Consider the following 202,018-nt stretch of genomic DNA (forward strand, 5'->3'; position numbering starts at 1 on the left):
GTCTGACTCTTGATTTTGGCTCAGATCATGCTCCCAGGGTTGTGGGATTGAGCCCCGAGCCACGTTCAGCATGGGGCCTGCTTAGGATTCTGTCTTTCCTTCTGCCACTCTTGCAGGCTCACACTCTTTCTCTTAAAAAAAAATTTTTTTTTAATAAAAATTTGCATTTTTTATCTGTGTAAATATATAATTACAATTAAAAAAAAACTACCAGTACCGTTTTACAGCTTTGTGTTTTTTGCTTAAGGACACGTCATGTGCACAGTCACAGGTCAGTGGTATTTGTAGGCATTAATGCATTCATTACGAGGTGTGGCTGAGTGGTTAACTGAGTCGGTTGGTTAAGTATCCGACTTCGGCTCAGGTCATGATCTCAGGGTTTATGAGTTCCAACCCCACGTCAGGCTGTCTGCTGTCAGCATAGAGACTGCTTCAGATACTCTGTCTCCCTCTCTCTGCCCCTCTCTCACTCTCTCTCTCTCAAAAATGAACATTTAATGCATTCATTATGAGAGTTGCACATCATTTAAAGCATGTCTATGCCATAAATCATCTGACCAATCCCCTAGTGATGGACATTTAGTGTTTCCAAGTTCTAAATTATGCTGGAATGACCACTGTTCGTTCATAAAGTACATTTATATTTGCACGTTTTTGTAAGGACCTGTTTCCATAGGTTAAATTCCTAGACACACAGTTGCTTAGTAAAGAGAATAAACATTTAAAATGTTATTGAGTCTAAAAGTTCCCTTTAAAATACGCAAAATCATAAAGCTTCCAGGAAGTTAAGAAAACCAAACATAAAAGTGATGAAAACATCATTATTTAATTCTAGCTAGGGGTTCCAGCCTCCAGAAAGAAGTCTGGAGCCTCTTCTGTTTGTCGACAAAAGCCACAAACACATGGGAGAACAGAGTTAAAGACAGGGTGCATGGAGTGGAGACTTTCTCCCTGGCGTAATCAGAGGGTGGGGAGACCCAACAAGGCAAGAGCTTGCCTGCGAGGCTGTGCGGGGTTCCCGCAGCCCGGCCTCCAGCCCGTGTCCAGAGGGCACCCACTTGGGAAACCCAGCTTGCCCTGGCTACCTGGGCCCTGCCTGGTCCCTCACTGTTCAGAGAGTATGTTCCTAACAGTGGTCCCATGTGATGCTCACCATCCGCCTGTGAGACAAGTCAAGGGCTCAGTTCCAGATGAGGAAGGCTGAAGCCCAGAGCCACCGGGTACTTGTCCAAGGTCACACACAGAGAGGTACTTGGCCTGCCAGTCTGGGATGCTTCTACTGCCTTCCTCGGGAAATTTCTTTTTTCTTCTTTTTTGCTTTTAATGTTTATTTGTTGATTTTGAGAGAAACAGAGAGAGAGCAGCAGGGGAGGGGCAGAAAAAGAGAGTGAGAGAGAGAGAGAGAGAGAGAGAGAGAATCCCAGGCAGGTTCTGTGCTTGGCACAGCAGGAACCAGACTCGGGGATCCATCTCACAAACCTCGAGATCAAGACCTGAGCCAAAATCAAGAGTCAGATGCTTAACCAACAGAGGCACTCGGCACCCCCCTCAGGGAGTTTCTAAGGCCACTTCCTGGACTCAGAAGGGGCAGCAGACGGGGCCCTGGTGTCAGGGTACCGGCTGCCACTTAGGATGTGGCCCCTGGATTCCCCGGGTGTGTGTGTGGGGGGCTCTTCTTGGAGTGGGGTCGCGGGGCTTCTCTGGGCTACGACAGATTCCCACAGCTCAGAATAAAATCGGTTACGGCTGCCTCAAAGGCCTGCTGAAGGGGTCCCAGCCTGGGTAGGGGGTTGGCTCTTCTTAGGAGCCAGCAGTGACTTAGGGATACCACAGAAGCCAGCCTGTCTCCCTGCGCACCCCCCCCCCACTGCCTCAGCCCCCCGCCCTTCTCTCTGGGCCCTGGGAATGCCTTCCTTCTCGAACAGCTCCTTATACCTTCTTATGGCTCTTCTCCTCCTGACAGGTGTGGGGCAGTTCCATAGTCTCTTTCTGGTTTGGGGTTTCATGGTAATCATTGCAAGGAACTAGAAGTCACAAGCATGGGGAAGTAACAGAGCTTCTGGAAAATCAGAATTCTCAAGGGTGCTTGTTCCCCTTCTGAAGGGACAAGGTGGAAGGTTCCACGCCTGACAATTTCTCTTCTTCGTTATTGACCATCCTGAAGCAAACCGTGATCTTGCCTCTCTTTAGCTCAGACATCTTCGGTGGCTCCCCATGGCCCAACAGACAAAGTCTGGGCATCCTAGTGTGGTCTCCAAGGCCATCCCCGACCTGGTTCCAACCTCTCCTGCTACCTCTCTCACATCTGCCTTCCAAGGCCTGTCTACCCCTAGCGGACCACAAGCTTTTCCACCTTCCAACTGCACGTAGGGTTTCCTTTTCTCCTCATCCTCGCCAACACTCACTATCTCTTGTCTTTTTTTGATACTAGCCACCCTGATGGGTGTGGGCTGATACCTCATCATGGTTGTGACTTGCATTTCCCTGATGAGGAGTGATGTTGAGCATCTTTTCATGTACTTGTTGGCCATTTATACATTTTCTTTAGAAAAATGTCTATTCATGGGGCGCCTGGGTGGCTCAGTCAGTTGAGCGTCTGACTTTGTCTCAGGTCATGATCTCACGGTTCGTGGGTTTGAGCCCCACGTCGGGCTCTGTGCTGACAGCTCAGAGCCTGGAGCCTGCTTTGGGTTCTGTGTCTCCCTCTCTCTCTGCCCCTCCCCTGCTCATGCTCTGTCTCTCTCTGTCTCAAAAATAAATAAAAACACTTAAAATAAACAAACATTTAAAAAATTAAAAAAAAGAAAAATGTCTATTCAGTTCTTCTGTCCATTTTTTGATAAGATTTTAGTTTTCGGTAATCTCTATATCCAACGTAGGGCCCGAACTCACAACCCGGAGATCAAAGGTCACATGCTTCCCCTACTGAGCCCCGCTTCTACCCATTTTTAAATCAGATTCTTTGTTTTCTTTGCTGTTGAGTTATATGAGGTCCTTATACATTTTGGTTGTCAACCCCTTATCAGATTTATGATTCGCAGGTATTTTCTCTCATTTGGTAGGTTGCTCTTTCGTTTGGTCGACTGTTTCTTTTGCTGTGCAGAAGCCTGACCTCTGCACCTTTACTGGTGCTGTCCTTACCACTGAAGATGCCCAGCCCTCAACGTCTGAAGGGCAAAGTCTTGCATGAAGTTCTGGCACAGATCAAAGTGACCTCCTCCAAGAAGCCTTCCTGATCATTCAGTTGGAAGTGGCTTTTCTTCCCAGTCTTTTGTTTGTTTGACAGCCTCAGTCTCTGGATGTCTTATGCACTCTCTCACCTCTGGGCCTGCACCTGCTGTCTCTCCCTCCTGGAATATTCCCTACTCTTCCCTGAACCCACCCTCAACTCCTAGTCAGCTTAGGCAGACTCCTTCTTGACTCCCTTCTTCAGTGCTCCCAGGATGTCCTACAACACCCTGAGCTTCTGGTTCCTTTCCTGGCTCTGCCAACAGGCTGTGAGCTCCAGAGGGAGGTGGAAGATGACCTCCATGGTCACCACTGTGTCCCTAGGGCCAGGCATAGAGGGAACTCTAGGTCAATAGTTGTTGAGGACACTAACCTGCATTATGGTCTCACTGGATCTGAGTTAATAACCTCTCCCCCACTTTACCTGTGAAGAAATTGAGGCCCAGGACCTGGCTGTGGTCATGCAGCTAAGAGTGGAGAATGTGATTCGCCATCTCTCTGGCTTTAAAGCCCAGGTTATCCCCTTCTAGCCTTGACCCTTTTGAGAGCCCCAGCCATTGCTGAAGGCAGGTGGTTACAAGTTTCTGGATTCAAATGCAGTTCTGCCATTTATCAGCTGTGTGACCCTGGGCAGGTCACTTACCATCTCTGAGCCTGTCTTTTCTCATCTGTGACATGGGATAATTATAGCTATCCCCAAATGTGGTTATGAGGATAAGACGAGATCATCTGTGCAGAGACTGGCACAAAGGGAGTGCCCAATGGACAGGGTGATGGAGAATGAGCCCGCTTCATGCCCCTGTGTCAGTGCAATTATTTATAGCAACCCTTTTGGGCTCAAAGGTCCCCAGTTGGATGATGGATCGTGTCAATACAGATCAACGTTAGCACTGTCGCCTGCAGGACAGTACCGCTGCTTAGAGACGACATCCCCCAAGAAGGTGAGCGCCCTGCAGGGAGGGCGGAGCTCTGCGCCTTCTCCTTCCTGGGCCTACAGCAGGGCCAGATGCATGACGCACTCACCCAGTGAAGTGGTTTCTGAGAGTGGTGAACCCCCTCCACTCTTCACTTGTTCGCCCGCTTCCTCTTTCATTCACGCATCCAGCACTGACTGGGCTCCCCCTCTGCTGGGCGTCAGCCAAACGCAGGACATAAACGAGACCTGGAGAAGCCCAGGCCCTGCCAGGGAGCTTGCGTTGGGGCTGGAGGTCTCGGGACAAAGTCAGTCAGTAACCTGCTTAGAACAGCACTTGTGCTGGCCGGGAGAGGGGCTGCGAACTCAGGGGCCAGAGAGAGGGTGAGACAGGCCAACAGCAGAACGGTGAGCTCAGTCCAGACGGAGACAGAGGCAGAGCCACGTGTAGCAGTAAAAAGGGGCCAGGTGAGTTCAGCAGCTGCAAGCCCAGCATGCAGTGCAGGGGGAGGGTGGGTGGAGAGAGCCAGGGAGAATGGCAGCAGATAGATCCCAGGGGTCCCATGAGCCCTGCTAGAGTAGGGACCTGACCTGCACTGCCGCGCTGGAATAGTGCCCCACAGTGTCGTACCCCGGATGCCGGAGCCCATTGAATCCTCCGGTGTAGGGGTTGGGGCGGTCGAACCTCTCTGGCCTGGGGTTGTAGCACGACCAGTAGCCAACTGTCCTGGGTCCCTGGCTCCTGGCGTGGGCTTCTCCACCCCGAGATGGAGGAACTTCCTAAATCCCGGGGCGTGGGTTGGGGTTGAGTGGTCAGGAAGGTGGGGGACAAGTTGTACCTGCCATGAGGTCTGGAGGTGCCAGGAGCCAGGAGCCAGGCGGGGAGATGAGCTTTTGGCCCTTAGTATGTGCAAAAGTGTGACACAGCCCACACAGTGACTTCGGGATTTCCTAATCCTTGGGCTGACATGCAAACCCTTTTCAAAGTTCCTCTGCTACAGGAAGGAGTGATGTCAATCCAAGATTCCTGCCCTTCATCCTCCCGGCCGCATCACTGCAGCTTCCTGGGCATTGCCTCACTGAATCCCAGGCCAGTTTCACCCCATGTCCACTGACAGCACGTTTGCAGCTGGGGAAGGCCCAGGATCACTCTGTGCAGTGTGGTGGTCATTAGCACAGGCTCTGTGGCCCGGCTGCCTGGTCCCAACCCGAGCTGTGCTGTCTGCTGGCTCTGGGACCTTGGGCAAGTGACTTAACCTCTCTGAGCCTTAGTTCCCTCCCCTGCAAAATGGGAATAATTAATAGAACCAGCCTCACGGTTGAGAGGATTAAATGAGATAAATATGCAAAGAGCCTGACATGGTGCCTGGCACATAAACAGCACTCAGAAAATGTTAGGGGTCTAAATGCCATATTCCAGGAGGGGAGAGTACTTTCCTGCTTGCAAAGTTTTGGAACACAGCGTGTATTCACTGATTCATTCATTCTTCAAACACCTAAAGTCAATGGATCATAATGGTCATGTACACGATAGGCTCAGGAAGCAGAAATACTGCACACCCACCCACCCCCCCCCCGGCTGTGTGATCTTGGGAAAGTAACTTAACTTCTCTGAACTTTGGGATAATAACAACACCTACCTTTAGGGTTGAGGATTCAATGAGAAAACTTCAAAGAGCGCTTGACATGCTGCTGACACATAGTAAGCACCTTTGCTAAACCTCCTCTGCCAAATGAGGAAAGTACTAGAAAGGCCTGGGAGGCACAGGAAGGACACTTGCCTGTCTGTCAGGGATAGGGAGGCCTCCTGGAGCTAGGGAGTAGGAGGAGCCATGGGAGTTTGCTGCATGGACAGAAACAGCAGAGCAAGCAGTTTCTTGGGATCTGGGAAAGAGGTAGGTTCTGCTGAAGTGGACTAGGTCACCCCTCGGGGCCACCATGGCAGATCCCTTGCGGGGCCACATCCCTTCTCTACCTCAACACCCTTCACCAGAGAGGGGTCTCTGGCAGACTTGGTCAAGGACTTTGTGAGAATGGTATGGAAGCTGGGCACCCTACCCTGAGATTAGACACAAACTTTACCGACATGTTAGGGGTTCTCAGGTTTTCTTGAGGCCATCCGTGGACTTCTGAGGGCAGTGGCCTCCGCCATGAGTGAGCATCGGAATCCCCCAGGGAGCATATTTCCTGGGCAGGTTTGTACCTGTCGTCCCTAATTCAGCAGGCCTGGGATGGCCTCAGATTCTGCATTTCAACAGGCACCTCTACGATTCTGAGGCTGGAGTCCCCAGACTATACATACTTGGTGGTGCCCATCTAGAGGCTCCCATGAAGAGCCCATGGCCTACAGGATGAAGTCTGGGCTGGGTTGTCAGGGGCTTTTTTCACCTGGACCTCACCCCTTCCTACTTCCACCTCTGTTCCATCCCTTTGGCTCACCCTGAGTTTTTGTCCTCTCCGCCCCCACACCAGTCCTTCTCGTGGATTCTCTTTCTGTCTGGAGGACTCCTCCAAGGCCCATTCCCCCCATGATATCTGTAGCCCTTTGTACCCCTGTCACTACATGAAGGGACTCCCTCCAAACGTGTTGGACTTGAGAAAGTTAATGTCGTATTGATGACCCCGCATATGTTGAAGATCTGACGAGGGTGAGGACGACCGGATGTGTTTGGAGACGAGGTCCAAGGAGGAGTGCGAAGGGACCGGAGTGCTCAGCCTGGAGGAGTGGTGCCTCCAGGGAGCACGGGGCTGCCTCCACATCATGGGAGGCCGATCGAGAGACAAGGAACAAAGTTGTCTGGGGGTCCAGAAAGCAGCACCAAAAGTGACAGGAGATGCCCCCAGGAGGCAGTCTGTTCCCTGAGAGGGAAGCACGGGCTATACTTTCCAACAACAGGAGGCGTGCAGGTGACCTACCAGTGGGGGTGAGGGGAATGCTATTGAGCCAGTGGCCCCAGTAGCAGAAAGCGGTGACCCTGGCTTCAGACCCTGAGAATCCCAAATCTGTCTCTGAGTCTTCCCAAAAGTAACTGTGTGATCAGAGATAAGTCACTTACCCTCTCTGACCTTCCCGCTTCTCATCTCTACAGTGGAGAACGTATGTACTTTGCTGCATCCCCGTGGCCCAAGCCTGTATGAGAAAATGGAAATGAAAGTGCCCTGTAAACAATAAATGGCCCACCCTGCCCAACCAAGACATGACACCCAGAAGCCAGAAATGAAAAGACCGACAGATTTTACTACATATCAAGTAAACACTGCTGTGTACAGAGACACCAAAAAAGAAAGTTGAAACAGAAGTGGTAGACTAGTGGGAAATACTTTCAACATACACGAGAACAGGGTTAATAGACATCATACAGAATAAAAATAGTCCCAACAAGTCAATAAAAGACAAGGGCAAATAGAAACACAGACAAAGGATCTCTGTAGAAGAAATACACTTCAAAAAATGTGAACGTAGCCAATTACCTCATCCGTGTCTTGGAAAGACTGTGTGTTTCCCCTCCCCCCCCAATCTTGCAGGGTCACCTCTATCATTTATCAAGTGCCTGTAGATAGAGATCTATTTCTAGGATCTCTACTTTGTACCATTTGTCCGTCTGTGAGTCAATATCAACCTCAACATAGTGTCTTCATAGCATGTGTTGATACATAGTAGAACAAGACTTTCCATTTTTCTTTTGCATCTTCTTCCAGATTGTCTTGGCTATTCTCAGTCCTATCCTTTTATTCCCCATTTGTTTTGTTAAGGTTTAAGTAACACAGAGTAGAATCCGTCCTTTCAAATCTACAGTTCCTTATAGTAGTCCATTTTATTTTGTTTTGTTTGTGTTATCTCTACACCCATCGTAGGGCTCAAACTCGATTCCTGGAGATCAAGAGTTGCATTGCTCTTTGAACTGGGCCAGCGAGGCAGCCCTGTAGTGCTCCATTTGACAATGTATATAGTCACGTTACCATTACCACAATTAAGATATAGTTCCATCAGGGGTGTCTGGGTGGCTCAGATGGTTAAGTGATTGACTCTTGGTTTCCGCTTAGGTCATGATCCCAGGGTGGTGAATTCGAGCCCCAAGTCGGGTTCCTTAGCTGGCAGTTGTGGAACCTACTTGGGATTCTCTCTCTCTCCCTTTCTCTCTGCGTGCCCACCCCTCCCCCCTCTCACTTATGCTGTCTCTGTCTCTCTCAAAATAAATAAACTTAAAAAAAAAAGATATAGTTCCATCACCCCTTATCAGATATGTCATGTGCTAATATCTTCTCCCATTCAGTAGGTTGTCTTTTCGTTTTGTTGATGGTTTCCTTCTCTGGCAAAAGCTTTTTATTTTGGTGTAGTCCCAATAGTTTACTTTTGCTTCCCTTGCCCGAGGAGATGTATCTAGAAAAATGTTTCTATGGCTGATGTCAAAGAAGTTACTGCTTGTGTTTTCTTCTAGGACTTCTATGGTTTCAGATCTCACATTTGAGGTCTTTAATCCATTTCGAGTTTATTTTTGTGTATGATGTAAGAAAGTGGTCCAGTTTCATTCTTTTGCATGTTGCTGTCCAGTTTTCCCAACACCATTTGTTGAAGGGACTGTCATTTCCCCATTGGATATTCTTGCCCCCTTTGTCATAGATTAATTGACGATATAAGCATGGGTTTATTTTTGTGGCTCTCTATTCTGTTCCATTGTTCTGTGTGTCTGTTTAGTGCCAGTGCCATACTGTTTTGATAACTACAGCTTTCTCGTCTGTCTTGAATTCTGGGATTGTGATACCTCCAGCTTCATTCTTCTTTCTCACGATTGCTTTGCCTATTCAGGGTCTTTGTTGGTTCCATACAAGTTTCAATATTGTTTGCTTTAGTTCTGTTTTAAAAAATGTTAGTATTCTGATAAGGATTGCATTAAATCTCTGGAATGCTTTGGGTAGTGTGGACATTTTAACAATATCCGTTCTTCGAGTCTATGAGTATGGAATGTCTTTCCATTTGTGTCATTTTCTATTTCTTTCATCAGTGCTTTATAGTTTTCAGAGTTCATGTCTTTCACCTCCTTGCTTAGGTTTATTCCTAGGTATTTTATTATTTTTGGTGCAATTATAAGTGGGAGTGTTTTCTTGACTTCCCCTTCTGCTACTTCATTGTTAGTGTACAGAAATACTACAGATTTCTGTCCATTAATTTTGTATCCTGTGACTTCATGGACTTCGTTTATCAGTTCTAATAATTTTTTGGTAGAGTCTTTAGGGTTTTCTATATATAATATCATGTCATCTGCAAATAGTGAAAGTTTACTTCTTGCTTACCAATCTGGATGTGTCTTATTTCTCTTTCTACTCTGACTGCTGGGGCTAGGACTTGCACTACTGTGTTGAATAAAAGTAATGAGAGTGACATCCTTGTCTTGTTCCTGATCTTAGAGGAAAAGCTCTCACCATTGAATATGATGTATTTTTCATCATATGGGTTTTTCATATATGGCCTTTATTATGTTGAGGTATGTTCCCACTAAACCTACTGTGTTTTTTTTATCATGAACGGACATTGTACATTGTCAAATGCTTTTTCTGTATCTATTGAGAGGATCATATGGTTTTTGTCTTTTCTCTTGTTAATGTGACAGACATAGCACGTTTATTGATTTGCAAATACTGAACCACTTGTATCCTGGGAATACATTTCACTTGATCGTGGTGAATAATTTTTTAATGTATTGTCGGATTTGGTTTGCTAATATTTTGTTGAGGATTTTTTGCATCTGTGTTCATTAAGGACATTGGCCTGTAGTTTTATTTTCTTGTAATGTCTTTGTATAGTTATGATATTAGGGTAGTGCTGGCATAATACAATGTGTTGGAAAGTGTTCTCTCCTTTGCTACATTGTGGAAAAGTTTGTATAGAATTGGTATTATCTCTTCCTTGTTTTGTAGAATTTGCCAGCAAAAACATCTGGTCCTAGAATTTGGTTTTTGTTTTCTAGGGGTTTGTTTTTTTCATTGGAAAGATTTAAATCAATACGGGGCCATTCATGTGAGATTTGGCACTTTGTGTCTTTCAAGGGATTAGTCTATTTTACCTATTTATCTATTTTATCTAACCTGATGAATCTATGGGCCTAGGGTTGTTTATGCGATTTTCTTGTAACCCTGTCCATAGGGTTGGTAGTAACGTCCCGCTTTCATTCTTGATGTTAGTAATTTGTGTCTTTCTTGTTTTGTTTTCTTTTCCCCTTGTATATTTTATTGATTTTTTTCAATGGTTTTACTGCTTTTTCTCCAACACTTTTGTTCTGGATATCACTGATTTCTGATGGTATCTTTAGTTTCTTCCTCACAGTTGCTTTGGGTTTAATTTGTTCTTCTTTCTCTAGTTTCTTAAGGTAGAAGTTCAGATCACTGATTATTTTTTCACTCAATTCAAAATATTTTCTAATTATCCTGGTGATTTCCTCTTTGATTCAAGGGTTGTTAATAAGTGTGTTACTCAATTTCCAATATTTGGGATTTCCCAGATATCTTTCTGTTAATAAACTCAAGTTAATTAATTATTTTATTTTAGAGAGAGCAAAAGAGAGCACATGTGTGAGTTGGAGAGAGAGAGAGAATTCAAGATGTGGGGCTTGATCCCAGGACCCTGGGATCACGACCTGAAATGAAATCAAGAGTTGGACGCTCAACTGGCTGAGCCACCCATATGTCCCAAAGAATTCAAGTTTAATTCTGTTATAATGCAAGAAATAATTTGTAAAGTTTAGGTATTTGTGCTTTTTTATTATTTTCTTTTTATGGCCCAGAATATAGTAATCTTGGTGAATGTTTCATGTGCCTTGAATAAGAATGTGTATTCTGCACCTGTTAAGTGGATTGTGCTATAAATATCAGTTAGGTCAAATTGGTTTATAGTTTTGTTCAGGTCTATATTCTTACTATTTTCTCTCTACTTGTACTATTTATTATTGAGAGAGAAGTGTTTACCAGAGATTTGTCTATCTGTTCTTTCAGTTCTATTGGTTTTGTTTCCTCTATTTTGAAGCTCTGTTCTAAGGTGCATATACATTTAGAATTGTTATGTCATTTTGGATAATTGACTCCTTTGTCATTATGTAATGCCCTTCATTATCCTTAGAAGTATTCGTTGGGGCGCCTGGGTGGCGCAGTCGGTTAAGCGTCCGACTTCAGCTCAGGTCACGATCTCGCAGTCCGTGAGTTCGAGCCCCGCGTTGGGCTCTGGGCTGATGGCTCAGAGCCCGGAGCCTGCTTCCGATTCTGTGTCTCCCTCTCTCTCTGCCCCTCCCCCGTTCATGCTCTGTTTCTCTCTCTGTCTCAAAAATAAATAAACGTTAAAAAAAAATTAAAAAAAAAAGAAGAAGTATTCCTTGTTCTGAAGTCTACTTCGTCTGATATCAATACAGCACCCCAGCACTTTTGATTATTGTTTGTATGGATATCTTTTTCCATTTACTTTTATCCTACCTGTGTCTTTATATTTAAAGTGGGTTTCTTATAGAAAGCAAATAGCTGGAGTTTGCTTCTTTATCCAATCAGACAACCTAAGTCTTTAGTTTGTATATTTAGGCTGCTTACATATATGATAATAGCTTACACGTAAGATAATAAGACAAGTCTACCATCTTGTTAGATGTTTCTATTTGTTCCACCTGGTCTCCCCCTTGTTCTCTTTTTCTTTCTTTGGATTAACTGAGTATATTTTATGACTCTATTATGACCCTATTTTATCTCCATATTGGCTTATAACTCACACCTTTTAAAAAATGTTAGTGGTTATCCTAGGTTTTAAAATATATACCTTTAGGGGTGCGTGGGTGGCTTAGTCGGTTTAGCCTCTGACTCTTGATGTCGGCCCAGATCATGATCTCACGGTTTGTGAGTTTGAGCCCCGCATCAGGTTCTGTGCTGACAGCGCAGAGCCTGCTTGGGATTCTCTCTCCCTCTCTCTGCCCCTCCCCTGCTCATGCTGTCTCTTTCCCTCTCAAAAATAAAATAAATAAACTTAAAAAAATATATATCTTTAATTAATCACAATCTACTCTAAAATAATATTATACTGCTCCAAATATAGTATAAGCATCTTACAAGAGTACACAGCATATCCTTCCCACCCATCTTTTTATAATATTGTTGTCATACATTGCACTTTTACATATGCTATGAACATATAATACATGGCTGCTATTTTAGCCTTAAGTCAGGGGTTGGCAAACTACAGCCCAAACCTAGCCTGCCACTTGTTTTTGTTTTTTTTTTCAACGTTTTTATTTATTTTTGGGACAGAGAGAGACAGAGCATGAACAGGGGAAGGGCAGAGAGAGAGGGAGACACAGAATCGGAAACAGGCTCCAGGCTCTGAGCCATCAGCCCAGAGCCTGACGCGGGGCTCGAACTCACGGACCGCGAGATCATGACCTGGCTGAAGTCGGACGCTTAACCGACTGCGCCACCCAGGCACCCCCTGCCACTTGTTTTTGTAAATAAGGTATCATTGGAACACAGCTACACTCAACAGCGTAGTAGGTGTTGGCTGTGGCTGCTTCTGCGTGACAATGGCAGCCTTAAGCAGTTGTCACACAACCTTTATGGCCCACAGAGCCTAAAATATAGGCCATCTGGTTCTTTACAAAAAATTTTGCCCATGTCTGCTTTAGACAGTCTGTTGTCTTTCAAGCAATTAAAAGTAAGATTAAAGTATTCTTTATATTTACTTTTATTTTTTTCATCTCCAGCACTCTTTATTTTTGTGTGCATAGCTAAGCTCTGTTTGGTATCGTATTCTTGTGGCCCGAAGAGCTTCCCTCAACATTTTCTTATTTTGCAGCGCGGTCTCCCGGCAATGAATTCCGTTTTTGCTTTTGTAAGAAAGTCTGCATTCTTTCTTCTTCTTCCTCTTTTGTTTTAAATTGAGGTGAAATTCACATAACTTAAACATCGACTATTTCAGGGTACAATCCAGTGACATCTCATACCCTCACAATGTTGGGCAGCCATCTCCTCTATCTGGTTCTAAGACATTCTCATCACCCTGAAAGGAAATGCTGTGCCCATCGAGCAGTCACTCCCTGTTCCCCCTGCCTCCAGCTCCTGGCAACCACCAGTCAGCGTTCTGCCTCTGTGGATTTAGGTATTCTGGATGTTCCATCTAAATGTAGTCATGCAATAGCGATTTTGCGTCTGGCTTTCTTCGCTGAGCATAGCGTTTGGAGATGCATTCGGGTTGTGACACGTATCAGCGCTTCATTCTCTTTTTATGGCTGGATAACCCTCCGTTGTATGGCTGTGCCTCATTTTTGTCTACCTATGAATCAACTGTTTCCACCTTTTAGTTATTACGAATAGTGCTGCATTAAACATTCGTGTGCAAGTATTTGTTCCAGTACCTGTTTTTCATTCTTCTGGATCCATCTAGGACTGGGGTTGCTGGCTCATATGGTAGGTAATTCTGTGGAACTTCTTGAGGAATTATCAAACCATTGCCACAAGCAGCTGCACCATTTTGCATTCTCACCGGCAACGTGCAAGGGCTCACGTTTTTCCCCGTTGTCCATTTGTTATTTTCTGATTTTTAAATTATGGACAACCTGGTTGGTGTGAGGTGCTATCTCACTGCAGTTTTGATTTGCATTTCCCTCATGACTATGACATTGGGCATCTTTTCATGTGCTTGTTGGTCCTTTGTAGGTCTTTTTTGAAGAAATATCTACTCAACGTTTTTGCTCACTTTTAATGGAGTTGTTTGCCTTTTCGTTGATGAGTTAGAAGACATACATATATATATTCTGGAATTATATATATATAACATATATATATGTTATATGTGATATATGATAACATATATATAATATGTATATACATATTGTATATACATATTGTATATACAATATGTAATAACATATATGATAACATATATATAATTTGCAAATATTTTCTCCCAATCTGTGTGTTGTCTTTTTATTCTCTTAAAATTTTTTTAATTAGTTTTCTTTATTTTTTTGAGAGGCAGAGAGAGACAGAGTGTGAGTGGGGGAGGGGCAGAGACAGAGGGAGACACAGAATCCGAAGCAGGCCCCAGGCTCTGAGCTGTCAGCCCAGAGCCCGATGCGGAGCCTGAACTCACGAGCCGTGAGATCATGACCTGAGCCGAAGTCGGATGCTCAACTGAGTGAGCCATCCAGGCGCCTCATTTGTTCTCTTGATAATGTCCTTTGATGACCAGAATGTTTCATTTCGCTGAAGCCCAACTTACTGAATTTTTCTTTGGTTGCTTGCACATCTGACATATCTAAGAAACCATTTCCATGTTCAGGTCATGCATGTTTACCCCTAGGTTTTCTTCTAAGAGTTTCATAGCTTTAGCTTTTGTATTTAAATCTTTGATCCTTTATGATTTTTCTATATGGTGCGAAGGGTCTAACTCCATTCCTTTGTATGTGGATATCCAGTTCTCTTGACACAACCTGTTGAAAAGATTGTCTTTTCCACATTAATGGCCTGGGCACCGTTGTTGAAAATCAATTAACCATAGATGTAAAGGTTTATTTCTGGACTTTCAACGTTATTCTGTTGACCTATATGCCTCTCCTTGTGTCGATACTGCACTGTTTTGATATCTGTAGCTTTGTAGTAAGTTTTGAAACTGGGAAGTGTGACTCCTCCAGCTTTGTTCTTTTTTAATATTGTTTTATCTACTTGGAGTCCCTTGAAATTCCACATGAATTTGAGAATCAGCTTTTCGGTTTCTGAAAAAATAGCCACTGGGCTTTCAATAGGGACTGCATTGAATTTACAGATCGCTCAGGGGAGTGTTGCCACTGGAATATTAAATATTCCAATTCATGAACACGGGATGTCTTTCCATTTGTTTAGTCTTGTTTATTTCTTTCAGCAGTGTTTTGTGGTTTTCAGGGTATATGTCTTGCATCTTTTTGGTTAAAGTTATTCTCAAGTATTTTTATTCATTTTGGTGTTATTCCAGATACACTTGTTTTTTAAACTTCTTTTTTAGATTGCTCACGGTCAGTGTATAGAAATACGACTGAGTTTTGGGTGTTGATCTTGTACCCTGCAACTTTGCTGAATGTATTAGCTCTAAGAGGTTTTTTTTTTTTCTTGTAGATTCTTTAGCATTTTTCTATGCATAGGATTATGTATTTTCTATACATAGGGTTTTTCTTATAGACTCATTAGGCTTTTTCAATACATAGGATTATGTCAAATACTTCTTCCTTTTGAATTTGGATATTTATTTTTCCTTGTGATTGCTCTGCCTAGAACGTCCAGTACAGTGTTAAATGGAAGCAGTGAAAGTGGTATCCTTGCCTTGTTCCTGATTTAAAGGGAGAAGTTTTCAATCTTTCACCATTGAGTTAGCTGCGAGTTTTTCATCCATGGTTTTAATTAACCATGTTAAAGATGTTGCCTTATGTTCCTAGTTTTGTGTGTGTGTGTGTGTTTTTAACATAAATTTTGTCAAAGGTTTTCTTCTGCATCAATTGGGATGATAATGTGGGTTGTGTTTACTCTATCAAGGTAGTGTATCAGATCGATTTTCACGTGTTGAACCATGTTTGTATTTCTGGGATCCCACTTTAACGTGCTATTATATTTGGTTTCCTAGTATTTTGCTGAAGACGTTTGCATCTGTATTCATCAGAGATATGGGTCTGTAGTTTTTTTTTTTTTTTTTCTTGTGATGTCTTTGTCTGGCTTTAGTATAAAGGTCCTCAATGAATGAGTTGAGAAGGGTTCCTTCCTCTTCTATTTTGTGAATGAATTTGAGAAGAATTGGGGTTAATTCTTTAAATATTTTGTAGAATTCACCAGTGAATCCATCTAAGCGAGGGTTTTTCTTTGTTGGGGGTTTTTGTTTACAGATTTACTCTCTTTGCTAGTTATAAGTCTATTCAGATTTTCTATTTCTTCTTGAGTCAGTTTTGTTTAGTATTCATGACTACTTGAGGTTCAGAACACTTTCCTGGAAAAAAAAAGTATATATGAAATATATTACATATACCTGAGTACATGGAAAGAATGATCACTTTCCTGGATCAATGCTGTATTGGAATTTTTTTACTTTCAAGAATTAACTCTAGAACCATGTTACTTAGAAATAAGAAGGAACATACTACAGGAATCAATTAAAAGGAGTAAAAACAATTGACTCCAGGAAAGAAAGGGGCAGAGGAATGCTATTTTTCTGAAGAAATATAGCAACACAATTTGACTCTTTGTAAAAATAAACAAACAAATAATTAAGCAACGTAAAGGGAGTTCTACAACCAGGCTGCCTAGATCAAAATCCCACCTCTGCCATCTGGTAGCCATGTAACTATGGAGAAGTTTAAGATGCTTGATCTCTCCGAGCCTCAGTCTTTCCATTTGCAAAATGGGAATGGCAATAGTACCCATCACATAAAGGTTCTACAGAAACCAGAGGAATCAGTGAATGTAAAGGGCTCAGCTGGGGAGTGTCCTGTAAATAGAAGTTTCTTGCTTCTATCATGAAGCTCTCCCAGACCAACCTAACTTTCCTTCTGGCTAAGCCAGAGCTGTCTGGCCACTCTGGAGACCCCTCCCTTTGTGCTACTGACTGTCTGCTTGACCTCGGGCATGTCTCTTCTGCCAGGATCCTTGGGAGGTGGTTTCAGAAGGGCCCTAAACTTAGCCAGCTCCCCCAGGCTCAGACTGGCCCTGTCCTAGACTCCAACCCCTCCCCCTGGGGGTCATGGCTTTGTTTTCTTCTAAAGACCCAAGATTTCCAAACTCTGTGGTTGCCTTGCCTAGCTAAAAGAGGAAGAAGGGGATCAGCCCAAGGAGGAGGAGGAGGAAGAGGAAAACAAGAGAAACAGCCAGTACAGCAGAGAGGAACGTATGCCCAGTGGTCCTGGTCACTACGGAGCTAGCGCTGAGACTCCAGGGCCTTGCCCACCCCTCTGCCCTGCATCATCCTGCTGCCTCCCCACTGAGGCCATGGGCCCAAGGGCTCTGCTGGTCCTGCTGGTGGCCACAGCTTGGCATGGTAAGACCAGGGACTCTGGGGGTTGGGGGGGGCAGAAATGAGTGACACAGGCGGCCCCTGTGCAAGGACTCTGTAAACCCCTGCTCCTCACGGGTGTCCCCACTCTGTGCCTGCATCTCTCCCAGCCTGGACTACAGGTTTGCAGGTATCTGCTTTGGAAAGGCAGCGGAGGAAAAGAGGGTATGGGTGGGGTGGAACCAGCCCAGCCAGGGCTGTGGATCCATTCCAGCTAAGATGTTGGCTCACCATGTGTCCTGAACAAGCCCCTGATGCTCTCAGGGCTGCTGTGTCCTCATCTGTCCAATGGCAGGTGTTGGGGGCAGTGGTGAACTAGACTAAAACGATGCTTTTCAAACTTTGCTATGCATACAGATTACCTGGGGATCTTGTCACAATGCACATCCTGACTCAGTGGGTCCCAGGTACAACGTGAGATTCTGCACTTCTAACAAGCTCCTAGGAGAGGCCAAAGCTGCTGGTCCAGACCTATGCCTAGTAGGGAGGCCCTAGAGAGCTCCTGATGGCTCTGCCAATTCTGCCAGCCCATGAGCTGTGGAGAGTAGGCAGGACCCAACTTGGAAAGGCCAGAGGGGGGAGGATCATTCCTCCAGAGGCTTGCGGAAGGGGCTGGAAGGAGAGATAAGAGGTTAGCCTCTCTGGCCCAGGGCTCAGGTGAGGTGAATTTGGGAGGAGATGAGAGGAGGGCCTGGGGCGGTGGTGGGGGGGGCTGGGGGGAGGGCAGTGAGGGACTCCCTGGCCAGAACCCTCCCAGACGTAGGCTGCTACCCTGCCTCCAACTCGCTGGTAGAGCCACACTGGTAAGAATCGCCTTCCCAGGAGGGTGCCTAACTGGAGGCGAGGGACTGGCGGCCTGGCTTGTAGCTACAGTTCTATTTGATCACATGCTTATTTGGAGGTATCTTGGGCCAGGATAGGGCTGGAGTAGGGTGGGAAGGCAGCATCAGCTCTGGCCTCCTCACAGTTCTGGGGCTGCAGGATCCTGGGGAGGAGGTACGTCTAGTCCCCGATGAGGAGATGGCCCACCCCACTGAAGGTCTTTTTCTGGCCCAACGTCTCTGGGCTTGAGTGTGTCTGGTTGTTTTTGTTTTTTTAATTGAGATGTAATTTACTTGCAGTAGAATGTACAGATTCTTAAATATACAGCCTGATGAGGTTTGACAAACATATACATTTGTGTACCCACCATCCCAATTAAGATAAAACTATTCCCCTCTCTCTAGAAAGTTCTATGGGTTTTATTTCACTGCCTTGTCCTGTCTTCATGCCCAGAATTTGCCCGTGGAACCCTGTTGGGGGTGGGGAGGTTGTCCAGCCTCCAGAACCAGAAGAAGGAAAAGATGGGAGGCAGCAAGCTGGAAGCCTCAGCTTTTAGCCCAACAGACCAGTCATGAGTGAGTGGCGGGCGAGGGCTGCTGTGAGGGAGTCAAGGGCCAGGCTCTGAACACCCTAGAGATGGTTAGAGGCTCCTTAAGATCCCGGTCTGATGAGGGGGCTACGTCCCAGGCCTTGGAGTGCCATGTGTGTGTGGGTTGAGGGAGAGGAGTGGAAGTTGGGGGACACCCTGGGAGCTGAGATGAGAGACAGGCACAGAAGGGGACCTTGGTCAGTGTCTGCCAAGCCCCAGCCCCCAGCCCAAGGAGGACTGGCCTGAGCAGGCTCTCCCCACTGGCCAAGCCAGCAGGGGGAAGTTAGGGGCAGAAGTTGAGGGTGTCAGCCTTGCTCTGCATGAATGTCCGGGACAACAGGACAAGACAAAACAGGACACATTTCTCTGACCACATTTCCAGGAAGCCGAGACAGCCACTAGAGAGACAGGGCAGGGGAGGGGAAGGGAGAAGGTGCCTGTGAGACCAGGCAGGTGCAGAAGGGGACCACAGCAAGAATCACAGAATCCGAGATCGCCAATGGTACGGTCACAGACTGTGACCTTTAAAGGTTCAAAACTTTAGATATTAGAGTGTCAGGACCAGAAGGGGGGTTAGAAATGTCTCCACTGAAGCAGTAGTCCAGGCCACCAGCAGTTGACTGAGACAAGGACTGCGTATTACCTCATCGAATCCTCCCAAGACCTCAGAGGTGGACACGGACTAATCCCATTGGATGGAAGAGCAGCTGAGGGTCAGAGAGGATAAGTGACCTACCCAGCATCAGGGAGAACCAAGTTTCAGACCAAGGGGGTGTGACCCCATAGTCCAAGCTCTCACCTGCAGTAAAACCCCGGGTGGGGGTTGCCGCACTGCTGCGGCTGTAATGGGGCAGCACCAGCTCTGTTGGGATTTGGGGACAGCCTGTCAGAAATGGCACCTGCCCCTCTCCCTGGTGGTCACGTGGCCCAGGAGGGATAAAAACCCCCAGGTGTCGGGTGGGCTTGGCAGAATTCACCAGTTCGCTCAATTCTTCATGCTGATCAGAGGCTCAGGCAGAGAGGCAACCTGCGCCTCTGATGGGTATAAAATCAAAACAGAACTTGAGTCATCCTGAAATAATTTGACAGGGAAGATCTTTCCAATTCTGAAGTCTGTGGTGGGGATGGGGTGGAAATAACCATTTGAGGGACTTTCGTGCAGGACAGTGAGACACCCTGAATTCAGCCAATTCCCTGGGGGGAGGAGTGTCCCTGTCCCTGTCCCTGTCACTAGAGTAGAGGGGTCAGATTCATCGGGAGCACCCAGTTGGTCAGTGGGAGAGCCAGGCCCTGCAACCCAGAATGTTCCAGTGTGCAGCAGGCGGCACTCCCTCTCCTGGGGGTCTCGCCCCTGGAGAGGGGACAGTAGCCAGGAGGGCCAGGAAACAGAAGTGAGAGCATCCGTGGGGGGAAGGGCTGCAGGCTGAGCGGAAACCGGGGGCCGGGCTGGACGCCAGCAATGTGCTTCCGCCCACACAGGCTCAGGGGCGCCTGGCAGCCCCCCCCCAAGGCCTTGAATCAGCTCTCACTTCCCTCCTTTGCCCCTATTTTCAGCCCTGGAAAAATGCTGACACTGCAGAGGCAGCGGGCCTTCTTCCCGGAGGGCCTGATATGGGCTGCAAGTTCTCTTTTCTCCTTCAAGCAAATTTTCCTTAAAAGAGATTGGCTTCCTAGTAAACAGAGCAGTGCTGGGGTGCTGGGCTGGACTGCTGACCAATCCTTACTATTTATTTGGTGACAGGTGAGGTCCCAAAGGCTTTCCATGCATTTAAACCTCCCGGCATCCCAATAAATGGGTACAAATTATTGCCTCCATTTTATAGGTGGGGCAACTGAGGCACAGAGCCTCTGAACCATCCCCCTGTGCTGCAGACCAGATGTCCAATGGTGGGAGCGGGCATGACAGAAGACTCTCAGAACCCTTCTAACACTGCTGGGCTGAGATCCTATGACCCTTTTCTTCTTTCCCATATAGATTAAGTCGGAGGACTTTGCCATGAACATTCCATCCATTTGTCTTTTCCTTTGCTTGTTTGAGTCCCCTGCTTGGAGCCAGGTCCTGGGCTTGGCACAAGGGATACGGCTCGCTTTGTCCATGGGGCCGAAGGGGTCAACCCCTGGGGAGGCTGGGAAGACTGAGGCAGGAGTCTGGGGGAGACCCCGTGGGACAGCAGGTGACTAGACGCTGAGAAAGCTCCCAGTCTCCGTTTCTCAGAGGAGGGGGCTGCTGGACATCAAGCCATCCCCAAGCAGGTTTGAAGTGGGGGTGGGGGGGCTGAGCACATGACAGAGGGGACAGGGACTTGTGTAAGGTGATTCCAAATCACAGCTGAATGCCCGCACTTGCACCACCCCTGCCAGGGCACTCCCCATCTCAGAGGCCAGGATCATCAGACCAGGAAGCGTCTCCTCAGGCCTCACTTCTGTCTATTTGCCACCCCCCAACCCCAGCTCAAGGGGTCCCAGTGATACAGCCCAGCGGCCCTGAGCTGGTCGTGGAGCCAGGCACAACAGTGACCCTGCGATGTGTGGGCAACGGCAGCGTGGAATGGGACGGCCCCATCTCCCCGCACTGGAACCTGGACCTCGATCCCCCCAGCAGCATCCTGACCACGAATAATGCCACCTTCCAAAACACGGGGACCTATCACTGCACTGAGCCTGGAAACCCCCAGGGGGGCAATGCCACCATCCACCTCTATGTCAAAGGTGAGGACTCTGAGCCCACCCCCAAGAGGCCTGGCCCAACAGGTCCCACTGGGAATGGGCGGGAGGGCTGGGCCCTAATATTCACAGCCATAAGAAGCCAGTTCCACATGTACTGAGTGCCTGCCATTAACAAAAACCTGTGCAGTCCTTCCAGTTTGATGTAGTCCTCATAATAACCCTGTGAGGTAGGCTCCATGGTTACAGCCATTTTCCAGAGGCTGGTGGGGTTGAGTCATTTGCCCACAGTCGCACAGCACCAAGTAATAGGGCTGAACCTGGCTCCAGCGTCCCCACTCTAAAGCACCGGCTGAGCTTCTCTGGTATTGTGTGACCTCAGGCAAACGATCAGCTTCTCTGAGCCTCCCTGTCCCCAGGGTTCAGGGACCACTCGGCCTGGTGGAGGGAGGACAGTTGTAACCCTGTATCCCCTCTGCCCCAGACCCTGCTCGGCCTTGGAAGGTGCTGGCCCAGGAAGTGACGGTGTTGGAAGGTCAGGATGCGTTGCTGCCCTGCCTGCTTACTGACCCAGCGTTGGAGGCAGGCGTCTCGCTGGTGCGGGTGCGTGGCCGGCCCGTCTTGCGCCAAACCAACTATTCCTTCTCGCCCTGGCATGGCTTCACCATCCACAAGGCCAAGTTCATTGAGAATCACGTCTACCAATGCAGTGCGCGAGTAGATGGCAGGACGGTGACATCGATGGGCATCTGGCTTAAAGTGCAGAAAGGTGCGTGGGGCCGGGAGGGCCAGAGAGCCGGCAGACGTACGAGCTGCGGCAGGGCCCGGGCCTGATGGAGAGTAATGGGGTGCCCCCTTCTTGGGCTTCTTCCGATTGTACCATGGTCGCCCATGGGGCACCTGCTGGGAAGTGACCTCAGCTCATGAGACACGCTATGCAGATGGTCTCACAAGGTGATGGAGGAGAGGGTGTGTGTGGGAGGGGAGGCTCTCTGAGAAGGTGCCATTTTATTCGAGCTGAACTATGAATGATGGGGAGCAGGTGGCTGTGCGAAGCTGTGCCTCGGCAGAGGAAACAGCAGGTACAAAGCCATGAGGTGGGAACAGGCCTTGAATGTTCCAGGAACAGAAGGAGGGCCCAAAGCGGCCCCACACCGTCAGACATGGATTTCCCACCAGTGCCGGCCTGGTGCCAGGTGCTGGGCACACGCAGGAAGGGTGGGGAGCTGAGTGCTGGGGAGGTGGGTGTGGGCACACAGGAAGGCTCTCACTGTGGGGGTGACAGTGGTGTGGTGAAACTTCATTCCTTTCCCCCTTGCCCTGACTAGGCTGATGGACTGGATTCTGGTTTCTGGAATGACTGGTGTGAGTAACAGGCTCGACACCTGGGCTTGAGACAGGAATCAGGTCCCTGCAATGAGGGCCAGGGTAAGAGTGGTATGGTTGGCCCAATGCCCTGGGGTTTTAAGGCCATGAAACCTGTTCAGGAAGTCACAGGACCCCACTATGTGGACAGAGGAAGTCCTTAGGTCTCTTTCCCCGCACTCCATCTGGCAGGGCCCTGGAGCCCTGGTGACCTTGGATGAGTCCCTTAGTGTCTCTGGACCTTGCAAAACTGGATTAGATCTTCTTCCAATGACAGCAATAGCCATGAACTTTAATTCAACACCTGCTCTATATCAGGCACTGTCCTGGCCGCTGGGGATGTCGCCTGTGGGGATTTGACATCTTTCCAGGAGAAACAGACTAGAGAGCAAATAACGTTTCAACTGGGATGAACAAGAAACCAAGCCGGAGAAAGCTGGATGTGTGTGGGGTGGGGTGAGGCGAATTCAGCTGACTGGTCACAGACGGCTTCTCTGAGCGAAAGATCTGAAGGAAGAGAGCGGCCACCCACTCGCAGCGTTGAAGGGAAAGCTCCGGGAGGGCGGGCGAGTGTACAGTGTGTGAGGTGGGAAGGCCGGTGCGGCTGCAGGGTGGTGAGCACCAGGCGGCAGGCGCTCAGCGGTCAGTAATGGGCCCGGGCTTGTATCCCGAGAGTAGTGGGAAGCCGCCCGATACTGGCCCAGGACACAGACGTGACACAATTTACATTCTTAAGAGCTCACTTGGGCTGCTGTGAGGCATCTGGGTTGTACAGGGGTCAGAGGGGGAGTGGGGGCCTTCCAAGTGGCTGTTGCAGGAATCCAAAGCAGAAAACGGGGTGACACTGGGGAGAGGTGGGGTGATGAAGGGAAGTGGACTTCAGAGAGTCTGTACAAAAGACAGGATTTGCTGTCTGGGGCCTCAAGGCTGACCCCCCACCCCCAGGATTTGGGATGGGAGCATGGTGGGGGCCCCAGCCAGTAGCCTGGCCCTGAGCAGAGCAACGGCTCAGGCCTGGGTGTTCATGGGTTGCTTCCCTTGGCCTCAGACATCTCCGGGCCTGCGACGTTGACGCTGGAGCCTGCAGAGCTGGTGCGGATTCAAGGAGAGGCTGCCCAGATCGTGTGCTCAGCCAGCAACATTGATGTTAACTTTGACGTCTCCCTCCGTCATGGAGACACCAAGGTCAGTCCCTGGGGAGACAGCAGGGTGAAGTGTGCCCACCCTGCCAGCACACCAGGCCTGGCAAGACCGAGCCCAGCCTCGCTGGGAGCTGGCTTTCTAGACTGAGGGCATGGGCCAGGCCCAGAGAGGGGAGTGCACCCGTTGCTCGTCAACAGCTGATTCAGGACCAGGATTCAGGCTCATGTCATTGAATCTTGTAGGGGAAGGGAGGTGGTACTCTACCCCCTTGTCCCATGACCTTTGCCCCAGCCTGTTGACAAGAGTCAGAGGTCAGTTCATTTCTGACTTAGCAAGGGGTTCCTAGGCCACCTTGAAGCCCAGGAATATAAAGGTGAGAGGGAAGCAGAGGGAGTAAAAGGGAATGGTTTGGGGCTGCATCTAAGAGCCCCTTCCTGTCCCACTGTGCTTATGTTGTGCCAAGCACAACTCTACCCCCATTTACGTGTAATCGTTCATTGTTCTTCACTACAACCCTAGGAGCAGGGGCCAGTGTTAGTGCCATTTTACAGATGAAGAAACTGAGGCTCAGAGTCCAGTCCCTTGCCCAAGAAAAGGCAGATAGTAATCTTTAAAGGCTGAGGATTTGAACCTAGAGTTTTCTAATCCCTCAACAACCCTGGTATAGCATATCCATTCCTTCTGGCTACAGCTCACAATCTCTCAACAATCCGACTTCCATGATAACCGTTACCAAAAAGTCCTGACCCTCAACCTCGATCACGTGAGCTTCCAAGATGCTGGCAACTACTCCTGCACGGCCACCAACGCCTGGGGCAACCACTCCGCCTCCATGGTCTTCCAGGTGGTAGGTGAGCATTAGGGTGATGGGGGAGGGTTGACGGGGATCCTGAGGTGAGGGGGTGTATAAGGGGATTGGGAAGGAGGGGGCTGATGGTGGAGAATGAGGAGACGCTGTTAAGAACACCTGCGCTAGATTTCCCTTATCTTGGGCCTGGCTAGGGAGCCACACCTCTGGAGTCCTTCCCAGATCCTCCCCCAGAATCCCTCGCTTCCTCCCTGGAGCTCCTACAGTGCATTACTGCATTTTGTTTTGTGATCAGTGTCCAGGAGGGACCTACTTTGCGGCTCACTCCCTCATTCATTCCTTCATGCCTGCAACACTCACGTCAGATGGACACAGGAGCAGACAATGCTCACCCAGTGTGATCAGGCAGGAAGTACGGGGTGTCCTGGGAACACCAAGGGGGTCCCCCAATCCTGGCTTGGACAGTGTGGCCTAAGCTAGGCCCAAAAGAATGGAGGTAGGTTAGCTAGGTAGAAGGGTGGGAAAGGAAGAGGAACCACACCGCGTATGTCAGGCCCAAAGGTAAAGGGAGCGGAGGGCATTTCAGGCATCAAAAGAAGTTGACAATGGCAGGGATGTGGAGGGGTGTGACAAGTGGCCAAGGAGGTGCAGAGATGGAGGCGGTATCCAGCCAGTAAAATGGGCGGGTAGTTTGCATCATATCCGGTTGGAAGTCATTGAGAGCTTTAGAGGAGAATGGCGGGATCAGGCTGCGTGGTGGGGTGCTTCGTGGCGGCCGGGAGCCCACACTCCCAGGCAGCACTCCAAGCTGACCCTGCTAACGACCAGCAGCTTGCTCCACTGCAAAATGGGATACTAACGGTATCAGCAGGAACTGTCTCAGAGGTTTGTTGTGAGAATTAAGTGAATCTGTAGATATACCCTGGCACAGAGTAAATGCTGCCTAAGTGTGCACAGGAGATGTTATCTGAGAAGGCCAGTCTGACGCCTTGTGCACTGGATGGAAGATCAGAGGCTGGAGAAGCAAAGGTCAAGACAGGCTGAGTCATTTGGGTCTGGCCATGACTTGTGTATTAAACGAGGGGTGGAGGGGAGAGAAGCATGACAGTCACCACCATGATGGCACCCGCACTAGGCTAGATGCACAGTAGACGCGACCTCTGCTGTGGGCCCCACTCTGTGCTGGGAGCTGTGGGGGGTAAAGGAGGAGAGGAGCCCAAAGAATTGTTCCCCAGTTAAGAGTTCTAATCCTATGTGTTTTCTAGTGCACGTCTATAGTAGTCACTCAATAAACGTTTGTGTCCATGAACACTTCTGGTCAGACAGTGTTCTGGATGCTGAGGATACAGCTGCAAAGACACGGAGACCCCTGCCCACATGAAGTTTGTGCTTTAGTTGGGAAAAGACAGCAATGAGCAAAATAAATCTTGAAAACCAAATCAATTCTATAGGGTTGCTTTTTAAAATCGGGTGGTCACCCCCTCTCTCTCTGCCCCTCCCCCACTCGTGCTCTCTCAAAAATGAATAAACGTGAAAAATAATAATAAAAAAAGGGGCACCTGGGCGGCTCAGGCGGTTAAGTGTCCGGCTTCGGCTCAGGTCATGATCTCACAGTTTGTGGGTTTGAGCCCCGTGTCGGGCTCTGTGCTGACAGCTCGGAGCCTGGAGACTGCTTTGGATTCTGTGTCTCCCTCTGTCTCTTCCTCTCCCCCACTCATGCTCTATCTCTGTCTCTCAAAAATGAATAAACGTTAAAAAAGAATTTTAAATTGGGTAGTCATCAAGGAAGGTCTCACTGGGAAGCTGACACTTGAGCAATGACTTGAAGTTGGGGAAGGGGTAAGCCAGGCAGATATCCTGCAGAACAGAGCTCCGGGCAGACAGCAAGCACTGTCCTTACGGCAGGACTGTGCTCACCACGCGCAAGGCACAGGTCAGCCGGTGTGGCTGGCGCAGAGTTCGGGAGGAAGAGTGGCACAAGGTGAAGTCAAAGAGGGAGGGGGCAAGGTGGCAGATTCCACAGGGCTCGGCTCGGTGAGCCAATGTAAGGACTTGGGCTTTTCCCCTTGAGAAAGATGGGGTGCCCATGGGTGGGTTTGAGTAAAGGAATGTGACACTTACTCTCACCCACTTTGTTGAGGGTGGAAATGGAGGCGGGGTGGGCAGTTAGGAGGCTACTGCAGTCGCCGAAGCTAGAGGTTACGGTGGCTTGATAAGGGTGGTGCTGAAGGAGGTGAGAAGATGGATGCAGGATGGATAGATAGACGTTCTCTGTTGGAGAGAGAAGACGAAAGCCTCACCCAGGAAGCTCACAGATTAGTTGGATAGAAAAGATGACCAGCCGAAGGGAGAGGCAGATGCGCAAAGTAGTGTTGATGTGGTACGTCATGAATGTGTCGTCTAGAAGGGTGGCAGGAGTCCAGAGGAGGGAGAGCTCCCTGTGGCCTGGAGTGGTGGGTGGAGACCCCCTGACGGGGAGGAGCCTTGAAGGATGAGAAGGATCTAAATAGAAAAAAGGAAGAGGACAGTGTTCCTGGGGAGAAAGTGGCTTGAACAAAACCTCCAAGCTTGGCTGGAATGGCTGCGGTGTGGTGTGTTCATGGGATGTTAGGAGACCCAGATGGGTGGGGTGGAGCATTGTGTGTGTGTGTGTGTGTGTGTGTGTGTGTAGGAAGAGGGGAGACAGCTAGATGGGCCTGAGGAGGAGAATTGATTGAAGAGAGCCTTAAATGCATATCTGTATAGTAGAGGTGATTGGGGACCCACAGGGGCTTTGGAACAGGTACATCACAGGGTAGAAGAGTGAATATTAGATTTCATGGAGCTGAGTAAGGAGAGGAGCCCCTGTATATCATCTAGTCCAGAGCTTTTTGCAAAGTCTTGGGGGATTTAAGAAAGCATTTCAGGGGCTTCCATTAGAGGCATGGAGAAGCTGAGTACATGGGGATTCTTGCCATAGCTCCTCTGCCTGAGATTCAACCACGGCAACTTGATTTTAATTCACGCAAGATTTAATTAGAAGAAACTAGTCAGGACTCTTTCAGGCACAGGTAACAGAAACCAACTTAAGCTGGCCTAATCACAGGGGGATTTTCATCAGCCTTATAGCTAAAAAGCCCATGGATATGAGCTTCAGGTAAATTGGATCTAGTTGCTTCTAGTTGTTTCTCAACTCTCAGCTGTACATTTTTCTTGTGGGACCCCTAGCAGCATCAGGCTTGACAACCTGAGTGGAATTAGGGCTTCTCCTTTCTCAGAGCTCCAACAAAAATCATGGAAATAAGTGTCATGGACCCATGGGCACAAGTGCCTACCCCAAACCACTCACTGGTGTAAAGGGGGCATCACCTTGACTGGCTGGCCTGAGTCACATGCCTGCTTAGAGCTGGATGTGGAAGCCTCGCTGCCTGAACTATTACCAGGAGAAGGGGAAATAGGTGAGGGCATCTGAAAAAAACAGAAGATTTTTATGTTTTTGCTACTGAAAAAGTTTCAAAAAGTTACAACAACACAAATATACTCAATCTCTTTGTTATACAGATAAGGAGGCAGAGGTAGCAAGGAGAATCAAAATTTGTCCAGGTTCTCCCAGGGACTCAGTGAAGAGAAGAGTTTGGGCTTCTATGGGGCAGTGGTAAGCAGGAAGATGTCAGAGGGAAAGTTTTGGTTAGAGGTGGGGGCTGTGTGCCTGGCACATAGTAGGCACTCAGGAAGGGTCCAGCTGAATGGCTGAATGAATGGGTAGATCACCAGTGAACAAACCAACTGAGACATCTTCCCACTAATGCCAGATCTTTATGTGTTACACTTTCCAGAGAGTGCCTACTTGAACTTGACCTCTGAGCAGAGTCTCCTCCAGGAGGTGACTGTGGGTGAGAAGGTTGATCTCCAGGTCAAGGTGGAGGCCTACCCAGGCCTAGAAAGTCTTAACTGGACCTATCTGGGACCCTTCTCTGACTACCAGGACAAGCTCAATTTTGTCACCATCAAGGACACATACAGGTACCACCTATCAGCTCCCATCTGGAGAGGCCCACATCCAGAAGGGGAATGCTTCCGCCAGGAGGCAGGACACTGACTGGGTCACGTCTCAACCTTGCTGGTGACCTTGAGTCCCTTCCCCTTTCTCTGTCTCACTTTCCCTGATCTTAGAACCTCGATATCAATCATCTGTGTTTGAGATTGAAATCAAATTGGCTTGCCCCTCTGTCCCACATCCGTGGGAGATCCAATGCCCTCCTCAAGAGCTCTACCATTTCTTGGGGGTGTGCACTCTCCTGCTCACTCAAGAACTCTTAATCTCATTCTCTTCTTTTGCGGCCGATCCAAATACAGAAGACCACTGCTCCATGATTTCTACTAAACACACTCGTAATAAGGACTGCACAGGGACTCTGCCACATACATGGGTTTGGGGGGTAGAGAGAATTCACATCACATGATCACGTATACATCAAAAGTTCTTGAAAGGCCTGTGGTGGCCCGCTTCTGAGAATTTCTCACTAGCTATTCTTGTCCACAGGCTCAAAACTCTTCTCACAAAGTGCCATCTCACTGTATCTCCTCTTTTCTCCCATCTCTCCACTTCCAGACTCTTGCTTCTCCTGCAAACACATGTTAGAAGTCCCTTTTTCCTGTCTCCTTACGTCCTCAGGGTGTTACTTTCCCATCCAAAGTGGCCTCACCAATGTAGACTTCTACACAAAAGAGTCTCCTCCACGGGAGAAACACCATGGCACGTGTCAAAACGATAGTTGCTTCACCCGCTTCTATTTGAAGGAGAGTCCAGCGTTCAAGGACAGCAAGCGTGCGCTGTGCGTGCAACCGCTTCCCCTCCCACACTCTTGATAGATATCTCTAATTCTAATCCATTTTTGAACTCTTTCCTTCAGGGTCCAAATGCAGCCTCGGAGTCCTTCTTGACACAGTCCCAAACAGTATTTTCATTATAACTGACTCAGGCAAGGAAATGTTTTTACCATCCCCTGGGGCAGATAATCCTTCAGCCGTCTTCCAACTCCAGAACTCTCTGGGGTTCTCTTTCTAGCTGCTGAAGCCCAGACCTCATTAAATCCTGGACTCCTGCTTTCCAGTTGTCAGAATCAGCACAGAACGAAATGTTCAACAGAACAAAAATGTTTCCTTGTCCTCATTTTTCTCTTCTCAGTTTCCTTCTCACCCATTCTGGTCAGGATTTCGAGCCTCCCCTTGTCTAAAGCAGAAGTTCTGAATCTGGAACCTATCGACCCCTGGGAGGGGGACAGTCCAGGGACAGGTGAAACATTGGTCCATAAGCAACAGGGACATTGTGGAAAGAAACCATGGAGCTCCCCCAAAATGCAGTAGCGTGGGGCCATCCAGCACAGGGCAGATAACCCGGGGCACCAAACAGCCACCAAACTTAGCTCATGTGATGGATGTGTTCATAACGGTGACTTTGAGTCCGGCAAAAAGAAGTTAAATTCTTTCAGCTTACCAAGCAGATGAGTGCAGGGGTTCTGGACACCAAAGTTCTGGCTGGAAGAGATTGCCCTTTGCATACCATGGGTTTTAGTCTAGTAGGATTTATAATTAGATGCTATAATGTTTTTTTTGTTTTTTTTTTTTAAATTTTTTTTCAACGTTTTTATTTATTTTTGGGACAGAGAGAGACAGAGCATGAACAGGGGAGGGGCAGAGAGAGAGGGAGACACAGAATCGGAAACAGGCTCCAGGCTCTGAGCCATCAGCCCAGAGCCTGATGCGGGGCTCAAACTCACGGACCACGAGATCGTGACCTGGCTGAAGTCAGACGCTTAACCGACTGCGCCACCCAGGTGCCCCTATAATGTTTTTTTAAACAACTTATTTATTACCTAAATTATGCACGTCCGTTACGGACAAATGCCAAAATAGGGCTTAAGAAAAGAAAAAAACAAAAAATTACCTGGAATCAGCTGAGGATAACTGACATGTTTCTCATTTGCTTCCAGGTCTTTTCTGCAGCAAAGGGCACCATTAAACTGCGTACCTACAATGAGTCGGGCTCTGTGTCAAGCACCCTGAATATATGTCCCTTTAATCCTCAGGCCAAATCTGTGCATTAATTACCATCAGTGTTGCCCTCACAGAAAAGGAGACAGAGGGTCAGAGAGGGCGAGTACTTGTCTAAGATCACACAGCTAAGAAATGATAGCCCCAGGACTTGAGCCCTGGTTGCTGTGGCCCCATGGCTACATCCTGCCTCTCGTCCCTCTCACGGTCCCTCCTGGCAGGGCTGGTGCTTTAGAGATAGCAGCTAATGTGCCTTCCAGGGTCGGCACCTCACAGACATCATTTCTACTAAACCTCAGAACAAAACCACTTCATAAACGAGAGAAGAAATTAAGGGAATTGGATTGGTTTTCCCATGTCTCAATGGCACTCAGCCTGGGGACCTGGCTTAGCCAAGGCCTTTGTGCCCTGGACGCTTTACCAAAAATAAAACAAAGCCCTTTAGGGAGGTTGTCTGAGCCCACTGTCCTGCAGGGGCCATACCAGGACTGGGGTTCACGCCAGACGGCCTGCCCCTTTCGTGCAGGTACACCTCGACCCTCTCCCTGCCTCGCCTGAAGCGCTCGGAGGCCGGTCGCTACTCCTTCTTGGCCCGAAACGCTGGAGGCCAGAATGCCCTGACCTTTGAGCTCACCCTGCGATGTGAGTGATGGAGCGAGGGCTGGGCACTAAGGTCCCTGGGGCTTGCAGGTGGGGGTGATGGAGGGATAGCAGCTCAGTGCAGGATGGTCACACAGGGGAGTTGGGGCCTCTGGGGCTGATCCCTCCCTCTACCACTCCTCTCTTTCTCCTCAGACCCCCCGGAGGTAAGGGTCACAATGACCCTCATCAATGGCTCGGACACACTGCTCTGTGAAGCCTCCGGGTACCCCCAGCCCAGTGTCACGTGGCTGCAGTGCAGGAGCCACACCGATAGGTAAGTGGCTCTGCTTACCTTCTTCACCCCGGGCTGCGGAGCCAAGGGGGGCTGGGCATCCCAAAGCTCTAAGCCACACTCTGCTCTTCCCAGGTGTGATGAGTCTGCAGGGCTGGTCCTAGAGGACTCACACTCTGAGGTCCTGAGCCAAGTGCCCTTCCACGAGGTGATCGTCCATAGCCTGCTGGCCATCGGGACCTTGGAACACAACAGGACATATGAGTGTAGAGCCTTCAACAGCGTGGGGAATAGCTCCCAGACCTTCTGGCCCATCTCTATAGGTGAGCCTTTGCCCCTCCCAGCCCATGGTGGGAGGCGGGCTCGGGAAACTGCCCCAGCCCCCTGGAGGCCAGGGCCAGAGTGCCAGAGTGGAGCAGATCCCAGCCCCATCGTGTTCCACCTCTTGGGGTCTGATTCCAGGCGCCTCCTGACCAAAGGTCTCCTGAAGAGGCCAGGTGGAGGAGTCTGGACCGCATGGGACTAGACACAGGGAGGAGAAGGGCAAAGGGCAGCAAGCCGTGAGGCCCAGAAAGAAAGCAGCCTGGAGCGTGGCCTCGTCTGGCCCCTCCGCTCATCTTCCTGCGCTTTAACTCACTCACTAATTCACAAGTGTGGATATGTGGCATCTGCTATGTGCCCAGCACTCACTCGGATGAGCAGTGCCTCCATGGGGCTTAGAGCCTGGTGACAGAGACAGGCAACAAGTGAACACAGTCCATCCCCACCCCAGGGCCAGCCTTGACAGCCTCCTCCATCCCTCTTGGACTCTCTTCCCTCCAGAGACACAGCCCCGTCCATTCAGGGCCACTGTCGGAGGGTGGGGCTGATGGCCAGCACTGGGCGCTGACACAGGCTGTGTCCATTTAGAGGAAGGGGTGCCTTTCTCTGTGTCGCACAAAGGCTCCAGGTGTCTGGGTCTGAGAGGCCCAGAGCCGTAGAGACCCACAGCACCTTCCGACTTCCAACAGCCAGGTTTCAGCACCACTGTGTAGCAAGCCCCGGGGAGACCCTCTGGGCAGAGGACAGAGTGGGAGCCTCGGACTGGCTCAGAGGTGGCCCCTCAGGTGCCTTGGGGCAGCTGTGACCAGGGCCAGATTCTGCGTGCAGCTGCCCGTGGCTGCTCTGTCTCACTGCTGGTGGTCCTATATTAAAAAGACCATACTGACATTTCACTGCATGCTTACCCTGTGCCAGGCATTGTGCTAAGCACCTTATAGTCATTATCTCAGCGAGCTCACATGACCCCAGGAGGTTGGCACTATTTTCCTTCCCGCTTGGGAGATGATGAACCTGAGGCTTAGGGAGAAGTCACACACGTTCAATGTCACACACCTCCTAAGTGGCAGAGGTGAGATCTGGCCTCAGAACCACGCTGGTGTTGATGTGGAAAATGGAAGTTACGTCCTTCAAACGCATTGAAAGAATTAAGGTTATTGGTCTGGGAAGAAGAGAGCCAGTGGCCATGAGCCAGGCTTTCAGACCCTTAGAAGGGCTGTGTGGTTCCAAAGGGCCCTCGAGGAAGCAGCAGGGAAATGCTGGGAAGGCAGAGTTCAGTCTAACCTCCAGGTCTGTCTCTCTGAGCTGCCCAGAGCTGCCCAAAGGCGTAGGAGCTGAACACCCATCACTAGTGTGTGTGTGTGTGTGTGTGTGTGTGTGTGTGTGTGTGTGAGTGCGCGCGCGCGGAAGCCACAGCCGGTACTAAACCAGCTTGCTGCAGAGGCTCCTTGCACTGGCAGGAGTGGGTACTGCACGACCTGAGGGGTTCCCCAGCCACAGACGCTGTGACTTCGGGCAGGGTTTGGGGCGAGGCATGAGCAGAACTGGAGAGGCCGTCCTCCCCGCCCCTGGCTGGGGGCGGGCCTACAGGAAGGCTTTGCGAGGGTCTGGGGCTTCTGGGGGAGAAGAGACTGCTCAGTCAACAGGCATTTACTGAGCATCTACTGTGCTCCAGGCAGTGCAGTGGCCTGCTCTCAGTGGTGGCGGAGGGTCCTGAAGGCCCCCTCTGCCGTCTCCCTCCTCTGCTCTCCCTTTCCAGGAGCCCACACACAGCTCCCCGAGGAGCTGCTCTTCACGCCCGTGCTGCTCACTTGCATGTCCATCATGGCCTTGTTGCTGCTGCTGCTCTTGCTGCTTTTGTACAAGTATAAGCAGGTGAGCCTGGGCAGGGTGGCAGGGTGGGGAGCCAGGCGCCTGGTGGCCTGGGGGAGTGTCACCGGGTTGCAAGGATCTAGCCTTTAGCCCCCGCACACCCAGTCGTTCTGTCACCCATTCAGCCAGCCGCTTTTCAGCGGGCGCCAACTGTATGCGAACGTGAGTGGCTGGGTGCCAAGTGAGCCCAAACTCAGAGCCTCTGAGGCTCTTGCCTCGTAGGGTTGACCGTCTTGAGCAGGAGATGGCTGCAAGTCAAATAACCGGAAAAGACAGGGTATGGATTACAGAGCTTAATGCCCTCAACAATGGCAGCATGTAGATAGCATCACTAACCCCATCTTACAGAGTTGGAAGCTGAGGTTCTGAGAGGTTTAGACAGTGCTCTAGTCTACAGCCAGTCAGTGGCAGAGGCTGGGTTTAAAAAAAAAACATGTTTTTTAACCATCACGTGAAACACTGAATCATCTTATCTTTCCCTCGCAACAACCTGGAAGCAGGGAGTGTAGCAGCCAGCATTTTACAGTAAGGAAACTGGGGGGTGGCAAGGTTGAAGAATCTGCCTGAGGGTCCCAGGTGCCTCCCACATGCCAGCCCGAGGCCTCTGCCACCTTGCCTAGCTGCCTTCCTACACAAAAGATGGTGGCCGCTGCAATAGATACTGAGGCCTGTGGGAGGTCAGAGGTAGAAGGATCTCTTCTGTTGGTGAGGAAGGGAGCCTGCTTGGAGGAGGTGGTTGGCATGGGTGGGACAGACCTTGGAGAATGGGGGTGGGGGGTGTGCAGCAGGGGGAGACAAGGCTCAGGGAAAGGGTATCTCTGGGGAAGGGTAATGTGTGCAAAGGGGAGAGAGGGGGGAAAGACAGAGGCGAGTTCTGAAAATACTGGTCCCTGGAAGAGGGAGGAGGCAGATGGGGCAGGTTGAGGGGTCCAAGAAGTTGGACCCCATCCTGTAGGCTCAGAGCCATCCGTGGGTTTGAACAAGGGAGCAATGTGATTTAGGGGTGAATAACCACCTGGTGGGCCTCCTCTGCTGCCTTCTCTTCCCCACCTCGGGGGTTTTAGTATGAGAAGAGGGCTTGGAGTAGGCAGTGTGGACAGGATATTTGGGCACCCTGGGGGCCATGGGGTCAGCTCTCATGCTCATGCCAGCACCCAGCAAACAAAGGCCTCAGACCAAGACTTCAGGGATCTGCGTCCAGCTCCAAAACTGTTTTGCCATGAGACCTTGGCTGACTCACTGCCCACTCTGGTCCTCAGTTTCCCCACCTGTACCATGGTAACATCTTCTTCCTTTGACATTCCAAGAGCCTCCTGAGAGTCTGGGGTTGGGAGTTGGATAGATGTGGGTCCTGTCTCTGCCAGTCTCCAGCTATTAGAACTCTGGGGAAGTTGGGAGTGTCTCTGTCTCTGTTTCTCCAACTGTGAAATGGGGTTAATAATGGCGGCCACCCTACCAGGCTGTCGTGAGGATTCAACAACAGAATGTAGGTAGGGGACTTAGCAGGGTGCTGGGCACAGACAGAGCTCAGGACAGAAGCTGCCCGCCCTTGTCCCAGGAGGAAGCTGACTGGGGAACCTGAGTTAGCTCACGCATCTTGGGACTGGAGGGGTGTCTGAGGTTGGGCATCTCCTTGACTACACACACAGAGCGGGCCCTGCTCGCCCACCTCTATGGACAGGACTTAACTCACTCTTGTGGCCGCCTGTTCCTTCTCTGAGGAGCTCTGATTATTGCCAACTTCTTCTTTATACGGAGCTGAAAACTGCTCCCAGTGCCCCACAGAGCTGCCTCCTCAGCCCATGACACTCCTGCTGAGATTCCAGAGAAGGGTCCAGTTCCCTCTCCAGCCCTTTCTACCTTGAGCTGTCCAGCGCCCTTGGCCAGTGTTGGTTTGAGGGCACCTTTATCTTCTCTCCATGGGACCATTTTTGGAATGTGGAAACACCTCATTTCCCATCCAGGAAACTCAGCTGCCCCCTGAGCCCATCCAAGGCCAAGAAAAGGAGGGCATCCCATGAGACAAAACCTTGAGGGGTCAAGATGGCCTTGGCCTTACCTCAGGGCCTTCCACCCAATTCCCCTCTGCTTTGCCCCATGGGGTTCTGAGATTTGCTTCTGCACTGAGAATTCAGCCTGGACTAAGGGGTGGCTCTAGCTGGGGGTGGGGGGAAGGGCTGTTTCTGCCTCAGGGCTGAGTCATCGCCTTTCTGGCCCCAGCCAGACCACAGGGGGGCCACAGGGGGAGGAGAAAAGGTCAGGAGTCAGCAGGCTGGTAGGAGGGACTCAAAGAGGAAAGGATGAGATAGGGAGGAGTGCAAGCTGGGATTCTGGAGTCAGAACCGACCTCTGGGGACTGGAGGCCTATTGGGGCCGGACAGGAGGGTCTCCAAGGTTTCCAGTGGGACATGTTGAGGTCACTACCTTCCTAAGACAGAGACCATCCAACAGCCCAGAAACAGCAGGCCTAGACAGGGAGGGCCACAGGACTTTGATGTCTCCCTGCCCATCTCAGTCGCTGAGGGGCAGTGAGGGTGAGCCTGGGCCTGGGCCTGCCGCGAGGAATAAGAAACATGGCGCACACTGAGTGTTCAGCTTGGCTGAATGCAGCTCACAGGGGTGCTCAAGGAGCACTCCCTACTCTCTTTGGAACTACTCCCGTTAGCAAACCTGGTTGAGGTGGCCCATCCCACCTTCCCTGTAAGGGCTCTCCCTCCAAGGAGACCCTCTACATAGAAGCCCTGGGGAGCCAAGGTGGCACAGAAGAAGAGGAAGGGATAGGGACGCCTGAGGTGTGGCGGGGAGAGAGCTGTGTCTTCCTCCTGGTAGAGTCTGGGATTCAGACATCTGTGAGATCCAGCCAGACAGTCTCTTCCTCCTGTGATCCCCCTCCCTTTCCCCAGTATCCCCTGCCTGGCTGGGGGTGGGGAAAGGAGAGCAGCTCTGGGGAGGGGGCTGACTCAGGCCCAGCTGCATGGGCCAGAAGAAGGAGAAGTGGTGAGGAGGAAAAACAGCTTTGGCCACAGAAGCCCCCTGGGGACGGAAGTGGCCAGGGGAGGTCAAAGAATCCCTTCCCGGCTTTCTCTCCATGTTTTGGTTTGGGGAGGCACCCACACGCAGGGCCTGAATCCTCTGTGCCTCAGGAGGTTCCTCCTTTTGTCCCGTTTCAGACTCTCCTCCCAAGTCACAGCATGGATGTTAAGTTTAGCTATAGTCTCTCTCCTGAATCAGAACCTGGAAGTTCTTCCTTATGTCTAACTGCAGTCTCGTCTCCCAAACTACCATCTGGAAGCTCTCCCTTACAGCTATCTGGAGTCTTTTCTCTTAACCTGACGCAACTTGCAGCCACAGGCTGCCTTCCTCCCCAACACCCACTCACATACCCTTTAGCTCCCCTGGGCTGGGTGACCCGAGAAGGAGCCCAGCGGCTAAGCACAGCCCAGCTGGTCCTTGTCCCCTAGGGCTGACCGGAAAGAGGTGGACTGCTGACCCAAGGCCTCAGTGTCCTCCACCGCCCAAGCCCAGCTTCCACTTTCCACCTAAAGCCCATCTTCCATCAGCACTTCTCTTGGGCACCACCCCCTGGCATGATGCCCCCAAGCAGCTGCCACCCTGGGCAGGAAAGAGAGAGGCAGTCACTCCTCCTCCTAGATCTGGCTCTGCCCTCTCCCTCTCCCTCTAGCTTAAAACACACGCAGTGCAAAGTCCGTGTAAAGACCCGCATCAAGCCCTCTAGGGCTTCTCATTGCAGCTAGGAGGGAATCCGCTCATCCTAGCGCTCAAGACCTTCCTGTCTCTGGAACAGCCCTCACCTCCCTCCAGCCACACGGGCACCGGCCAGTCCCTCGGACTTGCCAGGACTTTGCCCACCTGCAGGCCAATGCATCTGCTATTGACTTTACCTGCAAAGTGCTTCGTCTGTCAGTCACCTGGCTGGTTCCTCCTCAGGCCTTCCCTGCCCTACACCTTCAGTTGCACCTGGCTCTCTCTGTTCCATCACTTTGCTTTATTTTCTTCACGGCACTAGTTGAAAATGTCCTCTCTTTATTTATTTATTTATCTATCTATTTATCTATTTATCTATTTAATTTGAGTTGATGCCTGTCTTAGCCCCCTGAATGCAAACGCCACGGGGGCAGGGCTTTCTCTTCTTTAATTCTGAATCCGTGGCGTCTGGCACAAATAAGAGTTTGGTGAAATATTTGTCTGGAAATGTTATTCAGCCTTAGAAAGGCAGGAAATTCTGACACACGGAGGAGCCTTGAAGACATTATACTAAGTGAAATAAGCCAGTCACAAAAGGACACATACTGTGTGATTCCAACTAAATGAGGTACCTAGAGTAGGCAGATTCAAGGGATACGTGGCCCGGGGCTCAGGGGAGGTAGGAAAGGGGAGCTGCTTAATGAGTAAGGAGTTTTAGTCGTGCAAGGTGAAAAGAATTCTGAAGACTGGTTGCATAACAATGGGAATGAACATTACTGAACTGTACACTCAAATAATGAGACTGAGAAATTTGAGATGATAAATTTTCTGTTGTATGCATCTTGCCACAATTAAAAATAAACCCAGACACTATTTGGATGGGAGGATGGGGGGATGGATGCATGGACAGACGGACATACTTCAAGGGCCCCCCACCCTCCTGGCTCGAGAATTACCAAGTTATCAGAGCTGTCAAGGCTCTCAGAGGTGACCCTGCTCACATCTTTCAGTGCACAGGTGGGGAAAACCAAGGCTTAGAGAAGGGCAGGTCACATGGTGAGGCCAAACCAGTCAAGGACGGGGCTCTCAGTGCCTTGGACATGGGATGACCTGGGCCCACTCACCACATCTCAGGCCACCCCTGCCTCCTCCCACCATGCCTTGGGACTGCCCACACCCCCTGCTCTTGGGGGTTGGGGATGAGATCCCACATCTGCCTGCAGGCCTGGTTGACTTTCCCCCCTCTTCCTCTGCAGAAGCCCAAGTACCAGGTGCGCTGGAAGATCATCGAGAGCTACGAGGGCAACAGCTACACCTTCATTGACCCCACCCAGCTGCCCTACAATGAGAAGTGGGAGTTCCCCCGAAACAACCTGCAGTTTGGTGAGATGAGGTCTTGGCACCCACCACGCATACATTGCAGGAGCCTATGGGCCCTTTGTCGGCGGGGACCTAAGGAGACTCTGTGTGTGTGTGTACGTGTGTGTGTGTGGCAGGTAAGACTCTTGGAGCCGGTGCCTTCGGGAAGGTGGTAGAGGCCACAGCCTTTGGTCTGGGCAAGGAAGATGCCGTCCTGAAGGTGGCTGTGAAGATGCTGAAGTGTGAGTGAGGGGCAGGGGCTTCGGGAATCTGGGGGAGCGGGTAGGAGCCCATGTACCTAGGGGAGGGGCTGCCCTGCCATGAGAGACACATTTTTGGCCTATCACAGCCTGGGGGACAGGGCCTGGGATTGGGGGCAAGGACTCTTGGCTTCTTGAGTGAGCCCCAGCCTCCCCTTAGCTCCTGGGTGTGGAGGGGCTCTTTGGAGCCCCAAAGAGGCTGGGGTGCACAGAGGCCACCCTGGGCCATGGCCTGCCCACAGCTGGGCTGCCTGCCACTCGAGAGCAGCTCAGTGACAGGCCATCTCTCCTCTCTCTCTCCCTAACTCCTATCTGTGTGTCCGCATTTCTCCTCTTCCCTCTTTCGGTCACTGGTCACTCTGGGGCCCTGGGTACGCCCTGCTTGCTCTCCTGGGTGTCTCCCATCTGTCCGTGTGGCTCTGTATGTCCTGCCCTTCCCCATCTATGGGACCTGTGGCTCCATCTCCCAGCCACTGCTCATGCAGATGAGAAGGAGGCCCTCATGTCAGAACTGAAGATCATGAGTCACCTGGGCCAACACGAGAACATAGTCAACCTTCTGGGAGCCTGTACCCACGGAGGTGAGGGGTCCTGGCAGGCATTGGGGCCCATGGCCACCCCACCCCATCTTCCCATCTCCCCAAGTTCTGGAGGGATCCCTATCTATCTCAGCATTCCTCAAATTCCCACACCAGGTGCCTGGATGGGTCAGAAGCTGTTTACGAATGATAGATAGTTCTGGGAGCTCTGATCAGTGGCTCTCAGACTTTGGTGGGTATCAGAGTCAGCCAGAGAGGGGAATAAGAGTGCAGGTCCCCAGGCCCTGCTGCAGGGAGTCTAATTCCGGGGGTCTGGAGGGAAGATCCCACCCAAAGACACTTGGACATTCACCACAGGGTCCACAGAGGTGCCCCAGGGCCTTGACCTCTACGGAACTGTCACAGATATCCTTTGAAGAAGGAATTCTACTACGGTTTTTTGAGGTTCCTCTGCTTTAGACAGATGGGGTTACTGAGGCACAGAAAGCAGAAAAAGCTGCTCACAGTCAGTCAGGATTAGAACTCAGGGCTCTTGAATCCCCATTCCAGGGTGTCCTGTTGCCCTACCCCATGTCTGTTCACACGGGGGTGGGGGGGATAAGGAGTGCACTTACCCCACTCTCTTGGCTGCTCTAGGCCCTGTTCTGGTCATCACTGAGTACTGTTGCTACGGCGACCTGCTCAACTTCCTGCGAAGGCAGGCTGAGGCCATGCTGGGCCCCAGCCTGAGTGTGGGCCAGGACCCCGAGGCAGGCGCTGGCTACAAGAACATCCACCTGGAGAAGAAATATGTTCGCAGGTAGTACCCTGGCAAAGGACAGGAAAGAGGCTGGGACTGGGAGGAAGCCCCAGGGTCTGTCCCTAAAGTGAACTCAGGCTTCGGTGGCTGTGTGGCCCTCACGTTCCACGGGGAGTAGTCACCCCAGCTTCTGTGGGCTAACTCAGTTTTTCTACTACTTATTTCTGTCATCCAACAAATAATTGAGGACCTACTATGTTCTAGGAGCATGTTGGGCAAAGACAGGGGGCTCATAGTCTGGTGGAGACAGGCGTCAATGGTATCGTCACTTGAATGTACGTAAAAGGTCAGTCAAGATCCGTTCAGGGCTCTAGCAAGAGATGGGCAGATCTTGGGGGTAATGGCCCTGTTTTTCCCATGCCGTCAGGGGCTGCAGAGCACCTGGACAGAGTCTGTTGGTTGTTGGGTGAGAAGGGGCAAAACAGTCTGTGGCCAGGTCCCTGATCTACTTGGGCCTCGGTTTCCCCAGGCAAGCCATTGAGGGGTTGAGCCTCTCAGAGACTTTCTGTCTCTGTTATTCTGTACTGCTGTGATTCCTGGAAGCCACTCGGAGACAAATGGACAAAGCCACATGGGGAACCAGAGAGAGGAAGTGGCCAGTTTCATGTCACACATGAGTCAGGGGCAGGGGCGGAGCCTGGGCTCGGATTCTGCTCCCTTGACTCCTGGTCCAGTGCTCACCTGAGCCACAGTGGTGTCCTGGAAGTCTCAGTCTTGGGGGTTGTGGGGCTTCAGGGCCAGGCTGCTGAGACAGGATCAGAACAAGAAGGGTGTACAATGAACCCCTATTTTAGCCACTGTCAGCTGCCAAGCCTGGGGAGGCAAAAGAGGAAGGAGGCCATTTAACTCCATCCAGTATCCTCGAATAGGAGGGCTGGCATGATCTGCTTCCTCTTCTGGTTCTCTGACACCCCTCTGAAAGGGCGGCTCACACTGGGCCTCTGCAGGCTGGAACCTCAGGCCAGGTCAAATCAAAATGAGAACTAGAGTGAAGTATTAACTTCTTATCTTCAAATGTGCAGATGGGGAAAGGATTCATACGGTGGGGTCACTTCAAGGGCAAATGGCATGGGAACCAATCCTGCCAACGGGTTCCCAGGCTAGAAGTATAGTTTCTAGACCAGGGGAGGGGATGGTTTTGCCACGGTCAGAGCATAGATAAGACACTCCCTTCTCTTTCTGGGAACACTAGAGTATGGGCATGGTCAAGGTGCGCATCTCCATCGCAGAGGGGACAGGAAGGGGAGACGGCCAGAAATCACACCTGTTAGAATACGAGAAACAGTAGTGGCTATTCAATCTAGAGAAGTGTTTCTCCAACCTACCTACGACTGAAAGCCTATGCTCACAGCCATCACCTAAGAGCTGTTAGAGACACAGCTCGGGCCCGCCAGACCTGCTGAATCAGAATCAGCATTTAGATGAGACTGCCCAGGCGACTCCTACACTCATGAATTACAGTTTAGGAAGCCCTCCTCTAGACCAGAGGCCTCCGCTCAGGCTGCACACAGGAACTGCCTGGAGAGGTTTCAAAGTGTGAATGACTGGGTTTCACCCCTAATTTCTGAGGTGTTCTGGGCATGGGGAGAGTTGACAACTCCCCAGGTGATTGAATGTGAAGCTGGCCAGTGGTGAGAGCCACTGTCCAGGTGGGGAAAGCTCAAAGAAGGGGCCCTAGAATATCCTCAAATCCCTGCAGGGCTGTTATGGGAAAAGGGAGCCTACTTCTGTGTGGCCCTTGAGGGCAGAGCAAGGACCAGCAGGAGGAAAATCCCAGGGGCAGACTGGCATTAGGAAAAGTGCAGAACTTTGTAATAGGCAGAGAGCTGCCCAACGACAGAACAAATTGTAAGCTTCCTCCCTGGGATGGCCAAGCAGGGATCAATGATCGCTTACACAGAATGTGGTGGCAGTTAGGGTTGGGGGGGTTCCTTGTCAGAAAGGGATGTTCAAGTTGACCTTGAGGTCCCTGCCCTTCCCTGCTGATTGGAGAGGACACGGGGACCTGGAGGCCAAGGCCCGCGCTGATTAGTATAGCAATGGGGACCTACCCGCCCCCACATCCTTTTTCCTATGTAGAGACAGCGGTTTCTCCAGTCAGGGTGTAGACACCTATGTGGAGATGAGGCCTGTCTCCACTTCTTCTTCAAACGACTCCTTCTCTGAAGAAGGTGAGGAGGCGCTGGGTGGCAGGTGCGGAGGGCGGAGGACAGGGGCCGCTGGGGGCTGGGGTGTGGTGGGGCTGCCCTGACACCTCTCCCCACACCAGACCTGGGCAAGGAGGACGGGAGGCCACTGGAGCTACGGGACCTGCTCCACTTCTCGAGCCAGGTGGCCCAGGGGATGGCCTTCCTTGCTTCTAAGAACGTGAGTTGGAAACTGGGTCCAAATGTGGTCATCCAGGGAGGTGGGAGGTGGCTGAACCCCCACATCTCCCGTGAGGCTGGGTGATTAAGGATGAAGGGGAGGAAAGGGGAGCACGCGGTGAAGGCAAGGAGGAGCCAGCGTGCCAGAGAGCAAGTGGGCAGCGGCCACACAGCCTCTAGGGGTGAGTGGGAGAAACCCATGCCTGAAGAGTTCCTCAAACTCAGGACGGTGAGGGCCCCAGCCTGAGCAGACCTGTTTCCCTGGGGTGCAGCAGGCCACGGAGGACCCCGTTTCCAAGAACAGGCCTTATTCCTTCAGTTTTGGTCAACAGCGTGAACAAGACGACTATGTCCTCTTGTGAAGCACACGGTCTCGTGGGGCCCATAAAGGAAGCTCCCTGAGTTGTCGTGAGGGTAGGAGATGATGTGTACAATATGCCCAACTCAGGAGGTTCCCAGCAGGTGGGGGCTGTGACCGCCCCCCTCACAGCAGATTTGGGAGGGCAAAACAGGGTTACGGTGTGTGCAGATGCTTAGGGAAGAGCCTGGCACGGTCGGGCCCTTGAAGTGGCAGCTGCTATTATCAGCAGCCGGTGGGGTCAGAGGCTGTTTCCAGCACCAGGGCTCATAGCTGCTGAGCACAAGCGGGTCGCCTGGCTCTGAGTCAGCTCCCACTGCTCAGGCCCAGTGGGCCACAGTGATGGTGGTTTCTAAACACCCAACTTTCCAGCCATATGAAACTTCCTCAGACCTGGATCTTGGTAGCAGGTAGGGACGGGAGCCAGGGTACAGGACCAAAACTGACGCTCACTCCCTCGACGAGGAGCCCAAGGCATTCTGGGGGGACCCTGGCTGTTCCCCCTGCACCTCAGGCTCAAGTGGGGGACGGGCCGAGACTAACTCTGTAAGTACTTTCTGTCAGTGCATCCACCGGGACGTGGCAGCCCGAAACGTCCTGCTGACCAGTGGGCGTGTGGCCAAAATTGGGGACTTCGGGCTGGCTAGGGACATCATGAATGACTCCAACTACATCGTCAAGGGCAATGTGAGTGCTGGGGAGGGTGGGTGGGCTGGGGAGGGGGCAGTGAGCCAGGGTCCGAGGTGACCGGGGTCTTCCGTGCCAGGCCCGCCTGCCTGTGAAGTGGATGGCTCCAGAGAGCATCTTCGACTGTGTCTACACGGTTCAGAGCGACGTCTGGTCCTATGGCATCTTGCTCTGGGAAATCTTCTCACTCGGTAAGCCACTGGGCCAGTGCAGGCTCAGCCTGCGGCTGATCCGTGTTTGGTTACCATGGTGTCCTATACCTCACGAAGGATGCCAGCCAAGGGTGTTTGCTGCCCAGGGCAGAGGAAAGGCTGGTGGGAGTGAAGTGACGGGCAAAGCGTCTGAAAACCAAGCAGTGCAGCTCCCGTGTGGGCCGGGCAGATGCTCCATGCTGCCAGGCATTCCCTCTGGGCTGTTCCTTCATCTGCCTGCCGGTGCAGTTGCTGCTTCCTCAGATGAAGTTTTCCCTCCTTGTCTGAAGTGTGCACATCTCACTTCTGGAGTGCTAGGCACAGAGACTTGGGCTAAGCCCTTCAGCGAGCTCCTGTAACCTCTTATTCCAAGCCTGTGCTGGAATTCTTTGTGTGGTGTGATGAGGCCGGGGTGAATTTCACTGAAATTCCCAAATTTCACTGAAGCCTATGCCTACTGTAACTCTTATGTAGGTGTGGGTGTGGGGGGCAGGTGAACGTGAGCCCCGAGCATGGGCTCCTACGTGCTCTTGGCCTTTGCAGGGCTGAACCCCTACCCTGGCATCCTGGTGAACAGCAAGTTCTACAAACTGGTGAAGGATGGATACCAAATGGCCCAGCCTGCATTCGCCCCAAAGAACATGTAAGTGAGGGACCCCAGGAAGGAGAGAGGACTCCCCAGGCTTTGGCTGAAGGGGATGGAAAGGTGTGTGGTCCTAGTCTCTCCCTGTCCACAGTGTTACAGGGCCAGGCTTCATCTCCCCCACAGTGGGCCAAAACAAGCCCATTTTAGGGAGTGCGGGATTTCCACTGGCTTCCAAGTAGCTGTTCTCAGAGGTCTCTTAAATGGGACTGGTGCTAACTCAAATGATAGACTTTGAAGTCAGACTCTATTATTATGTCGAGGCAGACTCTTCTCATTTCTTATCTTGGCTCTCTGTGGGGTCAGCCACTCCTTCACTGTGTAACCAGCCAGCCTACAATGCAGCCTCCTAACCACCTCGATACAGCTGGCCCACCAAGAATTGCCGCCTCCCTACCCTCGCCACGGCCTTCCCGTGGGCCAGCAGGCCATGAACTCGCCCAGCACACCTTTCCCCAGCCACTCTCGACACAGCCGCTCCCGCGTCTGGCCAGGCACTTGTGGCCGGCTCACTGCCATGTTCGTCTTTTGTTACAGTCATCTCAGCCCGCCTCTCAGACCTACCTGCAGGCAGCGGGAGTGCCCCTTCTCAGTTCTAGGAGCCTGGGCAAGATAGCATCTCTGAGCTTTTTCTCCCCTCAGCTGTCAAATGGGCGTGATGAAAATAGCTTCCAAGGGTTACTGGGGAGATTAAATGAGATGATGCATATCAAGGACTTAGCACAGGCCTTGTGTCAGGCACACTTTTCACTAGGTTTCAGGACCTCTGCTGGGCAAGACTGTAAGGGTGTGTGTGCATGTGCCCACGTGTGCATGTGTGCATATTGGATCCCCAGACCCACAGGCAGCTTCTGTCCTACCTTAGATATAGCATCATGCAGGCCTGCTGGGCCCTGGAGCCCACCCACAGACCCACGTTCCAGCAGATCTGCTCCCTCCTCCAGAAGCAGGCCCAAGAGGACAGGAGAGTGCCGGTGAGTGGGGCCGGCCTCAGGGTGGGTGGCTGGCTGGCTCCAGCAGGGCCGGGCTGGGCCTGAGAGGTCAGGACTGACCACCCCCGATTCTCCTACCCTCAGAACTACACCAACTTACCAAGCAGCAGCAGCAGCAGCAGCAGCAGCAGCAGCAGCAGCAGCAGCTGCCGCACTGGCAGTGGCGGTGGCAGCAGTAGTGAGCCCGAGGAGGAGAGCTCTAGCGAGCACCTGGCCTGCTGTGAGCAGGGGGATATCGCCCAGCCCCTGCTGCAGCCCAACAACTACCAGTTCTGCTGAGGGGACAACAGGGAAGCACCGCTTTCCCCTTCCTCCAAGCTTCAACTCCTCCGTGGATGGGGCACCACGGGGAGAACCTACAGACTCTGCCCTTGGTCATTTCACTCAACAGCCCAGCCCAGCTCTGAAACTCAGGAACGTGAGATCCAAGGGGGTCTCGGGAGGACCCCACTTCCAGGGCCTGGGCCATCACTGCCAATCAGGGGCTAGGGCTGAGCCCCCCACCCCGCCCACTGTTCTCAATGCTATGGCCTCATGTTTGCTATGCCGACTGGGAGAACCCCCAGCTCACTCTCTTAACCTTGTTCTCACTTCCAGGAACCCCTTTCCCTAACTCCCTTGTCTCACTGGAAATGGACTGATTTTACGGCCATGAAGTGCCCTAACATTGAGAAGACAAGGCTCCTTAGGCCTTGGCAGAGGACCCCCCCTGTAGCCAAGTGAAACGGCAAGAGCAGACAGGTGCTCAGAGACTGTGCCTGGCCCAGTGCCTGAGAGCAGGGGGGGCTCTTTTGTAAGAATGAACTGTACCTCCTAGTCCCTGCCCTTTGGCCTTCTCTCTACAGCCCCACCCTCCCTGGATCTGGTCCCTAGAACGAGCCAGGTGGCAGCTAAAAGTTCGGGGTTCTGCCCCCCCCCACCCCCACCCTGTCGTTCTGAGCTGGAAGGCAGGGGACCCGTGTGGCTGGCCACACCAAGCAAGCAGCACACACTCCGACAAGCTGACTCCTCTTAACTAACAGTCACGCTGCGGGACGTCTCTGTCATTAAACTAACAGCATTAACACAGCTGGCCTCTGGTTCTTTGTGCCACATGAGGGCCTGCGGATTCCCTGGGACCTCCTTCCATCCTTCTTCATGTCCAGTGACCAGCTCAGCACCTTGGCCGTTCAACCACACTGTGCCCCACACAAGGAGCATGGAATTGATTCTTGCTTCACCAAAACAGATAATTTAATAAATTTTATTCTTGGCAGGGGAAGAAGGGGAAAAAAGCCACCTACTCCACTCCTCTCAATAAATTAAATAACACACGGCCAATTCCCGTGCCCTAAGCAAACCTTAGGCACTTGAGCCAGTCCCGCTGTTTCCTTATGGCCCAGTCTGCTTCCCCTTCACAGAAGGGAGTTTTTCCTACTGCCGCCAGGTTATGTCATGCCAGTGGGCCACATCCCTTCTGTGGTGAGGATCCAGGGCCCAGAAAGGATGTGGGGTGCAGCAGCAGTGGCCAGGGAAAGGAGGAAGGGGGTCCTCTTCCTTAAAGCTCAGGGCAGAGAAGACAGTCCTGGAAGAGAGCGGTGGCTGTTTCTCCTTCCTCAGCTTCCCCCAGATCTGGGTGCAGGAAGAGTAGGAAGGAAATGCATCCCCCCTCTGGGAAAATCAAGAGCCCAAAGGGACCCCTAGAGCTAATGAGGCCCCAAAGGCCCCCAAGTCAAAGGCAACAGGCTAAAAGGAAGTTGTGTGGCCACAGGGGCTGGAAAGAGCGTTCCCTGGGGTGGGAAGAGCTACCTCAGTGGCCTTCCCCCCCGGAAGGCCGGACTCCGCTTCAGCCCACCCCAGGACCTCGACCCGGACCCGCAGCAGGCCCCAGGGAAGCCATCCGCTACCAGCATTCCCTCAGCCTCCGTTCCCCTCTGTTGAACATCCTATATCCCCTAAGTGCTCTCTGGGGCTAGTAAGGAGTGTCCTGGTGCTTCTCCTGACCCCCGGGAGATTGAGAACCATGGCTCCTGTGCCCCACCATGCTCAGGAAAGGGAAGCTCTTTGGTCAGTCCCAGCATCAGAGGCCTCCCCAAAGGTGAACATTCCTGCTGGTTCCCTGGATGGATCTGCCTCGGGCAAGGGCCTCACTATGGCTTGAGATGGTGCAGTCCCAGTCCCGGTGCAAGAGCCTGGCTTATACTGTCACTGCAGCCACCTCCTCTTCCTCACCCTCTTCCTCAGCCTCTGTCTTGATCTGAGCAACCCCAAGGCGGTAGAGGGTGTCGCGGATGACCACCTCGCCAGGCTGGCAGCTCTGCACGATGTCATGGATCTGCCGGTTGACGATTTCGCGGCTGGTGAGGAAGTCCATGAGGCGGTTGTAGAGGTAATAGTGGGTGGCATTGTCAAAGGCAATGGGCCGCTGGCGGACACTGTTTGGTTTGCTGTCTGCAATGGAGGCCAGGATGGCTGCATAGGGTGCTAACTCAGGGCACAGGGCTGAAGAGTGGTGCCCGGTACTGGGGTCACCAAGACTGGACTGTGTGTCTATATGGACGATGTGCCGTGCGGCAGTCTTGGTGGCCGGGTGCTGGACGGAGTGCTCAGCCTCCATCACGTCCACAGTATAATGCTGGTCCAAGAGCTCTGGGCAGGATACGCTCTAGAGGAGAGAGAAGAAACCACTCTGACATGAGGGAATGACTGAGGCAGAAGCTGTGTGGTGGGGGAGAATGAAGGCTGTGGGGTCAGTTAGCCCAGTAAACCCTCACGTCTCCACATATGCCTACATCTCCTGGGGCAAGTCCCCTCTCTTCTTCCTCGGTGCCTCTGTCTCCTCGTGAGGACGGGGATAGCAACAGAGGCCACCTCCCAGAACAGATGTTGGATTACCTGAGCTGTTATCACTTACTACTGTGCCTAGTCAATTCAGGCTGGGGCTGCGGGGAGTGGGGAGAAGGGGGCCCTCGCTGAGGCTCACTCGCCTTTCGGCAGTGCCCAGCACAAGCTCGCAGAGCCAGTGAGTCCCAGGGAATAAGGAAAAGTTGAATGATGACAATCATGTCCCCCTTTTTCCTGTTGCCGGTCCTAACATGTCTTCCAGCAAAGGGCACATGTGTCTGGTAAGAATCACTGCCTGGTTCAAAGCACCAAAAAGCAGAGACAAGGGCTCTGCCTCTAATCTGCTTTTGTGACACTGGATAAGTCCACCTCCCTTCTCTGGACCTTACTCTACCCTTTTAGTAAGAAGAGTAGATTGGATACGACCGGTGTTTTCTAAGCCTCTGTACCTCTAGATCATAACAGGTATGCCATGCGGTATATTCATGGTCAAATCCAACACCTGGCTGGTCTGGGTCTTTAGTACACCAACACGCATGATGTCTCCAAAAAGCAGAAATTTTCTAGGCTTATCTGGAGGGCAACTCCTTTGACACCAAAATATCTGTGTTTGGGACATCCTGGGCACTCCTCAGTGACATGCTGTGGCCTCACACGTACAGGGATTGGTCAGTAAAAATTTGTGGAGTACATGCTGGTTCAGAGCATCAAGACAAAATAGTAGCGGAGACAAAGGATGCTGGAGATGGTTCCCGTAAGGCCTTCCCAAAGAACCAGGAGGTGAAACATGGTGAGTCTGCGGGATTTATTCCAGTTCCTCAGAAGGGAACTCACCACAGGTGGCTCCGCAGGACTAGAGAAGCAGCCCTGGTTCCTCCCCCACATCTGGTTGGTCAGCTCTGGGTAGCAGAGGTCAGCACACAGGGCCACTGGTGTGGCCATGTCTACCACGTAGACAGGTGGCCAATGGCGGGAAGAGACCAGCAGATCCACATGGTCGCGGGCACTTTCGCCCCGCACGAGATACTTGGAGCCACAGATCACCTGGGCAGGGAGATGGGAGGACACAGCACAGCCAATCAGCAGACAGACTGAGTTGAGTCTTCACTGCCTTCTTTCCAGGAATAATCAGGTTTTGTGACTAAAGCCATGGCCATCCTGCCAGAGCCCGTCACATCCTGCTTCCTACTTCTGTCCCTAATTGAAGTTGTTAGTTCGTCCCCGACTTCCTAAGAGAATAGCTGGGACCATTTGGTCTTCAACTGAGGCTGAGAGGCCCCAAGGGCATCTGCTCCAAACCCCACCCCCTCCACACTAACAAGCACTGTCGAGTCCAGTGGCTCCGATTCCCAGACACACAGCACTGGCAGCTAACAGCTGGTTCAAGATGGAGGTTCCAGGGCCCCACTCCAAACCTAAGGAATTAACCTCTGGGGGTGGGGCCTGAGCATCTGTATTTTGAGCAGCTCTCCAGCAGACCCGGATATGTTGCCCAATGTTAACCAGGAAACACCTCCACCAACAGGGCCCCCCGCCCCCAGATGCCACTTCATTGCTGAGGAACTCTGTGTACAGTGGGGAATCCTGCATCTGCCTCCACCTCCCTACCTTCACCCCTACCAGTCCTGGCTATCACCTCCTAGTAACCCTGCTCGCCTATCACAGCCCTGAGCTCTGCAGCTCTCACAGCCCTGTGTGGTCAAATGCTTCCCACGAGACAGTCCCCAGTCACATGAGCACAGTCCTCTGAGCAGGCTCTGTTCTGCCAGGGAGAGGCATCAAGTCTGTCCTTCAGACGCAGCTTTTGTCAAAGAAGCTGATAATCAGATTCTCTTCGGCTAGCCAGTCGCCACGTCCGCTCACACACCTGAATTAACTGAAGGCTGTGCTGGCAATCTCTGCCCTGTTTAAATACTCGTTCAAGGGGTTTTCAACCCCAGCGTCTTCCTTGGCCTGCTTTGTCGTACGGCGCGCAACCTTCCCAGAGTCATCCCAGTGTCTACCCTGTTCAGACTCTAATGACATAGGCGTGCTCTTCTTAAACCAAAATCTGAACTACGGCCTCCCCAGTTCCCACTCAGAACTGTCCAGTGGACCCTTCATCACTCTCAGAAGGAAACCCAGACTGCTACTTCCAACCTTCCAACCTTCCTCCTCTGGGCTCACTAGGCTTCCCCACTCAGGACTTAGTGGTCAACCCCTCCCTCTGCTGGAACATTACTTCCACAGCTTATCACTGGCTGCTCCAGACAGCAGGTCCCTCTCTGTTATCTTCTATCTCAGGTCTCATCTAGTTCCTTCAGAGCTAGCGCCATAAGCCATGGTGGCTTTATTTCCCCTCTAGAATGAGATCATCTAGTGGAGGAATGACATCTTCAGCGCTCACCTCTGAATCCTCAACAGCTATGCAGGGCCAGCATGTGGAAAGGGGATTAATCCTCACTGGTGACGATGCAGGCTCCCTTCCTAGTGCAAATGCTGGCAACTGACCCCTAAGGAGCTACTCCGCAGGCTGCCCAGTGACCTAAGTGCCAGCTCCCACAGGATGAGCTGGATCAGATTCCCTGTGTGGACAATCTGGTGTGGACAAATTCCCAGTATCTTTCTTATCCTCTTACCTGATGGGGGCACACCTTGTAGATTTTACCCCCCGTGAGATGAGGTGGGGGCTGTCTAACTCTGGTTCCATTCTGTACAGATTCATAGAGGGCCAACAAGGAGAAGCAGAGCTGTTCCTGGAGCAAGACAAGATTAAAAACAGAGCAGTAAATGCTAAGGGACCAGGCCTGGTGTGCAGCACCAAATGCTCACTTCAATATCCAAAGCAAAAGAATAAACTGTCAAGGCCAGAGTGGGCCTTGGGGCCTCACTAGCCCAAAGTCCTCTGAGGGCCGTGAAAGGACCAGGTCACAGAGCCAGCCAGAATGACCAAAGTGCCAGACTCTTGAAGCCTGGGGTCTTCCTACTTTTTACAGGGCAGGGAATGCTTCAAAAAAAGCTAACATTTGAGTCTGAACTTGAAGAAAGCGTAACATTTTCAACAGCATTATTAGTATAAAAAAAAGGAAATAATATATGCGTAAAACACACACATTCACATACACGTGTGCACGCATGCACACATGCATACACACACTGTCTCTCTTCATGCATGTAACAGCATTCACTTTCTAAGAGCCAGGAGAGGTGATAACCACATACTGCAAGGTGCCTCCCTTACAACAATTTCATGGGTTGGTAGTTTGGTTATTTCCACTTTGTAAACCAGGAAAATGAGGCTGAGAAACGTAGGGGAGCTTATCCAAGATCACGCCCAGTAAGTGGGAGAGCCAGGATTCCTGACCCCAGAGTCTGGGCCCACAGAGGAACTGACTGGAGGCAAAGGCCTCCCATTCCTGTTATGCTCTGGCTGCGGACCACATCCCAGGCCTCCCTGACTGCCCGCACCTTCTGTCCGGTGAAGGCACTTGTCATGGGTGCTCGTATCCTTGCCCAGAAAGGACAGCCAGCCTGCTCGCAAAGTCCCCATCTGCACTGCCACCCCCGACACTCACCTTGGAGTCTTCTGTCCCAAAGGGGATGCCACACTGCCTCAGCAAGTGCCGTAGCTCCTCCTCACTGTAGGAGCCAATCTCCTCAAGCTTGCAGGTGCCCTCGTGGAGTAGCCTCACCAAGGCACTGCCATGGCCTGTAAGAGACAGCCCTATTGAAGGGGGTGTGGGGGGGCTGCTGCCAGCCAACAGAGGTCACGGGTAGCCCCTCATGTGTGAGGATGAGAAGCGGGGGGGGGGGGGGACGAGGCCTAAGTACAGCAGGCGGTGGAAGCAGGCTCTGCCCTGAGCACTGCCCCGGGTGCTGGAGGAGGTGGACTCAAAGAAGGTCTTCTAACTTCTGCAGATATTTGAAGTCTCTCAGAACCGGCTTTCTACCCTTGAACATCTAGGGAAGAGATCCAGTAGAGTGCCCTCAAAGAACCCCAAAATGGGTATTTAAGAACCAAGATCTCAGATGCTTACCACAAGGGCAGCAGCAGATGAGCAGTAGCACTCATTTCAAGAACACTCTCTGTACATTGTGTTCCTGAACCTGCCTGGCCAACAGAGAACTATGTGGAGGTCTTAGAAAAGAAAACCAGTTTCTGGGTCTTGAAACAGTAAACATGAGGTGAGACCTCAGCAACTAATGTTAGGAAGCACTGTTTGAGAACCAGCCTATCACAACGTATTAAAATACTTTTAAGATCATCTGAGGTCACGTCCAGAATTTAAAAAATGAAATAAAATAGGAAATGTATTCCACTTGGTAAGGAAAAGTACCGTTTTGTGAAAGTTGGCTGGCAGCTCTCCAAAATTCTGCATCATGACTTTAATCTCTAGGGAATTTTGTCACAGACTGTCACTATCTTTCTCCAAAGAGCCCTCTAGGCGAGCCTGCCCATCGCACCGCCCCCGCCCCCCACTTATGCTGTCTGGTCATGAAAATGTCCCAGACTCTGGACTGGGCCCTCCCCTGACCTGAGTCAGGTGATCTCACCAGGTACTGGCTGCACATCCAGGTTTTTGTCTTTCTCAGTGTTGACGACCACAGCTCCTCTCATGAGCGGTGGAAAGAAGGGGGCAATAACAGACGCATCAAACTTGGTGATAGGGATGCTGGCAGGGAAGGCCACCTGCTCAATCACCTCTGTCTCCATTGTGGCCCAAAAGTCCTCCACGTTTACCTCACTAGGGCCCAAGAACTCGGGCCAGGTGAACTAAAAGATAAGGATAAAAACGATCAAACTGTAGGAGCCACAGAGTATTTAGCAACAGAACAGCCCCCCTTCTTGATACACTCCGGACAACAAAGGTGGGGGGCGGGGGGGGGCATCTGACGGCCATGCACGGCCAGGGCACTCCCAGATCTGACATCTTAGTACCCAACTGCCTTTTGGCTGCATTCCTCTCTCCCATACTACAGCACTCCCCAACACCCGAACAATCCTATGTCCTTTCTGCATCCATCTATAGTCCAGTCCTCTCCCTGACTCGCAAGGGAAGGGGGACTACCACTGACTACCCGCTATGTGCTGGACACTGATTACTGCTCTGTAAGTCTGGGAGTCTGTCTGAGGTGACACTAGTGCAGTAAGGGACAGAATAAGAATGCGAACAAAAGTCCAGTTCCAAAGCCTAAGCCTTGTGTTCCTGCCACCCAGGGCGCTAGTGCACGCTGTGAGCAAAGAGCACAGATGTCCCACCACACTTTACAGCTACTGAGCCCACCCTCTCCACAAAACAAGGGGATGAGAAATGCCAGCTGACTGTGCTGCTGTGTGCGCAAACTGATGTGGTGACTGTCATCAGTCCAGACGGTCTTCCTCTATACAGTCCCTGAGGGGAGAGGCCACCAGACAGTCTCCTCAGGGACAAATGCAAATTTAAGTTCTGTTCAGAAACTTCTTGTTCCATTTCCCTGACATCAGAAGAGCCTCCACCTGCTTCCCTCACACATCCGTCACACCACCCTGCACACACAAAAGGGAGAGAATAAAGTAAGTCCTGGTCTCTAGAAAGAAATACCCAGTACCACAGAAGAGAAGAGATGCCTATACTGAGAGTGAAGGGAATTCTACGCCATTCTCTGAGAAAAAGCCTTGATCTGACAAAGCAGGTACCAGGCAGGTCTACGAGACTTAAGCTCTGCAGGGAGGTGGACATCTGTTTACTCCTGGAAACCAAATGGTCTCCGAAGCCAGATGTGTTTAAAAACAAAAAACAAGAACAACAACAACAACAACAAAAATTGGAGCTCAGGGTCCCAGGAGTGAGCACAGCAGTGCTTACAAACTCAGACTCTGGAGTCAGACAGCCAACTGAACCAAGGTCCAGTTCTACCCCTCCTGGCAGGGTGAGCTTGGACAAAACCCCTGGGCTTCAGTCCCTTCATCTATAAAAATCTCACAGGCTTGGAGAAGTAAGTCCTATAATAAAGCACTGAGCAGAGCCAAAGAACTTGGCAAACGCAGTAACATGCTCAATAAACCCTAGCTGCATTACTATTAACGCTACACTATAAAACCATGAGATGAACAGATCTGAAGAAGTTTGGCAATAGCCTCTTGATGACATAACACACAACAGCAAAATTTTTTTTATAGTTTACTTTATCTACAAACAACGCTTACAAGACTCCAGGAAGCACTATGCTTACGTTCGTATGTCTTGTTATGTACCACCATCCTTCAAAGGAATACGTAATCAAAATATATGGGTTTTTTTTGTTTTTTTGTTTTTTTTTTAATTGGGAAGAAACAGAGGCATGTGCATTAAATCCCTAATAGGCTCAGCTGGCCATGCCAAAATGCACCCAAGCTTTTCTCTAGAGGGCCCGCACCCACCCCTGGTAGAGAACAGATGAGCTGAAGGTCCAGCGCCTCAAGAGACACTTCATGTTGCAAGTTCATGGATGGGGAGCTCACACCCCACCACTACGCTACTGCTAGCCTACTCACAGGCATGCAGACCAGACCTCTCAGCATGATCGTGGGAGAGAGTTCAGGAACCTATGGGATTTTTTGAAACACCATGTAACCAGGTTAAGAAAAATTCCTATTCTTCTGAGTTTACTAAGAGTTTTATCAGAAATTGGGGTTGGGGCGCCTGGGTGGCTCAGTTAAGCATCTGACTTTGGTTCAGGTCATGATCTCGCGGTGTGTGGGTTGGGGCCCCGCATCAGGCTCTGTGCTGACAGCTCAGAGCCTGGAGCCTGCTTCAGATTCTGTATCACCCTCTCTCTCTGCCCCTCCCCCACTCATGCTCTGTCTCCATCTCAAAAATAAATAAACATTAAAAAATATAAAAAAAAAAAGAAACTGGTGTTAAATAATAACGAAAGCCTTTTTTTACATCTAATGAAATGATCATATGGGTTTCTACCTTTTACCTGTACGGCAGCAAATTACATTAGTATATTTTCTAACGTTGAAACAATCTTGGTTTCCCGGGATAAGCTTAGTCATGATGTGTTACTCTACTCACTGTTATTATCCTATAGAGCACTGTGTCATCTGTATTCATGAATACAATCAGCTCCGATTTGTTCCTATAGTAAATGGCTGGTTTTATTTTCAAGGTTATTTGGTCTTATACAATGAGGTGGAGAAATACATCTGCTTTTACCATTCTCTGATCAGAATCATAGATTTCTTGGAGATGTTAGAATTAAGGTATAAAACCCATTGAGTTTGGTATTACCTCTGCGAACACTTTTTATTTAAGGACCTAAGTCCCCGATCAGGTCACTCTTTTCCACACTTTCTTTCCATGGCTCTCATCTCACTTGGTGTAAGTCCTCACAGGGGCCCATGTGCCCCCGTGGAGTCTGGCCTCCCACAGCCTCTTGAACTCACACATCCCACCACTCTCTCCACCGCTCTCCACCAGCCTCCTTGCCATTCCTCAACCAGGCAGAGGAAGCCCACCTCAGACCATGTTTTGCTGCTCTCTCTGCCTGGAATATTCCTCCCCTGAGAGCTACGTGGGCTTCAGATCTCTCCTCAAATGCCACCATATCAGAGACGCCTCCCCCTACTACCCTCTAGAAAACAGGAATCCCGCTCTCCACCAAACTGCTCTCTTCTCCTCACCTGCTTTACTGTCACTATGCTACTTTTAATTACTACTTACTACATATAATATAGACACTGATATAACATACAATTATTAACAATGTTTGTTTCCTGTTAAATTCTCAAATTTGGGGATTTCCCACATTCCCAAAGCAGGATTCGAGCCCCATGAGCACAGGAACTTTATAGGTTTTTTACTGCCATGTCCCAAGTGTCTAAAAAGTGTACCTGGTTCATGTTTAATAAATTTGTTGGCAAGTAACAAATGCCATAACTTCCATCCAGCCTTCCTTAGATAAAAAGCCACTCCCCTCTCTCAGGCAGGACTGGAGCCATCTGTTCCTGGGACAGCATGAAGGAAGGTGGCTGCCGAAGTGTGAGGACAGTTCTAAAGGCGGCAGGAGATACTTACTTCCACACTCTTCAGTGCCAACACATTTTCTTCATTCCTCTGGGCCATTTCCACTTTGGGAGCCACACCACAGATGCCACAGATCATGTCATTGTAGTCTCGGACAGTGAGGCACTCGAAAGCCCAATAGCCATTGCACAGCAGCTCCTGCAGCTGGCTCAGCTCCTCCAAGGTCAGGGTCTTTTCTGCAAGGAGAGCAAGAGTTCTGAGAAGTCACAGCAAAAGACCGTGAGGCCACTGGGCACGAGCCAATGGCCAGAAAGAACAGCATCTCTGCAAGACTGCTTCTCCCCTAAGAACACCCCAGGGTCAAGCACCCTGGCCCTAAGGGCTCGGGTGGCAACCCCAAAGGGCAATTCCAATCAGAGTTGTAACCACCTCGCACTAAGTACCTACTAGGCACTAAACACAGTGCAAACAACTTCAAATACGTTACTCATTTAACTCTCACATCTTTATGAAATAGAAGCTATTCTCATCCTCATTTTACAACTGGAGAAACTGAGGCACAGAGAATAACTTGTTCAAAAATACACTGCCACTAAGTAGCAGTGCCAAGACTCAAACACAAGCCTGTTTGACCCCAGAACCTCTGCAGTACTCTATATGACCTCCTAGCAAGCAAGGTGCAAGGGAACGGAAACCTGCAGGGATAGGAAGGGAAAAGCACCAACAGAGAGAAGGAAAGCAAGGGAGAAAATAATTGCTAATAATAAGGAGGGTGGTCACCACCCTCAGGTCTCAACATGAGCCCTGGGACCGGTAGCAGACCTCCAGAAGCTATGTACTCAGAGTGAGTCTGATCAACATGCAGTGAGGCCTTGTCTACCCATATGATCAGAGGATGAACTTCTAAAGAGTCAGCTTAACCTCGTGCTGGGGGTCCCTGGCTGGATGGAAAGACTCATTCTTCCCAAAGTTAATTTGGCATTCGTAAAATTCAAAAGCAGGAGAGTACCAGGGAAGTCAAGAATGTCTCCTTTCCGAACTATCAGATTCTTCTGCAAGATGATTCTTTCAACCGAAGCCCAGCACTGAAAATTCCCAGGGAACTCAGAACTAGCACGGAAAAGGGAGAACGACAACCTGTACCTGTCTGCTCCTGCACTGACTTCAGAACAGTGCTGATGGACACTCTGGGGTCCTCCCCCAACTTGATCTGGTTTCGGATTGCAAAGAGCAAGTCCAGGCTCACTAGTAGCTTGTTCCCCACATTAAAGAGACCTGCAGAGTTAAAAAGAAGCAACACAGAAACTCATGGTAAAACATCTACAATGGCAAAAAATTAGAAACAAACTAAATGTCCAGCAACAGTGTAAGAGCTAAATTAATTATGGTACATTTCTCAAATAGAAAATTATGCATTAGAAGGAATAAGGTAAACCTAAATGCTCTGACATGGGAGCCGTCCATAATACACAGTTAAATGAAAAAAGCACGCAATTAAATGTGTAGAGAATGTTTTCATAAAAAACCCGTCCCTGTGGCCCAGCTCAGTCTTCATTACCAGCGGGGCTGCCCTTCCTCTACTTCTCAACAGCCACACTGTGGGGGAAGGCCAGGAGTACCCTCTAGCCCAGGGATGTAACAAAAACTATAAAATCACCCCTAACAAAATCCGAAGATGAAAGACTCAGAAAAATTTAAATACAATCAATTGAAGACAAATAAAAGAGGGTGATTTTATATTTGCACAAAACATAAAGCATAAATTTGCACAAAAGCAAGTTCTAGAATATGTGTTCTCATTACAGAAGGGTATAAAGGAGTGGGGAAGGCTTTTCCGAGCATGATACCAAAGGCTGAATCCATAAAGGAGAATACCAAATCTGGTTACATAAAAATTAAAAAAAGAAAAGAAAAAAACAAAAAACAAAAAACACCTTTGTGTCCCAAAACAAAACAAAACCCAAAAAACCACAAATTTAACCACAATTAAAAGACAACTGATAAACTGGGGAATAACTCTGTCAACAACAAAATATTCAAATGAAGGATGGAAACAAAAGAAATTCACAAAAGAGATTTAAGAAAAAACAACATAGAATCCTCTTAAGAATCAAAGAAATGCAACAAATTAGGAAATGATACACCAGTTTTTACCTATCAAATTGGCAAAACTTTAAAAAATTATAATACCAATCTGCAAAAAGTTCCTAAAGCTGGTAAGGAAATTTAGCAAGGTCACTGGGTAAAAACTCAATAGACAAAACCCAACAGTATTTCTACACTAACACTGAACAGTCAGAAATTAAAACCATGTCATTTAGAATTGAACAAAATGAAATACTTAACAAAATATGTGCAGGATCTACATGCTGAAAACTATGAAACACTGATGAAAGAAATAAAAGAAACCCTAATAAGACAGATTGACATGTTTACGGATTGGAAGACTCAGTATTTTTAAGCGTGTTAAACTTTCAAATTGATCTATAGATTCAATGTAATGCCAGTTAAAATTCCAGTAGGACTCTGCAGATACTGAGAAGCTGATTCTAAAATTTACATGGAAATGCAAAGGAGGGGCACCTGGGTGGCTCAGTCTGTTGAGGGTCCAACTCTTCATTTCGGCTCAGGTCATGATCTCATGGTAAGTGGGTTTGAGCCCAGAGCTCTGTGCTGACAGTGCGGAGCCTGCTTGGAATTCTCCCTCCCTCTGCCCCTCTCCAACTGGCACGTGCTCTCTCTCAAAATAAAAATTAAAAAAATAATTAAAAAAAAAAAGAAAAAAAAGGAAATGCAAAGGAACTAAAATAGCCAAAACAACTAGGAAGAACAAGGTTGGAGGACTCACACTAACTGATTTTAAGACCTACTATCCAGCTGTAGTAATCAAGACCAGTGTGGTATTGGCAAAAGGACAGACAACATAAAACAGCGAAAGAGAACAGAGAACAGAAATAAACCCGTACATATGATCAACTGTTTTTCAACAAAGAAGCAAAGGCAATTCAATGGAGAAAAGACTATCTTTCAACAAATGGTGGTACAACTGGATGTCCACAAGCAAAAAAAAAAAAAAAGAAAGAAAGAACTCAATCTGGGCCTCACACGTTATACTCACACTTTATATAAAAATTAACTCAAAATGAATTACAAACTTAAATGTAATCCATAAACTTATAAAAATTAGAAGAAAACACAGAAAAATATATATGGTCTTCACTGACGTAGAGAGACCGTAGACTGCGAAAAGCATAATCCCTAAAAGAAACAACTGATGAAGTAGTCTTTGTCATAATTAAGAACTTCTGCTCTGTGGATGATTTCTTTAAAAGAATGAAAAATCAAGCCAAAAATCATGAGAAAACACTTGTAAATCACTTATCTGACAAAGGACTTATGGGTCCAGAATTATAAAGAATTTAACAGTAAGAAAACAATCTACTCCAACAGACCAAAGATGGAACAGATACTTCACCAAAGACGACATGTGGATGGCAAATAAACCCATGAAAAGATGCTCAACATCACTAGTCATTGAGGAGACACAAATTAAAACCACGAAGAAATACCACTACACACAGCCATCAGAATGGCTAAGAAAAACAAGAACAAAAAAACCCTCTCATTCCCTGTTGGACATAATGCAAAATGGTACAAACATTTAAGTAAACAGTTTGGCAATTCCTTTACAAAAATAAAGATACACTTAGCATATGGCCCAGCAGTCTGACTCCTCGGTATTCATCCAAAAGATGGAAATTTGTGTTTACACAAAAGCCCGTACATGAGTGTTCATAGCCGCTCTATTCAAAAGTGCCCAAAACTGGTAACAACACAAATGTCCTTCAAAAAGTGAACAGATAAACTAACTGTGGTACTTCACACAATGCAAAACTACTCAACAAGAAGGAGGAACAAACTGCTGATACATGCAACAACGTGGATGACTTTCAAAGGCATGATGTTTAACGAAAGAAGCCAGACTCACTTAAAATACTGCATACATTGTGTATCAACTACACTCAAAAGAATTTTAATCTTTAAAACATATTTTTAAAAAGTACTACATACTATGATTGGATTAAATGACATTCTAGAAAGATGGAGCTATAGGAATGAAGAAGAGATCAGATGGCTGCTAGAGGTCAGGGGTGATTACACACAGGAGGAATGTTTTAGGCCATGGAACTGTCCTATATACGGATTGTGGTGGCAGGTACACAACTCGGTGCACCTGTCAGAACTCATGTGACTGTACGACAATGAAGTAAATGTTATTGTTGATGTAAATTTAAAATTAAAGCTAAAATCAAAAATATATATAATCCTAGGTACTACTGACCCAGATAGACTGCAGGGAAATGGCACTCTCATTATCTACTGGCAAAAGCATAAAATAATACAAACTCAGTTGGGCAATACAAGACATTGAGAGCGTGAATACGAAACAAGGCAGTGTAAGGCTCTGAAGACAAAAATAAATCACAAATACTCTAATCTTTGGCACTCAAGTGTACGTATGAAATTCAAATTCCAAATTCTTACAACGGTGGTACATGGTGAATGTTCCACAAATGTCTGATGCTGATGAACATACAGGGAGAATGGGTGAACACGCAGCAATTCCGTTTTGAGCACTTGTCCAAAGGAAATAATTAAGGCTATACACAAAGAGTTAATTATAAAGAGAATTCTAAAATGGAGTCCCATACACTCTCTAATTATGGTCATGTATTTCCCCACTTGCTGGCACAGGAAGATGCCCATGGTACACTGCCAAACTTAAAAAGAATATTCCGGGGCATGTGGGTGGCTCAGTCGGTTAAGCATCTAACTCTTTTTTAAAAAAATTGTTTTTTAATGTTTTTAATTATTTTTGAGAGAGACAGAGACAGAATGCGAGTGGGTTAGGGCAGAGAGAGGGAGACACAGAATCGGAAGCAGGCTCCAGGCTCTGAGCTGTCAGCACAGAGCCCGACGCGGGGCTCAAAGTCACAAGCCATGAGATCATGACCAGAGCCGAAGTCAGACGCTCTACCGACTGAGCCACGCAGGCGCCCCAAGCATCTAACTCTTGATTTTGGTTCATGTCACAATCTCATGGTCATGAGATCAAGCCCTGTGTGAAGCTTGCTTGGGATTCTTTCACCCCCTCTGTTCCTCTCCCCCACTCAGGCTCACGCTTTCTCTCTCTGAGAATAAACATAAAAAAAATAAGAATATCCCAAAACAATATCTGGCACGACCCCACTTTTGCTGAAAGAAAAACCATAAACCCATAAATCCCATATTCCCTTTTATTTTCTTCTTTGTACCTGTCAGCATTTTCTATTTTTTTCCACAATGAAGATCTGTTATTTAAAAATTAACTTTGTCTAAAGATCCAAGATACAAGAGCCCTAATATAAGAGCCCAGAAGTAATCTTCTGGCACCAACACATCCATGAGAAAAAAATCCCCTCTTTCTCAGAAGCCACATCTGAGGGAAGGTGCAGTGCTCAAAGAGCCAGAGGTCTGACCAAGAGAGGCTGTTCCCAAGCCTGTTTTGGGGCCCGTTGAAGGAAGAAAGGCTGATACCACCTGCATAGATGTCTGTGAAGCTGTGCAGGGCCAGACAATGACACCCACCTGCATAGATGTCCGTGAAGCTGTGCAGGGCCAGACAATGAGGGTTCAGACACATCTTCACCTGGGCAGTCACCACCTGTAGCCGGCTGGCTGTCAGCAGCCAGCACTCCTGGGGCCCGGCCAGGGAGCTAGTACCAAAACATCACCGACAGAAAAACATAAAGGAAATCAACTTATGCAGTTCCAGGGCTCAGTGATCAACGGCAAAGTTCTCAAGATTTTAATGAAGTAGGCAAATGAAGATGCTGGAGCTCGTGTTCCAAGGTTTTCTAGGTGGGTGTCTGCTCTGGTGGCATGTGGTCTGTGGAATCACCCCTTAAGTTAATACTACTCTGGATTCATTACCTACTTTAACCAATCGCCCTGAACTCCCAAATCCAAGCACTGTGCCGGGCAGTCCAGATGTAAATGAAATCCTAACTTGGTGACAACAACTTTCAGACATTTTCAATAGAAATAATGGATCATTACTAATCACTATGATTTTACTTTAGGCAATTGAAAAAGCAAAGGAAACCTAAGAGAAGCAGAGAATAACATCTTCAAAGGATATAGCTTTACAGAAGTTTAGAAAAAGGGGCAAGATGGGCCAAGTAAGATATGGCAGCTAGGGACAGGGTAAATCTGAAAGGGGTGCTTACTTTTGTCCCCCTTTGAATAATGGGCTGCTACAGAGTAGGCACTGCGTGGACGGAGACTCATAATAATTCGACCAAGAGGTCTGCTCGATGGTGACCGTCTCTTCACTCACGTTGGACAGAATGAGTCGAGAGCTGTTGAGTTCGTGAATCAAGGCGAAGACCTCAGCCAGCTCAGACTCGTTCTCAGGAATCTGCAGGACTTTGCGCAGCAGCTGCAGAGTGGACTGGCGCTGCACCTCCCTCTGGGCCAGGCTCAGGGGCTCTGTGGCACTCAGCACATCTGGGAGCGGTGAGCTGACCTCCTGGGAAAGGAGCAGATTGAATGATCAGCAAACAGCCAGGGCACCGCCAGCCTTGGTCTAAAATGCTGAGAGGCTGCCAGCGGCAGAGGGATGGGCCCATCCGTGGCTGAGGGTAGGAAACCTAGTTTCCAAACCACCTCAGTTAGTAACTCGCTGCGTGACTCGAGGCAGGTGTTCTCTCTCTGGCACAAAGTTCTCTACCAGTAAAAGGAGAGGATTATACACATCACTCAGAAATGGTTTCAGAGGTAAGCTCCCATTCACCAGGTTTAGAGAATAACAGACCCGGGTCTCAATCCTGGATATGCCACTTAATAGCCATACATTTGTGACCCAAAGCAATCTACTGAATCTTTCTGAGCCTCAGTTTTCTTATCTATGAAATGAAGGATGAAGTACTAGTAATCTCCTGGAGTTATCATGCAGAGTAAACAAAATACTGCAAGTAAAAAAGCACTTAGCATAGTTCCTGGTAGACAATGAAAGCTCTACAAATGGTAGTTTTGATATGTCACCAAATATCTGCACTACTTAAGGTATTTGTCTTTAACACTTTTATCTTCTGAGTACAAGGGAACTATTTCATATATCAATTAAAGGCTTTCAGGACTAAGGTCCTGAAATGCTCATTAAAAAATGGAGGTTCCTCCGAGATCCCTTGTATAAATGCAACAGGAATCACTCCCTCCCTTGTGTTTCCAGAGTCCATCCTTTTACTGCAGAATTCACTGTCTCACAGCTGGTGAGACTGTTCCCCTATTTTCAGTGAGTATAAGGTTCCTGTTTATTTGCTGATTCCCAAAACCAGCATGAGAGCACACTAAAGATTCTAATTCCTATTTGCTGGACATATAATATGTTGCTTTGCAGAAGTTAATTGCCTAATAACAAGAAGGAACTTTCTATGAACTCTGCACACCTATAGCTCTCATCTCATTTATCTGTAGTTTGGCTACTTACTTTTCTCCCCCATGAGACTGTGTGTTCCTCAAGGGAAGGGACCATGTTCTATTTATCTTTGTATCTCCAAAGGCCTGACCTACAGTAGGCATTCAAATGCATGCTTGCTGGAAGAAAAAGAACAACTGCAGAGAGCTGACTGACACTAGAATGAGTTGCCCTGGGAGACAGTGTGTTCCCAGCCCTGTCTATGTTGAACTATGGGCTGGAAGAGTAGTTGGCAGGGATACTATCCTTCTACTCTGAGCCACAGTGAAAGACAGGAATGAAGACCATTCCAGCCCAGAGTTGCTGCAGTCTTAATTACAGCTACCAATGACAAACTGCGCAGGAAGCATATGGCCACCAGGGGGCTCCAGAGAGCATTACACACTAAGGTCCTTGGGTCTCAGACCAGTGTTTTAGTTTACAGAAAAACAGTAATTACATTTTATTTCTCTAAAACTTAGGAAGTTGAAAGGTGACATAATGTCAGAAGGATACTGGAGGTAGGCAGCTATCAACCAAAGACAAAAGAATATAAAATTCCAAGAGCAGGATTTGAAATCAATTGGCTAGAAGTCCCTGAACAATTCCTGTCTGACCTGGAAAGTTAGGTCACCTCATCATCCTCGATCCAGGGAACCAACATCCATTTCCACTCTGCAAACCACACCAATTGCTACAATCAAATAGGAGAAAGGAATGTTCAGAGCATCTACTTATACAGGACTCAATTCCATTCCATGATCGTGATCAATACATTGAGTATGCACACTCCAAGGTCAGAAGGCATGGGGGAACAGATACACCTGTCCTAAAAGAGATTACGGTGTCACAGGGAGCTAAGACAGAGTCAAGGCAGAATATGGTCAACACTAAGTGAAAACCTCCTCTTTCCTCCCATTAAAGGCATAGAAGATCCAGGAAGCTCACTGCCAGCAGAGAGCAGCCAATGGAACAGAATGTGATGGAAGCTATGGACCCATTTTACATGCTATTTCAGGGATTTACAGATTATTTGAAGCTCAATTCTGAGTCTTCTCTGGGGTTCACGGCCCTGAGAATAAACTGTCCAGATACAATCTACCTGGCCCGCTTTTGTCACTGGAGAAACTAAAACTCAGAAGAGGGATGGCATCCAGCTGAGGGTCCTCCCAGCTGTCTATTCCCAGTCCCCATGTGTTTTCCACTAAGCCATCAGTGCCCACATACTTTAGTTCTATTTCCCTTTCTCACAAGGATAACCTCAGAACACCACCTCAAGTATGGAAACAAACCTGGGACCACGGGGTAAGATTTATCTGCCAGGAGCTCCCCTGCCCTGCCGCCATATCCATAGAAAACTTAGCTTGAAATGGTTCTCACCACCTCGGTAGTCCTGTCCATTCCCAAACCCCCATATGCCTCCTTCCTGACACAACCTTCTAGCCCTCACAATGAATGAAGGACATTCAATGTGACCTCATCGCCTAAAATACAAATTGTCTGGTCTAATGTTAAAGATCTTCCACAATATGGCCACAATATGCCTTTCAAGCAGCTTATTTTGCATACTCCTCCATATATATATATATATATATACACATACACACACACACACACACACACACACACACACACACACACACACCTTTCTCTTCTAGGTGATTAGAGCACCAGGCTCCCTAGCGCTTCGCTTGTACCCATGCTTATCCTGGAGTATGGCATGCCTTCCTCTTCCATCCAAATCGTATCCACCCTGCAAAGTCCAGCTTAGATCTGGAGTGGCCAGACTCCACCTTGGATCCTGACCTGTTCTGTACGCCATCCTCTTTCCTCCCAAGGCAGATCAGGGAGATCTATCTTCTTACCTTCAACCTAGTCATTCCATCTGCTGCCTGAGGTACTGTAACGTTCTGTACACTTAAAGAAATTCACACGTGGAGGGGCGCCTGGATGGCTCAGTCGGTTAAGCGCCCGACTCTTGATTTCAACTCAGGTCATAATCTCACAGTTTGTGGGATTGAGCGTCATGCTGGGCTCTGCTTCATGCTGGGCTCTGCGCTGACAGTGTGGACCCTGCTTGGGATTCTCTCTCCCTTTCCCTGACTAGAACATGCACGTACACACTCTCAAAATAAACATTAAAAAAAAAAAATTCACGTGTAAAGTCTGAGGACCTCTGAAAATACCCATTTTTTCCTGGTTCTAATAAATAAAAAATGAGCCCTAATGAGGCAAATGGAATGTGTTTTACACTCCAAACAGTTTGGTCCAACTTCAGAGATTTGCCAAAACTGCTAGAAGTGAAGCTTTGTATTGAGCCAAAAGCTCTATAAGGAACCTGAGAGGCAGTGATCTAATCTACAAAGTCTTAGGACTGGCATTCTCTGTTTACCAAAATACTATTTACCAGTGCTCCACCAGGTCTCAGAACTAAAAGAATGTAACCCTTCCGTCCCTCTCTTCAAAATCCTATTTAAAGAAAAAACTTTAAGTTTATTTAGTTTTTAGAGACAGGAGAGGGAGAGAGGCAGAAAGAGAGGGAGCGAAAGAATCCCAAGCAGGCTCCGTGCAACCAGCAGGGGTCGAACTCATAAATTGTGAGATCATGACCTGACCTGAAATCAAGAGGGGATGCTTAACCAACTGAGCCACGAGGCACCCCTTAAGAATCCTCTGTAAAGCCTGTATTCCCATTCTCTTTGGTGAAAGAACTCTTGATCCACTGGGCTAGAACGTTCTCCAAGTCTCTCAACTTAATAATGAGGACAAGGAAGCCCAAAGAGAAGGGTAGGTCCAGAATTTAAAACTGGTTCCAGTTCTGGTGTTCTAATTATGATCATGTACCAAGAAATCATTTTATTTCTACTAAAACAGGTCCACTAACAAAGCCCAACACAAGGCTAGGGGATGTGTTTAGGGGAGGAACTCACAAGAGCCTTGGTGGTTTTCTCAGTCCGGTCTTTAGCAAGGTTAAAACCACAGCTGGGACAAATCCGCGGTTTATGTCGGTTGGTGTAGACGTAGTTACAAGAGGGATTCTTGCACTTTCCCCGGCCTCTTGAAGTAGCGAGGCCCAAATCCTAAAAAAGTAAAACCAATATTCAATTCCACAAAAGTTACACCTGGGCAGAGTCAAAAACCAGGATGACCAGCTATCAGTAAATCAGAGAAGAAAGTGACAATGGCAAAACCAGATTTAGACTAACTTCCAAAGAGCCTTGATGCAAGATCCTTACTCTGCGGTTACCTCCTTTCAATCTTAATACAGCCTGTATAATTTTGGCAAGTCCCTCCCCATCTGTGAAACAAGTGAGCTGACTCTTTAGTGTCAGAAATTCAAATGCCATGGAACACCTGGGTGGCTCAGTCAGCTAAGCGTCTGACTCCCGGTTTCAGTTCAGGTCATGATCTCATGGTTTGTGAGATCAAGCCCTGGGTCCAGCTCTGTGCTGTCAGTGCCGAGCCTGCCTGGGACTGATTTCTCTTTCTCTCTCCCTCCCTTTCTCTCTGTCTCTCTCTTTGTCTCTGTCTCTCTCTCTCTCCCCCCCGCCCCCCCCCCCCCACACAATTTCACACATGCTCCTATATGTTCACTCACACTCTCAAAAAAATAAATAAATCAATATTTTTAAAAAATGTTAGAAATTCAAATGCCCTCAGGGTCCAGGCTACTGGCAGAGAGAAGCAGGTCTATTCTAGCAGAAGGCTGAAGACTGTGGTGAACAAGCATCCACACCCTTCTGAAGACAATCAGGACCTCTGGACTACCTAAGCTCAAATCTCTGGCATCTAGGCTCCTGTGACATGCTGCTATCTAATCAAAAAAGAGAAGGTCCTGGGAAGCTCCCCCCAGATAGTAACCCTAGTGGCCTTCTGTAGTCAAAGGGACAGGGAGGTGATGGTATAGATGGCATGGAGAAGGTAGTAATTAGTCTCTGAGAAAAGAAACCTGAGCAGATATTCAGGATAAAGGAGATATTCTCCTTAAGGATCAGGCCAGTCTATGCACTAGTCCACCATACTGTCCTGTCTTGTTACTACAGAATCCCTAGCAGAGGGTCTGGCCAGAGCAGGCTCTCAGTAAATATTTTCTGAATGAAGGAATGAATGGTTCTGTACCTGTCTGCCTTTATCAGGTAAGAGTTTTTAAAAATCCAGCTGCTCTCTCAAAATCTGTGTATCTTACTCAATTCAGGCAGAGAACCTGCCAAAAGTTACCTGGCTAATCGGTATCTAAGGATCAATAAAATTAGAGAATGCTAGAAGCAAAAAAAGAGCCCCAACATGATATCTAAACTGATGCAGCATTTTACAGACGGTGAAAACTGAGGACCAGAGAAGCAAAGATGCCTACTTGCCCCAAGTCATGTGCATGCTGGCAGCAGAGCCAGAACCACTTTGGGACTAAGTCCTTTGAGTGCTTATTCCACTGCTCCATGTGGCTTCCCCTGTAAAAGGATGACCCCAGAGTCCCACTCTGTTTGTTGACTGGGATGTTTACTGGGATGTTAATATATGCTGTGTTAAAAATAAAAGGTGATGAGGTGCCTGGGTCGCTCAGAAGGTTAGGTGTCCAACTTCGGCTCAGGTCATGATCTCGCAGTCCGTGAGTTCGAGCCCCTGCGGCGCTGTGCTGACAGCTCAGAGCCTGGAACCTGCTTGGGATTCTCTATCCCTCCCTCTCTCTGCCCCTCCCCCACTCCTGCTCTGTCTCTCTCAAAAACAAACAAACATTAAAAGATATATAAGGGGCACCTGGGTGGCTCAGTCGGTTAAGCAGCCGACTTCGGCTCAGGTCATGGTCTCGCGGTCCGTGAATTCGAGCCCCGTGTCGGGCTCTGTGCTGACAGCTCAGAGCCTGGAGCCTGTTTTGGATTCTGTGTCTCCCTCTCTCTGACCCTCCCCCGTTCATGCTTTGTCTGTCTCAAAAATAAACGTTAAAAAAAAAAATTTTTTTTAAAAAGATATATAAAATAAGTAAATAAGGATAAAAATAAAAGGTGGGTGGGGAGGGAAAAGGTCTGTGGGAAATGCGAGGCTAAACAAAGATGCTTGACCAAAGCATTTCTCAAATCCTTTAAGAGGCCAGTACTGACTGTGACTCTATTTTAAGGGGGAAAAACAGACCTTTCTCACACTTACCAGTGGATAACAGACTTTTGAGGCTAAAAGGTCCAAAGACTGTTGAATGCTACAGCTGGACTGGATTCTCATGTCCAATTACTCCAAGAAACATCCAGGTCTCAGCTGGCCTACACGCTATAGATCTCGCCTGCAAAACACCTAGCTAATTCACCCAGCGGCTACCATCTGGATCAGTGAAGGGATCTTCAGAACCAATGATCTATCCCTGACCCTACTCTCACTCCTAACTACCACTCCCCACCTCCCTCAGACTTCTACTCGCCCTCCACCTAAAAGCAAAACCCATGTCCTTGTCAACCCATCACCTGGCCACACTTACCAGCGTTACAGTGCAGCTGTACTTGTATGGAGGAAACAGATCAGGCTTGACTTCTACAACTTTTACTTGTGACGTCCGACTGCCCGGGCCATTTGTTAGCTGTGGATCAGAACCAGTGATTTAGTGCTTTTCTATAAAACCTCACACTCCCGAGGGCCTGTGTCCTGAAAGAGCTTGAGGAAACCGTTTCCCAGGGACTTTGTAGAGCCACACTCCATGTGAGCTCTAGGATGCTAGTCAGCAGTCACCAGCCCGCCAAAAGTTTAAATGTCACTTTCAAGTCCAGGGTTGCCACATTCTTCTGTGCAGTTTCTAACACTGCATACTAGAAACACTGTGAATCAGATTTACAACTGCTACCAAGTGAGAAAAACTTATAATAGTCATATACCACACAAATATGTGGTTGAATAATGTTGGCATAGAAAGAACTCGAAAAGATTGTTCACTAAAATGTCACAGGTTGAGAGGAAGATCGTGACTTTTTCCCCTTTCACCACTATCTATGAACTTTTCAAACGTTCTATACTATTAAAGAAAAAAAAGATGAAGACAGCATTAGTAATTATTCTGTAATACCAAATTTAAGTTGATATTCAGAACATAAAATTTCATGTAACTTAACGGGCCTAAGACTAGCAAAAGGACTTGCAACTTTTAACAAATACCCAATGTTACCAGTCAAAAGGAAACTATTTACAGAGAAGACTGGAGTTTACCCAAGTAAAGGGACTCTAAAGGCTGGAAATCTACAAAGCAGAAAAGCAGACTAGATCCTTCTAGATCTAAATCACACATGCATCCAGTGCTGATACCACATCTGGGTGACAGATCAGCCTTCAAAGTAAAAGCCAATTGATACTCTATTTGGGGCAAATTTGGAACAAAGGGAGTTGCCTGGCAGAGCACCCTGCAAGGGAGAAGGCAGCCCGAGTTTCCTATTCCATTTTGGTCTAACAGGGTTTTTGAACTACAGGCCACAAAATCCACTGACAGGTCATGAAATTAATTTAATGAGTTGAAACCATTTCCATTTGCAAAATGGAAAATACCAAAATAACCACATATAGTAAGGGCATAGCTTCCTTACTCTTTTCATGTATACAGGTATGGATGTTTACTGGACTGTGATGTAAAAATGTGTTATTGAGGGTCATGGCCCAAAAAAAAGAGGTCTAGTAAAAAAAAAAAAATGCTGCTTTAGGGAATTTTGATAGTAACTATTCTGGTCACATATGGATAAAAAACCAAAAAAAACCCTCTATCATTAATATGAATGGACTGTACTGGCTACAAACTAGAACGTGAAGAGCCATGATTTTTGGTTTTAAAAAATTATATTAAAAAAATCCCCACAAACCTAGGAAAAGCCTCAGAGGCTGAATGGGCACAGAATGCCAATAGTAGTTAGTTCTGGGTGGCAGGATTACAAGAGACTGACTTTCTTTCTGCCTTACTGAATTCTCTGTATTTTCTACAACAACCGCGCGTTCATTTTTTCAAGAGGCTAAAAAAACAAGACAACTAAATGCAGTATCTAATCCTACAATGAACCCTGTACTGGAGTGCAAAAATGCTATAAAGAACATAACTGGGTAAAATTGTCGAAACTGGAATACAAATGACAGACTGAAGTATTATATCAATGTTTCAGTAACAGAAGATCCTTATTCTTAGAAAATGCACACTGAAGTATTAAGAAGCAAAAGGCCATGTAACTTTCCCTTAAATTACATGTACTTTTGAAACATACATGAGCACAAATGATGAAGCAAAATGGGTGATACCTTACCAATAAGCAACTATGAGTGAAAAGTACATGGGTACTTTCTTTGTACTGTCTTCACTCTTGCAATTATTTTCCTAAATTTTAAATTGTTTCTAAATTAAGGGACGCCTGGGTGACTCAGTGGGTTAGGTATCCAACTTCAACTCAGGTCATGATCTCACAGTTCATGAGTTAGAGCCTTACATCGGACTCCTTGCTGAGGGTGCAGAGCCTGCTTGGGATTCTCTCTCTCCCCCTCTCTCTCTGTCCTTCTCTTTCTATCCCTTCTGCACACTCTCTCACAAAATAAACTTAAAAAAATTATTTCCAAGTCAAAAGTTTAAACATGCATTCATTTTATAATAAGAAAAAAAGTAAGTAAAAATAAGTAACTCATTCATGCTCAACTTCATTCCAGAGGTCACTCTCCAATGTAATAGGCTTCTGCCTATGGCTCTGAGACACTAAATAGAAGCCCTGTTCTCGGAGCAGCAGGCCTGCCCCCAGGATGCCCTACCTCTGGAAAACGGGTCTTACCTTCACTTCACTGCTGTGTGATGACTGCTGGATTGGCTGGCCCAGCTGCTTCAGCGTGCTTGGCTTCAGGCCACAAGTCCTCACAGAGGGGGTTTTATCTGAGACAATCAGAAGTCAAACTGGTGACTTAAATGCATTCAGAGTCCCCCTCATTCTCTCATCTCCATTCTCAACAACCCCACTGCTGTCCCCTTCCTATCTGACAGCTCCCCGCTCCCGGGTTTGTCCCAGCCCTTACCACTCAGGGGAAAGGCCTGCCTGGCCCTGGACAGTCCCATGCTGTTGCCTCGGCCCACATTAGATGGGGCTGGGAGAATTGCTCTCATGGGTCTTGCCGCAGCCAGTAATGAGGGCTTGCCCCGAGCTTTGCCCTTAAGCTCAGGGGCTCTGAGCCCAGGGGTGAGCGGGTCAACTCTGGAGAAAAAAAAAAAAAAAAAAAAAAAAAAAAAGAAGGGAAACCTAAAAATTCTGGACCAAGTGGAAGAAACCAAAGCACAATCTCCAAATAGCATTTTAGCAGAGGGATAGTGTAGTAAACTCAGGGTAGATTATTTCAGGGGTCATTACGAAGATAAATACAAAATAGCGCCCACTGTGAGGAATACAAACAGCTAGTGTAGTTATAATATCTGCTCTGCCTCTAATTAGTATTTGAAGTATATGAGTCTCCCAGATGAGGGAGGCTAAAACACCCGCAGAACGAAATCCACATTTTCTTGCAGCTCCAATGCTGAGCACAGAGCCTACATCACAGAAGGCTCTTGTCAAGTGACACGCTTGCCTAAAACGAACAGTTGAAACTACACAGCTTCATGCTCTAAAGATACAGAACCATCCCAAAGTATACTATAAATAAAAACAGGCAAGATGTAGAGATACATAAGTTATGCTACCATTTGTATAAAAAAAGGTAGGAAAAAATACATATACACATACACATATTTGTAGTATATGTCTAAAATTATCTCTGAAAACAGAAATTTGAGAAAACGGATTGTCTGGAAAATGGAAATGGATGACTTAAGGATAGGCTAGAAGAGATTTTTTTCAGTGTATATTCCTTATACCCTTTGAGTTTGAATCATGTGACTATATCTCCTATTCAACAATAAACAATTTTAAATCAAATAATAGAAACCAGAATTTCTAAGCCTTGGCACTATCGACATTTTGGGCTGGGTAATTCTTTGTAGGAGCCTGTCCTGTGAATGTTTAGCAGTATCTCTGGCCTCTACCAACTAGATGCCTGCAGCACCCTTCTCCCCCACAGTTGTTAACAACCAAAAATGTCTCCTAACATTGCCACAATGTCCCCTGGGGGCAAACTGCTCCCCACTGAGAACCACTAATATAAACAAATAAGGGCCTTTAGTTACAAGACCACAACTGCCTCTGGGAAGGGGTCACATGAAAAATGCAGTCAAGCCTTTAGGGAGGGCATGGGGAGGAAAAATAGCCCATATTTATGGACCACCTCCTATCTGCAATGCACTGGGCTATGCATGCTTCACACACAATCTAAAGTTTATGAGGTCAGCCATCAAGGATTAGATTTTTCTAATATCCAACTCAAGATTTTTCAGAGGAAAGAACGGGCATGAGGTGACTATGCGCAAGGTCAAACAGAAGTCAGAGACAGATTACAACCAGAACTGAATTCTCTGATCACCAGAACAAGAATCTTTCTATACCTTAATAAGGCTTCTCTTTCCAAATCTACTATCCAGGATTGGATACTAGCTTCTAACACTGGCCTCAGCCTGTACCAACAGGATCCTAGCAAGTGCTTCTGGGAAAATGACAAGAAGGGATGCACAGGAATGTGCCAGCAACGCACAGACAGCAGAGTGTAAGAGGAAAGGCAAATCATTCTGTGGCTCTGGGCCTTAGTTTCCATATCTCTAAAATAGGAAACATTAATTGGGCTCTGCTGCCTCTCTCAGTAATGCTAATAACGACATAAAACAAAACAAGGAACATTTCCCAACCTGCTATTCTAAAAACAATCCTATAACATATAAACACATTTACCCTGCAGGCTTTTTGGGAGCAGGGAGAGGACTGGAGGTGCTGGTCCTCTCAGCTGGTGGTGGTATGTCTGGTCCTGGACTGTCATTCTCAGTTGTCCCCAGAGAGACCTCAGGCGGCACACCATTCTTGACCACCGGCGTCTTCGTGGCTGCCGTACCACGATTCCCAGGAGCTTCCTTGACCAAAACATGGGCATCTGAGATGATCACTTCCTCCCACTCATTCTCCTCACCCACTTCTCTCGGAGGAGCTACACTTAGGAGCTGGCTTACAGCTTCTGAGTTCTCCAGAGTCAGTTTGGAGGCATTTTCCTTAGAGGAGTTTTGCTCAGTGGTGACAGGCTGCTGATTTCTTTTAACCACCGAACCTTTGGAGGAGACACCAGGAGCCAATTCCACTTTGACTTTGGCTGGCTTTTCCTAAAAAAAAATAAGAATGCCTGTAGGCATCTGGCATTTTACAGTGGACAACACATCACAAATCTTTTCTCGTTCGCTCCTCACAACAACAACGTATGGGCAACAGACTAGGAAACTGAGACCCAGAGGCAGGAACAGGCTAATGTCAGGTGTCAAGACAAAGCTGGCCAGAATCCAAGTCTTCAGACTTCAGGTCCCCTTCACTACAGTATTCAACACCCAGGTTAGCATACAGCTGTTCTATCAAATTTCTCATTGATAGCCTCTTTAGGTTTCAGCAAATGAAGTTGGCATTTTGAACCTGACCTTTGTTCAAAGCCTGCTTCTCTAGGTCTAGAAAGAAGCTGATATGTCGCCAGATTTGGGCCCAGGAGTCCCAAGCTCTTTACCTTGGTGTTCCCTTTATCCCAATGCAGTCACATCTCACATGATGAGACTCAAAAATTCCAATTCTGTTAGGGAAAACTCTATCTTTTGTCCCAGATTCTTTCAGGTGAGTCTTAAGGCTGGCTTACACACACGCCACAAACTTCTCACTCAGTCAAATTAACTCATACGTATATTAATTACTTACTAGAAAATATTCAAACTCACTATAAATCCCAGCCACTATTTCAGGTCAGCCTACTTTAAAAATTCCTTGGTGCCTTCGCTTTTATGCTGTGGAAATATACTATTATTTATACACACACGTACGTACATACACATACATTTACCCACATACACAAGCAATTTTTTTAAAACTGCGGTTGTCTCAGGAAGGTTCTTTTAACTCCATGTGAATAGTGAAAAGTGCTATAAATGAAGAGATATAAACATAGAAGCTGGGTTCTATCTAGGTTGTGCTCCACATCTAATGACTTATGTCACCTCAGACAACCTTCACCTGAACTCTTACTTTGCTACCATGAAACAAGAGGGTCGGCCTCTCACCATTCGTCAACAGCAGTACAACAGTCTTTCGGGGGGCTCAATTCATGGTGCAGGATTCCCCTGCATGCTGCAGAAGTCTAGCATCTGTGGCTGATGTTATTACCGTTTAGTATTCTCTCCCAGTCACAGACTACCAAAACCCCTTCACTTCCAAAGGGGCCTGGGCAGCACACTGCCTCTGGTTAAGAACCAACATAGATGACCTAAGAAATCTCCTGTAAAGCATTCTCCGATTCTAACACACAGTAAGTGTGACTTTATTAGACTTATTAGACTTTAATAAGTCCGTGAAGACAAGTTAAATACAGAGAAAAATTCCTAGTAAACTGCACTGAGCTTACTGACTGCTGGAGAGGGAAAAGTTGGTAGAAAAACAGGAGACAAGCTAAATCTCTACAATGAAATCTCTGAGCAAAACACTGCCCACTAAGTAGGCTGTTGCAGATAAAAATTCTCTTCAGGGAGACTGAATAATTTAAGGAATCAGAGCAAAATAACTAGCTAATGAGCTCACATTTCCTTAACTCAGCCTACCCTTTTGAGATTTCACTTTCTTTCAAGATAGAAGGTAAATACCACCAGTTGCCTGCTCAGAGACCTCAATTACCACCATCAGAGAGCCAAAGGAGTGAGGCCTTGGGCTACAGAGCTTTATATACTATCTTTTGTTCCATCCAACTCATTGGGAACTGTGCCAAACGTTTCTTGGGCTAATTTTAGCCAGTATGAAACTCTGGAACAATACAAGAAAAGGTGAGTCATTTCCTGACAGGCATGAACACATTTGGAGCTTTTAGAAACTATTTATACTTGCAGCTTCAAAAATCAGAACTCCAGAAATCTTAAAATTCTGCAGCTAAACAGCACAGCAATGCCTGAGAAGTGTGATTTAGTGGAAAAGCACTGACATAATTAGCTGCATGAACTTAACAAGTCACTTCTCTTGAATCTATCTTTCCTCAACTAGAGACTTGGAAATTGAACTGCCTGATAACCAAAGTCACTTTTTTCCCTAAAATTCCAAGTGCACTGATGCTAAAATGTTACCCTTTTTCTTCTTACACTCACTCACTCTGATCCTATGAAATTCTGAAATCATAGTATTTACTCTTTACATGGCAATTCTATAAAAACCTCTGGAGAAAAGAATCTGACTTAACAAATCAAGATGGGGGACAAGTACCTACGGGCGCCTGGGTGGCTCAATCGGTTAAGCGTCCAACTTCGACTCAGGTCATGATTTCACAGTTCGTGGGTTTGAGCCCTGCATCAGGCTCTGTACTGATGGTTCAGAGCCTGAAACCTGCTTCAGATTCTGAGTCTCTCTTTCTCTCTGCTCCTCCCCTGCTCACACTCTGTCTCTGTCTCTCTCTCTCAAAAATAACCATTAAAAAAAAATTTTTTTTTAAAGATGGGGGACAAGTAGCTAATAAAAAAAATTTGATCTCACAACGTGAATTTGCTCTCAGAAAGAGAACCATGGCTCAAGTTATTTCAATCAAAGGAGGGAAAAAGACATAAACGAAAAAGAAAAAAAGAAAGCCAAAGTAAAAAGAGAACCTGAAGGAGACAAGGCTACAGAAAGAGTTAGACTCTTCCATAAAAAAGCATCAGAAATAAGGTCATGTGACAAACCTGCTGTGCATCTGTGAAGAAGGGTCAAGGAGGAGTCCAACTACCCTATTCACTCTCCCTACTGCAGATGAGGATGTACATTTTGGGGAGGATAATTAGGATGGGAGGAAACTGAATGGCTGCACAGCAGCACAAGACAGATGGTGAGCACAAGAAACTCAACAAAATCTGAAACACACAAGCACTGGGCCCTTCCTGCCCTGAGAACTGATAGTGTAAAAAGCAGTAATAGAGACTGTAATTCTATTACTACCAATAATGACAGCAGTGACCTCTTGCTGAGGATTTAATCTATACTAGGAATGTACCATCCACTTTACAGGGATAATCTCATTTGATCCATCCAAAAGCCCTAATGAGGTAGGCACTATTGTTCATTTCCATTTACAAATGAAAGAAAAACCAAATCAAGAATAGACATAAAATGACTTGCCCAAGATTATATAGCTGAAATCCTTGAGAGACAGAAGTTCAAACGGAGAAAAGCAGACTCCAGAAGTGTACTTTTTTTTCTTGTCCTCCCAAAGACACTCTTCTCTCTCCTAACACTCTGGAAATTTCTAGGATTTTAGGAACTCAGTGCCAGGAATCCGGTACAGAGATCAAATACCTCTTTCTTTCTTTCCCTTTAAAAGTTTATGTATTTATGCGTTTACTTATGTATTTATGTATGTATGTACATACATATATAGTCCCCACACCCAATGTAGGGCTCAAACTCACGACCCCGAGATCAAGAGTCTCATGCTCTCCCAAATGAGCCAGCCAGGCACCCCCAGAAGTGTATTTTTAAGTATTAACTTATTCTGTCTCCTGGAATTAGTGATGCCCTGAACTCCCAACATTCAGCCAGAGGGCAAAAGTCACCATCCCAGTATTTTTCAGAGATGTTCTATGGAAACTGCCCCCAAGGAACTTAAAAGGTATGGCACTATAGAAGTTTTCTCTATACAGATAAATGTGGACCCTGCTGAGCTAGACACCTAACAAACACAAACCTAGCCTAAGTTATTGTCACAAAAACAATGCTCTCTCTTTCCTTTTCTACCTACCCAAATTCCACTGATCCTTCAAGACCATCTCCTCTATATCCCATCCTGGACGATTCTAGTTCTTTTGACCCTGAACAATTTACAGTCTCATACAAAAATGTGACAAGTTATGTATGATTTATATAGTCAATGTGAAGTATAAAACAAGTAACAAAGCAATGTGTTGAACTGAACTTCACAGGGGCACAGCTCTGATGCTCATTTATTTATCAAGCACCAATTACTTAGAAACAGAGACAGAAGTATACATTTGGAGAGTTAACTATGAAAGACCTAGATATCTGGTTAAGGACCTCTACTTTTAACAGCAGCTATAGGATACTGAAAGGACTTTGAGCTAAAAAGTGAGCAGATGTGAGCTACGCATCTGAGTAACTAAGCAGTCAGTGTGGAGGGTGGATTGTTAAAAATTTAACAGGAAATGAATAAACTGACATAGTGTAGTCATTCATAGGAAGTTATAAAGCAATTAAAGATAATGGTCTTGAATATTTAATGGCATGATAAGTGAAGTAAAAAAAAAAAAAAAAGGTCAAGCTACAGAACTTGTGTATTCACAGAAAAAAGACTAGAAGAAGATACAACAAAATGTTAATAATGACTTTTCTTTGGATGGTGTAAGATTATGGACGACATTTTATGAAAATGACTTACTTGTATAGTCAGAAAGTAAAAACAAATATTTATTTTTTAAGTCCTTTGCTCTAAAGGGGAACAGGGAGCCTACTTTATGGGGTTTCCAAAGCAGCAATGGCCAATGGACCTTACCTTTGGGATCCACTTCCCTCCTAGGAAGTTACCACAGATAGGGCACTTGGGTGGTTTGTGCCTGGTGACATAGGTAAAGGAGCAACCTGGGCTGGTGCATGTCCCATGGCCCCGGCGGGTGTATGTAGTGGTCTGTAAGGAAAAGAGTGGGTCAGAATCAACACCACAGTGCAAGCCCTCTCAGATCCTGAAGACCATTATAAGCACAAAACTGCCAGGAGGATACCAGTTTGTAGAAGAATAGCCAATTCGTGGTATCTTAAAAGGTCAGAATTGGAAAGGCTCTAAGATACAATTAGTTCACTTTTGAGAAATGAAGAAACTGGGTTCAAATGAGGAAAGACAGCTGCCTAGGATTACACAGGTATCAGAAGAATAGACACAGCAATAACTGCTACTAATTAATGAAGCACCACACAGCGCTGAACGCTTTACCAATATCTCATTTAACGCTTTCAGCAATTCTATGAAGTAGGTATTTGTAACTACTGAGGTTCAGAGCAGTTAAATGCTTTACCTCAAGTTGTATAGTGAATCTAGGGCACACCTAGACTTAGAACCCAGAGGTCTTTGATTCTTGGTCCTAGATTCCTTCCACGCACTTGGCTGCACACTACAGCCCTAAATACTTCGAAGAATTTGCTTCCTCTTCATTCCTGTTAGTTAAAAATCAGAGAACCTAGGACTTAGGGTTCAGAGATATAAAAATAGAGTATGGCCACTTAAAAAAAAAAAGGGAATTCCAACAGAAATCAAGTCCTTTGATATGCAACTGAATTTAATTATCGGCATACGAATATATTCAGCTACTGGCTCTCACCATCTCCAATGATTTCCCTTTGAACAGAATGATTACAATGGGTTTTTATTTTCGGCTACAAATAGAAATTAGCCAAGCTCCATTTCTTGATTAATGTCGCAAAGGAGACATTTTCCTGTCAGATTTGTTGTGTCTTACAGATGTTTACTCAGATATTAATCCCATTTTTCCTAGCCTGGCCAAAAAGCAAAAACCTCCCTTGGAGAAACACCAAGCTGCCACTAGGCTACCTGTGCCAGAATGCCTAGGGAAAAGGTGATTCTAATAGTAGCAAGTCAAGGTGGAGGGTGAAGTAGTGTGGTAAGAGGGAAAGAGACCGGGTTTCAAGTTCCACACACGGGATGACCTGGGGGTAAGTCACCTTATCCCCTCTTCTGTAAAATCACCCGCCCTTCCTATTCTTCCTATTTCATGGATATCTCTTGAAAAACAAATGAGGTAAGAAATAAGGAAACATGTCGCTCAGTAAACTGTAGAAGATTCTATAGGTTTGTGAGAAATTATTATTACTGGGATATAAAACTTCTCTGATCTTCACTCCGACTGTGGCTCCATACAGAATATTCATTCTGAATACCACCAGAAAGCAGAGTAAAAATTTAAGTTAGGTCAGTTCTATAAATAAATTCCCATGAACTTGGAAAGACTCCTAAACAGCAGCTTATAGAAAGAACTTTAGGAAAAAAATGCTAGTTTTCAAGGCTGGTGTTTCATTCTTAAGTATTATCTATAAAAGCTTTTCTGGAAGAGTCTGGCTGACACTTATTAAATTATGAGAGAATAACAATTTCCAGGAAAGCAAAGGCTCAGGCCTTTGAATTGGGTTGCAGGGGTTGTTCCTGTTTAAGATACAACTTTCCCATCTAAAAATATATTGTTTATCCAAGGTTTTAGAAGATAGACCGTGATAAGTTACAATGTACAATATTAATCCTAAAAAGCCACCATAATAACTAATACAAAGTTAACGGCTAGTAAGCCAATAAAGGAGATAAAATGGATTCATCAAAAACATCCAATTCAAAATAAAGCAAAATAAAACAGAATAAAAAAACAGTAAAATGACAAATTTAAACTTAAACATATAATTAATCACATTAAATGTATATGGCCCAAATACCACAATTAAAAAATAGAAGGTTGTCATAAAGTCTTGCTCTTAGAGCCAAACTATATACTGCTGCAAAAAAAAAAAGTACTTTAAATACAAAGATAAATAGGTTAAAAGTAAAATGCTGGAAAAAGGTAAAACTTGCTAATAACAACAATGCAAAGAAAGCTCAATATTCAAATTTCAGACTGACAAGGCATCTGGGTGGCTCAGTTAAGCATCTGACTCTTGATTTCAGCTCAGGTCATGACCCCATGGTTCCTGAGATCGAGCCCTCTGTCGGGCTTCACGCTGACAGTGTGGGGCCTGCTTGGGATTCTCTCCCTCCCCCTCTTCCTCCCTACCCACCACTGCTCATGTGTGTACACACACACACACTCTCTCTCTCTCTCTCAAAATAAATAAACATTAAAAAAAAAGTAAATTTCATAGCAGACAATATTGCCAGAGATAAAGAAGGTCATTTCATAATGATGAAGGGGTCAATTTACCAAGAAGACATAACAATCCTAAAGGTTTAAGTACTTAATAAAAGAGTCAACATATGACACAAAAATTAAGAAAGATGGAAAAAGAAATAAATACTATTTATAGTGATAGGTGGATGTCTTTTCTTAATAACTGATAAAACAAGGCAACAGAAAATCATTAAGGATGTAAGAGTTGAATACTATCAAGCAACGTGACCTAATCTGATATGTGTATAATATTCCACTCAAAAGCAAAATACGCATTCTTTTCAAGTGCACACAGAACATTTATCAAGACAAACCATAACCTGGGCCATAGAATAAGTCTCAATAAATTTAAAAGGATTCAGGTCTTACAAACTACAAAGTTCTGACTATAATGGAATTAAATCAGAAATCAAAAGACAAGATATCTGAAAACTCCCAAATATTTGGAAAGCAAATAATATACTTTTAAATAACTTCTGGGTCAGGGCACCTGGGTCGCTCAGTCGGTTGAGCGTCTGACTTCGGCTCAGGTCATGATCTCGCAGTTGGCGAGTTCGAGCCCCGCGTCGGGCTCTGTGTTGACAGCTCGGAGCCTGGAGCCTGCTTCAGATTCTGTGTCGCCCTTTCTCTGCCCCTCCCCCGCTCATGCTCTGTCTCTGTCTCAAAAATAAATAAACATTAAAAAAACTTTTAAGTAACTTCTGGGTCAAAGAATAAGTTAGAAGTATTTTGAACAAAATGAAAATGAAAGTATATCAAAATTTGTGGGATGCCACTAAAGTAGTGCTTAGAGGGAAACTTATAGCACTAAACACCTATATTAGAAAAAAAAGGCCTCAAATCAATGACCTCAGCTTCTATCTTAAGAAACTAGAAAAGAATAAATGAAGCCCAAAGTAAGAAGAAAGATAATAAAGACCTGGGCAAAAATCAGTGAAACAGAACATAGAAAAAACAAGAGAGAAAATCAATGAAACTAAAAGCTGGTTCTTTGAAGGTCAATAAAATTGATAACCTCTAGTCAGGCTTGTGGGGGCGGGGGGGCGAGGCGGAGAGAGAGAGAGAGACCCAAATTTCTGCTATCAGCAATGAGAGAAGTAAAAGCAGTAGAATCTATAGATATTAGAAGGATAAGCATTCTTCAGCATTTTAAACACAGAATTACCACATGATCCAGCAATTCCACTCTTAGGTATATACCCAAAACAACTGAAATCAAGGACTCAAGCAGACACTTATCCACTAAAGTTCATAGGAGCAATATTCACAACAGCCGAAAGGTGAAAACACACTAGATGTCCATCAATGTTTAAGAATGGATAAAGAAAATATAGCATATACACACAATGGAATATCATTCAGCCATAAAAAGGAATGAAATTCTGATACACAGTACAAGATAGGTGAACCTTGACAACATTATGCTAAGTGAAAAAAGGAGAGACCATGAGGACAATATTTGCATGACTCCAATTATATGAGGTACCTAAACCATGCAAATTCAGAGACAGAAAGTAAAATAGAGGTTACCAGGGGTCGTGGGAGGAAAGAAAGGAGAGTTATAGTTTAATAGGTACAAGGTTTCTGTTTGGGATGATGAAACTTCTGGAAATAGATACTGGTAATGACTCCACAACAATGTCAATATACTTAATGACACCGAATTATACCCTTAAAAATGGATAAAATGATAAATTTTATGTTATGCCTACTTTACCACAGTTTAAAAAAAAAAATAAAGGAATGTTTTGAACAATTTTACATCAATAAATTTCACAACTTATATGAGATGAACAAATTCCCTGAAAGACAAACTACCAAAGCTCACTCAAAAACAGATAATTTAGGAGTGCCTGGGTGGCTCAGTCGGGTGAGCATCCGACTCTTGATTTCCGCTCAGGTCACAATCTCAGAGCCCAAATCAGACTCTGCACTGAGCATGGGGCCTGTTTGGGATTCTCTCTCTTCCTCTCTCTCTCTGCCCCTCTTCCCCACTCATGGACGCGCTATCAAAATAAACAAACATTTAAAAAAATAATCGAAATAGTCCTATACATATTTTAAAAATTGGACTTGCAGTTAAAAATCTTCCCACAAAGAAGTCTCCAGGTCCAGAATGACTTCACCAGCAATTACCAAATATTTAAAGAAGAAATAATGCCAATACTATACAAACTCTTCCAGAAAAATGAAGAGGAAAAAGTACTTCCTAGCTCTATTAGGTAAGGATTACCCTGATACTAAAGCCAGATAAGCAATATACAAGAAAATTAGAGACCAACATCCTTCATGAATATAGACACAAAATTTCTGCGCAAAACTTCAGCAAAACAAATCCAACGATATGCTGGAAGAATAACACCTCAATGCCAAGTGGGGTTTATTCCAGGAATGTAGGGTTGGCTTAACATTTGAAAAACAATGAAATTAACCACGTTAACAAACTAAGAAAGAAAATTCCTACAACCATCTCAACAAACATAGGAAAAACATTTGACACAATCCAACATCCATTCCTGATAAAAGCTCCCAGCAAATTAGGAATATGAGAAGTTCTTAAATTTGATTAGGGTATCTTTGAAAAACCTATAACTAATATTACACCTAGTGGTGAAAGACTGAATGCTTTCCTCCTAAGACAAGGAACAAGACAAAGATATCTACTCTCACCATTTCTATTCAATTGTACTGGAGGTCCTAGACAGGGTGATAAGAAATAAGAAATCCAGATCAGAAAGGAGGAAATAAAACTGTCCTTATTCACAGACAACATGATCATCTATGTAGAAAATGCAACAGAAACTACAAAAAGGCTACCAGGAAACATGAGTTTAACAAAGTTGCAAAATGCAAATTTAATATACAAAAAAATCAATTATATTATCACATACTAGTAGCGAACAATCAGATACTGAAAACAGTTTTGGGGTGCCTGGGTGGCTCAGTCAGTTAAGTGTCTGACTCTTGATTTTGGCTCAGGTCATGATCTTGCAGTTTTGTGAGCTTGAACCCCACGTTGGGCTCTGTGCTGACAGCACAGAGCCTGCTTGGGATTCTCTCTCTCCTTCTCTTTGCTCCTCCCTCACTCTCGCTGTCTCTCTCAAAATAAATAGGTAAACTTTTAAAAAAAAAAAAAAAAAGAAAAAAGCTTTGGAATAACATTACAATAGCATAAAAAAACATGAAATATTTAGGGATAAATCTCAGCCCATATGCTGCAGTATGTGATGGAAAATAACATTAACTGAGAATCAAAAGACTAGGGTCCTGGTTCTGGCTTGTTTTGCAGCCCAGTGGTTTTGAATACTTAGGAGAACAAGTCCTTTCTCTTCTCTGGCCCTTTTTTCTAATCGATACAGTAATAAGATTGAATCAGATCAGTGGCCCCTCAATTTTTCTATATCATGTATGCTTCTGAGAATTTGGAAAGAGGTACTGAACCTATCCTAGGTAAATGCTCTTAAGAAGAAAAGTTCGTATGTAACTTGAGGAGTTTAAGGGTCCTGCAGCACCCCATTCACAGACCCTCCCCATACCCCTCTGCCCAGTAAATACCTGGACCAGATAATTTGAGTTTGCCAGTGGTACTACTGTCTTAACGTTACCAGGACTTTTACAAAACTACCTGGAAGAGAATTCTTACGGAGCCCTAATCTCCATCAGCTCCCCACACACTGACCAGTTTGATGGAGGTGGGGTTCTCCACAACTGAGTAGGCAGGAAGAGGCAACATGATGAACTGCGTGGCTGGCGCAGAGGAGCTACTCTCACTGGGATCCTGTGGGCACACGGAGAGAAGGACGGTTTTACTGAGATGGAATAAAGAACAAACACCCAGGGCCACCCACAACACTGAAAGACTGATCAAGTCCAATAACAACAATGTGCTTGCCCAAAAAAATGAATCTATGATCATCTCAAAACTTTAATTTAGAATAAAGAGAAAACTGTTACTGCAGAGAATGTGCTATCCTCATTTCACAGATGAGAAAACTGAGGTTCTAACAGACTTAGGATCCCTAAAATCACATAAGCACTTAGTGAAAGAATCCAACTCTTCTGACCCTGTCACATGTTCTTAACACCCTATCAATCTGCCTTAAGCAGGCAGGTGGCATGCTTCATTATCATAAATAGCAGGGAGGCAACAAACAAAATGGACTTAGGCCTACCACAGATTCCTCCGCAAGGGGGTACCTGCTCTCCTCTCATACATGTAGGCCATCCTACATTCCTCTCAGCCTAAGCAGAACTCCTACTCTCTAAGGATGCAACACTACCCAGGGTAATAGAGGGGAGCCACGCAGTGGGATCACTGAAGGTGCTCTTTCCCCTCAGCTGGGCATGACACTTATGCCACTGGAGAGACTCCTCTTAACTGTAAGTCCCATCCATCTGGCCTTAAGTAGAGCTTCCTTTTTCCTACGCACTCTATGCCCAGGAAGACCATCTGAAAACTCTCAACAGTTCAAGGTACTATTGTGTTTGCCAAAACAATCTTCAGGGAACATAAAATCCTAACAGCTTGACAGATCCTGGCTTCGATTCATGGATAGCCCATATCATTTAAATGCTGTTAATGTACCTCTGGACTATCTCATGTGAAGAAAACCCTAGCTATCATGGGCAAGAGGAGTTGGTAAGAGTGCCTAAGAAACTGAAGAGAACTTTAAAGTAAGCCCGGGGGCAAAAAGGTTCAAGAGGACTGTAGTCCTACTAGAAGTCCACACCAGTACTCTTAATTACCACTGCGTGGCACTTGCTGCCTTTGGAGGAATTTCAGATAAAGCAATAGAGACATCAGTACCAAAGTCACTTACCCTCATGACAGTTACCACTGACATGCTCTCCCCAACCTGGGGGTGGGGCACAGCCAGGCTTCCGGTGGGGAGGTCTGGTGAGCCGTTCACTAAGGTCTCTTCAATCACCAGGCTTGTCTGGTACGGTTGGTGGCTCTCTCCTACCTCCAGGGAAGCCTCCTCCAGGAGCACATCCTGGCTGAGGATCTCTGAGGTAGCGATCTCTTGTACAGCACCTGGCTGGGCAAGGGCTCCCACCTCCTCAGCTAGGGCCTCCACAGCCAGGCACTGCTCTGCCATGCCTGCATGGCTGGGCACTGCCTCCGGGGCAGCACTGGACACAAGAGATGGCCCTTTAGGGGATATCTGGTTCTGGGCCACACAAAGCTCTAGCTGAGGGCAGTTCCGATCCTCCTGTAGGCTGCTCTTGGGGATGATGATGTAATCTGAGCGGGGGAGGATCTTGCGGAAACCTGGGATGTCCGGAACCACAGCAGTCAGTGCAGAGAGCTTAGAGTTCTGAGGATGAGTAAGCCAGGAAGGGGAAGACAAGCAGAGATAAATGGCATGAGACCGCATGGACATACATGTATGATGATTTTTTTTCTCCCCTGTAAAAGGGTACCAGAAAGACTCCTCTCTTGACCCCAAGACTTAGTTAGGGTCAGCCTCCGTCAACAGTCATCTGAATCACAGTTTCACCAATGTAGCTTAGTTGCTCAGTCACACAGGAGACAGACAGATAAAATAGATCAGACTCTGAAAGGGCACTGATCTTGGCATTTGAAACTGTGAGCTGGAATCCCAGATCTGCATAGTTTTGAGCAAATACTTTCCACTTTTTAGGTCTTGCTGCCCCATCTATAAAATGAAGAAGCTGAATTTAGCTATTTATGAGTTCTTCCCAGCTCTGGTACTTTAGGATTCCAAAGTGGCAGAAGATTGAAACATGAGAATGTACAATGTTCAGTAAAATCCCAAAAAGCCTAAAATACAAGTCAACAGGTCAAACTGGAACTCAAGGCAGCAAGCAAGGATTCTGATAACACTGGTTTCTCCCAGACTTACAAAGATGAACCGATCACATCATAAGACAAAGTGTGTATGGATGGGGATATCCAACAAGGACCTGAATATACTGGTGGGGGTGGGGGAGTGGGCCAGATAGAAATATGAACACTCACTAGGATCTTAAAGTTTAGAAAACACTTTCCCGACCTTAAAAACAACACTATTAAGTTGGGTACTATTATTATTATTCCTACCAAAACTTAGGGAGGTAAATTTTCTTAAAATACAAAATTAGAAAGTAACAAAGCTAGGACTCTAAGCCAGCTCTTCTAAGGAGCAAGGAAACCAGGTATTAAAAGCACAACCCTTCATGGCTAATTGGTACCCAAGAAAAAGGTGCTTTTGTTTTCTTTTTTCAAATTAAACTGAAAGTTACCCAATAAGTAAAACAGAAAAGTTCAAAGTCAACAGTTAAGTGAGAACTGAAATTAAATGGAAATAATTTCAGATGCATCTTTTAAAAGGAACACTAAGTCCATTACAAAAGGATCCTTAAATAAATCAAAAGCAAGAAGTCGATGAGACTACTTAAGGTACAAAGGAAGCACTCAGAGATGAAAGTTAAAAGAAGCACTCAGATGAAACATAAAAGCAGACAGGCCAAATCCTTTATGGAGCCTTTACTGGAGAGATAATGGAGAAATGACATTCTCAAGTCACCCTTTGAAGCAGACAGGTCAGGAGAACAAGATTAAGTGGTAGCAAATGCAAAGAATGATCTGGACTTAATCAACAAATCTGAGCACAGAGAAACCAGGCCGGCCTGAATGACGCTGGAACCATGGGTCTTGCCACTTGGCAAGCCACTGGAAGGGCTGCCGAGACGCCGAGCTGCCACAAAGTCTCTGACAGGCTTTCAAAGTATGCAGGCAGGAGGGTCTCACCTTCACAAGTTCAAACACAGCACCTAAAGCCTTCCCCAGTCTTGGCACGTTCAGATGCTCATGAAATACCACCTTTTCTTATTATGTGGCCACTGGACACTTAACCTAGTAAAGAGTGATATTTATTGACCAAGGCAGTGCATGCCAAGGACTCAGCTAGATGCTTTATGTTATCTATTTTAGACACTGTAAGCAGTTACTATTACTCCCCACTTTATAAATGAGGAAACTAAGACTCAAAGATTAAGTGATTCTTCCAAGGTCACAGCTAGTTAATATCAGAGATAATCTATTCATGTTCTTGGCAGTAGTGGCAGAGATGACGGTAAATATATAAAATCCCATGTGGATACTGCAGATGATTAACTTAAAAAAAAAAAAATTTAAAGTCTTAATAAGGACAAGGGGTGCCTGGATGGCTCAGTCCAACTCTTGATTTCAGCTCAGGTCATGATCTCACAGTTCGTGAGTTTGAGCCCCACGTTGGGCTCTGCCCTGACAGTGCAGAACCTGCTTCGGATTCTCTGTCTCCTTCTCTCTGTGGCTCTGCCCTGCTTGCTCTCCATCTCTCTCTCTCTCAAAATAAATAAACAAACATTTAAAAACAAATTTTTTTTTAAAGTCTTAATAAGGACCTATATTACTGTCTACCTTTAAATGCTATTATCACTCTGGGAATAGGGAAAATTTTCTCCTATCAGGGCAAAAGGTTGCTGAATTTATAATGGGGAAACCACAGGGGTATATGCACTTAATTCCTAAATTCCACTTTCCATCTCCAACAGGAATTGTCTCCCAGATTATTTATAAACAAATCATCTAAAGGAGGGGATACAAAGTGGTATCTCCAAGACCGTAGATAGCACAAAACTCTTCCAGAAGAGGAATGCCAAGCCAATAAGGACAACATAATCTAAATGGCATTGGCAGACGGCTCCACTAAGGGAAAACACAACCTCTTCTGCTGTAACACAGTTGTTGCATTCCTGAAGAACCTTTGCTCTATATTATCGAAAAAGAAAGTAGAGACAATGTTTCAACTGAAAAAAAGAGTTAAGGTTAACCCTGCAGTAACAAGGCTATTTTTCCTGCAGGAATTTGTTAAAAACAAACAAATCAGAACAAAAAACAGCCCTGGGGCACCCAGGTGGCTCAGTTGGTTGAACATCCAGACTCTTTAATTTTGGCATAGGTCATGGGATCAAGCCCCACATTGGGCTCCACACTGAGCATGGAGCTTGCTTAAGATTTTCTCTTTTCTTTTCTTTCTCCCTTTGCCCCTCTCACCTACTCGTGCTCTCTAGCTCTTTCTCTTAAAAAAGAGTAAAAACAAACAAACAAAAATAAGCCAGCCCTATTAATAGTTGCCAGTGTGTTTTGTTACTATGAACTAGAAATACACAATGGCTGACAGGCACAAACTGGAAGGCACTCTAGAGTATTCTTTAATTCAAGCCTCAGTCTCCTTCATCATCTTCAGCTTTAACCTTGCATTTCTGCTTCTGGCACAGTGCACAACCACCAGCGGGTAACAGAAGAATATGACATTATACAAAGCAGCTATATCTACTTCTAAACTCTGCAAGCCAAGCCCAACTGCTGATTATGTTATAACTGATAGCAACCAGCACGACACATATTCATTACGTTCAATGAGTAACATGAACACTGTGCAGGAGAAATGCCTACATAAGCTACTACATGAGGACAAAACTTGGGGCACCTGGGTGGCTCAGTCGGTTAAGCATCCAACTCTTGGTTTCAGCTCAGGTCTTGATCTCACTGTTCATGGGACTGAGCCCTGTGCTGAGCTCTGCACTGACAGCACAAAGTCTGCTTGGGATTCATTCCCACCCCCCCCCCCAGCCCCTCCCTTGCACGTGCATGCTCTCTCAAAATAAATGAATAGACCTTAAAAAAGAAAAACTAAAAAAAGATAAAACGGACTCCAAGTTTTCCCAAGAAAAGGAAACAAGAGAATAGGAGGCTGGTCTTCCCAAGGCCTTCACCATTGACCCAGTGGAGAAATTAGTTGGAAAACAAAATTACTTACAGGATCCAAACCTTCTTTCTCTAGTTTGGCTTTCTCCAGATAATAACTCCTCTCAGCCACACTCAGGAGCCTCCAACTTTCACTAATCTTCTTATTGATCTCGGATTGAGGGAGGTGGGGGAGCTCCTGCTGCACTTTCAAGTAGATGTCGTAATAGTAGAGAAGGTAAGCCGACCTAAAGGAAGCAGTGACTTCTTCAGATTTTCCCTCATTCAACCAGTAAATACTGCAGTGTTAGGGTTTGACAGTAAAGAGGCAAAAACCTAGCTTTTTATTTCAAAGGATTTAACCAAACAGGGACTGAAGCAAACAAACATTTAAATAACAACCCCAGATGGTATACAGGTTTCTCCCTCCAGAAAGCTGGAAGCAGACGCTTGTCTGATTCACTTTTCAATGGACCGCATTTTCTACAGGAATGACTGGCTTTAAAGGCCAGTATGAGCAAAGATATACAAGTGCCCTGTCACTCCTCTCTCAGGGAAAGGTTACTTAGGGGGCTGATCGCAATCTGGTTATCACTCACATGCTTTACTCCTCTACACAGCCTCTGGCCATCTCACTGGTGAACAGCACCTCCCCAGAGTTGAGAAAGGGAAGTAAATTAACTACCAAAGTAACCTGAAACTGGTAACTTCAGCAAGAAGTTTGGAGTATTTAGTTAAGAGGGAGATTAGAGCTACAGTATGGATAGTCTTTATAGACATCGCTGATACTGTTTATGATTCTGTATTTTTATTAATGCCCGATTTTAAATGCTTCAGTATCGACAATGACAATAATAAATAACACAGTTCATTTGTACATAGCTTCCACCATTTGTATAGTACAATTTCCAGTGACAGGAAAACATGATCATAATCTGGCCAGGAATGGCAATTGCTGGTATCACTTCCTACTTCCCATCCCCTTCTCCCCACAACACCACACCTGTTCAATAACAGACATGGCACTCTCAAAGAATCTGGACACAGCCCAAGGTCTTCCTCAACACAGTTTTCCAAGCAGCTTGTGTTTATAAATGTCAGCTACCTAAAGGTGTTGGCTAACCTGGGTTTCTTGGCCTTTTCTCCATGTATTTTGTACTTTTTCTTCTTCTTGGGTGGCCCAGGAGAGGTATAACAGTAGGCTTCCTCAATTTCCTCCATCACGACAGTTACCTCAGTACCATCATATGATGCATCCATGGCTAGATAAAAGGCAAACACAAACAAGTTTCAAGAATCTATCCTAAAAAGGACAGCAGGCACTTGATCCAGTGATCCCCTATCTCTGCCAGGCCCTTAAGGTTCAGTCATTTCCCAAACTCAGCAGATCCTAGGAAGCACTGGGAGGAGGAGGGGGGGGGGCGGAGTACTTAACAAACATACAGATTCCAGGGTTCCACCTCAGCTTTTCAGAATCCGAAATCTCCAGAGGGTATGGAAATCTGCATGCTTAACAAGTGTCCCAGGTGATTCCTTTGACTAGGCAAATTTAGGATCACTAGCTTAGACAGCCCATTTGCTTATAATCATTCATGGGACGTAATAATTCTTCAACTCAAAGAATAGCCCCCACATTATAAGAATTCCATATGGTAACAGGTAAAAAGAATACTTAGCCAGGAGTCAGAAGTTCTGGACCCTCTCTCATGTTTCATTACCTTAAGCAAACTGCTTCAATGATTCATTCAGACACGCAGTAAGTGGCTGTATGTAATAGATTTCTTTACACTCTGCCAGCTTGTGTGACTTTGAGCAGGTAGGTCCTTCAGCTAGTTCAGGTTCGAGTCTTTCACATATAAAAAGAAAGATGTCTCATCCACCTTTGCTACAGATTTACAGTGATAAGGCTCAAAGGATACCATAGAAGTAAGTCTATTTGAGAATAGTCAAGTGCTACACAAAATAAAGGGTTCATTAGTAAAGATTAATAATCTGTGGTTTCATGACATGCCTAAGGCCACCACACCCAAATAGGGACTTAACAGATTTTTTTTTTTTAATTGAAAAAGCCAACTCTCCGAGCCTTCTTTCATTATACTACACTGCTCCCCATCTCCACTGGCAATCCTCTAAACCAGCACTGTTCAATACACTTTCTGCAAATGATGGGAATGTTCTGTATCTGTGCTCTCCAATACGGCTACTAAGCACCTGAAATATGACTAGTATGATTGAGGAACCAAATTAATTTGGTTTCGTTTAACTGTAATGAATTTAAGTTAGCCACATATATGGCTAGAGTATTGGACAGCTTAGGTTTAAACAGCAATCTGACAGACCAACATTACTGTCCAGCCTAAGAAACAGAAAATCTACGAACAGATTTTGCTGGAAAAAGAAAGGCACAAAAAAACCTGAATGACGAGTTCAAGAAGAGCTAGTATATCTGTGGCCACAAGAGCTAGTATATCTGTGGCCACGTTCTTAGTAGGAGTTTTACCCAAAAGACTCCATCCTTAGAGGGAGAAAGGTTTCCAGAAACCACTTCAATTTTATGAGACAGAAATGATACACTGTTGTTGCTCCTGAAAATGTCAGAAGAGAACTTCGGTTTCTGGGAGGAGGGAGTCGGAGCAGAAAACACAGGAGACATCTGTGTATTACAAAGCCCACTCACATCTCATTTAAACCTCACTCCACAAATGACGAGGTTACCTGGTTAAGGTATAACGAGAAAAAGAGCACTGCATGTTGAGCAGCGCACGAAGACCTGGCTTCAAGGCTCAACTCTAACCGTGTGATCTCAGACAAGTCGATACTCCACCCCGAATTTCAGTTGTTCCTTATGTGAGATAAAAAGCTGAAACAGGTAAGCTGCTAACTTTGGGGAAGGCAAGAATACCTTTGAGAATGCTATGAAAGCTAAAAACCCTCCCCTAGAAAATGCAGACAAACAATATGTCACCTATAACTTTAAAGACACCCCCAGTCAAAAACACATTATTCCCAAAAACACATTATTCTTTCTCATTCTGTGTCACTTTAATGATTTTCCTTCCCATTAAAACAAATAAACCCTGCATTCTGTCACAGTGCAACCCAGGAAGAGAATATAACCCACAACTTGGTTGGGTAAGTTAACAGACCAGTGCCTTCACAGGGTAAGGGTAGCTAGAATTCAAATCAAGGCTATGTAGGTACTGTCCTTTTTTTGCCCTTAATCAATTGACTTTTCAGCCCTTGAGAGTCTTGCAAAGAAAAGCAGTAACTGCAGGAAAGCATCTGTAAAGAATGCCATATAAGGTTTTAGCACCCAGAGCAAAAACAATTTAGGAAACAGAGTCATTACAACCACCTTGGGGTGGGGGCAGGAATAGATTGCCCTGGGTTTTTGCTTGTTTGACTACCCCATTTTAACCTAGGTCCAAGATGATTTTCAGACCCTAGGCCTCAATACACCAGTGCAAAAAAGGGCAGGATAATATAAAGGTTAAAACCAAGGGCTCTAGAAGGCAAAAGATCAGGATTCTAAGTTACCCATTTTAACGGCATCCACACAGAGCTCTATGACCTTGAGAAACCTACTTACTCTCTCAGCCTCACTGTTCTCATCTGTAAAACAGGATTAAGGGCAATACGTGAAATCGGAGACACTTTGTTCTTTCAGATGCTCCTCATAACCTCACGAGATGGCCTTTGACGGTTCGACTAGGGGCCATGGCTTGCCTTTGAGCCAGTTCTTTCCCCTCTCGGGGTCTCAGACGTCCCTTCCGAATGCGGAAGAACACTAAGGCTTACTGCTCCTATTCTGTGGAAGTGGCAACAGGGCTCCGAGAGCCGCAGGACCCGACTCGAGGTGGCCCAGCGGGTCGGTGGCACAGTGCAGCGAGGTGCCCGAGGGCGGGACTTACCCGGAGGAGCGTGCACGCCGCGCGGCTCACATTCCCGGAGGCGTCCGGCCCGAGGGCTCGACGAGGGGGCTGGCCGGCGCACTCGCGCTCCCCGCTGTCGGCGAGAAGCGGCTCCAGTCGTGACAGCGGCAACAAGGAAGTGGAGGCGAGGGCTCGCGCGCGCATCCCGGGGGCTGGAGGAGCCCCGGCCCCGCGGCCCCGCCCGGCGACACACGGCGCGGAGTCGCGACAGCTCCTCTCGCTCCCCCTCCTCGGAGTCGCGATATGAGGTCGTGGAAGGCGGGTACGGGAGCACAGGTTAGCTCCGCAGGCTCTTCACCGACGCCTGCCGAGGGCCCCGGGGGTCAAGCCCCGGGGAACCCGAGGAAGACAGCAGGGACGCGGGCGTCGCCGCAGCACCGGTTCCGCGGCGGCGGCGGCAGCAGCGGCAGCAGCACACCTCGGATCGCCAGGGAGACCCTTCCCGGCGGCCCTCGCGGCGCGCCGGAAGCGGCCACCTGCGCGTGACTGCGTACGACCCTTTGCGCAAGCGCAACAGTCCAGCCCTAGTCGAGAGGCGGGCACATAGGAACTCCTTAGATGCTTAGAGGGGGCTTGGTAAGGTGGACGGACTGCTTCCGGCTAGAAGTTCCGGGAGGAGGAGGAAGCTGCGGCCGCCCGCGGTGGGACGCCGGGGCCGCTTAGCCCTCGGGCGTTGCCGTAGGGCGCTCAGGTAACTGGGGCGGGGCTGTGCCGAGCGTGAGAGGTCGAGGCCACGCCTCACCTCTCAAAGCCACGTCGGGCCCTCCGGAGCCCCAGCACCTCCCTTTCAGCACGGTGTTCAAGGCCTTGATCCCAGCCTTGCCCAGTCTGTCCCTGCTTTTTCAGGATAGGATTCTTACTTGTTAGTGCCGCATCAAGCTGTCCTTCTCACCCGGGTGATCTGCCCCCAATCCGTCCTTCCGCCCCACACACAGTTATGATAGTGAATTCCTGAAGTGAAACCTAGCCGAATGACCCAAGTGGAGACGGTCTGGAATCAGACAAGAATGGTACACTATTTTCCCGCCAGTGTCACAGAATGTTCCACATTTGTACAAGTCCCTGCACGACCCTCACTGTCTTGCAAATGTATTTCCAATCTGCATACTTTTCTCCATGTACCACTGTCACCAACATCCTGGTCACCATTGTTTCCTCCTGGACTGATGCAGTCTCTTCCCACCTCCTCTCCTGTAGCTCTGCCATCTGCTCTCCACACAACAGGCGGAGTGATCTTTTTGCACTGTTAAGTCTGATTCGGTCACTTTCTGCTTAAGATCACTTAGTGTCTTTTCATTCACTTAGAATAAAATTCAAACTTAGCTTGACCTACGAGACTTTGGCTTGGCTCTTGCTTCATTCTCTTTCCGTGTCTCCTCTCGATACTGGTAGTTCCCAGAACAGGGTATGTAGCACTCTGTAAGTGTTCAGAACACTGACTTCGTGCCGAGTCTCCCAGGAGTTGAATCCCAGTCCTGTCGTGTGTAAGCTGTGTAAAGCATGCAAAGTAACAAGTTACGTTTATGAAGTAGATCGTCAGTAATTGGTTTCCATCTCCTCGGTAATCAGTTCTCATCTCAGTAAATAGTACCACCATCCATGGGATTGCTCAGTGCTCCAGCCAGAAATCTGGGAGTTACCTTTTGACTCCCCCTGCACCTCACATGCAGTCCATCAGCAAGATCTACAAAAACATAGACCCAAACTGACTATTTCTCACCATATCCACTATTCCTGTAATCCCAGTCACCATTCTCTCACTTTGGGACTCACACAGCAGCCTCCTAACTAGTCTCCCCTGCCTTTTCTCTGACCCCCTTCAGTTCCATTCTTTACCTAACAGTCATCTTTCTCCTCACTTAAAATCCTTCAGTAGCTTCCCTTTACATTCAAATTAACATATCCCAACCGTCTATGGCCTATTAGGCTAGCTTGCTTTCATCTTCAGAGTTAGGGCCACCTCTTGGGGAAATGATTTTAACCATCAGGTTCTCCACTTTGCAACCCAAGGACTCTCTAAAGCGCAAATCTGGGGCACCTGGGTGGCTCAGCCGGTTAAGCGTCTGACTCTTGATTTTGGCTCAGGTCATGATCTCACAGCTTGTGGGATCAAGCCTTGCTTAGGGCTCTGTGCTGACAGCATGGAGCCTGCTTGGGATTCTCTCTCTCTCTCTCTCTCTCTCTCTCTCTCTCTCTCTCTTTCTGCCATCCCCCGCTCACACTGGCTCTCTCTCTCAAAATAAATAAACATTTAAAAAATGCAAATATGATCATGTCATTCAAATAAACAGACCTCTCTGGCCTCTTACTGTCCCAGGATCAAGCTAGAATTTCTATGATTTGGCTCTTGCTTTCTTCTCCAGAGACTTTTTTTCCTGACCATGCCATCTTGTTTTATATAGTACTTTATTGCCTTTACACCCATTTCCTTCTATTTCATGAATTCCTAGTTGTTTATACTTTCAGACCCAACATCAGTGGTTTCCTCTTTGAAGTGCACTGCCCATGCCCCACCCAGTTGATCATCCCCACTTCTGTGTTCTAGCTCATAGTACTCTGTAACCTCTTTTATAGTTTTCCATACACTGTAGTGCTTGTCTTCTCTGAGTCCCTGGTGCGCTCCTCAATGGTGAGCACTATGTTCCATCCATCTCTGTATGGCTGGCATCGAGCACAGTGCTTAGCACGTAGAGGATGCCAAGAATGAATAGATAAGTGTGGAGGTGGTGATAGAAGTCAGCGCTTGGGAAGTTGCAGTCACAGTAGAAGGTCACAGCCCCCTGTCTTGTGAGGACTCTCATGATAAACTGTCTGCACAGGCAATTAGCAAAACTGCTACTGCCTGATCATGTTTATTTTTTTCATAGCCATATGACACTCTATCATTCTCTTATGTATCTGTTCAGTTACTGTTGATCTTCCTCCACCATACCGTGTATTCCGTAAGGGCGGGGACCTTGACTGTGTTGTTCATCACGATATCCTTGCCACTTGGCACCGATAAATATTCACTAAATGAATGTGTGGCTACCACAAACATCCCCACAGGGAAAATCCTTCCAAGCCAAATAGGGGTAGAGCTTTGAAGATCTCATTTTGTTGGCATTTCAAGCAGGACTATGGAGTAGAAGAAATGCCACGAATTCGGAATCAAGAAATCTGAGCTGTATGAACTTGGGTAGGCCCTTCTCTTGGCCTTAGTTTCTGTTTTTAAAATGAGTCAGAAAACAATCCCTTGAATTTATACAGCACACTGCTATTTGCAAGCCTCTTCACCGTCTATTATTTCAATCTACTCTCATATCAGAGCAGACATTATTATTATTTCTATAGAAGCTCGGAAAGTGTAAGTGAACTAGATCCTCTGTAAGATCTCTTCTATTTCAAACACACTACGAGTCTAAATAAGTAATCCCTACCAAAAGCAGCAGTATGAATCCCGTTTTCTCTTGATTTGGGCCTTATGTTATCATTTCCTAGTAGGATTTTGAAAACTCTGACCCGTCGTTTAGGGGGCATCTGTGATCTTTGGTTCCCGACAGGTCCTCCATTTTGTTTCCTCAGCTTTCTACACTTGTGACTAAAGAAGCCAGCAGGAGGGACACACACAGTCCTGGTAACCGTGGCCCGGCCCTCATTCTGCGGACACATGGCAAACAAGGGGAACAAGAAACGTCGGCAGTTCTCCCTGGAGGAGAAAATGAAAGTCGTGGAAGCTGTAGACTCGGGAAAGAGGAAAGGCGATGTGGCAAAAGAATTCGGTATCACTCCTTCCACCTTGTCTACATTCTTAAAGGACCGCGCCAAGTTTGAAGAGAAGGTCCGGGAGGCATCCGTAGGACCCCAGCGGAAAAGGATGAGAAACGCTCTCTATGACGACATCGATAAGGCTGTTTTTGCTTGGTTTCGAGAAATCCATGCCAAAAACATTCTTGTGACTGGTTCTGTCATCCGGAAAAAAGCACTAAACTTGGCCAACATGCTTGGCTATGACAACTTCCAAGCAAGTGTGGGCTGGCTGAACAGATTTAGGGATCGCCACGGAATTGCTTTGAAAGCAGTCTGTAGAGAGGATAGTGACAGATTAATGAATGGTCTAGGAATAGATAAGGTTAACGAGTGGCATGCAGGGGAAATTATAAAACTGATTGCTGACTACAGCCCAGATGATATCTTTAATGCTGACGAGACAGGAGTGTTTTTCCAGTTGCTTCCCCAGCACACGCTTGCTGCTAAAGGGGACCATTGTAGAGGGGGCAAGAAAGCAAAGCAGCGGTTGACAGCACTCTTTTGTTGCAATGCTTCGGGGACTGAAAAAATGAGACCATTGATTGTTGGTAGGTCAGCCAACCCACGCTGTCTCAAGAATGTCCATTCCCTCCCTTGTGATTACCGAGCCAACCGGTGGGCATGGATGACGCAGGACCTGTTTAACGAGTGGCTGATGCAAGTGGATGCCAGGATGAAGCGGGCAGAACGCCGCATCCTCCTGCTGATTGACAACTGCTCGGCTCACAACATGCTGCCGCGCTTGGAAAGGATTCAGGTGGGGTACCTGCCCTCCAACTGTACTGCTGTTCTGCAGCCCCTGAATCTTGGCATAATTCACACCATGAAAGTGCTATATAGAAGCCACCTCCTGAAACAGATCCTCCTCAAGCGCCACGGCAGTGAGGATCAAGAAAAAGTGGACATGAGGCAGGCCATTGACATGATCGCTGCAGCATGGTGGTCAGTCAAGCAGTCCACGGTGGTGAGATGCTGGCAGAAGGCGGGCATCATCCCTATGGAACTGACAGATTCCGGCCCAGAAGCAGCAGCCAGTGAACCAGAGATAGCCACTGAAGAGTTGTGGCACTCCGTGGCTATTGCCACCTGTGTCCCAAATGAAATAAATTTCCAGGACTTTGTCACTGCAGACGATGACCTTATCATCTCTCAAGATCTGATGGACACAGAGGTCATCCAGGGCATGGAGGCTGGTGAAAATACAGATGAAGCTGGAAGTGAGGATGAGGGAGAGGCATCTTCACCACAGCAGCCAAAAATCACCATCACAGAGGCCATCTCAAGTGTACAGAAACTCAGACAGTTCCTTTCCACTTGTGCAGGTGTTCCTGATGCCGTTTTTGGACAACTAAATGGCATAGATGAATATTTAATGAGAAAAGTGACACAAACTCTTGTTGACTCCAAACTTACAGATTTTCTCCAAACAAAATAATGTAGGAATTAACTGTCCCTTTTAATTTAGAAAATGTAGTTTACAAGAATAAAGTGAGTTTTGGGTTTTTTTTTAAAGATAGGATACAGAACTTAAATTTTAAGATTTTGATGACAACGTTCCAGTCCTCTGAAATAATCAGGAAACTTCCTTGAACGGTATTTGGAAATGAAATTTGACTACCATGTGTGTTATCTTTTGATTCATCAGATGGTTCCCCAAGTTGTCTGCACCTTAGGGTCTCTTGAGGATCTTCAAAAAAATTTGCAAAGCCCAGGCCTTAACCCGAACCAATTAAATCACAATCACTGGTGATGGGTCACAGGCATTAGTTTGTGGAGCTCCCCAGGTAATTCCGATGTGCAGAAAAGTTTATTGGATCAGCCACAGGAAAGTCAAACACGCTGTGGGGCTAGAGCCAACTTTTTCCCAGTAAGTCTAGCTCAGTGTTTTCCAAATGCTAGCTCCCTTTAGAATCACTTGGAAGGCTTGCTAAAACCCAGATTGCTGGATTCCACCTCCATATTTTCTGATTCAGTGGGTCTTAGGTGGGGCCCCCAAATTTGCAATCCTAACAAGTTCCTAGGTTATGCTGATATTGATGTGGTCCAGGATCCATGCTTTGAGAGCCACTGGTTTAGCTGGATTCTAGTACTTCTCTCTTCGTTTGGCCATCTGAAAACTCCCACTCATTAACTAGCAAAAAAGAAAAGAAAAAAGAAAAGCCTTAGCTGTTCTTATTCCAGATCTGTTGACTCCTTTCTGCTGATTTGGTAATCTACAACCTTCCTAGCTTTTCTCCTATATGCCCCACCAATTAGCCAGGTATTCAGTAGAGGTACATCTGTCTGTGCCCAAAGAATTAACAGGAGTCACCTAGCATATTGACACATCTTGTAATACTTGAGGCTTATTGCTTATAGGGAGCTGGGGCACAGGGGAATACGAGGTGCATTAAAGAGGAGATACAATACAAAGCAGGAGGCATGGTATAATATCAGAAAATCCTGCTAATCAGGATCACGGGAGAGAACATACGGCCCAGTGTACCTCTCACTTTCCAGACAAAGTGAGAGGGAAGTTTGTGGGAGCGAGGACATGTGTGACAGGGTTTGGCTCATCCTCTATTTGGATCATTTGCACTGTTCTCCACACCTGTGGATAATCCAGCCTGGACTTTATGATTAAGATGAAGGCACACTATGTTTACCTTTACTGAAATTACTTCACTTTTATTCCTTTATGTTTGTTCTTCAGAGATATCTACTAGAGCTGAGTTGATTTTAAGTTATTTAGGACTGTATAAACTTATGACCACATTTATAATATTAAAGTTGCTTTCCCATAAAGAAGGATATTATTAATATCCTTGATAACCTTTATAACCCTGGTATCTATTCCTAATATGTGAGACATCTGTTTCATTTTTAGAAGGTGTGTACAATACCTGTCAGTGTTGGGTAGATTCCCCCCGTGCCCACCCCCTCCCCCGGGCCTACACACACAGCTTAATTTTGTGGTTACTTCAAAAACCCATGGCAATTCAGTAATTTTTATTTCTGTAGTCATTTTAATCGAAACACATATAAAGCAGATTAATTATAGAAAGTATTGCTTCCATGTTGAATAAAACAACAACAATCACAAAAAAATGCTTAAATGGATTTTTAAAACCTTGTTTTGGATATTTTTCTTCTCAACAAACTAGTATAATTAAAAGTACTATACATAATTAAAAAAATTTTTTTTAATGTTTATTTATTTTTGAGAAAGACAGAGAGTGTGAATGGGGAAGCGGCAGAAAGAAAGGGAGACAGAATCTGGAGCAGGCTCTAGGCTCCGAGCTGTCAGCACAGAGCCTGTTGCGGGGCTTGAACTCACAAACTGTAAGATCATGACCTGAGCTGAAGTTGGACGCTTAACCAACTGAACCACCCAGGTGCCCCGTTATTTAAAATTTTTTTAAAGTTTATTTATTTTTAGAGACAGAGGGAGACAGAATCCCATGCAGGTCCATGCTGACAGAACAGAGCCTGACATGGGACTCAGTCACATGAACCACGAGATCATGACCTGAGCCAAGACCAAGAGTTGGACGCTTAACCAACTGAACCATCCAGGCGCCCCCAAAGCACTATACATATTTTTAAATCCTTAATACTTAGGAGAGGAAAACAGTGCCCTCTGGCTGAGTCCTGGGGTTCCATCTCACTGTCAGCACCTTACCTGTGGTCACCATTTTGTGTCAGGGTTACTGACATGATTTTGAGTTTCTTCCCTCACCTTTCTTCTCCTGAAGTCCACTTTGCACATGTCAGATCTATTGACATCATGCGATGGCCCCTGCCCACGTGTCTTTGGTGTCTCCTAAATGCCTTAAAAAAAAAAAAAAAAAAAAAAGACTAGATCATTCAGTTGAGTTTTAGCACCCTCTAGAGTTAGCTACAACCTACGTTTCTAGCTTGCTTGTTCCCTACAATTCAGTGTATGTGCTGCTCCTGGATAGGCCGTTTTCTTCCACTCCAACCCCATGTCTGCTGGTGTGCCTTTACCTGAATGCCTTGCCCTGCTCCCTACCTAGGTAGGCCCTGAACATAAGGCCCTTCAAGAACTAACTGGAGTCCTCTTTCTCCCAGCCTTTCTTGAGGAATTAAGCACCCTTCTGTCTCTCAGGTCCTTGGCACTTTTTGTCTCTACCACTCAAACACTTAAATGTTTATCAATGTTCTGTGGCTCTTTGACTAGACTGTAAGCTCCATGGGAGCAGGGACCCTTGTAACCTTAATGGTGCCTAGCACTGTGCTGGGCATTCATAGGCACTTCAATAAACATTTGTGTATAAATTGATATGCACGTGTAATGTGTCAATGCCACCTTTTAAAAAAGCTGTTTGAAGCATTGATTCTACCAGAAAATGACTTGAAGATAGGGTGGGGCTGTCCTCTATTTAAAAGAATTTGCAAAGGTTTTCCATGAGTATCTTTGCCTCAAATATATTATTCCAGGCTATCATCTGTTCTTTGATAATGAAGAATTTCAACTGTTTCCTTCCATATAAAAGTATTGCAGAATTTACACACACAAGACTTTGGTATGAAAGGCTTTATTCAAGTGCCTTGCATATAGTAGTATTGAGTAAATATGTGCTTAAACTTGTTTTAAAAAATAGGAAGAGAGAGAGGGGGCACCTGGGTGGCTCAACTGGTTAAGTGTCTGACTTCAGATCAGTCATGATCTCATGGTTTGTGGGTTCAAACACCACATCGGGCTTTCTGCTGTCAGTGTAGAGCCTGCTTTGGATCCTCTGTCTCCCTCTCTCTCTGCCTCTCCCCCACTCTCTCTCTCTCAAAAATAAACATTTTTTTAAAAATCTCACATTCTTGACTCTAATGTATCATATGACTTAGATCCTATTAGATAGAAATCATATCTAAAACAGAACTTTTGCGGTCTGGTTTACACTGGATAAACCTTTGATCCTGTTGGACATTAGGGTTTTTGTTTGATGCTTTGCTTTTTAAACTAAAAGAATCTAATATTATCCCTTTTGAGTCTGCTGTCTTTATCAGGCCATGATTTCTCCCTGACCCTCCTGTCCCTCGTCCCCAACTTGAGGATTTATTTTACCCCAGTTGACCAATCCACTCTGTAGGCCACTATTCTGGAACTAGGCACCTACCTCAGCTGAGCTGTTAAGAGGATAAAGTATACCTGGCCCAGACTATGTATTTTATAAATGCTATCTATGGTCATTAGTTTCCATCCCTATTCGGAACTTTACAGGTACTTTTTAGAGGCAGGGACCTCCCTTGCCAGACCTTTTTTTCACTAACAGATCTTGGGGTTTAGTGTTCTGGAACCACCCAGCCTAATCATTAGATAAAATTCAAGTTTTCTTTGTCCTGTTCTTAAGATGGGTTCTTCCATTAAAAAGGAAAGAAGCTAAGAATTATTGCCTATTATATGCCAAGAACCGTTTTACTCCTTATCATTTAATCTTTCCAGAAAATTGCAATGCAAAAGGACAAATAGGCTCAGATAATGTATTCCAAAGTTGCATACCTCTTAATTGTTCCTACTACCAGAGGCCATAGTTCTTTGAAGTGGAATGTTGTAGCATATTCTAGCCACCAGAGGGCAGAGGAAGACTACATAGTGGAAAAATTTGGCCAATTGAAGAATCCTTAGAAGCGGCCATGTGTAATTTCTCTGACATAGCAGAGACTGAAAAGGACGACAAGGAGAGAAAAGACACAGGATGTGAGACTTGTTCGGGCAACTAAGAAATAACTGTGACTTGGACCACCTTGTGATCCACCCCATTGCACATCTACCCCTTCACCAGGGACTTTTTCCAACCATTGATAACCACAGGCCGTGTAATTGACCCTGGACAGATAGACATGCTCTGCAAATGAGGCAATGTTAGAGAACTGTCTATCCACCAAACATATCCATGCTTGTAATAGTCATACATTGGACCTTATACCCACTGCTGGCCATGAAGTCTCTAAGGATGAAATACATGGCCCTATCTTCAAGGAGTCCAGTTAGGAGAGGAGAGAGGAAAAAACAACAGAATGGTAAATGCCATTTTAGAGAATATACAGAGATGAAGCCCAAAGGGAGACCCTGCATGAGAGAAGAGGAATTCAGTGGGAAATTTTGCCAAGAGCAAGGGACATTTAGTAAGAAGTATTTGGAAAGACTAGTAAAAAGCTAGGCATATGGGGCTGGGAGGCAACTCCTGGTGGAAGGAACAGCGTAACAAGAGTGTATATAACAGTATTTTTAAACGGCCCATTTGGGATCACCTAAGGTCAGAGGTTAGGTCAAGCAAAGGGATGTATGGCAGGACAAGAGGTTGAAGATGTAAGCAAGGGCAAAGTTTTTTTTTTTTTAATGTTTATTTTTTAGAGAGAGAGACAGAGCATGAGTGGGGAAGGGCCAGAGAGAGAGGGAGACACAGAATCTGAAGCAGACTCTAGGCTCTGAGCTGTCAGCACAGAGCACGACGTGGAGCTTGAACCCATGAGCCATGAGATCATGACCTGAGCGGTAGATGCTTAACGGACTGAACCACCCAGGTGCCCCAAGGGCGAAGTTTTTAAGGCCTTGTTGGCTACGGCATTAGTTCTGAACTTATTCTGAAAACACTAGAGAACCACTTAGAAATAGCAAAGGTCCTTTCTTTCTTTTTTTTTTTTTTTTTAGCAAATAATTGATAACTAGTGTGGAGGCTGAGTGGTGGAGAAACAGACTAGCTAGTCAGGCTGTGGCATAGTCCTGAAGATAAATGAACATTCAGGGCAAGAAAGAGATGTTGAAAGAGATGGATTTGGTGATTGAATTGAAGAGGAATATTCTAGGATTTCCCAGGTTTCTGGCTTGAGTTGCTGGGTCATGCCATGATCAAGCTAGGTCAACGGGAAAAGAGGAGTTTGAGGATGTGTTGCATGTGACGTGCCTCTGGGCACCCAGGCACAGTTGTCCAATAACAGCTCTGGAGATTTATATATAGACAGGCTGATTGGTGTTCTATCTAGAAAGGCTGGAAACCGTGTTTGGCTGCCACGAGCATGCAGATAATAAAGCAACGGAAGCCATAGACGTGGATGTAGTCATCTGGAGAGAGTTTATAATGCAAAATGGTCATGACGTGGGGTCTGTGAACCAACCTTTTTAATAATGTGGATATTTTTACATGCACATGTGGTATTTCTCCAAGAGTCATACTTTCATCGGTCTCAATCAGATCTGAAAATTAAAAACGAGAAATGATGCTAAATGAGGAGAGAAGAGACCAAGAACATGAGCACTGAAAGGACAGATGGGGAAGCAGAGCCCTCCAAGGCACCTGCAGAGATGCTACAGAGTGTGTGAGGCACTTCACAAGGCTCTGCATGCCAGGTGCTGCGTGCAGACAGGGTGAGTACACAGGACAGCAAGATTGGAAGGGCCCTTAGACGACCATTCAGTCCAACTCCTTCATTCTGTGTATAAGGTGTTAGCCTCCGCTTACTGACGGGGAAAATGTGGCGCAAAATTCACTTACTGAAATTCAGAGTTAGGACTGGCGAGACATTAGCCAGTTTGGGGTTTTCGGATTCCAACATGGTACAGAGTAGTAGTCGTCAGGCAACATGAGAACTGGAAGGTTCCTCAAGTAATCTAGTGCTCCTCCCCTCTTCACTGATGAAAAAATTGAGTCCCCAAAGGGTTAATGTAGTCACTCAGGATCACAAAGCAAAGACAAAAGAACTGGGTTTCTTTATGCATTATGGCTTTCTGTAAGGACAGATCCTCTTGTCATAGTTGGGAAAAATTAATGACCGGATGGATCCCTGTCCAAATGTAAAGAGATGGTACTTTAAAGATCACTGGTGACCTAAATGTATTTCTTAGTGAAGCACTTAAATAATTTAGACACAGAGTAATATTTTATTAGCATTAACAATTTATTAGCAGAATGAAATGACACCTCTAGATCTCAACACGTACAGGATCTTACATAATAAACAACATGAACATATCCTTCCAGAAGAAAAACATCTGCTATTAACCAACTACCCCCCCCCCCCCGCAATAGACTGCAATCCATCAACTCATTCTCATCCCATAGAGGGTTAAGCATGATTTATATAGAATGGCATCAAGGCACTTGCTTTAATTAAGAAAAGATATATGTGGTATAAAACATGTTCCCAAAAGTCATTAGCCTTGAACAATTGGGGAAAAAAAGGGCAGTATACTTTTTTAGGCAATAGACAAAACTGAGAATTTACGTTCATTCACCTGTCACCCTGATATTGTCTTGATTTGTATATAACATTGCAAAGGAGACAAACAAAGGTAGCGTTGTATATAGATTGATTTGTTCCCACTAATTTTTGAGAAATCATGGTGGCATCAGAATCCAAATACTAATTCCCCAACTGATTTGAATGGAAAAGGCAAGAGCTTTTTGATTCCTAGCATCTTATTATTTTAGGGGTGAGGGACGGGGGGATGGGAGATGGGGAAAAGGGGGTGTGAACTTCCCTAAAATAAGTTAATGTAAAAAAATTTTTTCTAAGTTTATTTGAGAGACAGAAAGATTGTGAGTGGGGGGAGGGGTAGAGAGAGAGGAAGAGAGAGAGAGAATCCCAAGCAGGCTCTGTGCTGTCAGTGCAGAGCCCAATGCAGGGCTCGATCCCACAAACCATGAGATCATGACCTGAGCCGAAATCAAAAGTCAGAGCTTAACTGACTGAGCCACCCACGTGCCCCGTAAAATAAGTCCATTAAAGCTGCAGTTAAAAATCCTTTCTGGCTAAGTCTGCGTGTCTATTTGCCAACTAAAAAACCTTCAGTTAGAAATTTTGCCGTTGGTATTTTGTTTATATTGGATTAGATTATACTAATTACATTGTAAGTATTTGGCCTTTTTAAGAGCTATAATTCAAGTCCAAAAAAGGTACAATGCTCCAGTGCAGACTTGCAAACATCGTATCTCCAATGAACGCATTTGGTGTCCTTCATTATTCTAGTTTTCATAATTCAGTATCTCCTTATCTTATGTCATTAAGAGAAAAATAAAATTCATATCAAAAAAATTCACTATTTAGTATATTGCTTATTTAACTTTCCCAACTGTACTGAATATGTTCACTTAAAAATTTTAGGTGCAAAACACTTTTCAAAAATAGTCCTTGTCAGGATAAAAATTACCTTATAAAAATAAATCTTCTCCTACTCCCACATCTAAATTCTCCATCCCTAAAGTTACTAATGTTTGTTTTTTAAAAACTAAAATGTACCTTTAACTTACAATATTTCAATAGTGTTTTACTTTAATCATAGGCTGTGATAACAAACCAGTAGGCTTATTATTTGGGCCTGTTCCATTATAATTTTCATTCTTGTTATTAGCACCTGATGATTCCAATCATGATTATCTAATAAAATCTTAGCACAAACGGAAAAAAAAGCCAAATTAGTTCAAAGGCTAAAAGCTTTCTAGATCTGATTTCCTCTTCTTTGCAGTTTTTTAAACCCAGCTTCAAATTAAGACATCACTAAAATAGAGAAAGAAAACAGATGCAAAAAATGAAAAACATCAAACAACAGAAAAACTAAACGAAGTCTAAATCCTATTCATGGGATTTTTACCATGTCACTGGAATCATTCCCTGAATAGACCAGGAGTGTTAATGCCTCCTTGTTTGCCTCAGTTGCCGGTCTTCTGCTCAGACCTCAGTCCAGGCTCAGCTTAGCCCCTCCATAAACCCCTCCAAGTGTCCTGGGTGTTATCCTAGGAGGGTTACCATTATAGCCCATCTACAAGATTTAGTACCATAGTTCTAGTACTTGGTGCAGGACCCTAGACTCCAGCACGGATCCTCAGTAAGTACTGAGATATTATCTACATTGCTGAAAAAACAAAACAAAACCCTATAGCTCATCTGTAGCAATACACAAAGGAAAACAATCCTTAAGAACAATAACAAGCATCACAAAGCTCAAATTTATCACTGTAACTTCTAGACTAATTTAAGTTCCCAAGAAATTCATGGTATTTTTCTCAGTTTCATATTAAGATCAGGGCTAAAAGCCAGACAATGCATTCTTCAGTGACCAACTGCTAAGAAAAATCCCCTTACAGAGAATTATTGTTCTGGTTAAAACATTTTCATTAGCATTAGACTAGTCTAATGAACTCATCTAACTTCTTGATACATGTTTAAAGATTACCATGTACCATACTGTAAATTTACCAACAAATTTTGGCTTCAATGACTACTACTGTTTAAAAGCTAAGTCAGACTATCAAAATTTGTTTTCCTTTGGTCCTATTAAACAAAACTTGTCAACTAGACATCTGTCACTTCTACCACCAACAGAGGCTATAGTCACTCAGTCTAGTGCTCCGGAGCAGGTCCACTGGGCCTTTGCCCCAGCCCTGGGGTACCACATGTTCCTCAGCTCTTTCTGCTTTGGTGAATCTACCCTCCCTTTCTCGTAACAGAACCCAGTTCCGACCTTGCTGTCAAAACTAAGGTGTGGCTCCTAATCCTGATCTCCCAAGGTCAGGACCAACCAGGGATTGGACTCCATTCAACTGAGTCCCTCTCCTTTCTCCCCCATTTGGTCAGAGATAGTCTTTTTTCGATGGTGTATTCCCTTCACTCCTCTTGACAGTTACCCTCACTCTTTCTGTTTTTGGCATACTCCCCCCTTCCAGTTTTTACCATCAAGAATGTACACATTACGTTTCAATTAAATGACCATTTTAAGATATTTAGAATTTTATACATTTGTCAATAAGCTATGAGAAAACACTTCATTTAGACTCTAAAGTTTAAGGTATGCAAGATATTTTTGTATCAATAAAGTATGTAAAGTATCAGTTATTGAACTCAAGGTCTAAGCCCTTGAGCAAGAAAGAAAATGAAAACAATAGTTTTGTTGGTGAACTAGATTTTGGTTTCGGATTTGATTTTTTTAAACACTAGCAATCAACAATGTGTAAGTATAGGTGGACCTCAACCAAAGCAGAGGATGGAGCTATAAATTCTAGTGAAATCTTAAGTGTTTTTGTAAGTAGCTACCAAAAGCAGAATCTCTTTGTTTGTTTGTTTGGGTAGGAGAGGAACAAACCAGAACACAATTCGAGAATTTGCTAATTGCATACAGCCCCATTAATTGTTTATATCCACATGTGGACAGAAATGCCAGGTAAAAATCAGACCCTGTTACTCCTAAGGGATTCTCCAAATTCTGTGGACACTTTTCTTTGCTGTGCTAGTGTCTGCTAAATTACAGACAGGGTCATCTTGAACATGTACTTATTTACTCTCTCACATGACATTAGACATCTATAATGGTCGGGATTCAAACCTGCCTTGCGGGAGGCAGAACAGGGATTAAAAACAAATAACCAACCAAGACACTGGAATTTTACTATTTCTATCCCTAAAACTGGGTAGAAAGGGCAAATATTGGCTGAAAGCAAACCAAAAAACCCCACGAATACAAACGGTAGTTAACATTTCTGAAATTCTAGACTTAAGTTCTAAAAGGATGTCAAAATTTAGTACTATTATATTTAATCATGAAATCAATCACCTCAAAGACAGAAATCCAACTTTTTTACTGAGAAACTGCTTTGTTTTAACAACTGAAAGGCATTTTCCATGTAAATAGATGGACAGAGCTCCACGAATAGAAAAGCAATACTTGAAATTTATGGAGCCCAAAAGAAAGCTAAATATGTTTTAAAGTGTCCCACTCTAATAGATGCCCTACCCATAGGGTTTGGGTCTCACATTTAAATTGTTTAGAATGTAGTGCAGGTTAAAAAATGATTTGCGTTTTTGCAATTATTTTTCTTGCTTTAAATACTGTAGCTAAATGTTTTAACATCCTCTAAATTAGTCTCCTCGTCCTAACTTTGGAAAACCTGTATTTTTCCTTGTCTATCAAGGTCCACATACAGGACAATAAGCTTTCAATGCCAGACATTCTTGCTTTTCAAAAGGAACTATTCCTGGAGCCACAACCTGTGGCCAGCTGTCATAAATAATACACCCACAGAATTTGGGATGTTTCTAAATCCTCTTGCATAACAGCTTTAGGTGGCCCAAAGAGTTAAAAGCTGTCACTGTCATCCATATTTACTGGACATCAAAAGGGTGCCTGACAGTAAGCATTAGCTTTGTTTTCACTAAAACATCCACCAATTAATTATTGATGTTCTTCTGGAAGCACGCTATCACTTCCATGCATTCTTTTCCATTGGTTACAATAAAATATTCTTGCAGAGTAAAGATGAACAGTACCTCCTACTTGAGGAAGACTGTCAATCCGCAGTGGACCCTCACTAAAATGCCAAGGGAAGGGGAAAAAAATTCACTGCTAAGTATACAAATTCTTAAGGGAAACTGTCAATCATTCCTTTTTGCAATCTATCCAACAGTTTGCCTCGAGCTCATTAAAAATGCCGTCTAGACTTGTGGAGTTGGCATTCTGCCTTCTACCTGGCAAGCTAGTTGCTGGTAATCCACAACAGTGTAAGACAGATTCCATGGGAAACAATGGATGAATGAAAGCTACACCAGAGCTTAATGGTAGAGAAATACTCAGAAACAGGGATTGATTGAGGTCACAGAAAAGACAGGGCAGATTCCCATTATTTTGGCTGATTATGAGCAAGAGCCCTTTGCTTATCCACTTACCCTAAACAAAAAGGCATGAATAAAAACATCAAGTGTATTACAGAGAACGCTGTAAGTAATATGAGGCCGGCTGGTAGGATTTCACAAGCCTGCCCAGTCATCCAGCTCCTAATGAGATAGTGCCCGTGGTTCCTTGCCTTAAGGCAAGGAATGGTGCTCTCATATTAAAAGCCAGAGATCTTACTGCTGTCTAGGGAGTAAAGACTGGGAATGGAGAAACACAAGTAAGAACGAACCTGGTGCTCCAGAAGTCTCCCGACCTGCTGGTATAAGAGCAGGCACAACACTGTTTCCCTGCCTCCTTTCTACTCCCTCTCCAAAGAGCCATTATCAAGCAGGCTCCAGCACTTCTCAGAATGTCAACGACAGCTTTACTTCCTGGAGAAGGAAGAATCCAAATGCGAATCTTCTAAAACACACGATGGTAATTAAGTTTGGGGGTCACTTTACAGTTCAATTCAATAGACATTTAATTCCAAGAATACCTCATATCTGCAAGAAAGCTTGAAACCATGGTATTTTCTTCTTTTTGATTCTGGTTGACTATAAGCTCTACTCTGCTGCATAGGTGTAGATATCTACAAAGGCCATCAGCTTCAAAGGAATAATACCTAATCATCAGGTTAAAATTTCAAGTGTGCAACATTTTCTGCTGTGGAACTGGAAAGTGTTACACACTTCAAACTAACCTACTGGCTAGACATAAGTATTCTTTCCATCTACTTTCTCAATCACTGGAAGGACTTAGACCATTGGGAATACATACTCCTTTCTGATTCTGATATTCTTCTGCAAAAGCCATTGCTTCATACACACTATAAAAGAGAAGGTTTTCTTCTTCCTTTTTGCAATACTCTCCGCAGGCCAGGGAATCCCTCACAGAGGGATTGCACTGAGCCAGCAGAACCTGGATGCCAATGGCTTCATAATCTCTACGAACTTCTTTCAGGGTGTGGATCCCTGCTGTATCTAAAAACTGTATTGCACTGCAGTCAATTACTATGGTATGGAGATCCAAAGGATCATGGGAAAGTTGCAGTGAAACTTCATCCTGGATTCCACTGAAAATCACTGTCTCCTTTGTGATCTTTGTCTTGGCAGCCTTCTTCTGAGCTGCCTTTACTAAGACTGGGTTGAGAGTTTTTTTGTATAAAGCAGATTTAAAACATTCTTTGTTTATGTAGTAGAGAGGGGCTACAAAACGGAATATCTTGACGCCCGGCTTTGTCTGAAGATTCTTGTAAGCAGACATGGATTCAAAGATTTCGGACTCTTCCACCCAGCCAAGCAATGAAATCTTTGGCTTCTGTGTGCGGAGAATGACACAAAACATAGAAAAACAAACCCCAATAAGCAGGCCTATTTCAGTACTTATCAATGCAGAGGACAGCATAGTGACAAACCAGATAACTGTATCCATTCTGCTAACCTTCCACATTTTGGGTAGATCCTTAAATTTACGTAGGGCTCCCCGGAGATTTACAATAGTGATCACACCAAGGACACTTTTCTGAAGAGAATAGAATAAAGGCGCAATTACCAGGAGGACCAACAAAAGAACCAAAGCTGTCACCACAGCAGAAAGCTGAGTTTGGCAGCCTGTTGATTCTTTAACCAAAGTCTTCGCAAGAGCCGCGCTAGTAGTAAAGCAGTGGAAGAAGGAAGGGATGATATTGCAAAAGCCAATGGCATACATTTCCTGATTAGCTCTGACTGTGTAGCCATGTTTCTTGGCAAACATCTCAGAAAGTGATACAGTGATAGCAAAACCAATGATAGAAATAGCTATTGCGTCTACAGCCAAACTGGGAATTAAGTTCCAGTCCGGTGCTTTGGGTGGCATAAACCCCGTGGGAATATGTCCAGCAATACTGCTATTGTATTTCTCGTGGAGTTTCCCAAAATGAGAAGCTAATGTGGCTGCCACGACGACAATGAGTTCAGTAGGAATTGGTGCCTTAAGCTTGGACTTGAAGTGCTCATTGAGTTCTTTGGTTGGCAAAAGAACCAAAAGGCACAAAAGGCTGGTGATGAGATCACAGATATTGGTCCTATGGATGTTTCTGAAGATATGTATCCAAGTAGTGATGAGCGAGCCTACACCATTACTCCGAGGAAGGCTGAGCCCAAGGAGGTACTTGGCCTGAGATGTAAGAATAGTGAAGGAGGCACCAGTGACAAATCCACTCAGCAAGGCATCTGAGAGGTAGACAGAAACAAAGCCCACTTGAAAGAAGCCCATCGCTACCTGGAAGGAAGGATATACAAGTGTTAAATATAAATGGAAAAGAGCTTCTAAATCCTCTAATATCCCGGCACTGCCTTGCATGGAGACATACATCAGAGCATCACAAAATGTCAGAGGTAGAAAAAAAACACAATCATACATCAGCCCTCTCATTTTACAAAGAGAGGGTTCATTTTACTGACACTCAGAGGGTTGAGCAACTGGTCCAAAGTCCCACTGTTCCTCAGCCTGGATAAGACAAGAACTTAGGATTCCTACCTTCTTGTACAATGGTTCTGAAATGTGAATACAGTTCAGACCTCAAGAAAATGATTTCCAAGGATCCACAAAAAATTACAAAAACTCAAATTGGAAAAATTCTTCTAATGACAAGGGCATGTATTTCCATTAAATTATAAATCGTTACCATAAAAGTAAAGTTTTAATTAATAAAAAAATTTTGATTCACATCAAAATAGAATCACATTTAAATTATAGAACAGTCTTTTACCTCACACTGAGAAACTATTCTCATTCAGTGTGTATGTGCTTATGCCAAACTGCTTCCCATATTAATTCTGCATCGTCAAAGATACAATATTTTTACTTCTTTATTTTTTTCCTCTTCCCAATAATTCCTCAGAATTTCCCTGAGCCCTTCCTCATTCTTGGTGAGACATAATAACAAAAAAGCAAAACTGGACCCTGAAGAGCACCACTCTGCACAGCAGCCCCTTCTCTTCCTCTTTCCCAGGCACCAAACTAAGTGAGCTACTCTTCCCTTTCCCATATTGGAACCAGATGCCTATAATGGAGAAGAGGTTTAATGCTGGCATCGACTCCCAGATGCTAAAAGACAGGGGTGTGATGATAATGGTAGGTTTGCGGATTCTATGGGAGACCCAAGGAGAATTTAATTTGTAATCCTTTCTTCTGGCTAATCATATGAAATAGTGGTTCTCAACTTGTTCCCTAGCAGTCCATGGGAAGTGCTGTCTTTAGTGAGAGTCACTTACTAGAGCAACGATTCTAAAGTGGGGTTGGTGGCGGGGTGGCGGGGGGGGCATCTATAGTTTGAAACCTCCTGCACTCCTCCCTCTGCCAACCCTCATCCTGTTACCCTCCTGCTTGTTAGTGCTGACTCTGCCAATAAGGAACCACACACAATCTCAAGAAAACCCAGTGTTTCTCAACATGTAAAATTAAGGAGTTGTACTAGGGATCTAGTAGACCTAAGGATCTGAGGTCCCTTTCTGGTCTACATTTTGCAACCAAATAATTACAATCTGGGTGACTGAAATTCACTGGTTCAGAGGCAGCCTAAGGTTGAGGAAAGAGAAGCAGCCTTATCTTCCATGTGGAGTCAAACTATGGTCTGAATTTTGGCTCTATCCCTCACATATCCTAAGCATTCAGTAAATGACAGCTTTAACTACTATGATCTCTGAGATCCCTTACAGATCTGAGATTTCATGTACGGTGATTTCTTTTGGTAGAAGCAACCACCCGTTCCATTGTTTCTTACCTGATAAACTCCAGCCATAAAGGTCACAGTGCTGCCAACTGCAATTGCATAGCAACTTCTGTCACATATCCAGTCTGATGTCTGGTTTAATAATGTGCTCCCATTTGAAACCATCCCTAAAGAAGGAGGAGTATGGGCAGTGTCATAGCCGGCTTTGTGTAGTTCTCGGTCAACCACCTCACCAATCATAAGGCACAATATTCCAAAAATGCCCACAGAGATGTGACGGGAGGTACCCAATAGGAAATAAATGATGCTGGCAAAAAAAGAGGTGTACAGACCATAGATAGGTTCTTGGCCAGCCAAGAGGGAATAAGCGATGGATTGGGGTACTAATAAGATGCCCACAATCAAGCCAGACATCACATCCCCTAAAATGTTTTTCTTCAGATCATACTTGGGGAGCCATCGCAAAACAGGAAGGAAACCAAAAATCACATTTTTGGCTTTGGTTGGACTGCACTGGCAAGTCCTCCGCAATTTTTTAATGACAAATTTCTTGAAGTTAGTATTTGATTTCTCTTGAGGCTCCATATGGATCCTACGATAAGGTGTGCATTGATCATTGGCTTCAAAATGCTTGAAGTCGGTACTTGATTCATTTGCAGGCTCCGGAGGGATGTTACACAGAGGGCCGTGTTGGTCATTTCCTTCGGATGAGTCAGTGAGTGACAGATCATGTTGCTCTTTACTTTCCAAAGACATTTCTGGAGATAGATGCTTCAGCCTCCTACCCCAAAGAAAAAACCGGGATCAACTGGTTAAGTAATTCTCAGTGCTCACACATTTTAACTGTCCTACTTGTCATCCATGAGAGTGAAGACGAGTTCAGTTCGGGGGTAGGTGTCTTATATTCACTTTCTTTAGTTAGTTGAGCCTCATATGTCTTGATCAGGGTAAACAAAAACAAACACCAAATATAGACCAAATATAGCCAAGTCAGAGCAAATAATTGATTGGGTATAGGACTTCCCCAAAGTAAAAACCATCAAGGATTCTTCCCCATCTCTGCCTGGCTTCCCCTGCAGTTTTTCCCTCCAGAAAAGGTATCAGGGTGGCCTGTCTCCTACTATCACTATCTTCTTTCCAGATTTTTCACCCCCAGGTATACTGCAAAACAGGATCTAGTCTCAAAACTTTGCTGCTACCTGCAAGTCCCTGAAGCAAAGAAGATGGTCTTTTTTTTTTTCTTTTTGAACACACCATAAACTGTTTACCAGATACTTCACAAATCAGTGTCTTTGTGTTAGCTGTTTGCTTAGCTTAGAATGGCCATCAACCTCTCTGCCCATCAAGATTCTAATCATTTTTACACCCAGTTAAACAACACTACCCTTTCTACAAAGCACCGACCAATCCCCTAGCCCAAGTGAATCACTATACTTCTATATCCCATAGTATTTTTCACTTTCATTATAGTACTAGTAATACTCTTGTGTTAGTTAACTAAGAGTCTCTCCAGCTCTTGGAGGAAAGGATATCTCGCTCATCATTGTAATCACGAACAGGTGTATAGTAATTCCAAGATAGTAGGCTTACAAAATGTTTGAATGGATCAAAGAACAAATGAATACACACTTTATGACTGTGGCCAAACAGAGACAAAATATACTAGACAGAAGACTCAAAGTTTCCTGTTTTGGAACTGACAGAAAAATACACCCTTGCAAAGTAATCCACATTAATTTTGTTTGGACGAAGGGGCTATAGCTGATCCTCCCAATGAACAAGAGTAAAATAATAGTTACTTGATGGTCTCATTAAGTAGAAAAAGAAGAAAAGAACAGATTTAGATCACAACTTACCCTGAGCAAGTCAATCAGATTGGTGGATACACACAGCAGGTCTTCATTCCTCAATGCAACTGGTCTGTAACTCTCTTCTTACTTCCTACTCAGGTCAACCTAGTTTGAGTACATTTCTTAGGTCCTTTTATTTTGGAACAGCTCTTGGTGATTCCTGGGTCAAAGGGCTTTTCCAAACCTAAGATATGCAAAAGAGGCATAAGAAAAAAAACTAAGAAAATCCAAATCTTGCCCTACACGGCTGCTATCCGGGAAGGAAAAAGATAAAAATTAATACTAGAAAGTACAAGAGTGGTGGAAACTATAAGAAATAATTGAATTGAAATACTAAAAGTGAAAAAACACAGTAATAGAGATGAAGAATGCCTCTGACAGGATCATCAACAGACTCGACAGAGCCAAAGAAAGAATCCATGAAATTGAGGATAGGTCAATAGAAATTACCCAAATTTAAAAAGAAAGAGAAAAACAGATTTTTTTTTTTTAAATCAGTAACAACTATGTAAGAGAACATCCAAGAGCTATGGAAGATAGTAAACAATCTAACTCATGTGTACTTGGAATCCCAAAAGGAGAGGACAAAGAATGGACAGAAGAAATATTTGAAGACATAATGGCCAAGAATTTTCCCAAATTAAAGACAGACACCAAAGTATAGATCCAAGAATCTCAGAGAATACCAAAAACGACAAATATAGAAAGAAAAACCAAACAAAATCCCACACCTACACATATCATATTCAAGCTGCTGAAAACAAAGATAACAGCCTAAAAATGGCCAAATTAAAAACACACATTACATACAGAGGAATAAAGACAAAAATTACAGTGGACTTATTAGAAACATCGGAAGGTGACTGCGTAATACCTTTATCACAGAAAAATAGCTGTCAACCCAGAATTCTATACCTAGAGAAAATATCTTTTAGAAGATGAAGGAGAAACAAAGACTTTCTCAAACACTAAGAATATCCAGCAGACCAGCACTACCATGTATACATATACCAGACAGAAACTAGGGCTACACAAAACACAACAAAGAAATAAAGTCAAGGAATGGAACAAATGAAAATCAAGTCAAATCCATGTTTTAATTTAAAATATCTTAAACTGCTCTAAAAGGTAAACATCTAAGCAACGGTAGGAATGTATTTTGTTTATAGCATACGCAAAATAAAATGTATAAAAATAGCACAAAAAAATGGGTAATTGGGAATTGTAAAGTCTTAAACTAGATGTGAAGTGATTCATTATTATTTGAAGGTAGGCTCTGATTAATGATGTATTTGTAAATCCAAGAGGAACCACTAAATTTTTTGAAAGGCATAAACGGTAAGTTAATTGTGGAGATAAAATGAGATCGTAAAAAATTCTCAATCCAAAAGAAAACAAAAAAAAGAGGGGGGAAAAAGAGACCAAAAGTAGATGGAACACACTGAAAATAGCTGGCAGGATGGTAGAGTTTAAAACAAACATAAAAATAATCACATCAAATGTGAATGTTCTAAACATGCCAATGAAAAGGTAGCAAGTGTCAGATTAGATTAAAAATTAAGACCCAACTATATGCTATCTATAAGAAACCCACTTTAAATATAGATAGATTATAAAAGTGAAAGGACTTGTCCAATGCAGTAATTTATTTAGCTTGCAAGTGACTGAGTCAGCTAATAAAATCCAGATTTTAGGACTCTAAGTACAGCTCTTTTTGAGCAAGGCACTATTCCTATCACCTAATCTAATTAGCTTTTTCTAACCTCAGATAATTCCAAACACTTTAGAATTCAGCTGCTCTACACATCCCAGTTTCACCTACCTGCTACCCCAAATGACCTGGACTGATACCTACAAATGTGTACCCAACTCTCCTTTTACTATACTCTTGGCCGTGGCCCTTTTCCACCTCTAACTCTCAAAAACTTAGGTATTCATTCACAAACAGTCCTAGAAGTAGAACTGATACAGCCATCAGTCTGAATCCAAAAGCCACGTATAGTCTCCTTTATCTATTCTACTCACCTCCTAAAACTCTCAACACTATTTTTTTTCCTTTTTCACACAGATTTTAAAACACAAAGCAACATAAAACTACATTAAAAATTATTTTACACTAAATGGTAGGTGTGACCTTCACACACAGTAAGCTCCTTGAGAGCAAGCTCCAGTCTAATTCATCTTTGTATCCCCCAACATGTCCAGGTATATGCTTTCCAAAATAGGCGCTAAAATATTTGCTAAGCAAATAACTCAAGTACAGGAAAAGTAGAATGCAAAGCAATATTTATTTTCAAGTGGAATTATCTCCTTTGGAACATATTTTTCAAATACCCCTTTTCGCACAAAAATCCTCTCACTTCCTTAAGCCAGTTACTGCTTTCAGTTATAGTATTCATCAATTGCTTCATGGAAATTAAGACATGACAGTGTTTATCCTTGGAATAGAGCCTACAGCCAGACTTCCATTTTAAGGAGGCTGGAATACAAACTATACTTTCCATGAAGTTCAATAAAACACAAGTCTACTGTATCATCTGGGCCAGTTTCTCCCTTTATTAACATTGATAATCGAGAGTGAGAAAAGGAAAGGTTCAAGAGGAAAATACTTGACCCTTCCACATTACCTTGCAGGAATCACAGGGGGAGAAAAAAACAAAACGTCTGAACAGTGCATTTACCTATGCATACATTAAAGTACAATGGTAGTTTGAGTAACACAAAAAGGAACGACATTTCTTCACTTTATTCTTAAGCTGCACACATGCAGCTGTGACACCTAGAAAGCGGTGTGATCCAGGTGGCAGACAGGCAGCATTGACACAATTCCCGTGTGAATTACTGAGAAGCTAGAGCACTGGACTAGAAGAGAGGTTACATCCTTTCTGTATGAGCCTGATAGCAGTCAGCCAACTTCTTTTTGAAGATTTGGATAGAAGCAAACCAATGTCTGCTGTTGGTAATTACAGCACATACTTTTAACTAACAATGCATGTATGACAGTTCTGTAATTTGTGAAACTGAAGTGCCTTTTCAGAGGACAATCTTTTTCTTTTTAATCTTTATTGTTTTTAATGCTTATTCTTGAGAGAGAGAGAGAGAGAGAGAGAGAGAGAGAGAGAGAGATTGAGAAGCAGAGAGAGAAGGAGACACAGAATCCGAAGCAGGCTCCAGGCTCCAAGCTGTCAGCACAGAGCCCAACACAGGGCTCGAACCCACAAACCGTGAAATCATGACCTGAGCCGAAGTCGGACACTTCACCGACTGAGCCATCCAGGCGCCCCTTCTAAGCATCATAAGCTAACCACTGTGCTAGACACACTGCCTCAGAATCTAGACCCAAAACCAAGGGGTCAATCTTTCTTTCCTCTAACCTACTAATCGTATATATCATCCGTCAGTAAGTCCTGTCTGTGCTACCTCAAATATGATATCCACCTGCTCCCTACTGTCCAAAGTACCTGAACCTAATCACTTTTCACTCCCCTCCACCATCACATCTTATCTGGGCTACTCTAATGGCCTACAATACCTGAATCCTGCCTACCTCTCTACCCTCATTTCCTACTGGCCTTCTTGCTGTTCTGGAACACGCCAAGTTGATTCCCTTTCTAAGGTCTTTGCACTTGCTCAAGTTCTCTTTGCCTGTAATAATCACTCCCAGACCTTTGCAGGCTTTTTCTCATCCTTCAGGGCTCAGCCGGTGTATCATCCCCTTAGAGAGACATTCCTTGGCCATTCCAAATAACATAATACTCCACTCCATCATTCTCTAAATCCTTACCTGGCTTTATTTCTTCATAGCACTTTCACAGGGACTTTTGAAATTATATAATGTATTTATACATTAAAAATACTATTATTTATAGTCTTTCTCGTATCCACAGTACCAAGAACAATACTTAGCACATAATAGATCAGTAAGTTCTTGCTAAAATGAATAAGAAACCCAGTTTCTACCAACAATCAAAGGACTAAGACAATTATAAACAGATAAGCTATAACACTCTACGTGCCATTAACAGAGGTTTGGCGTATTCTGAGAGTGGAGGATGAGCTGTGGGCCAATGTGAACAAGTTGTAAACAAGAAAGGAAAGGAAACTCAGGCAAGTAAAAGGTCACAGTTTAATCCAAGACCCAGGAAAAAGTCACCTAGAATGCCAATTCCTAGGGTGAAGCTGCAGGAGGTTAAGACTAGAGTGAAAGACTGGTTTCGTATTTGATCCCAAGAAGCCTAGATTTCATCCTGTAAGCTACGGCTGACAAAGGCATAAACTCCAAGGCAGGGCAGGGATGGGAGAGGCTTGACATTTCAGTGGTAGAACAAGACCGGAGACACTAAAGGAGATGGACAAATCCAAGACGGATCGTGAGGTGCGACACGCACAAGGAAGAATGATGTATAGGAACACGGAGGAGGAAACGAAAAGATAGGAGACAACAAAAAGTTTGACTTTAGGTTTCACAGGTTTGAAATTTCTATCAGATGTCCACATGAGGACGTCCAGTGAGCAACTGGAAATGGGGGTATCAGGCCCAAGAGAGAAGCCAAAACTGGAAAAGTAAGTGGGGAGAGGAGGAACATATTGCACATAAAGGAACATATTAGCACATAAATGGTACCTCATTTTTTTCTCTGAATTCCCATTGTTTAGATGTTCAATAAACATTTGTTGGGGAGATGCTTTATCTTCCCAACTAGATTAAGAATTGTTCAAGGAGATGTTTTCTACTTTTCGTGTATTCTCACAATACCTAGCATAAAATCTGGCACACAGAAGGCACTTAATAAGTTGTTAATGGGTGGATTGGTTTTTATTATTATCATTTTAATGTTTATTTATTTTTGAGAGAGCAAGCAAGAGCATGTGCACAAGTGGGGGAGGGGCAGAGAGAGAGGGAGACACAGAATCTGAAACAGGCTCCAGGCTCTGAGCTGTCAGCACAGAGCCCGACGCGGGGCTCGAACTCACGGACCGCGAGATCATGACCTGAGCCGAAGTCGGCTGCTCAACCAACTGAGCCACCCAGGTGCCCCCATTCATTTATTTTAAAAAAGAGAGCACAAGCGGGGGAGGGGCAGAGAGAGAGGGAGAAAGAATCCCAAGCAGGCTCCGCACTGTCGGTGTGCAGTTGAATGCGGGGCTCGAACTCACGAACCATGAAATCATGACCTGAGCTGAAGAACACCTACTGAGCCACCCAGGTGTCCCCAGTTTTTTTTTTAAAGTTTATTTTAAGAGAGAGAGAAAGTGCACAGGCAGAGAGAGAGAGAGAGAGGGAGAGAGAGAGAATCCTGAGCAGGCTCCGCACCATCAGCGCAGAGCCTGGCAAGGGGCTCGAACTCACAAATCGGGAGATAATGACTTGAGCCGAAATCAAGAGTTGGACACTCAACTGACTGAGCCACCCAGGCGCCCCTTAAGTTTTAAAAATAAAAGTAGTGACAGTTGCACAACACAGTGAGTCGTACCTAATGCACTGAACTGCAAACTGAAAACGGTTAAAGTGGTCTATTTTACATTTTTAATATATATTTGAACATAAAACCAGGAGGAGAGGAAGCAGAGTATTAAAAGGCTCTTATACACAAAATGGTATAATAACGGCGAAGGTAGAGTGTGATAAATTAAGGATGCATACTATAAACCCTAATACAACTCCATTAATCACAGAGCTATGGCTAATAAACCAACAGAGGAGATAAAATGGAATCACAGAAAATAATACTAAACAATCCAAAAGAAAACAGAGAAGGGAAAATAAATCGCGACTCTATAAAGTAACCGAGATCTAAAGTTTGTGGGGAACTTGAAGTCTTAACATTAACCTCATACTAATGTGAACAAGTCACCTACCAAAAGACTCTCTCTCTTCACTTACGTGGAAAAATCTCAGTTACAACTAGGCTGTAACAGGTGTGGACTGTGCGGTTGGGAATAATTTTCCTGTACTCACACTGCTGGCAAGTAGTAGAACTGTGACGGGAAGCAAAGCCTGTGTGATTCACACGCACTCTGTCTCTCGACTGCTTCTTTTGAAACTTCTCAAATCTTCAGAAAAGTTGAAAGAATGATACATGCAGCACTGGTATATTCACAGTTCACCTATTAAACAATTTCACAATTCACCAATTGTCAATGTTTTGCTACGTCTGCACTTTTGCACCTCTCCATCCACACCGGTTGGTTGGAGTTTTGTCCCCAGACGTACTTCAGCCTTAAACACCTAACTGAACCCGTCGTTTTTTTTAACCACCATGCTCTGTTGCCTCTTTTTCAAAAGAAGCATTCATTAACAAGAGATCAAACCATTTGGATCACTCTTCGAAAATCTGCAATGGCACCCCACCTCCTCCTGCATACGGTCTACAAAGTTTAGCACAGGCTTCTCTCTCTGAACGAGCTGAACCTGCCTTTCTTTTGCTTCCTTTCATGCTCTGGTGTTCTAGTCACCAATCTAGGAAAATATTAAGCATCCCTGGTTCCTCTGGGCCTTTCCTCATGTTGTTCACTCAGTCTGGAATGCCTTTCCTTTCTATCTCCATCTATCTTGGTCCTTTTCCTAATCCTTGAAGGCCCACCTCAAACGCCACTATGACGTATTGTTTCTGGTATAAAGCCCAATCAATGTAAGATGAAAAACTAAAATACCAAAAAGGAAAATAACTTCATGTAAAACCATGATAAAATAATAGTTCCTTGAAGAGTAAGTCACAGCTTTCAAAAAGATTTCATATACACCTCCCACTTGCCTCCTCAACAGATCTGAGAACAGATTATGAGTCCTCTCCTCCAATATGAGAAAAACCAAAGTTGTAGTCACTGCCTCAACTAGTAGGACCAAAGTCTCAACCCTCGTTTTCCAATTTCCAAGGTTCCCTCTCTTTCCAAAATACCACCTGACCCCCCAGATTTGTTTCCTTGCTAAGAAGTCTTCGGGGCTAGTTCAAATTGCCATTTTGTGGCCAAATGCTCAACTCATAGTTCTGAGTCTTATTAATGTTAATCAGTGAAGGTGGCAAAACTCTTGAAGCTGTTGGCACAACATTATTGAAGCAGGTTTGGTAGAGGATTAAGAATGAAATCAATTTTATCTTTCACATTACACACGTGCGCTGGTAACGTTTTCATTTTCTTTTTTCTGTCAGCGGCAACAATGTAAAATTTATCTCTGTAACTGTACTTTGGCCAGAATAATAATTCAGATCCCAGCGAAGAGTCAAACAGGCCAAGCTGGTTGTTCCTACCTCTGTCTCCTTTTGCTGGCCCTCTAACTAGAATGGTGCTCGGGGCTGTGTTCATAGCTTTCCCTCTTGCTTCTTTTAGGTTTCCGCTCAAATACTACCCTAGGCAGTTCCTTCCCAGACACAACACGTAAAACAGCATCACTGCCGCCACCACGCCTCCCTCCCTCATCCCTGCCCTGTACTCCTGTCCCCCTTACTTTGCTTTATTTTTCTCCATGGCCCTTCTTACCACCTCATACTTTATTTATTTATTCATTCATTCATTCATTCATTCATTCATTTATTTATTTATTTATTTATTTAACTTTTGGTTAATTGTCTTTCTCATCAGTGCAGTAATTTGCTCTTTGGTTCACAGCTGTTATCTCCAGGGTCTTGAACCATGCTAGCACCTAATAAGTGCTTAACAAATATTTGTTGAGTGAATGGAGAAATGACAGTTGAACAGCTATGTAGTAAAGAAAAAGGAGTGACCTCTCTCTCTCTCCGCCTCCATGCGCCATAACTAAGTTTATGTCATGAAATTTCAGTGTGGCAAGCATCTGCTTGGGGGGGGTCTATGCTCACTAAAAGTGAAGTCAATGATCAAAATCCTCACCCCTCGTGAATGCAATCTGGACCTCTCCCCAGCCCTGAATGTGTTATCTCTAGATCTACCCCTGGGAGGCAGCATATTATAGTACAGTGATATTCAAGTGCGGTTTCTCAGGCAAATCCAGGGATGAGATCCAAGACTGAATCCCTGGAGACTCGGAGCCAGTGAGGTAAGGGCCCTACTAGGAGAATCACTGGATATGTCCTGGAGTTGAACAGATCTCTATTCAGATCCCAGCCACACTATTCAACAACTGTATGGCACGGGTGAAAAACTTCCTTTTATTCAGCATCATTTTCTCACCTGTAAAATGGGGATAACATTATCTAACTTGCAGGGCTGTTGTAAAGCTAGCACAAGTACCCAGCACAGTACCTGGCACATAGCATTTGTTCAATAAACGACAGTTACTAGTCCGTCCTTCGAGATTCTTGATGGGGAAAAAAAATGGGCTCCTGTCTTCCAGTAGGTTTGGCTTTCCTTTTCTCTCTTGATTTTCAAAAACAAAGAACTTCTGCTTAACCCAATACTGGATATCACACTGGTTCCAGATTTGACATAAAGAGCCCTAGAGAAAAGGAGGGGGGCGGAAAAAAAGGTACTAGAAGGGGTGCCAGAAAGTTTAAGTCCTGAATGCTCCCAACTCATGTGGTCCCCAATCCGTGCAACAAAAAAAAAGGGGGGGGGGGACTCAGCCTTATATTCTATGAGTTTGGGAGAGGTGGGTACAAGTCCCAGCTCTGCAAATGACATGCTGTATAATTTCAGGAGAGGACCTGGCCCTCCCTCTCTGTGTTCTTTCAGTGTTCCCAACTATCCAGTGAAAGATTACAACTTAGTCTATGAGTCTCGAAGTACAGTCCCTGGTTTGTACTTAACCAGATGTGTGGTTTTAAAAACCAAGAGAATGAGGTCCTCTTGCGTGTCCAAGCCTGGTTCCCCATCTGTCCGAGGGTGGGACGGTGGGTGGTGGCGGCGGCTCCTATCTCCCAGGTCTTTCTCCCAGTTTTCCGAGTTTGACACGCCTAGACGAGGGCTCCAACACCGCTATCTACGAGGTGCGGGGCATCCGCGTGATGTGGGGTGGAAGGTGGGTAGCCCTGAGGCCGAGGAGTGGGGTCGAAATCGCCGCAGCAAGAGACGGGGGCTTTCACCCTGCTCCGGGTCTGCGGACCGAGGGTACAACCCTGACGCACACCCACCTACAACGGCCTGGCCACGACGCCCACGTCGACCGTTGGTCCGGGCTTCCTGCCACCACGTCTCCGGCACAGGCCAGAACGACCCTAAGAGGGGCCCGCCGACCGCATGGAGGCCGGCACCGCTCGGTTCCCCCTTCTCGCGTCCCCTCCCCTCTTCTCACCTCTAGGTCCCTGGCCTCCCCGTGCGACGAGGCCCCGCGGCACGTCCTGCGCCGTGGCGAGGCTGAGGGGACACAGCAGCGCCGGCAGAGGTAGCCCGGTCCCGGGCCGGCCTCCCTTTAACCGGCCCGTCCCCTTCCCCGCCCATCGCCCGGCCCCCGAGGAAGGCGGGGCCCCACCGGGCGGGACCGCGGAGAGCGGCCTGGAAGCACCGGCGGAGAGGTGCGGAAGACCCAGCCAGTACGACGGCCCGGACGGTGGCAGTCACGTGGCCCCGCCGGCGAGCGACGCGGCCGCCAGCCAATGACGCGGCCCGGACCGCGGGGGTGCCGCCCCCTGGCTGTTTTCCTCCTCACGATTGGCTGCCCGGTAGGGCCGCGAGTCCCTGGTTCTTCGGGAGGTTCCTTCTCCGCTGGGGGCTGTGAGGAATTATCGGCGGTTTTGCACCTGAACCCTGAAAGCGTAGCAAGGAAAAGGTGTCCGGAGAGACCCGGAAGCTTTCGGTCTAGAGCGGTTAAGTGTTCTGCCTTTTCGAGCTGGAAGGTCTTTATCACTGATCTCTTGGGACCCTGTCCCCTCCCATTCTCCCTTTGTAGATGTGGAATGAAGATCCTAAATGGGGAAAGGTCAGCTGGAAAGTTAGGGGCTTTACCATTAGTGTAACCTACTCTCCACTGAAGGTCCCAATTAGCCAGAGACGCCTTTTAAGATGTGAATAAAAATGTAAAAATAAATATGAGACGTAATTCCAACTTCGCTTAAAATCCTCAGTGGCTTTTCTTGACGTTTACAGATAAAATTAAAATCCTCCCTATGCTTTCGAGGACCTGAATGTTCTGGACCGACGCCTTTCTTACCTGGCATCCCTCCCTCTCTCTGCTCTCCACCCATCCTGGCCTCCTTTGCCAGCCAACCTTGTATTCTTTCGGGACCGACCACTGGTTCCTGCTGCCTGGTTTCTTTCTTGTCTCAGGTCTCAGTTTAAATTCCCACTCTCTCTCCCCTACCCTTCCAGTCACATCTGAACGTGTCATCCTGATTTAATTATGTGCCCCGTAACTGGGCGCTATCTGACGTCACATATATGTTTATTCATTCTCTCTTGTTTATAGCCTGCGGGGGTTCGCTGGACAGGAGTGGAAGGTCAAGAGCCCCTGTGAAAGAAGCAAAAACGGTTAACTTCCTTTCCTTCCCTTTCCAATGAACCTCTTCACACTAATTTTAAGGAACTCCCTTTCTTGCCTAGAGATGATCCTCAAGTTCCTGTCAACCATCAGATTCAGAGCTTCCGGAAGTCACAAGTCATATGGGGAATCAGAACACCTGGGTTTACTCCTGATGCTGTCCCTTGTGACTGGAGATAAGTCAATGGGCATCAAAGGTAGTTAATGCCTGCCCCCTTCCTGCCAGACGCACCTGATGTGTCCTTCCTTCCCAGTCGTGGAGAGGGTCAAGTAAGACAGTGGGTGTAAGGTACTTTGTCACTCCCTATAGGCTGCAGAACATACGATGGCAGCAGATGCTGATTTCTGGATGTATATTTCTGGATGCACAAAACTCTTCACATTCATTATTTAATCCTTAGAGCAGCTTTCAAGGAGGTGCTATATTATGATTCTCCCTTTATAGGTAAGGAAACTAGACTCAGAGATGTTAGGTGACTAGCCCAAGGTCCCAGTTAATAAGTGACAGTAATATGATTTTGTCCCGGTTACACCTGACTGCGAAGCCCACTCTTAACCCCTACATCCACCGTATTGTCAAACGTAAGAGTACACCTTGCATCCTTGCATGTAACAGACACCAGTAAAACCTGGTTTAATATAACAACAGCTATCATTTTCTTTCTCTTATTCCATACATTTTAGTTTTTAAATAGTATACATTTTTTTCTTTTTTTTTTTAATGTTTATTTATTTTTGAGAGAGACAGAGCATGCAAGCCGGGGAGGGGCAGAGAGAGAGAGGGGACAGAGGATCTGAATCGGACTCTGGGCTGACAGCTGAGAGCCGGATGCAGGGCTCAAACTCATGAACCGTGAGATCATGATCTGAGTTGAAGTCAGATGCTCAACCGACTGAGCCACCCAGGTGCCCCTAAAACAGTATATGTTTCTTTTTTAAGTTTATTTATTTGTTTTGGGGGGGAGGAGGGGCACAGAAGGAGAGAGAGAGAGAATCCAAGCAAGATCTGAGCTGTCAGTACAGAGCCCAGTGCAGGGCTTAATCTCATGTTACATGAGATCGTGACCTGAGCTGAAATCAAGAGTCAACACTCAACCAGCTAAACCACCCAGGCACCCCACATTCCATCCATTTTAATCTACATTACAGGTGAGGAAACTGAGGATCACAGTATTAGGTTACTCAGCAAGGTCACGCAACTGACAAGTAGTGGATTTTGAGGTGGAACGGTGGGGGATTTCCGAACTGAGAGCTGCCTGATGCCAAAACCCAAGAACATATGGCTATGACCCAGTGCAAGGAGAAGATGCTAGAGAGGAAGCTTTAGGACAGTCATTGGTGCCTCTCTCCCTTCCAGTTCAGCATCTCAGACTGCTATTTAATGTTGTGGCCCTCTCTGCCTCCCCACATACACATCCCCAGGGGCTCCATGGAACTGGACTTTGGTCTGCTACTCCTACCATAGTTCATCAGTGCTCTACTTCTCTGCAGCAGGAGTCTAAGAAGTGAAACAGATCACCAAATCCCTACTAATCTGCTTTTCCTCAGTAACAGCAGTTCAGCCGCCCAGGCAGCCAGAACCCAGGTCTCTTTACCCCTCCCATGTGAGTCTGGGCATTTCCCCTCCTGTTGGTCTCAGGGTTCACAGAGGTGCTAGCAGCTGGAAGGTCACATATAATAGCCATTATTCTATCCCAAACTGCTTTCCAAAGAGTAACTAAAGTGGGGGGTGTTGTGGGCCAGCAAATAAGTCATTTCCGGTGAGCGGCCACTTCAGGATTTGCCTCCTCAGTGCTTTCTGACCAGCCACACTTCCCAGGTGGGACAGGTCACTTGCTCTGAGGCCTTGCCCTAGTGGGCCCCAAACTGACTCCCATCATTGGAGAGGCTATTCCCGATTTGCTATTCTGATTTATTTTCACTGCGATGGGTGTTGTACCTTTTTTTTTTTTTTTTAATTTGATTGTCCTTGGAAACAGGTAACATGTACACATAAATAAATTTAAAAAATCAAAGAGTTTTCAATGAAAAGTAATTCTCCCACACTAGCCATTCTTTACCCCGCTGTTCCTTCTGGGGGCAGACACGGCACCAGTTTCCTGTGTTACCTTCTGGTTATTCTATAGCAGCAGTTTCCAATTCTGGCTGCACATCAGAATCTCCTGGAGAACTTTTAAAAGATAACAAGTAGTATTCCACACTACTTGGCAGTGAGAAAGAATGAAATCATGCCATTTGCAGCAATGTGGATGGAACTGGAAGGTATTATGCTAAGTGAAATAAGTCAATCAGAGAAAGACAGATATCATATATTTTCACCCATTTGTGGATCTTAAGAAACTTAACAGAAGACCATGGGGGAAGGGAAGGGGAAAAATAATTACAGAGAGGGAGGGAGGGAAACCATAAGAGACTCTTAAATACAGAGAACAAACTGAGGGTGGATGGGGGTGGGGAGAAGGGAAAATGGGTGATGGGCATGGAGGAGGGCATTTGTGGGGATGAGCACTGGGTGTTCTATGTAAGGGATGAACCATGGGAATCTATCCCAAAAACCAAGAGCACACTTTATACACTGTATGTTAGCCAATTGGACAATAAATTATATTTAAAAAATAAAAATAAAAAAATAATAAAAGATAACAATGTTTGGATCCCAGGAGATTCTAATGCACACAGAGGGTTGGCAAACCAGTGATCTATGCATTTTCAAGACCAAATCTCTTTAAACAAAAGGGGCCTACAATATACACATTTTGCACTTTTTAGAAATTAATATGATACATTGAAGACTATTCTGTATCAGTGCATCAAGAGATCCTTTCTTTTTTTTTTTTCTTTTCTATTTTTTTAATTTACATCCAAGTTAGTTAGCATATAGTGCAACAATGATTTCAGGAGTAGATTCCTTAATGCCCCTTACCCATTTAGCCCACCCCCCCAAAGCCCCTCCAATAGTAACCCTCTGTTTGTTCTCCATATTTAAGAGTCTCTTATGTTTTGTTCCCCTCCCTGTTTTTATATTATTTTTGCTTCCTTTCCCTTATGTCAAGAGATGCTTTCTGGCTGTCGATTGCTGAGTAACCAATCGCTCAAAACTTAGTGGCTTAAAATAATAAGCCACTTATTGTGGCTTAAAATAATAATCGTTTTGTTAAATCATACAATTGCTGTGGATCAGGAATGTTGGTAAGAGCTGAACTGGATGGTCTCTTATGGACCTATAGTCAGATGGCGGCCAGATTGGAGAAAGTGCATGGGGATGAAGCAAATGAAGGACGTCTGGATGTCTTCATGGAGTCTCAGGACCTCTCCGTGTGGGCTCTATGTGTGGGCTAGCCTGGGTTTCTTCACACCACAGCGGTCTCAGGGCAGTCTGTGCTTAAATGACAGCTAAAGGCTTCAAGAGCCAGTGTTACAGCGAATAAAGAGAATGCTGTACAGCCTTTTGCAATCTAGCCTCGAAAGCCACATAGCTTCACTTTTATTGCACTTGGTTGGATGAAAGTCATTAAAGCCTGGCCAATTTCAAGGGGTGGTGGGCAATAGACCCCAAGTCTCCATGGGAGAAGTGTCAAAGTCACATTGTAAGGACATGCGGGATGGGAAATATCATCGTGGCTGTGTTTGGTCACAGCAGTTGAACAGTATTTCAATGTTTCGTTCACTGTCGTTAATTTAAGCATTGAGGGACATTTTTGTTGTTTCCATTCTTCTAATTGTACAAATGGTGCTTTGACCTATTATAATGCTTTCCCTGTGCCCTCTATCCCCACTCCCTAGAAGGGGCTTGGTCTTTTGATCACTTGCCCCTCAGGGCCACTGTGTGGTACAACACGAAGTAACCATTCTCAGGCTCAGGAAGAGATCCCTTCCCACTTTGGGCCTCTGAGGAAAATTATGCTAAACTGTCCCAGATGAGGAAAGAATGGAGAACCAAGTGGTCGGGGGAAGGGAGATTTGAAAGCCTCCCCACAGCTGAGACATGGGCTAGGCTTTGCAGGATGCTTGAGTGGCAAGAATCTGGGCCTCTCTCTGCCCTGGGCAGGTAGGGAAGCCTCCCATATGGGTTGCCCTGGGAGACTAACGTCATAGCAAGGACTCCTGAACCCTTGTGAAGAGCAGAATGGTTGGCCTTTCAGGGGCCATACCAACTTGAACAAAGGGTACATTTATGGTATCAGGGTGAACAAAAGGCCAGAGGGTTGTTTTCTGTCTGTATCGAGTTAGAACAACATACCTTCACATGAACCTGGGGTGGGACAGCAGTCACAATAGTTACCAGGATTTAATATCTTGCCAGCACTGTGGGATGGGGACTTGGAACATATACCATTTGATTTGGAGAAAGACAAGAAATGTGATTCTTAACCAGGATGAAGGAGCACAAGTCACTCTTAGTACAAATATTTAGGTACAGAAAATGATCTGTTATTTGACTTTTTACAGTGGTCACAAGCCCCAGAATCCCAGATTTGTTCTTCCGGGGATATGTGCTAGGTGCTATGGGAGAGGATCATTCAAAATAGAACATGATCTTTGCATTAAAATATTGACTTTTCCATTATATCTTTACTTAAACTCTTGAATTTTTGGATAGCCAAGACAATATCTTCAAGGATTAACAGTGAGGTTGTTTTGTCTTTCTGGGAAAGTTTTTTCTTAACAAGGTAAGAAAATAACCAAGAAAGTATGCAAAGATTTCACTATGCAAATAGTCACTGGGAGTACCAAAAAATTAGAAATAGCCTAAATAACCAACGGTTGGAAATATGTTAAATTATGGTACAGAGCACAATGGAAGTCTATGAGCCATTAAAGAAGAATATTCAATGGCACAGAAAGCTATTTACATATGTTATTACACAAAAAAAATACATATTACATAGTCAGCTTTGTCATAAAAATTATATTTATATAATTATAAAAGAAAGATGTACATCGAAATGTTTTCTCTGGGTGGTAACTCTTACGTTCTTTTTATTTGCCTGTATTTTCTCAATTTTCTACAATACCAAGATGTATAACATTATAAAGAGAAAAATAATAAAAGTTTTTGTTTAAAAAAATAATAGGGAAATAGACATATTTGCATTGCTTCTGCTTTCTACAAATACCACTGCCTCATACTTAGCTCATATTATCATTATTAAAGGTTACATTTATTGAGAACTGGCCGTCAATGAAGTTCAATAGATACACTACCTCCAATCCTCACAACAGCTCTATAAAATAAGTATTATTGTTATCCACAATTTTCAAATGAGAAAACTGGGACCAGAAGTTAAGTATTTTGTCAAATGTCAAAGTTTGTGAATGATAGAAAGAGGATTCAAACTCAACCCACGTTGGATCCAAAGCCCAGGTGCACTCTCCTGCCTGTTGCCTTGTCTACTGTTGTGGTCACAAGGCAGGTATTCAGGACCTAATTTTACGGGTCTTTTCAGGAGTCCCCAGAGTTCCTAACCATTTTTGAGTTACAGATACCTTTCAGAATCTGAGCTTTAGGAAAATGCACAGAAAGTTAAAATGCACATAGGACAAACTTTTACCAGGCTCATCCATTAACCCATCTTAGACCCTCAGAGTTCAAACAAGGAGAACATCACAGACTAGCCAAGCTTCAGGTACAGACCAACAGGTAAGCCAAGTAGTTGAATCAAGTTACTAAGTCAACACATGGCCGGACAATTTGGAAACTGATAACAACTGTAGGTCAAGGGTAAGAACAAGTGAAACATGGGAATGAGCCAAGGTAAGTATAAATGAGGGTGGAGACCAATCAGGCTGTTCCAGCAGTTATAAGGATGGAGCCCAGGAACTGCCTTCCCTTCTGTGGCTTCACCTAGGACATGGAGTTTGACAAGCCAGGAGAAATGGAGGCCCAGTCAACATTTGACACCAGTGAAATGTGCGGAAGGGGAATACTCAGTGCCAAGTTTCCTAGGGGGGCCCGATAACACGTGAATTACCCAGGCCTACACCACTCTTTCTCATGTCTCTCTTTCCCAGTCAGCCAGAAAGGAAAGTCTTCCACACTCTTCTTGCTTCTATGCCCACTCCCTTCTCTCCACTCTCTCTAACCCCATCCTAGACCCGTTCCTTTGCTCTGGGAAGATTGCAACCACCTCCTTACTGACTTACTAGCCCCAGATTCATCTTCCTAATGCTGGTGTTTGAAACCTCTTTGCCATGTCCTCAGCTTGCATACCTTCAATGACAGGGAGCACACTATCTTTAAGGTAATCCAGTTAATCTTTGAAAGTTATGATAGCTAATGATGATTGGATAACTACTATTAAATTGAGCTGTATGAGATTGCCATTTGTGTAGGACAAAAATAGTCAAATAGGGGTAATTTCATAGGGTTCAACTTAATATACCCTGGGTACATAGCTTTGCACTCTACTATATACTATCTCACTTAATCTCCCCAACAGTCCTGGCAAACCATAAGAGACCCATAAATACTGAGAACAAACTGAGGGTTGATGGGGAGTGGGAGGGAGGGTAGGGTGGGTGACGGGTATTGAGGAGGGCACCTGTTGGGATGAGCACTGGGTGTTGTATGGAAACCAATTTGACCATAAATTTCATTTTAAAAAAAAGCAAAATGAGGGCCAGGGGAAATTAAATAATTTACACAGATAGTAAATGACAGGCCCAGGTCTGAGTCCTGAACTCTACCTCTTAAGTGCTCTGGGTACTGCCTTCTTATAATAACCTCTACCTCTGTGCTACTCTCTGGGTCTCCCCTAAACAAACTGGCATGTTCTCCACCCCCAACAGTCTTTCAGAGCTTCCTCCCAATCGAATGTCCCTGGTTCCTTTACTATTGCTATTAACAGGAAGGATGCACGATGGGGAGCCTATGGAGAACTTTCACCCAACGTTGGAATTTATGGCACTAATATGCTGACCATTCCTATTCCTTCCAAAAAACCGCCTCACCAAACACCTTTCCACAAATGCCTCTCCTTGACCCAGTTGGTGCCTTCCTTTGTCCTATTTCTTTCCTTTATTCCCTCTTTTTACCTCCAAACTCGGAGCCTTAAAATCACCTATGGCCCCAGCAATTACACTGCTGGGTATATACCCACTACAGTTGAAAATATATCCCCATAAAGAGGAGTTGAGTTCTGATACACGATACAGCGTGGGTGAAACTTGAAAACATCATGCTAAGTGAAAATAGTCTGGGCCACATATTGTATAGTTCCATCTATATAAAATGTCCAGAAGAGGTCAATCATTAGAGAGAGCAAATAGATTAGTGGTCACCAGGGGATGAGAAAGTAGATTAGTGGGGGTGTACCATAACAAACATACTAAAAACCACTGAACTCTACACTTTATACCCTTTACAAGCGTGAACTTTATGTTATATGAATTATATATCTCAATTCAAAATAATTCAAGTCACTTATGACTAGCGTCACCTGACTTTTCAAAACTTCCCAGTTTCTTCACCTGTGAAATGTGGACCTCGGAATAAAGATTATTCTAAATAAACAGTTCCAGCTAGTCTTTCTGGAGAGTCCTTTAGGAAGGCTTATGATCAGGAACGAACAGGTCAGCCGTTCCTGGTCAGCCCTCCTCCACTCTGAGCCCATCTGGAATCATGGATCCAGGCGTGTTGTAGATACAGTATTAGATGTTTTGTGGATAGGGAAATATTGCTTTGTGGATAAGGAAATCAACAAAGCCTTGTTGAGGACAGACTTTCTCAAGGTCACAGAATGAATCAGTGGCATTGCTGGGTCTACAGTCCTGTTTTCTTCTTTCTAGTAGTACATGTTCTTTTTTAGACTAGATTACACAGAAAAATCTTTCCTAATCCTACAGGTAGCCCCTCTTCCTAGTGAAAGAAGCTTCAGATTTCCTTCTGCTGATATTCTGAAATCAGGCCCATTTAGCAAGCATGCTACGAGGTCACCTGCTGCAAATATCTGCTTATCTGTTCCTACCCAATAATTAGAACTGAAGTCTTTCAAAAGGCTTGGTTTCTTCATTTGGGCATATTGAAAAATGAGGTAAAAGTAGATTTCTTGTGGAACAGTGGCTTATATTCCCACCAGAACTAAGCCTGGTGGGTATATTATGGGAAAGCACATGAGCTGAGCTTTTGTGATTTTGAAAATAGATGAAGTTTTACTCCTATCCTCAAAGAGCTTGAGTTTGAGGAGAGTGCAGATGTGCAGAAGTAATACAGCCTAGAATAAAGAAACTCCCATCAGGATGGAAGGAAACCAATAGTTTGGGGATTCCAAATAGGAAAAGAGTCTAGCTGGGACATCAAAATATCCATGGAGGGAATGGCATTGGGACTGGGTAGAAGGGACAGGCAGAGGGCACATAAAGAACAGAGGTGCAAAACCCAGAAAAAAAAAGACAAACACTAGGGTTGAGCTTAGAGTCCTTGTAGAGAAATTGTGAAAAGCAAAGCAGAACAGTATTGGGGCCACCTTCTGGAGATCTGTTAATGCCAGGATTAAGAAAAGTTGCTGACTTACTGAGGGGAGGATGTGGGGTAAGAACAGTCTGATATACCCTGGTATAGCCTTGGAGAGCAAAATTAGCATTATTTATCCAAACCCTTACAGAGCTATAAGCTCTTTGGGCCTGGGATCTCACTGCTAGGTATTTTTACTTAAAAATATAAGGATGTTCATTACAGCATTATTTACAATACTAGAAAATTATACAAACAACCTAAATATCTAACTGTAGAGCCAGGGCTCTCAACAGAGATGATTTTGATCCCAGGGGACATTTAGAAATGTCTGGATTCATTTTTGGTTGTTACAACTTGAAGGAGAATTCTACTGGTGCCTAGTAAGTGGAGCCCAGGGGTGCCGCTAAATAAACATCCTACAATATATAAGACAGCCCCCACAACAAAGAATTACTGGCCCATATGTTGATAGTGCCAAGGTTGACAATATGTATGTATTTATATATACATAGACTTATAGATTTATATATAAATCTTTAAAATATATGTGAAATCTTATAAATAATATATATCTTGATATTTTCCTAGAATGTATATGTGTGTGTGTGTGTGTGTGTGTATTCCACATATTTAAGAATATCCAAAAAATATTGGCAATGATAGTATCTGGGATTACGTTTGATTTCAATTTTTTTCCTTTGTGTCTTCTTGTATTTTCTAAGTTGTACTCAAGAATATATAAGAGTTTTGATTTTGTATTAGGGTTCTCTAGAGAATTGACTCATATGGTTATGGTCCCACAGTCTGCTGTTTGCAAACTGGAGAACCAGGAAAGCCATTGGTATAATTCAGTCTGAGTCCAAAGGCTGAGAACCAGGGGACCAACAGTGTAAGTCCTGGTCTGAATCTGAGGACCAAGGATGCCCATATCGAAGGGCAGGGGGAGGTGGATGTCCTAGTTCAGACAGAGGGCACATTCATCCTTCATCCACCTTTTTGTTCTCTTCAGGCCCTCTGCAGATTCGATGATGCCAGCTGCACTGGTCTACCAATTCAAATGTCAATCTCTTCTAAAAACACCCTCATAGACACACCCAGAAGTAATGTTTTACCAGCTCTCTGGGTATCCTTTAGCCCCATCAAGTTGGCATATGAAATTAACCATCACAGACTTACAATTAAAACACTTTTTTACTGAGCATCAAGAATGTGGGGCAGCATCGCAAGGCCTAGGGAATCAGCCCTGGCAGGTCCCGCCCTCACGGAAGTCACAGTAGAGATGTGAAGACAAACAAAAGACAAAGAAACAAAAAACAAACAAGATAATTTCTAACAGTAATAAATGCAATCGAAGAAATAAATAGGATGATGTGATGGGCAGGACCTGGGGAGGGCACATACTTGGGATAAGACAACGAGGCATGATTAGCGTGAGCTGACACCTTGAGGTTGAGAAGGAGGTGGTATGCAGAGAGCTGGGAAAGAGCATTCCAGATAGAGGACTCACGTTATTTATGGTGAGGACGTTTGGAGAAATTCCGGTCGCTGCATGGCCCGCCAGACCAAGGGGCCACCTGTGTATACAGTGCGGAATGGACGCAATACCCCGAGAATTTATCACGCTACAATAAAGGAAGTAATCTGCTTTCCATTAAAGTTCATTTGCAAAGTTCAAAGTGCCAGCAACAGTCTATTAGCCTGCATTCCACAGTGTTTACAACACAGAGACACCAGGTTCTCACAGCCACGTTCATGGAAATGAGAGCACAGTTTCATCTCAGAAGGAGAATGTTCTCTTTCTCCCCAGGTGTCCTGGATGGAGGGTACTTCAGTGAAGAGTCAGATGTTTCAAGGTTCAAAAAGAGCTGATAGCATCTAGACTGTTGTGTACGTTTCTGACTGACAGTCCAAAAAGATATGGATTATAGCCAGAAAAACCACATTAAAGTGCCAAGAGAGGGGCACCTCGGTGGCTCAATTGGCTGAGCGTTGGCCCTCAGCTCAGGTCATGATCTCACAGTTCGTGGGTTTGAGCCCCTCATCGGGCTCTGTGCTGACAGCTCAGCCTGGATCCTGCTTCGGATTCTGTGTCTCCCTCTCTCTCTGTCCCTCCCCCACTCTCTCTCTCTGTCTCTCTTTCTCTCTCTCAAAACTAAGTAAGCATTAAAAAAATTAAAAATAAAGAAAATTAAAGAATCGTTGAAATCTAAGCCTGGGAAAGGTGCAGCTTCTTAAATCCGGAGACCCGTAAGTGCCAGACTCATGATGTACACAGGGAAGCAGGCTGAATAGTGAGCATGTGCAGTGAGGCCATCCTGGGGAGGACCTGGGAAAGAGGGCACAGAAGGGTGGGGTGAGGGGTCGGGGGATGGGAGCTGGGTGGGCAGTCCCTCTCGGCTCTAGCCATCCCTGCCAGGGAGGAAAGTGGGCACAGAGCTGCTGACTCTTCTGATTCTCCAAGAGAAGCTGAATAAATCTCCTAAACAGCAAATGCAGACTTCTGTGTCGAACGTTGCAGAAAAACACCCTACAGGGCAGAGAAAACACACCTACAGGAGCAGGTGTGCTGCCTGTGTGTAGGTGAAAACACACCTAGAGCAGGTGTCCCTGTGCTGTCTGTTGGCAGCCTCTGCTTTGGGGTTGTTTTTAGTTTTGCCCACCTCCTGCTCTGTTTAGAAATCCCTTCTCCGCTCTTAGGCCAAGGTGAAAAGGAAACTCTCACCTTCTCCCATCTGGGGCCTGGCAGCATCTGGAACACTGATCCTCATAATCCTTGTTCTCGGGAAATATTAATGATTTAATCTCCCTCCCTCCCTCCCTCCCTCCCTCCCTCACCTCTGCAGCCATACCAGCTGAAATCCACGGGCCAGACCCACAGAAGCCCAGGTTGGAACAAAACGCATCCTGACTCAGTTTCGCCACGGACCGTCAAACCGCCCTGGGAAGGCCAGCTTCAGCCCTTCCACGCAAGCGGCCAGAGGGATTCCAGCCATGGGTGAGGTGACAGCAGAGGAGGTGGAGAAGTTCCTGGACTCGAATGTCAGCTTTGCCAAGCAGTACTACAACCTCCGCTACCGGGCCAAGGTCATCTCGGACATGCTGGGGGCCAAGGAGGCCGCGGTGGACTTCAGCAACTACCACTCGCTGAACAGCGTGGAGGAGAGTGAAATCATCTTTGACCTCCTGCGGGACTTTCAGGAGAATCTGCAGACCGAGAAATGCATCTTCAACGTCATGAAGAAGCTGTGCTTCCTTCTGCAGGCAGACCGCATGAGCCTGTTCATGTACAGGGTCCGAAACGGCATCGGGGAGCTGGCCACGCGGCTCTTCAATGTTCACAAGGATGCTGTCCTTGACGAATGCCTCGTGGTGCCCGACTCGGAGATCGTGTTCCCCCTGGATATGGGTGTGGTTGGTCACGTCGCACACTCTAAAAAGCTCGCCAACGTCCTCAACACAGAAGAGGTACCCTCTTCCCCACAAGAAGGAGGGCGGGGAGGCATTATTCCATGGAGTCCCGGTGGGTACAAGCGGGGCGGGGAGCTGCTGGCCATCCAGACTGGGCTGGTAATGGTTTGGCACTTCTCTTTATTTATCAGCTTATAACATTTTATTTTGGGGGGGGGGGGGAATCCAAACCTAACAGAAGAGTCTAAATACAGTACAGACAACTATCTACCTTTCATCCAAATGCATCAATTGGCCACGGCCTTGCCTCATTTGCTTTATCTCCATTTTTCTCGGACCCCTATGGGAGTCGACAGCGTGTACTGTATTTCCAGACATTTCCAGAACAGGGACGTTTCTGTGTATTTCCAGAACAGGGACGTGTGTATTTCTAGAACAGGGACGTTTCTCACATATGCACACCACGGTAATGAGATCCAGGAAATGTAAGCTTGATGCAATATCATCGTCTAATCAACAGTCCGTATTCAATTTTTGCCAATTGCCTCAATTACACCCAAATAGCACTAGCTCTGGTTTCCGTGACGCGGATGTTTTTGAAACGTGCAGGCCAAATACTTTGCAGAGATGTCCCTCCACTTGGGCCTGTCTGTGTCTTCCTGATTAGAATCAGGTCGTGTGTTCCCATCAGGAGTAACATAGAGGGGATGTCGTGGTTATCTTTACGCATTCCATCAGGGGACATGTGGTGGCAGCCTGCCTCGTTACTGGAAATGTTAACGGTACCGCTTGGTTAAGCCCTTGGCTCTCGCTCCTTCTTTAAAAAAAAATTTTTTTTTAAGTTTATGCATTTATTTTGAGAGAGACAGAGACAGCATGAGTGGGGGAGGGGCAAAGAGAGAGAGAGAGAGAAAGAGGGAGGGAGAGAGAGAGAATCCCAAGCAGCCTCTGCGCTGTCAGGGCAGAGCCTGACCTGCGGCTCAAACTCATGAAACCGAGAGACCGTGACCTGAGCCGAAACCAAGAGTCGGATGCTTAACCCCCCTGAGCTGCCCAGGTGCCCCTTGGCTCTCATTTGTGAGTCCAGCCTTCTGTGAGATTCTACTGGCAGCTCTGATGTAGACTTCTTTGATCACCGGGGACAGAGCACTTCATGCAGATCTCCCCATGGCCCTCGGCCCCAGGGCAACTCCTACTTATCCTTTAGATCTCAGCCTAAAGGTCACTTCTTCATGGAGGCCCTCCCATATCTCTTTGTTACAGGCTCCTTCCCCAAACCATTTTTCATAATAAGCCCGGGGGCCAGGGACCATGCCTGCCTTAATCTCCACTTTATCCCAGCAAATGTCTGGCACAAAGCAGATGCTCAGCAAATACTTGGCAATAAAGATTCACCATCAAGTAATTATGCTTAATTCCTTTAACACCTGCCTTGCCCAAAACAATGTTTGCCCCGTGAGAGCAGGGCCCAAGTGGGTCTCACGTATTGCAGCACGGACCTGACCAGGAGCCTGTGTTCAATCATTTCTAAGATGCAGCCTGGACATTATGTGATTTTGCTCACCTGACTTCTGGTCTTAGTTCAGATTAAGCGTCATAAGGTTAAAAGGGGACAGAGGGGGTCTCAGAGATGATGTCATCTGACTGTCTCGTTTAACGGATGAGGAGCCTAGAGCCATGAGAGCTTGAGAAGGGGCTTGTCCAAAGTCACCAAGGAGTTAGGGCAGAGCCAGGCCCTCCCATCCACAAATGCAGGAATTCAAATGGGTCATCTGGTTTTTAATGTTTATGTATTTATTTTGAGAGAAAGAGATAGAGCAAGCGGGGGTGGGGGGCAGAGAGAGAAGGAAAGAGTAAGAACCTCAAGCAGGCTCCACCCTGTCAGCGCAGAGCCCGATGGAGGGCTTGACTTCACGAACTGTGAGATCATGACCTGAGCCCAAATCAAAAGTCAGCTGTTCAACCAACTGAGCCACCCAGGCGCCCCAGGTCATCTTTTTTGACGTGGGTTCATTGACAAGATAAGAAACACAGACTTTGGCCTCCGGGGCGATAGTTTTCTTGGAGATACGCTGGGCTGGACCTCCCGTGGGGTTCGTCTTTCCCTTGTTTCCCCTTGGACGTCCAAGGGTGGGGGTCGTGTTTCTGCCTCCAGGGGACTTTCAGCTGGACCGGGGACTGTTCTCCCTTTAACTCTCTCTAGACTTGCATTGTAGCCAACATGGATTGCCACGGTCTTCAGACGTAACTGATTATCCCTGTTTCACAGATGGTGGAACCAAAACCCAGAAAGGATGGGGCACCTGGGTGGCTGAGTCACTTAAGCATCTGACTCTTGCTCTCAGCTCAGGTCTTGATCTCAGGGTCGTGAGTTGGGCTCTGGGTTGGGTGTGAAGCCTACTTAAAAACAAATATCAAACAAAACAAAACAAAACAAAACAAAACACAACAACAACAACAATAACAAAAACACCCCAGAATGGTTAGTAAGTTGCTCAGAGCCACTCCGATAGAAAGTGGCAGAGCGGGTATTTGAATTCAGGCACTCCGGCCTTGTGCCCACACTCTTCACTGCTCAGCTCTTCTCTTCTTCCTCCTTATCTATAAAGTGAGGGCACTGGACTAGATGCTATTCACCACTGGTCATTTCAAATCGTATAGCAGAGAATAAAGAGGTTAAACTTTGAGGTCAGATCTGGATGTGAGTCATGACTCTGTGACTTTTTAAGAATCGTGCTTCGGCGTATTTTTGAGCCTATCTGGGCTCACTTCCTAATTCATAAAATGGGACAGGAATACCGACTGCACAGTGTTGTCATAGGATTAAAGGAGAGAATTATTTCTCATCTAGCAAGGTTCTTGGCACATTGTTATGGCTCCTACTGGCCGATCCTGCTCCTTATTGTTATTGTTATTGTTTTGTTGTTGTTAAGGCTCTATTCTAAGGGAGGAATGCTGTACCAGGTCTGTGTGGGAGTTGGACAAGAAGGTCCTTCCGGAGCTTTCAGTTTAGATTCTGTTGGTGGGAAAAACAGAAGAGAGGCGCTAAGAGGTTCTGTAGATCCTGGTGTTAAGTGAATGAGGATTTAGGCAGATGCTCTGATGCTAACGTATCCTTGTTGTTGTTGAAGAGTTGGCTGAGCCTCTGTGTTAAGGGATGGCCTGCTATTCCGGGCCCCCTCCCCTTCAAGCCCAAAGTTTACTATGGAGTAATGCCTGCATTCCCCTGGGGCAAGCCTGGGGCAGTCTCCCTGGATGGTGACTCAGCACCCTCAAAAAACTTGGGAAATGGCTACTATCAGTGGAGTTTTGAAATGTGAAACCATGAATGGAGAAGTTTCCCAGGTTGTAATAAAATTCCCACGTCCTAGCAAATTCCTGCTCATACCCTGGGATATCCTCAGGAAGACTTGCTGTTAGGATTGCCAGATAAAATATAGGATTCCCAGTAACATTTGAATTTAAAATTTTTTTTTATTTTTTGAGTTGATTTTTTTATTTTGAATGAAAGAGAGATCATGTGAGCGTGCATGAGTGGGGGATGGGCAGAGAGAGAGGGAGAGAAAGAATCCCAAGCAAACTCTTGGCTGTCAGCACAGAGCCCGACTTGGGGCTCGAACTCACAAACCATGAGATCGTGACCTGAGCCAGAATCAAGAGTGGGATGCTTAGCCAACTGAGCCACCCAGGCGCCCCAAAATTTGAATTTTAGATAAACGAAGAATAATATCTTAGTGTAAGTATGTACCATGCAATATTTAGGACATACTTATACTTTAAAAAGTATTTACTTGAAATTCAAATTTAACTAGGCATCTTGTATTTGTTTGCTAAATCTGGCAACCTTACTAGCCCTTCAATATTTGTGTGTGTTTTATTCTTTACCCTTTCTCCTTAGGAAAGCCCACAAGGCCTGCCTGTTCCTGTCTGGCTTATAAACCACTGGCCCCAGCACCTAGTCAGTGCCTGAGACAGAGTGGGTACTCATTACAGATTATTGCATGAATTAATAAATGATGACCCTTCCCAGTTGGCTATGATATTGTGATTTATAAAAAGAGATACTTACTTAGTCTTTGTCCTGGTTCCTGACACAGAACTCTTAAGACTCTTATAATTCCTGAGTGATAGGAGCATCTGACACAGAGCTTCTAAATTCCTTGGAATTTCCTGACTGGTAGATGGTCTTTTGTTCTAACGAGATGACTCTTGGTGGGCTCCTGGATGGAGGCCAATCACCAGAAAGATCAAGCTATGATCAGCAGCTTGGAATTTTCAGCTCCACCTCCCCATTCTCTGATGAGGGGAGAAGGTCTGGAAATGGAGCTAATAATCAGTCATGCAGATGTGACAAAGCCTCCATAAAAATCCCCCAAAGTACAGGGCTCAGAGAGTTTCTGGGTTGGTGAACACATGCATGTGCTGGGAGGGTGGTGCACCTCAACTCTAGGGGACAGAAGTTCCTGCTGTCAGGAAGGGTGCTTCATCTGACAGTATGTATGTATCTTTTATTATATCCTTTATTATATCATAAACCTGTACATGTAAGTATTTCCCTGAGTTCTGTGAGCCGTTCTAGCAAATTCCCAAACCCGAGGAGGGTGTCTTGGGACCCTGCTTTATAGACAGTCAGAAGTGTAAGTGACAAACTGGGACTTGTAATTGGCATCTGAAGCAGGGACAGTCCTGTGGGACTAAAGCCCTGTGGGGTCTGACACTGACTCCAGGAAGATTGAATTGAATTGTTGGACAGTCAGCTGGTGTCAGAGAACTGGTCAGATACACCTACGTATCTGGTGTAAGAGTAGTGTAAGCATGGTACTAGTGTGAGAGGAAAGGAGAGTTTTTCCAAGACATGACAATTCCTATTTCTAAAGAGTGCACCTGAGAGCACTGCCATTTCCAGAGACTCTCACAGCTGCCATCCTTCCCTGCGTGTGAGACCCGGAACCCAGCATGCCACACCGGAAGGAAGCTCGAGGAGGACCTGGTCCAACACTCCAATTTTACCAAAGGGCAAACTGAGGCTCAGAGTATCTTCAACTACTGATAATGTACTGATTGGCCCCTGAAGCCTCAGAGAACAAGTCCCTCCCTTCCATTCACCCATCCTGTGGGGACATCCTTCTCATTATGGTTTGAATTGTGGGTTCATGTTTTACATATGCTCCCACTATACTGTGAGGACCTAATGAGGACAATCTCATCTTTCTTATTGGTCTTGGCATATCCAACACCTCTCCCAGAGCCTGTTCTCAGTAAATATGAGTAAATGAATGAGTACGCGAATCAGTCGATCAGTGTATCAACATATAGATCAATGAATGAATGGAGTGGCTGTGCCACTTACCAGCAAGGGAGTTTTCTGCAAAGCAGGGAAGGTTTGGGGGCACCTGGGTGGCTCAGTTGGTTAAGTGTCCGGCTCTTGATTTCAGCTCAGGTCATGGTCTCACGGTCATGAGATTGAGTCCTGTGGCATTGAGCTCTGCGCTGGGCATGAAGCCTGCTTAAGATTCTCTCTCACACACACGCGCGTGCGCACGCTCAAAAACCAAAACAAAAACAAGGAAGGTGACAGATCTATGTGACAAGGCTGATGTGAGAGTTAATGAGATAAAAGATGTTAAGTTGTCTGGCTCCTGGCTGAGGACGTCATTATTGATCAATAAACAGTAGATCTCACCATGGAGTTGGCGCTGTGAATGTTTGAAAAGAGGAATTGGGGTTTCCAAGAATGAGGGGTGTGCTCCCTGCTTGGAATGCATTTCATCCACCTGGTTCCTCTGAAGCTTCAGCTCTCAGCTTCACCTCCCTCGTTCACAGGGAGAAGCCTCCCTCGTTCACTGCTATAACCCGAGAGTCTAGAACAGGGCCTGGCATAAAGCACTCCATGAATGCTAACTGAATGAGTGAATGACTTTGGGCTTTCCCTAAGCTGGGCATCTGATTCCCGGGCTTTAGAGTAAACAGTTTGAGGGACATCTAGGTGGCTCAGTGGGTCAAGCGCCTGACTTCGGCTCAGGTCATGATCTTACCACTCGTGAGTTCGAGCCCTGCATCAGGCTCTGTGCTGACAGCTCAGAGACTGGAGCCTGCTTTGGATTCTGTGCCTCCCTGTTTCTCTACCCCTCCCCTGCTCGTGCTCTGTCTCTCTGTCTCTGTCTCTGTCTCTCTCTCTCTGTCAAAAATAAACATTACACACACACACACACACACACACACACACACACACAAGAACAGCTTGAGCTAAAAGTCTTCTAAGGCCCTCTCTGCTTCTGATAATCTGAGGTTCTGTGACACAGTTGTGTAGAACACTTCACATGCTGAATATATAAGGATGGCAATGATTGTGCGAACACCATCGGTTGGCAGCTGTATAATTCGGGAGAGAGTTCTGGGTCTCTCAATGGGAAAGAAAGTTCTGGTAGATTTAGTAAACATCTGCATCAGATGCAGGTAAGACTCATGTATCGTTTTCCCTGATAGAAGTGAATATTGCAAGGCTGAACTGACTTCCTGAAATGAATTTGAGCATGCCCCACCAAGACCTGTGTTTAGGGATTTATCAGTGTCCTTAGAGAATGACATGGAAAACCCTTCATGGCTAATGCCTCTTTAGAGATTTTGCTTAATCCTCTGATGCTAATTCAAGTGGAGCCCTACAGCCTTTTCTTAATTCCTGTACCCTTTACCTGGTTTGAGACACCTTCATCGACAACAATGCCGTTGCCTGTTTGTCTAATCCCACTCCAACCGGGAGAAATCCACAGATGCACAGCATCACACTCTGAATTTCTCAGTCGTGGGAAAGTTTCTGCACACTCAATTCTAGAAAAGGGGTGGGAATCCGTTCTATGAAATATACTTCCTTCCTCAGAACAGCGTGAACTGCATATCTGGGCTGGCTTGTGTCCCAAGCAACGCCTATGGTTGGAAAAACTCACAGTGCTACCAAGAAACAGAAAGGTGGATTCTCTTGGATTTAAGATGACAGTTCAGGCTCTGTCTCCTCTTTCTGACCACATAGACCACACTGACCTGTGCTGGCCTCCCAGGCTGCTTTAGGGGTGGGGGTCTGGGGGTGTGTACTCCTTTGCACTCCCATAGCTTTGAGCCAAACCCTGTGTCATGTATTACTGGTATTGATTTGTCTGCGAGCCGGCCTGAGCCTTGGTCTCACTTGTGTCCCCAGCGCTCAGCATAAGGCCCGACACACAATGGGGCTTCCATTAAGACCTATGGAATGTGGATATCCATTGGACTCACTGTGTGGTGCTAGAACTGAATTGCTCAAAAAGCTAGAAGTACCAAATTCTTTTTGTTCAATGACCAGGACCCGGATCTAACCTTACCAAGGCTTCTCCTAAAGACAGCAAAGCTGAGGGCAGGTTCCTTCTTGAGTCTCAATTTCCCTTTGTGTAGAATGGGCCACTAGCGGGCCTCACCTCACAGGATTAAAGCGAGTTGAGACAGATAAAGCACGTGATACCCGTTAGCAATTGTGGTTGTTAGACTCACTAAAGTCTTTTCCTCACTCAAGTTTCTATTTTGGGCTTACTCGCCATCACCTCAAGAGAGCCTTCTCTAACCCTCCCTCCCCAGGTGAAGTCAGTCCCCTCATCCTCGGGCCCCTGCAGGGCTTTGCTCACATCTCCCCCACAGCCCTCGGTAAGTTGTATCTCAGACTTTCTCCCACTCGATTTTGAAGGCCTCCAGGGCAGAAATCACCCCTGATTGCTTTGCCCTTGCTGAAGGGGCATAGATGGAAATGTCTTTATTTTCTTGTCAACAAAATCATAGAGGCCCCCCCTCCTCCCACTCCCTACCACGGGCATATGGGGCTCTGGCCTGTTTTACTGTCTTTGTTCTTCCTCTGCCCACCCTTGCCTGTGTCTGCCTTCCTTCAGGATGAGCATTTCTGTGACTTCGTGGACATCCTCACAGAATACCAGACCAAGAACATCTTGGCTTCCCCCATAATGAATGGGAAGGACGTGGTGGCCGTACTCATGGCTGTGAATAAACTGAATGAGCCCCACTTCACCAAGAGAGATGAAGAGGTAAAAACGCTTTAGAAATTGCTGGGGTGGCCATGCGAGTGCATTCTTACAGCTTGTGAAGTCCCCTGAACCTTGCTATTTGGCCCAGCCTTGGTTTTCTCATCTGTAAGACAAGGGGATTAGGCTGATGCCCTCTGAGGGAGACAGGACAAGGGTAATGGTTAGGATGTCGGGCCCTGGAGCCTGGGGTACAGGGTTAATTGTCCTGGCTCTGCTAATATTTAGCTGACTCAGCCAAGTTACTTAATTTCTTTACATCTCAGCTTTCTTATCTGTAAAATGGGCCTAATTTTATAGTATCCGTCTCTCGGGGTACTTGTGATGATCACATATGATAACTTATATACCTAAAATGACTTATCACAGGGACTGCAAACTCAATAAATAGTAGCAATTTTCCATTAATCCATCAACACTGACATTCTACATTCTATGAGCTTTACACTCTTACAAGGCAACATTTCATGGGTCAGCATTCCATGATCCATCTACTCAAATGGCCTCTGATGCTTTTGAAATATTCAAATACTTGCTGATGGTAGAGGGGGCCAGAGGAGGGCTTTCCTCTTCTCATCTAGTTCGCCTCACGCTGTTTGATTTCCAGATTCTTCTCAAGTACCTCAATTTCGCAAATCTAATCATGAAGGTGTACCACCTGAGTTACCTGCACAACTGTGAGACTCGGCGTGGCCAGGTAAGGGGCGTGCGTGGCTTAAGGGAATGGCCTGGATGCGTCCTTGTACTGAAGCATTGATGTGGTCAGACTGGAAAGGCAGTGGTGATAAAATTGCCTGGGAACCATCATAGTCTCTGCCCAGCATCCCTCGTGTTGATGAGGTGGCCGATGTTTGTAAAGCTGTATATGCACAGTTTTCAAGTCAGGCAACTTAGATTTGAATCCTTGTCAAACCATTTACTAGCTCTAAGACCCTGAGTAAATCACTTACCCTGTCTGAGCTTTAGTCCCCCCCTTTGAAAAATGGGGGCAATACTGATTGGTTCCACCCTCAAAAGATCGTTGTCAATAGTAAATGAGAAAATGCATGTGGAACATTTGTGTTCAATCCATGTTTGTTATTATCATCCTTATTAACAATCTCTGAAATAAAAGAAATGGAAAGAGTTGGACCCATTATAAGCTGGTCAGTTACTTCATCTCTCGGAACCTCAGTTTCTCCATCTGTAAAAGGAGGATAATTGTCCTGTCTCTGTCTCTGGGTTATTGTGAGCTGCTGCTTTGTGACTCAAAAAGTTTGACAGTGTTTTCCTGTTTTGTTAAGATACTGCTGTGGTCTGGGAGCAAAGTCTTTGAAGAGCTTACGGATATTGAGCGGCAGTTCCACAAAGCCCTGTACACAGTCCGAGCCTTCCTCAACTGCGACAGATATTCTGTGGGGCTCTTAGACATGACCAAGCAGAAGGTGAGGAGGCTTCAGAACAGACATTTCCAAGAACAGGATCAATATACAGTGGGGCCCAGACTTGTGTCTCACATTCAGTTCACAGGGGAGAGGCAGGGAAGATGTGGATGGTTGTGAACAGGTTTTCACAGGTCTTTTGTGTTTTTTTTTTAATTTTTTTGATGTTTATTTATATGAGAGAGAGAGAGAGAGAGAGAGAGAGAGAGAGAGAGAGAGACAGTGTGCAAGTGGGGGAGGGGCAGAGAGAAACCGAGACAGAATCTGAAGCAGGATACAGGCTCTGAGCTGTCAGCACAGAGACCAACGTGGGGCTCGAACCCATGAGCCACGAGATCGTGACCTGAGCTGAAGTCGGAAGCTTAACCGACTGAGCCACCCAGGTGCCCCTCACAGGTCTTTTATAGTGAAGAGTGGAGTACCAACCTTTAAAGTGGAAAAGTCAATCTAGGGCACAGGTGAGTGAAAACAACCTGGTCTTCCCTGGTCAGTTGGAAAAGAAAGCATATGTGAGAAGGCTTGATGAGGAGGTAAAGGTGAGTGATAAAGAAGCTCTATGTAGGGTAAAAGCCAGAAGGAAGAAAGTTGCCAACTTCAGGAGTTCTCAGAGAATTCACACAAAGGTGGGCATAAACCTTCCCCATGGTTTATCAAGTGGATGGCCCACCTGAGCAGTTGAAGTGAAGGAAGTTACTGGGATCTGGTCCCTGGGAATGCTCTGGGGGCAGATCTGCAGAGACTAAGGATGCAGAGTCTAAGAAAGCAGAACACAATATGGCTCCTACAATATTTTTCAGCGAGGTTTTTCCCAAACCAACTGCCCCATTTTTCTTTCTCTACCTGTCACCGCTTCCTGCAGCTAATCACTTTCTGCCTTGGAATAGAGTTCCAGAGTTATCTAGATTTGTGATTTCTTATCCCAAAGAGCCAAGGTCCAGGTTTCCTGTCGGTTTCATTTTGTAGGGCCTTGTGCTGAGTGGTGCACTGATCTCTGCAGACCCCTCAAATAGTTGGTTTGATGATGAAATACATTGCAGAATCTGCGGTTGGATAAGACCTTAAGTCTAGTCCAGGGGCTCCCAGGCTTGAATCAGAATCTTCTGAGGAACTGTTTAATAAACACTAGGCCACATTTCCTGATGGTCTTGCTTTTTTTTTACTTAATATTTTCTGAACATCTTTCCATGTCAGTACATGTGGAATCTTGTTAATAAGGCTTTATGTTGAAGTATAACATACACACAGAGACAAGCACTAATTACAGGTAGTAGATCAATGAACATCCCTATGTAACCACCACCAAAATAAAGAGATAGAACATTACTAAACCCTCAGAATCCCCTTGCTTATCCCTTTCCATTAATTTCCATACCCTCCTCCCTGAGGGTGACCACTATGGGACCTTTAATGCCACGTTAGTTTTGCCGACTCTTGGAGTTCCCATAAACAGAATCATACACTGGTAGGCATGTGGTATGATCTCATTTGGTCTTAAACATGAACTCTAATGACTGATGAGATTAGAGACTTTTCTTGTTTTTTGACCATGTGTATATCTTTAATAGAAGTGCCTATTCAAGTCTCTTTCCCATTTTTAAGAATTCCATTGTCTCTTTTAATCTTAGGATCTGTAGGTGTTCTTTACACATTCTAGATACGGGTTCTCTGTGGAATATACTCATTGCAAATATCTTTTCCCACTCTGTACTTTCATTTTCTTTATAGTATGTTTCAACTAATGAAAATTCTGAATTATAATGTAGTTTCATTTATCAATTTTTTTTAATGGTTATGATTTTTGTTCTTAAGAAACCTTTGCTGGCCCCAAGTCAATAAAGATATTCATCTATGTTAGCTCTCAAATTTTATTGTTTTAACTTTCACACACAGCTCTATAATCTACCTGGAAATTTTTTAATGTGCAGTGTGAGGTAGGGTCAATATTAACTTTTTCCATGTGGATATCCAATGGACCCAGCACCATTTACTGAAAAGACCACTCGTTTTCCACTGTCCTATTGAAAATACCATCTTTCCCTAACATACCTCTATCATTGATCAAGTGTCCATATATATTGGATGCTTGAGTTTGAGATTTTGTTCAAGAAGGACTTCCCCAACCTTAATATTATAAAGATAATCTGAGATAATCTGATGTGCTTTGATTAATATATTTTAATCATTCATTCATTTTGAAATTATGAATGTGTAGATATGAGGTAGGGATAACTTTTATCTCTCACTCCTTCTCCAGTTATAATCTATCCTTTCTCCACTGTTTTAAAATGCAGCCATTCTGATATGCTATTTTATCATATACCAGATTTCCATATACTCATGGATTTATTATTCTGATTTTTGCTTTTAAAATAGTTTTGTATGTGAGGCGCCTGGGTGGCTCAGTCAGTAAACATCTGACCTCAGCTCAGGTCATGATCTCGTGGTTTGTGAGTTCGAGTCTCGTGTTGGGCTCTGTGCTGACAGCTAAGAGCCTGGAGCCTGCTTCGGATTCTGTGTCTCCCTCTCTCTTTGCTCCTTCCCCACTTGTGCTCTGTCTCTGTCTCTCAAAAATAAATAAATGTTAAAAAATTAAAAAAAATTAAAATAGTTCTGCATGTGATTCTGATGCACGTCAGCTATCTACTGATTTTAGGGAACTTCTGATTCTAGTACAAACATCCATTTAACTTTCACATACTCCTGAACCAAATATTTTGCCAATTATTGCCAAGTCCAGCAACAAGCCCTTTGATACACCTTTAGGAAGTAGCAAATGAATGAATTCATACAAATGAATGGTTCTTTCTTAATAAGAATTTCTGAGTCGTTGAATTCAAAAGGTGCCCAGTTCACACCTTAAAGGATCTGAACCCAGATATAGCCTGCTGTGTGTGGCTGTTTTCTGTTTCTTCTGAGCTCCCTCTCAAAAGGGAAAATGACACTTAAGCAAGAATATTCTTTTTTTTTTAAGTTTATTTATTTATTTGAGGGAGAGAGACTGAGAGCAGGCGAGGGGCAGAGAGAGAGAGAGAGAGAGAGAGAGAGAGAGAGAGAGAGAAAGAGAGAGAGAGAAAGGGAATCCCCAGTAGGCTCCATGTGACAGATTGGAGCCTGATGTGGGGCTCAAAACTAATGTGAGATCATAACCTGACCTGAAATCAAGAGTTGGATGCTTAACCCCAGGCACGAATATCCTAACTTAGTCATCCCCAAAAGATGGAACAATCTAGCAATTAGAAATGGGCTGGTCTGCCTACAATCATTCAAATGACCTGCCTCACCCCCCTTCTACCTCATCCCCCCAGGTAGCTAAGCTCTTATCTGAGCTATTGACATTATGAAGAAGTCAATAAAGCCACTGAATTGTACATTTTACCTGGGTGAATTATATGGCATGTGAATCATATGTCCATAAAGCTGTTGAAAAATAAAAGAAAGAAGAAAGAGAAGAGAGAGAGAGAGAGATGAAGAGGGAGAAAGGCAAGCATAAATATGCCCCACTTTCCGCCCACCCCCTCGTTGATAGCTGCTGCTTCTCTGGGACAATCTTCAAAGCCACTCAGTGTTTGACACAGACAGTGTCAGCTCAATGCACTTGACTTTCTTTTGGGCTCTTCTAACATTTGCGTTCTTTCTCCATTCCAATGGATTCATTTTGGGTCTTACCCTGTCTACCTTACTATAGTTACTTGAGTACTTGATTGACCCCTCCAAGAGACAGCAAGTTTCCCCAGGGCATGAACTCTGTCTTATTCATCTGGCAGCAAACACATTATGTATCTGGCAGCAAACACATTATGGGGCTCAGGTAGACTCCCTATTCGTATTTTCACCCAGAATTGAATGTCTTCCTGGTGTGCAGTCTAGACAAAGAGCCCAACTGGGCAGAAGCTTGAGGACACGGAATTTGAATTTCATGTGGACTCTCTTCTGCTTGTCCTCTGCATGATAAACCACCAAGTTCAAACAAGAAAGAGGCCAAGAGCAGAAGGGCTTAGCATCCTACCCACGATGACCTAGTGCTAATGGATCACTGTCCCTAGATGGCAATAGATGAATGAACAGAGAGGGCAATGAAGCATGGAGGCCTCTTCTGTGAGGTCCTGGCTCAGCCCAGCACAAGCTGTGTGGCTCCCCGTGCCTCAGGAAAACCAGTAGACAAGTGGCAGAGAAGAACTCGCGTGGTGTCCCAGTTAGTTTCTTCTTCTGAGGCTGTGTGCCCATGCAATGCCTTAGCTGGTCATTTCTCTCTCCCTTGACTGTATCTTTGCCGGCTGTCTTATGGGTCCTTTCTTGACGGATCCCTGATATGGGTCTCTTTGTGTATTTATGGCACCATTATTTTTTGGGAAAAAAAATTTTTTTTCCTGATTCCAAAAGCAACACATTTTATGACAGAAAAATTGCTAAATACAGTCTCACTGCAATCACCCAGAGAAGACCGGTTGTTAGTGTTTTGTTGTGAATCCTTTGAGGGCATTTTCTATGTTTAGTTAAACATTGGGGTTATATGATCTCTATTTTTTGTCCCCTCACATATTTCACTCATCAGTGCAGCAAGGACACTTTTTTAATCAACATAAATATATATATATATATGTATATGTATATGTATATATATATATGTGTGTATATATATGTATATGTATGTGTATACACACACACACACATACATCTGTAGCATTATTGTTAATAGATGTTCCATGATTCATTTAATAAGTCCCCTCGTATTAGACACTTAGGTTGTTTCCTAACTTTTCACTACTATAAATGAGGCTGCAGAGGGCATTGTTTTAGCTAAACCTTCAGTCACATGCTTAGCATGTCTTTAAGGTCAATTTCATACACCTGGAGACCCCAGTTTCCCTCTCATGTCCCACTCCCACAACATGGGGAGTATAAGGGTGTTCCAACTCAGCTCCTATTTTTTGCTTAATGATTAGACAACCCTAGTTCATCAATATCTTGAAGCACAGACATGACTGACATCCCCTAATGCTAATGAATTTTGCACCCCTTCCAAGCTTAGGTTTCAGTGAGCTCTTCCCACCTTCTGAACTTCAACGATAATGACTCACAGAGGTGGGTCCTCTTTTCTCAATCTCCTTTCCTTGACCTATTTTCAAGATGTGTAATTATTGTCTTTCTCATCCCTAGGAATTTTTTGACGTGTGGCCAGTCCTGATGGGTGAGGCTCCACCCTATTCTGGTCCCAGGACTCCAGATGGAAGGGTAAGTCTCTCTCTGGACTGTTTAGTATGATCTAACGTTTAATGAAATGCAAATTTAAGGCACTGTAGAACCTGCTGACATTTCTTTATCACTTAGATATCTATCTTCTCTGGGTTGGGTCGTTTCCCCTTGAAGTTATGATAATTGTTCATAATTGCCACATCTTGTAACTTGCAAGGTATTTTTAATATCTTGCTGGAGTTCCATAGTAACCTGGTGGGATTGGCTAAGGAAGAATTAATATTCTCATTCCACAGATAAGGAAAGAGCTCCAGAAAGATCGAGCAACTTGCTTAAATATTCACCTAGCAAAAGTTTAGACTTGAAGACAATTTGAGCTGGAAATAACCTTAATATCTAATTGAGGCTATACAAATTGGTAGCTAGCAGGTCATTTCCATCCAATAGATAAACCTGTTTGGCTACATACATTTAAAATTTTTCGTCTTACTTAAAAAGTTTTGGGAATTGATAGTTTAACATCTAAAAAAAATCAAGATAGGGGCGCCTGGGTGGCTCAATCGGTTGAGCATCCGACTTCGGCTCAGGTCATGATCTCACGGTCTGTGAGTTCGAGCCCCACATCAGGCTCTATGCCAACAGCTCAGAGCCTGGAGCCTGTTCAGATTCTGTATCTCCCTCTCTCTCTGACCCTCCCTCGTTCATGCTCTGTCTCTCTCTGTCTCAAAAAACTAAATAAACATTAAAAAAAATTTAAATAAATAAATAAAAATTTAAAAAAAGTAAAAAAAAAATCAAGATATTTCCCATAAATACATAGATTCTCAGCTTCTTTTAAAAAAGTGGAAGATTAGCCGAAACTGGACCCACAGTCCCACATGGGTAAATTTTATTTTTTGAGATTTTATTTTTAAGTAATCTCTATACCCAACATGGGGCTCAAACTCACAACCCTGAGATCAAGAGTTGCATGGTCTGCCACTGAGCCAGCCAGGTCCCCCTCACAGGGTAAGTCTGATGGGAGCTGAGGGGCAGCTGTCTCCTTGGAACATGGCCAGAGCTCTCTAGTTTGCCAAAGTCCTCGCCATTCCCCTCGTGTAGCCTTGCTCCCCAGTCCGCACTCATTTATGTTTCTATCAGGCCTCTCCAGGCACTTGAGTTTGTGAGCTCTGCTTTCATACCATTGCTTTCTTTTTTTTTTTTTTTTTTTGACTTTTAAAAAAAAACAACTTAAATCGAAGTTAGTTAACATATAGTGTAATGATGGTTTCAGGAGTAGAATTAAGTAATTCATCACTTAACATATAGCACCCTGTGTTCATCCCAACAAGTGTCCTCCATAATTCTCATCACCCATTTGGCCCATCCCTCCACCCAACACCCCCCAGCAACCCTGCTTGTTCTCAGTATTTAAGAGTCTCTTATGGTTTGTCTTCCTCTCTCTTTTTGTCTTAGTTTTGCTTCCTTTCCCCTATGTTCATTTGTTTTGTTTCTTAAATTCCACATGTGAGTAAAATCATATGGCATTTGTCTTTCTCTGACTTATGTTACTTAGCATAATACACTCTAGTTCCATCCACGTGGTTGCAAATGGCAAGATTTCATTCTTGTTGATCACCGAGTAATATTCCATTGTATGTAAATATACACACGTATATACATATACATATACATATACACACACACACACACACACACACATATATATATATATATATATATATATATATATATATATATACACCACATCTTCTTTATCCATTCACCTGTTGAAGGACATTTGGGCTCTTTCCATAATTTGGCATAAACAGAGAGAAGCTGATATGATGTATGTGGGGAGGACGAGATGAGGCAGGGCAACCAGATTTGTCACTCACACAGCCTGCAGAACCTATAGAATGACAGGATGACCTTAGCTGAGGCCACATGGGATAAGTAAGCAGCAGAGTCAGGCCCTGAATTGAGTTTTAGTCTCATGCTTGTCCCACAGGATCTTTTAGCCTGTCTGAAATGCTGTATCAGTTTCTGTTAGGAGGCCTGATCCCACCCAGCTAACACTAATCCTACTCCAAATTAAAATGTGCGTGTACGCACGCACCCACGTGTGTATGTATGTGTGTGTGCACGTGTGTGAATGATACACTTTATTTAGTTTTCATGCAAACTCCAGGAATTTGAAATTAACACCCTTGCCTATGAGCTTCCCGAACACACCAGAAAAGAGTGCCCCCTGGACATCTACATCATCTGCCCTGCTTCATCCAAAATAACCTTTCAACCTGCTGTTGTTCTGTGTCAAACTCCTCTTCCACCCACACAATGGCATGATTTCATTTGGGAAGACTGAGTCTTCAAGCATTACATCATGTGCTGCTGTCAGAAAATAACTCGGGGACCGTTTTCTTTTTAAGCTCAGCTCTTCGTGTTGGCACGGTTGACATGTCACCCCTGAGCTTTATCTCCAAGTCACCTGAGCAGGATTTGTATCTTCTGGAAATTTAGAAGTGGAGGAACTGGAATAGTGATCACCCTAGCTTTCAGACACCACCAACTTCAGTCAATTCTTCAGTCAATTGATCAACTTCTTGATCAATTCAAGAAGTTTTGGTTTCACAGAAGTGACCAGCACACTTATGGCTAAGACTTTCCTTTCCCAAAACCCTCCTACATCTCAGGTAGCAGGGGCTCAGTCCTTGTAAGAGTACAAGGTATTAGGTTGTGATGGAAAAGGTCAGAAGGCAAAGAACTATGGTTTTGGTTGGTTGGTAACCTGTAGGGCGAACTCGGTCAAAAAATCCTTTGGGTCCTCGATTTTCCCATCTATGAGGTACTGTCACTAAACTCATCTCCATAGTCAGTTCCAGGTCTAGGACACAGCTAGTGAGAGGACACACATAGGCCTGAACTGGGGCACAGAAACAACATGACAAGACTGGCCCAAAGTAAATCTTCTAGAAAGATTGGGCTTGGAAAGAACAAGCCTGAGTTCAGACCCCTGTTCCACCAGATAGTTGCGTGGTCTTGGGCAACTTCTGTAAGCCTCACCTTCCTCATCTGTAATGCCTGGATGATCCAAATGGCCGGCAGGACCATGGTGGCTAAAGCAAATCAAACACTGACATACACTAGGCATCCAATCATCATGGCTACCTGGGTTGAATCTTATTATCTGCAGGGTACTTTACCTGGAGTATGATATTTACTCTTCTCAACAAGTTTATAAAGGAAGTATCATTATCCCCATTTCATGGTTGAAGAGATTGAAGTCAGGAAGGGTCACTTCATTTGCCCGAATTCAAACGCAGGGTGCTTTTCTTCCTGGTAACTCATTACAGCCATGCTTTTTAGCATTCCCTCTCACCTCGTAACGCCCTCACACTTTCTCTGCCACATTCACCTGAGAAATACAACTGTTGTCTGGACTTTGACCAATTAGCCTCCCCAAGTCACGGGTCTAAAGATCGCCAACAGCAGCTACACCTCACTTCATCTCCTTTTAAAAGTAAAATGTTGTACATGTGTGTGTTTTCATTATTAAAAACATATACAGGCTAGTTAGCCTTCATGGAAAAAACAAAAAAAATAGCACTCATTTAAAAACTGGTATATTTCCATGCAGGATAATTTTGCTATGGCTGTATTTGTGGCTCTCTCAAAGACCCTTGTGTTAAAGCCTTCGCTGCTCAGGTGGTAGGTAACAAAAGTGCTCATTGACGGCTCAGTTTTGACTTTCCAACGGCTGGTGAATTCTTAACATGAATATGTTGCTTGAAGGCAGCTCAGCTGAGCTCCAGTGCGTGAAAACAGCTCTATTTACCTAAAGCACACTGATCTTTTTGTTGCTTTCTGTGAAAGCAAATTGATTCTTCCGTGGGCTTTAGAAAAAAAGTCCATTTCTACCCTTTCTGAAGGAGCCTTGTGGAGATCCATGGATAGGACAGCCTGGGCGGCCCAGGGAGCCCACAGCTTGCCTCTCTGAGCAGGAAGCAGCCCACACCCGAGAACAGATGGCTTAAAACAAAGACCTGAGGAAGGTTGAGAAGGTCATAGAAGTTGACTTCCTTTTCCTCACAGGGGGACATTTAGCTACACCAAAGTCTCAGTAGATAAGGCGGCCATCTTTGCTTTCAGGAACTGCCTCCAGGGTACGACTTCACTTTAAAAAATGTCCTTAGCACAATTTGTTTGCATTTATTGAAAAAGTAATACATGAGGGGCGCCTGGGCGGCTCAGTCGGTTCAGTCTCCGACTTGATTTCAGCTCAGGTCATGATCTCATGGTTCACGAGTTCAAGCCCCGCATCAGCTCTCCACTGACAGCATGAAGCCTGCTTGGGATTCTGTCTCTCTCCCTCTGTCTCTGCCCCCTCCCTGCTCTTACTCTATCTCTCAAAATACATAAGTAAACTTAAAAAAAAAAAAAAGTAACACATGAGCCGATGAAAAGCTCACACATTACAAAAGGATATGCCACAGAAATCTAGCCTCCCCCAAGCTGGCCAGTGTGAGCAGTCTGTCCTTCCAGGAATGTCTATGGACACCCAGATACTCCTCGAATTCTACCACCAGCACCATCCTCAACAAATGGGATGATTCTGTTTTGTGCCTTCGTTTCTCAGCTTGGATCTTCCCCTATCAGCACAGATACAGCTACACTGTTCTGGAGACAGGTGACGTATCTGCTGGATGCAGGCACTCAATTTGGTTAGCCAGTGTCCTGATGATGACATTATGTTGTGTCCAGACTTTGGAAAGCAGTCTGGCTGAGGCCCCCGGATGGGGCAAACGATGTTTTGCCCCCCATTTAGAAGTGTAACTGTAGGATTCATTCCCACACGTGGAATTGCTGGTTCAAAGAAGACGTGCGTTGTAATCTACGAGGGATACGGCTACCCACCCAACAACAATCTTAGAAGCACAGTTGGGAAGAACTTTGGCGATTATCTAGTGTCAGTTTTAAAACGGTCTGAATGTCTTTAGACCCTCTCCACTTCCACAGTGGTTGCCGTGGCCAGGGAGTAATGGGGGAGAGGTACAGGAAAGGCCATGAGAGAGAACAAAGACAGATGCAGGATCTCCGGGTGCCCAGCTCTGCTTCCATCAGGGCAAATGGAAGAAGCACACACCATTAGTTTTCCAGATGGGGAAACTGAGCCCCCAAGAGCGCACACAGTAGACCCAAGACCAGAACGTGACCCTTTTTGGGAGCCGCTGATCGGCATGAGCAGAGCCTCTCCCTCTGGAGCCTGAGGAAGGTCAAGATCACCTGTCAACCAAATGGACATTCAGACACCCTTGACTGGATCAGGAATTTCTCTTTGTGGAGGTTCTGAGTCAGGAGACCAAGATAGGGCTTAGGTGTCTCCATTGAAATCTCTAGAGCAGGACTTCTCAAAGCACTGCAAGCAAGGAACACTTGTTGTTACTGTTGTTGTTATTTTAATTTCCAACCCATTTGGACCGATACTTTTCAAAATGTGATAATGATGTATAACTAGAAAAAAAATTTTTTAAGACATATAAAATGTAAATCCCCTCCCCCTTTTCATTCGTGTCAACAGCCCTAACTTCACTCAAACTGCCATAAAAGTTTCTAAACACTCTCAATTTCTGTTTTTATCTCAGCATGGAAGGGTACCAAATAGTTTGCAGACAGTCCCAGTCCAGGGGCTATACTGTGAATAGCCCTGCCCTGGGTAAGAGTGACGCAGAGAGTAAAACACTCTTTTAGGTTAACATAACGTTAAGTTTAAGTGGCATCACAGGAAGGGTCCTGAGCATAGGAGTCAAGGCTTAGCTTCTGGTCCTGGCTCACTGTCTACTATAAGTAAGTCCCTTCCTCTCTCTGGGTCTCAGTTTTCCCATTTGTAAAATGGTTTCTAACCTGCTCATCACAGGTGGGTGTTGAGAGGATCTAATAAGGTGATGGAATTTTCCCTGGAGAGCTAAGGGAAAGGAGCCATGTGCCAATATCCCATTACATGTTAGGAAGTCATGTGACTGAACACACCTACTTTAGAGAATGGGAGTTCTCACGGTGCAAGGAGGTGTGAGGGATGGAAGAGGTGGAAAGTGAGTTGGGGGGCACGAAGCAAGATTGGGAAGACAGGTCTGGAAGAGCTGACACAGCAAAGAGAGCAGCTGAATGATGGGTGTGAAGGAGAAAAGGGGGCCGTGACCGTGGAGCTGAGCCCTGCAGGGATGGCTGAGTTGAGACAGGAGTCTCCTTCCCACCTCCCTCTCTCCCTGGACTCCAGAAAGCTGTCTTTCACTCTTTGTCCTTGTACTTAACCCCCAGCTCCCTTTGGAACCGCTTCCTATCCCTCTTACCCAGATCCCAGACCCTGCCTGGCCACCCTGAACTGGTTCCAAGGTTAAGCATGCTGAATCATGAGTCAGCTGAGGACAGGGAGCTCAGGGGCAGCTGGGCTACGCCCTTAGAGGGCCAGGCTGGTGTTTCTAGAAAACCACAGGGCATATGGTTGAAAACAAGCCTTGTCTCATGGACACGCTCAAGCTGAAGTTTTGTCTCTGGATGCCAAGTTATATATTTCTTTATCTCTTTTGCCTAGGAAATCAACTTTTACAAGGTCATTGACTACATCCTGCATGGCAAAGAAGACATCAAAGTAATCCCGTACGTTTCTTCAAAACATATAGAATTGTAGGCACATTATCAATATCTATAGATACTCATTCCAAGACCACCACTAAAGCAAACCCAAGAAGGCCATGCACTTGGTTAGAGACAGGTAGAACAATAAGGAGACGGTGTGGAAGAGTAGAAAGACCACACAGGTTGGGAAAAGAGGCTGGATTTTGAATCAGCTTCCGGTAGTTCCAGTCCAAGGTGCCAGTTCTCCATCTACAGAATGCGACCGTGGGATCTGATCAGAGATTTCCAGTGGTTTTCTGTGGAGGCACATCTGGGGCCCACACAGGAGGGTGAGGCAAAGGCAAGAAGCTGGTAAGGAAAGCAACTCAGTCCCCAAGGAAAGTTTATTCTCTATTGTCCTCTCTTGCCTGGCCTTGGAGGATAATGGATAATGAGAAGGAAAGAACTCCCAGAGAGCAAGGCCTCCACCTCCCTGTAAGTGGTAAGGACTCAAAGGCCGTTTTAAGATTCTAACAGTCAAAAACCTTAAAAAGGTAAAAGCTTGTACTTTTTTGGTCAGTAGTTCACTATCAAAACTTAGCTGCCTTGTTATCCATTTGAATCCTCTCCGTGTGCCAAGAGGCACGACCCACAGTTCTGTCTTGAAACCGGCTCACTTTCTCGCTGAATGGCAGACATCTTCGGTCAAAATCAGACTCCATGGGATTTACCGTAGGTCACCTTAACCCTTAAACAAGTGGGTGCAAAAGGTCACAATGGAGTCCCTCCTGGTCGCTAGGTTGAATTATAATAATCCTGTCACTCAGATAACCCAGTTCTTGGGTCTACCTTTGACTGGTTGGGGATGAGAGACTGCTTCAAACTCTTGAGTTTCTGGGTTTTCCCTGCTCATCCTTGCGTAAAAATTGATTGTTTCCTAAGCTTGTCCCCTTCTTTTGCTGTTGTTGTCTCAACCTTATCAAATGCATACTCTTTTTTTTTAAGTTTATTTATTTTGAGAGAGGCAGAGATAGCATAAATGGCAGAGAGAGAAGGAGTCAGAGAACCCCAAGCAGGTTCCGCACTGTGAGGGAACTGTCAGTGTGGAGTCCCACACACGGCTTGAATTCATGAGACCATGAGATCATGACCTGAGCCGAAACCAAGAGTTGGATGCTTAACTGACTGAGCCACCCAGGTGCCCCTCAAATGCATACTCTTTAACCACTCTGTATTCTGACTCCTTTTCTAGAGGTATAAGTTTATTAAACTCATTATCTGTGTTATAAGTTACCACAGGTCATAGTCTTCCCCCCGTGTTGTACCAGTGTTCATCAAGCATCATATCCTTCTAGCTTTTGAAAACATTCACTTTGCTACCTTCCACCCAGTACCTAAGCTAAGTCACATATTTTAGGTTCTTTGTTATGGCAGCACCCTGTTTCTGATAACAATTTTTGTATCAAGATAGGCCAGGCTATGTTATGATAACAAAACCTTAAGACGTTAGTTGTATAAACAGTAAAAATTTGTTTATCATCCCACTACATGTAAATTGAGGTTGGTGGGTGTGAGGTTGGTTGGTGGAGTATCATGCATGGATTGTAGTCGGGCAGGGACCACAGCTGATAGAGCAGCCACCATTTTGAACCTTGGGAGGTTGACTAACTTGCCAGAAGGAAGCTAGAACAGGACAAAACAGATACTAACTCTTAAACATCCCTTTGGAAGTGGCCCCCTTCACTTCTTTTCACATTTCATTGGCCAAAGCTAGCGTATGGCTGCACCTAACTTGAAGCAGACAGAGAATGCAACCCTCTTGTGTGCCCAGGAGTGAGAGCCAGAATACTTGCAAATATCCTGACTGCCAAAGTATGTGCCATCTAAACTAAGAGAGGGGAAAACTGAAGAGTAAGTAAATGGCTAATCAAACCAAAAGAAGACAAAGTAAGGTTTAGAAAGAACATAGAACAGGTGGAAAAAAAAGTAAAAAGTGCACATTAAGATAATATTTAAATCAAAATATACCAATAATTACTTTAAATATAAGTCAGTTAAGTGTCCCAGTTGAATGACAAAGATTGCCAACCTGGATGAGAGAGATATCTATCATATTTCATTGGTTCTAAGATGTATAGTTTTCTACTTTTTGACATTTCTGAAACAGAATCAATGACACTGTATAATTGCTATCAGCCAGATGGCAGTCATGATGTAGTTGTTATTGACTGTCTATGCATGAACTTGGCCATGACCATTCATATTGCTGGGACTTCAGCTGAGTTATGTGCACTGTTGGTTGTACCCATATTGAATTTAATTGCCATATAAAGTAACTAAAAGAGAGTATATACTATAACACAGCACTGAAACAAAAAGTTGTTTTGAATGGCACAAAAAGATAAGAAAAGGTGTGGAATATAAAAATCTGTTTCTAAATTCTAAAAGAGGGGTGCCTGGGTGGCTCAGTCGGTTAAGCATCCAACTTTGTCTCAGGTCATGATCTCACAGTTCATGAGTTCGAGCCCCACATTGGGCTGTCTACTGTCAGCCCAGAGCCCACTTCAGATCCTCTGTCCCCCTCGCTCTCTGCCCCTCCCCCTACTCAACTAGAAGCTAGAAGGCCAAAGGCCCTATGTAGTCCAGAGGTGGCACAGGAGGAGCAGGTTTGAGAGGGGGCTGGAGGGGCAGACAGAAGCCGTCTATCACAACAATGAAATGTGAAAAGAAGTGAAGGGGGCCACTTCCAAAGGGATGTGTAAGAGTTAGTATCTCGTTCTTTCTCTCCCTCTCTTTCTCTCAAAAATAAATAAACACTAAAAATAAATAAATTAATGAATTCTAAAAGAGGTCTGTTGATATTAATAAAGTAATAATTACAAGTTCAAGCTGCATTATGTTTCAGATTAAGTGGCAGCATTCTATCTTTCTCAGTTTCCATGTAAGAAATGGTCTGTCAAGGAACGTTTGGCTTTCTAGATATGAAGAAATACTATATATCCTATTTATAAGAGATCTACCTAAAAGATAAGAATACTGAGAGGTTGACAGTAAAAGAATGAAAAAACATATACCATGCAAATGCTAATAGAAAAAGCTGATACAACTCTATTAATATCAGGTAAAATTAGACATTATGACACAGAGCGTAAGTAGAGATATAGGTAGTCACTTCTTAATGATAAAAGGGTTAATTCATCTGGTTATTACAGGAAGATATTATAATTCTTAATTTGTATACACTTAATAACACGGCCTCAAAAAAAAAAAAGCAAAGCTGACAGAAATATAAGAATGTATAGACAAATCCATGTTTGCTAATTGATAGGAGGATCAGACTAAAACAGATATAGAATATTCAAATAACATAATTAAACTTAATCTAATGGATCTGTCTATCTATCTATCTATCTATCTAGAGAGAGAGAGAGAGAGAACAAACATGACACCCCATCCCCCACATTATAGGATACTTATTCTTTTCAAGCATACATGCGACATTTACAATAACTGGTGATATAATGGGCCACAAAGTAAACTTCATGTATTTCAAAAGATTGAAATAATATATGAAATGTCCCCTGGTCACAATAAAAATATTCTAGAAACCAATAACAAAAAGCTAATTAGAATAATCTTCATATGCAACTAGGGAAGCTAGAAATACCCTTCTGAAAAGAAGGAATCACTTGCAAATAACTCATGGTAAAAGAATAAATCAGTGGAAATTAGTATAACTTCTGAACTGAAAAATAACAAAGACGCTACACGCCAAAACCTATGTGATGCAATGAAATCATGCTTAAAGGGAAATTTACAGCTTTAAATATACATGTTAGAAAAGAACAAAAGCTGAAAAAGTAATGAACTATGTAGCCACCTGTATAGGTCAGCGTCCCAACAAATAGTAGGTGTCACGTTCAAATTAGGATAATTCCAAGGAGGGCTTATTTACAAAGGGGCAATTACAGGGGTGCGGGTGCAATGAAGAAAACCACAAGAGAATGTACTAGTAGTGATGTTTTTACAAGCACTCCTGGCCCCATAAAGAGTTTTCTAGAACTTGGACGAAGAAGGGGTCCTGTAGAACAGACCACCTTGAGAGAAGCATTGCCCTTTAGTCAAGGAACAGAGCAAGCCCAAAGCAACCTTGCCAGTGGGGGCCCAGGGAAATAAATAATCTGACCTCACTGTTCTATCTTCCTCTAGTCTTTGGTCAGGTTTCCCCACTGGGCCAAACTCAACTAGAAGCTAGAAGGCCAAAGGCCCTATGTAGTCCAGAGGTGGCACAGGAGGAGCAGGTTTGAGAGGGGGCTGGAGGGGCAGACAGAAGCCGTCTATCACAACATCTCAAGAAATTAACAACAAACCCAAGAATAAAGATAAGCCCAGAAATCAATAAAATATAAAAAGATAAATAATGAACAAATGCCAAACGTTGGTTCCTTGAACAGATTCATGTGACTGACAAATTTCTGGCAAGACTGAACAAGAAAAATAGAACATCAAATGAGTTGTGTCAGAAATTAAACTGAGAATAACCACAGTAACACAAACATTAAAAAGACAAGAGGATAATTTGCCAAAAATACTTTAAATTTAGATGAGACAGGCAAATCCCTGGAAAAGGAAAACCTACTAAATACAAATCAAGAAGAAATAGAAAGCTGTAATAGTCTTAGAGCAGTAAAATAAATCAAAACCTTCCCACAAAGACACTCCAGGCTCAGATGCCTTCAGGGGTGAGTTCTACAAAATATTTAAAGAAGAAATAATGCAATCCTCATGCAAATCATCCAGAAGAATAGAAAAGGAAGTGGCTGATATAAACTTGACAACAAAATCCAGCAAGGGCTACGTAAAAAAGGAATATTCAGGGGTGCCTGGGTGGCTCAGTCGGTTGAGCGTCCAACTTCGGCTCAGGTCACGATCTCGCGGTCTGTGAGTTCGAGCCCCGCATCGGGCTCTGTGCTGACAGCTCAGAGCCTGGAGCCTGTTTCAGATTCTGTGTCTCCCTCTCTCTCTGCCCCTCCCCCATTCATGCTCTGTCTCTCTCTGTCCCAAAATAAATAAATTAAAAAAAAAAAAAACCAAAAACAAAAAAACCAAAAAATAAAAATAAAAAAAAATACAAGGGATGTAAGCAATGTTTAAAAAAAAAAAAAGGAATATTCAGATTAAGCTCACTTGTGGACATAGATGCAAATATCCTAAACGAATTTTAGCAACCAAGGAATGAATAAGCCACAGGGATAAAAGGTACAGCATGGGGAATATAGTTAATGCTATTGCAATAGTGCTGTAAACAGATGATACACTTGTGGTAAGCGGGGTATAACATATACAGTTGTCAAACCACTCTGCTGTATGCCTGAAACTAATGGAATCTTGTGTGTCGGCTACACTTCGATAAAAAAATAATTACTTTTTAAAATTTTAAGCAAATAATAACTACAAGGGATTCTATATCATGACCCAATTGGGTCTAATCCAGGAAGGCAGGGTTGGTTTTTAACATTCAAAACATCCATCAATACAGTTGGCTACCTTAAGAGAAACATGATATAATTATCTCCATAGAGAACTTTCTTGGCTTTCTAAAGAGAATTAAAAAAATTTTTCTTTAAGTTTTATTTATTTATTTTGAGAGAAAGGGAGAGAGAGCATGTGTGTGTGTGAGCAGGGGAGGGGCAGAGACAGAGGAAGAGAGAGAATCCCAAGCAGGCTCCACACTGTCAGAGCAGATCCCAACGCGGGGCTCTATCTCACGAACCATGATATCATGACCTGAGCTGAAACCAAGAGTTGGGCACTTAACCAACTGAGCCCCCCAGGCGCCCCCCACCCTCACCCCGCAAAGAGAATTTTTTTTTAATGTTTGGAAATACTAAGTATCAACAGAGACATGGAAGAAAGGAAAAGTCTAATAAACTGCTGTATCCTCTAGAGTATATACCAGAAACAACCACTTCTGAAAAGTTTGGCTTTATCTAGTAAACTTGAAGACATGCACATCTTATAACTCAGTATTTCTATCTCCTAGGTACACAGCATACAGAACTGAGAGCAGATACACATCAGACTGTTCATACATCATTGTTCACATTAACCCTAAGCTGAGGGAAAGTGCCATCCGTCATTGAATGGATACTTGGTGCTATCGTTTTACAAGAAAAAACTGTAGTCGGTAAAACAAATGGATTACAGCGACATGAAAAAGAGACCAAATGAAATAATAGACCCTGTAGGGTTCCAGCCACATGAAACTGAAAAACAGGCAGAATTAAACTAGAGGTTACTAGAAAGCATACTTAGGTAGTAAAACTCTACAGAAAAGCAAGAGTGTAACTAATCATGTGAGAACAATGGTTACCTTTGGAGTCAGGGAGAGGGCTGCCATTGGCAGGGACAGGTCAGGGACTTCCAAGGTGCTGACAAGGTTGTTCTTGACCTGGGTGTGGTTTTATGGATGTTCACTTCAGAATGATTCATGAAGATTTTAATGTGTTTCTCCACGTTTGTATTTTTTCTCACAACAAACAAGCATAATCTTACAATAAATAAAAGATAATAATACTGGGGCCCCTGGGTGGCTCGGTCGGTTGAGCATCCGACTTCCCCTCAGGTCGTGATCTCACGGTTCTTGAGTTTGACCCCACGTTGGGCTCTGTGCTGACAGCTTGGAGCCTGGAACCTGCTTCAGATCCTGTGTCTCCCTCTCTCTCTGCCCCACCCCTGCTTACACTCTGTCTCTCAAAAATGAATAAATGTTAAAAAAATTTTTTAAAAAGATAATAATATCAAAAATAGTAATATTATCGTGAGGGATAAATCAGTATGTAAAGCACCCAGCTTAGTGCTTGGTACATGGTAGGAGTTCACCATAGATGTGTTTCCTCACTCTCTCTCTCTCTCTCTCTCTCTCTCTCAATGGTATTAAGCTACCTCTCTCCGTATAAGTATTAATGGAAATGATGGGCTTCTTTTTGCTCAGCAGCCAATAACAATATGCTGAATGAATCTTGTCCTTTTTCTTGGGTTGTCAAACTCAGCATGCACTTATAAAATGTTGTATTCATCAGGCTTTTTTCCATGTCTAAATTTGAATAGTAAGATGCTTAGATAAGATTTGGGGGTCATTGAGGCATAGTGAATGTAAGCAGGGACTGGGACCCCCCAAGAGAGTAGAGGGGGGAGAAGACCCAGGTTCAAGGGTTTCGTCCAACTGTCCCTATATCAAAAGTTACCAGTTGTCTTTGGCCTTTACAGGAACCCACCTCCTGATCATTGGGCTTTAGTAAGTGGTCTCCCCACTTATGTTGCCCAGAATGGCCTGGTAAGTAATGCAACTTTGAAGGGGGAGGGTCTTGAATCGTTGGAAGTGTGAAAGGATTTCAGATCGAGAGAGTAGGAAACACGGCGGGAAGTGAGTCTCTAAAAGCCTGAGTCTCATTACTCAGTTCGCTTGACCCTTGGTGCACATCACCCCATATTTGAGCCCGGTCACCCCTCTTTAGCCTTCCCCAGGCACACGCTACACAACGCTGCTCCTGTAGCGAGAAGTTTACGTGTTGAACATTTTCAATGTACCAGGCACTGCCGTTGGCTCTGGGGATGGAAAGACAGATGCATCAGATACAGTGTCTGTTCTGAAGCTCGTAATCAACTGGGGAGATATTTTAAACAGATTCTTCTACTCCAGTGTGATAAGGGCACAATAGAGATATACCGGGTATAGTCTAGGAGCACAGGGTAGGGGGCATCTAAACCAGCCTTTTCTTCCTAGAGTGTCGGCCTGAGTTGAGTTTTAAAATAAATAGGTCTTAGGCAGATAAGAGCAGGAAAGGGGATCCAGGTGGAGGCAGCGACGTGAGCAAACACGGGCCTGGAGGTTTGCACAGCAAGGTGTATGCAGTTGAGTGTGGCTGGAGTATTAGGTTTGAGATAGGAAGGCTTCAACAGATGAGCCTCGTGAGGGAAAGAAGCGCCAGATAGCAGTGGCCTTGGATGCCAGGTCATGGGATGGGACTTCAACCTATAGGCACTGAGTTTTTAAGCAAGAGATTGACACGGTCAATTTCCATTTTAACAAGATAACTCTGAGAGCTCCCTGGAAGATAGATCTGAAGATATTAAGAGGCAGAGCAAAAAGCACATCCTTACAAGCAAGAGAAGACGGGCATCTCAAGAAAGGCACAGGCAGCGAGGAGGGCTCTCGTTAGCAGCAACAGCCAGTGAGGGCCTACGAGCCGCGCAGTAAATAAATTTTCTCATTCAATATGCACGCAGGTCTGACAGAGACAAGATGAAGAGAGGGAGACCAGGGCTCAGATCTAATATCAGGAGGGTAAAGTTGGCAGGACTTCGTGATCATGGGCAGAGAAGGAGGGAGAGAGAAGGTTCAGGGCTAATCTCAGGCTTCTGGACCGGATAAGCAGTGCTGACCAGAGGGTTGGATGCGAGGTGATAAGGTCAGTTTCAGACAAGATGACACGGAGACGTTTTTAGGCAGCAAATGTCCAGTGGGCAGCTGAAGAGATGACTCTGAAGCTGTGGAGAGAGAGGAAAGTTGGAGACAGGGGACTTGAAAGACATCAGGACCAGATGGTTCTGGAAACCATGTGTGTGGATGAAGTCACCAGGGAGAGTGAGAGGGACCTGGGGTGGGATGCTGTCGGGTGCCAGCATTTAAAGACTAAAGAGGAGCATGTGAAGGCTAGAAGGAGGGTTCGGAGGTATCTGGAGACCCAGGCAGGAGTAGGTGTCATGGAAACCGAGGAAGTAAAGCGATTCAACAAGGAGAGAGACGGCCAAGCAGCAAAAGCGATCTCGTGAGATAAGAACTGAAAACCCTATCGAGTTTGGCAATTAGGTCACTGGCGGCCCTGATGAGAGAGGGTTTGGTGGTAAGGCAGAGGTGGAAGCTGGCGTGGGGTCTGCGGAGGGGTGGATGGATGATAAGCAGGTAGAGAATCACAAAAGAAAAGAAGAGAAAAAAGCCTGGGTGGGTTGCTACTGGGACCGTGTTTGGGTGAAGAGAGATTTCACGTTCAAGGATGGGAGAGACTCAGGCAAGCTCATGGCTGAGGGCAGGAGCCCTCAGAGAGGTCAGGGGTCAGGAGAGAACAACAGCAACTGATGGAAATGGTCCAAAGAGAGGCCAGAGGGATGCGGCAGTAGGTAAGCAGCTCTTGAACAGGAGCAGAGACAGACAGCTCACCCTCTGAGACCACATGATGGTCACGGCCAATGGGACAGGCAGGGTCACTTCAAATCCTTTGGGTGCCTTTTTGAGAACTTGGAAAAAGCATGCCTTCTCAGTGGGTGAAAAGAAAAAGACTAGGGGCGTCTCTCTGCAAGTCAAGAACAAGCTGGAGTTTAACTCCCAGGCAACCTTCAGTGGTGTGCTTTTGTGCAGTGTGCACACCATGCAAGTGTACACAGTGGCCCCAAGGGCAGGGCTCTGGAGGCGTGAGGTACGTCCCATCCATATGGTAGGGTTAACTAGTTCAATTTTTAGGAGACGAATGTGGCAATATAAAACCAGAGCTACAACACTTTTATTTCTCATTCTACTTTGGGGTTTATGCCCCCAGAAAAAAACTCCTTCCTTAACAAAACAAACAATACCAAACCCAAATGTAACGGGCTGAAAGATGCTTAGAGTAGCATTACTTATATTAATAGTAACAAAAACGGGATACCACCCAAACATTCAGCAAAAGGGGGACGAGCAAATGAGATACTATGCAGTTGTTAACAATGACAAATTGTAGCCTTAATTTCTTTCAAAGCTTAGAAATGACTGAGGAAGCAAATGGCAAGAACTAATGTTCGCCCAGGTAGCTTTTCTGTCCAATAACCTCAGTTAATCATTCAAAGCCATCTTGGGCATGTCTACCTAATGAAAAGAATGTGAACGCCTTGGGCAAGGACATAGCATTTCTGAAAGCAGGGCTTCACTAGGTATGCTATCGCGACTAATCACAGCTCTGTTATTCCTCCTCATGGCTTTCAGATTTGCAACATCATGAATGCGCCTGCGGAGGACTTTTTCGAATTCCAGGCAAGTCATTTTTTGTTTGATCTCTTAGTCATATGATGTTTTTACCCCCCAAGAGGAGTAGGATACATTAAAATCCATCTATTTATTGGGAGGCAGTCTCGATAAAGTGAAAATGTGGATGGAAAAAAGTCATGTGCCCATGGAAGTGGGGAGAGAGTTAGTTTGGTAAATTCCAAGATCCCGTTTGGTTTTAATGTTCACACCCTTTGCTTTCTGGCCTCAGGACCTTTGTTTATGCTGTTCCCCTACCCCCCAACTATCGTGTCCTGCTCAAATCCTCTCTGCCCTTCAATACACCCTCAAACGCTATGAAACTTCCATGGAGTTTTATTCTGTTTCTTCTGGCTAATATCATTTCTGTCTCCTTGGGCTTTTCATGGAATATTGTTTAACACTCCATTTGATTTTGCCCGTCTTTTCTACGAATGTTTATGAAGGGCACCCTCTGTGCCAGGAATTGACACAGTGCTACACTGGCTGCCGTAGTGGACCAACAGACATGGTCTTTATCTCAAGAAGGCTCATGATTATATGGGGAGAAAGGCCATGGAGTGCTGGTCAGAGGACAGAGGGACAGAGGAAGGGATCTCTCTGGAGACCTGACTTAGTCTGGAATTAATCAAGGAATAATAAATGAGAAATTATGTTTGGGCAGCAAAGAAAGGGGAGAAGACTGCAGGAGGGAGAGGGCTTGTTGGAAGGACCTACAGTAGACTGATGGATTTGAGTCAGAGGCAGATCAGAAAGTGCCAACAGGAGATTCTAGAGAAGTAGACTAAGGCCAGATGACGCACAGCCTGGAAAACCATGCCGGGGAGTTCTCTCCTACTATATTTCCCTTCTTTATCTTTTATTACCCTTCCTTGATTTCAGGTTAACTCTCCTCAGCAAAATATCAGCTTCCTTTGGCCAATGGTTGGGCCTTATCTTTCTTGATATTTCCAGCTCCTGTAAATATTTGTTGAGGTTAGCACACTCGATATAAGAAAAACAAATCATTAGCAATCAGGAACTAACTAAGAAGAAAATAAAAATGTCTCTTAGAAAAATTCATGAATTATTTTTTTACTCCTTGAAGAGCATGTTGAAAGAGCTTCGTGAGACTATCCTTCCAAAGCTAAAGTTGCACATCCTGGTTTAGGGTTTTGACCATGACCATGGGACAAGCCCAAACTGTTGTCACGTGTTGCTAACCTGATGATATCCGTACAGAACTTGGTCTCTACTCAATTAATTGCATGTACCCACATGAAAAAATCAAATCTGATCTCAATTTTAGATTCTAGTCTTCTTCCTCCAACTCATTCTCTACAAAGTAGTTTGAGTAGTTTTGGAAACATGGGTTGCATCAAGTACCTTCTCTGCTTAAAAAATCTTTAATGTTTTCTCATTTCACTTTCAATAATAAGCTGTCTCCTTATCATGGCCTTCAGAAGGAAGAACTTCCCCAAAGGTTAAGTAGAGAGCCGGGGGGGTGGGGGAGGCAGACCTAGAACTCATGTTTCCTGACCAACAGCCCCTTGCTCTTTGGGCTGTAATCTGCACCCCTTGGGAGTCATTTTTTCACCAGGTGCTGACTTCCAGCGTTACTGAAATCATCACCACTGTCGTTGTTGTCGTGGTCATTGTCCTCGTCATCATCTCACCACCTTAAGAATCTTGGAACTTTCTAAGGCCCCTGGGTGGCTCAGTCAGTTAAGCGTCCGACTTCGGCTCAGGCCATGATTTTGCGGATCATGAGTTCGAGCCCTGCGTGGGGCTCTGTGCTGACAGCTCAGAGCCTGGAACCTGCTTCGGGTTCTGTGTGTCTCTCTCTCTTTGCCTCTCGCCTCCTTGTGCTCTGTCTCTGTCTCTGTCTCTGTCTCTCTCTCTCAAAAATAAATAAACATTAAAATAAAAAAGAATCTTGGAACTTTCAAACTAGAAGACTCTCCAAGTACAGGAAGCCTTCCTTGATTTCCTTCCCTTCTCTGGTTCCCCCAGTATCATAACAAACTCCCCACGTGTAGTGCAGTTGCTCCTTGACCTTCTAGATTACAAGCAACCTGAGGACAACCTTTGTGCCTTATTCGCCTTGTTTTATTTTCAGCTTCTAGGTCAGTTTCTTGCACGTTCTAAAATGTCTGATATTTTAGGAATTGGCAGAAAAAGAGTCTAGAAATTACCTCGTCCAGTCGTCCTCTTGTTATAAATGATGAAAATGAGGCTCTGACAGATGGAAAATGACTCACAAAGGGGACCTTGAGATTGACCAAGAAATTTCACCTCCGTTTTCTCGTATGTTCCACGAGGCACATATTCTTGCTACCGTCCCCATCTACAGATGAGAAAGTTGAGACCCACCGAGATAAGATGACATGCCAAAAGTAACAGAAAGTCACGTCAAGAGTCAAGAGTCAAGAGCTAAACAAACAAACAAAACCTTTAATTGTGGCGTTGTTAAGCACATTCCGGCACTTGGTGGCTTGAGAGAGAGAGAGAAAGAGACTGTATCTGCGAATAATCAGAAGCAGGTGAAACACTCTAGACGACTTTAATCTGTTGCCAAAATAGACAGGTGAAAAACAAAGCACAGAGAGGAGCCAAAGGTTTTGTTTACACAGCTACCATCTGATTCGATAGGCTTGTTGCCCACCTACCCGCAGAGTCCCTAGTTGTTTTGCAGTTTTCATTTTGTACGTATTACCTGGAAAGCACGGGCACTTTTTAAATATACCCAAATAGCCTGTGCGGCAGAAAGTCTGAAAGTTGTGATGCCCAGAGTCACGTGAACTACATTGCCTGTTTAAACACATCTGAACCCCTTTGATTATCTTTAGTTTCCTCTCTTTTGCACATGTTGTTGATAACGAGCAGACCAAATTATTGTTCCCTTGTCCTTTTCTGACTGCTATTTCTTTTTCTTTAAGTTTATTTATTTGAGAGAGACAGAGACGGCGCTAGTGAGGGAGGGGCAGAGAGAGAGGGAGACGGAGAATCCCAAGCGGGCTCCACACCGTCAGCACAGAGCCCGACGCGGGGCTCGAACTCACGCAACCGTGAGACCGTGACCTGAGCTGAAACCAAGAGCCTGACGCTTAACCGACCGAGCCACCGGGCGCCCCTCTGACCGCCATTTCTAGGCCCAGTTCTGTCCAGACTTCTGAATGAAAGGTCCTCCCGAGCAACAAATGTGTAACCCACTCTGGCTTCTCTTGCAGAAAGAGCCTCTGGATGAGTCCGGATGGATGATCAAGAATGTCCTTTCTATGCCAATTGTGAACAAGAAGGAAGAGATTGTTGGGGTGGCCACGTTTTACAATCGCAAAGATGGGAAACCCTTTGATGAGATGGACGAGACCCTCATGGAGGTATGGTTTGCAAGGAGGCCTTTGCCGTGGGGTTTCCGAGGTGGCTTGTTGCAAGCGTGCTGGGGGACCCTCACCCCTTGTAGCCGCTCCCCCGACTCTGCCTCAACGTCCACTTTCTTCGCCCTCACTTCGGCGTTGCCCGTGTCGTCAGAGAAATCCACACTCCCCTTAAAACCACTTTGAATTAACACACTTCACCTTTCAGCGTTTTTAGGATCACACTCAAAATGAGAATACCTCCTGCCCCCACACAGGCCCAACACGTTCCCCTTGTGCGAAGGTATTAGGTGCTTTATCTGTGTTGGTGCTTTATTAGAAAGCGCGTTCTCGTCCATCGTTTTCTCTTATCCTCACAACATCTCTTTGAGGAGGGCAGCGCCCAGCTTATTGAACCCACCTCACGGCCGAGGAAATGGAATCTTCAAGCCTTGCCCTCAACTGCAGAGGCAGGATCAAGCCTGGGTGTTCTGCCTCTGATTCTTCTTTTTCCTTCCTTGCAGTCTTTGGCTCAGTTCCTGGGCTGGTCCGTCTTAAATCCCGACACCTATGAGTCAATGAACAAACTGGAAAACAGGAAGGACATTTTCCAGGACATGGTAAAATACCACGTGAAGTGTGACAACGAAGAGATCCAGACAATCCTGGTGGGTAAAGCTCTTCTATTGTTTCTGCTCTAGCAGCCACTGCATCCTGGAGATGTGGTCAGAGCAATACTAAAGCTCCATGAAGGCAGAGACAGGTAGGCTTGCCTTCCACGGGGATGCCCCTGGCCCCTCACGTCGGATGGATGGATGGATCCATGCATATCAGAAAGTCACACAAAATGGCTGCCCTGTGTGGCTTGGGGACAGCTGTCCCTCACGCATCACCTCAGTCGTAGGGCCAGATCTTGGCTTCACAGCTCTAGAAATTCCGTTTTTCACTGTGCTGAGGGCTGATTTGGTAGAAGAGATAGTCGCCCAACCACAGCCTCTACTCTCAGAGGAATCTCTATCTGACAGCCCAATGGACGATGGTCGGTTTCTCAGAGACTCCCTCTAGGGGGTTGACTCATGTAGAAACCCAGTCAGATCGCAGAGGAGTTGGGTGAGCAAAGAAGTATGACAGAAGGAGTTGGAGATTACTAGGCAGTCCTCACATAGTTTAACCACGTTGCAGTGTATGAGGCAATTTTACACTTATAATATTGTTTGACACTCACAATGGCCCACTAAGGTGGGCAGGGTAAGGGTTTCTATCCCCACTGTAGATATGAAGAAACTGAGGCCCCCAAGGGGGAAGTAACTTGTCCCTTAATCACCCAGGGGACATTAAATAGGTCTCACTCATTAAATAGGTCTCACTCAACCTTTGTCCGAATAATGAGCAAATTCTCTACCACTCTTATGAATGGACTGCCTTGTTAGGTAGTGAGCGCCCTGTCAAGAGAGGCATCCAAGTAGAGGCTGGATGTGAATTTACCAGGGATGCTATAGAGGAGAGTCCTGCCTGGGGTAGGAAATTGGATGAGGCACTTTCAAAGATACGTGGGAATTAGTGATTCATCATTACTGGGATTTTGTTCTCAAAAAGACCACGATCTTAGAAGTAAACTGAGTTAGCGAAATGGCATTGGATAGGATGCCCAGCTAAGCTCCCAAGACCTTGCTTATAGACCTCGCAAGTTGAAACAAGACAGGCCAATGTTTTCAGAAGTGATTTCTTAAGCTGGGAACGTATCACAACACCTTTGATAATTTCATCTCAATATCTGATACATTCAAAGGAGAAAACATCTAGTGTGGATGAATTGACTCACAATTCGCTTGTCTCAGTTCATGATTTCAGCCAAGTGATGGGTATGTGGGCACTACGCAAGCATAGCTTCAGTGAACCAGTTAATCAGAAACAAGCAACTGGGTCCAGGTCCCCACCCCCCCCACCCTCCACCCCCACCCCCACCCCGCCTCCTCTGGCACGTGCGTGGCGCAACAGGCCCAGGGAAGGAAGAAACTTGCCTTGAGTCAGGCAGCCAGTAGAAAAGCCAGAACCATGAACAAGACCTTCTGACTCCAAGTCAGTAATAATGACAAGAATATCAGCAACAACATTATTTAATTCTAGTGCTTACGATGTGCCTAGCACTGCACTAAATGACTTACATGCATGATTTAGTTTAGTTGCATGCTTTGTGTGTGAATTGGAGGAAAGGGAATGGAAATGGAAAGCGGAGGGACATGGAGACCCCAGATAAAGCAACTGATTTTTTTTTTCTCTCTCTATTTTGGGCCCTGGCAGAAAACCAGAGAGGTGTACGGGAAGGAGCCATGGGAATGTGAGGAAGAGGAACTCGCTGAGATCCTGGTGAGCAGGGCAGGGCATCCCTGGCCCTCGCGTGTGACTCTTGCAGGGTGCGCCCTGAGCATGCGCGTGGTGGGGGGCTGTCTCTGCAAAGCAGGACCCTTGTCAGTCTGCTCTGATCCTCCCGGCAGACGCAGGATGGGGACGGGGCTGGGTGGGGGAGAGACCCAGGAACGCTTCATGTGCTCCAACCACTTGCCTCTGTTCCTTACCCAGCAAGAAGAGCTGCCAGATGCGGAGAAATATGAAATTAATAAATTCCACTTCAGCGACTTGCCCCTGACAGAGCTGGAGCTAGTGAAATGTGGGATACAGATGTACTATGAGCTCAAAGTGGTAGATAAATTTCACATTCCTCAGGAGGTAAGGTCGAAATAAACCTCTCTGATTTCCTTTTTTCTTTTCTTTTCTTGCTTGCTTTTTTTTTTCTTTAACTCAATCTGCAAAGCCTCAAAAACAGTGCGCCCTCAGCTTGTAGGATTTAAAGCATTAGTCATGTTGCACAGATGAGTCACGTATCAGAAAAGAGACCTACAGTTCCTCTGAACTGTGGTGTTTTGGGGGCATTGCTTCTTGAGGTGGGTTGTAAGGCACTGAGTTCTGAGGCTGTGAATCAACGGCTACTTATAATCAAACAAAGGTGGGAAAGGCGGGTCAAACCAGTTCAAACAGGACTCTTCCCCTGCAGGATTCCTCTCAGTGTGCTGGGAATCTAGGTGGTTGGGGGAGGGACAGTGAAGGTGGGGCTGGGGGTGTGTTCCCTGCAGAATTTCCCGGATTTGTTTGATTAACACAGTGGTTCTCAAAGTGCTGCCCCAAACCGCATCGGCACCGCCTGAGAATGTATCAGCGCCAATTCTCTCTCTCTCTCTCTTTTTTTTTTTAATGTTTATTTATTAATGAGAGAGAGAGAGCACAAGCAGGGGAGGAGCAGAGAGGAGAGAGGGAGGGAGACACAGAATCCGAAGCAGGCTCCAGGCTGAGCTGTCAGCACAGAGCCTAACGCAGGGCTTGAACTCATGAACCGTGAGATCGTGACCTGAGCAGAAGTTGGAAGCTTAACCGTACTGAGCCATCCAGGGGCCCCAGTAGCACAAATTCTTACACACACCTTCTCCCAGTTCTAATGAATCAGAAATTGTGTGTTTTAACAAGCCTTCTGGGTGATTCTGATGGGCACTCAAGTTGGAGACCCACTGATTTAGAGACTCCTTTTGTTTTCCTCTCGGGTAAAGCTCCTGACAGCATCTCCCAGGACAGTAGCTCTCCCGGGGCACAGTTTGGGAAACACTGATGAAGGTTAACTAGTGGAGTAAGTGGAATGACTTACATCTACCTGGTTTCATAACGACATCCATTTTCCTAAGATTTAGCAGCTTGCAAAGTGCTCTCATGGCAGGACTGCAGCTATTGCTGGCCCGCTCCTGTCCAGTGTGGGGGCTGGAGGACCTCCCTCAGGAGGCGGGGCCCCAGAACTCACTACTGAAGGACCTCCCTCAGGAGGCGGGGCCTCAGACCTCACGGCTTGGGACCTCCCTCAGGAGGCGGGGCCCCAGGCCTCACTGCTGGGGAGACTCCCTCAGGAGGCGGGGCTCCAGACCTCACTCTTGCGCGTGTGTTCGCAGGCGCTGGTGCGATTCATGTACTCGCTGAGTAAGGGCTACCGCAGGATCACCTACCACAACTGGCGGCACGGCTTCAACGTGGGGCAGACCATGTTCTCCTTGCTGGTGGTATGGCGGCGGTGGGATGGCAGCAGGATGGTGGCAGCTGGGGCTCCCATCACACCAGACGACCTCTGCACCTCCACCCGGCGGCCGCAGCATTGCTCTCGATTTGTTGCTTTTTAAAACTGATGCAAAAAGAGTACATGCTTAGCATCTATGAATTCCGAGCACAGAGAATCGTGTAAAATACAAAGCGAAGGAAAGCTGCAGGCTAACCCCAACCCCAGTCCAGTTATTTAGAGAGAACCATGGCACAACGCCTTCCACGTTTTCTTCTAGAGGCGTCGAGATGCATTTTTACACCGACACACACACTCACACGCACACACGGTTTATTTTATTTAGAGCCAATTGAATAATAATATCCTTTAAAATGCTTTTTTCATTTGAAAAAATATAAGCATATCAATCCCATTCTTCATATGTTTAATGTGTTATTGCGGTAAAATATACATGACGGGAGACTTACCATTTAAACAACTTTTATGTGTACAGGTCAGTCAGTGGTATTAACTATGTTCCCAGTGTTGTGCAAACATCACCACAATCCACCTCTAGGACTTTTTCATCTTCCCAAACAGAAACTCTGTCCCCATGAAACCACCACTCCCCATTCCCCACTCCCTGCCCCTGGTGACCTCTTTTCTCCTTTCTGTCTCTATGAATTTGACTACCCTAAGTACCTCAGGTAAGTAATCTCGTACAGTATTAGCCTTTTTGTGTCTGACTTCTTTCACTCGGCATAATGTTTTCGAGGCTTCTCCATGATAGAATTTTATGGCCGCATAGTATCCTATATTGTTCAGATATACCATAATTTCTGTGCCCAGCCCCCTGTTGTTAGACACAGGGGTGGTTTTTGATCTTTCATGGTTACAGACACTGCCCCAGCGTCCTTGGACGGACGTGCCTATGTGTATCTGTGTCAGCCGTTTTGGCTCAGACGGTTCAGAGATATTTCATGTAAAAGTGTGTCCCATTCAGATTATGATGCAAATCTCTGCCCTTGTCCAGGCCCACTCATCCGCATTTCTTCTCTCATGGCTGGAACGGTCAGGCCAGAGTAAGCACTGGGGCCGGGAGGCAGGGATTCTGGCCAGGCCACCACAGAAGGTGACAGTGACACCACAGAGACTTGATTTATATCTTAAAGTCACAGAGTCAGCATCACATCTCGCGAGCTCTTCCCCACCCTTTAGTCTAACACCCAGCATAAACAAGCAGTATGTGAGGGAGGATTCTCCTGGGCTGTGCTTAAACTATAGACCGGTTTGGATGGTTTGCTTTGCCAGTCCGGGCATGTTCAAAAACTGTCTGGATCCTAAAACCTGACAGTTGTGATTTCTCAACAACCATCTAGTCCAATGCCCTCCTCCTCCAGTGTGCAGATTGGGATACTGAGGAACCGGGGGATGATGGGACCATGTAAGGTCATTCAGGAGTAAGGTGACCAGCCATCCTCATTTGCCTGGGACTGTTCCAGTTTGAGCATGGCAAGTCCCACATCCCAGAAAAACCCCCAGTCGCAGCCAAACATCTGGTCATGCTGTTGTGCCAGGGGGAGAGTCAAGGTTACACCTGTGTTTCTAAGCACCAGGCCCTGGCCCTCACACCTGCTCTGCTCCCCACCCCTGCAAGAAAGGAGTGAGTGGCACCCTCTGATTACTCTTCCAGACGGGAAAGCTGAAGCGGTACTTCACGGACCTAGAGGCCTTGGCCATGGTCACTGCTGCCTTCTGCCATGACATTGACCACAGAGGCACCAACAACCTCTACCAGATGAAGTGAGTTGGCCCTTACTGCCCGCCCCCTCTACCTCCCACTCCTGGGATTCATTACCCATATCTGAAAGGCTCTCAGACAGACTGACTCACTGGCTAAGGGGGAGTCCCACAGTTCACAGCTTCCTTCTTCCTCCTGCCCTTCTTCCTCCTGCGTAAACTCCTGTGATAGAATAATGACCCCTGAATATGTCCATGCCCCAATGCCTGGATCCTGGGACTATGCTGCCTTGTATTCAAAAGGGACTTCACAGGAGTGATTAAAGATCTTAAAATATACGGGTTATCCTGGATTCTCCCAGTGGGCCCCATGTAGTTAGAAAAGTCCTTGTAAGAGGGAGACAGAAGGTCAGAGAGAGAGAGGATGCTTCTCCTCAGAGAGGAGAAGGATGGGCCACAGCCAAGCAATATAGGTGGCCTCTACAAGCTAGGAGGCAAGGGGAACAGATTGTCCCCTACAGACTCCAGAAGGAAAGTAGCTCTGTGGATGCATCTTACTCTGAACTCCAGAGCTGTAAGATAATAGATCCTTATTGTTTTAAGCCAATAAATTTATAGTAATTTGTTATAGTGGTAATATATTAAATTCCCTCCCTCTCCTCCTTCCCCAGCTGAACTCATTTAAGCCAAATGTTACGAATATGAAGTGATGCTGGTTCATTCATTCACTTTGTATTTTGTAATGCTCCTAGTGTGAGTGTGGTAGGCCCTAGGAGGTAGGCAAAGGAGGTACCATGGCAGCAAAACAGACCTAGCCCCTGTCCTCATCGAGCTTACACTCCAGACAGCCTCTGAAACGTGGTCCTTGAACCACGGCCTTGGTGGACCTTCACGACCACCGTGTAGGCTGGGTAGAGCAGGGACCAGTGTTATGCTCATATTATGGATGAGGAAACAGAGGATCGGCCCGGGGCCCACAGCCTATAAATCATAAATAGACGCTAGAACAGTCCAATCTGAGGCTAGAGATTGTGTGTACATTTTACCTTGCGGGAAGCTAAGTACTGTGCTCAGTGCTTGCACTTAGTAAGCACTCAACAAATATTTAATGAATAAAACATGCATAAACACACCGCTTGTGGGAATTCAATGGCTTCCCCTAAAACTCCGAGTATCACATCTAGGGCTTGAAGTATGGCCCAGTGCCAATGTCATGGATGATTACAGGGAATCCATAAATCCCTGAAACTGCATGGGGTATTCTGTATGTTTGTGCTCTGGGGGCACACACTATTCAACAGACCATAACTGAAAGAGGCTCGGAATCAGTTGTGGAGAAAACTAAAGCCTGAGACTTAGGAGACCTTATGCGGTCTCGCTGTGTGACCAGCTCTTTCTCATTTCTGGCCTTCAGCCTCTCTGCCTGCAGAATTAGGAGGGGATGGGACTGGATGATGTGCTCAACCTCCTTCTTGGCCCTTCCGTGCTGATTCTGTGTGTGTGTGTGTCTGTGTCTCTCTCCTTCTCTCCCATTCAGATCCCAGAATCCACTGGCCAAGCTCCATGGGTCCTCCATCTTGGAAAGACACCACTTGGAGTTTGGCAAAACGTTGCTGAGAGATGAGGTAGGATGGGTGGGGGCCCTCTGCATTGGCTGCCGTGAGCCCCCATTTCACAAGAAGCCTCCGTGTGGCCAAGCAGTACTCTTCCCATTGGCCTGGGCTGCCTCTCCAAACAGCTGGGGTCATCATCAGTAGTTGCGTGGCTGGCCCGCCAGCATCACATCTCTTCTATGATTTTCTCTTTAGAGCCTGAATATCTTTCAAAACCTCAATCGCAGGCAGCACGAGCATGCAATCCACATGATGGACATTGCAATCATCGCCACAGACCTTGCCCTGTATTTCAAGTTGGTATTTCTTTCCTTTTTAAGAACAAGAATAACAATAACAATGAACGTGATAATAACAAACACCGTAGTTCTAACTCATTTAACATGTACTGTGTGCCGGGCGTAACACTTGTGCTGTGGAACATTAACTCTGAGTACATCCCCGGGAGTTCGGTATTATTACCCCCATTGTATCCACGGGACACTGAAATCTAGGGAAAGAGATTTGCTGAGTGAGATCAGGCAACAAATTGGTGACAGGGTCTGGGTTAGAACCTAGGTGTTGATTCTCACGCCTTGGTTCGTTAAACCTTTTGTTGTTGTTGTTGTTGTTGTTGTTAATTACGTTGCTTTACTAAGCCTCTGTCTGAAACAGCCAGTGTTAGAAGCCGGGGTGTTGCCTTATTCTGAGATGAGCTCCTTCAACGAACTGGTCTATTTTGCAGGAAGAGGACAATGTTCCAAAAGATCGTGGATCAGTCTAAGACATATGAAACTGAACAGGAGTGGACACAGTACATGATGCTGGAACAGACCCGGAAGGAAATTGTTATGTGAGTTAAGATGGGGCTTAAACCCTGGTTTTCTTTTCTTTCTTTCTTTTTTTTTAAATGTTCATTTTTGAGAGAGAGAGAGAGCAAAAGTGCACACATGTGCACATGGGATGGGGGGAGGAGCAGAGAGAGAGCGAGACAGAGGATCTGAAACAGCGCAGACCCCTAGGTGCGGCTGGAACTAACTAACCAACCATGAGGTCATGACCCGAGCCGAAGTTGGACCCTTAACCAACTGAGCCAACCAGGCACCCCAAACCCTGATTTTCTGAAGTCCAGGGTCCTAAAGTGGGATGCTGCACTGACAGGGCAGCAAGGCCTGGGGTCAAGAGAGCCCTGGGACACTTCCATTTAGGAGGCCTCCAACCCAGGAAAAAACTGAAGCTTTGCCAAGACAGAATTGCAGATATTATGGTGCGTGTTTAATTTTTGCACTAAAATACAAACCAATGTATTTTATTAACAATATTTTGTATTTTATAACAAAATATTATTGTTTTATTTTTCTTTATAGAAAAAGCATCACATTTGAAGTATTTCTATCATAAGAGTCAGAATTTTGGTAGTAAGTGATATAACTTTAAATGTTTTGATAAAACACCAAGCATTATACCAATGATGATTTGAGTGATATCTATGTGTCAATAAAAATATGCAGGCTTAGGGGCACCTGGGTGGCTCAGTCAGTTGAGTGTCGACTTCAGCTCAGATCGCGATCTCACGGTTTGTGAGTTCGAGCCCCGCGTCGGGCTTTGTGCTGACAGCTCAGAGCCTGGCGCCTGCTTTGGGTTCTGTGTCTCCTCCTCTCTCTGCCCCTCCCCTGCTCATGCTCTGTCTCTCTCTGTCTCTCAGTAATAAATAGACGTTAAAATCTTTTTTAATATGCTGACAATTTTTTTTGCATTCCTTTATATATGGCAATGTCCTGCAATATAACTCTGCTATTCACACATCAGGTACATGATTTATGTCAGATTTATAGTGCCTGGCTGGCATGAGTTCTGGTAATGGGACTCACATTTACGTTTTCTAATGAATACCTTCTTTCAATTCCCTCCGTGTGCCTCTGTGAGTCACCTCAAATGATGTTGGGGTGAGAAGTGTAAATTTGAGGCGTCTTGTGATGATGTGGCCCAAGCCAAATGATCCCCTGGCTCCCGTGTGATGAGTCCTAGGTATCGATGGTCAGGGAAGACCAGGCTTGACCAGTTCGCAAGGAAGTATCAGGCTTTATCCCCAGATGCCCCTGTGGAGATGAGGCTTGATTAAATCACAAATGTTGCAAGACCCTAAAACAGAGAAGAGGGGGCTGCTGGGACAGGCTCAGGGAGGGGGGGCAAATCGCAAGTTGTCCTTCCCTCAGCCTTGCAGCTGTCCAACCAGGCAGATCCGTTGATCTTGGGGATCTGTGTGACCTGTTCCCAGTGATCAAGGGGGCACCCTCAGGCTATGGTTGCTCCCAGGAGCTGCCCGACTGGACATTTCAAAGTGGCACCACAGAAAAATTGAACAAATGGAAAGAACACCCTGTTCTTGGTTAGGGGCACTTAATATTAAATGTGGTCTATTCTCCCTAATTAATTATTCACTTAGGGCGATTCCAAGGAAAATACATCTACTTTATTTTGGGGATCATTAGGGAGCAATTCCAAAATTCTTATTGAGAAATAAGTATGCAAGAATGACCAGAAAATTCTGAAACAGAAGAGTAATGATAGGAACCAGAAGGACTAAAGGCAGTTCAGTCCTAGGCATTAGTAAGACAGGTCCACGGGGCAGACCCTGAAGACTATGCCTGTGTTAGAAGTGGATCTTTTACCAGCGAAGAAAGGGACAAGTTCATAAATGACGTTGGGACCGTAAGGCAGTCTGATGGGTTTTTTCCTCCCTTTCTTGGTGAAACGGACACCCAGACTGAGTGTCCTACCGATTTCACTCAATTCTGACACGGTCTGTATGGAGGTAGCGTTAGAGCCCACAGGTTAAGGGCCAGTCCCACAAAGACTGCCCCCTTCTGACACCAACTGCAGGTCAAGGTTGCTACCTCTGCTCTGACCACCTGGCTATAAATCGCAGGTTCCCATGACCCCCTCCTTGGGTTCTATTAATTTGCTAGAGCAGCTCACAGGACTCGGAGAAACATTTGCTAATATCTATCAGTTGATGATAAAGGATATTATAAAGGATACAGAAAACAGCCAAAGAGATACACGGAGCGAGGTCCAGAAAGGTCACTAACCCAGGAGCTTCTGTTTCTATGGAACTGAGGTGCTCCACCAACCTGGAGGCTCAGAAAATTGCATTGTCCAAGTTTTACAGAGTCAATCTACCGTTCCCTTACCCCCACCCTTTCACAGAGGTTGATGGGTGGGGCTGAAAGTTCCAGGTCTCCATTTGCTTGGATTTGCTAGTGTCCAGTCCCACCTGAGCCTATCTAGGGACCCCACACTAAATCATGGTCATTAACCTAAACCCACAGTGGGCTCTCTATAAAGGACACTCCTGTCACTTGGGAAATTCCAAGAGTTTGGGAAGCTTTGTTCCAGGAACCAGAAACAAAGACCAATGCAATTTTGTATTATACCACAGGTGATCACAAGCCTGGATCGCTATCGCACTCCCATAGCAAAATAAGTTCCAGTTGAATCAAGGATTGTAAAATAATGAGAAAAGAAACCCAAAAAATGAGCGGGGGTGGGGGGAAGCATGGTAGAATTAAAAGGAACAATTTCAGAGTGAGCTTTCCAAAGCGTGACGTGAAAGTCAGAAGTCATAAATAGATTGATAAATTCAACTACATAAAAATGAGGGGTTTCTGCACAACACACGCAAGAATGCACAGCCGATGTCAGAATGCAAGCGGTGAGCTGGGGAAATACATCCGACGAAACTGCTGACAGAAGAATTCACTTCCTTAGGAAACAGAGTTCATACGATTCAAGAAAAAGACTAATCCATTAGAAAAGTGGGCACAAGGCTCGTTTTCCTGAGACATTTCCCAGCAAAGGAATTACAGAGGGAGATAAACATGAAAAGGTGATGACCTTACTCATAATCAGAGACATGCAAAATAAAACCACAGCGACCTATAATTTTTCACCCTTCCTACTGGCAAAGAATGAAAACGTCTGCTAGCCCACCGCGCTGGACCGAGCGAGAGGCACCGGGCAGTCCGATTCCCTGGTGGGAGCGTAAACATAGGCAGCCTCTGTGGAGGGCACTTCCTGTCAATGTGTAAATGCTCAGCCTCTGGCCCGGCAAGTCCACGTGCAGGGTTGCACCCTCCAGACAGTCTCCCACACGTGTGCCAGCCGTGTGTGCCTTTTGTACATAGCTCCTCACTGCAGCACTATTTTTAATCATGGAGAAGACTGGAAACAAATAACCACTGATGGGGGAACGGGTTAACCACGTGACAGTACTTTTATACAAATGGGATGTCATACAGACGTTACCAAGAATGATAGGGAGGGTTTCCAAGACCCAATATTTAATTTTGTTTTAAAGGGGGTGGTGGGGTGCCTGGGTGGCTCAGTCAGTTAAGTGTCCGACTTCAGCTCAGGTCATGATGTCGCGGTTTGTGAGTTCGAGCCCCAAGTCGGGCTCTCTGCTGTCAACGCGGAGCCTGCTTCAGATCCTCTGTCCCCCTCTCGCTGCCCGCCCCCCTTTCTCTCGAAAATAAATAAACATTAAAAATTATAATAATAATATGTTAAGAAGGGGGTGGTGCCTGGGTGGCTCAGTCGGTTAACTCTTGATTTCAGCTCAGGGCATGATCCCAGGGTCATGGGATGGAGTTCCTTGTTGGGCTCCACGCTGGGTGTGGATCCTGCTTAAGATTCTCTCTCGCGCGCTCGCTCTCTCTCTCTCTCTCTCTCTCTCTCTCTCTCTCTCTCCCTGTCTCCCCCTCAGCCCATCTCCCCAACTCATCCTCTCCCTCTCTCTCTTCAAAACAAAAAAAATGGCCAGAGACAGGACTTCACTGATTGCAAAAGCCAAGGTAGTTTTAATTGGAAGTCTTCAAACTGAGGTACATGAACCACTCCTACCCTCACTCCCAGCCCAAAGCCTTCCAGGAATTACAGGGGCTCTGATGGCCTCAAGGGAGTCAGCACTCTCTTTCTTAATATTATCTTCCTAAGAAAGCCCCGGAGGTGAAACACTGTCAGTTCTCTTACTCTTCGCCCTCTTTACAAAATAAAGTCATGCGTATTCGGGTTGGAAAAGCAAATCAGATTCTTTCTAACAAAAACAAGTCTGATCTGCTTCCTTTAGTGGACAGTAACTGACGGGCATTTCCAATTATGTTATATGGCAAACATTTCCTTAAGTTCAATGAGTCAAATCTGCAGCTTCTAAGTTTTGAGGAGAACAGTTAAGACCTGTTATAGGATGGGGGGCACTTGGGTGGCTCAGTCAGTTAAGCATCCGACTTCAGCTCAGGATATGATCTCACGGTTTGTGGATTCAAGCCCTGCACTGGGCTCCGTGCTGATCGCTCAGAGCCTGGAGCCTGCTTCAGATTCTGTGTCTCTCACTCTCTCTGTCCTTCCCCATTTGTGCTCTGTCTCTCTCTCAAAAATAAACATTAAAGGGGCACCTGAGTGGCTCAGTCGGTTAAGCGTCCGACTCCAGCTCAGGTCACTGATCTCCCGGTTTGTGAGTTTGAGCCCTGCATCCGGCTCTGTGCTGGCAGCTCGGAGCCTGGAGCCTGCTCTGGGTTCTGTTTCTCTCTCTATGCCCTCCCTTGCTCATGCTCTGTCTCTCTGTCTGTCTCTCTCAAAAATAAATAAACATTAAAAATTTTTAAAAAACATTTAAAAAGTAAAAAAAAAAAAACTTGTTACAGGATAAAAGCACTTTATAAAAAATATAACACTGGAAGATATATTTATTTGTTTTTTTTTTTTAAGTTTATTGATTTTTGAAGGGGAGAGAGACAGAGCATGAGCGGGGGAAGAGCAGAGAGAGAGGGAGACACAGAATCCGAAGCAGGCTCTAGGCTCGGAGCCGTCAGCACAGAGCCCGATGCAGGGCTTGAACTCACGAACCGCGAGATCATGACCTGAGCCAAAGTCAGATGTTTAACTGACTCAGCCACCCAGGTGCCCCTGGAAGATACATTTAAATTAATAATGTTTTAATTGACCTCACCCATTCTGAGTATCTTGGCTTAACCAGAATGCCTCCGAGAAAGTGCCAGCGGTGTAATTAATAGTCATAATGAGGAGCCTTAGTGAAATCTTAATGGCATGCTTCCCAGAAATTGAGGAAGTGCATGATTCTAAGGTTTGCCTCAAACAAAATTGAAGGAGAACCGAATTGAATTGTCAGCTGATAGATCATTCAGAATAATGATCACAGTACACTTTTTTTCACAGCTGATCTGAAAGAATTGGGTGACATCACTATAACAAAACGTCCAGTCCCACGGCTTCTAATTACTTGCGTCTATAAAAATTTAAAAATTGGCATAAAACACATGCTAAGTCCTATCTTAGTCTAGCAATAAGAAACACTCATTAACTGATGTTCCAAAAATGGCCCCATCCCGTCTCATTAAGAGATGAATTCCCAAAAAAATTTACTTCGAGCATTTAATAATTATTTCTAAAGCCAGGTAATATATTTTGTTGTATTGATTAGTTGTGTAATACAATAGATTTTAAAAAGGTTTTAATACTTGAAGGCCTATGGCCAAAGAAAATATCTCCAGTGATATCATTCCAATTAATGGGCACATTTGGTTGCAGATTAAGTGTGAGATGGTGGTCCGTGAAAGGCTTCGTGTATTTACATGCTTGAGAGTCTTTCATTGGTATGCATATATACACATATACATGCAGACACATATATACTTGCATATATACACATGTACATATACACACATGCATAAAACATTAGGATAAAATCTGTGAGTGCAGTCAAGGGGAAATACAAGCTTATGGTGAAAAGGAAAGATGTAAAACCCCAGACTCTTAAAGAAAAGCTTGTCCGTGTATTTAAAAAAATTTTTTTTAATGTTTTATTATTTATTTTTGAGAGAGAGGGGGGCAGAGAGAGAGAGAGAGAGAGACACAGAATCTGAAGCAGCTCCAGGCTCTGAGCGGTCAGCACAGAGCCTGACACGGGGCTCGAACTCATGAACTGAGAGATCGCGACCTGAGCTAAAGTCAGACGCTTAACTGACTGAGCCACCCAGGTGCCCCATTGTTTGTTTATTTTTAAATGGATCATGGGCTGATGGTTGATACGAAACTACTAGGCCCTTTAGATTCCTCTGTATTTAAAGAATGATGTAACAATTTCATTCTAAAATGCCAATATTTACAATGTGCTGCAAATTAGACCCTTTGCAAATATTTAAGCTCATGATGAAATAGTCATCAACTTAAAAACGCGTAAGAAAGTAAGCAGTTTTCAAAATCCTTCAGGTAGGCACCGAGTAGAATGTTGGAAGACTTGTAAAGCAGGGTTTCTCAACCTTAAGGTTAGTTATGAACACTGTTGACGTCTGGAGACAACGGTGTGTCGCAAAGAGCTGTGCATTGTAGGATGTTTAACAGCATCCCTGATCTCTCTCTGCTAGATGCCCGTGGCAACCTCCTCTTTAGCTGCGATACACAAAAATATCTCCGAACATTGCCAAATAACCCCTAGGGACAAAAATAGTCCCTGACCGAAAGCCACAGCTCTGAAGCAAACTTGGGGTCCATACATGACATATAATTAGAGCTTCATACCTGGGTAGAGTGTGGCTGTTACACGAAGGGCTTCGGCACCAGGGTTCAAGTCTCAGCTCTCTCACTTATTGCTTAGTGTGACTTTGAACAGGTAACTTCGCCTCTCTGTGCCTCAGTTTCCTCATCTGCTCAAAGAGCGTGAAGGACCCTACCTCATAACCCTCGCTTACGGATTATCATGGGGGCTGAGCTGGGGCATGGAGTGCTGTGCTGTTCTGCTCACAGCATGCAGTGGTGTTGGGAACTTACTGTGGTTTGATAAGATGTATGTATTTGTCTTTGTACCCAGTTCCCCGGCACAGAGCTCTAAAATCCTTGGAATTCTCCGAGTGGTAAGAGTGATAGGAGCGTCTTTTGTTCTAATGAGGTGACTCTGGGTGGGATCTGGAGAGCTTCAAGATGGGGGCTGATCACCAGAAAGACCGAGCCCTGAATAGAAGCTTGGAACTTTCAGCCCCACCCCCAGTCTCTGGGGAGAACAGAGGGACTGGAGATTGAGTTAGTCACCGATGGCCAATGCTTACACGATAAAAACCTCCACAGAAACCTCTGGACAAAAGAACGCAAAGAGCTACAGGGTTGCTCAACACATGGAGGTGCTGGGAGGGTGACAAGTCTGAAGAGGGTGTGGAAACTCTGCATGCGCCCCACCCCCACCCCGTACCTTCTCCCAGGCCTCTTTTCCATTGGCTATACCGGAAGTGTACCCTTCATCATGAACTGGTAAATATGAGTTTCCCTGAGTTTTGTGAGCTGTCCCAGCAAATTTTTGAATCTGAAGGCGGTGTTTGTGGGAGCCCCCGACTTTGTACCCTCGTCGGACAGAAGCGTGCGAGGTAACTTGGGGATGTGATACTTGTGACTGACTTCTGAAGTGAGGGCAGTCTTGTGGGGACTGAGCCCTTGACCGCGTGGAGTCTGACAGTTCACGTCAGGATTGAACTGTGGGACACGAAGTTGGTGTCAGAATTGTTTGTGGTGAGGAAAAAACTCAATGCTCCCCCCACCCCCAAGTGCCTTGATTACCTTGGAGGGCTCCTATGCTCCTGCCCCCTCTAGTCTGAGGTCCACACCTAACCCCCTGACACATCCTAAACCAACGGACTTCCTCCAGCTGCACAGCTAGTTCTGAGGCCACCCTACTTTGGTAGGTTTACTTTGGGCCGAGGTGTTAAAGTGACTCCAGACTGAGGGCACGACCGCCCGTTCTTCATGAAAGTCTTTCCCTCTCCCCCGAATTTCCGGTTTCACTCCTCGCAGCCTGACCAAACCGTGAGTTGGGAGGGCTTCGGGGTCCTCTCTAGTGCTGGGGTGTGAGAGCTGCCCGCCTGTTTTCATTCCCCTCGTGAGCTAAAGGGCCTTGTACGTGTTTAAATATGTGGGGGGAACGAATCAAAAGAAGAAGACTATTTCCTGACAGATAAAAAGTGTAAGGAGTTCAAATTTCAGAAACCATAAATAACACTTGCTTTTCCCACAGAGGGCCACATAATGACTTCGGTGGGTCCTAGGCACTGTTGTCTCCGTGGCTTTTTCCACCATTAAAATAAGTTTTTAAGGGGCGCCTGGGTGGCTCCTTCGGTTAAGTGTCCAACTTTAACTCAGGTCGTGATCTCATGGTCCATGAGTTCGAGCCCCAGGTTGGGCTCTGTGCTGACAGCACAGAGCCTGGAGCCTGCTTCAGATTCTGTCTCCCTTTCTCTGCCCCCTCCCCCAAATAAACGTTTAAAAAATTTTAAATAAGTTTTTAAAAAATGATATTTTAAGACTGTGTTGGTATAAAGACACATAATGCAGGTTGAATTCACTCTTACATATTCGGCATTATTGTATTTTTTTTTTTTCTTCTGGCTTTAAGAGAAATGAAAACTCCGGGCACCTTAGTGGCTCAGTCGGTTGGGGGGTCCTACTTCGGCTCAGGTCATGATCCCCTGGTTCATGAGTTTGGGCCCCGTGTCAGGCTCTGTCCTGACAGCTCAGACCCTGAAGCCTGTTTCAGATTCTGTGTCTCCCTCTCTCTGCCCCTCCCCCGCTCCTGTCTGTCTCTCTCTCTCTCTCTCTTAAAATAAGTAAACATTAAAAAAAATTTTTTTTAAGTAAAAGGAATTAAAATTCAAATATTTTCATGGGCCCCTAAAGTATCCTGGGCCCTAGGCACTCTGCCTTTACTTACCTATGGCTGCATTTGCATCACTATGCCAGAGATGAGTAGTTGAAATAGAGCCCACGTGGTCTGCAAAACGGAAATCATTTACAAGCCGGCTCTCCCGCTAGTGTTTTACTGATGAGAGAGTGAGGACCTGGGAGACAGCGCGACTTACCTCGTGTCCCACGGGCGTTACTAGAGGGTCGAGGGCTGGAGCCTGCCACCTCCCCCTCTCCTGCACACCCACAGCTTTCCCAGGCTTCCTTAGGGGCTCCCCCGCAGGCCACGCCCTCCAGGCCAGGTGCAATTCCGGGAGTGTCTGAACACCTGGGCTGGGTGGGCTGGGATGCTTTCCAGGGCAGGGGCAGCCGGGGTCAGGGACAAGTGCCACTGGGCCGCACAGCGGAGCCGAAGGGACATTTTTGCCTGGAGGATGGACCCGGTGAGCAGGAGCTCGGCTTCTTTCCATCAGCCCGCCCCACACACCTGCGCGACCCCAAACAAAACGGTTAATGTGATCAAGCTGATGGTAATGAAGATGAGGCCAGTGTGTGCACTTGACAGAATCATCTTATGTGATGGCCACAGTCCCCCCAGGGTGAATACACGCCCTTGAACCGTGTGAAATCGCTGCCTTTTGATCGTGTTTGACCCACAAAGTCAGAATTTCATGGTCCCATCTAATACGATTTATCTCCCTTTACACGGGAACAGGCAGACGCTCAAAGACATTAAGTCGAGAAGAGCTGAGATCGAGTTGCTCTGATTCCCCAGCCCCGCGTGGCTTTTTATAGACCGCTCTCCCGCCAACTCGACGCCCCCCTCCTCCTGAGGCCTCTCGCTTACCCAGAGGCTGAGGCCCACGTGTCTCCATACACAAAGCCTTCGTGACTTACTCGTGCTCTCTTCTCTGCGTGGTAGCCTCGCTGTCTTTTGCTCTCCCCCATCCTGACACCTCCCTCTTCCGGACTTTGCATGTCTCATCTATCCCCACACCCTGTCCAGTTTACTTCTTAAATGCCTTATCTGGACACTTCCTTTTATTGCCACCTCTGTTTCTGGCCCTGGTCCTGTAGGCTTTCCTGGCTGGGCTCCCTGCCATGTTCCCGTCCCCTCCACACTAACGCCACAGCGATCCCTGTAAAATGCAAATCTGATTGCTTCACCCTTCTGTTCAAACTCTTCAGCGGCTTTTCCCGTTGCTGTAGGCACGAAGAAGGTCCCTCGCCAAGGCCCAGGATCTGCGGTCCCGCCCTTGCTGTCTCCTGGGCCTCACCTTACCCTCTTTCCTGCTGCTTCTTTCCTCCCACCTTCTAGCTCTTTGAATGTGCCCGGCTTCCTTCCACCAGGGCCTTTGCACTGGCTGCTCTCTCCACCTGGAATGTGTTTCCGCACCTGCTTCTTTGCCAGATTCGCGGCTACGCTGCCTACAGACATCGGCTCTCCGGTCACTTCCTTGAGGAAGCCCTCCCTGCCTTTTCAGACGTATTCTCCTAGAATAGAATTCCTTTCTTTCAGAGCACCTGTTTGTGTACACGTTTACGTTCGTTTGTGTGGCGGATGTGTGACTCCCCAACTTGTCTGTAAGGTCTCTGAGAGCAGGGACCCTGTGAACCAGCCCCCGCCTGGTCCCTGCATACCAGTACAGGGTGGATAGATGGAGGCTTCCTACCTTCTGGGGAGCAGGGAACTACCTCCTGCAGGACACTCTGCCCTGTGGCGATCTCGCATACTCTCCACCACATCGCTGCTGCTCGCTGTTCCCTTTCTTAGAGAACTCCTATGCACCCCTCAGGGCCCCTCTCCACCATCTTGCATGCCCCCTGAGCTGAGCCAGTTGCACTCCCCTTTGGATATTTTTTTTTCCTCTTCCACCTTGTACTTCTTTCTGCCATCTCACTTAGCATATTGTGATGACAGTTTCTTACTATCTTTTCTCTGAGTGACTGTGAGCTCTCTTCCAGCCTCTCTGGATGCCCAAAACCTAGCGCGGCACCTTGGCCCCACAGCACCTAAGGAGGTGGTGCTGAAGTGAATACAGTGCCTTGTCTTTAGGGCACGAGGCTTTGGATTTGCTTCTCTGGCGCTCAGGTAGCCTCATTCCCGCCCCCCGCCCCCCCCCCCCGCCTGCCCCCGCTCCCCCATTCCCAGGCACACAATCTCTGTCTGTAAAACACTTAGGTTATGTTTCCCCAACTGTGGGAGTGATATTCACATGATCTCTCCAGCCAGGGACAATAAACATCCCGTGCTCTCGGGACACCTAACCTCTGACGGGTAACAAGGAGCCAGTGACTCTCGTATGCGTGGCCTAACGTGCATTTGCTTGGCTTATTTGATGACAACACGTCTACAACACTTGATATTAAGCATAGGGTGCATATTTTGAAGCTATTCCAAAGTATAAAGGGGTTTCAAAGGAATGTATGCATTTCTGAAAGCTTAATTACTTAACGAGTTCCACGAATTTTGGAGGGTTTGCTTAATGAGACGTCATTAAACCTGTTAATATTTCATGAACGGCTCTTTATTGAGGTATAGCTGACATGCGCTGTTACACTGGTGTCCGGTGTACAACATAGCGATTTGACGACTCTATAGCTTCTGCCCTGCTCCCTGCAAGTATAGTCCCTGCCATCTGTCACCATACAGCACTGTTACAATACCATTGACCGTACTCCCTGTGCCGCCCTTCCTCCCCAGAGCTTACTCCATAACTGGAAGCCTGTATCTCCCACTCCCCTACACCCATTTTTACCCATTCCGTCAGCCCCCCTCCTCTGGCAAGCATCAGATTGTTCCTTGAGTAATTCTGAAGGCTTCCCAGACCAGCTTCTGTAAACTATGCCAGATACAGCTGGTTACTTGTAAAAATCGTCCGAATAGCAAGGGCGCCAGCCTTCTCCCCTCTCCCGCACCCCTGCCCACCGAGTCTCACCAGATCAGGCTGACCCCGCCAAGGTGGCTTTCCCAGCCAGCAGGCACGGCTGCAGACCAGGCCCACCTCCCTGAATCACTGCGGCAGATCCCCCCTCCTTCCTTCCCACCCTCTCCTTTCTGTTCCACCCTCCAGGTATTGCCAACCTGCCTGCCCACAGCACGGCTCTGAAGAGGCCACGGCTGGGCCCTCAGCTTTCAATAGCTCTCCGTTGCTTATCGGCTACCGCTTACACTTCCCAGCTTGGAATGTAATATCCACCCCACATGGCCCTGGATTCCCATCCCGGACGTTCATGCCACTCTGCCCCCATTCTCTGGAACACTTTCGCAAATTCCCTCCGTCCTCCAGTGCTTTGTCGGTGTCCCTCCTTGTCTGTCTTATATTGTGCCTACCTAGATTATGATACCTGTCTTAACCTTCTTCCTATTCTTGTGAAACTCTTTTAGGAGTTTATCTTTCTTCTTCTTTTTCTAAATGTTTATTTATTTTTGAGAGAGAGTCAGATGGGGAGACGCAGAATCCGAAGCAGGCTCCAGGCTCTGAGCCGTCAGCACAGAGCCCGACGCGGGGCTCGAACTCACGGACCGTGAGCTCATGACCTGAGCTGAAGTCGGACGCTTAACCGACTGAGTCACCCAGGCATCCCAAAGAGTTTAATTTTCAATCCTTTCCTTCTCTAATCCTTCCCTCTACTTCTTAAGACAAGGCTTCCTCGAAATGACTGATGTGGCATTTGGCATGCCGGGCGTTTTTAATGGGGGTGATCATCACCCCACCGAGGGCAAAAAGCGGTTCTTGGTGGAAGAGCAAAAAAACCTCAGATATTACAGTGATCTGTGACCCTCCAAACAGATATACAGTGTGTCCATGGTATTAACATTTCCTGCTGGAGGGAATACAGAAAAAATGTCTGAAAAGGCTCTCTGATGTGAACGGTGGAGAATGACCAGAAAAAGGTTGAGAAACGTCGGTCTCTCCTAAACAGGGGAGAAAGAACTCCGAAGAGGTGCTGAGATCTAAATGAAATGGATGTTTTAAAAGGCCAAGAACTGTGTCACATCATAAAAACCCCATATACATTCATAATAATCGCCAGTATCTATCATGCACATGCCAGGTCCAGGCACTCTGCCAAGGTTTACACACATGTTCTCGGGTGAGATCTCATGATCTCATTTAACCTTGCCCCCGTTTCATGTACCATTATTATTACAGATAAGGAAACTGAGGCTTAGAGAGGCTGGTTTAATTGCCCCATGCCAAACTCTTGGTAATTGACAGAGGCAGGATTTTAACCTCCATCTGACTTCAAAGCCTGCCCTCCAGATGCCTCGCAGAAGTGAGCCCCTCACTCCTGGTGAGCCCTGGGAGCACTCTCCCGCACAGAGAGAGGAGAGACAGTTAAAATTAACCAGAGCTTGCAGCCTTTTTTTTTTTTAATTTTTTTTTTTAAAGGTTTATTCATTTTCAGAGACAGGGAGGGACACAGCCTCAGGGTGAGGGGGAAGGGGTAGAGAGGGAGCACAGAATCCGAAGCAGGTTCCAGGCTCTCAGCTGTCGGCACAGAGCCCGACGCGGGGCTCGAACTCACAGACCGCGAGATCGTGACCTGAGCCGAAGTCGGACGCCCAGCCGACTGAGCCACCCAGGTGCCCCGCACTTGCAGCCTTCAAAAGCTCTGGGCTGATGGATGGTGTCCTTGTGTCCAGGGCCATGATGATGACCGCCTGCGATCTCTCAGCCATCACCAAGCCCTGGGAGGTACAGAGTAAGGTATGGAGCCCTCCTGACCTGAGAGGAGGGGAGTCCCAGCATCACGACAGCAGCCGGTGCAGCTTGGACTCCAGCTCCAGAGGCGGCCCCGCTTCGTCTCCTCCTCCTCTGCCAGGACATGGAAGCCACTTTAGTGCCCTCTCCAGTGATGCCAACAAAGGGGGTGGCGAGGCAGGGGTGGGGTTGAAGCGTTTGCTGAGCTGGAAATGCCCCCCAGGAGGGGTGGGAGCAGGGGCAGGAGGATGGGAGCTGCGGCTTGACTTTTTGGGGGGTTGTCTGTTGCAGGTAGCTCTGCTGGTTGCTGCCGAATTCTGGGAACAAGGTGACCTGGAGCGCACAGTGCTGCAGCAGAACCCCATCGTGAGTAGGGGATGGGGCGTCAGCCTGATGTGGGGTGTGTGTGATCTCACCCTGACACACAGACGGGCCCCCTGACACAGACATGTGTGATCTTACCATAGAGATGAACTTTTCCTAATACACTGGTCGTCAAGGCATGGTCCCCAGGCCACCAACAACCTCATTGCTAGGGAACATGTCAGAGATGCCAATTCCCGGCCCCCATCCTAGACCTACCGCAGCAGGAACTCTGGATGTGGGCTCAGCAGATGTGTGCCCTCCTAACCGACAAGCCCTCCTGAAGTCTGAGAACCCTGCTTTAATGTACTGGCTCACTCAGCCAGGTAGAGATTGACAAGTGAACACCAAAACAGATTTCCTTTCATTTCCCACAGTCCAGGGGGCCACCTCCCCAGGCCCTGTTCTAACAGTCCAGAGCGTACAAGGGGAGGACCTGGTCAAGCTGAGCACCCATCCACGTTGAGAGCAGGTGTGGCAGGGACAGCCGGTGGGCTCCCCACCTGAGATGGGCGCCCCCCCCCCCCCATGAGAGGTTAGCCAAGTGAGGGCGGGGCTAGGAAGTAGAAGCGGGGTAGGAGGGAGTGACATTCTGGGGACAAAGCCGTTGATGGAGATGGGGGTGGGAGAAGCCTGTGGCAGAGCAGAGGGCACGCTGGGGCGCCCACGTGAGGCTTGGACAGGGACTGAGGGGGAGTACAGGCAGTGAGGGTTGTGCAAGCCTCAGGGCGGGCAGGCAGGGAGCGTCCCAACCTGAGTAGCAGGGGGCCACCGGTTTGGATCTCTCTTTTTTCTTTCCCAGGTTTTCACATGTGGAGAGACCAGTGAAAGAACCCTAGAGATCCCACCAGCCAGGTTCAACTGCTAGTGAGAGTCAGCCATTCTCGTTTTATCTATGCCCCCAGCTCAGGCATTTTCTTATCTTTTAGCTGAAGTATCTTAAAGTAAATTCCAGATGTTACCACTTCTTCCCTAAATACTTCGGTTTGCCTCTCTGAGAGATAAGAAACTCACACACAGTATGCAAGCACACACACACACACACACACACACACACACACACACACTACCATTATTACGCTCACAAAATCAGTAATAATTCTTTAAGGTCATCCAATCCTCAACCTCTGTTTATTTTCCCTGATCGAGTGAAAAAAATAATTAGGTTGATTTGTTCAAATCAGGATCCAGTCAAGGGACCACATTCCCTCCGGTTGTTGTGTCTCTCAAATCTCTTTCAATACATAGCAATTTTCTCCTCTTTTTTTTTTTTTTTATAAATATATACGTGGCATGTATTTATCTGTTGAAGACCGTGGGTCTTCTGTTGTGTAGTTGCCCACATTCTGGATTTGGCTGATTGCACCCTCATGGTGTTATTTAATACGTTCCTTTATCCCCATATTTCTTGGAAACTGCTAGTCAGATCTGGAAACTTGATGAGTTCAGGTTTAGGTGGGTGTTTTGTTTTGTTTTGCTTTGTTTTGTTGTGAATAAGAATGCTTCATAGGTAGGGGCGCCTGGGTGGCTCAGTTGGTTAAGCGGCCGACTTCAGCTCAGGTCATGATCTCGCGGTTTGTGAGTTCGAGCCCCGCGTCAGGCTCTGTGCTGGGAGCTCAGAGCCTGGAGCCTGTTTCAGATTCTGTGTCTCCCTCTCTCTGTTCCACCCCCGTTCACACTCTGTCTCTTTCTGAAAAATAAATAAAGATTAAAAAATTAAAAAAAAAAAAAGAGAATGCTTCTTAGGTAGAGTAGGTCCTGGCATCATGCCAAGAGGAGCTGGGTACAGTTAACTCTTTCTCCTCCATGACAGCCCATGATGGACAGAAACAAGGCGGATGAGCTCCCCAAGCTTCAGGTCGGCTTCATTGACTTTGTCTGCACCTTTGTCTACAAGGTAGGTCCTTTGCTTTCTCAGGCTAAGCAAGGTGTCCTTGATAAACCCAGGATTCCCAACAGCATCAGGAATAATAAACCCTGGCAGGTGGGTGACCAGCGGGTGATAGTTTACAAAGAGCTTCTCATCTGCAACGGCATTTGGTCCTCAGGACGGCCCAACGAGGGTCTTGAGTGGTAATGTACCCAGGCCAGAGTCTGGGGCTTCATGCACTCTAGGTGCTCAGTACCATGGGGACAAATGACGAAGCCCAGTTTCAGACAGGAAAGGGGGAGGCCATGGGATGCACGCCCTCCTAACTTCCCTGGTTGGTGGAAATGTGATAGGTCAAAGTAGCCCAATTGTCAAAAGACAATCTGGGATTTCTTTGAGCCGATGCTCACGGGTAAAGTCCTCCTCCTGGAAACCCACTGCTCCCAACTCTGTGTTATTTGTGCCACCACCCACCGCCCGTTAGTCATTTTTATTTCGGCCATGTTACACATGAGGAGGCAGAGGTCAGAGATGAGAAATGACAGGGCCAGCGTCGCTGGAGGCGGCCTCGAGCCGGGACTAGAGCCGGGATGCCTGACCCTGGTTGAGGGCTCTTTCTGCTGCACTAGGGAGAAGGGCACATGCTCTCAGAGCAGACAGGGGCCACTCTGTCATAACATGGCTAATTGGGGTGCTCCGAGCAACAAGGTAGAGTCGCCGTGCTCCCCACTATCATCAGGAATATTATTAAACCGGGTAGGCGAGGCCGAGTGCCCTCCGTGTGCTATCACAGCCCTGCGAGGATGGCTGAGGCAGAGCTCTGTAGGTCACCGCCCCGCGGTCACACAGTTTGTGGCAGAACTGGATCCAAACCCGGCAGCTCTGAGCACAGCCGACTCTGGCCGGAACTCCACAGTGGACCCTGGAATTGCTGTTCTCACCTTGAGCAAATCTACTCCATCAACCTGCACTTTGATTTCCTCGCCTGAAAATCCCGGAGGGATGCATCCCGTTTTCCCACCTCCCAGGAGTATCTGGGGATCAATGGAGATAAAGCACTCCATAAACTGCAATGTACTGTGCTCAAGGCATTATTTGCATTCTTGGAGCTAAGAGACTTTCAGAATCCCCTTCGCAAATCCCAATTTCATTCAGCAAATGTTTTCTGGTGTCTTTATACCCCAGACACTGTCTTTTCACCCCAGTGAACAAGGCGCCGCTGTCCCTGCCCTCTCCAAGTTCACAGCCCCTGGGGGAGACGGGCAAAGGGAGTCATTACAATGAAATGACATGTGGAAGAGAGGCTTCTGGAGCTTCTAACAGGGGACTCTACTTACCCAGAGGGTTCAAAATGGTGAAGAGGAGAGGGCAGCAGATCTGGAGGAGTCCGGAAGCCAGGTGAAGGACATGGGGACTGCCACAGGAGGGTTTTAAGCAGGAGAGGGATGGATGAGCCCCTGCACTGCAGCCCTCCCCCCACCAGTGTCAGCATCCCACCGCCCCAGGCAGCTCATTCCCGTGCTGGGCATTCTCAGCCATGCCTCCCCCTCGCTGGACCCTGGGCCATGCCCCCCCCCCCCCATGCCAGAGGCCCTCTCTTTTCCAGGAATTCTCCCGTTTCCATGAAGAGATCACTCCCATGCTGGATGGGATCACCAACAACCGCAAGGAGTGGAAGGCGCTCGCGGATGAGTACGATGCCAAGATGAAGGCGTTGGAGGAGGAGAAGCAGAAGCAGCAGGCAGGCACGCAAGGTTTGTGGACAGGGGAGACGAGGAGCCCTGTCCCCACCCACTAAACACTCACAGCCTGGTCGCAGGGCCCCATACGTGTGGGCCCGTCCAGGCGTCCCCACCTCCTCTGATCGCTCTCATTCTGCATTTTGGGGCCTTGAGGCTTGCTGACATGAAGTACCATGGCCAAATCATACAGTTAGTAAGCGGCAGAGCCTAGTTCCCAAGACTGAACCTTCTACCAAGGATTTCCGGCTGCCCCCCAACCAGTGTAGGACAGAACAATTCCAGGGCTGTGGACATAGAGCCCTACCCAGGGGCAAGGGAGAAAACCTTTGAAGGAATTTTAGGGGCCCTATTTCTGACTTTCTGTCTGATGTTTGAGTAGTGTCTATACCAGCACGAGCCCTTTCTTGCACACTCTCGGTGATGGAGGGCTCACTACTATGCATAACATCCTCATTCCGTATCAGTGTTAGAAAGCTCTTCCTTGAACCACAATTCTCCTTGTGGAAGCCTCCACCTGGCGGCCGCAGCCCTGCCTTCCAGAATCAAGTGGGATGTTTGCTCCAGCCCTTCCCAACTGAGAGCACATTCTCCCTCTCTCCAGTCATTTCTTTTACTGATTGTGTGGGTCCAGTTCCGTCATGGGACATGACATGTAGTCCTGGCCCCCCCTCTGACTTCCCTCCTCTGCACACCTGCCCCTCTGCCCACCTTGGTAACGCGGACACTGTCATGGCTCCAGTTCTGCTCGGGGCATCGTGGGGTGATTCTAACCTGGTGGCTGCAAATGTGGGGCTACCATTTACGTTTTGCAAGCCGTGCTGTCTGCACGGCCCCAGTGTCCTATCCGTGACAGTCATCATAGATTTGTACGGTTATTACAATTTTCCAGAAATGGCAGTAAAGTGTCCGGAGGACGAGGCATCTTTGTCTCATTTGCAAATTATCTTTTGGGCTAGCGGCAGCTCTGTGCAAACTCGAAGCCTGCAGATGTCTTTTGTTTGGCCTGCATTCTGTTCGCGTGAATTTGCTGTCCGCGTTTTAAAACGGGGATATTTCTGGGGCGCCTGGTTGGCGCAGTCGGTTAAGCGTCCGACTTCAGCCAGGTCACGATCTCACGGTCCGGGAGTTCGAGCCCCGCGTCGGGCTCTGGGCTGATGGCTCAGAGCCTGGAGCCTGTTTCCGATTCTGTGTCTCCCTCTCTCTCTGCCCCTCCCCCGTTCATGCTCTGTCTCTCTCTGTCCCAAAAATAAATAAACGTTGAAAAAAAAAATTAAAAAAAAATAAATAAAACTGGGATATTTCCGATTTTGAACATCCAAATCTCCAACCTTTCTTTAAGAAAAAAAAAATGTATATATCAGTATTTGGCCACACCAGTCTGCTTTTCTGCAGGACGATTAGCTGGAGCTGAGTGGCAAATGCCCCCTTTAGACAGGATAGGGGATCGCTCTGGTTTGCCACTGTCTCAACACCACCCACTGCTGTCTCCCAGACAGTGTGCCGAGTGTTGGTGGGTCATTTATCATCACCATAGTGGTTCCCTTTTTCTTAGAGAAATGGCCTTGGTTCCTCGGATTCTCCTGACACGTGGCTCGCCTTCTGCATGTGTGGTTGGTTACCTGTTGGCCTCCGAAAGCCCCCGAGTTTGCAACTCTTGGTCTAAACCAGGGCGAAAGGGAAGCGCGCGCCTCCTCTCACCCGGTGTATTCTCTTTCTTGTCCGCAGCGGCGGCGGGAAATCAGCCCGGGGGCAACCCCGGTCCAGCAGGGGGCGCACCAGCATCCAAGTCCTGCTGCATCCAGTAGCCCAGCCCGGCATCAGCTGACCAGAATGGTCCCACCCTCGTGGAAAGAGATTCCCCCAAGCCGGCGGAAACCCAAAAACCTTCTTGAGAAGTAAAAGAGTCCTAGGACTTGAAAGCGGAACGAGAATTTAGCTTACATCCTATCTAGTGGTTTTTCTTTCCATCATTTTTTTTTTCAGTTTTGAGTACTTTTGCGCGAAAACCAATCACCCATCCTTTTCCATTTCTTTCGCATTTTTTCCCTTAGCTCTAGTCATTTTTCTTTTCAGCTTGATGGTATTTTGTTTTTAAGTTTACTCATTTAAGTAATCTCTACCCCCCATGTGGGACTCGAACTCACAACCCCGAGATCAAGGGTCTTCTGCGCTTCAGACTGCGCCAGCCAGGGGCCCCTTACCTGAAGTATTTGCCAGCACATTTCAGACGTATCATTTAGCTCCTCCATTACACATCTTTAAAAACATCCGGGCGTTTTCTAATATAACCCCATCATTATCACATGCAGCAAATGAACACCTCATATCGAGGGGTGGTTGATGCTGTGATGAGCTGTGCAGACCCTTTCCTGAAGAGTAAAGGACGTGTGGTCCCCACAGCTGTCCCTCGGAGATTCCCGCAGCTGCAGGGAGATCCTTGACCCAAGGTCACGGCCTTCCCCGGATGGCCTATGCCCATGACAGACCTATGCCAGGTGTTAAGGCCTGGCCGTGTTGGCCCAACCCAGGACAACTCCACAGGGCCATTCCAGTTCTAGGACTCTCGGTGGGGTCACCACGGCCGTCGCCGGCGCTCCGTCACAGCTCGGCCTCTCCCTCTGCCCATCCCCGCTCCCTTCCCTGCCCCAGGTGTTGGTCCCGTGGGCACCCCTTAATAAACATCCTGCAAAGACCACTGCGGAGGCCGCTTTCTGGGGAACCCAACTGACCACACCCATCCTTCACTGCCTCTCCCCTGCTGTCGCACAAACGTCTTTATTAGTTGGTTTGTCCAAACAAGTTTCACACGTTTAAGTGGTTTTCTTTTTAAGTTTATTTATTTTGAGAGAGAGAGAGAGTGCAAGCAGGGTAGGGACTGAGAGAGAGGGAGAAAGAGAATCCCAAGCAGGCTCCACGCTGTCAGCACAGAGCCCGATGGGGGGCTCGAACTCACGAACCGTGTGATCATGGCCCGAGCTGAAATCAAGTGGGTGACACTTAGCTGACTAAGCCACCCAGGTGCCCCACAAGTTTCACACTTTTCAAGTTTAGATGTCACTAGACAGGTGGGTCTTGAATCCTCATCTTTTAACTCTCAAGCTAGATGTTCTGCTTTCCGGAAGTTGACCCTCTCAGAGCAGCGGTCTTTAAAGAGACATGTCCCTAGGCAGGCCACATGTAGTGGTTAAGTGGCAGGGCAAAGAAGAGAGGTGTCACCCTGGAAATACACACGCTACTGCCGGTCTTGGCTTTATTCCTTGGGTAGGTTCCCTCCATTCTTCCCAGCCTCAGCCCTCCCCATCTGCCAACTGAGGGTCACAGTCTTCGCCACACCTCTCACAGGGCTCTGGTTAGCACCAAGGGAACCACATATAAGGACTGCACCTTATGTTGAATTAAGTGCCTCCTGTGATGTCCTGGGTACTGTTCACGGTCCAATTTCATCCTCCCAACCCTCAGGGTAGAGACGATACCTAGCCCCATTTATCACAGGATGAGAATACTCAGAGAGGTTAAGAAACCTGCCCAAAGACGACCAGCTGGTACGAGATGGAGGTTAAGACCCAAAGCCAGACAGCTGTCACCACCCTCCTGGCTTGTAACCCATTTTCCCTGCACCATCTTGCTTCTGACCATCAGCTCCTTTAAAACATGAGGGACCTGAGTTCACCTAGGCAATTCATCTTGCCTCACACTCAGGGAAACCAGGGGCCCAAAGAGGTGGCTTGTCGAAGTTTGCACAACACAGACGTGGCAGAGCTGCGTCTCAAACGTAGG

The 202,018-nt window shown here is 46.0% G+C and overlaps 5 protein-coding genes across 10 annotated transcripts; 3 read left to right on the top strand and 2 right to left on the bottom strand.

Annotated features, from left to right (window-relative positions):
• The first annotated feature begins 16,912 nt into the window (after window positions 1–16,912).
• CSF1R (colony stimulating factor 1 receptor) lies at window positions 16,913–46,626 on the top strand. The gene is made up of 21 exons (XM_027077028.2): window positions 16,913–17,156; window positions 21,034–21,291; window positions 21,731–22,015; window positions 23,660–23,796; window positions 24,446–24,605; window positions 28,378–28,564; window positions 31,122–31,237; window positions 31,391–31,511; window positions 31,605–31,792; window positions 33,547–33,662; window positions 38,621–38,747; window positions 38,861–38,965; window positions 39,454–39,564; window positions 40,159–40,321; window positions 42,401–42,492; window positions 42,591–42,688; window positions 43,610–43,732; window positions 43,812–43,923; window positions 44,467–44,566; window positions 45,432–45,540; window positions 45,643–46,626. Exons 1-21 carry the CDS (start codon window positions 17,009–17,011, stop codon window positions 45,835–45,837), a joined length of 3,051 nt encoding a protein of 1,016 aa, XP_026932829.1. The 5' UTR covers window positions 16,913–17,008; the 3' UTR covers window positions 45,838–46,626.
• Window positions 46,627–46,787: 161 nt separating this feature from the next.
• HMGXB3 (HMG-box containing 3) lies at window positions 46,788–93,953 on the bottom strand. Of its 5 annotated transcripts, XM_015083565.3 has the most exons (21): window positions 93,491–93,951; window positions 90,703–90,841; window positions 89,653–89,827; window positions 85,666–86,163; window positions 84,525–84,623; window positions 78,457–78,588; window positions 73,922–74,068; window positions 73,650–73,825; window positions 71,857–72,032; window positions 71,619–71,716; window positions 69,314–69,412; window positions 66,780–66,929; window positions 62,621–62,922; window positions 61,980–62,107; window positions 57,495–57,626; window positions 56,403–56,587; window positions 52,915–53,134; window positions 51,936–52,069; window positions 51,000–51,116; window positions 49,216–49,425; window positions 46,788–48,202 (listed from the first exon to the last, which is right to left on the bottom strand). In XM_015083565.3, the coding sequence occupies exons 2-21, from the start codon at window positions 90,837–90,839 to the stop codon at window positions 47,735–47,737; spliced, it is 3,783 nt and encodes a 1,260-aa protein (XP_014939051.1). In that variant the 5' UTR covers window positions 90,840–90,841; window positions 93,491–93,951; the 3' UTR covers window positions 46,788–47,734. The 5 variants fall into 5 exon arrangements, with proteins under 5 accessions (XP_014939051.1, XP_014939049.1, XP_026932819.1 ...); XM_015083563.3 differs by having other exon boundaries at window positions 73,650–74,068; window positions 93,491–93,952; XM_027077018.2 differs by lacking the exon at window positions 49,216–49,425 and having other exon boundaries at window positions 73,650–74,068; window positions 93,491–93,953.
• A 98-nt stretch (window positions 93,954–94,051) lies between these two features.
• On the top strand, window positions 94,052–100,141 carry TIGD6 (tigger transposable element derived 6). Its single transcript, XM_015083598.3, has 2 exons — window positions 94,052–94,202; window positions 97,076–100,141. The coding sequence occupies exon 2, from the start codon at window positions 97,161–97,163 to the stop codon at window positions 98,733–98,735; it is 1,575 nt and encodes a 524-aa protein (XP_014939084.1). The 5' UTR covers window positions 94,052–94,202; window positions 97,076–97,160; the 3' UTR covers window positions 98,736–100,141.
• Window positions 100,142–105,174: 5,033 nt separating this feature from the next.
• SLC26A2 (solute carrier family 26 member 2) lies at window positions 105,175–124,981 on the bottom strand. Of its 2 annotated transcripts, XM_027077012.2 has the most exons (5): window positions 124,711–124,981; window positions 121,462–121,610; window positions 115,509–115,686; window positions 113,704–114,433; window positions 105,175–112,199 (listed from the first exon to the last, which is right to left on the bottom strand). In XM_027077012.2, exons 4-5 carry the CDS (start codon window positions 114,406–114,408, stop codon window positions 110,679–110,681), a joined length of 2,226 nt encoding a protein of 741 aa, XP_026932813.1. In that variant the 5' UTR covers window positions 114,409–114,433; window positions 115,509–115,686; window positions 121,462–121,610; window positions 124,711–124,981; the 3' UTR covers window positions 105,175–110,678. The 2 variants fall into 2 exon arrangements, with proteins under 2 accessions (XP_026932813.1, XP_014939074.1); XM_015083588.3 differs by lacking the exon at window positions 121,462–121,610.
• Window positions 124,982–137,002: 12,021 nt separating this feature from the next.
• PDE6A (phosphodiesterase 6A) lies at window positions 137,003–200,929 on the top strand. The gene is made up of 22 exons (XM_053200369.1): window positions 137,003–137,812; window positions 145,663–145,815; window positions 146,420–146,509; window positions 147,096–147,236; window positions 152,391–152,465; window positions 158,998–159,062; window positions 166,290–166,356; window positions 169,039–169,090; window positions 172,291–172,436; window positions 172,937–173,080; window positions 174,714–174,779; window positions 174,993–175,139; window positions 176,402–176,509; window positions 178,178–178,287; window positions 179,762–179,849; window positions 180,033–180,133; window positions 180,562–180,669; window positions 194,209–194,272; window positions 194,558–194,632; window positions 196,443–196,526; window positions 198,106–198,253; window positions 199,967–200,929. The coding sequence occupies exons 1-22, from the start codon at window positions 137,339–137,341 to the stop codon at window positions 200,044–200,046; spliced, it is 2,586 nt and encodes an 861-aa protein (XP_053056344.1). The 5' UTR covers window positions 137,003–137,338; the 3' UTR covers window positions 200,047–200,929.
• The last annotated feature ends 1,089 nt before the right edge of the window (window positions 200,930–202,018 follow it).

This window comes from Acinonyx jubatus, chromosome A1 (genome assembly GCF_027475565.1).
Source record: "Acinonyx jubatus isolate Ajub_Pintada_27869175 chromosome A1, VMU_Ajub_asm_v1.0, whole genome shotgun sequence".
Taxonomy (NCBI): Eukaryota; Metazoa; Chordata; class Mammalia; order Carnivora; family Felidae; genus Acinonyx; species Acinonyx jubatus.

What these genes read in the sequence shown, in the direction of transcription:
- SLC26A2 (XM_015083588.3), bottom strand. Translation starts at nt 114,408, where the DNA reads ATGTCTTTGGAAAGTAAAGAGCAACATGATCTGTCACTCACTGACTCA. An exon ending in TTATGGCTGGAGTTTATCAG is followed by an intron (nt 112,200 to 113,703) that starts GTAAGAAACAAT and finishes CCTTCCTTCCAG; the next exon opens with GTAGCGATGGGCTTCTTTCA.
- CSF1R (XM_027077028.2), top strand. Translation starts at nt 17,009, where the DNA reads ATGCCCAGTGGTCCTGGTCACTACGGAGCTAGCGCTGAGACTCCAGGG. An exon ending in CATCCACCTCTATGTCAAAG is followed by an intron (nt 21,292 to 21,730) that starts GTGAGGACTCTG and finishes CCTCTGCCCCAG; the next exon opens with ACCCTGCTCGGCCTTGGAAG. An exon ending in ACCATCAAGGACACATACAG is followed by an intron (nt 28,565 to 31,121) that starts GTACCACCTATC and finishes CCTTTCGTGCAG; the next exon opens with GTACACCTCGACCCTCTCCC.
- TIGD6 (XM_015083598.3), top strand. Translation starts at nt 97,161, where the DNA reads ATGGCAAACAAGGGGAACAAGAAACGTCGGCAGTTCTCCCTGGAGGAG.
- HMGXB3 (XM_015083563.3), bottom strand. Translation starts at nt 90,839, where the DNA reads ATGGATGCATCATATGATGGTACTGAGGTAACTGTCGTGATGGAGGAA. An exon ending in ACCCCACCTCCATCAAACTG is followed by an intron (nt 78,589 to 84,524) that starts GTCAGTGTGTGG and finishes TTTTCCTTACAG; the next exon opens with ACCACTACATACACCCGCCG. An exon ending in GCAGGCCTTTCCCCTGAGTG is followed by an intron (nt 71,717 to 71,856) that starts GTAAGGGCTGGG and finishes TGATTGTCTCAG; the next exon opens with ATAAAACCCCCTCTGTGAGG.
- PDE6A (XM_053200369.1), top strand. Translation starts at nt 137,339, where the DNA reads ATGGGTGAGGTGACAGCAGAGGAGGTGGAGAAGTTCCTGGACTCGAAT. An exon ending in CCAGGACTCCAGATGGAAGG is followed by an intron (nt 152,466 to 158,997) that starts GTAAGTCTCTCT and finishes TCTTTTGCCTAG; the next exon opens with GAAATCAACTTTTACAAGGT. An exon ending in AACAACCTCTACCAGATGAA is followed by an intron (nt 178,288 to 179,761) that starts GTGAGTTGGCCC and finishes TCTCCCATTCAG; the next exon opens with ATCCCAGAATCCACTGGCCA.